Source organism: Agelaius tricolor, unplaced genomic scaffold, assembly GCF_023055355.1.
Source record: "Agelaius tricolor isolate 1412-34295 unplaced genomic scaffold, bAgeTri1.0.p SCAF_27, whole genome shotgun sequence".
NCBI classification, from domain to species: Eukaryota; Metazoa; Chordata; class Aves; order Passeriformes; family Icteridae; genus Agelaius; species Agelaius tricolor.
Window position 1 is genome coordinate 8,838,568 of NW_027269287.1, and position 288,358 is coordinate 9,126,925.

At 37.9% G+C, this 288,358-nt stretch overlaps 1 protein-coding gene across 1 annotated transcript; it reads right to left on the minus strand.

Annotated features, from left to right (window-relative positions):
* Nucleotides 1–13,834: 13,834 nt before the first annotated feature.
* RORB (RAR related orphan receptor B) lies at nucleotides 13,835–151,777 on the minus strand. The gene is made up of 10 exons (XM_071448569.1): nucleotides 151,326–151,777; nucleotides 55,023–55,108; nucleotides 50,635–50,776; nucleotides 47,243–47,644; nucleotides 32,645–32,766; nucleotides 31,245–31,377; nucleotides 28,967–29,074; nucleotides 27,757–27,867; nucleotides 23,614–23,726; nucleotides 13,835–23,126 (listed from the first exon to the last, which is right to left on the minus strand). Exons 1-10 carry the CDS (start codon nucleotides 151,330–151,332, stop codon nucleotides 22,971–22,973), a joined length of 1,380 nt encoding a protein of 459 aa, XP_071304670.1. The 5' UTR covers nucleotides 151,333–151,777; the 3' UTR covers nucleotides 13,835–22,970.
* Nucleotides 151,778–288,358: the final 136,581 nt, after the last annotated feature.

A 288,358-nucleotide genomic window follows, 5' to 3' on the forward strand; every position in this document is an offset into this window, starting at 1 on the left:
GGTTATTAATTTATTGTTAATGCAATAAAATCAAAAGGGATATTACACATGTATTTTCTAGAAATGGACTTATATTTGTTGTAGTTTTGTCGGTCTATTTCCTATTATTTCTAAAGAATAAAAGAACACTTTCATAATGTTTCTGTTCTTGATAGGTGTAAAATGAAATAACATTTCTGAGCACTAAGGGAAACAGGGGAAAATAACATACAGAGAATAATGCAGTTATTTTTATCTTTAATCTCAAAGTAATAAACATCTATTCTATATTTATCACATGGTTTCCAGCACATCTTTTGTTTTAGTTCTGCAATAGTATTAGTTTCTATTCTTGTAGTCAATACAGCAAGAATATTTCTACACCTGTCTCATAAGCCAAAATTTAATTTACAGAAGAAGCAAGTAGATATTTTAATTTACTTATTAGTTGTTCAATAAAGTCTGGATTTATTTTGTGTTAGTTGAGATGTGTGCTCAACTCTTAGGAAACTTGGTAAATCCAATCAGTCTTGCAGGTTTTAGAAATATAGATGTCACTGCTTTAATATCACAGTCTTATTTTTTACTGTAATTTTAGTTCTCTGATGTGAAAAGCCTGTATAGCCACAAGTATAAACAAGGAGCTGACATAAATGAATAGCAATCAATTATCAAATCTGCTACATTTTATATCTGTTTTCTGTTCTTAGGATGCTGTTGTCAGTTACTTTTTGCTGAAAAATTGTTCCCAGAGATAAAGAAAAACCAGTCTGGATTGGCCTGGGCCTTCTCATCAACTGTGGCCACACCAGAGTCGTCAGTGCTTCCCTTATTGCTAGATCATTTGCAAGATCTGTTATGCTTTTCTTCACTGTCTTCATCATATCTTGACTTATCCTGGAAAACAGTTTGATCTCCCAATTCATGGTAATTGCTTCTGGAAAAAAATTTCAAACTAAAACTCTTCAGTGTGTTAACAGTTACAGTCCTCTGCCCATTTGCTCCACAGCATTGGTTCTGTTTGCAGAACAGAAAACAAACCAGTGCTTTAAAATACCCCAGGTACCCCATTTAGATGTTAATATTCAGTCGTGATAATGTGCTTAAGGTTCAAGAAGAAAAATCAGGGAAAAGTTCTGCAGGAAAGGAGTAACTTTGTTGTCTAAAGGAAGTCTGGCTGTGATCTTTGTGTCAAAGATTTAGGTAAATGGCTAAAACCTTTCATTTCTCAGGTTGCCGCTGAAAAGAATATGATTTAGGTTTGGCACTTTGCAGGTATCCCAACCTATGTAAGGGTGGCAGAAGGGAGGAGGAGAGAAGAGGAAGAGGAGAGGAAGCTGAGGCACAGAGAGCAGTCTGACTTCTGAGCTGCTTCTCCTGCTGTTTTTCCTGACTGAAGTCTTGTCCCACAGAGATACTGCCAATGTCATCTTGTTTCTGTGGTCTGCAGCATGAGGCAGCAAAATGAACTAAAACACATTTGCACAGTGTAGTCAGGATGGCCTGGTTTCAGCAGGTGTCTCACCTGATGATGAAGAAAGAGCTGCTTCTCCTCAGATGACCCCTACTATGACATTTGAAGTGTTAATGTGCCCTCTGAAAACGTCTGAGCAGGAAACAGTCAGGTCAGCAACTGCTAAGGAGAGCAAAGGAGGTGCAAGGTGGTCAGCTAGGAATGGCCACGTATTCCTCCTGTCCTAATAAATGGATATGAGGCTGGCCTCGAGCAACCATAAGGAAATGTGATCTGGATCGACTTCAGGTGGCCTCTATGCATTAAAGGAGCCCAGGCTGACCCTCAATGATTACTTGGTGTAGCTAATTGGAATTAAGGTTGATATCAGATGACACATCTGCAGGTTAATTTGTTCTGAATAGGACTCCAAACAACTTGTTGAATGAAAACAAGGACCAGTGTGATCCCAGGAAATTTACTGAGTGTAAAGCTGACCCCAGGCATTGACTTTAGATGGCCCCAAGCAGATCACCAGCTATCATATTGTCTCAAGGTGACCTCTTTTATCTAATTTGCTAGTATCTTGACCTCAGATGAGATCAACATTTCAGCCTTGAGGCTCAAAAATGAAGCCAATTGGATCTTACAGTGACTCCCATAAGTGACTTAAACTCATGTTTTCTTGAATTGAACTGTGCCATGACTGTGAGAGTTGACTTTAGATGACCCTGCAGTACGAGTTGCATCTTCAGTTGAACTCAGATGACCTCAGACAGGAGTCAAGGACTGTGACTGACCTACTGGCACCAAATGAGGGGCAGGTTGATGTCAAATGACAAACCAAACAGTTAATTGGATCTGAGGTTTACCTGAATGACTGGGCGCGGAGCAAAGGGTGCACTGACCTCACATGAACCCTAACAGGCCCTCTGGTGACCTCAAATGAATTCTAATTGCTTAATTGGATACCAAACAGACTTTAAATATTTGCCCCGCCTCCAAAGGAGAAGAACCGTGACTTTAAAGGACCTCTGTGAAAGTCAGAGGTATGTAAATTCTGTCAAGATCTCTGTTTGTTAGGTTGACCTCAGATGGTCCTAGGCTCCAAACAAAAGCCTAGCTAACCTCAAACAGACCTTGCATATACCTGGGCCTCATGATGGTGCCAGATAAACCCTATTTGACAGGTTAACTGACCCCTCAGGTTCACCTCAGGTGACCTGACAGAAGTTATTTAGCTCACAAGCAGATCTCAAATGACCTTTCTGAGAAGTGATCATAGACCAGCTAATTGATTCTCATGTAACCTCTACTGACCCCAAGGAGTTACTTGGATCTCATGCTCATTTCCCATAAAACAGAGAATCATCTCCTATAGAAAAGAAAGTACCTCTATTCAATGTTCCAAGTGTCACCAAGATGCTAAACAACACAGGAATGAATGCTTTACTGTGGCAAACATCAAACATTCTCTCTGTCCTTTATGGAATGGTGTATCTCAAACAGAACCCTTACCCCTGGTAGGTCTGCTTACGTGACCTTCTTTTTGTCAAACCCTGTCCTGGCTACAGAAAAAAGGGACAGAATCTTCTAGCACTGTCTGTTCAATACCACCCACATCATTGCTGGGGTTGTGATTTTGGCAAGACAAAGATGGGGCCAGAAACTGAATGTTTGCTATTTTTCCTGGCTGACTCTGGAGCGTGTGGGAGCAGGATCACAGCCACAGGGCTGCTGGCACCAGGAGAGAGCCCTGCTGCCCCAGGAGAGCAGCAGTGGCAGTGTCCTGTGCCAGCCTGGATGGAGAGCCCCAGGCACTGCTGCTCCAAACTGCAGAGACCTGCTTGGAGATCTGGGGCTGCCCTCAGCACTGGGGCAGAGCCACCACACCAGGAGAGCTCCAGAGGAGCCCAAAAGCCCAGCTGGAGCAGAAGCAGCTGAGTGGACACTGCTGAACACAGCTGAGAACAGTGGGCTGGAGGAAACAGTGGGCAGCATGGCATGGATAATCTAAGCTCCCAAGGGGATAGTTTTGTCCTAGTTATTTGTTGATTTGAAGGGGGTTTTTGTTGCTGGTTTGTTTTTTTTTTTTTTTTTTTTTTTTAAATGGGGAGGTGGAGGGCAAAGTTTGGTGGTGAACATGCTTTTGAGGCTAAAACACCTCTCTCTTTTGTAAATTGTTGTTGGGTTCTTTTATGCTATCAGTGCTCCTGTGGGTATTGTGATTTTCAGTAAATTGTTGTTCCAATATATAATCTCTCGTAGTCCTCCTCCTTTGTGAGAAGGGAAAGGGGAAAGGGAACAGCTTGAGTGGGGTTTAATCTTCCAGATGGGTTTTAAATCACTACAGACCCCTTAAATCTTAAAGGAGCAACACACAAAGTCCCTTCCAGAGCATGAGGGTAGCTGTCACTCTCCAGGGAACCTGCTTTAATTAACTAAACAAACATCCCAGCAGTGTTTAAATAAATAAATAATAAACAGTGGAGTGCTCATACTTCAATAATTTCATGAACCTCCCACATGCTTGTTTCTCTCATCTCATTATTTTCTTTCTTTTTTCTCATCTTTCCTACTCTAAAATTGTTGTAAATAAGACTTAAGGATCAAACTGGGCTCTTTCTGCATGTAAACCAGGAATAATGAATAGTGCCTCTGTTTACTGCTGAAAAATACTAAAAATCTGATGTGCTCTTCATCACAGGTTGCATTTCAATGCTGAGGGAGGCAACTGCTGTACTCAGACATTTATGGTAGGACAAAGTGATTAGATTGTCTTCTGCTGGTATCTCTGTTCTAGAAAGCTAGACAAGCTAAACAGTCACCTCTATATTGAAATAATAGAGAGGGCAAAAAACCACATTTGCAATCAGAAAGTTATACTGATATTGATATTACTAGCATCTGGCAAAGCTTAACCTCTTCATTTGATTTCTATTGAGTGCTAAGCCTTTTTGTACTGTTTTTTTCAGGATCAGCACATATCTTGCGCAGTGGTTGCACTTGGTTTCCAAATAAGTGAGGCTGGACATGAACTATGAGAAAACTGGATTACTTTTTTTTTGCAAATCTCATATCCTATAGCTTCTTGCCACCACATCCACCCAGCACTATTTACACAATCAGTTACACCAATAACATGAATTTAGATTCTTTTTGGTTTTCTTATGAATAAGCAGACTCAATGGCATAGCAAAAAGAAAAGAAAAAAGAAACAAAAAACCAGAAAAAAATCCTGTCACAATTGTTTTTGTAGACTCATATGCCTGTTAGATTAAATTTGGAAATTAGAATATCAACTGCAAATTTGGCACCTCTGTTTTGCTACATTTGAGCACAAAGCCATTCTTCATAGATTAATCCACCTACCTTTCCATGCAGAGCAAGAAAGTCTGTGACCCAAGGGCTTGTGTAAAGAGAAACTGTGGAAAGGGAAATATGAATTTACATAGACTCTCCTGACTCTCTTCTCCTCAGAAAATGTAGATCAAGGCTGCAGAAGGACCATCCAATTGCATTCTGCAGGTCCATGAAGAAGAAAAAGAAATGATAGACTGAGCTGGTGCCAGCTTTACACTTAAGATATTGTAAAATCAGCTACTTTTAACAAGGGTATATGTTAATAAAAAAAAAGAAAAACCAAACAAAACCCCCCACAATACCACCTGTACCCAAGCCTCAAAACCAGGACAACCCCAAAAGTCCTTAAAGAAGTTTAGATGTTTACTTTCCAATTGCAGAAAAGAAAAAAAAAAGGATATATTAAGAAAATGGAGTGTGTGAGGAGGTGGGGAGGAGCAAGGTGAAGGTCTTTTATTTCCAACCCTGCAATATCAGGAAGCACAGCCAACTCCACCTGAATCCAAACCCCTCTTATCCTGTAAGTCTGCTGTTTCATACAGGGACATGGTAGAGTAAGTCTTATGAGGTAGTGACAAAATTTCTGTAATGGCTTAGGGAATCAAGTATATATATATTTTCATTAAGATTACTGCAACAGCCTTCAAATAGGGCTAGAGAGGTGTGATTTTTTTGGAGCAGCTGAAGTTTATTGCTTGGCTAGTGAGCTCTGAAGTGTGATGTATAATACACAAAATAAACCCCCTTTAAAGAGCAGCTGGTATGTGTGAAAAGTCAATTTTCTTTTTTTTTTCAGGACTACATCTGTTACTAGAGCATGTCTGAAGCTGAGGATTCAGACACAATAGTTAAGGGAAGTTTAGATGCCCTGTGAGGACATTCCTGCAGTTTGAATCCAGCCTGAGGTCCCAGAAAACTGAGAATTTGACAGCCGTCTTGATTTTGGTAGGAGCCTCCAGGGCCTCTGACTGTCACAGCTTAGCAACTGCCTCTCAGTAACTCTTGATGTTTGGAATTATTACACCCCTTCCACCTCCTTGGAAGATCAGGACTTCCCTACAGATTGCAAAATGGCTTATGGAATTGCATGTTCTAAATATTGTTAGTCTCTTCAATTTTTAAAGCTCAAGCTTATGAAAAAATGGCTCCTATGCATGATGCTCTTTGAATCCATGTAATGAGGAAAAAACTCTAGATGATGACTTCTTGTTTTAAAGATGCACCATTTATTAGATACTGGATTCTATTTATTTTTCTGTCTTGAATTTTCAGTTCCATGTGCTCCACTTCATTACCTAGTGTGAAATCCAAAAAGGCAAACACTAACTAGTTATTTCCAGCACTGTGCCCTCTGTTCAAATGATTAGGCAAAAGGGAAGATATACTTCCATCTCTTGCTGTTCTAGACAATGCTGAATTGGAACATCCCATGAAAAATCCCATCTCTTTTTTGTTTGTCTCAGTCCTGAATTCCAGTCTCCACCTACACGTTGAAGTTAGGTTAGTAAAAGTATTATGGCACTGAGCTTCCATGCTGACTCTATGATAGCTTTTCCTTGAATTTCTCCATTATCTGAACAGCCCTGTTTACCAAACCTATTATCCTTCCCCCTTGGTTTTCAAGCTGAGAAAGCAAAAGGAACTTCATTAATGGCTCACAGATTGATAATTAACAATTTACATGTCCCTTGTAAGGCTGGTAAGCAAAAGAATTGCTTTTGGACAGTGAAAATACTGGAGAGAAGGAAGTGGGAGTCAACTTATGTGGTTAAGTTGTGCTGCGTCATTAATCACAATCTATCTTTTATCGCATTGCTCAAAGCCAAATCCATTCTGTTTCTTGGGAATGAGTTAGATTAAAATCAAGTGCTCTTAATGCATCTTTGACATCTGGCCTAGCAGCTGGCTATCACTAATATTGCTCTTTAGAAATGTCAGGAGCCACATTTACTGTGACCATTCTAGTCCTTCTGATTTAAGCTACTGTAGAGGGCAATGAATTACCTTAAAGGAGCTCCTCTGGAAAGTCCTAAGTTTTATGCTGGATCCCCTGCCAGCCTCACCACTTCATGAGTATGAACAGTCATACAATTGAACTGATTTGACTTTGCTGCTCCTGGAGTTTCATTGCTTTTAACCTTGGGATGTAATGATGGTAATGCCACGCTAAGTGCCTCTCCTACCTGGGTTTGTCTGCTCAAGTAGGGCACCCATTCTTGTTAGCTGAAAACTGCACTGATTTCCAGTGAGAGGGGAAATAGATTGAGCATGATTAATACCACTATGAATGCAACCTATTTTCTTGCAAGGCTTTTGAAGGTGGTAGTCCTCCAGAGATATTTATTTCTTTATTAATTGTAAACTTGTGCCTAAAAAAGGCTGGGATTTCACACTCTCTCTCCCCCAATAACATCAGCCTGAAGGCCCTACTCTCTCCTTTCTCCAGGTAGACTTGAATATAGACTGCATTTAATTTGGGGGGCAATTATTCCCCTCTAATGAAGGTGCAGTGGGAGGACAGTTTTCTTTTCCTAGCAGTGAAAGGCAAAGAAATTAAGAGTTGGTCAGTGAAATTGTCCGTACCACAACTGGGAGGACAAATTGGAGTCCTCAGCTTCCCAGATACTGTGTTGCCTTCCTTATTTCCTAGATGTTTTCCAGTGCCCTCTCATGCTACCTGCTTCTGACTCTGACTTGGAAAGAATCTAGGAAATGCGATGAACACGAAGCAGAATAGCAGTTTGAGAGTCTTTACTATGACTTGGCCATTCTCAGATTGAAGGTTCTTAACAGAGGCATCAACTTCCTCCACAGATGTTGTGGTCTGAAGTGGCCATTGCTTGGACCCCCAGGAGCCAGTTATTATGGCCTGCTTTTCAGCAGAACTCCTGCTCATTGGCTCACTGGGGCATCTGCAAGGACATTATACACCCTGGGAGGGGCCCCTCTTGACACAGCAACCTAAAACCTCTGACATTTCCTAGAAAATCCCAGCGTGAGAGATGATGAGGGCTTTGTTTTATTGGTCAGCCTGCGAAACATCCAGGTATTAAAATTATTAGAGAGGTGTCTCTGCTTGGGTAAAAGTGCAAATGAGACCACATGCTGAAGTGATTTATGATTTAGCAATAAATGATTTATATTTAGCAATAAATGTGAGGTAAGAGAGGGAGACTTAAAAAGAAAAAGAGACGGCAGGGGGAGAGGAGCAGAGTGACCGAGTAAGTCATCACTATGTGGATCCTGATGGTGTCAGTCCCGACCAATCTGGGCTGGGGGAAGCCCAAGAAACACAGAGTCCACCAGGTTTATGTTTGTTCACAGTGAGGTGAAAAAGTCCAGGTACCTCCTGTGGGGCAGGGAGTTTTACACTAGATGATGTTAATGCTTTGGATCGTGGGACACTTCAGGAACCTTTGAAGATGGTTTATGACATCTTCAAAGATGTTACAGCTGCCTCTTGTCTCAGCAAAGTTGAGTCAATTATGGCTCATTAGCAGGGATGGATATCTTCAGGCTATGCGTGAATACTGGAAAACCACAATTTGTCATGGAGTAGAATGGATCTGTTCAGTGTGAACCACTCCTACCTCCACTGCTTGGCTGGACACAGGATGAAATACACATTTTTACTATGAGTTGAGAGTAATGTGTCAGCAGCCTTCTGTGTTGCAATGCTGCTCCATATTGAAAGGAATAGCAGCTCAGAGATCCCTGTTCAACACAGTACTGGAAACAGAATCTCTTGGAAAAAAGCCTTAAAATATACTGGAAAAAGTTTTTAATTCCCCAAGCTCAGCTAACAGAGACTAGTCATTAGTTCAAGTGGTTCAACCATACGTAAATTGAAAGCAGAATCAGAGATACTGTCTGTGCTTTGGAGCAGGCACTTGAAGGGCACATTTTGGTTCACACTGGTAAATAATGAGTTGTATACAGTCATCAAATGACTGAAGAAATTTGAACAGAAATTCTTTTATTTGTCTTCTGTGATGTGTGCTGGTTCCTTCCATAAAAGAGATATACTGTTTTCTTTTAAATCTAATGAAATCATGCATCATATTGATATAATTTTCCTTTACTTTCCAAGGCTCTATTGCTCATAGGAAAAACTGTGGCTGCAGAATTTTGATTACTAGATTCAACACTAATTGCAATTTTTAATCTTTTGACTGTTTACACTTCCATTAGCTTCGGTCACAAATGCTCTCAGGAGATTTTTGGTGGATAATGTCTTGCTTAGGGGTCTTAAGGTTCAACATCTCTAAAAGTGCAAAGCACATTTCTATTGCATTTCCATTACTATTTATTCTCACTGAATGTTGTCAAATCAAAAGAAAATTAACAAATTTAGATAACCTATTTCAGACAAAGATTTTTAAATCTATTGATTCAGTTCACTAGTGTGCAAAAGGCATGATACCTCTGCTTTGCTAGCATTTGGAGAAGGTGAATGTTTTAGAACAGCTGGATATCCTTTAGCATGCAGCACTGAAGGTTAGGAGTGAGGAATTTAAATCCTGATTTGTGAACAGCCACAGCATCTCAGCATATTGTTTCAGTGAAATCACAGGACTGCTGAATTTTCCCTTAATAATGTAAAGGTTGTTACAGTTCTGACTAACCTGCACAGAACAAGTCACTCTGAGACCCTGGAACAATCGCTGTTCTCAGAGAGAAGAGTGGATTTCATTAATAATCCAGATGGAAGCAAGAGAATGAGGAGATAATTGCCAAGACAATAGGTGTTTATGTGATAACATCTGAAAATTTTGAAATAAATATGAGATCAGGGCTTATTCTGCAAAGTTGACAAGAAATAGCGAAATATGTATATATACAGGTGTCAAATTATCTGTTTGCCTAGAAATGAGTAATCCATGATCAGAGTCAGCATCCCTAAAATACAGTGTGTAAACTTGGTGGTGCTGTCATTTCCTGGCAGGCCTCTCAATTATCTATAGAAAGGTATTTTGATTTAGTTTTTGGACATAAAATATAAATTCCTTAAGGCAGTATTTTTCTGCACAACGTTTGGCTGCTAAAATGTTCTGTACTTGAAGATGAAGGTGCATGGGTAGCTACACTCAGATAGTTACTTAAGCACACATCTTTGTTTTCACAGAGGATGTAGTGATTTCTTTCTATATGGCATGAGTTTAAAAAGCACACACAAGCTAATACCACTGACCTTCTAGGATGTCATTCCATTTGATGTAATGCTCCTGAATGCATTGCTGCAAGAAAAATTGGGAGGGGGTGGAAATTACAAGCCTAGTATAAATGACTGACCTAACTTCTAGCCAACAGTAGATTTTTATTGGTAGAGGAATACCAAGCATGTATTTGCTAAAACTTTATAGATTTACATGTGTGACGTGCTGTCACAAAGCAGCAAAGGATATACCAAATCTTGTTTGTCTCAATCACTGAGTTTTCCAGAGGAACCACACAAAGCTGATCAACTACAACTGCAATTTTAGTGATGCTGTCTTTATAACTGGATGCATTTTTGAATGCCAAAATACAAAAAAACCCCACCAGGATAGAGGATGCAATTTTCAAAGCCCTCTGATAAGGCTTCTTTTATTAGTCTGAGGAAACTCCAGATTAATTCAGCATTTGCTCAAATCTGCTACTGATTAATTAGTGGAACTGCAAACACATTACATGACACTTTATTAGGACTGAGCTGAATCTGCTGATCATGGAAGTGCTCTCTTAAGCTCTTAAGTAATGCAGTTATTGTTGTGAGGATTTTTGAAGGCAAATCACAGCAATTATTTCTAAATCACTGATAGTGTTCAGTCTGTTTACTTTCATACACCCAAAATTCCAGGCATTCATATTAAATATGGATGTTGTGCACCAAAATCTTCTTGGACATCTGAACACCAGCACACTACACTGGAGTTGCCATAGGTTATTACAAACGTCAATGTACTGCAGAAAGCCATGAGGAGCAGCAGGACAATGTCATGTGAGGCATCCAAGAACAATGCAAACAGGACCAGTGCACCTCTCTGGCCAAATGAATTGAGCCCTTACAGGCAGAATGAGCAGGTGAAGGACTTGCCAAGATTATAGCATACTTTTAATGCACATCTGTTGGGGGAGGTAATATTTTTATTAGACTGCCCACTATAATTGGAGTAGAAGCCTTCTGGGATCAGTCCTTTCATTGGGGTTAACTGAAACTCTTATGTTTCCTATAAATTTCACTTCTCTCCTATATTCAGACCATTAAAACCACAATTAAACTCCTGCAGGCATAGGAAGGTAAACAGACATTTTTCAGAAATGGAAGCATGACCTTTAACACCAACATTACAGCTACACCTGCACCAGAACAAGTCAGAGTTTGTCCTCCCAAAGCAATCTGCAAGGCAAAGGACTTTTTCAAGATGTACTGGGTATATGAGGATGGGAAGTGAGATTAACAATAAAGGAGTAAGAAGGAAGAGAGGCAGAAAAATTGTTTAGCTAGATTTTGATTAACTGAATACAAATACTGGACTGTTTTTAGGATGTTGATCACACTCCATGAGACAGTTTCTGTTACAAAGATGTTGTCTGAAGTGCATGTAAGTTATGATTGAATGCATCTATGATACATCACAATCCAGGAGGCTGCATTTGCATGGGTTTGTAACTAATTGAAGTATGAAATAATTGGAAGTATTTAATTTTTCTGGGACTGGCAACTATAATTATTAAATTTTATTTTGTGTAATGCATTGTGTTTCTAGAAAGCCTGTATTCATCCATCTACCTTCAAGAACCTGCAATGTGAAAAATATATAAAATAGTTCATTCTTGTAGGAGGAGATCTGTTGTGGGCCTGCACATACTGAAATATGAAATGACATTTAACCAGCACAATAGTGTAGTAAGTTATGCCCTGTAAGACTTTTATATAACTGTGTCTAAAATAATGTGTGTAAATGCAGCAATCCATTTATTTCATATGGCTAATAAACTCTTCAGCTTCATCATATCTGAAATATAAATGTTTATATATGAATTCCCCATTACACTTGTCTGAAATTTTTCCAAATTGATGTGAAACCTTAAAATGAGCCTTAAATATCTGGGACTTGAAAATCAAATAAAACTAAGCTGCACTTGTGCCTCTCATGACCCAAACTCACTTACCGGTAGTGTGGTGCTGTCATGTGTAAAGGGAGATTTGCTCAAACCCGCAGCATGTGGTCACCTGTCAGTGCCCCAGGAAAGCCTCAGCCCTTGTGCCTGACCAGTCTGCCAGCATCCTGCTGTGGGGACCCTTCACTGGGCAGTTCAGGGGGTCAGGGGTGGCTCGGGCTCACTCCCCCTCCCGCATCTCCACATCTGTACCCAGTGCTGGCTGCCCAACCCCTTACTCAGCGAGGGGTGGCTGTGCCCTAGGGCAGATATCTCAGGGCAGCACCTGAGACGAGCTGGGGATGGGGACCTGTGCCAGTGACCTTCCCCACAGCTGCTGACTCCAGAGCAGGACATCTCCCTTTCTCTCTCCTGGTTTTAAGCTGCTGGGAGGGTTTTCGGCTGGAGAGGACACTGAGTTCTCTTTTCTCATGAGTTTTGACAGAGCCTGGCCATGGTGTCTCCACCCTGCATTTAGACCCCATTGATTGTGTTGTGTCTGGGAGGTCGGGTATGCTGACTGCCTTCCACTCAGGAGCAGCAAGCATATTTTCCCCTGTAATTTCTGTAGTGTTTTCTTTATAGTCTCAGTCACTTTCCCACAGATGTAAAAAAAAATTAAACATAACTGGCCTTAAGTGTAAACACTGCATTAAGCCTGCTGAGTATTAGTGTACTCACTAATAAACATGTGCCTAACAGTTTGCAAAATGAGGTCTTTTGATATTATTGTTTTTAAATTTACTTCTGATATTAATTTATTAAAAAATTAAAGTTAGTATCATTAAAAGGTACTGCTTACAGCCTTGTCAGCTAGACATACACAGACTTAAAAAAATACTTGACATATTGACCACTTTAAATAAAGATTCTTCTTTTAAATAAAGTAACCTTCTATTACACTACTGCGCACTTTGCTGTCACACAATTGTTTCTATGTTGTTTCGCTTTTCTACTGGCAGAAGCTTTCCCCCAAATAAACAGAGAAATAAATTAGTAAGTACAGCAATTCCCATATTCAAAAGTCACAGCTGTAACTTAAAATGCAAAACAAAGCCCCTTTACCATCAGTTGATGTCTCAACATGCCATATACCTAATTCCATTGGTGAGGAAAACCCCTGAAAGTACAGGCACCTGATCATAGAACCTTAGAATGGTTATGGCTGGAAGGAGATCTTGAAGTTGGTCTCGTTAAAACTCCCCTGCTGTGGGTATGGACACATGATGTTAAGGGTTATTTTCTCTTTTGAAAATGCACACACTGTACCTTTTCCGGATAGATGTAGGTAATTTAAAGGGACAGGAAAAAAAAAAAGCCCAAACCAAAACCCACAACAGAATTTATTTTCTTTCTTTCTTTTTTTAATTTTGCATTAAAGAAAGGAACTTCATCAACACTGATTGTCATTTACAGAAAACATTCAAAAATCATGTGTGCATTATTATGAAATGCTAACAGTGTTTAACTAATAATTTACAGGTCATAAAATAAGACAAAGATCTATTACATTCTAAAGTAATATAGAACCTTTTCATTTGACATGGATGCTGGTCCTACAAGATTCATGATAAAAAAACCCTCAATGGTCACTTTCTAAATTAATCAGGCTGTCTTTTCACTCACATACACATAAATTAGGTCAATTATATTAAACAAGGGAGAAAGATCAGAAGAGAATTGCAGATGTAAAAATGCTGGATGAACTCCTGGCACTGTTGAAACCAGTGAAGTGTTTGCTGCTGATTTCAATGGAGCCAGATTTTTACTCAGTACATCATGATTCATTTGCAGTTCTGCTTTTTGCATCTACAAGCCAGTTAAGATACATGATAGTTATTACACAATTAAGCTTATTAAAAAATAAAAAGAAATCACTGTTGACTCTATGAGGCATTTGATTTTAGAAAGGAACTTTTATTTGTCTTTTGAGAGTGATTAATTTTGAGTGTTAGTCATTATTTTATTAGACTGTTTATTATCATACTTCTTGACAGGCAATGCAACTCTTGTGTGTTACCAACAGTGGTAAACATGCTTACCAAATAAAAAACAACACACTCCTAAAATTAAAATTAAATTGATTTACAACAATATAACTACAGCCAAGCACCAAATAGCTCGGGGCTTGGATCCTGGATCCTTAACATCTCATTTCATTTTAACAAAATGAACTGGAAATAGGATAAAAACATTAGATATTTGAAAGTGGGAAGTATATGAAAAATCATTTCTTCTCATAATCCTAAAAGCATTTTCAGGGATATTCCAAAAATATTAGAAAGCTTCATTTAAATCTAAATATCTATCTTAATTATGTTTTTATTTTTTTATAAATTGGTAATCACAAAATACTAGCCATTAAAGTCACATTTGGATGCCAGAACAGCATCTAAGTACTTTGCTAATTATTTATGCTCCTGCCTGTATTACATTACAGCTGTTGATAAACTGGACATAGTTTATTTTTTCCATTATGATCTTTAAAATGTGCATTTGGTGAAGATCAGTTATGGCTTCAGATTACAGCTCATGAGTGACCTGACCTCAAATCTGAATAAGAAATTAAAGGCATACAAAAATATTTTGCTCATTTGAAAGAGAGAAATGTTTCTATTAATATAAGTAATGTCAGAAGGATTCATAAAAGCCATATGATATAAGGAAGCATTATTTGCTTGAGCAGGTTTTCTTCAAATCAGTCAAATGCAGTCTGCAGGAATTATTATAGTACTCACTGTACAGACTTCCTGGGATCACGTTTCTCTGACAATCCCACACTTGTTTCCAAATTATGAACAGAAGCATACACTAAATATCAACGGCTGGTCAAAAGGCTTTATCTATTACAATCAGTTTCCATAAAAACTGAAGAGTACATTACACTTACAGGAAGCAAGTACATAATTTGCTCTTTGATGTTTTTCCTCTTTAAAAAAAATCCAACATTACAAAGTCTTATGTTTAAACAGAGACATAGAAAAAATCAGTGTATTCACTGTCCCGAGTTATTTACAGCAAAAATTACAGAGACAGCATACATAGTATTGGACCTTCCACAAGCATATATTAAAAGTAATTACATATGAAAAAATATTTATTTGTCTTCTACATTTCTACAATACATACTCAGGTTTCTTTCTTCTTGTTTTGTTTGTTTAGTTTTTAAGTAACTTCTTTAGTGTTAATCAAATGAGGCAGAGTGCAGCTGTAAAATAAGGGATTTTGTTGCTGTTATGATTCCTATGTTCTTTATATTGTCCATTCATGACAACTGAAGTAATTAATTTGACATGGGAATTATAGCAATTAGCATAAATCTCAAAATACCCAATGTATTCAATTTAGCTGAGTGTTGATAACAGCTTAGAGTTCAGTTGTGCTTTATTTGTTGCCACAAGTACAATCACAGAGCCGCTCCCAAAAGTGTACTAGAGGTCACATGGCAGTCACACAAGAGGCAAAGACTATCATGGCTAGTTCACAGGCTATGCTACTCAGTGGCTTTTTAAAAAATAAGTGCACGAATAAATCCCCATATACTGCACGAGAATGTGTGGTCCACACTCCGTAGGGTTAAATGATTATTAGCTTTTTGTACTAACAACAAAACAACTTTTTTGCCTGATTCTGACATTGAAGTGACACATTAAAAAAACCACAAATGTAGTGCATCTGAATCTGAATCCCCAAAGTCAACAGCCTAATGTAGTTACTTTGACTTAATTAAGCTGCGTGTCTAATCAAGACAAGTATAAGTGCTTTTTTTTTTTTTTTTTTCCTTCAAATAAGCTGGTTTTATCCAAAACAGTTGTCAAGGTAAAGCCTATTCTTTCCTGTTCTTTCCTGTTCTTGGTGGTTAACCATCTACTCCTGCTAGTGTTTCAATGCAGTTGCATTCCTGTCGCCCAAATAAGGGGCAAATGTGTTCCTATATTGAAAACTAGGAATAATTGTTTAAAATTCTCTCCAGACAGTCTTATATTGAACATACTTTACTGCCGTCCATGTACAGTCATAAACAAGGACCTCAGCATTTTCTTGAAGCAGGAAAAAATTTCTCAACAGCAGTATCTTCATTCATAAATTAGCAGCTATATCCAACAAATCAAAAAAATATGCAAAATCACCATGATATCTACATTAGTTGAATTTTTTCTTTATGTTATTGTACAGAAGACCACGTGCAAAGCAAACAATTTCTGCAAGTACAGTTACAAAGAAACAATTACAATTTACTTATTGCTGCTATAGCCAACGCTGTTTTCTTTCACTTTCCCTATGTGCTGTGCTTGAACTGTGAGGATGATGAAATTATGCAAATGTAGTACATCATGTTACTCAACTCACTGTGAGCAGTATTATCCTCGCTGCCTGCAGTAACACCCAGGAAATACTTCTCCTTTCCCAGAGGAGGTTCAGCCTGCCTTTTTAGGAGAGTTACTGATCTGTGAGCTACCACTGTGGAAGTTTTAGGACTCTTTTCACAATGGCTCTTGTCTGCAAACTGCATACACAAGTGGCTTTTAGAGCTGCAAACAGCTTCTGGGATGATAACTTACTGGGGTGTTGGGCTCATTGTCACACAGTCATGCAGGGACAACATGTGCAGGGACAACACGATGCATGCAGGGACAGCACAGCTAAGTGAGAGCATGAAGGGAAAGGAGGAAGGAGCTTCCTTTCTACCACCTGGGTGGAGCTTCCCTTGCAGGTTGCAAGTACCGATCAACTTTGAGAAAGAATGAAGATGAGTCATTTACTACTCCAAGCCTTGTTCACTAGGAGCTAGGAGTGAAAGGAAAAGGAAAGAGAGGCCAGGTCCTCTGACCAAAAGACTGAGCCTTTTAATGGGAAGCTATCATGCTAACAAGAACTTCAGTCACTTGGACATGGCTTCTAGCAACATGAAGGATTAAAATAAAAATTGCAATGGGATGCTTGGCAAAGAATATGATGGTGAAGATCCTGATGCATAGGGATGCTGGCCTCTTAACTCCTGAAGTGTCCATCAGCCTTCAAGGTGGACGGGGTTCAAAGGATGGAAGGAGTCAAAAGCCACGCATACTCACTGTGATAATGGGAGCAATGATCATATTCAGAGCTGAGGAAAACCTCTTGGTTGAAGACATGGAATTAACTTAATGACTGGCAATGTAATCCATTGCAATTTATCTTTCTGTGTGTGTTCTTGTAGTGACAGAAAACCTGTGGTGTAAAGCTAGGGATAAGCACATTTCAAAACTCTAGGAGGTGGGAGTACTTTTCACTAGCATAGTATAAAATGGGGTAATGTTTTCTTGATATGAGAAAGGAACTAATCATACCATGGAGAAGTATTGCTACAGAGTCATGGGCTAGCTATGATTTTGTGCATCCCTGAGAGAAAATGGTAGCTGTTAGCCACTTGCTCATGTCTACTTCTTCTTCACAGTCACTTCTCCATGTCCTAGCTCAGCGCTCTTATCATTGCTGACATACTTATTCCATGTCTTAACCTTTCCTCTTACACACCTGCAGCAAGTCTGAATATGAGCTCACATTAATGGTACATAAACTAAGTACTTTGCAACTTTGTCAGTTGTCTAAATTCAGTAATTCATACAAAGCTTGCTTACACTTTGTTCCCAAAAGGACCTTAACTTCATGAGCCGATGGGTCAGTAGGACTCTGCTGACTGTGAAACAACAGGCAAAGTCTGACAGATCAAGCTGAGGAAATGCTGACAGTGAATTCAGTTTATACCAATGTTATTTCTAATCATTGGCTTGAAAGCCTTGTCTGGGTCACGTTCACTTGGGCAGCTCAACCCATGCCCTTCAAAACCTCTAACATTCTCTTTCGTATTATCACTGTTATATTTATAGTTATTTTCAGTAATGAAACATCCCTGAGTGGCATAGAGTGCAATGTTTGCATCAAGCAGTGATTGTCATTTACGAAGCATGAAACTAATAGAGTAAAGACGAGGACGGGGCCTCCAGCACACTGTTCCTAATGGATGTCAGAGATAGGATTTAGTTTCTAGAGTGGAGGCAGAAGGTGCTGGGACAGGCTGGTAGGTGTAAATACACTATATTTTATTGGCCAGGGAAAAGCAAGCTGCTCTGTCTCAGGGTTCTATTTCACACATCCTTAGACATAATGAATTGGACCAAAAAAAAAAAAAAAAATTGTGTTTCAGTTTGATCTTATGAGCTATGTTCCTGGGATGTCCAAAAGACAATGACTGAAAATAGGAATGACCTTTCAGGTGGGACCTTAGCTCTTCTGGAAACAGCACAATCAATGCAGAGTCAGGAGGGAGGAGGAGGATTGGGGGAGCCTTAACATCTTTCAAATGATGTTTGAAACACAGCTTCAGAGGGGTCAAAAAGTCAACAGGGAAAGGAGCTATCAGCTGCACATCTATAGCTATGCTGCCTGACCAGTTTATGGGACTGCTGCAGTCTTAGAGAAGCTGGTACAGCCTGGTAGAGGGAGGCCAAGAGGCTAGCACACAGGAGCAGCTTTGCATCCTCTTTGGGTAGAAGTTGTTACATCAGAAACCCTGCAAACTGTCCCAAAGGGAAACACACCCCTACACAAGCTGCCATGGTGAAACTGAACAAAGAAAATTACATAACAAAGCTCATCTTCATGGGCAGCTCTGGCAGCTGCTCCACCTCAGCACCATAACCTGGCACAGGTACTGAAACAGCACTGGTGCCCAAGGTGCAACAGGACAATAAACTGACCCCTGTGAAACTGGGCTGAAATAACAACATGGAGCATGAAGTCAAAGCATTTAGGAGAGCAACATCTGCCTTCTGCCCAACAGAGCTCACGTGGGACCTCTCAATGCCAAGGGCCCCAGTCTTGCTATCAGTTGAGCACCTTCTTTGCTGAAATGCCTCAATTTTTGTTGACTTTAGTTAGAGCTAAGTGTCTGACAACTTGCAGAATCAATTCATTCATGCTGTTCATTCACAAGCCAATCAAAAACTGTACTTTGCTTTCAGAAACAGGTTTTCTCAACTGAGGTGCCTTCTAATACCATGTTTCTTTTCTAGCAACTTCCATTAGAAGGAAATATGAATCTTAGAATTAATTCTTTATAAAAAGAGCAGGCAAGAGAGATACAGCAAAATGAATTCTTTGTGGTAGTATAATGAACACTGTAAATCTGCTTCCTCAATGCCAAAGGCAATTTAGCATAATATGGTTGAATTACTGGAGAGCAATGCTAGAAGTAGTAGATTCAATACATGCTTTAAATATATGCTTTAAATATGCTTTAAAATAACCCTTTGTTACAGGTCCCAGGTTAATCAATCATTAAAAAACATGTCTCATTTGAAAAGTTTGTCACTAAAAAAATCAACAAACATATCCAGTTATTATAGAAAGAAGATGTGATGAATTTTAGTTTTAGACACTTATTTGAAAAGTTTCAGCTTTTACCGTGGACTACTGAAAGCCAAAAAAACTAAAATGAAGAACTAATATTGTGAATTATTAAATTATTTACTAAAATTCATGCTATTTTGTTCTTAAAAGTCCATGGACAATTTGAATATGTGAAGTCCAATATCAAGAATTTGAAATTTTGAGTGTAAGTGACTGTGTCAGCAAAAACAATCACAAAAATCCAGCCTGTGTCATGTGATCATTATGTGTTGTTGTACACTCAGTCAAAGAAGGGCAAAAGAGGTACTATACCTATGTGGCCAAGCCCAAGTTACAGAAAATTAAATAAAATCTAATTGCAGTTACCACAGCACAGTTCCATAAATAAATAGTGTTTGAAAATGAATTTTCATTTTCCAAGTAAACCACAACACTATTTGCTCAAATCCTGTACTAATAGTAACAAAAATTTGTTTGGCAATAATTGAAAATCTCAGTAGATGTTATTGCCTATCAATGACAATGAAGATCTTCTATGGCAGAGAATTAGAAGTTTTAAAAAGCCAAGAATTCACTTTTATTTCTAAACTGGATATTTCTACCTTTGTGGTCTCTCACAAGTTACTTAACCTTTTTTCTTTCATTTCCACAGCTTTAAAATGTGATCATAATCATTACTGATTGGAAAGGTCATGACATTGTAGTGATATAAGAATAGTGCTTTAAAGATTAAAGGCCCTGCAGATAATAATTAGTGTCATTTTCACTGGTGACCTCCATTTAGTTATCTTGCCTGAGAAGTAATTCAAAAATCCCAAGGAGCAATTAGCTTATTAGAGAAGAAAACAACATTTTCAAGATGTAACACACAATTGTGAAGGACTATTTATAAACATGACAAACCTCTTTATTAAGCAGCACTACGAACAATAGTATTTATCACTTATTCTATATTTCTATGGGTTGGCTAAATATATACTTTTGATATACTGTAAATGAATTTATAAAATATTTCAAACAGTATGTGTGTGTTCTTGTGGTGGGAAATCAAGAAAAACATGAATCCCCTGCAATTAAAACTGAGCACTTCTAGAGTTCAGTATGACTCCATTTTTCTCCCGATAAATCTACACAAATAATAGGTAGACATTAAGTTTTGGTATACACATACTTGAAATGTGGGATCCTTTTCTTGGATTTGCCATACAAAAAGGGCTGCAAACAGGTAAATCATCTTATAAAAGAATTTCAGTCTTACTGTTAGAGTGGTATAAAGAAGCATTAAGAGAAATGCTTTATTATGTTAATCGAAGACATTTTAAGGTAGTCACTAGAGAAATGTGTTCTGAATTTGGAGTAAAAAAGGTAACTTTAGTAACTGCTGTTCTATATAGCATTAAGCAATTTTGAAGAGTATGTCATATTTGCAACAAAATTCTCACAACTAAATTTGCTGGACAGATTTTTTTTCTAAGTTGTAATGGACCTGCACAGAAACATTTATTAGCTGAGAGTTTGTAACTACTTTTGTACCTGTTCTGGCACTATTAAAACAGAACAAATGAATTGTGATATTCTCAAGACTTGATTCTGCCACAAAATACATATGCAAACTTGCAAACTGACTGATGGAAGGCAAGGGAGAGCTCCTCAAAGTACTTGAAATAGCCTGTGAATTATCTGCTCATGCAGAAAATTGAGAAGCCTGAGACCAGAGCTGCCTGAGGCATTAAGTTATCACTACAACAGACCCGATTTTCTTCACCCACCCCAGGGCCCACCTGTGTCCCTGTGGGCTCCCTGTGACACTGCCCCTCCATGAGCCTGGCAAACATGCAGGTCCTTTGTGCTTCCCCTTGCCTTGCCTCAGATTGCACTGGCTTCTGCATGATTTGAAATAAATAAACATCTGCTTGTGATCCTGCCTTCACTTCTTTTCTTCTCTACTGCCTGCTTCTTCTTATTTTTGCTCTATGCCCTTTGCTGGTATCCCAGGAGGAGACTTCTCTGAAAAAGTTCACAATGGGTAAAAGTGGTGGTAAAGAGAGATGTAGCAGAAACTGAATCCCTCTTTCAAAGCTAAACCATCTGTGTTTTGTACTACTGGCAGAATGCAGATACATTAATAATGACTGCTGATTAAACTTAATTAATCCACAAGATTAATTCCATGGCTGCCTTCCACTCCCCTCTGTGTTCGCCTTTGGTTTTGCAAGCAAATGCATGTGCAGTCAATTCAGAGACAGACAATAAGAAAGCTCCAGCCCTTTGCTCCACTCCTGAAATGCATTTAAAATAAATCCTATATATGCATATATATATACAGTTATATACATACAGATATATACATACATATATGCACGTGTTTAAAACATACACAGATGTATGAGTGTAATGGAAACCATCAGTCCCATCTAGATGATGACTGTCAGAAACAGTGACAATTACACTATTGTTTGTAGTAACCATGGACTTCTCTCACTTTTGACTTTCTTCCTCCTTCCCTCCTTTCTTTCAGAGATACATTTTAGGCTTTCCACGGTTTTCACTGAGCTTACTACCTATCTTTCTAATGAGTTCAGCAAAAAACAAACCAAGACTTGAAGCTACTTTTCAAACTAGTATATATAAAACAAAATCCTGTGTGAAATCACAAAAATGTACAAATGGGATTGTCTACATTTTTAGTCCATGTTTCAGATACTTTACTGAGATCAGGTCCTACTACGTTCATTTTTATATAGGTTATACCCCTGTAACAGTGAGAAAATTAAAAAAAACCCCAATGCTATTCCTCTTTTCAGTAAAACCATCCAGACAAGGCTTTTGCACCATTGATACATTCCTGATGTTTGATTTACACACAGCACACATGCACTACAATACACACATCTCAGAAGTAATCCTGTCATTACAGATTGGCAGCTGACAATTTAACTCTGGCAAAGCAAATCTTGATTGCCCAAAGTAAATCTATACATTACTTGGAGAATGGGAAATACATGACAGCTGGGTTGAGCATCCTTTAAATGTAGGCATGTGATTTTACGTTACAGTATGTATGCATATAATGCATACATACGTATGTACATACATACACACATATATGTATATATATGTGAGTGTGTGTGTCTTCCATATATGCACCATAATTTCCAAGACAGCTACAGATTTCCACATGCATTAAACTATCTAAAAACATAGAACTAGGCAGTCTAATAAGTGGAATTTTCTTAAATTATATTTTAACAATAAACAGCAAGAGTAATACTGCAAAGTACTGCTCTATTATCATGTATATCTACAATAAAATTCTAGGAACAGTTATCTCCCAAAACATCCCCCAATAAAAGTAAATTAAAAAAAAAGGTAACACCCAGTGTCCTATATTTGTATATTCATTGTCAGTTCAAAAATGAAAAATAAAAAACAAAACGAAAAGTAAACAAAAGAGAAAAAAGACATCCCCACTCAGAGTTGCATATTTACATTCTTCAAACTGTAGCGGTGAAAAATAATTCTATTAAGTGCAGGACATTCCTAGTGTTGCAGTAGTGACATTTTTAATAATTTCTTCATGAAAACATTTCTTTGTCTTACTAGTGATGCATTCCATGACTACGTGAAAATTCTATTATCCCCTTCACTTGCAGCCAGTGGTTGAGTCTGGATTGAAAAGCTCCTTGTATAATGGAGGAAACAGTGTGTTCACTATGTCTGGATGAGATTGCTTAAATACCTGCAGTTTCTCTCCATGCAAGTTGCAAAGTGCAGTAATTGTTGGTATCTTGGCTATTAACTGTAAGACATTGAAGCAAAAAAAAAAAAAAAGGAAGAAGGTGGAAGCATATTTTATATAAATTACACTTTTCAAAATGAACTATGTTAGCTTCTTGCTGAGTAACTGAAAGCGATACTCTAAGCTCCATCAAAACCCACCCACAGGACTAGACATTGTTCTTACTGTAAGAGCCTGTAACAGCAGAAACAGCTGCCCCCAAAGTTTCAGCCATGGGCCAAAAATGCATCTGACAAGGAACAGCCTCAAGGAGCACATTTTTAAGGCAGTCACATTCTTTATAGGGTATGAATTAAAATTACTGTTATATTGAACAAAAAATGGAGTAAGAGGCAACAGGGACAAGAGTCAGACAAGCCTCTACACATGGCAAGAACACAGTGCATTTCTTTTAACTTACATTAATGTGGCAATACACACAGAACTGGCTGAAGAAAGAGAAGAGTCATGCTTGAGGACTGCTTGGTATTTTGTTTAAAGAAATTACCTTTGTCAATGTCTCCTCATCGAGATGGTTCTTCTGAATAACATGTTGAAGTGCAAAGTAAATCTTTTCCTGAAGCTTCTGGACCTTCCTTGGCTCTATTAACCAGGCTCGATCTGAGAAAAAGGAAAATAAAAGTTAAAGAATGCACAGTTGTGGGGCATGCTCATGGTGCATACAGGGTACTGTGCTGGCAAGTATCCACAGGAATGATAAATCTCACAGGGAAGGACTGCATTGCATGGTTTCAGAGGCAAACTGTCTTAACCCATTAAAGGGTTACCTGAGCACTTAATTAACACATACAAAACATACAGGAACACAGTGTTGGCTCTGCATTTATTTGTTTAAAACAGGATGCTAGGCATCAAGATGGGAACAATGGCTCAACATTTTATTATTCTCTGTTGGTACAATCAGTGTTCTAATTTCATACTGGCTAGGTGATAAACATGTCCCGTTATCTCAGTGTCTTAATACATAAATAATAAACTTACTGATCAAAACAGTTCTTTGAAAATAAGATAATTATTCAAACATTATTATATCTCATTATTTACTAGACTAATATTTTGAGAAAAATATATTCTAAATAAAAATAAAAGGCTTTCTTCATGAGAATTTTTTCAATAATTCAAAAGAATTGCAAAGTGCAAGTTTCTCATTATTTAAAAATGTTCTCTTAAACAACACAAAATGCAAGATAATCTGGAAGAATAACAGCTACACAGTTGTTTTAAAACCTATATGGCTGCTACTGGACTCAAATCCCACTTGCAGGAGGTTGTCCTTACAATCTGTATTTTCAAAAGTCATAAGTTCTGAAGAAAGCACACAGAAAGGGAAGTAGCAGACCCCTAGACAGCCCAAACCCATTAATGCAGTGTACTTGCAGCACCACTGAACCTTCTGTTTTCCCACACTGCAAACTATTTTTTTCTCCCTCAATCCAGACCAATTCTTGGGTATAGATTTTAGCTTTCATATGGGAAATAGGAAAACTTCTTTTATCACAGGCATGAATCTTCATGTACAAATTGAACAATTCAGGAAAAAACCCTTTCACTTTTCTTTCATCCATTCCCCATCATTAAAATAAGTCACACAAATGAATTAATTTAACCACTTCAATGAACACACATGCCACACAGGCTGGAACCGAGTGACATTTTATCACAGCAGTAGCACAACTCTGCCATTTGTCTGACTGTCTCTGGGGAGAGGTGTATTAAAAGAGTTGGTTGTCAAGTATTGTGAAAAGGAAAAAAATCAAACTTCAGCTACTTAACAGATGATCAGGAAAAGAAAACAGTATTTTGTAAACGTTAGAGAACTGTGTTCCCTGAAGGTAAGCCAAGGGATCCTGTGCCATCAGTGGCCATGGAAACAGAATTAGCTGAGAACACATGCACTTTCTACACAATAAGCACACAGTAATGTTTAGACTTCAGAGGTTAGGTGCTAAACTTTATGCTACTGCAAAATCTGGTCTTTAAATAATGTTAAATTAATGCCTATTGTGGCAGACTGGAGCTAGAAACATTTACCATACAGACCAATCCCTAAAGATTTACCTTTCTTCACTAGCATAAGGTTAAAAATAGACTGAGGTGGTTGAAGGACAGGTTCATCACTCACCTGTCATGAAGCATGCTGTATATTACACAAGAGTTCTTAAATTCATGACAAGAGCTAGGCAAAAATTTTTAACAGATGCTAACTTTGTCTCCCAAAATGTGGTTTCTACCCCCTGAACACCATCTGTAAATTTGGCTGGAATTTCAGAGGTAACTCTAGCTATATTCACAGAAATGCAAGAAAAAGTGAATAGATCAGTGACCACCTTTAAAGGACACAAGAAGCAGTGATTCAATAGTGTACTTTTCCTCTTGGGTTTTGAACTTCTCTGTCTTCAAAAAGTATGCTGTCCAAAAGGCTAGAGAACAGTGTAGGAAAGAAGTTGAGAGACAGCTCAGAAACAGACAAGATCTGCTTTTGCCAAAAGGAAGATGGGAAGAAGGAAAATGCCAAGTCAAAGTCTCAGGAGACGGATTGGCACAAGGGAGCAGCCATGTTCCTGTCTTACCATGTGCCTCTTTTGTATGTTTGAAGGTGGAGATGCCTCTGCAGCCTTTACTGGATTTGTACAACATTTCAGCTTTTGAAATCACAAGTCAATCTAGAGAATCACCTTCAAGCAGTGTGGTTATGCTCATTGTGAAATGGAAAATCCGGATTTCTGCTCTGAATTAGATGGATGAGACACTGGCCTTTGCAACCTTTGCAAGACCACTGATGGATGTTACTCATGGACACCCTTCTCAGGTGCCCTTACCCCCAGTGGACTACTCTGGTTTCTGTAAGGGGCCTAAACACTGAGATGAAGGCTGCAAGGATCACCTTTCAGGTGGCGACTTTTGCAGAAAAGAAACCTGAATATGAGTACTTCCTATGCGGAATCTTTGTATGCTTGTATTAGTCAATGAAAGGACTGGTGCAGGGACTTCTGTGAAGCAGTGCTTTATTTTTAAATTTTTTAATTTGTTCCCATGATGAAACTCTTTATTGTGAAGGAACCAGACCTTCAAGTGTGGAAGGAAATATTTCTTTTTCTATTGTTTACTGTTATTGGTTTGGTAGGAAAATGAATGGCACATTTCAGTATCAGTTCATTCTGGACTATTTTCTCTGTCTTCTCACCTCAAATGTAGCAGCCCAGCTGAAACAGGAGTTTTTTAGGCAATCAAGGATTACAGGTTTTTTATGGAAGAAAGATTGCTTTCACTCATGCACTTGTTCCTGCAGCCCATAATTTCCTTCTTGCTCTGTCTTAGGACTAGTTACACATGCTCACACACTACAGTCTGCATGCACCAAACACTTTTGGTCCTTTTAAATTTTTTTTTTTTTTTTTTAGCTAAAGCAATAGGAGATGTTGCATGTATTCTCTGGCTTGCAAACTAAAGGGATGTATGCAGAACTGCAGAAATTAATCAGAATTTTTATTCCACCTAATTTTTCCAGCAGCTAGCACCCTCTGCCACCCACCCATCTTTGATCTTTTCAGACTGCGAGAGGAATGATGGGCAGAGACATTGCTGATCCAGAGAAAGTCAGGACATCTGGGGGGTGGTGCAGAGGCAGCTCTCATGCCTGCACACAGCTGGGACACCTTTGAGGTGGAAATCGTCAATGTTTGGAGGGTTGTAGGTCCAATATTTTGGCGTAACCCCATGAAGAGTCACTGGCTCAACTATTTCACTTCGGAGCAGACAGTGTCAAGACCTGCTCCACGTGAAAAAAAAAGTATAGTCCTTTCAGTAGGTGCTGTTAACAATGAGAATGAATGTGTTGACACCATCTGTGATAGCCTAATTCTGACTAACATAACCTCAAACACAGATGTGCAAAAGTGCAAGGTGACCGAGAAGAAGTCTTCAGCGGAAAATGTTTGAAATATCATGGTGTGGTTGTTATTGTAAGGCATTTTAAGAGATTAGCCTCAGATGAAAATGTGTATCTATATTCCCTGAGGCATATTTAAAAATCCCACACTAAACTGTGAGCTTGTATACTAGATCCACCTTCTGAGCCAACTTAAATCACGAAACAGACTTCCTCTGTGGTCAGCCAGCCATCACTCCCTCAAATGCATACTTGCCTATGTAGAGTTATGATATATGAATACATGAAAAAGAGCATGTTGCACTTCTAATCACTACCTCTCACCTGGAACTAAGTTCAGACAGGACTGATCACCAATTTTTACTGTTTGAATTCTCATTCCCAAGAAAAAAGCCCATCATAGTTATGGACTATATAACCTACTCAGGGTGGTGATTTTTTGCTCCCTGAAAAAGCTAAGAGAAATATGTACCTCTTGAGTAACATGCTTCTTTTGACATGGACTGGAGGAAGGTCAGCCTGCATTTCTTGTCTGCACAATCCTGCTCCATGTTTGTTACACTTAGGATCTACCTCAAGTATATGTAATTCCTGATGGTATATTTGGGTAATTCAGGCATTCTTCCACTGCTTAATACATTGCTTAACATTATTTGATGCAGCTTAAACAGCTATTTAAGTATGTAGAAACAGAGGTGGATAAAGAGCAAAAAAAAATCAGTGTTTGGAATGAAAAATTACCTGGTGATATCAGAACAGCAGATGAAAACAAGGCAATCTCCTCCTCAGTCAGCTGTAAGGAACATAAATTCTTTGCAAAGTCAAATGCTTCATTTACCAGATCATCAGAACCTGCAGACCAAAGAGAACAAAACCAATGCTAGAAGTCAGCTCTTTAACCTCCAGGGATTGTTTGGGTGTCAGAAAAAGTTGTTCCTGAATTTCTGTACTGCTAAAGCAAGTGCTTTTTATTAACTACTGAAATTCCACCGAACCTGAAAATGGCACTAAAGCGTACATTGAAGCAAAAAAAAAAAACCAAGAACTAGGATCAAGTACAAAAATTGCACAGACATCTAAGGAGAGAGTACTCTTTTCCCTTGATCTGAGGAAAGAATTGGTATTTCTAAACAGGTATTAAACTTAAACAGGAGGAAAGACCAGCCCTAAATAACGTTCATATATAATTTTACTAATAAACAGTACAAATGTTTATGAAAATTTGCAAAAGCATCATAAAGATAAAAATAAATCAACCAATAAACATTCATAAATGCTTTAAACTTGTAAAGTAGTATGTTTATGATACACACTAAGAAAAAAATATATATGATAAATATATGCATCTGAAGGCAGTATTTCTCTTTGAGTTTGGTCCTGTATCAATTTCTGATAGTGTCAGTCTGATGGATGCACAAAACACAAACATTTCACTATTAACATTTCAGGTAGCACTAAATATCATGTTGAGAAACCAAATATTTTTTTCAGTACATGAATCTAAATGAGCTTACTTAAAAGTTTTAGGCAAAACAGTATTTTCAGCAAGTTGTACCAGTTCATTATTTTAGTCTCCTCATTTCTGGGGCTAAAATTGCCTTCTGCAGGACACAATTATTGGGAGGGATTTGATACATCAAACATAACTGAACAGTGAAGATAAATAGCTTGGCTCCTGCCATAAACTCATGACTCATCAAAACTTCAGAAGGCAAAAAAAAAACAAAACAAAGAAACCATTGCTATGCTCTTTTATTAGAGAAAAACACCTATCATTGCTAGTAGCTAATGGAGTCACCTTCTTTTTCTTTTTCTCTTCCAACCTAGGCATTTGGAGACTTGGGGATTCAACATTTACTGGAGATTTCCCCTGTGGATCACAATTCTCATAAAGACAAATTTCTTGCTATATGGCTCATTGCAATTGGTTGAAAAAAGAAGAGCAACATACCCAAAGCTTTAAACATTTGCATCCCTCCATACTTTCCTTCAAACAGAACAGTATTGTTAAGTGGGTTGAAGGCACGGCACATTCTCACCAAAACCACTTCCAAGCAGCCTAGCAGACAGAAAAAAGAGCAAAGGTACCAGGTATTATTGCCTACCAGAGCACAGGAAATCTCAAGAATATATTTACGAAGTCATCAGTCATTAAAAACACCAGAAGGGACAGGCACTCTTTGAAGACATCTAGATTATACATCTATGAAGGTGAAAAAAAGTATTTCTCTCTGCTTTGAATATAGAAAGGGGTCATTTCTGGTCCAGTCTAACCACCTTTTCTATAGGTTGACTTTTTCACCTTTTGCAGAAAATTAGCAGCCTGGACTGAATCTGAATTTAGATCTTGGGCAAATAATTTCAGTTTGAAATACTTTAATTTCTGAAAATTAGGCATTTATTGGAACTTCTTTTTAATAATTAAACTTTTTTTTTTAATAACAAAAAGCAGCTTTGGTCAAGGCATATAAAAATCCCAGCTTATTTTGGCTGGAGAGGGAGAACATCACAAAGCATTTTTAGAAAGAATGTACAAGGTAAAGTGCTGCCAAGAGCACCCCTAAATAGGTTTTACTTCTTGTTTGTCTTTCTTTTTCTTTTTTACTGGTTGTTGACTAGAGAGAGAAATACTTTTTTCACTTCTAATTTCCAACTGCAAAAATAGGCAGTTGGAAAAGTGGAAGGAAGAATTTTAAGATCCCTTAACTAAATACAGATCTCCTGTAAGATGAGTCCTGAATCTGAGGACTCTTCTGCAGACATGCTTTTGAGAGAAAAGTCCTCATTTTCTAACTCCTGGTCAGCATTAACAGCAGAAGAGAAAATAAAACTTCATATATTTTTATATGCTATAGCTTAGCAATGTTTTCCAACAGTAGAGTGAGATAAATCTTTTCCTGAAGGTGCAGTTGTGTGGTTAGCTTTGCCAGTCAAATGAAATTTCATTTGACTGGCAAAGCTAACCACAGGGGGCACAGTGGTATCTGCAGAATTTTCAAAATTAGTACAAGATTAAAAAAAAAATTAGTTTTTGTGCTATAACTCCCATTTTCTAGGAGGTTGCCTGTGTGTTCCCTGTGTCTCTGTATCACTTCCCTTTGCAGCTGTGCCCATCATCAGAGCCCAGTCTCTCACCAAGACACAGTCATGGTGCTTGTAACGCCAGGGTTGTGGGGTTGATTTCCCTGTGGGCCACTTAAGAGCTGGACTCGATGTTCCTTGTTTGGTCCCTTCCACCTTAGAATAGTCTGTGATTCTGGTTTTGCCACTGAGGTTAGCTCATTTGGTTGGAGTATGGTGTTAATAACACCAGGGTTGTGGATTTGATCTCTGTTTGGGCTATTCACAGAAAATCTGGCCTCAATGTTCCCTTACAACTCAGAATAGTCAGTGATTTCTGTGTATGGAGTGCTGAATCACACAGGCTTTCAGCCTTAGTGAAGAGATCTCTCTTCAAACAGAAGCACTTCTTAAGTTTTAACAAGCTGCCTCATAAGCATCCTAGCTTTTACACATGGACAGAGCAGGAAACTGATATGACAGGGTAAATGTAGTTAATTACCAGTCATGGTTCTTGTGGCTCACTTAGTCATGCCATTTTGTCCTTCTGGGCTTGGCAGTGTTACTGCACAGTCACGATAAATCTTGTCAGGATTCTTTTGGAGGACAGAAATTACTGAGTCCCTTGATATGAAAGGAAAGCCCTTTTCCCCTTGCCTTTATGCACACACATGCAAACCTGCCATGCAGAGACAGCATGGCTGGAGCACACTGCTGTAATCTGCTCTCATTTATTCTGAAACCAACTGGCACCAGCAGGAATTTTCCCTCCTGTGCACTGGCTGTAGTATATTTCTGTAGTCTCATTAAAAAGATTAAAGATGACCACAGAGGCAGGCCCCAGTGAGCTTGCCTTCGTTTCGTTAATGACAAGTGGGGATTTTACAGGGTGGCAGATGACTGATTCAACCAGCTCAATTTTCAGGCTCCTTCCACCACATGTCATGTTGAAGACTGCAGTTTTTGCAATGGTTTTGTGTGTGCGTGTCTGCGTGTGTGTGTCTGTGTGTGTGTGTGTGTGTGTGTGTGTACTTAATAACCACAACTGACTGTAGAGGGAAGGAGATCATACGGCAGTAACATTATTAAGGTGGAAAAATACAGCAAGGTTAATGCATTTCTAGGGTGCTGGGTGCTAAACTAGTCTCAAGCCTCTGGTGTTTACCCACCTGACTTAAGAAGGAGAATTTGGTCATTCTGGCAGAGCTCCATGAAGCCTGTTATGCGCTTTGCAAACTCCACCACATACTGGATAGCATGGGTGATCTGAATGGCACACTGCTGCCACAGAGCTTCTCTTGTCTTCCAGGAAAACACACACGGAAAAGCAAAGCGGTGAGCAAGCGGGTACATCAGTGCATCAAGTAATTCAGGTGGCCTTGCAGACAGCAGCACTCCCCACACTCCACCCCATACCCAGGCAGAGCTAGCAGCCCCTCTTCTTGTCTACGTAGCCAACACTTATCATTAGAAGGCTGTTTTCACAAGCCATTGCCCCATTGCCATTACTCATCTGAACTCTGGCATTGCCTCCTCAAAGGAGCAGAATGCAGTGCACACTGTTAAGATGTGGTTCTAATGTTGGCTTTTGTGCAGGACAGACAAAGAGTGGCACAAAAAATGTACACATTCCACAGCACTCTTAGGCAAGAAATGGTGCAATGCTATTAATTTATTCAACAGACTATTTTTCCTAGTTAGAAACTTAAAATATATAATTGAAGTATCTGAACACAGATTACATAAAAATTTGGAGTTCCTCATAATCATTTTCCTTGCACACACATGTGTGTAAATATAAATGGATGTTCCTGGTTTCATGCCACAGCTCTGCAAACTGTGGTGTATTTTTATTACTGCAAATACTGCATAGCCTCTCAGATTTCAAAGAACAAGCTGGAGTCTCTCCTGTGTCTTACATGACCAGCTAATGTGCCAACTGAAGTTTGACTGCAGACCCATCACCAATGAAGCCAGTGCAAGAGGCACAGAGGTTTCTGCTGACTCTACTACATCTGGGGACGTGACAGGGAAAATAGACTGAACTTGACCTGAGAATTGCAGGAATAGAAAAAAATGTAGTGTAATGAGATCATTTTTCCACCCAATATTAAAAAGCTTCAATTTAAGGAGTACTTTCAGCTTGTTATTATCTACTGTTGTAAGTGACAGGTGTTTGTTATTCACTTACAAAACAGATGTGTTTTCAAAATTACAAGGAATTGAGGTTTATGTTGGCTAATTTTCTTAAAATCCTTACAACAGAGGATCCAATAATAATCACATGAAGTTAACAGAATTTGTGCATGAGGTTTAGATCTGTAACAACAAGCACAGAAAACTGGATTCTATGACCATATCGAAGCTTTAACATTACAAAGAGCCCAATATGCTGGAAAGCTGCTGCTTCTTTTTATGAAGTGTCACTGCTTTGCTCTCAGTAACCAGTTCCCCAAAAAAAGTGAAAAGTGTATTTTGACCTGTACAAAACTCATCAGTGTATTCTTGCCAAATAAATTACTCTGTTAACAATTTCAAGCAGAAGATAACGCATATTACAGGGTTGTACCTTGCTCTGGTAAACCTTTATTTCTTCATATGTGTGGGTCTGCCATGCTAGCTGATGTAATTCCTCCATTGTATATTGACATGTCTCCAAATGAGACTTAATGATATTCTGTGCAATTCGATCTGTGAAAAAGAGAATAAAAATAGCTTGCATGAAACAGTGAATAGTGATCTGCAACAGCAAAATGTTGAAAACAATGAAGGTGTTGGAAAATGCACTTTAAGAAAATTAATCTTTTCTTTTCAATGCTACCTTTCTCATTTGTTTTTAATTTGGAAGTTGATTATTGCAAAATGTTTCAGTATTCAACCCAAAGCCAAATGATCTTGATAAACAGTGGATCTGTAGATGAAAATAACAATGACTTTTGTGAAACTATACAGAATCCTCATTCTGGAAGTGATTTAATATGTTTAAATAAATTTCACTTGGAGAACCTGTTTACCCAATTGCTTTTGTCTGCCCCAAACCTATGCAGTAACTGGTGGACTCTTCTAGCCTGGAGAAGAAACACTGCTGTTGATTACCAACCCAGCAGGGTACCCCTTCAGGCTTTAGGCCACAACCTCTGCATGAAGGCAGTATCTCCCCTCCTGCTGTGTGTAGGTGTTTGCTTTCTTTCCTCATTGTCCATTTCTTTCTAGTTCTACTAAAAAACTAATCTGCTGAACTCAGTGGTCAGCATGTTTGAGAGCTGCCAGGTCTCTCAAATTGACTGACTGCTTGAACTTGCCACGAACATTTGCATTACATTGAACACTGTGTGACTCATAAAAGAAGAGTAAACAGATCTCTTTTTTCTCAAGTTAATTTTAAGCAGGATCATTTTCTGATTGAATTTGATGAGCAAGAACATGGAGACTGGTTTTAGCACGGGTTAAAAGCTAAAACTAGTATCCTGGGGTCTAGAAGGAAAGATGGAGGACGTAAATCTCACACACAGCACTAAGCTACCTTAAAGCTGTCCTGAAATTGCAGCCTTAGAAACTACTTCACAACATGGAATGCAGGATACAAGCAGAAAGGAAAGCATTCAATGTTGCCCTGGAAACCCACTGAAACTATGAGTAAACTTCTTAGACAAGTATCTTAAAGCAAACCTTTGCCCTTAAAGCCACTTGAGTGGATTAAAAAAATTCACAAAAGCTTCCAGCAAAAATTCATTAGCATTAGGAGTTGAAATGTTGTGATAAAACATGTTACTGAAAACTGATGATTTCCTATTTTGCAACTTTGGGTCCTACACATCTAATGAAATTCATTGCTTCAGCCTGGAAACTTTACTTAAGCCAAACAAAGGAACAAAGTTGAAGCCACAGAAGTAAGCTGAAGCACTTGCAGTAGAATCAGCATTGCACAGAAAACATTTGTCAAAAAAGAGAAAAGGACATTGAAAATGCATTAGCCAAACCTGAGCATGGGAAATAGAAAGACCTAGGTATACCATTGCTCACTTGTTCAGATCCTCAACAGTTTGTGTAGAGTGTAGGGATCTGGAGTCTGGAGTTCCAAAATAAATCTGCTTCTTTGACCTGAACTGACTGAACTTAGAAACACCAGCAAGAAGTGAAGCTGAAAAAAGAATGCAGAAGTGCATGTCCCTGTAAAAACTGCTAGAGGAGAGCTATTTGAAGGACAGATGCCTGTCCTACTCACAGTTAATAAACTGAGACTCAGTAGAAAGGTGCTGAAGATAAAATGTTGTAGGTTTGCATAGGAAAAATAAAACCTGCTTAATTCAATTTGTGCAGGTGTCCTTTTACAGGTCAACACTATCTTTAGGATTCCTAATGGAAGACTTGACTCCAGCCTATAGATAACTAAGGATGCATATTAACAGAGTGATCTACCCACTGTTCTTTTATAGAAGGTTAGATGGAAGTCTTAACCTTTGAGGTGTTGCATTTTATAATAAAAAGGTATTGCATTTTATAATAAAAATCTTGAACATAAATGGGCATCTCTCTTACAATAAATGTCTCACATAATTCCATATTACTGTGTAGACAGATTTCTAATCAGATAAAGTAACCTGATGTCAACATTCTGAAAACAAGACCTTTTGATTTCACTGACTTCAAAATATATTCCATTAACAGTTCTACATGGCTGCAAAGCTCCTCAGCTTCCCTCCTCTTCCTAGCATTTATGTATTTACCTGAGGAATGAAGAGCTGAGAAGCTCTGCAGAGCTTTCTAGGGATGGCATCCTGTGTTTTACCCCATGCATCTTTTCCTTACACACTTATGCTTATGCTCAGCTGACATTAAAACCCATTTAGATGTGCAAAGGCCTGGGGCAATCGCAGCAAGCAGCAGCTCTGACTGCTGACATCCAAAGAGGAATCAGGTGCAAGACAGACTTGAAACCCTTGTGCCGCAGGCTAGGCGAGGCTGAGTGTGTGACGGAAAGGGTACACAGGGTCTCTGAGGAGAAGGGAACTGCTCATTCAGCAGAGGAGGCTGCTTGCTTGCACTCCCTGCTGGAGTCCCTGGAAGGAGCTTTATGCAAATATAGCCTACAGCTGGGTGGCAGAGCTGACATGATGTAAAAAGTAAAAGAAGTATACACCTGTCTTGGCTTCTCAGATGGTCCAGGAACAGAAGATCCAACACAGGCAGAACAAAGAATATCACTCTTAAAGAGTTCCACGGACCATAGCATTTGGTTTTGACCCTGACATTTTCAGATTTTAGCATCTTTTTGCTAATCCACTCCAACTTTTTGAAGTTGGAGTCAGTGCACATCTTGGCAAATCCCAAGGAGAATGGCATTCCTAAACCACTGGCAACAATATAAATGACATCTGATGTAAACATGTCCTATTGCAGGTACAGTCCTGTACCCAAAAGATATGAATTTCTGGGACACCTGGCAGCTCTGAAATAAGCTGACCACCAAGTTCAACAGGTTAGTTCTCTAATAGAATTAGAAAAAATGGACAATGGGGAAAACAAGAGAATATCTACACACAACAGGAAGAGAGATACTGTCCTGATGCAGAGGTCCAAAGCCTGTGGAGGTACCCAGCAGGGGTTATAATCTAATAAATAGCTATGTTCTCCAGGCTAGAGGAGTCCACTGCAATTACTTCACATATCAAGTCTTGACTTTGAGTAGATTTTGTTTTCAAAAATCTTGGGCCATAGATTTCAAGGGTCCCCTATCACTGGGTAACTGCATGTACACAACTAGAAATCCTGTTTGGATGAACTCCAGGAACTACAAAAGACAACTCTGTTCTTGTGACTTCAATGTGAGCTTCATTTCTACTTGAAATATGGTCAGCTCCCCATAAGTTACAGTAGGTTTGCTATATGAAAGGGAAAGCAAAAGAGATTATTCTGGCCACACGGGTGTGAGAATCAAAGTCTGCAACATCTTATTTTCTAAGGACCAACTGCTCCAACTATTGAGTGAAAATTAGTATTTCTAATGAAAAGAATCCCTGAGCCAGGATGACAGTACACCACCAGCCTGTAAATGGCAGGATTTGTAAAGCTTATCTATCTGCCACATAGGTAAACACAAATGTAGACGAGGTGCTTTACTCCTCCCCTTTTGCCCAAATACTGGGTTTATTACATTAGAGCTAAATCTCCTATCTGGATCACTTGAGACATAAAAATCACAGCATTTCCGAGCGGATTTACTTTGTCTGGGAAGCACGGTCCCCAGAAAATAATGTTCTTAGTATCCAAACTCTGGTATACACTGGGATGGGAAGCATTTGTATTAGGCAGCTTCATTCTATAGTTTTCTTAGTATTGGTAGCTTAACATTTTTTCTTGAAAAGCAAACAATTTTTCTAAAAATGCTCTGCTTCATTGAAAAAAAATCTAGAAAGAAGTATTTGCTTCCAGAGAGATAAACCAGAAACAACATACTCAATCAAGGAAATTGTCAATAATTGTAACCAACAGTTGCAAAAAACAGAAACACTCAAACAAAATACATCATGGGGTGTCCACTTACATTTCATTACTGTCCTGCACGTCTCTGACTGACTTTCTATAATGGCCCACTATTCTAGCTGTACAGCCTCATCTGTTCTTAGAGGACAAGGAAATCCAGATGATTTTTTTGGCATGGCTGGAGAGCAGACACCTGAGAGGTCAGGCTGGTCCCCAGTCCACGCAGCATAGGGCATGCTGCCCTTCCTGTAGCAGGGCCTGGTGAGGCCTTGAGAGGTGCCAGACCAATGGGTGGATTATTTAATTGGAATTTACAATGCAGCAGTTAAAAATATAGAAAAGTTCAATGTACAGTAGGAGATGTTCAGAAAAAACTGAAAATTGTACATCATGAAGCTGAAGAGGACCACGAGAGATCCATGCTGTTTCATGAAAAGAAATGGTTTTTACATTTGTCCTAGCCTACCTAAAACAGAAGACAGAATCAAGAGACTTGATTCTGTGAGGATTGCCCAGTGAAGTAAGCTATGCAGAGAAGTTAGTGCAACAAACTTGGATGCCTTCAGATGCATCAAATATCACCTGCCCCTCCCCTGTGCCCTTCTGTCCCTGGTGTTGGGGTGGGTAACATCCCTGGTCCCTGGTCAGGGTGGGTAACAGGCACCACGTGAGTGCACAAGGGACCACTCTGCTCAGTGTCACTGGGCATCAGCCATCGCCTTCGCGGCTGAACATGGGACTGGGCTGTGGCTTCCTCCTTTCCCTAAAGCTGTCCGTCTCCTTTGCCTACTGAGTAGTCACTTCTCCAAAACTTGTAGGAGCTCAAGTGTCTGAGACTGCTGCTTCACTTCAGTGGTGCTGCAGAGTAACTAAAGAATCATTGCACAGCCCTGACAGAAGGACTGGGGAGACAGAAAGACTGCAAAAGCCCTATTTCATCAACAACAGGCCAAAAGCATATGCTTCAAGAGAAGAACAATAGCACATAAACTTGGGACTTTCTGTTTCCAGTTTTGTTTGCTCTGGCAGGCTTCCCCCTGCCCCAGCCCCCTCCTTTTTCTTTTTCTCCTGCTGTAGTTTCCTATTTTAGATTTCAGGAGTTACCTCTCAAAAGGCACTTTTCAAAGACTACCCATTGCTCAAACATTATTAGTAGAGTAGGAATTGCTTAAATACAAGTACACACAGAAAACTGAACACTGCAACCTAGACAGCAATCAAAATTGGCATACCACAGACCCACAGGGATCTACCATCAGCTGATAAATCAGTACTGCCTTTTTCAGGCACTTTCTTGCAAAATTCAGAGATCTCCAACTACAATAGTGAAGAAAAAATCCAACTTGAGGTCAAGTACAATGCTGGTGGGGATGGATGTAATCCATGGAGTGCACACAACATTCACCAGTTGTGAATTTGGCCTGCTAAGTGGAACTTATCTACAGCAGCATTTGTTTCCTACAGGCTCCTTAGTTCTTTCATTTGTGTCTGTTTTCTCAGGAGACCCTCTAGTTTTTCTCAGCGTTCCCTTCTTTTGCACAGGGAACTGAAAACTTTGAAGTTTGCCTTCTAAAACACTGATAATCTTCTTCAATTAAAATGAATAATGAATCTTTAATTTGCCACTTACCCGTAGGATCCAGTTGGGTAGCTAAGAGCTTATCTCAGCTTATATCCTAAGTTGAGCTCTTGTAGGGATCCACTTTGAATTAATGCTGCAGTAACATCACAGCTTTGGCTGGCTGCTGTAAGCATACATAACAAAACTCCAGCCAGGCACTCTAAATAAAATCTCTGTTCTAGGACCTAAAAACTTGCCAAGATAGCATTGGATCAACGCTTTTTTGTATGCTAATTCAAGGATATTATGACTACAAAATGAAAATTTTTGAAAACTGAATCATTGAATTCAGATTATTCCTAAATTCTTTGACAGTTGTAGAGACAGTGACAGAGCTAATAAAGTAAAAATACCTCAGTGGTTGCTGTAAAACATGAATAATAGGTCTTGTTTTTTTACATGAACTGGATGAAAAGTTTGATTTTTTTTTTTAGAAAAACAGGAACATTTTTTCCTGAAAGTGGTTGTAAAAAGCTCGTTCCAGTTTCCATCTGTCTGTGGCATTCTCAATGCCATAACACAAGAAAGTATTTCCCTTTAAAAAACAAGCTAGTTTCATAATCCCTATTTGCTTAATAAATTTGCAACACTACACAATATGCAGCCTAGGAAGATAGTATGAAACATAAAAACACTCATATGAGACTAGAAGTGCTAGAATTGAGTTCAGGAATAACATTTACTTTATGCTTAAGTTACTGCATGTTTAACATCACAAATGGAGTCCACAAAGAGTAAAAGTTACGTGTGTGAATTCTCTATTTTGTCTCTCTCCTTCAAAGTAAATCAGTGCTTCGTTTGCCTTTCTAAAAAATGCTAATAAATTAATAGAAATGACAATACAATGGAATGAAGTCCTTATCTTAAGGAAACTAGAGGATGGAGCTAGAATTCTGTTAGATCCTACAGGATTTTTATAAATGCTTAATGGTCTCTAGTTAGTGATAATTCTTCTGGGACTCAGCCAATTTAGCAAAAAATTAGAAGATATTTAACTGGCAAAAAAGCACTAGCCGAGGAAATAGCTGGAGTTCAAATGAACTCTAAAGGCACCATATAATTACCACAAATTTATTGAGATGAGCTGTTTCTTAGCTTCTTCTAGCACAGGTTCCACAAATAAACCCTTATATTAAAATGAGACTGTTGTGAAACAAGAACGTGGTTTTATTTTTTACAATAAAGCATACATTACCTGAAGTGGACATTGTTCTCTATTAAACTGAGAAATATATATGTAATAATTAGAATATTACTGCCTTTAAAGCATGTTTGTGAGGGTTTGCCCTGTCATAGCCTGCAAAAAGCTGAGAGAGGTTAATATATCTTTTAGCACTTGTTTCACTGTCACAGTCCTCAAATTAGCTTTCTATGATTTTAAGCAATCTATCTACAGAAACATGTTAAAAAGTAATGGCAAAATAGTCTACAATGGTTCTACTTTCTGGCAGTGTGGCAAATGAGTTGGATGAAAGTGATGTTACTGTATAGTGTCGGAAAGTGGAATAACTTGGTTATCATAAACAATGACAGAATCATCACTGATCAAAAGAAAAGCCATGCATGCAGTCAAAAGGAACACAAAACAGGGCTCCACACCTTAATATCCTGTATTAACTATTCCCATTTACTTGTGACTTTCATTCCTCAAAGATTACTGCACTATAAAATCTACATTCTGATAATCAGTTTCAGCATTTGTCTCTGAGCCCTGTGTTTTGTCATATTGAATTTTTCCACTGTGCACAACTATGTTCCTTTCTTGTGCATTTCACTCGAATTCCTTCTCATAATTTTTCACTCTTTTATAAAGGAATTGTTGCTGTTCTGTGAAATAAAGTATCAAAAGCTGAATGGACTGATGGAAGACATCAGTACCTACAAAGATGGAAACAGCATCACAAAACAAGCAGAATTACCTTATTCTCAGGAATAAAGTGGGAAGTAGTGAAGTGCATGAAGTGAGTGATGAAAGATAGCAGACAGAAAGCACATAGTGTGAAAAACTGGACTACAGCCTTGGAAAGGCAAACTCAGGATGCTGCATGTATACTGGGAAAGAAAAAAGTTGTAAACCCAAACTTCTGATGCCTTCCTTGTGCCTTAGGATTAAGGAATGATCAGCCAGTGCCGTCCAGGACGACAAAGAAATATAACAAGGACTCCAGGTTAAGCTCTCAGAAAGTAGAATCACCTTGTAATTATTGGAGCTGACTGCCCAGAAACACCAGACAGAAACACTGGTGGGAAAGTTTACACTAAATCCATGAAGGGGTTACACGGAGGAGGATGGAAACAAGCAGCCACTAATTCAAACCATAGCAATTCTGGCAGATAGTGTGCCACTTCCATATACTACAGTGATTCCTAAAACATCACTGCTTTGACCTCTCGATTCTCGTCTGCAGTTCCCTGCTTTGTGAGCTGTGTGTGAGTCATAACCCCAGAAGACAACATACTTCTTCCACACATCCCAGCCCCTCTTTGCTCTGGCACCTCTCCAGACTTCTTTTTTTGAGCATTACTTGCAGAAAGCCATCTTGTCTGCTATTGACATTGCTGGTCCAAAGCATATGACAGGGAACCAGCCACAAGTCTGGTCTTACGACTGGCAGCAACAGCACTTACCACACCATTGGATCTACCCTGATCTTCCTGTGTGATTTGTAATCTGACAACATTCACAGCACAATGTTATTCCTGAATAGATTGCCATGATATATGGTAATATATGGGATATATGATAAGGTATTTTACATATTTCGACTGCTACAAATGGTTGATTTCTAACAGCTTTTTTCGGATGCTCAGTAGAATGAACATATTTTGCCAAGTTTGGTCATGGAAGAAAATATTCTTGTCTTTGGAGAAAAGGAGTAATTTCAAATACTTTAAAGGATTAGAAATTTGATCTCTTTAAATTATATTATGATGCTTAAAAAATGTAGGCTATAGATAAGGTTGTTTTTAATACCATTCAATGCATAATTTTAGCTCATTTGTAAAACAAGCTGAAGTTCTAAGTGAGCTGAAAGGGACACAGAATTGAAATGCGAGCATATTCTGATTGACATCTTTAAATAGGTAATGATGGTAAGATATAGTGCCCTGATGGCATGCGCATAAAATGCACATGTTGCATTTTTAAATGCTCACTAGATGGCAATATTGCTTCTCTTAAATACAGCTGCCATTTTACAGACAGCAGTCCTGTAAAATTTTGACTGTCACCTTGATAGAAGGAATATTAAACCATGGCCTGGAAAAAGAAGTGGAGAACATTACACAGGACTAAAAAACATAATTTCTGTTTTACTGTGGGGTGGGTGGTGGCTTTGTAAAGGGAACATAAACATAGATGCTCCTGTCACCTTAGGTATGGGCTTTAATTGGTGAGCTCGCTGCATTTTGAATGTGGTTTGGAGTGTCCCTTGAAATAGCATCTAATTGACCAATACATGTTCAGTAATGTTAACACTTGATCTGGCACAGGGAACAAACCTTGGAGATAAAGAGAAGGGTGTTAAGGAATGAGAAATGCTTATCACATGGAGAAGTGCTTTCAAAACCAAAGCACAGTGGACTTTTTAAGATATCAGTCTGATGGTGATATGCATTTATATATTGCATATCCAACATTAAGTCTTGTGGTCATTCATGAAGAGTATAGACATAGAGGAATAAACTAAATTCTTGTTAATTTAGTGAGGAGATTGCTGAAAGGAGAAAGGTGTGGGACTGACTTTCAAACAGATCTTCAGCAGGGGACTTCAGAATGTTTACAGGTAAAGATCTCCCTTCAAGGAGAGAGAGTGAAATAACTCCTGCTTGTACAATATCGCAGCAATGGAAATTAACTTCACAGAGTGTAAAACTGTTCACTGTGGTCTTGGGATGAATGTATTAATACAGCTAAATTACAACTAAATTACAAATGCACAGAATGTCATTTGTGGTTACCAAGAGGACTTTTTTTTAACCTATCCTGAGCAAGTTGAAAAAAAAAAAATTAAGGTTTTCCTTTACTATCACTTTTCAGTCTATGTGTGCAGGTCAAAAGAGCTGTGCCTTACAATATAAGGCAGGTGATACCTCCTCCAATCCACATTAGGCATGTGTCCTAGGGAGTTACTGCCCACCCTAAGATACACATAGCAGGGCAGGCTTCGAAGGACTGGGGAAAGGGAAGGCTCACCAGCTTTACTTTAATTTTATTAGAAATGTAAGGTCTCCAAGCCACTGGGTACAAACAGGCCTGATTTTGAAGAAATGTCATGTAAATACATGTAAACAATACTTTCATCTATAATTATAGAGGCTGGGCTGTGTTATCTCCTGTACACTCCAGAGGTGTCTTACTGACTACCTACATAAACACAGCTACAGGGCACCCTTAAGTTTGGCTTGCAGTGAATGCTTAACCAATCTGTTTTCTCCATAACAGCTGGCTAATCATTTCATCTAGTCCTTAAGAAATCACAGGCTGGCAATCTCAACTGCAGTTAAAGCAGGGAAGCCTTTCCATTAACTTTTACAGACCAAGATTGGAGGCACATATTTAGGGAGGAAAATGCAATATTCAGCTCAGTGGCAGATAATATTATGCACATATATTTAAACAAGATAGTCTTTTAATTTCACCAAGTCTAAAAATAAGCCTTTAATGCCTCATAATTTAAAACCACACTTGGGAGAAAGCATTGACACCAGGAACTGGAGCTCCCTTCTCACTTCAGAATTTCCCACCCACCAGCTGACCTCTATGATTTGCTGTGTGAGGAGAAAGCCTGCAAATGACCAAATTCTTGCTTTTGACGTGGCAAGCAGATTTCACCCCATGGTTTGAGCTCCCACTGCATAATTTCTGCCTCCCCAGATGTGTAGATGGTACACTGGTCATGGAGAAAGAGGATGATGTTGCCAAGTCCTTGGCAGCATGAGTCCTTGAGATGTGGGTGTCTCCCACGCTCCCAGCTGATGGAATACACCTGGATCATGCCACCCAGTGACACAGCCTGCCTAACTCAGCTAGTGACTGCCAGATGGTCACCTCACCTATTTTCTGTTCTGCCCACCCAAATCTGTATCAAGTGTCCAACAAGATGCTCTGACTTAAGGACAAAAATACATCTCTTTAAAGTAAAGGGATCTGAACTGGAAATGCACTTGATGACAAGTTGCGGTTCTCCTCTCTTATGTGTATTTATGAGGTTTGGAGTGATGTCATTATGCTTTGAGGGATTTTTGTAACAGAAGTGGAATATTGAGGGCTGTGCCTAATGGGGAACTACCTGATTTTGTACAACTTCTCTCCATCATAAGCTCTGACAGTTACATGAGAAATTTGTGACTGTATCTGAAAATGCTTTTTGTTACACTTAACCCTCTCTTCCATAGGAGGCATGGAGGCATTGCCTATCCTGCTTCTCATGGAGATCAGATAATGTGCAGTTGTATCTAGGCCTACGTAACTCATTTGGAGAAATATAATAATACCAAGTGTGTGTGACAGAGCCCTATATAACTTTAATCTGTCAGCATGTCTTTCTCCTACACCTATTTGCTAGCACAATAGATAGATACCAGTAAGCATGCAATACAAGAAAAGCGATATTTTCCTTGCCATTCCATTCTAATACTACATGTCAAAACAGTTGCTATGTAAAAAATTTTGCATTTCAAAACTGTTAAGTTGAACAATTTCCATTTCCACTACAAAGTCTTCTGTAGATGAATGTATGTTTGTGAAAAAGAACACTTTCACATTCAAATTAAAGCATAGAACTGTTAAAGATCAAAGTAGCTCTAACCATTTAGATTACTTTTTGGTGGAACTAGAAAATTAACATGTGAAGAAGAGCATGTAAATGATGTTTAAATTATGTCATAGAGTGTCTTGGAAAATATTATTTTTATAACTGAATCAAACTGACAGGGAAAGGAAGACTTGTGACTTGGATTTTACAGAGAACTTACTGTTGGATAGCAAGCCAAATATAAATACTAAAGTAATATATGCAATTGCAGCAAGTATTTTAGGCCCAGCAGGGATCATTATTAGGATTTGTTTTGCAAGCATTTAACATTTTCATAATAATCTGAAAGAGAAGGTTCATAGCAGGCTAATTAAGAGACAATTCTAAACTGAAGGAAGTCACAAAGCATCAATGAAGACTGAGACATAATGTGACAGGATTGAAAGAATTAGAAAAATAAGAAAGAGAAAATGATACTCTAACTTGGAAATGTACAGTCAACTACATCTTAACTTAAAAATGCCCTACACAGGATAGAAGTAAGTTTGAAACAAAGTATTAACACCAAAGCAGTAAGCGAATTAGATTTTGGTTGACATGTAATCAGAAACTGCATAGATTACTTTTGTTCTGAGTGCTTGTGAAGAAGTCTGCTCCTTGGAGAGTTTACAGAAACTTCCAGGAACCCAAGGATGAAAGAAGTTCCCACACATTCATTCGTGAGGGAAAAAAAGACAATAGTTGCACTCAAGATCAGGCAAGTGGCAGCTGAGATTGTGCTTATATACATAAATTTATTTGAAGAGTGTAAGGACCAGAAAAAAGCTAAGACTGGAAATTTCTACCTGGTAGAAAATCATCAGTGCAGAAAAGAAGCATCATGATCTGGGATACTTAGTGTTTCGCTAGATCACTAGACATGTTGGTACAAAGAAATTTCCATCAGCCACAAGTATCAATGAAGCATAGCTTTTCTATCTCCTATATATTCTCCATGATTTCATCTAACAGTTAAAAGCAGTAACATCTATTTAGCATAAGTTGAGTTTATTCCTAAATGTCACTGTAGTGAGATGCAATTCTGCAGTGAAATCTAAGCACACTATAATATGAAATCAGCATATCCCAGGACTGCAAGACTGCAGCTCTACAGATGGTCCAACAATCCGCTGCAACATTAAGAGACATTTTCTACTTCTTTTTAAACACTGAAAATATCATTTGCCTGTGCACTAATCCAAATATTTTATGGTGCATCTCTTCCAGTTGTCAGCTGATTTGTTATACTACATTATCTCTCACTGTCTCCCTTACCCCTCTGCTGTAGGTGCCACAAATGAGAGACAGCATACTTGTGTAAAATCATAGCAATTTAGGAGCCCTAGTTTCAATTTCAAAAGGAAAAGAGGTAAATCCCAGAGCCTCTGCATTTTGCCATCAGCTCAGAGACAGGCCATTTGCTATGTAGCACTCCCTCTGCTCTGGGTTTTTCCCTGATTTGTGTGCTTCAGAGGAGGATGATAACTTGGAAATGTGGGGTGGATTTATGGCAGGATGTTTTAGAGCTAGGAGAGAAAAAAAAGGGTGAAAAATGAAGAATGTTGTATTATTTCTAAGTGAACCTGCAAGAGATAAAAGTTATCTTGATTTAAGTTAAAAAGATAAAATTTTGATTGTCTGAAGTCAAAAGGTCCCATTGACTTCAGGGGGATTCTCTGGCCATTAAGGACATAGTGGCCTTTGGCCATATTCTATCTTTGCACTCATTTCTGTAACTGAGCACAAACCCCAACTCATGGACTATCAGAACTCCTGCATTTCTGGACCTCCCCTGGGTCTCTCTGGAAACTGGTACCAGTACCCTTTGGCACTGGGTCTGCAAGGAAACAGCTCTTAAGGACTGTTTACATTGCCTCTCAGCTGGTTTGCAGCATTGTAATCTACTGTTGCAGGACTGAGGTATGCACAAGCCACATGTGAGTAATATTCATATGGCCATGAGAGCTGAGGGAGCAAATGTTCATCTCCAATCTTACTCTGTGGGTGTACAGTTTTATTGGACAGTGGCCTAGGCCAAATGTGATAATAAAGCAGGTCTTAATAAACAGAGTGCCAGATAAGTTTTAACTTTCTCCTGGACAATTTGCAGCTAAAGCACACAATGTGTTATAGCACTCCCTACAAATAAGCACGCAAGGGCAGAATACATGCTATCAATTTTAGCGGCAACTTCATTTTTTTACCAGACAGTAACTACTATATATCCCACTACTGTAACCTATATTGAGGGGAGGCCACAGTCCTCAGTAGGACTGAGCACAAACACATTTACAGATCTCAGTGTTATCCATGTACATGAGACAGCAAAGTTAGACCAGAACTACAGGGTTTTTTCCATGATCTGAAATGAATTAATTTGTTAAGAATGCTCTTGAAGATGACTTTTTACCTTCTTCTTTTTTTTTTAAATTAAATTCCATTAACAAGGTGTTACCCTTTGATTAAATTCTCAGCCACAACCGATTCAGCATATTTCACTTCTTCAGGTACCTAATTAGGATGCCAATCTTTGTTCATGTTATTTCTTTGTAATAGAAGTAGTACTTCCAGTGGCTTTGGTGAAATACAACTAGAAGCATTAGATGAACAGAAATCCTCCTTAGACAAAAATCACCTTTAGTCATTGAGTTTCTAACAGCCTCACCTCACAGAGGGGTCTCTGTCAGTTGTCAAAGATGAAAGCAAAGGGACAAGCTCTCCAAGGTCTTTGGGCAGAGAAGCAGGGATATCCGCAGAAATACATTCAGAGTTTGTGCACTTTAGGAATTTAGTGAGTGTGCTCACATCTGTGCAGCTGAAGTAGGAACTGGTGTTTTTTCACAGTAAGTACCCTAGAATTTGCTGCTATGGGGATTCTGGGTGTTGACAAGAATATGGATAGTTGGCTGAAAAGATCATTTAACCCTGCCAGTAATGAGCTCATTTGAAACAAGCCCCTTCTAATTATCACTTGGTTATGATTGATTCATCACATGCTTTGATGCTCTTATTTAATAAACAGAAATGAACTGCTGGTTTTAAGAACTGCATAACTTTTAGTAAAAAAAGAGCTGCCTTAATGTTATGTCAACTAGTTCCAGACTTATTTTCTTTCCCATACTCTCTGTACGTGTGTGCACACACACGTGTGAATATGTAACTATTGTGTACCTCTGTATGGAATGCCTGTATGACATTTTAATGAAGACAGTACTGGATCTTAGCTTATATATACACATTGCACTACAGGAATAAGAATTTTTCTTACCGATTTCACTCATGGATATCCCTGGAGCTAATTGCCCGCTGTTGAAAGAACTATAGGTAAACAAGTTTGGTACAGAGGTGAGGTCATAGATAGGTTCCTGCTTTATCTGTTTGATTCCAGTCATGTCTAAGCCAGACTGGTCTGGGGAGGGCTGGGCAGAATCCACGTTGTAATAGCCCTCAGACTTGGGCAGGTCGATGACGTGCCCGTTGGCGTAGGTGCTGCCAGTTTCGCTGTTCAGATTGTTCAAGCCATTGCTGATGCTGCTGCTGTAAACCCTGGCCAGAGCTTCTGCCTCACCACTCTGCTGCTGCCGCTGCTCCTGCAGTCGCTGCTGGTGCTTCTGCACTTCAGCATACAAGCTATCCCTCTGCTTCTTGGACATTCTTCCAAATTTCACAGCTGAAAAGCAAAGCACAATGTGAACCATTGTCATCTTTAAATTTTTCTCGATTCCCCTCAACCCCACCACTCTTCTGTCATAAACTTTCAGGGTTAATTTTGCTGTGGAAACACCTTTTTCTGTGGAAATGAGAAAGGATGCAAAGCTTTGCATCACTTACATCTCATAAAGGAAAAAATATTGTGTACTTGAACTTACCAGCTGACAACAAGAGCTCCTGTTTGACAGGAGGGCCTCAGTCAAGCAATTCACTTCCCACTATGAATGTTAAAAAGACCATGCATCCTTTTATATCTCTGTGTTCTCTGAACAACCATCCAGAGCTGCATGAAATGTACAGTCTGTGAATTCATATCCATTTACTAACTTTCCACAAATCTTTACACAGTACACTAAGAAGATTAGTATTCTGGGTGAAAACAAGCCCCAAAAACTTATTATCGTATCCTCTCAATGGGGTGTTATCTTCCAACTTTAAAAAAAAAAAATTACGGGTTAGGACCTAGAGGAAAATAACAGATTTGAAGGTAAACAGCACAAATGAATGTTATCTTTTCCACTGAGCAAAGTCTTAGGGATTTATGCAATCTCCATTTCAATAACCTTCATGCACAAATCCATGCACTCCCTCTGATGAGAAAGGGAGGAAAATATAAGAAGGTAAACCATTTTCCCCAGAAACAGGGTTCATTACACCGAGATTGAAATTTTCAAAGGTGACAGGCTGATTGCTGTGGAACTACGAGGAGTAAATTCACAGCCTGCATATACAGTAGATCACAGCTGATTATCACTCTCCACCCCCATCTCTCTATAAATTCTGGTCTTTTACTGGACTAGATCTTGGGATCTTAGAGCAGAGACAGTTGTTAATTGTGCTCTAAAACGAATGAGAGATACATCCAACAGAATTCATCAGAACAGGTAAGGGGACATAGCTCCAGAAATACAGAGTTCTACATATTATGAGGTGTATTTTCTATATTGTGTATTTCCAGTCTGTCTGAAGTTTGGATCAATTCAGAATCATATTTATTAGCACATGACTCTCATTTAGCCCTTGAGAAGAGTATGAACTTATATGTGGATAAATATAAAATTCTTCATTCAGGAAAAAGAACAGAAGAAGTAGAGCACAATATTAAAATACAGTGCCAGAACAACAAGGTGACAGCTGCTTTATTTTCACTTTTTTTTTTTACATCAAGAGGGTTTTTTTCTTATTGCCAACCTCAGTTTAGTTGCAGCCCTACATTCAGGCTACAAGTTACCTCACACAAACTCAGCCTGCCCCTGGAATCAGTGCATGGTATGCTGCATATCCTTATGGACAATATACAATGACTGTATTTTAAATAATTTTGAATAATGCAATTGTATTTTCTTCAAATTTAGGGCCTCGGCAATAAAACCAATGTTTATCCTCATTATATATTCATTAATTGGATTCTCCAGCTGCTGTCAATTAGCATCCTGCCTCTACGTGATAAAAATGCATTTATTACATGGCTGAGAGGTAAAAATCAAATTAAGTTTTCTGTCAAAAAATTCACACACCCAATTTTAAATTTGCAAGAGCTGTTAGTAGTCTTAATCCTAAACAATCATAAAGACCTTTACATCAACTAGGACAGAACAAAGTGATGCTGTTGGAAGAATCTCCTTTTGTCTCTCTGCAGTGGTCCCTGAATTACTGGTTGGGAAGATGGCACTGTCAGTCACATTAAAATGCTCCTGTGATTTACCTTAAATCATTGGAAGATACTATTTTCAGGAGGAAAGCATGTGCTGCTAAATTTTTGAAATGTTACTTCTTTAATCACCATGAAGAATTAGGAGCTAAGGTGTCAAGTAAACTGGGTGCTAGGACCAAAAAGAATTTATGGACTAAAGGCCCTTCCCAGGCGAGGCTGGTAAACAAGTAACTTCAGTGAGGCATAAGACACACAGAGGTAGAAGAAGACCTATTATGGTCCAAATTTTGACAAGTTTATAGTCTGTGGACTGTCTAAATAAATAGTTCTTTATGTAACTTCTCCATCAATGACTCATTTTAAAAATACACATTTTGAGTCAGCATTTTAAGAGAGAAAATTGCTTCCAGGAAATTGAAATTAATATAAACTGCTTAAAAAAATTAGAACATTTTCCTCTAATACTTTCTCACTATATGAAACATGTTTTTGAGCTGGAAACTCCCTGCACGAGGAGTGGTGCCCAGGGCATGTCAGCTGTGGGCAACTTTGCCCAAGCCTCCCATTGTCTGCAGCTTTGGTGTGCTGCATGTTCTCAGCCTGCTGATATTGGCTGGTCCACCACCACCTGGAAGGTGGAACAGAGCTCTACAAGGAGCACAGGATCCTGAGATGGCATAGACTGTGGAGCTTTCCTCTTGCATAGGATATACTTTCAGTACTAAATTAGGAAACTTTCTTCTGCAGACCCAGATAGGGACAGGAGGCAATGTGCAAGTAAAAGAAATGGGGTTTCTTCCAATGCAAAATATTTGGTCAAGTGCACTGAAAAAAAACAAACAGAAACCCCTAATGATATCAAGGTATAAATTTGTGTAGGGTTGCATCTCCTTACTACCAGGTCTTTAAAGATCTCAGGGAAATGGGTGCTTTCACACATCAATATTAAATGTTATGAAAAATGCTGATGCTTAATGTAATACTTAATGTAAACCCACCTCACCAGAGATGACTTTTTTGTGCTCTGTTCTTTTGATTAGAGTAACATATTTCACTTCTGCTTCTTTTTGCTCTAAACTGATACTGCTCTCCATTTTGTGATTTTTCTCACCCCTGCCCATGAAAATAGCCTTCTTTGTTAAGTGGATGGCAAAGATTGGCTCACAGCGCACGCATTACAAAGCATGGAGCTTCTCCTCTCTCTTTTTGCAGAAATCTACTGGGAGTTTAAGTAAGTCAGCAGCGAAGAAAAGTTTCAAAGGGCTTAGATGTGAAGCACGGATTTGACTCCTTACCATCTCGAGACATTCCCAGGGCAAGACATTTCTGCAGTCGGCAGTGCTGGCAGCGATTTCTGTTGGTTCTGTCAATTAAACAATTTCTCTGTCTTGGACAGGAATAGGATGCATTGTTCTGCTGACTCCTCCGAAAGAATCCCTTGGGGCAAGAGAGCAGGAAAGACCAAGCATTACCATGAGTACATTTATGTGTGTGAGCATGCATGCAGACACACACACACACACAGACAGAGGAGCATGCAAACAACTACAGCAAACCTCTGTTTAGAGCACTGCTACTTATGCTGTGGCTCTGCAGATATGGTGGTATTGTATTAAAGAACATCTAATTATAATAAGGAGAACTTTGTATTATTCTGTAAAGAATATCATTCTGCTTTGTTAAAAACTAAATTATGTTACAGAATGCATTTTTACTATGCAATAATGACCCCGTATCATCGAATACTTGCTCCTAATAGAGGAAAAACTTGTAAGCATTTGTAAGAGATGACTTCAAAATACTTGTTTGGACATTTCTCCCTTTAATGAAGAGACTAACTGTAACTGTAGAGGTAACTGTTACTGGGTACACATAGCATGAGAAGCTTATGTCTCCTGTTCACTTTTACTTGGCAGATGTTGATCTGATCTGGAGAGGCATATGATTCAGGACTGAAGGGATTAAAATTCAGTCTTCACAAAAGCACTAGGATATAATGACTGTATCAAGTAAAGCCAACACACAAAGGAGAAAGCAACACCTTTAGGCACTACCATGAGAATGTAATGGTATTTTCCATGGGCTGTTTGTCTAGAATTCTGAGGGCTAGAAGGGAAGTATATACACCTAGGTCTTTATGAGCTGCCAGCTGCTACGAGGTGGTGCCAAGAGTGGCACCAAAGGTGCTTCTCCTGTTATGGTAGAAGTGACATGAAGCAGCTGAGGTGACAAGAGGAATGAAACCAGGAGGTGAAGAGAAATGAAAATAAATAGATCTATACCAAAAAAAAAAAAAGGTCAGGAGTATCTGTAAGTCCAGAGGGAAAATAAAGTAGAGAACTCCCCTAACCAGTTTGGCAACTTTAAATGCAAGCAGTGCAGGTTGTGGTGGGAAAGCTGAAGGATAGCCTGGCCACTGGCTATAAGTAGTAAAACAGCAGAAATATTACTGCAGTTACACCAGTCACCAGAAGTGACACCAAAGTGCTTGTGCCTTTCTGGGGTGGCTTGCAAACACCTTGGAATAAAGCCAGAAAGTAACAGCTGACTTCATTTATCAGGCAAAAAATAGGGCATCTCTGCAGAGGTTGACGGATGTTAACACTGAGCAATGGACAAAGTCACAAGGTGACAGTGCTACAGGCCTCAGCTCACTTGCTACAGCTTATACATGAATTCTCTCTCAGGTCCTGGCAAGCTGAATGAGGGTGGTGTGGTGTCAGTGACAGTGACAGGCATGGTGCTCCACCAAAGCCAGTGTGAGCACAGAGACCCACCTGAACTGGGTCGAGCTTGTTCTATCAGTGATTACAGTGTATCTAAAATAAAAAATAAATTTTATGACTCATACTTTTCAGAAAATAGATGTCCTTTGAGGGAACTCTCAGAAAAATTCTGGTGGAAAGTTAGCTGATCTTAGATGATCAAAACTTTCCTGATATAGTAGAACTGCCTTTAATTTAAGACTAAATAGATGTTAATCGTATATGTCTTTGCTGAACTTTATAGCCAGTATTGGTTTTGACTTGTGAAGATTTTCTGTTTTCAGTTTTAGATTTTAGCAGCATCTATGGATTTCGAGAAAATATTAATTCAGTAATGTTAAAAAAACACTCAACTATTTAGCATTGACAGTGCTTTCTCCTGCAGTACTTTTTGTTCCCTTTAAGGTTGATCTCATCTCAGAGGAATTTGTTTCATCTTTGCCCTCCTTAGGAAAAAAGGACCATATAATGTATCAAGGGTTACATAAGAGAATTAATTTACAGCGGGTAATTAATTTTTCTGAGGAGAATTTTATGTTCTCATTCTCCTGCATAAGATCTAAATGTTGTTTTATAAAATAGAGATAATACTTTCATTTTATTTTTATGTTATCTTTATATAGATTTGGCTACATTGTTTTAAATTGGAATAATCCAATTTTGTGTTAAGAAAGATGTATTTCATAGCTGAGGAGCTAAAGAGTCAAAGACAGATTTCTCAATATGGGCAACAAGTCTTTGAACAGATCCCTTCAGCCACCACCCACAGCCAGTCTGAGAAAGGAAATTGCTGAATGAACTGCTTTCTAATTCATGACAAAACAGTGATGGAAAGTACTTTGCTGTGGGGGAAGGCACAAGAAATGATAAAAGGCTTCTTAGTGAAGAAGTAGTTGCAGAGATAGATGTGATGCAAACTCATCTTCAAGTTTCACCCTTTCTGTAAGAATAGTGTCAGACCTGCAAACTCACTCAGCGGGTCCAGCAGGCCCACTGCATGTGCACATTCAGCATAAGGCAGGCATGCATACAAACCAACAGCAGTATTTCAGATGACCCTTAAGCACTTAGAATGTGGATCTGCCACAGTATAGCTAATGCAGCAACACAGAGTTAAAGGATTTTCTGTTCCTTGAAGTTTGCAGCACCGCCATTGGCACTGTAATTCTTGGATGCAGTATCCACCAGGCTGCCAGGTGCCTGGCTCAACATGTGTGCATGCTTGTGGAGTGATTCCACCCTCTTTCTTCCACTCATGGCCTCTATTCCTAATAATTTCAGGTTTCCAACAAACCGAGACAAAAAGAGCCAGAAATGATGAGTATGCAGGCTGAGTGAATAGCTATTTAAGTGCTGAGCACTTAAATGGATAGCAGAGCTGCACTGCCAGAAACAGTGCTCACCTTAACAGGGAGCTCTGACAGACTGGGATGCCTCCCAGTGGAACTGACACAAAAAACCGACACCTTTTTTTCACACAGGCTCACAAAACAAGATTAGACTAATTGATCTGATACAGCAAAACTGGCACAAACCCAATAGGGGTTAAAACTTAAAAGTGGAAGAGAATCTCTTTATCTCAATAAGCAGTCTACTCACTGAGCACAGTGGTATCATCTCCTCTTGAGGCACACACAGGGGCTAGCATTAACCCTAATTATTTCTATGGAAGACTATACCCCTAGACAGTCTGTGGGCTCTGAGTACTGAGAGAAGATGCTCTTTTTCTGCTTAAAGTAATTTCCTTCCATAGCTTTTGTGCCAATTTTGAAGTATTGGATCAATTAGTTTAATCCTGTTTCATGTGATCATCATAAGAAGATGGTTATTTCTAGTCTAGTGCCACAGTAAGACAAAGACACACTGCAAATTGTTCTGTTTACAATTGTCAATGTTCCTGAAAAAAACCCTTGATCTTTACCAGTTGGTTCTCAATGTACTGGCAGTAAAGCATTTCTTTTGCAAATGGGTGCACCCAAATTTTCAGATTTTTTAGCTACTCTAATACTTTGCAAAGCATTAGCTACAGACTTGTGATTTCACACTGCAATAGGCACCCATTTTCCAATGTTCTAGCTTCTGTGTTCCACGTACAAGAAATCAGAGACACTGTCTCTCTACCTTTGCAATTTCCCATTTACGATTATAACTGAAATACCAACATGTGGTATGAAACTCTTGTTTGTCATGAGTAATAATGTAATTCCTTAGATAATAAAATCGCAGACAATTTTTAAAATTGAAAATTGAAGCCTTTCTTCTCATTGATTGGGTCTGATTTGCATTATTTGAACTAATGCCTGAAATAATATGTTGATATGTCTAAGCAGCAAGTTTATGCATTTCCCCCTCTCCACCCCTTTTCTTAACTTCCAGTTCCCAGCAACTGCTCCTGCACTAATGCCTTTAAGAAAGAAGACAAAGAATCCTTTTACATGGCTCATAATGTAAGGCATTCTTTCTTTTTGAGATTACAATTTGGTCTGCAGATTGTGCAAAAGGAGATAAAAAAGGACCCAAATCACACCTGTAAGCTCTCAAAAAAGGCTGACCAGAAGTAACACGCTAACTGTAATGCTACATGGGTTGTATAGGGAACAAGATAAGAAATCCACCTCCCTCAAAGCTGATTTAAGGTAGAACAGGTGTGACTTCCAGTTGCCAGCCTATATTGGTCTCAGCACTTACACTGCACCAGATGTAATTAATTCATGTTTCAAACAAGGAGGTAGCTCTAAAGACTATTTGATAAAATGGAAAGCAACTAGGAAAATTAGGCATGAAATGTGTCTTTATCATCAGTAGGCTTTACAGCCTTTGGCACCACTTGTTTGAAAGCTTGTAAGAGTGTATCATTGTACAGAGGTGCCTGAGGCTAATGCAAATGATGATGACTGTGCTGTATTAAAATCTCATACCTTGCAGCCTTCACATGTGATGACTCCATAGTGTATTCCAGAGGATTTATCACCACAAATTTTGCATGGTATCACTTCAATTTGTGCTGAAAGAGAAAACAAGGCAGATATTTTGAGTATATAATTGTATTAATTTCTTTTTTTCTCAAAATGAGATCTTTAGAAATAGAGAGTAGATAACCAGTTGAACCCCAACAATACAAAAATGCTTTGTATTGTATGTCTGTTTCTGAATGCTTTTGTTTGGCAAATTTTAAATGCTTCACATTATGTAGTTTCTGCCACATCCCACAAAACTCTTCAACATTTTAAAATGTCTCACAATTAGTAAGCTTTTTCTCATATTCCTTTTTTAAAGTTTTTTTTTTTTTACTGGTTAATTTTATAATTATTATAAATGATTATTGCTAATGACAGTCATTAGGGGTCCTAAAGAATAATCTGGATTGTCCTTTCCTACATACTTCAAATATTTGTGACTTTCCATTTTTCTGAGGTAGAGACACAGGGTGTATTTTGATGCCCTTTTTAAAGAAGAGTAGACATGATGAAGTTTTCACTTTCTTCAAATTATGTTCAAGACATGAAGATACCAATACCACTGTCAGAGACGGGCAGGTAAAAGCTTGCTTCATCTTCCTGTCTTCATACCACTTGTTTTAATACTAGGTCATTGGCAGGCCCCCAGATGGAGTTTAGGTAGCCAGTGGCTATGTACTGGGAGAGTCAGGTACAGCCTGAAAAATGTTTACATATGAATGTGCTTCAGATCCTTTTATAAACATAGTGGTTATCTGATTCTGAGAAGGAAAACACATTTCATTATCTTTTAAATTTTTTTTTGTTAATGCAACTGTTTGATTCTCTCAATTACTTTGAATCCTGTGTCTTTCCTTTGATGATGCTGTAAGAGCACATGAGACATGTTAGGAAAAGCTGTGCCTTTATTTAAGTCAGATGAACTGAAAAGAAATGTTAAACTTGTTTTCTCTCCCTTTCATTTTCTTCTGTGTAGGATGCATCCCTCCCTGCTATTCTCCTCCTACTTTTTTTTCTCCTGGCAGATGCTGTTTCTCCATGCCCAGGGCAGGAACAGCAGCAGTTCTCTGCAACTCAAGTCATCCATCAAATCCTTGAGTAGAAAAGCTTTTTTAGTAGAGCTAGCCCAAGCACAAGGATAGGTAACTGTTAGTACGTTTAACAAGACACGGATAACTCTAAAATGGATTGAGACAGAGAAACAAGATTATTGTCCAGATGCTAATCCTAAAAAGAGAATTCCATTTCAAACTTGTGGGCTGTTGAAAAGATTAAAAAAACTGGAAAAAAAAGGATGCATAAAAATGACTGCAATTGTAAGCTAGGCACTAAATATACTTGCACAGTGGATACTGTGAAAATATAATCATATAGCCTGGATTATGCCCTGTTTCTACTTATGATTATCATTTATCTCTTTTAGCAGAAGCCAGAAGTTTCCTTCCTACTACTTCCTTCCTCCCACCACCTTGTAGTTAAACAACCAAAACTCACTACTGTGTACCAGCGAGCCACCACCACCACACTTCCCACTGAAAGGTGCATTGCATACCCTACTCCTTTATCCTCCTATTTAGTGCAGAGGCTTAAGGGGTGAACTGCACAGTTTATTAGTCATTATTATTTGCAGGCCCTCTACTTTGGAAAGTCAATTAACTATTCCCTTGGGACAGCATATTCCAAGGGACCCAGGCAAGAGGAACTTATGGACGGCTGAAGAGACTTTAACTCCTCACTGTGAGCTCATTTTCCTGACATACTCTTTCTGATCTAGCATAATTTTAGGTTCAGGCAAGTAAACCCGTTTTAAAACTGCTCCTAATGCATGTTAGAGGGAACAGAGGGAACTCCTTAACAGAGTTACTTGCAGTTCTTTGGAAATTTTTCCAGGTTGGTCCTGCTCAAAAATTCCTATGCCTTATGCCCACTAGGATAAAAAACCCCTTAAATATGTGCCTCCAGGCACTGCTGTTTGTGAGGCTACTTTGAGTAACTGCTCACAGGTCTCTGCCTGAGAGTCATGTGGATGGAGGAAGTCTCAGCTCTGGGACCATGTGCTGCTTTATGTTATATTGACATATGTCAATGTCAGAGGCAGGAACTTCAATGAGAAGAGAAAGAAATCTTCAGGAAAAGACAAGACAGAGAAAAAAAAAACACCACAAAAATATCAAGGTACTTTTAATGTGACTTGCATATACCATTTGTAACTCTGATAGGAACAGAGAGAGAAGAATTTATCCTGAGACACTGATTGCAATTAGCACAGTACTTTTTACTGTAAGCAAACAACAATTCCATGCATGAGTCTCAATTATAAGCTCTACATTCATGGTATTTGTGGATCAAGTCCCTAAATGCTAAGGCTTTGGGTTTCAATTAATATGTAAAAATATTTTAGACTTGTGACTCTTCAGTTAATTCAAACCTTTATTTGAAAATAACCATTCTATAAATTAGTAAATTCATTTTTTTCTAGGAAATTGCAACCATTTCTTGTTAAGACAACTCACAGAAAAGACATCCTTAGGACACAAAAGGCATTTGAATAAGTTTGGAAAAGTGTATTTTGCTACTGTCCCCGACATTTCTTTAATGAAAGAGCCAAACAGTTTCAGGATTCCTAACAGAAATCTTGATTGTACAGGCCAGATAAAAAAGAAACCACTGTATTCCCAGAAGAGTCTTGAGATACTGTAATGAACATAGAGAATACCATGTTTCTTTTGCAGATATAATCACAGTTCACAGACTGCAGAATATTCTGAGTTGAAAGGGACACACAAGAATCCTCAAGTTCAACTCTTAAGTGAGTGGCCTGCATGGGGATTGAACACACCGCCTTGGCATTAGTAGTTGACACAGGGTACTGCACTTTTTGCACATTCTGGTTTTATTTGTCCACCTATGATCTTATGTTATTTTATCTTATGTTATTCTTACTCCCTTCACCTATTAAGCTAACAAGCAGTTCAGGGTGCTGTATATCTGACTTTCTTTACAGCTATTATAAAATAAGCAGCTTTCTTCTGAACTCCTTAAAAATATAAAATGCATTGACCAAGTGCCACTTCCTAAATATTGAGGGCAAAAATTAAATGAACAAACAATATTGGAGTTGCCACAATGGTAGCTTTCACCAGCACAGGAACAGAACTGACAAATTCCAATGTGATAAACTTGAAGAAGGAATTAGAGCAAAACTACTTAGCTCCACTTTGAAAGCCTTTCCACTTGTCTTCTCACCCATTTTCCTCTGATACTATGAGCAAGAAAAATGGCTCCCACCTCTTTTCAAGCAAGTCTCAATCTGAGCCCACTTGTCCAACTTTTCAGTAAGCACGTTGAGATGTACCACTCAACAAGAGCCTGCAAAACTACTATCACCCTAATGTCTAAGAAAACATTTATAATATTTGCTGCACAGTGATTGCCCCCTACCACCAGCTGTAGCATAATTCCTCAGTACCACAGAGTCAGGTCTCTGCAGTATTAATCTCTTATTCTATACTTAAGTTGAAAGTTCTTTAGGACAGGAAACTGCCTCCAGTTTTATGGGACAGTCTAGAAAATGTAATGCCACAATGGAAATTAATTAATTCTACCTGACTAGTAATTCTCATCCACAGATGATGGGATAACAACCTGGAATCTAATTCAGTCTCTTATGAAAACAGAAAGTAGGGTGGAATTGTATCAAGGAAGTAAATCTAAAATTGTCTCACATATTTGAAATGAACAGTTACATATAAACAAATCAGTAATTAGAAACATCTTCAAACAAAACATTAGCTCAAATGTGCTGCAAGAAAAATCAAAAGCACACTGCTGGGTTTTCTTTTTTTCACCAATAGAATATTACACATGGACAAAAAAATCCTAAAGGCAGGAAAATAATCAGGTTTCAAAAGTTATGTGGGTGAAATTAGGAATGAATCTGTAATGGGAGACAGTTTTCTGAATTCCTCTTGAAAGGAAGGTAAGAGTCAACAAGGCAGTTAACATGTCAGATATGTATTTGTGGGGATTGTCATTCACATGCATATGATGCTTAACAGAGAAAAACAAAGCTCATATTTTATATAATTTCAGTTTAATACCTGAAGAACTTCACTTGAGAAAGACAGGACTATAATCTCACAGACCTGTAGCTTTGGTTTAAGGGGGAATAAAGACTTGAGCTTTCAGTATTTACTTCTTGATCAAAAGAGACTAATAAAGCATGCCAGGAAAAAACTTCGAAAAGGAAGTCCATTCTCTAATCAGTAGATCCAAGAAAGGTTGCACTTGGAAGCATCAAGGCTAATCAGAAAACTGATGGTGGAAAAAATCCAACTGCTTCACCTTTCAAGAATTCCCATCACCCTTTTTTTGGAGTTCCTCAAAAATTGCTGGTAGATTGGCCTAGTTCACTTTCATGTTTAGATTCTCAACTGATTTCAAATTAAGTACATCCACCATTTTTATCTACTTGCCAACTCTGCCTTTTTTATCCTGACCTCTGTGAGTAGGAAATGCTTTTTTTCCTTGCATGTAACTGTCAGTAGAAGTTTCCATGGTAAGTTAGGCTGGCAATGAGATCTTGGCATCCCCTTTGCTACTGGAATAGATGTTCTCTAGCTTCTCAGCAAGATGTTAGGTGCTTTGCATTTAATAATCTGAAAATATACAGCTGAGGATACTACTTATGTTTAGAGCCTCTGTCATACATCATGCAGTGAGACCTATATAGTTAGTAATATCTCCGCAAGTTAATTAATTCCAGATAATGTTAATTAAAGTCTGTAGATACATTAGCTGTCAATCATAACCCAAATGAGCCATTAGAGGAAACCAATATAGTGCAGTTAACCCAGAAAACTAATGTTTTCATAAAATCTCAGCACTTTTGCACAGAGATACATTAAACTCTGACTGTGGGTCTGGCCCCTGGATTTGTTATAGCAACAGAGACTCTCTGCAAAGCTGATGGTTCTCAAGTAAGCCAGTACATCTCATGAGCACAGATGTACAAATCTCAAGAAGCAGCAGCGCTTGTATATCTCTGTGTCTCAGTGGGCATAGATATTAGATGTCATCTGTACATAATATATAAAAACGTGTCTTGAGTATCAAGGTAAGCAATAGCCCTAGAATTTGGATATTGAGAAATCTGATAGATCATTGCTCAAAATAGAAATTGGGTACATTAGTGAAAAAATGAATGTTTTTTCCAATAAGTGCATGCAATAGTCATGTCGTATTTCTTTCACTGTCTCACCTCCTAGCTGAGGTTCTTTTACTTTATAAACAATATCAATTGGAAAGTTATTTGGTAATATGTTTTCTTTTCCCCTTCCTCTTTCATGACTTTCCAGTGGGGAAAAAATGAACAAAAAGTACCCCAAAACAAAACCCAACCCAATCCAACCCAAATTAAACCACGATAAATTGTATACCAGCTCCCCTTACAGATCAATTCTGCCTTTTGCATGCCTACTCCAAAGACTACTGAAAAAGAGTATTTTAAAACCTAAAGCTTTTTTCATGGCAAGTTTTTATGTAGCTACTCTCTGCATCCTTATTGTGTGCATTTAAAATCTATTAAAACAAAAGATCAAACCTTAGAAATATGTGTGATGATGACTGTAGAGTGACGAAAAGTTTTAAAATGATGTATTAGCCTTTTTGCATATGAAGAAATATGCTTATATCTGCACTGTAAATACATACTTTGGAAGATGTCTTCCTGAGTTCCATGGCAATAGTAATGTTTACTGAACATTGTCAAATGGTATGAAATAGCTGAATATGAGTTGAAATGATTATGGCTGCTCCACAGCTAAAGGTAATTTAAAACTGCTCATATTATCTCATCTTTTTGTATCTTATTGCTACACAGTAATTTTGGAGCAAGTCTGGAAAGAATTATATACTTGCCTTTATATTCACCAGAGAAGGTGAAATTATAAGGAGAAAAAATGAGCACAGTATAACAACCTTAAGTACTAATAAGCACTGAAGTTAGAAAAAATGTTTTGTTCAAAAACTGTTTCTTTCCTTTCCTAAATGTAATAAGTACAGTGGATCTAGCACTATAATTTAACAATTTATGAATAGCAGAAAGTTGTTACATTTGTGATGATCCAGGGTTACAGATGACATGAGATTTTCAGATAGATTTAATATCTTTTATTAGAGCAAGAGATACATTCTTTTTAAAAGAAACACTTTTGGACCCTTAGCTTTTTTATCATAACTTAGATAGGAGCAAAGACTTCAAGCCTCTGTGAGGCTGGGTGTTTCTTTGTGAAGCAAAGCCAGTTGTGAGCAAAAAAAAAGGCAACAATTTTAAGAGCAGTGATATAATGTTGGAGATGATATATTTTGGATCACAAGATTTTTTATTTTCTGCAGACCTAATTATTTCAATTAATTAAAACAATTCATACTTTGTAAAAAATGTGTAAATTTGTAAATTAACAAAACCCTTGGATTTTCACCAGGTTATTACAAGATCAGTGATGCGATTTCCTGGACTCCAGAAAAATACTGTACACTTTGTTGCCATGAATGTCAGCCCAGCCCTCAGTGAAACACTAAGAGATTAGGAATCTGACAAAGGTACACAAATTGCTACCTAGAAGCTTTTTTGTTTTTTTAATTTGGACAAAACAGAGTGGTTGAAGTGTTAAACAAGCATAAGTGTTTCCCAGATTTTTTGGAATGGTTCACAGACAAGGATGGCAGCAGAAGAGAAGCAGAACTGCCTGCATCCTCTGCTGGGCAGTGATGAATAACACAAAAGTACAGCCCATTGTCCAGATCCCAAAAGACAGAACTCAGGTGCCTTGTCAGAAGCTGTGGCTCAAAACATGATCCCTGAAAGTCTGTGCTCATAGAGGTAAGAAAGTGCCAAAGGATCAGTAAAATCTGATGGCTCACCTAGCACTCTGTAAATCTGTATAGAAGCATTTTCATTGCCTCTCAATGTGCACATCTCTGTATTAATCCATAAACCCTTTTACCCAGTAATTCAAATTCATGGAAATTATGTGTGTAACTTCAAAGGATGGTACTACAGTAACACAAGTCATTACACAACACTAACATGTTGCCAAACTGATGATTTGGGCTCCACATGTGAGTTAAATCAAAGTTATTTAACAAAATGATCAAGGCCTTATCCTGGACCCCCTAAAGAGCTCAGAAACTTGCCCTATTCACAAAGAAAAATTTAAGTATATAATATATGCTGAATTATTATGGTACAGTTTCTGTTTCCCTCAAAGACTCAAGCATTGGTTCTGCTGATACTGCACACTTTCCCTAAAGAGATTATTATGCTAATCCCAAATATTATACTACCGAAGCTATCCTATATTTGACTTCATCAGATCCAATGTTCTGCAAATAATCTCTAGGAGCTTTAGCTAATGTTTATATAAGCTGGTCAGGATGACTGAGTAGTGGTGACCATATTGTCTATGCAACACTCTAAAACAGTGGAAGTGCACTTGGCCAAAAAATAGCTGCAAAGTTCTTTCCTATAAGAATTATACTTAGAATTTACTCTGCCAAAATGTTTGTCATAATAAAAGTTCATAATAAAAGTTCATAATTTCATAATTAAAACATTTTATAATATATCAGGCATTTAACAGCACATATTATCTTCCCTCTCTACTTCTCCTTAGTCAGAAAGCTACTTAGACTGTGCCAAGTAGTGCTGACCTGTTGTTTCCTGAATACAACAATCCACATCTGCATTCTTTTCCCTTCTGAATAAATGGACTAATGAACTCTGCAAAGGAAGAGTTCAGATACCATCATAAATACTTACAGTCCATTTTGCATGTCAAAGCTGGCTGAAATGGTCATACAGTAGTCAGGACCTGTTTTTTGTGTCAGATATGCACAGGTCTCTGCTATATAGCTACAAAGCTGAGCAACACAGAGAAAGATGCTGCAGGAACATGCTGTGAAGACCTGTTTTTCCAGGCTGTGGGATCACACACAACCTTATCTTTCCTCACACCCAGCCAAGTGTTACTGCTTACTGGAGTGGGATGGAAATGAACTTAAAACTTAGTTCATCTCATAGTGGAAGGAGGGTGTAGTGGTTATTTTCAGCTCTGTCTGTAGCAGCACCCTCTTCTCCAGCTTTTTGCTACCGGAATGCAGCTGCAGCATACCAACAATCTTTGCATCCCTCATCTCCTCCCCCCTTTACCTGCCCAGATTCATTTGAATGCCCACAAATTCCTACACTTTCAGTAACACTCAAACCTACACCAGTCTACACCATGCAAAATCTTCAAGGGAAGTGAGGACTGCTGCATTGTTAGATTAGAGCACTGCAGCAAAATGAGGGTCTAACTTGCATTATCTGGGACTTTGTGTAGCTGCCATCACAGTCAAAGGAACATTTTCCAATCCACTTTCCTGCACCACTTTTCTTGCAATATCTTACTTTAGACACAATATAAGTCCTACAAGGCAAAATTATGAGAGACACAAGCAATGAAAACCAAATAATAGTGATTTCAACCTGAAATGACTCTGAAATCATTCTGATGTTGTCTTCTTAAAACTTCCTGAACTTCTTTACATTTCCTCATATTTTTGATTATCACTATGGATTTTCACTTTTGCACATTCCTATTTAAATCTTTGCTCCATCTTTTGAAAAGCATTTAAATCAGCTGGAGATATTCTTGGATTTGCATCTGTTGCTGATTGAAAAAATGTTGTACTTACCAGCTGTCTACTTACCAATTTAATCTGCCATCTTTTAAAGACAGTAGGAAGACTTAATCTTAGTAAAATTCCAAGTACAGTTGTCTCAATGGTAGACTTGTACAACATGTTTAATGTCTCCCTCTTTATTTTTCACTTTAATGTTCCATAATGTAAAGGAAGTGAAGAATAAAAATATTCCAACTCACCAGTTGCATTAAGTTTTATATTGGTTTGAATATCACACATTTTGTTGTAAATAAATAAGACTTCCAGGAGCAGAACAGTAGTCTTCCTACTAGCCTACTTACTCAGAGTTACACCTGTGCTGTTGCAAAAGTGGAGTCTTAACAGACTGCATTAACAAGATTAAATGGAAGAAGTAATAAGGCACAGACTGTTCCATGTCATTAAAGAAGGCTGCTGGAGGCACTAAGTAATGAAAAAATATTTCCTTTTGATACTCTATTCATGTATGCATTTCCTATTTCATTCCAATAATTTTAAAATTTTCTCCCCTTGAAATTCTGAATAAATCTCAGCTTTCCTTTGTCATCAGTTTTTGTTTCAGATATATATAAAGGCATGGAGGATTAGAGTGGCAGATGTAAGATGCCAAATTATTATAGATAAAATCCCCATGTTGTGAAACGTCATGAGCCTACATCTTGCCTACTTTCAGCCAGAGTTAAAAAGTAAGTTTCCTTCCAGTGTTTTTATATGTCATGTGACAGACCTGTCTGAACTGCCCCTCTCGAATCCCAGGTGCCCTTAGGTTGTACAGAAAAGGGGAACTTAGGGGTAAGCTCTCAGTATGAATCTCTAACAGAGCTGCTCAGAGCCTGGAACTACTACATTTTTTCCCCCTAGCCTTCTATAATGGTTAGAACTGCATCCTGTTTCATGGGCTACATGTGCAAAGGCATGCAGCAGCTGCTGTGCACCCAATGTGGTGCAGCTGAACACAAAGCAAGATTTACACAGGCTTTCTGTCAAGAATAAAACACAGCAAAACAGTATTTGAGAAGAGAGCATTTCTACAAGACAACTAATACATTACCTGCACTGCCTCCTACTAATTCATTTTTCCCTTGAGTCTTTCCTGTGCTTTGAAAGAATTCCTCTCCCCTCCCTGTACATATTCCCAGGCTTTTCTGTGGCACTGTTACCCCACTTCCAGGTAAGCTTTCCTTTTTAATCCATTTTCTTGTGCTCTAACCTTTTGCATGAAGAAGTTGTTGGAATAAGTAAGAAGATTCTAACAGTTCTGTATTGCTAACCCTGCACATCAATTTCCTTGGAATTCATGCCAAAGATAAAACAGAGAGAACTTAATTTTCAAGATTCAGTTAGCCTGATACATACAGAAGACTGCTAATCACACATACTAGTGGGAAAAAAAATTCAAAGTTGCCATCTCAGCCATCTTTGTTTTGAATGCTGGCTTAGTTTAAATAAAACAGCTGAAAGATTTTCAAATAAAGAAACCCATGCAAGAGGAAATATTACAGGAGAGTTCTGAAGTTTATGAAAATAAGAAGTATTTTTGGAAATCGGGAAAAGTACAGAAAACAAACAAATACATGAGCTGAGAATAGTCAGGCTGAAAAAATATTTTCCCAATAGTACAGAAAACATTATTTGAAGGATAGTAAGGATGAGTTAATTACTTGCAACAACTCATTTAAATTTGCATAAGCATTACACAGCTATTTTTTTCACGTCTGTTCCTAGAATCACTCACATATAGTCACATACATGTGTTGCTCTGGGTTTATAATCTTAAATACAGTCTCCAACTCTTGGCCTGTGGCATTTTGATGAATAAACATTTTCTGACTTGGTAAAAAACAGTTCACTCTCTATTATTTCATTAATTGAAGCTCTTTGATGTTATGGAGCATAACTTTTCCTGACTGGGTAAATAATTGGTGTATAATTTTCCTTCTGTTGCAACAGTGTTTCATTCTGCTGAAGTACTGATTGCCTAAGAAGATCTTTAAGTCTCACTGTTTCATAAAATATTAGAGTTTCCCATTAGACACACTGCTTTCCTCTCAGATAAAAAACATGGATCAAAGAAATGGCCAAAAGAAATGAACAATATTTAAGTGGGTTTCCCCCCCCCCCCTCGTTTCCCTCTGTAATTTGTGTAACTGAAAATTAGTTCTGCATGAGTCAGAAAGAAATCATAGATTGCCGCCAAATACTGTGTATCCCTCTGATGCACGATTTAGTATCAAACTGGTACTGAGCAATGGCTCCAGACACACCAGGTTTCAATTCCAGAACTGCCATTGACTGGTAGCCCAATAAATCTCACTGCATGTCCTGCTGAATATGTGCTGCCTCTACAGGGATCAGGGTGGGATCTTCAAGACTTCAAGAGCACAGTGAACTGCCTCTAACTCTGGGAAAACAAGAAGTTCTTGTAAAATAAGCCACCACAACAGGAACTTAAGAAAAGCACAGATGGCAAACAGGGAGGCATTAATACCAGACCTAAATGGAGGTGAAGGTTTAGAATTAGCATGTTGGGCAAATTCCACTGTGCAGACAATGGGAAGAGTGCAGGTGGAAACAACAGGAAGATGCAGGCCTGGTGAGGCAGATCTGGGTAACCTATCCAGGCAAAAATTCCCACCATGGCAAATGGGGAGAAAGGAAACAGCTGCTTACACACGTGCCATTCCAAGTTGTGGGAACAGCATCTATGCCTCATGGATAGTGGGGACCTGGACCTGGAAATGAGGGTACCTCCAGAAGAACATTTTGGGACCCCCAGGACTGAGCTAACCAGTGTGAAGAAGAACAAGCAGGATGCCAGAGGAATCTATGCAGTGAATCTTGCTGAATCTCTCACTTTTTGTCTTCTCCCTCTTCCTCCTATTCCTATTGCTGTCTCCACCTCACATTAACAATTAAATAAAATCTGTACTATTGATTTTGGTCTTGTTTGCACCTTAATTCAGTCAGAGGCATCTCTTACCAGTTGGATCCTAACAAAGAGCAGGCAGAACTTGGATGAGAAAATCTATGCAATATTTGCTTTTTGAAATGAGACCTGATTTCAAGAAGAAAATTGAAGTATTTTAACTCTTACAGAAATATGATGATATGACGTAATTTTCAGTTTGTATTTCTAGAAATGTACCCCACCAACTCTCAGCTGGAAAAAATCCTATGTTGAAAAATGATTTCAAGAGCCAAACAAATACAAAATAAATATGCCACTCATCTACAGCACAGGCTACAGCAAGCTCTGAAATCCATACATTAAAAGCTCCCTTTTGACCATGAAGCTGCCCAATGAGCTGGCCTAATAGCCTGAAGCAACAATCTCAATAAAAGGCATCCCCATGCACCTAGCGTTCTTTTTAACTGTTTGAACACAAAGAGATCATAGAATCATAGAATAGTTTGGGTTGGAAGGGATCTTCAAAGGTCATCTAGTTCAGCATTCCTGCAATGAGCATAGAAAAGTCATATTTGCACATTCATGACAAAATATTACCCATTGTGTTCAAAAGGAAAGAGATTTCTTTTTTTGTATGATAAAGATTTTTGAGGTAAGTGGTTATAGAGAAATGAGGCGGAGTTTCTGGAGCTGTTTAATTATGTACCACCCATATTGTGGTAGGGATATGGTTTCAGGAGGGAGCCAGGGCTAGCGGTGGCAGGGTTGGCATCTTTTTATGGGCTCAAGGAAGGAGGTATGCAACTTTTGGGATCAGCCTGGCACAGCCAGACCCTCTCTGCCACTGCAATCTTTTCTCCTCTGCAGTTCCTCTGACTGCATCTTTTTTGGTTTGGTGCGACAAGACACAGAAGAGAGAGAGCAGCAGGGGTGTGGAGCGGAGCCCAGCCCAGCTGTGCCGCCACTGCTGCAGCCAGAACTGCTCATCTCCACTCCTGCTCACACACAGTCGGGCCCAGGAGAAGGTGCCCTGACCTGCTTCAGAGCCCTCTCAGATCCCACCAGGTTTTGTCTTGTCCCTGTTGTTCAAGTGTTTTTGTGCTGGGGGGGCGGAATTTGAGCTGTGACTGTCCCTGACATTTTACTGCCTTTGTTTTCCCAAACACCATGTGGCCCAGCACAGGATCAGCCACTGTTTTTGCCTTTGGCTGAGAAAACCACATTGGGCACTGTCTTTGGGAAGTGTTTTTGTTTGTTCAGTGATGAACACTCTTTTTTTGTGCAAAACACTCTCTCTTTTCTATGCTCTTCTATTGATATTTTTGTGGTTATTGTGATTTTTCACTGAAGTGACTCTACTTTATAATCTTTCCTCCACTGTCAGAAGAGGGTGGAGGAAACGGAGTAGCTTCAGTGGGCTTAATTTTCCTGCTGTGTTTCAAATTAGCACATTAAGAAAGGAAGGAATTTGACACCACTGAACACTTTGTAATATAGGCTTATTCCTAAATGAGTTAATTCTCTCATCAGTCTAATTTGTTGAGCAGTTAATAGCATCTTATAACATCCAGAATCACAGAATGAACTGTGGAAATAAGGAATGTAAACAATGTATCCCAGTAATTTAGAAAGAAAATAAACTATTGAAACTTTTGCACAGAAACTGATTATCAGAGTACAGTAAAAAACTCCCACAAAACTAATAGCATTTTCCTGAAAGACAAATATATCAAAATTCAAAAACTGACTGGGTATTACTTTTTTCTTGGTAAAAACTACTAATATACTCACCAACATGGTCTGCTGAAGCCACCCTGTGCAATTCTATAGCTCAGGGAGTCCTTCAGCTTCTTGTAGATAATATCCAGTTTGGTTGATAGCTGAGGTAAAAATTATTTAGCTAAAGCAAAGAAAATCTGGCCATCACTTTAGAGATAATAAATGCAGAGAGCAGGATGAAGGTGCAGTGGAATTCACTTCCACCTAACGACCTTACTCTTGTAAAAAGCAGACAAAAGATGCACCCTGTCTTGGTTCTGGTCAGATTGTTATTTTTTTTTCAATAGACAAGAGGACCACAGGTAGGACATGGAAGTTATTCTCTACTACCTCATGTTGTTGCTGGGGGAAGAGGAAAAGGAGTCTTCTCTGGGAAGAAGGGGCTCCTTCTGGCTGAGTGATTGTGGCAGAAGGAGCAGTCAAGTAATGCTGGCTTTAAGCTGGAGCGTGCAATTGGGAAACACTCACGTTTCCAAGCACTCACATGTGAATCCTTTGCCCATCCTATACACTTAGTTATTAACATTGATCTCACTGCTCTTTCCAGTAAATTGCTCTCATCCCCCTCTGCTCTGCACTGAGGCAGCCTCCCTCTAAGTACTGTGTGCAGTTTTGGGCATTAAGCTGTTAGAGGGATCCAAAGAAGGGCTCCAGGATGGTGAAAGGCCTTGAGGGGAAGCTGGGTGAGGAGTCACTGAGGTGCCTTGGTTTGCTCAGGCCGGGAGGAAGTGGAGGGGCAGGCACTGATCTCCCCTCTCTTGTGGCCAGGGAGAGCACTCAGGAAACAGCATGAAGCTAAGCCAGAGGAGGTTTAGGTTAGATATAAGGAAAAGAGCACAGTATTTAATGGGTATATTATACTCCTTATCATACACCAGCCTCTGGGAAAACTGAAAAACACAACGGACAGATAAAAACCACAATAAAGCAATGGGTGGGGGGGACCTTCACACACTGGGACTTTCACTTAGCCAAGGCCACCTTGTTAGCTACCACCAGAGGCTCCACCAATTGAGCTGAGCTGGCTCTGCCCAATCAAAACCTTCACAGATCACAAATGGGATGCACCCTGTGAAGTACATCTGATGAATTTGTTAGGGGAGACAGTTTGGATTAGTCCAGGTTTAAGCTAAGACAAACCCATCTGTGGGACTGTTTTTGCTCAATGACCTGGGTGTACTTGGTATCTAATGCAGTTGGATGGGGAAACATGATGTGTACCTGAAGGGAATTTGATTTTTAGGTGAGAGCAGTCTGTAATATTTTGTTTTGTATAATATTAGTAGCTGAATGCCATAACTAGCATGGATAGTAAGTATGGACTGCTCCAGATACACTGGTCATGAGTTCATGATGCAGCTTGAAACCACCTGACAGCAAACCAGCCCTCCTGCTCTGGAAGGCATCTAGGACAGAGAACCCACAGCCATGGGCTCAATGAGCTCAACAGATACCTTGGAAAGACAGATACTGACTATGGAAATTGTGCTTGTGTCTATATCTCTATATATGTTTATAGCTGGAAGGTGTAGGATCAAGATATTGATGGTACAGGATATGGGCTGGATAACGTCTTAGTTATGGTCAGGACAGAGCTCATGATTTGCAGTAGCCAGGAGGGGCCATGGCTAGGATCCAGAAGTTATTCTACACCACCTTAAGTCATTGCCAGGGGCAGGAGTAAGGAAGTCTCTTCTGGGGAGAATGTGTTCCTTCCAGTCAGGTAAATTGGGTAGATGGAGTGGTCCTGTAGCTCTGGTTCTGAGGCTGAGAATGGCTGGGTAACATGCATTCTGAGCAACCATGTGTGAATTGTTTGCCTTTTACATTTTGTTGTTATTGTTGTTGCTGTTACTGCTAATTTTCTTACCACATTGCTGTTTCCAGTAAATTGTTGTTATCTCAACCTGTTATCTTTACTTTTTGTGCCTGCAATTCCCCTCTCCTGTAATGGGAGAGGGGGGAGGCTGAGTGGCACATGCAGAATCTCAGTGGGAGCACTAAACTGGGGAGTACCATTCCTAAACCATGCCACACCCATAGATAGAACTCTTCTGCTGTTGCTCTTGGGAGTTTTATCAAAAATTATCCAGCTATCTGGACAGTTGTCTGGGGAGTGAGAGAAATGAAAAAAAAAAAAAGTGTGTTTATCTGTGCAGAGACAAGACTACTGGTTCAGAACCTCATTTGGTATGGACTGATGCAGGGTGGCCAAAGTCAGTGAAGGTGTGCCAAACAACATTAATTATATTGACTGTAGGTCAGCTCCTCTTTTCATTTATTCTGATGTCACACAACAGTTGAAAAATAAAGTAGGGTGTTATAAAAAGGTTGTAGGTAATTGTATGATTCTCCTTCTGAAGGCTGCCTATGATATATCCCCCAGTCTTAACTGCCAGAACTGTAGAAAATTGAGCAGCAGCTTCTAGACTGTGGCCTGCACTATTATGAAGAACGTGCTTCTGTTCATTTATTTTAGGAAGTAGGTATTGTCCTTGGGGAATGTGATCAGATGAACCTCGCTCTGTCTTTTGCTTTGTATATTCTTCAGCCATGCAAGCTCTGATCAACCTTGCAAGTGCCCTTTCGGATATTGGCCTTCCTCCTTTGCAGATACAGAACAGAAAGAAAAGTCTTACTGTATCCTGAAATCCTTGTGATCTGTAAATCTAAGTCTCTGCAGCCCAAGGGACATTTCAACAATGTGAATCAAGTTCTATTCCACTTGCAAGCTAAAGATACAAAAATGGTGATGCTACTTTCTAGTTTAAAGAAAAATCAATAGAAACTTAAAAAGAATGCTAGTGCTTTAATCAGAGCTGCTATGTATGATAGAATATGGATGGCATAATATATATGTGACTCCCCCAATCACAGCAAAAGGATCAGCACAAGAAAACGGTAGCAGGATTTTCTGTCAGCTCTTTTTTTATTCTATTTTATTTTTTCTGGTAAAAAGTGATTCCAGCAGACTGCATGAAGGGGAGCCATGAATGAAAGAGAGCATGCTCTAAAGGTCTATTAGTCCACTGTGCTATACATTTTAAGTTAAAAGACTTCAGAAATGTTACGAGAGGCCATACCTCTATGTACAGAAAATAAGTATCTTTGGACAACCTTATAACATTGAGGTGACAGGCTTCCTCTGTTGGTATGAACTCTTTAGGTCTTTGAAAAACACTGAATGAATGTTAAGAACCAGGGACCAGAATATCACCCATGGAAAACCTGGAAAAGAAATTATGAACATGTACAGAATCATATCTTTGAACCGCACTGGAAATGGTGAGATAATAATAGAGTGGTCTAATATCATAGTTCCCCATTTAAACTTGCAAGATCTGTGGGACTTGCTTTGCCTGACTCTTTGTCTCACCGCTTACTTATTGTTTTACCTCCCAAGAAGTGACTGACCACTCTTGATAAAAAAGTCTCTTCCCCAAAAGGGACGACACATGTCCCTGACATGTGTAAGGAGAAATTCACAGCTAAACACATTCAGGAGCAAATCAGGTATTTTAGACTCCTACAGTTACAATTTGTAGTGGGCCATTTTCTGGGAAGCTATTGATTATTTCTGTGGGTCAGTTTAGTTCTTCTAGTGACCAATACGATTTGCTCCAATATTCACTGGTTGCCCAATTTATTGATATTTTTACTACAATTCAAAAAGCCAGTAAACTTTTAAATTGTGAGTCATCTTCTGAGAAGGAATATGCTGATAGCTCCTTCCAAGTTGAAAGCACTGATCTATATTACACACTTGATAGTCTAAATATGAATGCCATAATTTGGACACGTTGAAGTGCATTCATTTGCCTGCACAGGATAAATAGCTACATGCCCCAAATTTTGAATGTTAAGAGAAATTATTTTGATATAGCTCTTTTCTTTGTCTGCTGACAATAAATTTCAACTTTCTGCAGCAACAGAACCATTATCTCCTGAACACTTGGTCTGAACTGTTGGGAAAGCTGTGCTTTACACAAACTTGTGTCTCACAAGAGAAGCAGTTACTGAAGTGATCTGTCAAGAAGAGTTGTGACTACACATTGAAAATAAAAACCAAACTAGTAGGATTTATATAAGTTAGGTAATTAAATAAACTATATTAAATGAAAGCTTTTTTCAAGACTTTTTTAGTATCTAAATGTAAGCCTTACTCATTTATACTTCAATCAAAGTATGAAATGAAACCTCTTGGTTTTATTCCTATAAACTGCTGTAACCACACTGCTTCCTATAATGCGTTTCAATTTAAATTCTAGACTCTCTGTAACCATAATATCTTGTTGGGAACCTAATAAAGTGGGACAATTTATCTGTCAATGACGACAATCATTATGCATAATTCAGTGTGAAACTCTGTATTTCCACTTTACTGTAAGGAAACAGTAAATTCTCTCTGGGACCTCTTCATTATATGCATTAGCAAATGGTATTTGATTGGCAGCAATGCTGTTTCTGAACTGTAATCATATCATGTCCCTTCAGTTTGCCAAGACCAAACACTGGAACCAAGCAGTGAAATGACAAATACCAGAAATATTTCAGTGGGCATCCTGAACCTAATGAATTTATGCTCCATCCAGCTGGAAGGAGAATAGGGACCTTGTGTCTTACGTAAAATTCAGGTAGTTTTCATTAATAAGAATACTGCCTGCCATATTATAAGGCCAGTCAGAAAGAAAGCATCACTGCTGGGTTTCTAATCATGAATCTCAATCTCATAAACAATACACAAAAGAACATCAAACCCTTCTAAAACAACAAGCCCAGAGCTTTGCTGTAATACCTCTGCCAACACTTCTCTGCACTCCTGAAGACACATATTGTGCTTTTGACAGAAAGAGTGAGTGCTTTTAAGTCACTCTTCTAGATACTACCTCACACCTGTTTCCAAGCACAGCATGTGAATAATAGATGCAGAATATAACAAATTTAAAAATAGTGAGATGGAAAAAAACAAACAACTTATTAACTAAAGATCAAAAGATCATCATTGCAGGCAGAAAACAGATGATAGAGTGAGCATGAGCCACTCAATGTACTGTGCTGCTATTTCAGTTATTATGTTCCGCATAATCTTCAAGCGTATGACAAAGCTTGTGGCATTGTCCTTCAAATCCTCCATGGAGGCATGAAATGGAGAGAAACTCCAATCAGTATGACAGCTTTATTCAGACTGGTGACATGCAAAACATTTTCATCCACACTGAGATACATTAGGGTCAGACCAAAAAAAAAAAAACAACCCCAAAGATCAGAGACACCTAAGAATTTGGTACTCTGATATCTGTCTCTTGAGACACTTAACGTGGAGTTAGTAAACCTCTATGTGCTTAAATGTTTCTGCAGGGTACAGGCCGTCCAGTCATCTGCCACTGGGTCTGGATTTGTGAACTGCTAACACACAAATGCTGGAGAAGAAAAGAGTATCTTAGGTGCCTTGGGCAACATACCTAGGGATGCATTTAATTTTGAATTAAATTTCCTTCTCAACAGCAGCTAACTAATAAAACTGTACTAGTGACATTAGAATATAGGGGAAAGAGTGAACAAGCTATTTTTATAGCAATCAGTAGATACACCAAATGTAGGCATTTGTTTACAGTGATGTTTCTGGCCCTCTGCCTAAAGTATCTGACAAAATTATTTTATTTTTCTGACAAAACTTTAATGAATATAGCTGTAACTTCATTAAGGCTAAATGGAACACAGCTTTGTCATCCTAGCTTTGTAAAATATACTGGGTGGGTTTTTGTTTATTTGCTTTATTATTGCTACAGAGCAAAGACTAATCTGTTTGTAAGCCCATACCTAGCAGCTTCTGGGATACTGCCACATCTGAGGACCCAAACATTGTAGGACCCAAACATTGATGCAGAACAAGTAGAGTAAAATGTTGGAGCCACAAGAACTTCAGGGACATTTAGGTAATTAGGCACATGTGTATTGGTGTACTAGCAGCAATGTATCAGAACACTTTCACAAGACATGGTGAGAGGCCTCAGTGAGAACCTCCCTTTTATCAAACGGTAAAGCCTATCACTAGCTATGGAACAAAGGGAAGCAGTAATATCAGATGAATCACAAATACAGCTTCCTGCCATGCTAGTGAAATAATACATTCTTGTCAGAAGCTTTTCATCCATTTTAAAAGAAATGAGAACAAGCTGTAAGAAGAGAAGAGACCACAAGGAGAACAGTGCTGTTACTGTAACTTTCTTGTCGCTGTCGCACTACTCCCTTATTATGTTGGGTGTACTTTTCTGGCTTCCCCTTCCAGGAGCAGCCAATGAATTTAGAGAAGTGAAATATAAATTTTTATAATTTACCTCTTAGATTCCAAAAACCCCTCAAAACCAAAGTTAAGGACAAAATCTATTTGACCAGTAGTGTTAGTTATCTTCATAAAACATAGAAGTGTACAGCAAAAGAATTCTAATAAATGGTTTCCTAAGCTATGAAATTTAACACTTTTTCACCGGTTTATATTGATTGTTCTTGGAAACAATACAAGATATAACTTCCTAATGACGTAGACTAGCTGATGAAATCGAAGAATACAGTAAAAAAGAAGTAAAATAAAAATATTTTATTGGAATTTTTTATTCTGATATGTCTCCAGACAAGACATATATACTTGAAAGTGAAAGATTTCTCACTCTGTGCTGAGACAGAGAACTTAATTTGCTTTAAGAAGTTAAATAAGTGGTACAAAAGAACAATCATATTTATCAATGTTACATACTACAATATTGTTTGCTGAATTCTTAAAAATAGAAGTACAGTCGTGTTACAGAGGCCAAAAAGAAGAATTGCTATTAAAATGCCTTAATGCTATTAAAAATGCCTTAATGGTACCGTATGCTCAGGTCTGCCTATAATCACCTCTCTAACTGTTTTTCTTCTCCCCACAAATGCTATTTATTGGGAAAGAAAAGTGTGTTTCATCTACCCCTTCACACAGGTGTCATGTATAATGTAATTCTTATGATTTTCTGCACCTCAAAAGTGCAACAGTTTCCCACAAATACGCAGAGAAAGAAAATTACCCTAACTCAAATTACTGTACAAGAGACAGTCCTCACTAATATAGCTCTTATTACTTTAGATTACATTGAATAATTATGGATAGCATTAGTATTTTCAATTCAGGTGGCTCTACATTCAATTATTAACCAACCCTACCTCATGTTCCCTTGGACACTAATTACTTTGGTCATGCAGCTCAGGAAATCTGAGCAAAACTGTAATTCTGGTCCCACTGAGAGCTACCTACCTAGGTAATGGGGGAAACAATAAGCCAGGGATATAAGCCATAAGTGCAGCCCATGCTAACCTCTTACTCACTGTAGCTTTAGTTGTGAAGTGCCAAGAAGGCAAAAGAAACAACATTCTGCAGTATTTGAGGTTTTTCTCATACTGTCTTAGCAAGCATCACTAAGCAAACTGGCATTCAAACAAAAATGTTTTGCTCTGCAGAAAAATGCTGGAAAAACCTTATTAAAAATCTCTCGAAGATTGTTTTATCTGGTAAAAATCGTAAACATTAGAAAATTGTAAGAAAAGCAATTCAGGCAAGATGTTTTCAATATATCTACATGAAACATTCTGTAACAAATTTCTCTCTCCACTTTCTCTTTCTCTCTTTAATTGACAGACAGTAAAGTCTGATGGGAAAATAACAGTGTTTTAAATACCTAGGAATGAAAAGCAAATTGAGTTATCACAGTGTAAGATGCAAGTAATTAGACAATGCCAATCCTGTTTTATACAGTTCAGTCTTTAAACAACACATCTAGGAAAAAATATGAATCTCCTTTCTTCAAGTGACTCATGCTCTTTTCCCAAAAAGTAGTCAGGGCTATTACATGTAACAGCAGACTCTTTGCTTAAGGGTTTCTCACATGTGGATGGTGCTAACAGTTAATATGCAACTATGTACAATTTCCTCTTTGTCTTGTCAAATCCAAGTATCAGTAAATAGCTATGAGAAAACAAGTCTTCACTGGGCAAATTTCAAAATTATCTTTTCTGCAGAAAGAATTTCTATTATCTCTGAGAAAACGCCCCCACAAAGAGACATAAAAATCTGATTGAAGTCTCAACAATATGTACTACGCAGCTGTGTCTTTTCATTGATACATTAAATATTCTGCTGAAATGCAACTAGATCACTGAACAAAAAACAAAAAAAAGCCTTTTTAGATGGTTTGTGTCACAGTTCCTGACTGGTATCATTTCCGAATTTTCCACATCTGCTGTTTTTGTGGCATCACTTGTCCTTATGATGTGCACACTGCTTCAGCTGGATGACACCTGACAGACTGAACATCAGGGAAGGCTTCTACAGCGGGAGCAAGATGAGAGGCCAGAACTTTCTCTCTACACCTGCCAGACAGGACAATGTGTTCAAGTGCGAGCCAGCCTATTCTGCAGGCAGCCACCGAAAGGATGAGAGGACAAGGTGCACTCAGGCTGGACATCTGGAGAAATTTATTTATGCAAAGTGTTGTTAAACATTAGAACAGACTCTCCTTGGAGTGGGTGGAGTCACCATCCCTAGAAATGTTCAAGAAATAACTGTATGTGGCACTCAGTACCGTGGTCTAGTAGACAAGGTGGTGATCATTCAATGACCTCAGAGGTATTTCAAAATCTGAGTGATTCTGTAGCTCACTGACAGATAACAGCTAATTTTTCTAAGCAAGATGGTTAATATTCTAGGATATATTAACTATTAATTTAACTTTGACTAATTTGCACTTATAAACTTTCACCTTATATCATTCCAGGTGTAAAAATTACCCAACAGCAAACGCTCATCTCCATTCTAAGTAGGAAAGGCAGATGGTCGTGGTTTACAGTGGTACATTTACTTGAGCAACTCGGATTATCTGTGAAGACATGGCATCCGAGTCCTTTGTGTAAGTAATGCAGCTAAATACATTCTTGGTAGGATCACAGACACTGGCTCATAAAACAATTACTTGAGAACAACTATTATGAGCATTATTATCTTTTGTTACAGGCCTTCACTCTTACTCCTAGAAGGGTGCATGCATTTAAGTTACAATGTATGGCTATTACAAAAGATGATAACCTTTGACCACTTAACTTTTCCAAAAAGGGATGGATTACATGTTTCTCCAATTTAGGTTGATGTGAACTTTAATATTTTCTTCTGATAGGGCACCTACAAGCATCTGGAAAACAGTATTTTTTTCTTTTGCTTTTTCTTTCTCCTCTTCGGAAGAAGTGAAATTAACACTGTTGCTTGGTGTTCAATCTCCTTTCCCAAACACTGGGTTAAGATATCTTCCTGCTAGCATCCCAACACTTCTTTCCTGAAAGTACTCATGGATTTTTATATATGTTTTTTAATAACATAGTTCCACTCTGCTTTCCAGTAGAAGTTGCAGGCATTCTTTCTTTCAATTTCCTCTTTCTTCCCTAGAGCCAGAATAAACAAACAGGAGACTATTTCCATTCGCCTTGCCACTGCCACCTCTGGCTTCACGTGGAATGTGCAGTTTAGGAAGTGGATGATAGGTTTTTGGGGCAAGGATCACCTTCCTGCCCACCCAGCATGTGCCAATGACTTGGTCACCTGCTCTACGCACCGGTCACTCGCTGCACGTACGCTACATCGCATGCTGGGATCCCTTCTGGACTTTTTAAAAGTGTTTCAAGAAGTTCTGTAAGCTACAATATTTATTTGTGCACAGCAAATAACTGCAGTATCAGGGCCCAGATCTTGCAATGTGGAACTGGAACAGAAAGAGTCCTTGGTAAATATTTTCAGATGAAAATTACCCAGCCACAGCCAGTTAAAAGGAAAACAACAGGCTACTGGAAGATGTCAGAACTCCAAAATTATTAGCACCCACCCATGGTGCTTTAGGAGTCAAAATGTATCAAAGATACTTGAAATAAAACCCTCTATAACAGAATTGGTTCAGACTTCAAACGCAATTTATTTTGAATCAAAACTGATGATGAAAATCACATAAAGTGCAAAAAAGGCATAAATGTCATGTGTTGTGAAAGAAAATTTTCACCAATCAGCTAGAACACATTGTTACACAGACTTAAATGAAGAGTTAACTAGGGATTTTGAAGCAGCAATCATATTACATTTGATAATTGTGTTTTTGTTGACCGTAAGTACCTGAAAGGACTTGTCTAAAGCTAAGACATGAATTATAGCTTTTCTTTATAGAAACTTCAAAACAATGCAAATGAATCAAATGAATAGCCCTTTAGAAAGAATTATGTTTATGTCGGTTTTAAGTAGCAGTTACTGACATATTCAAGAAAAATATCCTGACTCATGAGTGCCTGAAACTGTCATGTAATCAATTATTTCAACTTTTTGTGTGCCCAGAGTTTCTGCAGTGTGTTGACGTAATGTAAGACATGCATATTTCTTCTGATAAAGACATTTGGACTGTAGAAAAGCAAACCTGTAACAGACAGGAGAGTATTGAGGTCTAAAGAATTGGCAGTTTAGACTACTTTCTCTGGTACATAATCAAAAACATATTATTACCAGTACTAGCCTTTCATTAAATAAACAAAATGTGATCTCTTCTACTTCAGGGTCCTAGTTTACTAGGTGTTTGTTTACTATAGGAAACCCATTTTGGAACCATAAACAATTATTCTCTCTTAGGAGAAAGTGTTTATGGATCTGAATGCAGAATGGGCAAGGAAATTGAGATGCTGACACTTCCTTTTACCCAACAGATCAGTTAATGACTGTGGCAGGCTAAGTATTTCTTGTTGCCTAAGGGATTTGTAGGCACATCTCTCATAAACTACTTTAAATGCCTCAGCAAAGTCCAAAATGGGATTTCTATCTCTCTTAGAACTGAGGTGTGTAAATTCTGGAGTGGAAAAAGCTTTCTTCAATTCCAGGACCTGTGAATTTTACAGTACATGAGGGGTTTCACATGACCAATAATACCAAGTGCAGGAACACTCATTTACTTGTATTTTCTGTAAGGAAATTTCAGTTCAGAAGATGCAAGTACAGACTCTATCATGACAGACTGCCCTTGAGTGCGGAGTGCCTTTAATAGGTCAGTCAGTGTGGTACAGAGGAATCATGTGCCTCAGTCACTCCTACCTGCACTCCATATGCAAAAAGAGAAGTTGTTGCAATCACAGTTCAGACAATGCTTCAGTTCTGAACATTTAGGGAATGAACCCTGTTTTTAGTTTTGGTTTTTTTTTTGAAAAGGACATTGCTAAGTTTAGCCATTTAGAGGTTAACAAAAAGCGAGCTCAATCGGAGATCTTAGAAAATCAGCCCAAATTGTTACTGTTGTCATTAAACAGGGAGTTAGAGAAAGCTAATGAGAATCCGAGCTCTTTCTGACATGAGTATTCAGAATGAAGTTAAGAGGGATAAGGTCCCTGGAGAGTAGAAAGGTGGCTGGAAGAGGAGGGACTAGTTTTTATTTTAGGGATGATGCTGGTACACAAGAATAAACATCTCTCCTGAGAAAATATCTTATTCAAGCATACTTTTCTATTTAATCCTGGATTACACTGCCATTAATCTCCACATGAAGCCATAGGTTCAGCTTTTTCTTTAACATGGACTCCATTAACAGAGGCTTCTGTGAACTTCCCGATTTACAGGTAAGCTTATCAGGTGCTACAGCTCTATGTGAACTCTATCTCTCCTTTGCTGGCCATGGATCACTGGGAAGCTTAGCACAGCAAGTAGCAAGAACCATGAGAAATCCTTCTGTGGGACTAATGGAAAAATCTTATTTGTGGCTTCAAATCTATGGTACATATGTGTACAGGTCCCAGTGAGAAAGATAACTCCTTAAATCTGTTGCTGGCATTTCTATTTATTTTACCCCAGAAGATGACTTCAAAAAGACAACAGATTTGTGAACTATAAATGAAAAGGAAACCATCAGAAACAGTATAATGTTCCAAGGTAGGAGGGGGGACTAGTTGTAGGATGTTGGGAATATTTAGATTTAGTACTTTGTATACCAGTTAAAGGGGCTTTATGAAACTGTAGAAAAGCCCTCAAATCCCGCATTAAAAATTCCTTCTTTCCTTTTTCATTGCAAGAGGACTTTTGTTTCTATTTTTCTAATTGTAGGTCCTGAAATCGCAGCACCTGAGAATCCAGCAGATTCTTTTTTATTTCATAAACAGTAAACAGTTTTCCTAGAAAAATAACCTTCGTTTCTGGCTCCACTGTCTTGTGGTTAGTCTTTGGTGACATAGAAAGTGCAAACTCCTTACCTGAGCGGCCATAACTATTTGAAATTTAACAATTAACTGGCTGAAATACAAAAACAAATAGAGCATAGTTAACCCCCTCTCACTTGGTTTGGAACTTACAAGTCCAGCAAAAGTGTAACATTTAAAATTAAACATTCATTTTGGACTAAAGTTACTTAAAAAATTGAATACATGAATTTCAGTCCAAAGTTTTCATTACAGAGGCTCCAATATGAATTATGAACAAATAAAAAAATTACAATGAAGAATTCATTTCAAGAACGAGAAATGAAAATTCACAACACAACACTCTCAAGACTGTAAAAAGCATACCTAGCTTCATACATTACCTAGATCTATGCTATTCTCTTTTTATCTACAATGGACCAAAGGTAAATTTTCTCTAGATTTAGCCTGCTGACTTCTCGGGTTGGCTGTCTGTCTCTGCCCTGAGATGTGTGGGATGGTTCTGAGGCAGCGCGCGCTCCAAAGAATGAGTCTGGACTCTTCACTTTTCGGTCTTCAGGTTGTTTATTATTTCTTATCTACAAAATTTTCTCTCTGCCCAGCTGAGGTCTGCACAGCAAGGCAGCCACAAGCACTCTGACCGCCCCTGAGGCGGTGTCGTCTTTATGTACTACAAACTACGTATATCACATTTACTTTTAATTCCCAATACCTATCACCTATGTTAGACAGTGCACTTCTACTCTAAACCAATCCCCAAGTGCCAACATCACAGCAGAAAATGGAGAACAAGAAGAAGAAAGAAGAAGGATGAGACACGCCCTGATTCCTCCATCTTGTCTCCATAACCCCTATTCCAAAAAACCCCAAAATCTATATTTCCACCCTGTAAATACATCATTCTTGCACCATTCAAACCTGTGTGGCTCTCATGTCCTCACACACAGGTGGCAATTCGCTGGAAGGATCAAAGTCAAGCCACCTGGTGTTCTGGGCAACATGCCAGGGTCTCCGAGCCCCCCTTGAGGGTTTTCGGCAACTCTGGACATCCAGAGGGATGTGCTGAGTTCCCACACTGACTAAACCAATTGTCTGTGTAAATCTTGATACAGCTATGAAATAATTTACACTACAACAATTTAAAAAACATGTTTCAGGAGCAAGTTGATCTTTCTAAAACACACTGTGTAGAAGTAGCAAATCCCAGGTTAAAGTCTTTGTTTTCTTAAAATACACCCCTCTCATAACTCTGCTTAACAGTGCTCAAAAGCACTGGTGATTATTTTGATCACTAGTGGCTGATGTCAGTCCACCAGTGGGCTTTTTGGCGGTTTTAGTGTGCTGTCCCTTTACCTTGAGAAGGATCTAAGATCTGTTTAAGTTCCTGAGTCACACATCAAGCCCAAGCTTCATTTGAGCAATACCACCCTGGTAATAGTTTATACAGTGTCACTTCAGGCAATATAGCTGAAAGCTGGCATTAGCCAGTCAGATACCAATGGTATGCAAGGCTGGACACTCCTTGTGACAGGTTTTTCACTGCTGTTTCTTCTTCTCTGGTTTCTAAAATTCTAGTCCTAGTGAGAGGTGCTGCTGCCCATAGCAGAGGGTGCTGGGACTAGTTATCTTTAAGGTCCTTTCCGACCCCCCAACATTCTATGACTCCATGATTCTCTAGCCAAAACAGACCCAGCTGCTGCAGTCCCTCCTCACAGGAGATAGTCGAGACCTCTCATCATCTTTGTAGCCCTCTGCTGAAGCCTGTCCAGTGGCTCCTTGTCTCCTCGTCTCCCTGGTGAGGGGCCCAGAACTGGACTCCAGATGTGAAGTAGTCCAGTTGCGGCTTCACTAGGGCAGAGGGGGAGGATCTCCTCCCTTTACCTGCTGGCCACACTCTTCCCAGTGCACGCCAAGATAGCATTGGCCCTCCTGGCCACAAGGCACACTGCTGGCTCACAGTCAACTTGTCATCCAAGTCAGCTTCTCATCCACCAAAATTCCCAGGCTTTTCTCTGCAGAGCTGCTCTCGAATAAGCCAGCCCCTGATCTGTACTGGTACTTGGGGTTATTGCTCCCAACATGCAGCACTTGCCCTTGTTTATCCTCACTTGCCCTTGTTTGAGCTCATTAGGTTTCTCTCCAGGCAATTTTCCAGCCCATCGAGGTCCCGCTGAATGGCAGCACAGCCTTCAGGTGTATCAGCCACTGCCAGCAGAGTGGCTGATACATCAGACTATATGCATTATTCATTCATTGAGGAGACCCAAATGCAAAATTCACTGCTCCAAGATACAATGCTGGTTTGTGAGTATCCAAAGTTCTTCGCAGCCATAAATGGATGAATGCCATATGTTCACATCTGTATGCAGTTTATCATCCTTGACATACAGATGGGCAACTTCAAAAATATAATTCAACTAGTGTCCAATGAAGGTAACTTACATAAATTAGAAACATTACACATGGAAAATTTCTGATGTACCCTTATTCTGCATCAACTGGTCCACCTGGACATCCTAAGTATAAAGTTCTCAATTAGACAGAACATCAAGCTTACAAACTGTAATTTTTGTGTACAAAATTTACAACTCATGAAAAAACACAAGAAATGAAGGTGAAACAAGTATTATATCATTTGAAGGTTGTGGTGTCACATTAAAATAATGTACTTCCACTTGAATTACATATTCACTTTGATAAAACTTATCAGCCCTGTATGATAAGATGAACTGAAATAACATACAGCTTAAGGACTGTTTGCACAGGTTGACAAATAATAATTATATTCACAGGATAATCCTTCATCTCTATGTACATGAACAGTTATGTTTTTCTTCCAAGCATTTTGAAATAATCACCTAGTGCATTTGAACAATAATTTGTGTTGTGCTTTTGAAACCTTATTCTCCAATTTAGTAAACCCACTAAAACCACACGCTGCTCCCCTTCTCTCCTCCCCTCTGCCTCGAGTGCACCAATTGGGGGCACAAAAAGTAGCGACTGTGGATTGAGGTAAGAACAATTTACTGGAAACAGCACTGAGATAAGAAAACAAGCAGCAGCTGCAACAATACCAATGACAGAGGGTACAAGAAAAGTAACTCTTCACAAGAATCCCCCTACCCAACAATAGACATGGCTCTCTGCCATGTTTATTTGTCTGGAAGAAGGCCCTTCTTGAGATTTGGGAGACAGTCTCTTCTCTCAGCCCCTGGAAATGTTGTGAAGTGGTTCAGAATATCCTCCATGTCCAAGCCATACCCTCTCCTGGCTACTGCAAAAATTAATTCTGTCCTGGACAGGTCCAGGAGAACTTTTCATAGATATTGTTAAGGGATGAGGCAAATTCATCATCCAACACACTACACTCTATGATAAATGTATGCATCCTATGCCAAGAAATAGCCATGACCCAGCTAATTCACACTTTTTTCTTTAAGCAAAGACTGTGACATAAGATTTTTGGGGAGCAGTGGCCAGGACAAAAACAGGAGGAACAGCACTGTGTAAATGTTTCAGCTGTTTTTCTTAGGCAAAACAACAGAGCAAAGGGAATTGCTAATAGCAATTTCCAAAAACAATTGTGCTGGGGTGGTCTGCTCAACACCAGGGTACTTAGATGGAGTGTAAATGAACAGCATTTTCACAAGGAATATGTGCCCACTGTCTACCATGGCAACCTGGGATTAGACCAATATGGAAAATTGACCCTGAGGGAACAACAAGTCCACAGAGATGCTCCTCTTTATCTGAGGCAGCATTGTGTGACTGGGATTGGTGCTACACAAAGCCGGGAAGTCAAGGTTTTAGAAATATGCATGAATAACTACCAATAAAATGTACCTAGCATGAATGTTTTCTGCAATACCATGCAGTCATCTACTTAACTGGTCCTGAATGGCTATTTTCAATCTCCACCCTTAAAGACAAATAAGGTCTTTAATTTAAGTTCTTTACAAATAAACTATCTTCCCAAAGAACGAGTGACTAGTGTCAAAACTTGATTTGCAGAGAATATGGATAAAGTAATAGGTTATGCAACTTGTCAATAGAATCCACATGAGCGCATATCTTTTATCTTTATCTCTCAGGTATTCAAAAATAATCCTCTTTGCTTTGCCATTTTGTTGCAAAAACAGCAAAAGCAACAACAGTACTCTTCATGATAAAAACCAAAGCAAACTAATTAAAAAAATCCCAAGTTATAGTTATTCAGATTAGTAACAGTAACTGCACAGATTCCAAAATATTCACAAGCAGAACCTGGCCCAAAGGGAATTAGATTGGTCTGAAACAGCAAAAGGGAAAAATGGTAATTAAAATCATCACTGCATAAAATCAGCTTTTCAGGGAGCTATTGAGAAGTTCATGCTAATGATGACCTGAAAATGGACCGCAGTTTATTGATTCTCCCTTAAGAAAGGGCTCAAATGAAATATATTATAAATTATATTAATTGTATATATACACATTTTCATTTACCCTATAACTAAACAAATGGCAAGAAAAGACCTCCTGGAGTTGTTTAGCCACTCTACTTAGAACCTTTGAAAAAATCAGAAAGTTCACCACAGCTGAACAGTAGAGGAAACACATCAAATGTCTTTTTAAACTATTTTTTTCAAAGAACCTGTTGTAGGTTGACAAGGAAGTGAGTTTCCTTGGGAAGTTATAGTCAAACCAATCAAAATATATTTTGATATATTTATATATCAAAAATATATTTTCATGGGTGCACTGGCGCTGCAACAGCACCAACCCAAGGCTTCATTGACAGAGGATGATTCTCCTAGCATATGCATTCCATTGTAAGTTGCTTTGAAATACTATCTAAATAATCAAATAAATCAAATAAATAAAGTTTTCTGTGATTTTGTATCAAATCTTATTTTGATTAAACCCGATATTTCATAAAGAAATATTCTTTTGAAAGGAAGCTTAAGAGTTTTGAAGACTAATTTAGTAGATGAGGAAGAAAGGCTCCAAAATCCACAGCAGGGGATAAATATGATGAAGAACAATCTTTAAAAAAATTATGACCCGTAATCCACACAAAAATGAACTAAAAAGACCCTACCATTTAAAAAACACAATACCAATGGTCTGTGAGATTTCAGTCCTGAGGAAATAAGTTCTAACTACTAGAAACTTTCTTTGAACAAAACAGAAACAGATCAAGAAAATATTTGAGAGAAGGCTCAAACAATTTACTCTGGTAAACAATTTACTCTAGTTTGATATAATCAACAAATATATTTATGCTCTTTATTCCTAAGACTTCTGAGAAAAATGGGGCCTTTTAAAAAATTGCACATTGTTATTAAAATGCTATTTAGGAACAAATGCAGCTATTTATATTCAATGTTATCTTGACAATAAAATTCTGTCCCACTTACTTCTCAAAGAGCTAAAGGAGACATATTTCTATAGCAAGCAGACAAAAATATGCATTTCAATATAGATCTTTTACAGTATATATGTATGACCTGAGAACCATATACTGCCAGTGCCTGCTACAAAAGGTTGTCCAGATCAGTTGTGGACGTCACATCCCTGCAAGTGTTCAACGCTAGGCTGGATGTGGTGTGGAGACTCCTGGTCTGGTGAAGGGTGTTCCCTGCCTGTGGAGGTGGGGGGTTGGAACTAGATGATCTTTAGGGTCCCTTCCAGCCCAAAGCACTCTCTGATTCTATGAATTCTCTTGAGACACAATTGGTCATACTCAGCATGGGTTTACAAGGAAAAGTCCTGCTCAACCAATTTAAGTTCCTTTCAGCTTTATAATTCATAGTCAAAGCTGTACTCTGATTTTATTGTTCAAATGTATGAAAACCACATAGGTATTTTAAAAAATATATAGCAAATAAAAATCTAGGCCACAAAATCTAGGCCACTGACAACACCATATGAAACGTGTTAATTGCCCAAGGTATTTATTTACCCCAGTGCAAAACCGAAGGGGCAATGGAAGTTAAACACAGGTCAAAAGTGAGCCTGGCTGAAAAATCTTATGCATTTTTGAACTTTCTTCCAAGTGTCAATACTCCAGGGAGAGAAATATAGGAAATGTGAATAAAATGATAATGACAACAGAATATATTTTTGACTAGCTTTATTCTTGGACAGTTTTATGTAACCTTACAGAACTGTACTGATCAACTGTTCTGTGTTAAATTACAAAATAGCCCTTCTTTTTATGTTGAGTCTTTGATAATGTCTAGTCTCTCATTGTTGTAATCACATTCAAGGTGATTTTTATGAGATCTTTTCAGACAGTATATGTCGTTTCAGACAATGTTTTAGGCAACCTTAAGCACTAGTCAAGAATGAACACAAATCTTAGTCGCATCAAGGCCTTTTAGAATGTAATTTTCTTTTTTCTCTGCATGGCATATCTGCCTACAATATTTTTCTGTTATGAACTTGGCTCTCAGCTATGATATTCATTCATGGATAAATGTCATCCCCATATATTTTAAGTAACACTTTCTCCTTTGTATTTTCTCCCAATGAAAATAATCATTGCTTCTTCACAGAATGTAAATACTTTCTTTATAACTACAGTGTGAAACTGAGGCTGGTTTTAATCATTATGTCAGTGAAATTCTTCTAAGCAATGACAGAGATCTTGTTTCTCCAGTGCAGTAACTGATTATTCCCTTCAGACTGGGTAGCAAAGGAGCAGTTCTGATTGTCAAAATATAAATGTTTATAAGAGGCCATATTGTAGGTCACTGTTTTTAAGCAAGGCCCAATTTAAGAGACCTGAACTTTGCTTGAATAGCTAAAACAGTTTATTAAATATTTTTAACTGACTGGCTTAGACTGCACAACAGTGGATACACAAATCACTTAGAGAGCAAAATGCAACCATCTTTATTGTCTATTGTTTTGCTATTTCATGACAGGTGGGTGGAATAATTTGGTTCTACGAAACGTTAACGGTGAGCTGCCTTATCCTCCCTTCCACACATAAATCTGTGCCATAATAAGAAGCAATCTGTAGATACTCTACTATTTAGCATGCCTTCCTTTGCCACTGGGTAACTCCTGCCACCTTTAAGCTTCTGTTCACAACAAACCTTAGTAGCACTGGCTACACTTGCCAGTGTTCATATATTAAACTTCTTGAAGCTCAGCTTTTCCCTGCAAAAGCTCACTAATGATAGCATTGTAAAGCTCCACATGCACTTTTTCTCACAATAATCACCATTCTAGATGCACTCAGTTTAAAGTAAAAGAAGTGAGTTTGTTTGTCACTTTTAGCTTTGTACACACGAACACCCAGTGTCCTAATGAGTCCTTTTTGTATTGTATACTATCACCTGGATAATGCCTTTAAAACTGGAGCTTTTAAAGCCCTGGTGACATCTTCTGTTACAGTCATATCATGTGTCCCATGCCCTCCCTCATCTCATCGTGTCCAGCCCTTGGCATGAAATTCTCAGTACTTATGTTAGGTGACAGTCAGAGATCAAGGAACTGTCATCCAGTTAATGGAATTATCCAGTCAGTATCTAGCTCTCACATTTTTCTTGATAGCAACTGCAGGCTTGACCATCAGTGCAGTTTTTAACAAAACAATTTTAAGTATCAGTTGCAAAAGATAACACACTTTTCTCACACACAGGTGAAATGTGGCTAGAACTATATAAGCAATTCTGCTCTTATCTCTCGGAAGAATTTTTTTTCTTTTAAAATTGTAGCTGTAGAATTTGCAAAGAAAATGCCTTGCATTTGAGCAGTGAGAAAAATAAACTCTGGAACTCTGAAATTCAGCAACAGCAGTGGCAACTAGAATAGTCTTTTCTACATCTCCTCAGTCCTCTCTAGACAGTTGCTTTTTTTACCAGTTTGTCCCTAGGTCAATAATGAGCAGAGACCTCATTAAAGCTCACAGTGCATAGCAGAAAACTCCAGCTTGGTGGGCATAATCTGGTTTTTGTAAAAAATACATCACAATGAGTACTTAAAGCTCTAAAAGATAAAATTTGGATTTTTTCTTTCATGCAGTGCTATGTCCTATGGAGAATTTTAAAAACATAAGATGTTCGTAGACTCAGCTTTTCAAACATAGATAATTTTTATTTACTTTCTTCTAAAACGAGGTGAAATCATATATCTTAAAAAAAAATAAATTCTCTTACACCCATAACAGAAAAAAAGCTAATTAAATGTTAAAAGCAGAAGTCATTAAATTAAACGATAGCGCCAGCTGTACAAGGATGTGTGCATTTTTATTTCTTGTAACCACTTAGATGTACTGTAAAAGATTATAATCTTTTCTTGTTTTTTACATTACTATTATTGCAAAATCTGCAAGCCATGACAACTAATCATACACTTGTTGGTGAGCTGCTGTCAGACATCACGAGTTGTATATTGAACCCCAGTGATGCTGAAGCCATCCCCAATTATACAAGTGTTGGATTTCCACTTGTACCCATGTTCCCTCCCCTACATAGGGTACATTTGTACATATAGAAGTGTAAATACACAGTGATTTGTCTGTATATCCCTGTGACCACAAATTCAATTCTAGCAACCAATGATTATTGGTCAATAATCCAATGATTATTTCTTTGCATGGTTGCTACTTAGGTTACCATCCATGCAGAATGAATATGCAAAATGAAATCAGGTGGCAGGCTTGATTCTTTAAACTTACAAATTCAATATTCATTACATGTCTATTGGCCAAGTTCTGAGAAGTTTTTTATTAAAATATCATGAAAAGGAGGCCTGTTTCTATTAAATCATATGAAAGCATAGTGGGATGTCAAAAGGATCTTTATCTGCCTGATCTATGGACCCTGAGGTACACATTTCACTTTCTGAACATCAATTTCACTTGTAAAACAGATAAATAAATCTCTTTGTTTTCAAAATTCATTGAGGCACTATCAGGTAGTACAAGTAAAATAAAAATCCAAATATTGTACCTACTTATTTTAAACTGATATAGTGACCGAGTACAACAATTTAATAAATTAATTGCTTTAAGGGTTCATTGCATACAAATAGCTACACAAATAAAAGTTATCCAAGGAAGAAAAAGGTTTAAGAAAGCAGTAGGAGAAAAGGATGATAATGATATAGTACAGTAAAGATTCTTGGTGATATTTCTACCTATGGAATATTGCTTAACAGTACTTCTCACTCCTATCATTCAGTAAAAAAAATTTATAAAGAACAGAGCTCCATAGAGCTCACTTTTGAACAGTTCTTAACACATTTTCACTATCTTAAGAAAAAAGATTTAGGAACAACTCAGCGAGCAACACATTTAATTTTGAGTTCACAACATCCAGGGCTTCCTGTCATTCTGCAGGAACAATACACCCAAACGCACTCTCTAAGATAGAGTGAACTTTGAGGATTCCTAGTATTTGTATAATTAATATTTTATAGATGATAAATTTTAATAACTCCCAGAGACATGATGGCACAGAACATTCACCAGAGGGTGGGCTCAGTCATGCCTACAGTAGTAGACAAATGGGGTCAAGCTGCCATTTCACATTTCAACACATTTGACTTCCTCAACTTAGATTCAGTTTTAATGCACCTCAAGATGCTGCTTTAACTTGCTTTTTTTCCTAGCTAAGGAGGAACACTCTGAATTTGAAACGGCCAGTAAATATGAATTTGATAGTCATGTTCACCTAAACATCTCTTTCCTAATATGGATCTCCTTTACAGGAAGGAGAGGACACTTTAGATTCATCTCTAGCTCCAGGAGGACTCCCAATCTCTTTAGGCAATATTTTTGCTAAGTGCCCAGGAATCTGGTGTACCAGGTTTTCCAGATCCATAGGTGGCACTGGAGTCACAGCAGTCCTTCCAACGTCAACTAAACAAGTGGATGTAAAAACTGTAGGGCAGGCAGCACCTAAAATCTCTCTTGTCATTCTAGTATTGATCTTGAATACAGAGTAACACTTGGAGAGTCTAAAGCATGTGGCAGAGTTTGGTACCTGAGAGGAAAGGTCTCATCTGGTCCATGCCACAGGCCTGGCACAGCTGTCACACAAGACACAGCCGAGGAGATCTCCTGCTCCATCTTTCCTCTGACAACCGAGATCCAGTTGTAATTTACCCACCTGTTTTTACTACACCTCAGTAGATTGCTTCAGCTTCAAGTGCCTGGAGAGAGCCTCCCTCCCTATCTTCTCTCCAGACTCCATGCTATACTGGTATTCAGGCACGCAGTCTCAGCGGGAAGTGGGAAGTATCCCCTTCCCATTTGCAGTCTTGTGTGGATTCAGCCACAAGAAAGCAAAATTCAAGTGCCTGTCATCAGCAGTACGAATAAAACAAATCTATTGACCAATGAATTTTAAATACTTCCACAGACCCCCACTCACAGTGTTCACATACCAAAGCCTTTGTTTAGAGATGCAACCTTTCTTCCATAGAAAAGTAGGTCAGGTAGCTAAAGAAACAGATTAGCATCTGAAAATACTTAACAGTGAAGTCAACAAGTTAAAATTCCATTTTGGAATATGAACAAAGTCAGAATTGGTGATTTTCCTCAGGGACTGCTCATAAAGAAAAACTTCAAAACTGTTTTCATTTAATCAAGGAACTACATTCTCTCAGTTTGTCAATTCTACCTCATTATGAACAAACCTGTTACCTTGATTTTCTTCACAATAGGTGTCTACTTGTTACTAGCATTTTAAGTAAAGAGAAGCAAAGCAGATAGGAAAAATGATTACATGGCTTGTATGAAACCCAGTTCCACTTCAGTTCTGGATAAGGAAAGAAAAATTGCTTTATTACTGGTATTCACACTGCTGCCTACCTAAGATTAGGTTAACTACTACTACTAATTTAAACCTTCAAGGTAAGAGGATTTAACAGTGAGAAAAATTCTCTCTAATTCTCTTACATCTATAAATGGCTCCAATATGCTTACCAAAAGAGAAGCTTCTATCTCTCAGCCATGGGTATACTTGCAATCACATTAATTGCTCCACCTTCTTTCTGCCTTCTCTCATATTATTACACCTTTAGATTCACTAAAAGCCTTTCTACTGCAATTAAACCTTTCTGCAGGGATATCTACTTTTTACATACCTGTTGCTGTTCTAAACAGAGTGGCTAAAAAAGGATTATAATTAATGATTTAATGAATTTATTCTCTGGACCCATTATCTGCATTGGGGCAGTGATGTAGTTAGATCTGGAAGCAGAAAGCCAAAACATGGAATTCTTTACCACTTGAATGGTTACATAATTTTAAGTGTTAATTATCACCTAGATGTATTTTACTCCTTCAGGAAGACTTGTTGCAGCCCTTTTATGGATGGAAGGCTCCACCGTATGCAGAGCAAAGCCCCAGGTTACAATGCATCTTTTTCCACAAAGTCTAAAGTAATTACTACATGAAAATAAAATGCAGAACTTGGGCTCCAATGCAGTATGTTCAAGGATGGCAGGATGCTATGATTTAATTGTTTTCAATACAGCAATTTCACAAACCGCAAACCATTCTCTCAGTGGAACAGATGATATTTGAAAGATCATCTTAATTTTGAAAAACTGTTTCAAGAGGAAGGAATATACTCCCTTCTGCTCCAAAAGAATTCATTTCGCCATCTTGTAGAAGGTATAGGAAACAGATACATGCTAAAACTTAACAATGATAGAGAAATTGTGTGAGGAAAGTAAAATTTTGATATTTTTAAAAACACAATAAATAATATTTATACCTCCTCCAGCCCTTACACTGCACTTTCAGAGACAGATTTTGTTCTGTTGTGGTCATATAAATTGAGTTCAGCTCCTTTGTTTTGGATTGAATTACTTCAGGCTTACCAACATAACCAAGATCAGAAGCTGACAAAGTGGCTATCCCAAAGGGAATCATGAATACAAAACACCAGAGAAGGAATCAACTCTCTGCAGGACCAGTCTCCTCTTACATTCGTTGTCATTAATGAGAAATGCAGAATATCATCTGATTCAGTGATGAAGCAAAATACTGTATTTTCAAAGTGCTCCTGACTTAATATTTGGACCACACTGAACCATCTCATGGTGTGAGTGTCATCATTCATGCTACAAAATGTGCATGGCACACAAGAAGGTTCAAGCTATCTGAAGATAGGAAATACTAGAAACAATTTTCCCGTCTGGTGTGCATGCATTATAATACAGCTGTGAATTACAAGATGCAATTATTGCTCTCCACAGAACTCTACTTCACACAATACACAGGGTGAGTGGTGCTCATTGAAAAACAATGAATCAATAGCTTGTTTTCTGCTAGTTGTTCAATGTTTGGCCTGGAGTCTTATTCATTATACATACTACACGATACTGCTCTAAAAAGAAAAATCTCAATTTTCTCCTTAGCCTTTTTTTTTTAATATCACTGATATTCTAATATTTAGAATTATGAATATACTTGTTTTTACAGTATATTAATTAGATAAGCATATGTCAATTTTAGAAAGCAGCAGCTGAGGAATAGGGAGACTGAAGTAAAAGAAGTAAATCTCTTCAGAAGTTTCCTTAATCAGATGATTTACCTTCTAAGATGCTGATTTGTCAGTTGTTTATGAAAATAATTTTGATGAAGCCTAAAGGATGCGTTAATTTTAAGGTGTTTGCCATTTCCTGACCATCAAAAGCACAGAAAAGCTCACTACCAGGGAAGATGATACTCAGCTACAACAAAAAAAGACTTGAATGTTTCAAGTCTCTCACAGACCTCAGGCAGGGAACACCAACTGCTGACCAAAAATTCCAAGCAACTAGCCATCTTACTAGCCATGAAGCAGTTGTCTTCACAGCACATGTGCAAAATATAGTGCTCTTGGGGTGAACCTCCACGATAATGGGAGGATATGTACGTCTGTGAATCAGGGAACTCCTACCTAACCATCAGTGTTTTACAGAGTATCTCAAGCTGGAGAGGACCCGTAAGGATCATCACATCCAACAGCCTGCTTCTGGAAGGACTATATAAAACTAAACCACACACCTAAGAGTAGTTCAGAGACTCCATGAACTCTAGCAGTCTTGGTGCCCTGTTCCAGTGACTGACCATGGTCTCAGTGAAAAACCTTTCATTCCCACCCCATCTGAACTTCCTCTGACTCATTTCACTCCTTTGCTTTGTGTCCTATTGCTGGTCCCCAGAGAGAGAAGACCAGTGCCTGCCCTGTACCTGCCCTAAGAAGATGCAGATGGTGATGGGGGTCAGCCCTCAGCCCCCTTCTCCAAGGGGAACAAAACAAGTGACCTCACCACTCCTCGTGTGTCTCGCCCTTGAAGCCCTTCACTGTCTCAGTCACTCCTGTCTGGACTTGCTCAACGAGTCTGACATCCTTCTAGGAACGAGGCACTCCTACACAGTACTGGGGGTAAGGCTGTGCAGGGCAGGGTAGTGCACTCCAAAAGGTGATGCTAAGGGTTAAAGGGCATTTCCCCCTCTTGTCCCTAGTATGTTAGTGTGTCTGATGACTTGGACTACTTGGTGTACAGCACAGTTCTTACAAAGCAAGTCAGGATGTGGTGAATTGCAGCATGGGGGCATGAATGCCTTGATACAGCTCTGATTTAGAAGAAACTGTCAGCTGAGAAGACTGAAACTGCAAATTACTGGATTTGGTTCCAGATTTACTTTGGAACCCCTTCTAAGCTGCCATAAACAATGTGTTACATGCACTTGCTAACACGACAGGCATTTCTATACTCAGGGGCAAAGCACAGCAAATCTGAAAAGCTTAGTTACTGGGTTAGCAGCAACACAGTTTTGTTTCGATCATGACTTCAGGTTCGACAATACGATTTACTATTCTCAAACCTTCATTCTGTGAGTGAAATTCTTTACTAAAATTTTCCAAGAGCACTTGTTGATAAGGAAATCTTGAGTTTTGGGGGGAAAAATTGGTCCAAAGTATTTAAATTTTAAAAAGCAGTTGTAATTGGAGTCCTATAATATCAGGATAAAATGCTAATTTTATACATACACATTGATGTAAAGCATGTTTGTGGAAACAAATGAGAGGTGTCACATCCACTAGGAATACAAGTATTTAAAACATTAAATTATCACTGTAAGTTAATATTGATATATTGGTAGAGGACTACAAGGAAGCAATTCAGTTTGAATGACACATATATAATTTGCTGGATAATTACTGTTGGACTTGTCAGCCTACATTAAAGGAGAAATTATTACTGTCATTGTTATTTTACAATTTAAATTGGGACTACCTCATTAATGCATTATGAAGTAAATTTTAACACACTCTTCCCCCAAAAGACCTCACCTATACAGACAAGGTCACAAAGTGACCAGTAAATGGAACACAGGTTCAGAGGCAGCTGAGGCAGACATCACACACTTTCCACCTTCCCCTGGTGGGTGCTTCATGAGCAGAGCTGCTGTGTTTGTTTAAGTGCTCACTTGGCAGAGCCCAGCCCCAGCAGAGGATGAGTGCTGCAGCCTGGCTAAGGCTCCTGGCCCCAAGGCTCCATGGATGGCCCCTGCTCTCAGCCTTCAGGCTACCCCAGTGCTCTGCTGTGTGGCCACCTATGCATCCACTGCCAGAGCAGGGAGATGGGCAGCTGCCAGCTGCACACTCCTGGGATGTGCAACACCCACGAGCTCAGCACCAGGGGCAGTGCCTCTAGGGCTGGGGGCTCACAGGACATATTGCCCAATACTGTACTTTGTTCAGCATGCTGTCACCTGCTGCTGCACTTTCCACTGCTTGTTATGCTGCACACTGGTTTTACAAACCACTTCAAGAGCACTTGAGGACAAAGAAGCTTGTATTTTCTCACCCCCCTTCCAGTAATACACAACACATTTGTTCAGGGATTCATTAGCAAAGCGCTCTTTAACACAAATCTAGAGAAAAAAATCCAGCAGTGGTTCCTTAAGCTATTGCTCCATTAGCATTGGGAGTAACTAGTCTGCAGGCTGGAGATTGCAAAATGCTTTGTCCTTTCTACTTTGCAAAGCATTATAACTCATCAACAAGCCCTGCTAATTGAATTTGATTTAGTGTCAACACTGTCACAATCACACAGAAGCACACCACTAAAATTTCAATCCTGCTTGCTGTGATCATTAAGTCCCATTGTCAAACAGAAGCTCTGCCTTTGTGGTGAAGGTTGTCAGATCAGACTCACAGGGGCTCTGCATTTCAGCTGCTATGTGAAATACATAAAAAGTGGCAAAGCTACCACCTAACATGTAAGATTAATAGAGAAATTAATTAGTTAAAATTACATTAATAAATGCTCCTGGTGGCTTCTTCTTCCATTTCTGATCTCAGTTATCCTCTTCAAAACACAAAATCCTGTAGACCAACAGAGATTTGAAAGAATGAGTGTGCTAGGGAAATGACCGGATTTTTTTTTTTCCATTTAAATCTCCTTTCAAATAAACAGAACAAAAATATGGAAGGAAAAGGTAGATTCAAAGTACATCATTGATAACTACAGAGTTTCTAATATACCGAGCTTTTTTTTGGCTCTTTGTCCAAATCAAATAGATAAGCAGCAAACAAATGTTTCGAATACTCTATCTAGGGGCTTTTGGTTAGCAATAATACCATTAGTAGTAATAAAATGAAACAAAAGAAAGCGAAATCCTAAGAACAAATATTGTCTAGATTCTGACCCATTATGAAACCTAAGAAAGATATTAAAAATCTGAAGGTTCTATTCAGAATTGTAAAGAATCATTAATGGGACTGACCGTGCAAGCTGACTTTCTACTTTGGCCCATCACTGGCCTAAGGAAACACACTCTTCCTTTCCAAGACTAGTGAGTATTTAATCACGTACAGAAGTCAGTTTCTTTTCTCTCTGGAGGGAGAAGTTCATGAACCACTGGAGTTTCATGATACTCCACCACATCTTTTTATTTTAGTATTTTACATTCAGGCACATGTCTATTCCTCACCAATGTGTGTGCTTGGGGCTTCCCTGCCTCAGCAGCAGTGTCATTAAATCCCTATCTCACAGATCATAAGAAAGTGACATAAACACTGAAGTACTACAAAACTATGAAGTTCGTACTCTTGCAGTTGGGGGACACCTTATTGGCACCAGGCAATACTGTGAATCTTTTAAAATCTCCTCTAGAATCTCACCTGAAAACTTAAAACAAACAAAATAAACAATCAATCAAAAAATCCAAACCAATCAAAAAAACAATCATAGGACTCCCCAAAGCCACAGTGGAAATACTGTGATCTGATGATTTACCACCTTATGTTGATCCTGGTCTTTTTCATTTTCCACAGCTAAATTCCTGCATTACAGAAATTCAGTCATTATATCCTCAATTATACACTGTGACATTTGTATTACAGTATTTAATCCCATTTTTACTCCTATTATGGCCATGTCTGTTTTCCCTATAGTAGATCCCAAATGCTGTACATCCCTAATAATCATGCTATAGTCATTAATGGAAATATTCAATAAGGTCAGCACAGAAACTGATGCCCGAGGAACTCCCCTAGAAAAATTATTGTATTCAGTCCATTACTGTATGTCCCTGTCAGCAATATATCACTTTGTCTTACATGGAATCCCAAAACCCTGAGATGAAATAAACCCAAGATCATAGTCTAGATTAATCCAGTTTTTCCACTGATAACTGCCTGTTTATTGTCTACCTGTGTTTTGAATGATACTTTTCATACACTGAAAATTAAATTAAAAAATCCAAAATTATTCAGGGAAATGTCTATCTCACAAGAATACACTCTCAGGCTTTATTAAGAGCTTTCTGTGAAAAGGTGGAGGAAAACTCGGTCTCCCCAAAGATGTACTTTGCCACATCCACACGTGAAACTCTGCCTTAAGCTGAGCTCTTGCAGAGCTCTAACCCAGCTGTGTTCTGTGCAGCCTGGACATAGCCTAAATGTCTCCACTATGAAAAGGTAAATGACTGATTTTTGCAAGTTTCCTTTCCAACATCATTGTTCATTGGTGTCACACACTGAGTAATTTTCAATTGTGTAGAATTTCCTCTGGCAAGTAAAAGCCTTACTTTTACAAAAGCTTTGGTCATAAGAATAGTGCAGTAAAATATATTGAGGAATATTTTGATATTCAGAAGACAGTTCACTCAAAAGCTGCATCACATAAGTGTGTCTAAAAATACTTACTGCTGGTCCAACATAGTATATATACATACTTCAACTTGCAGAAAAATAAAGCAAAACAGGATCTGAGCAATCTGCATGCTCTTCTGTCTCCTAACTCAAAATCTTTGGGGTTAGCTAATTTTTTTCCATTTGTTGATGCTAAAATGATATTGTGTGGGCTTTTTTAATGCAGAACCACTCCCCTCCCCATCCCCCCCCCCCCCACATCCTAGGAACTTAGTCGTCTTCTTCTGCCTAAAACACATATTCTGATGATCCTGCAGTCTGTCCTTCCCAGATAGACAATGAGTACAATAACTCATCTGTTGGACAGTTCTTTGTCTCGTCTATCAGATTCTGAATTTCTTTCTTCCCTGCTGGGCTGGAAATGATTCAGCTTTGATAGGAAGCAATACTGTGCTGCTTACAGATTGCTTTCACCCAGGCTGGCCATTTCCCTTCTCTTTTCATGAATTCTATGGACCCTTATTCTGTGTCTATGAGAACATCCTTCCCTATCAGGGTTTTCACAACAAATTGCTGTCAACTCTCCAGAACTGGCTTGTAGAAAGTTACGAACCAGCCCTCTCTGTGTTCCCTTTTGCCTCTGATCCCCCTTGAGTCCACAGAAGTGTGCTCTTACTATCCAAGGTCAGAATAACGTGATCGATCACTTGCTATCTTTTGTCCCTGTCCTACCCTGTGCATAGAGAGACTAGATATGCTTCTGAATTTTTTCTCTTTTCCACATCCAAATCTCTGGGTGGAAGAAGAACTCAAAAACCTGTTTTAAGCATTTGCTCCCCAAATTGCGTGTGGGCTGCTGCCTCACTTCATTCTTGCCACCGTCTAGACTATTCTGTGAAAAAATCTAGTCCTTATGTAAAAGAAACAGACCAGACATCTCAGTTGTCTAGTATCTTTTTTTAAATTGTGCAACTTTGTGTCATACCAGTTCGCAAAAACTACATGAAGTATAAAAAGATGTCCATTTTTAAGCTGCCGAAATCCAACCACTTACATAAGACATGACTAATTACCAAGAGGAAACCAAACTTCCATAGTACAATTTTGCTGTTTTAAGTTCTGCACCATTCTCCCCATCGTCTGGCAAGGGGAAATAATTGGCAATTGCCTGGCTGGCAATGCAGAGATACAAAGACTTCAGTTAAGATCAAAAAAATCATCAGAAAAAAGGCAGTTGTTGGTCCTTATTTTGGTTTGATGTTTTCTGATGTTTCTAAGATTTTTACACCTAATGACTGAATTATCTTTATGCTGGGGGATTACAGCTGCTAGTATGGCACTACAGTTTATAAGTAGAAAATACCTTCCATTACATTCACAGATAGTACACAGCCCAGATTTTTTCACTAGAAATGGCTTTCAAACAACTGAAATGGAAATAAACTGTAAGGGAAAATAAACATCCTTTTCTTCTGTTCTTCCTAAACATGAATACCTTGATATTTTCTAAAGGGCCAGGAAGAATCACAGTAGATTCTAAACTGAAAGGGTCCACAAGGACCAAGTCCAACTCTTAAGTGAATTGAACCCACAACCCTGACATTACAAGCACCGTGCTCTGACTAAGTTATCCCTATTTTCAGAAGGAAGATGATGAAAACACCATAATGGGACTATTTAATATACCTCTCCTGATCTGAAAATATTTCGCATTAAATATTTACTGCATCAAAACTTTTTTCGTAAGTAAAGAAGATCAGGTATTTACACATACATTTTAGTTATTGTCTCAATGAGACCTTGGTAGCTCAATATGACAAAAAGTAAGTCAAAGTCTGAAGTGCAGTAAGTCACAGTGGTATTATGCCCATAAAACTGAAACTGATGTTTCTAAGACAATTCCTATAAAGCCATATGTCTTGTCAGTAAATAAAACAGCAATTCTTAACAAAAAGTAAGTAATTTCAGACCTGAAATCTTTTGGTCATGGTAGTAATGTTCAAGAAACAAGTTAATGAACTGTACTGTATGGTCTAAGTATCATACAAAACAATGAAGATGCATTTTTGCATTCAAGTCTAAGGATCAGATAGCACCATGGAAAGCAGTTATGTCTAGAGTTACCAAATATAGCAGAAATTTCAAGAGAACTGCAGTATGAAGTTCTACATGGTTGCCTTTCAAGTTACATATTTTTTAGAGATGTGGTCATTTTTCAAACTTTGCACATCAACAGTTTTGGCACTGCCATAGGGAACTTCATATTAAAAATATTCCTGAAACTGTTTATATGATGAACTGTTCATAACATAGTTCTCAGGTAGCTGCCACTTTGGCTCAACATGACAAACTTTTCAGCACAGCTGGAAGTTGTGGTATACAGCTTGTGAAGTTTGAAGAAAGGGGAAAGAGCCTGGAATGACAGATTGATTTACAGGAATACCTGCTTAGATTCAAAAAAACCCCAAACACGCAAATAAAAACATATGGCTTCATCTCTGTAGATTTGTCAAGGATCATATAAATATATCTGTTGTAAAGTGGGGAACAGACACCCAAACCCATGTACACAATCTCGAAACTGCCAATTGAACTGAGAACTTAAGCTGCAGAAGAAATTGATCTCAATCATGCCTAGCTTCAGCTACTGCAATCCACTGACTGCAGAGAATTGCTGAAGTTGTTCTAGATTCGGTGGGAAGTTACTTTTCTACCCTGTGGAAATTTTGGGCATTTCATAGGCCTTCTTCTTCTGTAATAGGAAATTACTTCACAGAATCATTTGAGCTGGAAGGGACCCACAGGGAACCTCAAGTCCAGCTCTTCAGTGAATTACCCAAGCAGGGATCAAACCTGCAACCTTGGTGTTTGTTAGTACCATGCTCCAAACAACAGAGCTAACCTCTGTGGCTTAAGTTCAAGCTCTATTTAGATGTAGTTTATGCAAATCATGTCAGACATATCAGCTTTAGAACAGATCAGGACTTGGGTAAATCACTTATATGAATGTAACAAAATTTAATTCTGTCCTGCTTCTTCCAAAAAAAGATAAGACTTGCCCTCTTGTAATCAAGATGATCTCCTCATTACTCATCCACTCGCGATTCTCTCCCACTTAGGGTTATGCTGCCTGGAACTAATATTGAAATACTTCTTGCAGTAAAGACTCTAACTACTTTACACCAGAAGTCCATTTGGCTAGTTTACCCTCCAGCAAACACTGTGTGCCACAGGAGAAGGTTTTGCTAGTTCTCACTTTCTGTCTTCATGGCTTTTATTCTAATCCAAATATTTTTTCCTTGTAAATGTGGCATGCCTGCTGCCATAGACAATTTCAATTTAATTAAACATTCGACAATTTTGATGAATATTAAACATTTTCAGACTGAAAAAAACCCCCAAAAATTACAGGATATGTGTCATCAACTCACAAATTTAGGAAGCTCAACCTAACCAAAATCAATCCCTTTTCAAAATTACAGTTGTCAAATTTACTTCACCAATATCACCAATAAGTTCCTGTGTTACAGAAATTCAGTCATTATATCCTCAGTTTATAAACTATTATAGACTTGTACAAGATGCCTTTCCACTGGTGCAGGAAAAGGGATTTCAATACAGTCCATCCCACTGAAATACTACCTTATTTCATAGTGTCATGCCCCAGATTTGGTTATAAAATATCATAAAATTGAGGACCGATAGGTGCATTAAACTAATTTACAGGAACATAAGGCAAAGGTTCTTTTACTCCCTCAGACTTTATTTTTTCTATTTGGTTTAATATCACTTCAATAATGATACTTAATAGTACTATGGCTAGATTTGCCCACTCAAACAGTTTTGGCTCCCAATTCAGCGTTTATCAGCACAGCTTCTCATCAGTGTGTGGTGGTTCTCTGACCCCCACAAGTTACTGGGTGACTCATACTGTAGAAAATGCAGTTTGCAGTTTTCTATTTGCTTTAATTTCCTGCTTTAAAACTAAGCTCTCTGAGTGACCAGAATGCTTTTGTGGTGGGTCCCAGCCTTATTCCAGCACTGACACTATCCCCCTTTCCTTGGGCACTCTCAGAGTTTGGAGACAAGCCCAGGCATTTCCAGTTACTTAATTAGTAATACATCACAGTTATTTCAGAAAAGTCTCTGATTTCTTTAGGCTATAGTGTTACTGTTAATTGTCTAATAATCTATCATGCATCACAAACCTTAAGAAAAGCGTGGATCATTCACACATTCTATCTTAATACTATGACAACATAAAAATCCACTCCATGTTTTTCTCCTGATGTTACAATCAAGAAAAACTCTGGGGCAAACCCTTAAAAAAAATTAAAAGACAGGAAAATCAGGCTCTAATTAGAAACTTACAGTGGTAAGACTCAGTCAGAGTTACTTTTTAACAGATTGGGTATCAAGTAGAATAGAATGTCCCCATTTTAATGCACTCATGAATTTATTGCACCAGCTGGATGAAGCTATCAGCTGTATGATGAATCACTGAATCACTATCAGCTGTATTGTGCCACAGGTATTTACACAATCCTAAAGTGAAATTTACAAAATAGCATGTAAAAAGATAATCAGCATATAATTCCTTCATTTAGAGTCTAATTCCTTGGAAATAGGTCAAGTCTAGTTATAACAAGGTTGAGCTTGGTCCAAAGGCTATGTCTTCCCATATACAAAGACATTGTATTTGTTGAATTTGTTGACTTCTCATGGTGGAAGATGATTTTGTTTTGGGTATTTTTTTTGTTTGTTTTGCAGTCTTTCTGACCTGACGTTGTGGGATGCTCTTTCTCTTATACTTTAGCACCCAGACATTGCCAAGATGCTTGCAGATGTTGTTACACAAAGCATATACCATTCACTGAATCTACCCAATGGGAAGACTGTCTCCATCCAAGTAATAACACTAGTATCTATGTACTAGCCAAAAAAATCTTGGCTGCTCTAAGACTACAACTCAGTGTGATTATTGATTTGCTGATTCGACCACATATTATTAATTTATTAATCTGTCTGACTGCAACTTGAAACTAATTAAACTAACTTAAAATTTATTTTCCACAATTACTTTTGCAGAAGGTTAAAACCAGGGAAGGAGAGCTCATCTATTATTAATGAATATATTCATAACTGTCCAACGAGGTTCACTTGACATGGTTTACTACAGCAGTTTAAATGCTTTATTTTGATATAGAAGCAGGCCAGAGCCAATCTGGTTCCATCTAGTGGAAGTTACTTGACTTGCTTGTAATTTAAATGTTTACAAAACATTACCAACCATACACTAATTTATATATCTTGTCATAACTGACTAAATCATTAACAACTGGCTAAATGTATCCAAATGTAGGCTATATAACCCACAACAGCTTATGAGAAAGCAAAAAATTACTTAAGATCTCTAGAGATGGAGCTTAGATCCATAATAATTAGTCTTTGCAGAATTGGGTTTCCTACCCAACTCTAGTGACAGTCTGAGACTAACGAATACTTCTTGAATGACAAGAACACCATTAGCAGGAAACAACAGGAATATTTTCCTAAAGGTCCTTTTTTAAGACTTGTTCTGCTTGCATTGTAATCTTGAAAGACTATGGTAATTTAAGAAAAGAAGACTTACCATGTTAATTAGACAATGCAAATCTATGTGTTTACATGAGGTAAGAGATGAGTATGTACATGTGTATACTCTCACACATGCTTTCTTCCCTGCTTAATTGCAAGAGATATAAATCTCAGCCATGGGTGAGAGGAGTGAGAGGTGGTCTTGGCCTTCTCAGGTGTGCACTATACTGCTTGTAAGCATTCCCTACATGTAGAGTACCTTCCAATACTGGCCTGTCACCACCCAGCTGTTTGTACCCCACAGGTGCCTGACCTGCAAAATCCGTGCCAAGTAAAACTCCACACTTCAGATTTGTACTTGTACTTGTACTTCAGATTAATATTACAGCGACCTTAATGGAGCTAGTAACTCACCTCAGCAGAGCCTGGCCAATTTTGCTCCTATGACTTTAGATTTGAGAATTACAAGATTAAAAATGCTATTTATAATTTTTTTTTAACTGGTGTAGAAGGTATTAAAAAAATCTTGTGTAATTTGTTAGATTAGTTACTTGTGAGTTCCACTTAGGCTAGATTATTTATGAATGCAGTTCTACAGCATACCAGCTGTACAAGGATAATTTTTTTAAATGTCTCTGGCGACCAGCTCACCTTCCCTGCAAACATCCACCATAAAGCACCTTCACAGGGTCCAGAATATGACCGTGACAGCTTGCATGTAAAGAGCAACATTTGCTGCTTTTTTTTTTACATTTTTCAGTTGCGAATACACAATGCTGAGATTAAAGAATTTCACTGTTTGGATCCACAGCATGAATTCCAGAAACTTGGGGGTTTAGAAATGCTTGCAATATATTTACTTTTTTTGATGACTCGAAGTAGTATTTTCTATTTAAAAAATCCCAGAACGTTGAACAGCAGAACATTTCTAATTTGCCTTTTTTTGGTTTTGTTTTAAATTATGAACAGAAGATTGAAAGCTACAGGTTACTTATTGTGAAAAGAAGTCTGTTATGTTCTAATTGGATCTTCTGAGGAGAACAAGAAATAGTTGTGTTTATAGATACATTAATTTTGTCACTTTCCTGTATCACTAGATAAAATAAGAAATATCATCATCATCATCATCATCACATTGACTTTAATTTCTGTAAAATTAATGTAAATTAATGTTGCAGTCACAAATAGAAATTAAGCCATTTTTATTTGACTCATTTGTTTTTCAAAAAATGTTGTCTGTGTGGAATTGTATTTAATTTTGCATTCTACCATGTCATACATATTCAACATCATAACTGCAAACTGAATTTTGATATGTGTTTCTATGGGCAGAAATGAGAGGACAATGGAGCCTTTATCAAAAGGATTAGAGGGTTTTGCTACTGACACATCATAAACTGTTTTCCAATTCAACACCTACGGTACAGCTACAGAAGTTTTAGCACCCAAAATGAGAACCACAAGTTAAAAAAATTCTGAAAGCCTTTTATTAGCAGACACCTAATCAGGTATCCTCTACAGCATGTCGGCCAAAAAACTGCTTTCAGTCCCTGTGCATAAAACATGCTTGCTGTACAAGAAGTGCCAATGACCTGCAGCTCCCCAGCTTTCAGGGTATTTTAACAGGTAGCTGAAATGTTAGATGACCTAGTCAAAATGGGGGAGTGGGAGAGAAATAACCCCAAAGACAAACCCAGATAATCAGACACATCAGACTGAAGTGGGGGGAAGAATTGTTGGCTGATACTAATCTGGCAACCTTAACCATGATAAAAGACTTTTATAGAAGCAACAAGCATGCCATTAGGGATTTGAGGGCAGATGTACAAGATGCCTTTTTAATTTTTGCATTCTGTGAACTGCAAAAATTGTTCCTGGAGTATAAAAAAAAAATGTAGATAGATCTGCTAAGAGTTCAGAGCCTGTTACCATATGCAACACTTCCTCTGAATATCTTCTACTCTCACACCAGGAAGGAATATCAATTTCTGCATTCCTGTAAGCAAGAGTGACTTGGGCATTACATAAACTTGTGTGCATGCTCCAATGTGCATGATTTTTGCACTAACTTTCAAGTTTAAGGTCTTCAAATGGTTTGGTTTAGTTAAAACTAGGGACCTGAAATACCAGGTATTTCCTAAGGCTTGCTCCCAGAAAAAATTTTGTGGGAGGAAAAAGAAATAAAGCTTTTGCACTTTGTAGTTCTACAAAATTCATAGAAGAATCAATATGCAGCTTTGAAATTATGATGTATTTTTGCATGCCCTTCTTCTTGTTGTCAGCCTAATTTTTTTTCTTGATAGTCATAAAATCTGAAATTTCTTAACAGTTAAATACAAAAATGTACAAGTGTATATAAAATTCTCTATCAAAGAGAATTTAATAGAATTTCTCAATCACTCCTTTAAAATATTGTTCCTAACCTTCTAACTGTTTTAATAAATTCAGCAAATTTTACATGGCCCTAACAGTTCTGGGATTATACATTTTGACCTCAATTATGTGACAACTATTTGATTACATAATTACCACAAAAATAACTGAAATAATAGACCTGCAGGAATCTCTAGCAATTTAAAATTATCATAGATTCTGTAAAACATTTTAGATTATTAAAGCAAGGTAGTGTGCAGAAGGTAAATTCAAGGCCCAGTACTATTTTAAAGGGAAAAAAAAGGAAGAGGAAAAAAAAGTATTTCAGTTTAAAAAAACCCTTAAGTATTTAGACATTTTCTAAACTTTTTTTATTATTAAATTTGTTTCATGTTTTGTCTTACTTCAAAACAAATTCATAATTTTCTGTTTATTACTGTGGGCAATTTTGCAGAGATTCTAATTTAATGTACAGGCCAGCTAACACAGACCATTATTACTGTGTCATTAGGAAATAGTGAATGCAGTAGATACCTTGGCTTTTTCTCTATTAATGTACATGCATGCACACACCCATATACATACACAGGAATGTGAGTTGGTGTTCAGACTTTAACCAGTGATTTATACTGAAGAAATTTCAGTTTCTGTAGGAAAAACTGAAACATGCAAATTTAGGTCAACGTATTAATTACGCTGACATTGTCTAGCAGGCTTTATTTAACATGACATACCTAATAAAATCATGCAACCTTTTTTTTTTCTTGCTCCCACCTTCTTGGGCAACATTATATTCAATATTGCAATGCAAACATCTCATTCATTTGTGGTGCTTTCTATCAATTTACTAATTTCTACTGCTTGATGTAGGCATTATGTTGTCACAACCAGATGAACATTAAGTCCTCTGAGTGGAAACAAATCACCCTAAAGCTTGTAAATTGTAATTAAACACCTGAAGTCTTGGACATGCACCTAAACTTAGCATACCCTAAACATTCAGTGTAAATGTGCATTAACATTAGTAACAAAAATATCTAGTATAAAACACAGTTACACATTGTAATATATTTTCCTGTGAAAAATTTATACAATCATCCCAGTATAAGTGTAATTCCTGTCTTTGCATGAGCCCATATAAATAACAAGTAGGCAGAGGAGAGCTGAATGTTTTTATAAATTCAAGCACTGTAGAGGGATAATATGAAATTAACTTCACTTCAGATGATTATATAAAGAAATGAACCCTAAAATGTGGTAAGAATTTCAACATCTCCCAAATGTTGCATTCTAATGTATAATTTCATTTAAGCTTGTGCAAATGTTATTCACCAATTTATAAAACAGCACGTGTTTTAACACAAGTATTGAGCAAACAGCACTGATTTTAATAACCCTGTAATTTTTCTGTTTTCACAGCCTCTCACCCACTACCTACAGTTTTCCCATCATTTTTCCTTTATATTTATTTGAATAGAAAAAGAACTCCAAACCTCTGCCTTGCATATAAATATGTAAGTTTATGCAAAATACACTCTCCTGCATTTTCACAGCTTCACAAAATAACTAATAAACAACCAAGAGAAAACTCTTCATCCATTGTTGTTTCATCACATTCATTTGCATTTTCTGCTTATTGGAGCATTGTGTTTAGAGAACTAATGGGTTTGTCTTAGTCCCTATGATTTCCCTGAATGTGGTTTTACACATCCTAAGGCTTTATTTTCTTTTCACTGTGCAGATGAACAAAACTTTTATTAATATTCCTAAATAAATCCATATTCAGAGTATTTGAATGTAAATGGGAGCTTCACTGGACTGCCTGTTTATCCTAGCTGTCTGCAGAATAATTGATTGATCTGTGCATGCTATGGATCAATATCAATAGCAACAACAGCAGTTGCTTAACCATTTATGTTTGCAACTTGCATACTGTAGGGAGGAGCAAATGTTCCACTGGCCAGCTAAGCCTTATCAGTCTGCAGAGATCAGGAAATCTATCCTGTGCTTCCAGGGAGATTTTGGCATTAAGAATGATAAAGACCCAGGCACAATATTTTCTAACTAATCTATATGAAACTTCTTAATGGCTCAGAAATTCAGTGTGGAATTGGTTAGTTCCATGGTTTAAGTCTTCCAAAACACTTTCCTCAGAAATGTAGGTTAAAATGACATATAAGCAGAAGATAGATGACACTTTGTAACAATACAATACATGATTTCAGTGGAGTCTAGCTAAATCTTGGCAATACAAATACAGTAACAGACAGGACTTTCAGGCTTAAATATATATTTTTAAGTGCCTAAACTGTGTATTCAGCACAGTTGGCTTGATTTATGTCTTCTACAGGAATTCTGGTAGGCTTACAGATACTTACTCCTTCTTTATTTCTGACATGGAGAAGCTGCCATGTCAAATCCACATTCAGAAGCAGCTAAGCATGACTTTATTGGCTCTTGTTTAAAGTTACTTAAAAAAAAAAAAATTAGTCCAAGTCCTGGTTCAGTTTTGTAGTACTATAAACAGTCAAAAATTTCAGGAATTAAAAAGCATAGTTACTGAACAAAATACTGCCTTCTTGACCACAATGGCTCTCATAGTTATGTCTCCAGTTATTAGCTTCAGACCTGTAATATTTTAAGCAACATCTGCTCAGTATTTTTGAAGGAACCATGAAATAAATACAAATTTTCATCTGTTTCTATTTCTTTGTGGTTTTTGATGTTGCTGTTGTTTGGTGGTTTTGTGACAGAATTTTACCTTCTCTCTGCATTATCCCTGGACTAGTTGAATTCCTCCCAAAACAGCTCCTGAACATGGGTCCTTTTACAGCTGAATAAAGCCTGGTGAACCACAAGGGACAAAGGTCTCTATTGAAGTGTATTTTAAAAGGAAGACAGCCAGTCATATGCTGTATTGAGCAGCATTGTTGAATAGAATATAGCATACTGCCTCTTTGACAGGCTGAAAGAAGCCACATGCCAGTTCTGATTTCAGACTTGCACAGGATGAAGACCATGTTCTAGCTTCAGCACATCAGGAAATCAGTCAAAGGAATGAGGAAAAAGGGAACTGGGAAAGAAAGGACGGTTCAACCTTATTTTGATTTCGTCCTACATAATATTCCTAGCTTCAGCTTTTCTCAATTTACATATTCATCAGAGCATCAGATGGCACTTTTCTGCTTTTAACATGGTAACATAATGAGAAACTACAAACAATATTCTGTTTAACACCATTTAACCCAAACTGTCTGGGGAAAACATCACCCAGTCTCTTGTTGCTTAAGTACTATGGATCATCAGAACAGGCAGGTTAGTTTTTCAACTACTTTCTGTTTCTTCTGGAACTATCTGCTTTAATTCATTCTTTAACAGAAAGGGAACTTATCTACAAGCTTCAGTCAGATAAGGATTCTGTGAAAGGAATAATGATCTGACATTTATTTCTTAAAGATATTCAAATGCAATTTTCAAATAAATTAAATGTCAGGTAGCCGCATGTTCTGTCCTCAATTTTACTAAGGATTTCTGGAGAGGAAGAATTAAAAATTTTGCCACCTAGGTGTCTACTATCCTAAACATTCAAGAAAAAGAGTACAAACAGCAGAAAAACATTACAATGTTTAGATGCATACAGGATATGACAAAACAAACAAAAAATATCATACAGAATATAGTCTGACCCATATGCTACAAGCATAATCAGTGAGCTTGATGGAGAGAATGTATGGACTGTTCTTAAGAATAAATATGATTTTCAAAAGAAATGTTGTTAAGTTTTACAATTTTGCATTAATTTCTCTCATATAAATGACTTCTAGATTGAAGCTGGTCACTGATATATCATGTACAAAGTACATGGCCAAAATGGTACTTGAAGGTCTTAACTTACCTCCTAAAATGGTGACATTTAAAAAGTTAATGGCAATTTTTAGTAGTTTGGCATGACCACATGTTAGCTTAGGTTGTTAACAGAAGTAGTTTATTTCCAGCCCCCAAATAAAATGATAGTATTTGTTAAAATATATTTATACTGAAGTTGAACCACACTCTAAATCCCAGTTTCAAAAATACCCAGACATCAGCAAATGATTTGGGAAGCTGAATGCAGATTTTGACTAAAACTTTATGCAAAATCCTTATTCTCTCTCTCTCTCTCTCTCTCTCTATTTCTCTCTCTCATCTTGCTAGAACAACCTTTTGATGTGCATCTGGATGCATGGAATCTTCATTACAGGCATTTACTGGTGCAACAGGAAAATTTTTAAAGAGGTAGCCATACACCTGCAAATGACACTGTACTCACATCTTTTCATTGTACATAATTTCCTCTGATCACATCCAAGCCTCCTTCCCTAAGCCTGCATTACACATGACAATAAAAAAGACTTCATTTTTTGAAGCCACATTTCATTGGTTGAATTATAGCAAATTGTTTAAAAGTAAGTTGCACAGACAGCAACTAAAACACATTACGCTTAGAAAAGTAGGATATGCCATGCAGGATCAGAGAAGAGAGTCCAACATGCTTGATATCCTCCTTCCGCGCAGTACAGCCCTAATTCTTTAGGGCAATATAAAAGCATCCAGAATTTCACAAATCTCAGCCTTAGTTACAGAGCTGGCAGAACCACAGAATCATTCAAGATGAAAGGGAGCTCTGGAGTCATCTTGTCTGACCTCCTGCTTTAACAGCAAGCTGAATAAGGCCTTCCTGACTCACAGCACCACTGAGTTGATAAAGGAACACAGAACTTTTCTGATGGCCGCCTGTAATGCATACACATGAGATATCAATATTTCTGGACATAAAATGGCCCACTATCAGGCAGTACTATCTTAATACCAGTTTAGTAGACCTCTCCTTTTATCTATGAGTGATGGACAGTTTATCTCCATCAGCACACCCCAGCTCCTGGCACAATATAATGTACTTAAAGGCTTCTACTGATCAGTTCATTGGTTGGGTATGACTGAATTTTATTACTTCATCTTGGAAAGCATTTCAGCTCCACATGATTCCCTGAAGTTGTGGTCCTGTTACTTTTCCTCCAAATTATTGTTACTTATCTGCAAGACAGAAAGGAGCTAAAGAGAGGTCCTATCTCATTAAAGGTCATCAAAACTTAATTTAACAAGTGCATGACTACAGAAGAATAAAGACAGAAGACCTGATTCCCTTGTACCTAACTCCAGTCTAAACTGATTTCCTTAATGCAGAAAAAGAAATTTGGAATGATTTCCTGATTCATGTTTTTAGAAGCACATATATAAATCAGATTTTCAGTTGCATCCATTTACAAATCCACTTCCATCTATGGTTTCAGTGGAATTAATATGAAATTAAAAAGAAGAACATAGCACCTTGACTTCCCCTCCCCTTCCCTAATACAAACCATAAAGCATTTCTAAGCACACTAGTAACTTGATTTCTTTTTTTTTTTTTTTTTACTTAGGGATTTATGTTACTAACTATTCATTGACTTATTCAAAGGAAAGGGAACAGAAGATATTCTCCTAAGTAAAGCTTTCTGTTCCCTGAAAAAGCTTAACAAGAAATGGATACTTTAGGAAGGGATCAAGGACAAGAGGTGTTTCACACTGAATAGAAAAAGAAATCTTTTATAAAGAGTTTACGTTCTGCCTAGCCCATATCCAATGACCATTTGATTGTGTACCTGCTATTACAGAGGGTAGCGACTAGCTTTAACTAAATCTTTGTAGAATGTTCTCACAGATTTGCACAATGACTTACAAGATCACTGGCAACAGGAACAGTGCCTCTTCCCCCCAGATTTCACACTCATCAAGACTCAGACCTTGCCCAAGCATTTCCCTGAGAAGATTGGTTTTGGATAGCTCTGGAGCAACTACTGAAGTTTTAGATCCTGACCAGAACCCTACTGTGGACTCTAGCATTGGTTATCACTCCTTGCACAGCTGATGCCAGGCAGAACTGGTCCTCTTCTTCCCTAAACACAGGTTGGGTGGCTGTGAGTCACAAACATTGCACAGTAAATAATCCATCTGGCACAGAGGTCAGTGGAAGTGCTCTATGTTTCTCAGTCTTTGTACTGCCTTCAGTGCAACAGACAGCACTGTGACAGCATTTTCCCTCTCCCTCAAGTAAAGAACAGATGCAGAAATTGCAAAGGTATGGACAAGAAGCTGCAAAAATCCCAGTGAATCAAAAAGCTCATAGCATGAAATGTAGGAACTTAAAATAACATAGAATATCCTTCAGCAGTTAAAGGTGAAGCAGTTAAAGAAGGGGTTTTAACGACCCTAACACCTTAAGATAAAAACACTTTGAATACATGCTTACCTTTTGAAACTAAGGAGTAACTTGAAGAAAAGTTATCTCATGGATTTGCCTCCATCTTTTGGAAGGAAACACTTGCAGACTAAGAAAATACAATTTTGTTTACTTCACTATTGTGATATGAAAGAACAAGATGCGCTTTTGACTCAGCTTTATGATTCTGAATGTTGCTTTTGCTGACTTGTGTCTACTTTGCCCCACAAAATGTGAAAAGAGCAGGGCATGTGGGTACCTACCAAACAAAGCTACACAGTATTAATACACAACTGCATTTTCAAGTCTTTCACTACAGCATGCCTGTAGGAAGGGCAAGTAAAACAGATCTTGGACAGGGAAGCTTGCTGAGTAACAGGTAGTTAAGACTAAAATGGAGTTCCTGAGAACCTGCTATGCATGTTCTCACAAGATTATACTTATTTAAATAAATGTTTGTGAACAATGGCTTCACTGTGAATTACATCAGAAATATCATTGTACTTTGGAAAGGAAGAAACTATATAGACATTAGGAGTCCCTCCATTCTCTCACATACTGCCCCCTGTTTTCTGAAAGCATTGGCATGCAATGAACATCCATTCCTAGATCTCTCCTCAAAAGATGGTTTCTTTACCTTATGAAGAAGTATTGAAAGTCCTGAACCCTTTTCGTCACTTTGGAATCATTTTATTCCTCCACCTGCTCAAAGAAGGTCATCCTTATGAACGGAAGAGAACAAGATGGGTAATTCTATAAATATTCACATACCCTCTAACCCCTCTGGAAGCTGGAGCTTGCTTATTTACTTTTAACTGCTACCCCTGCTAGCGGCTGAATTGCATGTCCCTGGGGTTCTTCAAGTCCTGCAAAACATAACTGACCAACGCCTTGCCACCCCAACGAAAAATAATTACATTTGAAAGTTATGTATTAAAACTGTTATGGAGGGAAGATAAATCACAGACAGCTTGCATTCTGGAGACTCTAGAGTTTAAATTTGACTGCTTTCAGAGTTATCCCTGATGATCTGCCTCCTGGAACCCCTGGCATGGGGACATTTTGAACATGGCCATATCACTTCAGAATTTACAGTGCTGAAAAAATGTATTTTTTCTCACAACAGAAAGATCAGCAAAAATTCCTGAATTTATGTCCTACTTCATATAAATTTAAAAGATTCTTTCATTTTTGTCAAGGCTCCAGAATTAGGTATATACCAAAGTATGTTGATGAACTAGGTATTTCCATCAGTTATGTTCACTAAAAATATGAAATCTTTGAGGCTTTACCCCCTCTTGAAAAAAGCAAGCCATTTCAAGTCTTGTCCCTGCTTCACTGGTAGCCTAGACCATCATTACAACCAATATCAGGCCTAGCAAGCCAGGGATCCAGAACAATACACCCTGCATAATTACAACATTGGATGGTTTCAAAGTTGCTATTTGAACCCAAATTTTCTAATACCAAAGGTCTGCCAACCTTCACCAACAATGAAACAACATTTTCAGACAATGAATGACACTGTAGGAAATTAGCTAAACCCAGATAGTTATACACAAACTGTAAAAATAATAAAAAAAAATTCAGATAAAGCCCCTCAAGTGCAGTTTCAAGACTGACATCTCCAGATTAGTGTCTGGTCTGTAAGTTCATGCTCAACTGCCTTCAGCTGCTCCAAAGACACTATTATTTTATTTTCAATTAAATAGAGTTTTAAATTAAAAGTTTAAGGCTAGGCCTGAATAGTGGTCCATACAAAAATCTGAATACCATTTAGGTACAGTGATCAGAGAAAGTCTGGTCACTATCATATGAAATGCAATGTCATTGACATACTTGACAGTCCAATATTGCAATGCCACAGGCAGATCTCCGTTAGATTCACATCACATGACAGAAAACAGAACAAGTCTAACATGGAAGTTAAACTTAAACAACATAAAGTTGTATAACCTTATTTACTAATTTGTCTTTCTATATATATCTCAGATTTCTGAACTGACAACTGATTTATTTAAATTAACATTTTCAGAAGAGGCTGTAAGATACAACTAGTCTTCAGTATTTTCCATAGTCTCATGTTAGAGAGAATAAGCACATTTTGTTTGTGCCCCATAGCTTTTGTCAACAATAAAAATGCTTAAAAATCCACTTAATTCTCACACTTATTTATTTTAACTGAAGTTTTATACATTTCAGCTCCATATCCCTATTTCTATGGTTACTAACAGCTTCATTCAACATCAAAACATACAAAATTCATATGTTCTTCAACAGCTCTTTGAAATATCTTGTCTGGTCAACTGCCTCTAAATGAGAGCCATTGCCTCTACCTGGAATGGATTTGCTGGCATGTCCAAACATTTTAATAATTTAAATGCTACAGACAACCAATGTAACCCCTAAAGCTAATTTAAAAATATCTCTTATCTGTGTCACTAATTTCTAACTAAACTATGCATTTCCATGTCAAAGACAGATGATGGTACTTACCATATCTACACTATTCTTCTCATGACTATCTATCAATTCACAAACCTAAATCTTTATCTCAAGACTGTGGTTTTTAGATTTGTATATTAAAGTTAATGCAGTAAGAAAGAATTTTATTTTTCAACAGTCCTGAGCTGACAGAACAAAAATATGTCACATAAAAATAAATAAACATTACAGGAAATTTATATTGAAAGTTTTGTTTTCATTGCTTCCTTGTTTGGCTTCTATCTACTGGTAGATACAGAAATATATGATGTCTTCTTGAGAAAGAATGTTTTGGGGGAATTAAGGGGATTAGGTATAAAGTGTTGGAATGGAAAAGGTTTCTGTTTTCATTTCAAAAAATGGAATGTTTCACCTTGTATTCTGGGCTTCCAAATTGCCAAGCTTGTGATGCGCTGTCACAACTTATGTGTGACTGACTGGTTAGAGAGCTTGCTGATCTATATGGAGAGGTGAGAATTTGTCACTGTGCACAAGCAGAGAGATCAGTCAGATATAGTGATAGATCTGCTCTTTGCATAGGTTTGTATGCTGCTATATTATGGGGGCTCAGTGGCTGCCAAATCAAATTCTGAGCCTATTTCTGTGGTTGAAAAAACAGGAAAAAGAGATAGGGATGTCCTGACAAAAACACTTTCTGTAGAAAAAAAAACCTCTTAGAACCTCTGTAGTGCTGTGCTCTATCTTCCAGGGCAGCCACAGTGATCCTGGAGTTATTGAGTAATCTCCTCCTGCCCCTGCAGTTTACTCACTACACAGTCCAGCACAGCACAATGTGGAAGCAGGTATCTACCTCTCCTGGGGCTGTCAGTAATGAAGATATTTTGTACAGCTAAATGTGTCACTACCAAAGCACACAAAACAGTAGATAACACTGTAAAGGGAACCTGGAGACGGAGAGCCTTCAGGCTGTGTTTGAAGTAGAGAGCGATGGTCTACTTGATTTTTCTAAGGCTTGCCTTAAAACTGCAGAGACATTGCTCCAAAAAAAGCAAGCCCTACTCAGACAAAACCACCCCTGTCTAGAAGCACTGTTAGTGGGGTGTTCAACCTGCAATCCCACGTCTGGATGACACTGACTTTTGAAGTGCAAGCATTGCCATATGCCAGCATTACTCAGTGGACTGAGATAGTTTATGCCTACCCCAGTAAAGAGCACAGGTAGCAGTGAGAATGAAAGAAAATCACAGTCTCTGCTAAAATCTGACTCCCCAGGCAGGACCTCGTGTGACCTGCAAGAAAAAGAGCCCTTCTTGTCTCTCCAAACCTACCGTACCCTGAGGAGATGCTGTGATGTCTTGACTAAGGATGAGGGTTACAGTTTACAGAAAACCACATACAGCATCCACTCAAAGTCAAAAATAAAAACACAGGAGTGAAAGAAGGGATAACAGTATGGAGACGGATATGCTGGGTGCCTGCATATGTAATGCTCTATTCCTGGCCTGTATCCTCCTATCTGTTCTCACTTTCGCAATTCTCTCCATTGCAATCTTTCCAACATGTTATGCTTTGTCAGAACTCTTGACCATAAGTCAATTAGACCAAAACTTTACTGAAAAGTAAATTTAAATACTTAAATAAAAAAAGCACATCAAAATCACTATTACCTTGCAGCTAGAGATATATTTCAATAGAACTGTTCTGGCAATAAAATTGATAAAGTGAGGTGAAAGGCACACAAGATTTACAGAAGTAATTGCCAACCCTTCTCTGTGCTTCTTCCAGAAGACACAGCTGAGACCAACAGGCCTAATGTAGGTCTGACTCTCTTTAGTGCTTTTAGACAATGTTGTTTATGCCTTTCTGTAAAATTTGGCTGCTGGTCTCCTATTTGTGGTGTTGCTTTATAGTCTCAGTTATTATTTTTTAAGCTAAAAATAAAGGAATAACTTAAGAAAGATAGTATCCACTCTATCAAGTGTATTTAACCATGCTGCTTAAAGGCTGCTTTTTTGCTGAGGGACAGAACACTCCGTTCAGAACATCATGTTCCTTACCACTCACCTAAGGAATAGCAGTAGAATATATTTTACTTTTTTTCTGCACTACATAATAGTAGCTGTATTAATTTTCCTTTCTAGGGATTAATGCAACTTGTATGTAGCAATTTGCAGTGATGGGACAAAGAACCATTGTTCCTCAATGATATTTCCAGACCTGACTGGCTTGAGGCTTGATCTTGGGCAAGGCATTTACCACATCATCCACGTGGACAACTCTGCTAGGGCTCCAGGAGCAAATTCATCTGAGAAGCTGCCATGTTCCTTACTGCCTGATTGTCCCTGCTAGTCTTCAGAGGAGAGACCTTGCTGCAAACACCATGCACAAACTTGGTCATTGGTTTACTAGATGGTTTGTACATCACTGGGGGACCATGAAACTGGCCAGCTGCTCAGCACCATGGCATGGCTGAAAAGCAACATAACTCTCTGCTGACACAGAGTGAAATAACCACTGTCTCCACACCTGAAGCACAACAGTGTTACAAACACTGTATTGCTCACAAGAGCCTTTTTATTTGGGGTTCCACTGGAAGTAAAGGGAATACTGGTTTGTAATAAAATTAGCACAACCCCTGTAACAAACAATAAACAGGGCTCTTCTAGTCCTCCAACAAATCCTGAAATAAAAAATACTGCACATTTTCAGTTCCCCTGAAAGCAGCAGCAGCACCAACAAACAGTAAACTTGTGAACAGTTATTGTTATGTGTTGTGCTGTTTCGTACAGAAATGTTTGTTTGTCACTGTTGTCTATTTAATCATGCCTGTTATGCCGGGTTTTAAAGCTTAGTAAATACTTTACAAATCCATTCTGGTTTTAGAGAGGCTTGTTCTTTGTGAAAGCTCAAATGACTGGATTCATCAAGGGCAAACTTCATACACAGTGCAGGCCTAATCTTTCTGTGTACTGCACTATGATAAAAACCAAGGTGGCAGGAAGAGAGTACACCAAGGAGACTTACCCTGCTGGTGCTGTTGCAGTACTTTCTTACTTTTCTTTCATATAGAACTGACTTGTGAACTAACACTGTGCTTGCCACGTAAACTGTCTGTCACAGAAACTTATTCTTCCTGAATATTACAACTGACATGCAGAGTCATATTTAACCAGAGCTTATTGAGTCAACACACAAGAATAGGTTCAGCAAAAGGATTTGTGTATAAATATATGTATGAGCCCTAAGGGAACATGATGCAGATTTCCACAAATGCTGCGTATGTACGATCACACAATGTGAAAAAGAACACCACTGTCAAATCTAGAGTATTTTTTGATTAATGAAAAACTTCCATTATTTTGCTTTTGATCACTAATTAACGGTTCAACCAGAGCAAAAATTGAGAGAATATGACCAAAACATGACCTGAGATGTAGCTATATAAACACATGTACCTCGCTGTGTATACATACATATCTGAATACGTATTATATATCTTATTTATAACTGTATACATGTAGGTAGATAGATACACACACATAGAGATAATTTCAAGTAGGCCTTTCTAGTATGGTGGCAGATTTTCTCTGAACCTGTAATTTATCAGTGACTAGATGTTAGCAATAGAGAATGCTTCACTTTTTCGCATTTGTACAAATCAACATCAGTAGATGCATTACAATCTACTGCACTGTATGTGTGTTTTCAACACTTGACAAAGGATTGGGAGAGCTGCCTAAAGAAAAGTAGCCTTGACAGACTGCACAGCCCAGAATCTGGTTTCAGCACACTGAATCAGTTTATTTTCAGCCAAAGAAACTGAAAATAGTCAGCTTGGCTAAGAAAGGTCACAGGGATGACTTCATGTAGTGCTGGCTTTAGAAAAGTTGAAGAGTTACCTAAAAACTCTAAACCCATGAACTCCAACATGAGTTGAGCCAGTATTCTCAAGGCAGACTATTTCAACATACAAGTGGCTCACTCTATCCATGTGACTTACAGACTGAGTCTCAACAACTGTGTGTATGAGTGTGTATGAGTATGACTAGTGGGAGATCCTCAGACCACCTAAAAAGACTGCTGCTTTTCAAGATCAAATGGTCAAATGGTGTGATAACTTTTGATGTGGAAAGTTTGTAATTTCGAACAGTTCCGTTTTCCGCAGAAATAGCAGAGAGCCATAGATAATCAGGCATTCCCTAAAATGTAAAGTTTCTTAAAAAAGTACCCAAACCAAACACAGAAAAAACCCTCTATATTTCAAAATAATTCACATCATGCATACTTGGAGAGGTTTCTCTTCAAAACACTTGCAGGATTGACACCTAACTATAAGCAAAGTACTACTACACTGAAATATTATATTAAAAAGTACTGTTACATGGGATGTATTTTATATATGTATGCACTTTTTCTATATATATATGTATTTATTCATACCTAGGGGATTGGCCTAATTCCTAAATGACCCTGTACTCTCCACTGAAAATGTTTTAGATTAAATAAAAGAGTATCTGAAACCAGGAACATTTGGGGCTGACCTTACAGTTGTTATTCTTTGAAGATTAGTAAATCAATCTGCATTCAAGATGTATGCCATATTCCACATCTATGTTTTTATTCTATATACTATATATGGTGAGAAAGCAAACTCCTAAAACCCCAAAGCAGGTACTGAAAGCAACTAGTGCAACCACTAGGCAGTTCAGTTTGATTAGTTGTCATCAGCTTGGTAAAATAATTAGAAAAAATGCCAGTGTGCTGCCTGTCAGTTTACAGCTTTAAAGAGGTGTTAGCTCATACTGATAGACAGAACTGCTCTTTCCCAGTACAGCAAATGCAAGAGTATACTATAGCAAACCCATAAATATTAATATGTATCATCAGGTTTACCACTTAGGAGTGTCACCTTATGATTAATGGGCTGAGAGCCTGTGAGCTATAAAGCAAAGCTGAGTTGAGCAAGATGTGCTTGCAGCCTGAAATGTAATTCCTATGTCACATTTCAGCACGTTGGCAGTTTTAGAAATAAAATAAAAAAATTAATAACTATTAATCATCATATACAGAATGATTAAGTGTTTTGTACTAGCATACAGAGGGAGCCTCCTGTTTCATTTCAGAGAGTTCACTTCAAACAATCTTTCATGTGCAGGCTAAATTCTTACTTGCTCTGTGCAGATACTAAAGCTGCACTGATATTTTTGGCAAAAGCCAGTATTTGCCGAATCTTCCAACAGGCCGGCTCCTCTTTCCTTACTGACCGCTTCTTCAACTGCACTAGGAGGTCTGACCAGTGCATGTGCCCTTATAAAATCACACGTTTACATGCACAGGCAGACCTAAACATGGTGACACATCCAAATTTCAGGAGATCTCCAGAATCTTCTGAAGTCCTGAATGCATGCCATTGGGTGAAGAGCTACTTTATATAGCATGCTTTACGTAAGACACCCTTTGTGAGTCAGACCTCTCACAATACAGCCACTGTGTGTACCAGGAACCTGGAGAGGGTTCAGCTTCATGTCTGATCTATGTCGTGTAAGGTTTATCTTTTTAAATGGAAGGATGCTTTTAGGGACTACTGTGAGAGGGATTGAGATTACTGACATCACCACCACAAAGTTCCTAATGCCATGCCAAAGAAATTATTTGCTGCAATGCTGTAATGTCTTTTTAATACAGATGTATTTGTTAATGGAAAACTTAATTCTGTGTTCCTTTAAAAAATTATTATTTTACATCTAATATCTATGTCTTGTTTACTACAAAGCTTCCTATAAAAAAAGAGTCACAATATATTCCTGCAATCACTTCCATCTTATTTTTTGGAAAGAAAGGTGAAAAACTCTCTAAAGAAGGACAATGTGTAAAAATGAAATAATGATGCCAAAGGACCCAACTGGAAAAGTTTATCTTTTTACTTATTCCATGCCAGCCCTATTGGCCATTATAAAAAAAAAACAACCAAACAAACCAATCCCACAAAATAATACATTTCAGTGCTAGCTAGTAACAGCCACATCAACATTCACCAAAGCTGATATGCTTGCTACGTGAAACAATCCAATTATTTACAACAATGTGGTTATCAACTAAAACTTCTTTTCTAATACATCTCCATATCAATTAAGAAAATTCCCCTACTTTATATAAGACTGTAAGAAATATGGAGAAGAAATGTGCCCAAACATTTCTCACAGATTTTTCCCAAGGGGTGTTTCAACTTCTGGTTAGTGCACTGCCCCAGTCCTAGGAGAAGAAAAAGAATGCAACATCACACTTGTTTTAGAACAGGGTTGAAAATACAACTATAGGCTTCTGTTGTACTTCCATGATGCTGTTCTGCCATGTGGAAGTCAGATTTAGAAGCAAACATTGGTTTCTGTAGTTTAGCCTGTATGATACACACCATGCATCTGTGTTTGTTCATGAACAAGATGGAGAGCTAGGATCTGGATTTACACACCCAGACACTGAAATTCAATGGCTCATCCTCCTCCACATAAAAGTGACAGGTGTGAATTTGAAACCTAGAGTCCATGCAACAGCTGGGAAATATTTAACTATTAGCATTCTGGAAACAAGAGGATACTCATATTTAGGAATGAGTGACCACACAATCTGTTAAACGAGGAACAGCCAATGTTTAGTTTATCTTCAACAAAATCAGTAAGAAGCTTTATGATTTTCCTTTTCATATGGTAAAAACTTTGCCCACCTTTACATATAGGCAAATCTCTTTCTTTCCCTTTCTTGCTTCTCAGGGCCACCTTATCTAGCTGCTATTATGATCATTGCGGTGAACTAGCCATCTAGCTTTTTTTACCAAGTTATTCAGGGCTTTGCTGTTGCCAGGCTCTTCATTAGTGCTAGAAGCACTACTGTGATACAAAAGTACCATGCAGACACTGTGCAAAGAATTCACTTTAAATGTAGCCTGAAAAGTTGCAGGAACTTTGGATAAATGTCTGTAAATGCAAGCAAAGACCTCACAGACAACTCCTAGGTTACCACGTCAAAATAGACCTATTCTACCGAGATCTTCCCAGTTTTATTTAGCTCCCTGAGTCAGTAATTCTTAATTCCTTACAAAAATATTTTTCTTGTATCAATGAAATACTATCAGTCTGGCAAAGGCAAGAATTTTGTTTGTGTTCAAGAGATGATTATAGGGCTTATTTAAACCTCTCATACGGCATTACTATCATGAGTAATTTTTGGAAGAAAGTTTTCAGAATTCTTAATCTTTCTCCTCTCCCTCTAGCACTTACTTTGTTGTTGTTCTGGGGTTTTTTTCTCCTTCTTTCAGCAACTTCCATCTTTTGAACTAATTTTAACATGAACAGTTTCTTATTAATTCTCCTCCCACTTTTTTGAGTTCTATCCTGCCTGGAGGAGTCTTGCTTTCAAAACACCAAGAAGCTGTCAAAATACTTCTTTTAGATCTCTGTCCTCCCTACTGCAGCATCATCCTGGATCCTTTGCACTCAAAGTCTATTTGTATGGGAACATCAAACTACATGAATCTGGACCACAGAATTGAGCACCAAGAGCCATATTTTTAGTCATTTAGTTATTCAGTCACAAAATTCTCATTATAATGACAAAACCAGTATAGTCTTACTGAATAATAATGTCAGAGGTAATTATAGAGCATTAGTTTAATTATTCCATGTTTTCCCTGTAGCAAGAGTAGGGAAGCGATGATAATATAGAAACAACTCAGGTAAGTTATCTAATTGCAAACTGGCGGGTCTTTGAGGATGGACAGTATTAAAATATTGTCACACATTACAGCACTACAATAGTACATTCAGTATTACAACTATTTAATATTGCAATACTCACTTTGGAAAATGGCCATGTTCTGCATTTTAAAGTAACCTTTTAATGTGGATATAATAACTTTTCACCCTAGCATTACATATGCAGACCCCACAGATTCATGACAGAATATAATCATTGTGATTCTTTTAATACTGATTGCACATGGTCTTTGTAAATGATAGAGACTGTATGCTACATTTCATTTTTGAGGTCACTGACAATACTTTTGAAGGGTAAACTACAACACTTAACACGAGACAGAGAAAACCAAACTGTCCTTTATTGACCAATTCAGTTACAGAGTAATAGAATTAGATTCTACAGGATAAAATGAACCTCAGTAACATGAAGAATAGCATTGTTTGAAAACAACTGTAATGGTTGAGAATACCAAGCATAATCCCAGTGTAAAATCTCCCTTATGAAAGGTCGGAATCAAAATTTAGCAGGAAGCATCTAAATAGGAAACCTTACTAAATACATGTAGATATCAGCAAGGCCACTTGAATTTAGGGTTTTGGCTTTGATTTTTTTTTTCCCCTTTAGCTTCTTAGCAAAACTCATCTGACAATTAATGCCTCAGTGGCTCAACACAATTCAAGAGCAGTCTTCAGATGCAGGAGAAAAAGACACATGGCTATCTGATTGACAGCTAATTTTCCCCTCATACCATGGGCGTGGACTCGAAGAGGAGAAAGTCAGACCCCGCCTCTCACCCAAGGGGACCAGTAAGGCAAAGGTGCTACATGACATGCCACACCTCACGTGGTTTCAGACACAGCTGGCAGAACTGGACACCACGTAGGTACATGAATAAGCTACTCAACAAAATCCTTTCTGCATAAAATGTAATGCCTGCCTCTCATGGTAAGGAAGTTGAGGATCTGGACAGTAAGCTCAAGAATGGATGTGTCCAGCCTTGCTGTAGGTGGGATGTCTGGACACCCAGGCAGTCTGCATCCAACTTCTAACTTATTGGCAGAAGTCTTTTTGTGTCTTCATTTGCCCCCGCACACTGTAAATCAATCAAAAGTATTTGTGGGCTTTCATCTACGCTTTTGTTGCTGTTTTCTTTGTTTGTTTGTTTCTTGTAACTGACAGAACTCCTGTTATTTGAAATACAATGCCTGGAGTAAAGTTTAATAACTGTCTCAAGAGAGCTGTTCTTTTATTCAAAGGGAAGCCAAACAATGTTTGTTCAATTTTTAATAATAATCTCATTTAGATAATAAAGCAACCAAAAAAATGCTCTTGGGAATATGCAAGTGTCAGAAATTACTTACAAACCAGCAAAAACAACACACAGTCACAATGTTCTGAAAACAGAGCACTGGCAATCAGAACCCTATGACGTACAAGATGTGTTGTCAAATGATGTTTCATGAGGTTTGACTACCATCCACAGCAGTGGCTTTGTAACCCACGAGGCTGAAAGCTGCACAGTTAAATTAATGGAAATTCCCATGGAAGCTTAGCAATGGTCTTTTTTTTCCTAAAAATTAGGCATCTGTATAGACCAGGAAGTTTTCTAAATAAAAATATGCATAAAACAGCACAGTGGGTGCTTATGCCCTTTGAGAATTCTGTGGGTACACCTCCATGGAAATTAGAAGCCCACACTCCAATCACTTAGAGTAAGACTGTACAGCAACACAGGTGGTTTTGCAAAAATTCAAACTTAATTGTAAATGACTGGAATAAGTATTCAGGCACTAAGTAATCTCAGCCAGCAAAACCAACAAGATTTGAAGCAGCTTCCTTTCCTACTACTAGTACCCTCAAGTTCACCAGAACAGCAATTTTGTATGTGCTTACAAAGAGCATGGCATGAAGTCTGTGCATCAAGATAAGAAAAGAAGAGTTTTATTTTGTTTGTTTATTCATTTATTAATTTTATTTCTGTTATAAAATTAGCAACCACTATGGTACCAAAACCAGTCTGATACAGCCCCTTTGGTCATAACTGAAAAATTTAAAAAAACAACTGTTCAATTAATCAAAAGTTACTAGTCCAGAATTAAATTTAGGGGGTCTAATACTGAAAGGGGGTGATCAATCCCCTTAGAGGCACTGAGCAAGCTCATGTACCGCAGTAGCAGGTCACAGAAACAGTCCCCATGACCACTATAGCACAAGATTTGGACTTTGGAGTTATTACTTGAATTAATGTTTTCTTTTCTTTGTGTATTATCTATGTGCAGTTTTGTGAGTGAGTTTTACATAGATAAAATATTGACAAATACCTAGAAATACTTTTAGAAATAATTTCAGGAAAAAAAGAGACATATTTAAGTTTCTTCAGGTACCTTTCACATGCACTTTCCAAAACTATTTTAGGAAAAAAAAACCCAACTAACTTCCATAAAAAACTGATTTTAAAGAAATATTAAAGAATGTTAAGGAATTTTAATTTATGAATACTTACACTACGAAGTCACTTGTTTGAATAACCTTCATTAGTTAAAGAACATAGATTTTAGAAAGAGAATGAGACCACCTGGAATTTTAAATATCATATATTGGGGAAAAAACCATAATGCACACTCCAGAGATTTTAGATTATTTACGGAGGAAATTTGGCAAGTAAACATGAATAATTGAAGGAAACTGCAGTTCCATTTTGTGTGCTTGAGAATACAGAAGAAATTTCTTTAAAAAAGATAGTTTGACTGGATTCTGTAGAATTAATTGCAAACATACACAAAACAAACCAAACATACACCAAATATTTCTCACCCATGTCCTGAACATCAGAAATGAAAAAGTCTTGTGTCACAATCTGTACACACCATGCAAACCAGCAAATGAAGGCAGATGGGTGTTCCTGCTTCTATTGTTTTTCACAAAAGGATATCACAGCCATTACTATTTGCTCCCAGTTTTTCTGTTGTAAGCAAACCTTTGTCCAATAATGAAAAATCAGCAATCTACACAATTTTTATAATGTTTGTCTTCCATTTCACTGAGTTTTTAACAATACATGCAATGCAGAAATTTGGGGTTTTTTCAATATTTTTTCCAATTATGTGAACTACATGATGATGTTTCTGTAACTACAATGCACTGAACCAATCCTTTTCATTTAAGTTATACACAATTTTTTTTTAAATTACAAAATTACAGAATACAAAAATCCATTGCTTGTTTAACATTCATAGTTACTGGGTATTGAAAACTGCATTGCCTACCTTAGCTTTAGAATCTGTCTAGTTTAGAGTCTATCAAGGCTCACTTATGTTGTCTCTAATTTAAGAGACAACATTAAACCTTGACAGACTCTAAAATCCTATCTTAACTATGTTACATGTTCTACATACTACATGTATTCACGGAACTTGGAAAACTATTTTTTCAAATTTTAGCCAAGTTTCTAACTTGAGACAAGTAAATATATGAGTTATTTCTAGTATTGCAGTTGAAATGGAAAAGGGAAAATTCAGGCTTCCTTATGGTATGAAAACTAGTGTCTCTGTTGAAAATTTAACGTAAATGATTTGACATAAAGAAAAACAGTATTAGGTCAGAATGAAAGGCAACTAAGAGGATAATCTTTCTATAATATTTCCCACACCCTGAGTTGAACAACTTGGTCTCTTTACACCACACCAAGTGTCTAAAACTTTATTTTGGCACAACAAAATTGCTGCAATGGGAACTCTTGCGTCCAAGGAGAGGATAGAGTGGTAGAAAATACATAAACATATATGAATTACCAGTCTGAACCGATTCCTCCATAAAATAGTTTCTGAAGTCAAATGAAACATGCAAGAAACATAAAAGGTATCTGCGTAGCTCTCTTGATGATGGTAATAATTATCACAAGGCAGATTTTCCTATAACAGAGTAAATACTCCAAAGCTAGTAGCCAAAATCCTAAGATATTAACAAAAATTCTGAGAATTCCCAAAGATGTTGTGACCAATTAAGGAAAGCAATGAGAATTTGAATGTCTATGCAATTGAACTTCAAAATTTTTAGCATTAAAACTCTGGTAATTACATTTTTGGTTAAAATAAAAGTAACATTTAAAAAACGCCACCAATCTACCGCGGTGAAAACGCATACATTTTGATCGCTTTTCTACATGGTTCTCTTTCAAAATATTAATGGCCTGCAAAAAGGTCTTACTCTGTGCTGCACTGAAGGCAAAAAGAGTAAATGAGCCAAAAATGCAGGGAAAGACTCCAGAGCCTTTTTATGTCTAATGAGCCAAATGTTTGAGACATGATTCTGGGAAAAGTCCCAACAGTTTATTTAGGGCAGTACATTAACATCAAGTAAAGGCAATCAGATATCGGATGACTTCATTGTTTGGTTTGTTTCAGAAATATTATGACAACTTTTTAATTTGGCAAATTCTTATTTCCACCCTGCCTATTACAGTAGGAACCTTCTCTCTTTCCAACAACTTTTCCTCTTCTTTTTGTAATCACTCTTCATTTGTACCAGTGGGTAATATGGTGTGGAGGTAAAATGGTGACTGCATTCAATTTCAGCTGTTGATGTTAGAATGCCCCAAGGGAAAATCTCCTAGCTACTAAAAGAAACTTAAAAAATACCTTGACCTTGATATAAAAACATGCAGATCTCAGCAAGTTAACAACCAAATGTCCCAGGAGTACAGAAATGGTTACGCCAATTTTACAAAGGAATTAAGCTGAAATATAGCAGGCTAAAGAACATTAGAAAGTGATTCCTGTGCATCTTCTAAACATCCTGCCCAGCACTTCCAATTTCATGAGAAAATTTGGACGCAGTTGGTAAATCAAATACACGTATGAGCAAGAACACAGGCAAAGACTCAAAAAGATGAAAAGATTTTATCAGCTGAACTCAGTTACCAATTGCTCACTTACCAGTCACTCACTGACGTATGACAAGAATTGGCAAAGTGACCATGATATGATCCAGCAATCTTAAATAACACATTATAAAAAATATCATAGTACATGTACATTAAAAGGTATTGGGAAATTGACTTTTCTTTGTGGAGAATTAGCAGCAAAGATAGCCTTCTTACCAAGTGCAATTGAGGCATACAAGTAAATACAGTAAACGTTAGTGGCAAAATATTCATTAAAACAAAACACCAAAAGAAAATTTAGAAATAAAAGCAAGGGCAAAGAGGTAATAGAAGTATTAATACACTATTATTACGAAAACTACAGAAAGTTGATGTTTTCCAGACTGGAGGTTCTTACAAAGAGTACTGAACAGAAAATTTTATCATTCAAATACTTCGGGCCACTGGAGACATCATGATGTTACTATTTCATGTAGTGACACCAGAATTTGGGACATTTCATAAATCTCTTTTGGTTAGAAAGTCTGTATTTTACCATTATATGTCTGATTGTGTTTTGACTGTTTAGCTGAATTTCCCCAAGAGGAAAGCAACACGACAGAATATCTTTCAAAAAGTAACAAAGAGCAGAGCTAGCTGAGTATGCAGTTCATTAAATTTCTTGTGATTTATTTAGTAAATGTTGCCAACACACAGAAAGAGATGTTATCTGTTAGACGATGTATCATCATAGCTGGAGAGAGACAATTAGGACACAGTTTCCAATAGGTCCATCACAAAAGCACATCTGGGATAAGAGAGGAAACAGAGGTAACTGATCCTAATCTAGAGTAAAGATCAAAAGAAACAGACCAGAGGCCTAGCACAGCACATTGCATACAAGATTTACACACAGCAAAGTATTTACTACATGGTTGAGGTCAGCCCCCTCATCTGAAATGGAAGGTGAAGTGTACTGAGGAAAGGGAAGTTAAGAGAACAGTTACAGGCTTGCACTGGCAGTGCTTGCACTGGCAATGTTGTACAAAATACAGGGCCAGGTTTGCACAGATTATCTCAGTGTTACCACAGCTATGCACAATCTGAACAACAGTCTTAAGCAATGGAAAGCAGTTTTCCTCAGACATTACCTAAGTAACAGCAGAGAAGTGATGACTAAACACAGGCTATGCTGCATACACTGTAAATGGTTCCCAAGAAAAAGGTATCACTGGCAGAGGAAAAAGGCTTGGATTCAAGTTTATTTCAAACCTCATCGAGGTCCAATGTCAGAAACTGCCAGGAACACGCAAAAAACAGCAGAAAAGACAAGATTGCTGAAGGGAAAGGACCTAAAATATTAAGACTCGCTGAAGTAACTTGGTAATGCAAGGAAAAGTGTTTGGAGACATACACAGAGATGATAAGAGAAAACGTAAGGAGTACACAAGCAGAATTCTATATTGTGTGGCTCACTTCTGCATGCAGGCATTGCTCTGAGTATTAAAAGAAAAAAGGGAAAACAAAAACAAAAAGAATACAAATTGATTGCAAGGAGTGATGCCTTATTTCTTTCAGAAGCAGAATTTTAAACAAAAAACCCCATCTTCAGTCATCTGTGTGGAAGTCAGCTATACAGCTCAAATGACCAGTGCATCTTTGGATACCCTCTTTGTCTTACAATTAACAAATTGAAAAAGACTGAGTGAATTTAGTCAGAAGTAAGCCAGGAAGATCAAGTTTAGCTAATATAAAAGAATAAATTATTCAATTAGCTACCTAATATTTTAGGAGAAATCACAATTAATCCCCTTGAAATTCTGTGAAATATTTTTATTGTACACAGGCAACAAACTGAGGGACAGAAATAACAGATACTTTGAGATGAAAATAAACATCATATTCAGTAATACTTCCTCTATTGTCTCCAATGAATTCAACAGGAACTCTCTGAAGAACAACCTGCTACACAGGATGGCCCATAAATTAAGGTGCATTAACTTAATTTGCTCAACAGCATCTTGGTGATGTGCTAGGACAAGAAATGACCAAGAACCCAATCCTGCTGCTCTTCTACTGACCCACTTCCCCCAGCCAGGCCTGCTGCCAGTGCCAGAGCTACCCACTGGGGACAGCACCATCCCCATGCTGCAGAGCTGCTGCTGGTCCACGCCACTCAGTAGAACACCTGCACCAAGCCCGAGTTTGTGAACTCTGTGGTCATGTGGATGCATACACCATACAAAACCGGGAATTTGAAAGATGCCTTGCCTTGTTGCAGTGCACAGAAAAAAAAAATTGTGGTAACAAAACATTCCAAACAAAACAAGCCATCCTTATCCATCCTTATTCATTTTTGGGGACGTTTAACATCCCAATTTAACATCCCAATTTAATGTTTGGCATTTGAAGCAGTATATTTAGAAGACATTCTCATCATTCCATTAAAAGTGAATGATGACTTTTTATTTTGATACAAATGTCTTAATTATTGTTTTTAAAAATATTAATACAACTCACCCATTCATGCAAAATATCAGCTGGAGAAAATTATCACAACTTCAGCATTTTCAACAGAATAGTGTTGATTGATACAAGTTGAAAATCCAGACAATTATTTTTACTGCTGCATGGTATGGCAGCTAAAGCCTATATATGTTGAGGAATGAAGACACAGTAATATTCACCTTTATGAGCTCACGGAGGTTTCAAAGATGTTATAAGGGGTCATTAGTATTCTTAGCTTTTCTTCATGTCACTGTTCAGTTTTGGACTACCTGTTATTTAATAAAAGATGGAGGCAAGGTGAAGGTCAAGGGACAATGAGAGAGAGCATGGTTCTTTAGCATTGTCACCAAGCCTCCTTGGGAGGAAGATCTTGGTTCAGTTCCAGACTCAGTAGCTACTTTATCCAGTTAGTTTCCAATCTGGAAAATAGACCCAAGATTTGAGTATGTAATCTGGATGTTCAGTCTTGCTCTCTGCGGTTAAAGGATCATGCTTGCCCTATTTCTGACTCAGTGAATCTTTGAAAGTATTAAAAATGAGAGCCATCAGTGGTCAGTATACAGCTTGCTCTGTAAAGTATATCTTTGTGTATTTATGGATTTGACCCTCCAAAGAGCACAATGCAGAGGAACACTCTCTGCACTGTATGGATTATCCTAAGAGATACAAAGAAAGGCAGAAGAAAATAGGAAGTTTTAATTTCTGCAGAAGCTAAATGTGGAAAGCAAATGTCCTCACATGGCTTAAGGATTCTGCAGCCAAAAAGAGGCTTTTATTGTCATAATTTTGTAGTTGATCACCTATCATATGTGCAAAACTGAATTTATGATTTGGTGGAGAATAAGTTTTTATAGCATCAGAAAAATATTGGTGAACTTGCACCAGCACAAACTTACTTTAAAATCAGTAGCATTACAGTGAAATCAGTAATTTCTTTTAATATATTTAACCTTTTTGGAGACAATATGAGCTCAAATGAGCTCAATATGAGACAATATGAGTGTAAACCCACCAAAGAGCTATGTATGTCCATGATAACCACTGACTAATTTTGCTGACACACCATCAATGATGAAAACATTTAAGCAATTAACTTAATCTCATTGGAAAGCCTGAGCTGCATGCATGACCTTTGGAGATTCAGGGGTCCAAGCTGCACCAAGGGAAGTACAGGTTGGATACTAGGAAAAAGTTTTGTTTCAGAAAGGGTGATAAAGTACTGGAATGGTCTGCCCAGGGAGGTAGTGGAGTCACCATCCCTGATGTGTTTAAAAAAAGACTGGTGTACACACCTTTAAAACAATGTCTTTAAAACAATGCCATGGTTTAGTTGAGGTGTTAGGGCAAGGCTAGACTTGATGATCTAGAAGGTCTCTTCCAACCAAGTCATTCTATGCGTGTGTGTGTGTGTGTGTGTGTGTGTGATTCTGTGGGTTTAGAGAACATGACCATAAAAGCTGAACCTAGTGAAAAGCCCTGTTTCTAAGGGCTAGAGCTACAGAGGTAATCCATGTACAGGGAGAAAAGCTGACATCTGGAGACTGAAGAGGAAAAAGTAACTGGAAGTGGAGAAGAATGCAGAAACATCACATGAAAGAACAAGACTAGTGAAAGAGAAATACAAGTCAAAGTAGAAGTAAACTGGAACAGATGGCTGGAATGCTTTATCAGAGGTTGGCAAGAAAACATTTTGGCTCTAATTTGTCCTTTTCACCTTGTTCCTACAAAGTGATGTTTGGGAAGGAGGCCTCAGACACACAAGCTAATGACTTGACTTCAGCAGAAACAGTAATATTCTCAGCAGAGTCACAGAAGAGAGTGAAAATGGGGAACAAAACCTCCTGCCTGACTTCAGGCTATGCCTTCCAAATGTACACTCCAGAAACTTTTAACATATCTGTTCCTCTTAACTTTTTCTGCTTAGAATAGGTATCACAAAATCGTCATGAGATGGTGAGAAGCCTCCTAATGACACTTGCTCATTGTTGCCAGAATGACTCTGTCTTGAATTTGAACTTCTGAAAAACATTAAGTGAATATTTCTCACAGACACTAGACTTGTAGAATTCACTCCCAATCTCCCAATTTTTTCTTTGTATTTTACTGAGCAGGTGAATATAATATTTGTTGGTGCAGCTGCCTTCTGCATGAACCCTAATTTTACTTCTTCAACTTGGTAAGTGTTTGACTGATCTACACACATGAAAAATGGAGCAGAATTTACACCATGCAACAATGTGAAGGTCAGCATTAAAATAATACCTACATCTGTTAGTAGGGTTCTGACATACACTGCTTTCACACTGCCTATTTGTCCTTAGATGGTCCAAGCATCTCTGTCAATCACAGTTTATTCTACAAGTGTCCCACGGCTCTCCTACCAGGACTGACTCAGTTTGCAAATTTAAGAGAATCTAAGATATTATATAGCACTGTGATGAAAAAGTTAAATCACCAATAATGTTTCTAATTTGCATCTACATTGTCCTGAGAGAATACAGCTGGGAAACTTGCTCTGGGCAGAATTGTTGTGTGTACTAACTTTGCCTTTAGGCTGTTCCTGAAAACACCACTTCCTCAGCATCCCTAAGCCTGCCAAGGAGCAGTCTTCAAAGTGCTTGCCCCAGACAGCTGCTCCATAGATACACCCCAGAGTAATGCCCAAGAACATCTATGCTTCTACCACAGACAGTCTTTCCTGGCCTGTCTACAGCTGGCTTCTTGCAAAACTGAAGACAGCTTCCAGAGGAGGATCATTCAGAGTTGCTAGAGACTGAAATGTGTCACAAGGAGAAAGCTGAAAGCTGAAGAAGGGCAAGAGTAATACTGACTTCATATGATTTCCTCCCTCCAAGATGATTACTGTAGGCCAAAAAATCAAGTCAGCTGTATCCATTTGCTGATCTTCACATCACAATTGCTATGAAACACAGACCAGAAGATATCATACCATTTCTACAAGAAAGATAGCAACAATTTTTTAGTGGAGTTCTTAACCTCAGAGATGGAAAGACACTGAATAGCCACAAAAAAGTTATTGACTGTTCAGGGATAGAGAAGATACAGAGAATATTTCACTTATACGACAAGAAGAGAAAGTGACTCCACAACATATTTTAGAGCCTTCCTCTCAGGGTCTCTCAGAGCATATCACAGAACATTAACAACAGGCTGAACAGATACATAGAAAAATTCTGTGTGTCATTTGTAGCTACAGCACTCGATCTGACCCCGCTTCTGATCTTCTTCTCCACCTTGCTATCTCTCCCATATTCTTCCATCTTTTCTGAATAAGCAAATAGCCAACTCACAAGACTTTACAGGTTTGACCACTACATCAGCCTGTCCTAATCTAGTGTTTGTTAAGCTCATAGTAATTTGGTCTGCCATCACAAAAGAAAAAAGATGTTTATCCTTTCCTCCTGTCTGCGCGTAAGTAGAGGAAAGATGGTATTGGGCATTCCAGACAAGATATGACGAACACAACCTTTAAAAATATTTCCCTAGTACAACCAGTCTGGTGATGAGCTAGACAATAAGCATATAGGCTGGGAACACTGCAATAATCCTTAAGTCGTTAGAAGAGTTAGCATGTAATGCTTTTTTGGCAGGGAATTGTCCTGGTGGTTTTTTCACCAGTCCAGTGTTTTTTTCATCCAGACTTAGTGTCTGGAAAAGAAACCGTTATTCTTAAACTGAAGTGAGACATATCTTTCTTTAATGACAATGGATTTTTTTTAGTATTTACTAATGGGTTTTTTTAGGATTTACTAGTATTTACTAACAGGATTTTTTTTGTATTAATTGTTCTGGACACAGAGGTACAATTAATTTAACAGTCTTGCAGAAGACCATAGCGGAAGACATTTATTTTGCTATTGCCCATTTTATGCTACTGTCCATTTCTCACCTTATGGTCTTGGTGGCCTCAGCCTCATTTTTCAGGTTTTGAATATCATAGCACTACACAGTGTGCCATGAACATATTCCTTCTACAATACTTTGAGCAGCTTTCAGAAAAAAACCCTGAAACAGCAAAACCAAAACAGATGTTTAAGGAAAAGCAGTTTTTTTGTTTACCTTTTCCTTTTTTGACATTGAGAAGAGTTGTAGTGAGTCTTTACCTACAGACTGAACAAGGAGAAACAAAGTACTTGATCCTCATCAATAATAAGCTTTATTGGCCCTTGCTGAGTGTTAAGTGAATACATCATCCTCTCTCCTGATTTAATGTCCTGGTAATTTGGCTTAAAATTCCCCACACTGCTCTATGACAAACCCCTTTGGTGCTACTGAGTTTTGCTGACATCCAAAGGGTTATGTGAAATCCACATGGGGGGGCCAAGAAGACAATGGAGGAACCTCCTAATGGATGGACAATGGCATTAAATGAGACAGCAAAGATGATATGGAGTGGATCATGGGGGTTTGTATGGAGCACCAGCTTTGGGTAGCATTGTGATGATCTCAGTGGAGATGCTTGGAAAGATAATGAATTAAGTATTCACCCTGATGGTACCCCAGAGACCATCTCTGGCAAGTAGAAGGAGTGAAAGACAACAAACCTCAGGAATTCGTTAGGAGAACTAAAGCTATTTGGACATGGTTACTTAAAAATGGACACACAGCATCCATCTCTTTCTCTGCTGAGTGAAAGAACATTCTTTGCATTTGGAGAGAACTTGGTGAAAAAGGAAGATCTTGAACACAATATAATAAAGACATTATAAAAAAATAAAAGATAATGCTCTACAGAAAATCCCTACAGTAATATTGGCAAATTAAGGGAAACTACAGAACTGCATTCTGGCAACAGAGATCAGAGTACAAATTGTAATAAATTTTGCACTGCTGTGGAAAACCTTGCACAACCTGCTCACTCTGTATGATCTTACTGCTTCTTTCTTCAGTAATGTTTCTCCACAGAAAGACTAAATAATAGGCTTAGGCCTATCCATTATCAGAATTTGAATGAAAACACTAGTGCAGTGTAATTCTGACAAGCAGAATTCTGTATTACCTTTGAAAAACTTATGTTAAGAGAGTATTGAGGCATAGAACCAGAGACACATTTCTAAACATGAAATAAATGGCTAAATTCTGGCTTACCTGCCCAGAAACATGATGTGCAATAGTGAAGTATTTACATTTTGATAGTGCAAGATAGCTGCATGTTTGCATGCTGACAAAAGCTCTCCTCCAATCTCTGCTTCAGATTGTGTAACTAATTTAATTTGGTTAAGATAGCATAACTAACCAGACTTTTATCAAATGACACCACACCAAAATCTGCTTTTGTCACTTCTGTTTTTCCAGCCATAACATAGCACACGTAGTTCTAATTCAATTTCCTTTTCACAGATTTTGAGTTCCCCCTAACTCCTAAATACAAAAAAAACAGACTTAAAAAATTATTTTAGAATGGCAAGGCAATATGTTAATCCCAAAGCTTCTTGATTATTCTTAGTTTTTGCTTAAGATGTAATACTTCCAATCAGATCCCAAAATGTTTTTGAAAATGTCAAATACGCTTCCTTCTTTGGCAGAAGAGAGCATTGGCACAGCGTCTTTGAGGGATTCCTAATCATACTGTAGATTAAGATGGGATTTTCTGTTGGTTCATGTTCAGTTGTTTTTCTCCTCAACCTAACACAGAGGGGATAAAATCTATTTTGAAAATGAAGGGGGAAAAAAAAAAATCAATGCAAACACTAGCTTCCCCTGCAAGTTGATGCATACAAGAGAAAACAGAAACAGCTCAAGTATTTGTTTAAATTTTTTTCTAAGATACCCAGAGTGAATTTACTACAGAAAACCCTATGGAATCAAGCTGCTGCACAGCACAGCTCTTGAAGCCTTTCCTTTTACTGCTGGAGCTGACCAGCCAGAGAAACCAGCTGTATGTCCAGATCTTTAATTGAAATCTGCTGCTGAGGGGAATTGCTCTGTGCTTTCAGCTGGTTCAAATGGGGCTGCCTAGCAACTGCAGAAACAAGTTTCAGCAAGACGGGATGACACAAGCCATGACCGCCTTTGTGGGAACAAGTTTGTTGAAGTAGTATTTACTAGTGAGACCTCCTCAGACAAGGAACAAGAAGCAAGTCAAAATCGGATGATAAATAAAGTATAAATATGACTATATTAATAATATGCATTTTTAAATGCCTGGTTTTGAGCTGACTCAAATAAGCTTTCCATATGCTGTTGACAAACCTATGGTTATTTATCAAATACACTTTGACAGGAATGTCAATGTTAAGTATCAACCTGCAGGACAACTGGATCAGCAATAAAAGTACCAATAAAACCTCAAGTTATATCAACTAATGAGACATGCAATTAATTCAATTTTAACCAAAATTGTATCATCTCATCTGTCTGTAACTCTGAACATCAAAGCAGTATTTCTGTGTTGACAGCTGAATGCTATATTACTCCAAAGCAAACTTCCCCCACATCTGAATTTTTCATATTCTACTTCTGAAATAGCCACAAGGCACATTTGTAGAGCGGTAAAACTGAGAGCTGATGTCAATACTCAGGGGGTAAAGGGTCATGCTGGGTAAGATTCATGGGGGTACATGAACCTACGATACAACTTCATTCATGATGAAAATATACTTGCAAACTACAGGAAAAAAATTATGCAAAAACATCATGATAACTCTAATTCAAGGGGGCCAAAGATGAACTTTGCAAAATTATCTGCTAAATGAACATAAAACCATTCTGAACTCTCAAACAGAGAAGTTGCTCAAATAAAGGAGTAAGAAATGTCATACTCTGAAGTTTTGCGACTCCTGAGAATAAAATTCTGCCATGCTCAAAGAATTAGATTCAATATGTGCTTCTAACAGTACGACTTAGTAAAAAAATAATATTTTTAGAAGCAAAATTATTTGTTACATTTGTCTTTAATGGTTTTCTACTTGTCATTTAAGAATAATTAAGGCACTGCTCTGCTACAATACACATTTATATCATCTTGTCATTATCACAACCAGATAATGAAACAGTATCTAAAAATGAAACCAATATAATGTCTAAAGTTCAGCCCCCCTTTAGCAGAAAGTCCAAATCGGGAGCATTTCTTTTAAAGGATTTACAGAAGCAACTACAATACCAATATTTGTGGTGCAAACTCGCATCTTTGTTCTGCTCTCTCTTGCCCACTCTGTTTTTGAATTTGCTATAAAAGCTAAATTAGGTCTCAGGGGCACTGCACTACTAAACAAAGATCTCTTCTAGCCCATTGTGATGGAAGTAAATGTACTCAGGAGGGAGATGTACTGAGAGGCTAAAGAGGCTTCCCCAAATTCTCTCACTTTTGCATGGAACTCTTTATCCCACTTCACAATATCACTCCCACCGAGTCATACACTTGCCCCTCCTGCTTCTAGTCTTATCTCTTTCTCAGATATGTAGCCACATGAATGTACTAAACTGGAGTAAATGTTTTTTTGGCAAACTTTGCTAAGCTATTTCAACAGTTACATGATTCTTTTTATATATGTATTGAAAAATAACTCTTTTCTAATACTTACTCTTTTCAGAACTGAGACAGCTATTTGAAGCAGATATATTCACATTCAAATCTCAGCCCTATTATGATTTAATAACAACTCAGTTCTGCTCTCCTAGTGCTGTCCTGACTGCTACTGTCAGTAATAACAAAGTTCTAATACTTCTTCAGCTTCACTACCATATGATCTTAAATTGCAGACATACTTGTAATATACCTCACTGTGAAGGATCCCAGCTTGCACTGGGTGGGAAAAGAAAAACAAAACAAAACCCAACCAAAACTTGAGCTATATAATCCATTTCCTCCTCAGTTATGAAAACAAACAAATTATTTAAAATTTTAAAATATCAAAGTAAAAAAGCCAAAAGCAAAAAGCCAAGACTGTTGTATTGAGCTGACAATTTATTACACACCCTCATATATGTCACGTGAAATTTGGCATTAAAGATTTTAACACAGACTAGTGGATACCACTTCTACTGGACACTAAGAACAGTTTCTTCATGCATATTTAAAAGAATAATAAAAATAAAAATAAAAAGTAAAGTAACTTTTCATCCAACAGAAAAATAAAAACTGTTTCAGAATTACTGATTTAATCCTTGGCTACACATAATACTAAAGAAAAACTTCATTTTTCAGCTCTATTTTCTATCTGTGAAACCTTAGAAGTTTGTGGTATGTCTATATTTAAATACTTTGGACAGAAAAGTCCTGGTAAACTAAAGATGTCCTAAGATCACTTATGAGATGTACATAATAAAACAGAGACTCTCATGTTTCTGTATTAGTTTGCAAAGCTTATTGTAACACACGGGATTCTCTCTACTTTTTGCAAAATTCTACTGCTTCTGTCATTCCTGCTGTTCCCTTTTAGTATGTCTGGTCAGTTCTTCAGAGTTTTTTCTAAAATTTGTGCATTTTGTAAGAGCAGAGTCAAATTCAGTGCCTAACCACAAGAAGTAAATGGAGATATTTTATGTATTTGTTACATAATACTATGCTTTATTCACAAATCTTACTTCAGAAGCAAAACTCTTCTACCAAGTACAGCCATTTAAAACTAATGGTAGACACAGACTGTATACAGATTACACATGAAGGTTCAACACCAGGTCAGCAGCGACTGACCAAAATAAAAATGCCATGGCACTCGGTGGCCTGCATGAAGTAAGCTGGTGGTGTCAGTCCAATCCTCAATGGACTTAGTTCATTAGAAAGGAAAAACAAACCCCACCACATAGCACTAATTGGCACCCCTGTTGTCACTGTCAGCGGCTAGGCCAAGGTTACAACAGCCTCAGGAAAAGGGTCCTTCAAGGTCACCGTGGAGGCACAATAGGGAAGTGGCATGGGAGACAGCCAGCTCCAGCGCCATGGGCAGCTCAGCTCCCTGACCTGCACTAGGGCTGCACCAAACATCAGCCTGACAGGGACTTTGCACACCAGCCACCCTACCCATGCAAATATCTGCATGGCACAAACCCCTTCAGCAATAGATCCTAAACCTCCGCAGGGTACAGATCTGGCACCTTTTCAGTTAAAGAATACAGCATGTGTGAAGGTACTTAAGAGCAAAATGCCTGGGAAAGTTCTAATTGAACTGACTGACAAAATTTCTTTGTACAAAAGGCTTCTGCTTGTTTTCCTTAATGTACAAGATGCTGACCATATCTGCAACAGAAGGGGAACTATCATTTGTCACATCAGTAGAAACCATCATGCAGAACAAAGCAAATTAAATAACATAACTCAGTAATTTTTCTTGGTTTTCTTGTATATGAATAGTTGCTAAATGCCACTACAGAAAGCATTAATGAGCGTGTGTGTAGTTATGGAGTACACTGGTATGGAGACTCATCTTCAGTCTGCCTTTCTAATGAATGATGTGGAAAGATCATGTTCCAAGCTCACATCAATAGTTCAACACCTCTTATTCTATTGAGTCTGCTAGTATGCCTGTTAGAGAAACAGGTCACAACATTAACAACCACAAAGACCAGAAGAATGTGAAATGTACTGAGAAGTAGACAGTAATCAGAGAGCAGGAGATGGAATTTAAATGAATGCAACACAAAAAATCTAAAAAGGTTAACTGCAATAAAACCCCAAACCATACATTGTAACATAAACATAATAAACATACATTGTAACAACTGTTTAGCTCTAAGAGAAAAAATCTGATATATGGCATTTTATTTTCATTTTTCAATCTTCATTAGAAACCAAAAATATGTAGCTATTAAAGAAAAATTTGTATACTTGGATGTGCATATATCTCGTACTGTAAATGTTTTGCTGAATTCACGTCATGGGAAAATAATATCACCTAGTTTTTAAGAGACTGATTAACACCATAAATGTATCAAAATACCACCTATACCCTCACAAAATAAGAAACATTTACATACAAACACCTAAAATCCAAAGCCTTTTCATTTAACTTCCTGAGCAGCATGTAAAATATTAATTGTTTAGTGTTCCTTAAAATATCAACAGTCAGGCTTTAGACACATACAAAAATAGCCCTAATCCTTTCACTCCTTTCCTTAGGAGTGAAATGTAACTCCTAAACAACTTATATTATTTCTGACAGTAAATTAAGAGTTCATCTTTTGTCTTGGTTCCACAGTGAAACATATAAAAAATGCTACTTTGGACATTATGAAAAATCACAATATGCATTTAATAGCATTTGTTTCCTGGAATTATTGTATACTGCTGCTCATTTGTGCCCAGAAGACAATGTAGGCTAACACTGGCTCAAAATCAGATGCATTCCTAAACATTTCAGTAGTAGCACAAAGACTCTGAGACATCTACCCTCCTCTAGCTCAACTGATCCTGTGAGAGGATGAAATAGATGTTAACGGATGACAGCTTGGCATTCTGCCTGTTTTATGCTTAGGACTTACAGAAAATTCCAGGAGGGATGTGGGAAATCAAGAGATTTCATATAAATGTACCTCCTACACTTTCAGTGTAGTTTTCTGAAAATTGAGATCTTTTTCTTTTTGGTCATGGAGATTTCTGCAATTGTTGTAATAAGCTCTGTGGGGCTGCTATAGAAAGAAAAGTTAGTCAAGGGCATATTCTTAAGAATCACCCTGGTCTTGGAGAATTTGAGAGCATTTTAAGAGCATTGTCCATTTCTCTTTTTCTTTTAAGCATGGAGAGAAGATCAGAAGATGTTTTTTCTGTTTTACAAAAAATATTATGCTACAATCAGATAGGACACTATTCCTTTATCACCATGTATTTCCAGCATCTCCAAAAGCTAAAATCTCTGTAACAAATCTGTGGGTTTTTTTTAAAAAAACCAATAGCACAAAACCAACCAAACTAACCACTCAAAACCACCAAAACCACTACAAAACAATCAAAACCACCAACCAAACAATTCCCCCAACCAAATAACAACAACAACAAAAAAAACAACCAAAATCTCCCACATCCCTACCCCCAAAACACCACATAAACAAAATAAACCCAACAAACAAATTGAAAGATACCAGCATATTATTTTACCAGACAGAAGAAAGAACAGGCGCTGGCAAGCAAGAAGCAATAGGGAAGCAGAGATTCAACTCTTGAGCACCTCATCTATTTCCAAGGCTACAAGCATAAAAATGTCATAGAAGTACCTCATGGAGATGTAACCCGGCCAAGATTTAACAAACCTCTTATTTCTTTGTAGCAGGAAATCCCAAGCAAAGTAACCAAATGAAAGAAAATGTTAGAAGGAACAACTGTAACACACAGGGACATATGATATATAATTTAGGGAACCAATTATACATTCTCTAACAAGTGAATGAATTTCAGTTGCAAGTACCTTTCTGATTGTACAGCTTTTCAGCAAAAGTGACTGAAAAAAAATCAGAAAGAGGAACAGAAAAAATGATATAAAGATAGGGAAAAAAAATCTAACCAAACCTAATTTGATTTGATACAGAGTTTAAAAAGATTAGTTTTGGATGTATTTTGCAAATGACATTTCAATTTCACAATAGGTAACTTGGCTGAAGTGCAGTGAATGCCAAGCTTGTACAAACAGCTTACATAACTGTATATGTGATGCCCTGACTTACAGCACTCCTCAGTAGCGGAGCTCTGGATATACACAGTGAAATGAATGGAAGTGGATGTCTAATGTTAGCATTTAGCTGAATACCAAATAGCTTGAAGTCCCATTACAACAAATTTACATGCTTAAATAATAATAGTAATAGAAAGAAATAATAGTAGTTATAGTGAATAACAGTAGTTAATAGTTAATAATAATAGTAATAGAAAGTAGCACAATGAATACATTTATATTGCATATTTGTTCTTTTCTTTATTTTTCTTCTCTTTACACTTCTCTCTTTTCTTTCTCATTTCCAATAGCAGGCCCACTGTAGTTAACTCCACCTGCAATGAGTGGAAATTGAAAAGTCCAGCACTTTGTAGTACAGGACTGTTCACATCAAAACCCCTTCCATCTCCTCACTCTTCTGTTTTATGTTGTTCTTTTCCTTTACATTTCCACTTACTTCTTGAACATAACTCTATTTCAAAACAGCACCTTTCTATTCAGTTTGTTGTTTATACAAATTCACCATCCTTTTTTTCCTCCCTATTTTGTCTTGCTCCTGATTAAATCCCATCTTAAAAGCATACATTTCTCTCTGTCAGTTTTATGATGCAGCTGGTACAATATTTTTCTCCCCAGTTCTGTTGAAGCCTGAAAATGGCTTGCTGCAAAAGGTGTTAGTTAATGTGTTCTGTTTTAATGGCACTTCCACTAGAGTTCTTAGGAATGCTGATTTAGAGCACATCTTGTCCAATCATATTTTAAAAAAAAATTGGAATTTTTGCAAATGCAAATCAATGATAGACAAAGAAAGTGCCTTTCACATAGGCACCTGAATTAGGACAGCACAAGTTCTCTTCCCTCTTATCCACTGAACTCAAAACTGATTAGTTCCCCCATTTTCTAAAAACCAGTGGGCTGTAAACAACCAATGAGAACATACTGCACCTAGATTTTTACATAAGGCATCCCAGCAAAGTCTATAGGGAATTCTATTTCAAAGACATACAGTTCTGCAGTTATAGATTTCACTCAGTTGATGCAATTTACTGTAGTATACATTTGCTTGAAATATTATCACATATAAACAGTTTCTCAGAAAAAATTTTTGCGTGGTTATTGTCACTTCTCTAAATTTTAGAGTGAATATTGCATGCAATACCTTTTTTCTGTTCTTTAAATAATATATGAATTACTAATTAAATTATGCCTAAATTATGGAGATTACTAGATACCTTTGAAGTTTTATTTTTAATACTGTAGCAGCTGTTATAGCACTGGTAATACCTTTCTTATCCACCAGTTATGAATAAGGAGTTTATTTTCATAAGCATGTAGAGTTGCTTTACAAATTGTAGTAGAACATGATGTTGACATTCTTCAAGCCATGGAATAATCTGTAGTTTAAATTACTCTCAGTGGATGTTAATCAACCATATTTTGCCTCCACTGACATTGTTGTTTTAATCTTCCTCTTTATTCCAACTACTCATGTGAGAGTTGATATAAACTGAATTTTCAAGAATTGGCTATGGCTACAAGGAAACTAGCATTCTAAATAAAATACATAGATTTCTGAATGAGAAAATTCTGTGGAAGTGTTGCTAATTCTTTACTTTTTTCAATGCAATATTAATTTTAAGTGCTATTGTCCCAGTAATCTAGTGAATATATCTAAAAAAAAAGACTTCTGGTGCAGTACTGCGTACATCCTACCTATAGTATAATATTTATTAGAGGTTTCCCTACATAAACAAAACAGTTAAGCTGGTATTTCTTGCATCACCTTTCCATTTCGATATGCATTCCTACAGAGAGAGTGGTTTATGCAATTAAAAGGAGAAGTCTGGCTTGCTGACAGGCACTTCCAATGACAGTACATGTACAGCTTATATAATACACTGAAAGAAAACAATAACAGGTTTAATATAACTTCCTGAACAAACTGAATTAATTTCTCCTTGTCCACCAGTGGAACTCTTTCCAAAATTATGTGTCTTTTCTTCACAAAGATGATACCAATGTATGGCTTTGTGCCTTATTAACACACGTCTCCTCTAATGCCATTACTTCCCTGTGCCACTAGACTGTGCTGCATTTGTTTATATTTGTGCTGCCACTGCATTTGAGTATCCAGCCTCAATTCTTGTGCATGGTCTCTCAGTTTATTCCAGTTACTTTCAGTTCATCCCAATTAATTACCAAATACAGTTCATTGTACAAATATTGTACAAAGCCTCTCAAACAATGTGCACTGAAGTAAGCAATGCTTTTCATAGCCAGCTGATGCTTCATTCTTCCAGACTGACAAATATGAAAAGAAACAACAGAGCACCTGTTTCACTACTCAACCAGGACCTGAAATGTAATATTTATTTTCATTTTCCATCTTTTTAGAAAAGCAAAATCAGTGCTGCATTGCTGGCATGCACAGATGATCAAGGAAAAATTTGCTAGCAGGGAAGTCTTAGGGTTTCCGAAATGCACTTCTGTGGCAGGCTCTCAAATCAAAAAAGCTGACTCAAAAAAATTTACCCTCACCTAGTAGAACTAGATGTATTTTCCAAGAAGGAAAGAGAAGATAACACACAGCAATGTCTCTAAGCAACACTTTTAATGAAAATATGGTCCTTAATTTTGTTATAGTTCACCTATAGTAAAATCCCCTAACTGTCCTTCTCCAAAAGATCCTTATTTCTAATAAATGTTCTGGAAAAATATTTGCTGAACAGTTCTCAGTCTTCTAGCTAAGAGATACAACTTTGTACTGAGACTATAGCTTCAAAATATCTCTGAAACTTTCAATGTGTAATGCACACTAAATAATCTAACCTTTGAAAACTATGCAGGTGCATAAAGCCTATCACTCTTTACCTCCTGTTGTAGTGGGAATAATAATTTAAGACTTGCTTATTTATTAGCAGCTTTGTCTCTACTTTTTACATTTGAAGTTTATTTTAGGAGAACCATAATTTCACCTGAGACCTACAAAATGCAATATGCTACCCACTTGACAGCTCATTATTTTGACAGTAGAGCGAACTGCAATTTAATTTTTTTGCCTTCTTTTGATCTGTTTTTCCCCCATGAATGTCTTCACTAAAAAAACCCCAACAAACAACCCCCCCCCCCACAAAACAAAGAGAAGAAACAAAAATGAAAAAACACCAACAACGGAAACTTGTAACAAATAGACTGCTTGTAAAGATGTTTTTCCTCTAAAGGATTGCTTCAGAGGAGGGGAGAAAATTAAATGTAATGGGAATGCATGTCTTGTTCAGAAGTGTCACTCTGAAGGATAACCTCACTTATGAATATCATGGATTAATGAACCAGAAATATGACTCCTAAAAAGAATAATTTTGTTATGAAAGGAGTTTGCTTGTTCAGGAAACCTAAGTGACCATGGGTAACAAAAACAAATCACTTACATGTGAAATCACCTGAGGAACATCTGTAAGTAGACAGACTTTTATAGACTGACTTTGTAACAACCATCGAAATTGCCCTTAAAATTGTATTGCTCTTTAGCCATACTAAAAATTTATTACCCTATCTAGCATATTCATGCATAAATACAATACAAATATATGTATTTTCTTAATCGTTACTTAAAGATCTTTCCAATCTTTGCTTGGCCACTATTTACTGGCAACAGCACAGCAATGAGCATGAGCATAACAAATAAACAAAGTAGTTTGTTGGTAATTGGCAGAAAAACAATGTTTTTGAATACTTTTTATGTGTCAGCCTCAGCAGAGAAAACATGTATCATATTTACAAACACTTCTTGCCAGCATATATAGCAAACAGCTGTATTCAAACACTGAAGAACAGCAGACAGTGACAACTGGAAGGTGATTTTACTGAAAATTCAGAGCAAGAAGACTTTTTCTAATTTGGCATGCTTCTTATGATATCAGTTCCCTGTGGCCTTTATAATCATTCATGCTCCTTACAACCTCAAATCATTGGGTGTCCAAGGGACACAGAACAAGCAGTCTTAAATTCAGCTTGCCTTATTACTGTGAATAGTCCCATAAAACCTAACTGAACTACTCACATATAGAAGACCCATGACAACTCTTCATAAATGAGTTTGTCTGTCAAGCAAGCATAATTACTTGATGCTTACTCTTGAATAAGTATGTGTTTTTAAATGGCCATGATCCAGATAAACATAAATTTACATTTTAAAAAGTTATTGCATTTTTGTGCAGCAGTAAGTGTAGATCCTCCACAAAAATTGTATACATGCATTTTAATTGGCAATTCATCAAAATAATTCACAATTAACAGCAAAGTAACAACATTTATGTCAAGCTAAATTAGTGTATATACTTGTAACAGAGGCAGAAACAGCTGTTAGTCTGTTTGCATAAACTTCCAGCAGAATGTGTCTGGCAAAGTTAAGCACGAACATTTCTGCTTCATAAAAAATAGTTCCAAGACTGAAAAAATGTAGAGGGCCAAATGTCTCATTAATAGGACCACTCAAGTGAGTAATCATTGTTCAGTCAAACAAGGACCAGGCCATCACAGCTGTACTGTATTCTCAATCCTGTGCATAAATTAGAGTTTTTAATATGCTCATGAAACCAATATTAGAAACAAACAGAGAAATGGCACAATCCAAAAGGCACCTTCTGTCTGCCACCCCCAGTGACACTGTACGATGTTTTATTCTCCAAGCTGCACTGCAGACTTTGCCAGACTGCATACAGAATCGGAAGAAAAAACAACATTGAACTTTTTTAAACACAGAGCACAAAGAACAACATTTTGACATCTACAGCTAGTCTATGAAAGTCATTATGGAAAGCCCCAACTGTGCTAAATGTACAAAGCTGTTAAAATTACTGTTTAAAGAAACTGATTTTAAATTCAAATGTATCAGTTTTTTAAAATTTACACTTTGATTTAAGTTGATATAACAGGTTTATTAGCAAGCTCAACAGCAAGTGATCGAAGACAGAACTTAGAACTGTAAAAAAATGTACGACCACTAACACACTACTGTTATCTCATGACTGTGTAGCAATGCTCAGACTTTCTTATCTTTCTCAATTATTTCAGTTTTGAAACTGGAGCAGCTAATATATTTAGCACAATTTACCATAAATGTAACACCTGTGATTTTCCTCATTAAAAGCAAAATTGACTGGTTCATGGGTTGAAAGGGCAGCGTATGGACTACAAAACAGCTAGTTAATATAACCATTATACTGCTGTGCTGATAAAGCTCATTTCTATTCACCAGATGATTAGTTCAATCCATATTTACTCCTGTGTGCATCTTCAGCTACAAAGCACACATTCTTCAATTTTGCAGTGCAGACCTTAATTTCTGGGAACTCATTGCACCACTTGTGAGGTAGAAATTTTTTGGATAACTTGGGAATCTTTCACCCCTTTGAACTGTTTTCCTGTATCAGGTAACCGGTGTGCACACTACGGCAGACCCTGGGTCCCGAAATTGTTTAATAAGACTCAGTACTGTTGAAGGTATACCTTACCCACACATTTTTGAGGATGCAAATGTCACTATGATATACAGCCATACCTCCCATAGCACCCTAAAGAGCTTTCACAAATTATCACAAGTGCATTTTAAACAGGAATTATGACTTCCAGAATTCTTGTCTACTCAGAACATTTTTTTCCTGATAGATTTACTCCTCAAATGCCAAAAATAGTTTTTAACCATAATACACAATTTAAATGATCTCTACTACTGCACTGTCAAATTAAAAAAATCACACCAACTTACTGCTCGCCACTGGATTTGGAAAAGACCAAAAGTGGAAGTCAGATATTTTCCATACCACAAAAAAAAAAATTATTCTCAGCCAGTGTACATAGTATTTTTGCAGTTTTTAAATTAACTGCCACTAGACTTCCATCTATGAAAAACAAATGTAACTTTAAAAAAATAATTATATGCTGAAAAAATTCTTATAAAATATCTATTTGCTATTAAATCATATATATTGAATATTAAATCATATATATTATCTATTGATGAACTTTCATTATAGATTCTCCTTTGATCCCTAATATAAATGGAAGATACCACATGGAATGTAAGTACGATCCAATGCAAAGCAAAAGTATTGCTGAGGTAATAATGGGCACTCATGCTTTCCCTTCTACTTTTGTTCCTTCTGCAGGGGTGTCACTGTTTATTGACTAAATACAGCTGTATTTTTTATTACATGACACAGTTTATTACTGACTCACAATTTTCAAAGCATTTACTGATATTTATTAAATTTTACCTGAGAACACCTAACACCAGAAACTTGTGCTTTATCACATATCAAGGAATCCCCATGAAGTCAAATAACATTATTCAATCAAGGAGTTGCTAGATGCACTACACTGTGAGGACAAACTGGTTTTACAAAGGTAGGGTAAGGTCCCAAGTCCTTCCTTTAAATACTCAATGCAATCGATGAATTTTAGAATACTAATGTTACACATTGCAAATAGAGACATATTTACTTTTCCTGGAATAAATTGCAAAATAATTTTCCTTTGAAGTTAATGAGTCTATAAAGATTCCTTGCACTCATCTACTCAATTAAGGAGAACTTCTAAGCGAGCCAGTCTCTTTATATGCGTTACTTAATAAGCTCACTTAGAAATACTGTATATAGAATTTGTCTGAGCACTTTTATAATTTCTTACAAATATTTCAGTCATGCTAAGAAAATGGAGTAACTACATAACATCATGCAACATGCATTATTGCTCATCCTGACACCAACAAGAAAAAACTACACAGAAAATTCACTTAAATAACTTGGCTTCTGGGAGTTGTGGTGGTCCTTTCCTTTAGATGTAACAAAAAAAGCTTTTAGTAAGATTTCCAACTAAAAGTTTAAATATTACTTTTGTAATAAGTGAAGTACTTGGGTACTAATGTCACTTTCACAACTTAAAGAGATACAATCACAAAATTGACTTTTGTATGTGTACGAGTCGCATGTTCCCAGAGTAAAAGTAGATATTTTGACACTTTTTTTGTCACAGTTAACCTTCCATGTTTGTGTAACAGCTGCATTATATACAGAACTAACTTTTAACAGCTTTAAACTTTAAAAATAATTTTAGTAAGAAATAAACTACAAAGAAAAATATAAGTCTTGTTTTTCAGTTAAATAGCACAATCATTTTAGTGAGTTTTCTGTTCTCTTTTTCTAAAAAATACACTGAATTACACATTCTATGTTCTTAACTCCCTCACAGGATGTTGCCAGGAGTGGGACAGATGGAAGGAAGACTGTGATGAACACTCACGGTAAATTTCTTTTACACCTATGTTTGCCTCTATAAAATACCGGTATAAAAGTCATCAACTCCAAAAAAAATCCATTTTCCATTCAGAGGGAAATATCCAGACCTACCATATCAACAAATGCTCAGTGCCCTGTATATTGTTTTGCAATAATTCAGTATTGCTACATATGCTTAATGGGACTGAAATCAAGGTTTGAAGTGCAGAAAATTATTATTTTGGATGGAACATGACCAATGACGGTAACAACCGCTGAAAACATTAGCTTGGCTTCCACAGGATGGGATAACTGACAGTCTATGTGACTCTCCAGTGCTCTGGGATTCAGCAGAAAATAGCCAGGTTAGGTATTTTCAGGCATTTTTTAGCCTCCATCTCCAATGTGGAGCAGTAATGAACCACAGCAGCCCCTGTACATCCCACATCCCAGGTACGCTGTGTCAACTGCGCCAACCGCAGCTTGGAAGGATCACAGCTCAGCTGGGAAAGTTTGGGGGAACAGCTCACATGCTCAAGACTGAGCGCTTCCTCCTTCAAACCAACCACAAACACAGTTGAAAACAACTACATCCATACCAGAAGGCTCACAGCTCTCTAAAAGCATCAGTCCGTGGGAGCTCACAATCTGTGAACTGTGACACTCATTTATTTCCATTATTTGGAAAGCCACAAAGACAGATGCTCAATTAATGTGTAATGCTCCTTTTTAATTGAGGTGGTATGAAGCACTGCTCTGGCCTTGACACACACCTGTTGCAAAACTTCACTTTACTGATGTCTTGCACATGAGTTTCAAATAAGAATGAAAGCTGCCTGTTTGTTTTTCTCCTCCATCCCCCCCCAGCCCTTTTTTCCCCACCTGTAAATTCCCTATTGAGTAAACATAAATACAATGCAAATACTAATTTGCATTCTAGGGGCAGAGCTGCACCTCTTCACATTGGCTGACAGCACAGCTAAAGGGGTGGCAGAGATGGTTAAGGAGCTGGGGCAGATCCCGCAGGAGATGTAACCAGATGTGCAGCAAGATCTGCCTCCCTATCCCTGCCCAGCACAGCTAGACCAGCCCGGGCCTTGTTTAGAAGGAAAGCGTCTGAGGAGAGGGAGGACATTACTCATCACCCTTGTACAGGCCACCCCAGGGCAGGGGAGGAGAGGCATGGGAGCCACAGCTTGCAAGGATGACCTGCCCACGGAAAGGGGAGTTGGGGCTCCTGACCAGGGGTCACTAGATGGGCACATTTTTAAAAACAGCCCCTGAGACAATGACCGGCTTTACTCAAATTGGAAGCACTCTGGTGCGCAGAAAAAGAAAGAAGGAAAAAACCCAAACCAAAACCACAAACAATACCAAAACCCACACAAACCTCATACTCAAACAAATAGAAAATCTCCAACCCAAGCTGCAAAGCTGCAACAGGGGCCACTTTACAGAATTGAGTGTTTTCCCTTGTTTCCTGTTGCTCTTAAGGAAAACAAACACCGTTTAGCAAGTTCTTGCCAGATGCCCCACAACCAACACCCTAACAAAGAACGCTGGGGGAAAAGAAGGTCTTTTTAAGTCGATCTGTGCCAATGTCATAGCTACAATTCTTTTAAAGCCAGTTACACACGTGTGATTTGTTAGTGCTGTTAACACATGCTGTTACAGGACATGACATCAAACAAGCTGAAATTCTAGCTAGAAGTTCTTTACAGTATGTGTGTGTGTCCCATCTTTAAACAGAAGATCAAGAAATCTGCATGCAGTGCCGCTGTCAACCCCGAGCGCGTCCCACTCCCCATAAACCCTTCTCCTCCGTTCCAGTACCCTGGTAGAGACTACTTTTTGTCCCTTTTACCATGCCATGGGTGAGGCAAGCAACCGCCCTGCCAAACTGGGTGATAAAGGGTAAGGTGGAAGATGGGGGCGGAGGAGCTGTGTAAACCCCGCGGACGCCCGAGGCTCGCAGGGGTTGTTCTTGCCCCGGTGCTGGTGCTCGTCCAGCCCGAGGGATGGGGCCCAGGGGAGTCTGGTCCTGTGAGACAGGGAAACAACGCATTCCCATGTCCTCCGCAGCCCTACACACCCACCCGGATACCCTGCGTGCCAGCACGCAGCCTCTTTCCATCCCCACCGGGCACCGGCAGCTCTCCATGCCTGAGGGTGTCCCGTCGGTGACGATATTCTGTTCTCCGGCGGGACCCTCACCTGCGGCTGCAAGCCCCGGAGGAATCTCTCCCGCCCTCCACGATCGGGCTGCGCAGGCAGGACAGGCTCAGGACCTGAAGAGACCTGCGAGCACGGGGAAGGGGTTCCCGGGCAGCGCAACCCTTGTCGCCCAATTAGCAACCCATGAGGAATGGGGTCCTCCAGGCGACGTGCCGGTTGGGGAACAAAGTCGACATAACTTTTTGGGAGAAAAGGGGAAGCTCTCCGTGGTGGCAACGACCCGGCACCAAGCGGCAGCATGTTCCGCCGTACGGGACACCTGCCGCGCCCCGCGGGCAGCTGCAGGTGGGGACCTCACGGCACAGACACTGCCAAACCCCTGAGCCTCCCTCCTGCCGGCCCTTTTGCCACGGGCCAGGGCGGCGCTGGGCTCCCCGGGACAGGTACGCGAGGGGTGTCCGCCCACCATCCGCCCCGGAGCCTCCTCGGTCTGGGTCGCGGCCCCCGCGGGTGCAGGAATCCCACCGTCAGTAGCCACCCGGCGGGTGGGCATGATCCATCAACTTTCTCCCTCGGACCCTCTTCCCTAGTACGAAACCTCTTCTCCAGCCCGTTCACCAGCAGCTTTCCCAAAAGAGTGCCGCCCGCCGGCCCGCTTACCTCGCATGGTGTTGGCTCCCCGCTCCGCGCAGTCATGAAGCTAGGAGCCCAGGAACCGCACCGCACAAATCCCGTCTCAACACCCGCGAAGGTGGCAGCGGCCGCAGCTCCGCTCCGCCGGGAAAACCATACCTCCGGGGCGGCTCCGCGGGGCGCGGCTCCGCGGGCTCTCCGCCGCCGGGCGCGCTGCTCCGGGGCGGCCGCCCCGCGACTGCCCGCGGCGGAGCCTCTGCGGGGGGCGCCTGGCGGCCGAGCGGCGGCGAGGGGCTGAGCAGGGGAGGGGGAAAGGAGTTACGTTAGAAAAAAACAGGAAAAACACGCGGAGGCAGAAGAGAGGGGGGTGCCGCGTGGATGGCAGAGCATGTGCGCTTTCACATGACAACGGCGCCCCTCAGCAGCTCCCCGGTGCGGATTTCCACTGCGCAGCCACAGCAACGCACGGAGCAAAAATGAGACCCAGTGAGAAAGCGGCAAAGAGGCTTATAGCGGGGGGTGGGCGGTGCCGCCGCCGCCGCCCCGCCCGCTGTCAGCGCCGCCGCCAATCGCCGCGGCCCGCCCGGCTCCGCCGCCGCGGGTGGCCCCGGGTGCTGCCGCCGCCGCCACCGCCCAGCCCCGGCCCGGCCCGGCAGCGCGGGCTCCGCGCCGCAACTTGCGCTCGCCCTGGGAGCGCCGGCGGGTCCTGCCCGGCAGGCAAGGCTGGGCGTGGTGGTGCAAGGATGGGACCGGCGTGCAGAGCTCTGGAGCTTGCGGAGGAAGGCAGCGGGCGCAGAGAATCACCCCTTGTGGCGTTGTTAGTGAGGAGGCGTTGTCTGCGGGGAGAAAGGCGAAGGCGCTCGGTCACCACGGTGTGACCCTCATCGGAAAACTTCATTTTCCGACGGGAATGGGAAAGTTTGGTGGTGAGTCATTTTCTCATTAAAGAGGGAATCTGGACGTCGAAAGCAATTTGTCTTCCGGTGTAAGACTAGCAGAAGGTTCTGCAGAAACCGGTGTGTTTCTGCGGCCAGCAGGATTTTCACGACTCACAACTCTCCCCCTGATTAACTGATAGACAAACTGATGTTTGTCCCCCAAAAAACAAAAACTCAAACAAATAACCCCCCAAACAAACAAACAAAAGAAACAAAAAAGGCAACAAAACCCACCCAAACAAACAAAAAGAGTATGGGATCTTTTCAATTACTGTTTTGTTTTGGTTTTTTTCCTGTGTGATAGATCATGGAACACAATCGAAGCTCAGTAACACATTTTAAAAACAGGTCCCTATTATCAAGGTTTACAGTTCCTAGCTCTAAGCCTAAAATGAAAAAAAAAAAAGCCTCTGCTTTAACTAAAATGTAAATGGTAACAAAGTTAGTATATCGACATCATAAATCAAAATAGATACATAGTTCATACTGTTTAATTACATTTGGACGTAACAAAATAGATTTATTTGTTACTACATGAATTATCAGACTAAGTTCTATTAGGTCTCTTTTGCAAGAGGTCATAGGGATGATGTCTTTTGCTGTCTTATGACTTATTGTAGGAAAGATACAAAGTGAAGTTCCCACTGTTAGTGCAAAGTGGCAAAGCTTTATTCTTGGGCAAGAAGGTTACAGGGTTTAGAGGAAGCAAGTTCGTGTGGTTAGCCTGTTTCAAACACCTGTTTGAATTGCAACTGAAAAAGACATGAAAGAATCAACTCTGCGGTATTGCAAATGTCTAGATTTACTTGACCATGGTGAATTTTAACTGCATTCACTGTAGTGAAGACAGGGTCAGTTAAAAAAAATCAAATTCTTAATTCCTAAGATATTAGATGGTATTTGTATTCCTCACTATTGTATTTATGCAATTTATATACTGCATGCAAAGTTGTTAGGACCTCATCCAGAAACTTTTATCAATTACTTGGCTTTTAGTCTACTTATATCAGCACACCTTTCAGTAACAGTTATGTGCTCTCCATCTTTTCACTTCACAAGACATGGAATTTACAGTGGCATGTTTTCTTTTTAATTGGGATTTTAGCAGATGTGGCTGGTGGCAGTTAGGCTTGCCTCCAGGATTCTCTTCTATGGATTTTCCCACAAACCATCTCCTCAATCTGTTCCTCCTGTTCAAAAGTTTCTGAGGTAATTGCAATAAAACAACTCTTTGCAAAGCATGTTAGGAAGTCTCATCTCATAATAGGTATCATTTATCTGGTATCTAATATGAAATTTAGTGAATAGTGCTTATGGCCCTTACAAAAGCAACTAGGAGAGATAGCAGAGATTCCATCTACTTGTTGTATTGGAACCAGAACATTTTTTTTTCCCTACTGGAGATTCACCTAGCAGCAGGAACAAAAGACAGGTGGATTTCAAGAGGAGGCATGCACTCTCTTTTTGTATTGTCAAGACATCTTGTTCTTAATTATACCAAAAAGATTTTTAGATTTATTTGTTTTCAAGCTGCATCTTAACACCAATCAAAACTTTATTAGGTAAATAACAAGCTATCTACTTGCTGTGCTGTGCATTCAAAATACCTTACACTATTACAGTGAGTTCTGGGTCATCTTTATATGGGATTTGTGTGGTGCTTTTGACAATGGAAAAAAAAAAAATCTCATTATTCATTCTTAGCTTGATTTTGATAAAAAGATTTTTTTCTCTTTTTCTTCTTTTTCTTTTTTTCCTACAAAACCCACATAATTTGGGCCCTGGAATTAATTTATATTTCTCACTACCATATCAAGTGGCAATTTTTATTTATCCATTTTCAGAAGCCTTGGTAGAATTTAGTTTATTCATCTTTCTTGTTCCAATATAGTATATGTACAATGATGTCTGGGATAACTTCACTAGCTAGGGCAAGTTGTTAAATTTCATTTTTTAAATATTTATGATTAAATATTGTCTACTAAGTACTAGTAATGGTGGTGAAAGAATTAGACATGTTATAAACATGTGTGAACTTCAGTGAGAGTCAGACAAATTACAAATACTGTATTTAAAAATACAAGGCTGCTTGAAACTGTTATATGTTGAAGCAGGTAAACAACACACAAGAAAGCCACATAATATGAAGTCATATAGAAATTTAGATAATATTTAAAAACTGAACACATACTTTCAATAGTTAAATAAACTGAGTAGTACAGTTTAGCCCAATATTCTTCAAAGATGTTAGTTATCCTAGGTTTCAAAGACAGCTTTTTCAGGTTTGACTCATTTCAGGTGAGTGATTCAGAGAAGTTTAGAAAACATCAGACAAATATAGTTTAAGTACAACAAATAATTTGTTTTGCTTCAAAATATAAACTAATATTCTATGGCTAAAGAGCTATATTATTGCTATTATATTTTCACTGCAAAATAACAGTGAGGAATTGATTTTCAGAATATTCACTTACATTAGCACCTTTTCAAGCACAATCTTCTAAGACAGTATTTAAGGCTACATAGTTTTATCATTTTAATAATTTGCAATATGTTCATTAGAGCTATAGCAAGTTATGCCTAATTTAGTTGCTTCATTAAAAAGTACTGAATGAATAGTCAAAATAAACGGTATCAGGCAGGTCCCATTTCATTCCCCTGGGTATCAATGACTAATTTCTATTGGCATGAAAGGAAGCCAGATGCACCCCATAGTCAAAGTTTATTTCTTTGATTCAATAAGAGTAGCATTGGTCACAATTTTCTTCATTTGTCTACAGCTTCACTGCCAGACATTCCTAACTTCATGTAAGTAATAAAGATTTTCCAGTTTTTCATTTTATGACTTTTGCACAAAGTTATTGACAGACTCAGGAATATGAGCTTCTCTCATGCATTCTTCACTTTAGAATAATTTTCTGAAATTCTTCCTATCTCATTATGCTGCCTGCAATCTGCACATGTACTATATTGTCTTTGTCTCCTATAAAGACTTATAACCATTATGCAATTTTAAACCATTTCCACAAAATATTATTAAATTCAAAACTCTGCATTTTCTTCCAAACTAGTAAAATTATTTTAAAAGCAGCCCTAGAAAATCCTGACACAATAAGGAATGACATTTAGCAATTGAAAAATCTTTATTTATGCCAATTTAGTTTTAGAAGCTAAGTATTATGCATGACAGGACAACCAGAAAGGTGAAAAAATTAGGTGAAAAACTATGTTTGACTTTTTCCTCTGTCTTGTGAAATGAAAAGCAATCCCTAGCCACAAATAAAGAAGCTCAACTCCTGTAAATACTTCATGACATCTATTTCATTATGTCTCTTCTTCCCTCCCTTAATGGCAGAAATTGTATTGTGTCTTCCCCTGCTTTACATGCAGTGTCAATCACTGATCATGTTATAAAATATCCCAATTGAACATATCTTGGAACAGAAATGGGTACTAGCTGAGATACTAGATACCATCACCACCTCAACTCCTGACAAACTGTTCAGCACCTGAAAAAACTGTCTGTTAAGGATATTAAACCTAGAACACCAAATTTTGAAATTATATTTTGGATTCTAAAACCTAGCCAAGGAAGGTGCTAAATTTGACAGTAGTACCTATGCCCAAGTAACCTGAAGTTTGCTCTGGAGAAACTACATCAAACTACTACATCAAACATTGATGAGAAAGGAGGCAGCAGTGAAAGGCTGTCTTCCTGCAGCAAAAAGCCTGCCAAGGGGCAGTGACCTTCCAGGATCTGTGTCCACGTTCTCCATCCTTGGAAGGTCCAAGGATTCCTATGCTGTTTTGAGGCAATCCAAGACCAAGAACGGGCTCCAATGAAGGAGATAGAAAGATAAGAGTTGGAAGGAATATGTGAGCAAAAGAAAGTGCTGTAGGAAAGAAGCATGAGGCAGAAGACCTGCCTTCAGATCAGTGCTTCAAATCCTCCTGGCAGCCTCTGAGGCACGAGACACTATTGCCTGGGAATGAGACTCTGTGTATCTTTTAATGTATATTGAAGATACATGCTCTCATGAAGTAGTTTAAGGTTTAAATGTGAGCATGTATTACAAGCAAAAATTTTTCCCTTTAAATGAATACTCACCCTCCAGCTAACTATTCTTTCAGCCTCATGGAAACAGTCTGATTTTTCAAATTTTTCAAATTTTTAATACTTTTTTACTGGAAAATTGCAAACTCAGAATACAGTTATTTTATTCATCAAGAAATTAATTAATTTTCTGGTGGAATCTCAGTATTCCTATTCTTACTTATGCACTACAGTTTTACATTATAAATCAAAGAAGTTCAAAACCTTTATTCTAAATTCTTTTTCATTGTATGAACAATCAATATTATTTCTGAGCTAATATCTGTTTAGAAAATCATAGCATTTAGTATATCAGAGCTGTTTACACAGTTTTTAAACACTGATCCGTTGCTATGGGTAGCATATAAAAGCATTTGCATGATAGTAATTGTCTTCTAAAAGAGGTAAAATAAAGGTAAAGAGAAATATTGTGTATTCATTTGAAAACAGAGTATCACTGAAACTGGAATCTTGGATATAATGGATAACAAGAAAATGAAACAGAAAAATTTAGAAGGCCTAACTTTCTGGACTTTAAAGGAACCATGAAGCATATTGACTGAGTAATCCATAACATTCTCTTGATCATTCAGTTGTTTATTGTTATGTCACAATAAGTTAGTAGTACCTGCAGAACAAGGCTGGTGATAAAAGGCTAATTTGGAGTAAGCAATTTTAAAACAGCTGTATTCCCTGGTTTTGAACTGAAAAGTATGTATGTATTTCTAATTTTCACTCAACTGAGAAATATTTAGGTTTCGATTTGTTGCCCTGCTTTCACTTTTGGGGCATTCATATCTGGTGTTACTGCTCTAGACTTACCTCGTTTGCATATCGAGTCCACTGGTAGAGACCATAGCTTTAGCTGTAGCTCAGAGCAACGGCTGAAGTTGAGGATGCTTAAGGGCTTCTCTTCAAAAGTGCCTTTTCAGTTTTTGCTAACTTTTCCCTTCCTTCCTTCCTTCCTTCCTTCCTTCCTTCCTTCCTTCCTTCCTTCCTTCCTTCCTTCCTTCCTTCCTTCCTTCCTTCCTTCCTTCCTTCCTTCCTTCCTTCCTTCCTTCCTTCCTTCCGCCACTTCCTTCCTTCCGCCACTTCCTTCCTTCCGCCACTTCCTTCCGCCACTTCCTTCCGCCACTTCCTTCCGCCACTTCCTTCCGCCACTTCCTTCCGCCACTTCCTTCCGCCACTTCCTTCCGCCACTTCCTTCCGCCACTTCCTTCCTTCCTTCCGCCACTTCCTTCCGCCACTTCCTTCCGCCACTTCCTTCCGCCACTTCCTTCCGCCACTTCCTTCCGCCACTTCCTTCCGCCACTTCCTTCCGCCACTTCCTTCCTTCCTTCCGCCACTTCCTTCCTTCCTTCCGCCACTTCCTTCCTTCCTTCCGCCACTTCCTTCCTTCCTTCCTTCCTTCCTTCCTTCCTTCCTTCCTTCCTTCCTTCCTTCCTTCCTTCCTTCCTTCCTTCCTTCCTTCCGCCACTTCCTTCCTTCCTTCCGCCACTTCCTTCCGCCACTTCCTTCCGCCACTTCCTTCCGCCACTTCCTTCCGCCACTTCCTTCCGCCACTTCCTTCCTTCCGCCACTTCCTTCCTTCCGCCACTTCCTTCCTTCCGCCACTTCCTTCCGCCACTTCCTTCCGCCACTTCCTTCCGCCACTTCCTTCCGCCACTTCCTTCCGCCACTTCCTTCCTTCCTTCCTTCCTTCCTTCCTTCCTTCCTTCCTTCCTTCCTTCCTTCCTTCCTTCCTTCCTTCCTCCCTCCCTCCCTCCCTCCCTCCCTCCCTCCCTCCCTCCGCCCCTTCCTTCCTTCCACCCCTTCCTTCCCTCCCTTCCTCCCGCCACTTCCTTCCTTCCCTCCCTTCCTCCCGCCACTTCCTTCCTTCCCTCCTTCCGCCACTTCTGCCAATTCCTTCCTTCTGCCACTTCCTTTCCTTCCAACATTTCCTTCCACCACCTCCTTCCCTCCTTCCTCTCTTGATAAAGAATCTTTTCCATCGCAGAATGTGCACCTACTCCATGACAGTATTCCTGATTTACATACAGTTTTTCTTTTTTTCCCCTGCTCCTCTGCTATGTTTGTAAAGAATAACTATACCAAATCAATATAAACTCCTTAGGGAATAACTGGTATGTATATGCATTGTATATACTCCAAATACTTTGAAAATTGTATACATCAGTTACCTATTTTTATAGCAAAAAAATAAAATTGCTTTCAGCATACCTAGCTTTAAAATTGATATCCCAAAGTACATTTATTTTCACATAGCAGGAAAAAAAATATGCTTAAATATAAACAATCAGGCCAGGAGTATTCAAAGTGTCTATTGTTGGCCTAGTTTATGAAACAGATGAGAAAAGAATCAGGTTTTTGAAAATACACATATTAAAAAGCAGATTTTTTATAATCTTAAAGTATATTTTTGAAGAGAAAAAGAGCTTACAGATTGCTTACTCCTATTTTTGGCAGGATACATTTACAGGCCAGTGCAAAGCAAACAAGATAGTTACCTCAGATAACAAAAATAATCTCCAAAAGCAGAAATTACTGTCGATGTTCCCCTTTCATTTAAAAGAGCTGTTTCTCTTATAAAGCTGTTAGCACCACTTTAATTTATGCAGTTAATTTTTCCATCCAGTTCATAGGCCAATCCCAAGAGGGAAAAAAATGGCCCCAGCTCTATCCCTTATATAAGGCAGGCAGATTTAACAAGTCTTGATCTGAGAAAGTAGTAATGCAAATGCTCAGGATTAAACATGTGGTTATGTGCTTTTTTTTGAATTAGAATCTGTGTCAGAATGCTTATTTAGCTACAATTCTGATATTAAGAAAATCTTCTTGTGTTGGCTGACCTCATAGAGAAAGTGGCATTGTTTTGAATGTTCCTTTTGTTTTATAAATTTATGGTAAAATACATTGAATATATAAATATTTGTATGAAAGACATAGATTAGCTAATAAACATTTAATATTAATATTAATATTAATATTTCCAAAATTATTTTTGTGATATCTATTGTGATAAGATATGACTAAGACCAAGAGAAAACTTCTAGATACAGTGATATAAAAACTCTGAACCACTCACACTTGTGAACAGATGCACACAAATGAGTTCTCATAAGATGTGTTTGAAACTAATAAATGCTGGTATAAATTGAGTTCTTGGCACATACACTACCCCATACTATTGTTACTCTGTGTCACTACAGCATGAAAGTAGAAAATACTTAAATAATTCAACTTTTAAAGATGTTCCAACTATAAAAGCTGGCTCATGGGATGATAAATGCACAGGTTGGATAAAACTAAGCAAGACCTAGGAGCTAATATTCCTTTAAATCTCCAGTTCTCCAGGATGGCCACTTGCACCTGACAAACTGCAAATGTTCTCCACTGGTATTTTCAGTTTAAAATCCCTGGAACAGGAAAATATAAAAGCCCACTAGGACACAGTGTAGCATAAAGATGCAAGCCAGTTTTAAATGAAGTATTTTGGGTACTGGCAGCAGTCAAGCTGTGATAGCAGAAACCTTACTCTGTGCAAGAAGTTTATTCTGCTGCATGGGCATGTTTAGCAGCCTGTTCTGCACTTCATGCTATTGTGAGGTGGCTGCTATGCAATGTTTTGCATAATACCTGCCATGCAAAATGTATCCAGTAGAGCAGAGGCACCTGACAAACAACACTTAACTGGGCTAGAGCTACACTGCAAAAGAATATATATATAATACACATTAAACATGTAATTAAAGGTATATTATACACTATAAAACTATAATTGCATAGTTTATTCCAATAATTTCTGCCAATTCATTATACCACTTCCCCCTTTCTCAGAACTTTTCTGTGTAAAATGTGGCTGGTCTTGAGATGTATGCTTTCTAGAAAGAAAACATTCACATGAAAAAAATGAGGCATTTCTGAAGGAACGCTACTTGTAGTGGGGCACGTGTGCAAATGAAGAGTAAATCTCCAAACACCTACAGTTATAACAAGATTCTCAGATGAAATATTCTGAGATTCAAGACTGCTGCTGCTAATAGGACACAATGAAAAACCAGCAAAATCTCTCTCTTTGCTGTTAATGCCAGTGACAAGAAGATCCTGGGTGCCCCAGGCCCATAGTAGGATGCCACTTCATTGCAGGGAGATATCTGATGTGTCACATTAACTTTCTTTTCAGGTAGGCAAGGAATGATTGTACAAAGAGGTATCAGGTTATTAAGCAGTATGAAAGCATGATAGTAAGTTCAGTTAACAGAAAGGATATAGAAACACATGGAAAATATTCATGTAACAACAGCAGGGACACAATTTTCAATACAGAGTAAATAAGAAATAAAGGATAGGTTTAAACTCCTACAAATTAGGGATTTTAAGCAGAGATTAGAATTACATAGGGAAACAGAAAAGTACAAAAATAATTGCCTTCTTAACCACAACAAATTGAAATTAATGTAATGTTTATTCTCCTGTTATCTTTCCAAATGTCTACCAATTCATAAATGCAACCATTTTAGCTACACAAAGTAAGCAATTTACCTAATGTGGGATAGAGACTCATACTGCTATCTATTATAAATATTAAAATCACTTATTTACAAGAACAAGAGTAGACAATAATGAGGAAGATAAGTACTAACAGACACAGGAACAGAAATTAAAAACAAATGAAATTAAGAAATATCCTTAAAACCACTGTATGATACTTTGGTGCCTTACTTAGTATTTCATTACATCATGTTTTTTATATAAGATGTTTTTTGTAACTCTGCCCAGGATACTGCACACCTTACTAAGATAAGAGCAGAGAGAGGGAATACTGAGGGGGTAGGAGGCTACATAATTCTTCTTGTAAGTTTTTTGAGTTTTAGAAGAACTTGCATATGTTACACAAGTTTTTTCTATTCTGTGCAATGACAATAGTCTGACCAGACTGAAAATTCTTGGACTCCACAGAAGTAGTGATTTTTTGAAGGCTGATAAGTGCTAAATTTAGGAAAAGATCTTAAAGCTTTTTCTTTCAGCTCTTGAAGAAGTCTATAAGCTGTTGAAATTTTTATTTATTTGCAAATAAAAATAAGAGTGTTTGCAATTTTTGGAGAATAAGTATTGTCTTTGATCATTGTATGATAAACTATGATAACTCCTATACTTCTAAGAGCTCAATAGAATGTACAAGTACTATGCATGTATGACTTTGTATATATCAAAATAATTTAATAAAGCTTTATCTTTAGGGGGAAAAAGTGATGTTAGAAAACTTTAGTAGTACATTGTCAGCATCAGTTATGTAATTGTTATACATTACAGACATTTTTAGACTGTCATATTCAATGTTTCTTTTAGATTGCAAAGATACTAAAACAAGAGTCCACTAACAAGAAATAAAAGAAATTAATGTCAAGCACTTCTAAACCTCTTCAAAATTACAGAAGCTGTCAAAAGAATGATGAAAACAATATTCAAATGACAACTGTAGAAACACTATACAAATTACAGTCATGTGGTTCCTTGCAAGCTCTCAAAGTCATAGGTTTATATTTCTTTTTCTTTCATTCAAAACAAAAAAGCAAACAAACAAATGAAAAAAATCCACAACAAAACCAAAAACAACCAGAGAAAAATACACACCAAAATTCCAAAATTAAAAACCCATTTTCATTGCTTCCTTGGTGTTAATGACCTATGCTATTGAAATAGACATCTTTAAAGAAGCAACCACTTTTCCAAATACAGAGAATCAAACACCAAACAAAGAAACAAATCAAATCACTCCTCTGTGCACATCCCCATGGCCAGTTGGATTATATGTCACATTTGGAACAGTTTCTATGCCGAATCAAAACCTTTCATTCCTAAATATACTGGTGCAGAGAAAGCCAAGGGCCAGATTTCGGTTTCAGTCTTCAGCTGTTTTGTTTCAGAGTAAGATCAGAAGTCAACATTGATAAATACTGTTTTGTCCAGAGACATTACCCTCTTGCTCCCACTAAATCTCCTTTCAATCTTAGGTTTTTCTGCAGCATTTTAGAGCTATTCATTCATGCCTTTGTCTTGCTGAATCTCTGTTAGTTGATGCCTGACTTATAAACTCACCCTGCACAAGGGTCAGTTTTATTTCCCTTCAGCTCCCTACATGATTTGTGTAAACCACCAGAGGAGTGCCTAAGTGCTGGCAGCAGATAGCGTGATATTCAGCTCTAGCAGTCCTAGAGTCATCTTACTATGACCTCCAACCTGGCCAGGAAGGAATGAGTTGGTCAAAACCAGTCAAAGTCCAGTCCTATCTGGAAATAGAGGAGAAAATTATTTCTTAAGGTCAGTCCTGCGACAGTGTTCTGAAAGTGAACATTGGTTTGTGTGCAGTGTATAGCTATTGATGGGTTCTCGCTGATTCTAAACTCGAGCCAAAAAGTATCAGTTAAAACATAGTAGTCAAGAATGTCTTCATAGGTAGGAAATTCCTTCCAGGTCTGCCAGAAGAATGACTTCCTTTGACTAAACTACAGCCTAAAAGAGAGCTGGATGTAAAACCACTGATGAGTAGGGAACACCAACTTAGCCAGCTGTCGTATTTCCTAAGTGGCACAGGTACCACAGACAGAGGGACCTTCCACTGGTTTCATGTAGAATTTTTAATTTGAGTCAGTGCCTCTTTGCTTATATTTTTAGGTGATCCCAGATACTGAGGAGACTGCTTAAACTTGTGGAATGATGCATGTGTTCTTTTACACAGGAGGACTTTATATGATAAGCATACACAAATGGAAGATAAGGACTATGGACTGGTCTTGAGCTTGAAATTAATTTCTTTATCAACAAGGACCATAAAAAAAATTGTTTCTTGTGAAAACTGCATTTTCTGAATTTTCAATTTTTCTATGCCCGTAGCTATATTATATTAACAGCACTTCTCCCCCTTTCACTTCTCCATTTCTTTACACTGTAAAGAACGATTGTTTTGGTTAAACAGTTCCACCAGCTATCTCATTCTACAAGATCTGAAAAACACCATTTTCTAAATACATAGTAAATACTGTGAAATTTCAGGAAGCATAATTTTCTTTATACATGCTATAGAAATAAAATTTTGAGTTAGTATGCTCTGTTTGCAGAGTCTGATTGTGATGTCACTGAGAAATATTTGCATATAGCAGTGATTCTTTGACAGAATGAAAGGAAAAGACAGAATGATAGGAAAGGGAAGGGAAGTTCTGGGAAGGGAAGTGGAAAGGGAAGGGGAAAGGGAAAGGGAAAGGGAAAGGGAAAGGGAAAGGGAAAGGGAAAGGGAAAGGGAAAGGAAGTAACACGATTAAATGAAAACTATATGTGATATGGTCAAGCCATATAAGCACTGGCAAAGCTAAACACTCATTTAAGTGACATGTATAGCAAACTTGTATTGATACTTGCCAGAGGAAAAACTGTGAATTAAGAATATTGGAGAAAAGTGTAATTTTTGTTACCTAAGTGAGATTTGGGGATTTACACAGTTGTCATCCCAGATTTTCTTCTAATGGCATTTTAAATAAAGGTCCCAGAGAAACAAATATTTATTGGTGAAACTGAGAATTAATGATTAAAATGTAGTGTCTGAGGAAGAAAAGCTGTAAAAGACATAAGTGAAAGAAAGTACAATGCCTAGAGGAAAGAATATTGTGCGCAATTTGGAAATAAAACCTGTCTTTTCCTTGGTACTTGCAGCTTATGAAACTGTTGCTTGTGTAATTTTTTTGCAATTTTTCTGCACCATTCATACTTTGTATTGCCTTGTAAGTGTGATCAAATCAAAGTCAGAGAAGACGCAGGGGTTTGGTGTACTTGCTAAGATGTATTTTACATATCAAACCTGAATTTAAGCAACGCCACGCACTGGTTATATTGAACTGCATATCCTGCATTAAAAAAAAAACACAGAAAGAATGAATACTGAAAACAAAAACTGTTATACCAAGTAATTTTGGATTTGCTGTACTTTATGTTATTTTTTTTTAAAAGAAGAAAATCTGATCCTAAATATCAGCTTTTTAATATGATACAGATCCTAAAGCCACATCAAACATTAACAAAAGCTATTTATCAAAATAAGAACATTAATAAAAAAAAATCACCGAATCAGCCACATTTGACTAGTTGACAACAAAAATAAAATGAGATAGACATGAACATTTTTCTCCTCAAAAACTAGGAGCAAAAGAATGGAATCAGCATTCAGTAGATGTGATAAAAAATCTGCAGAAAAACATATTTATGAAGTATACTGAAAGAAAGAATCATTACACTTACTTATAATGAAATCCATATGGTTTCCACAGGGACCTGTTTGAATTAAGGCATAATTTTTAGACAAAGTAAGACTAATTTGAAATTTGTCAGCAGTGAATAATTTACTTTGTCCTTTTCTAAAGCAGCAGTAGCAACAGTTTTTTGTTGTCTTATTAGAAATCTAAGATAATATCTCCAAACTCAACTCATGCTGTGTGAATTTACTGGGGCTTTATATTTAAAACTTACCCTTTTTATTGCTGTCTTTCCTTCTTAGTGTGACTTGCTGAGTATCTTGCTCTATAAAACAGGTTATAGAGCTGGAAATGGTCTGTAGCATGGAAGTTAGTCCTGAAGCCCTCACTGGGAGAAATACAGGCTTTGACCAAGTGGCTTTGTCCGTGAGTCCAGAAGTCTTTGGAACAGAGGTGGTGCAGCAGCTCCAGCTCTGGCCCCGTTGGCACATCCTGGTTGCAGCAGCTCTTCTGACTCACAGACTACTCATAGCAAGCGTAGCCCCAGCCAAGCCTGCAAACCCAAGTTCTGTTCTTGGTTACAAGGATACAGCTCTGAATAGATGCTGGCCTGTTTTATTCATTTGTGCTACATACCGGTGTCAATGTCTTTGGATATGAAATTAATGTTCATTCAAGCAACTTCCCACTCATGTCATATTACCGTCTCTACTGAAATTATGGGAAGATATGACTAAGAGAAGACTTCAGAACTTTGTAAATATTCAGTTAGAGTATAATTTGCTACCAAATTGAATCTTGTTTGAGGCTGAAGCAACTGGGCTGAATTTATTGGAACAGCATCTTGTTTCAAACTGCCTCATAGCTTTATTTAAAGCTCTGCATTCTTCAGAGAGGAATTTGGAATAATAAATATTTCATCCAGGCTGTGTAAAAAGTGTTAGTAGGTATTTCCTTTCACTTTAGCATGAGTTTAGGAGAATCAGCTTTTATTCCCATATATACTTGATGCAAGACTGCTAAGGAACATGCTGAGATTTTTTTGCAGTTTTTGCTTTCCATATCTGAAAATACGAAGTGATAGTAGTGCTCCTGTACTCTCAGTAAATAAATATTCCACCTTAACTGTATTCTGAAATTTACATATGTGCCAATTCATTATTGAGGCATAATAAAAAAAAAATAAAAATTCATCTTTATTAAAAAGTTATGGGGTTTGACATAATATTCTAGGGTGAAGCCAAGGACATAACACTATGCAAACAACACTAGCAAACTAGCTGTGAACTTCATTAATGACTGATTTCCTCAAGATTTAAATAAGTTGTAGCATGATTTGAGGCATATTTGGAAGAACAGCTGTTTTTAATTTAGACTTTCAGTCTTTATCTTTAGTCTAACTCCCTTGGACTATGGATTTTCAGCAAAAATCCTAAACTAGTAAATTGGCAGCATTAGTAAATCCCAAACTAGTAAATTCAGCTAAAAATCTAAACATTAAAATTAGGCAGAGAAGGCACGAAGATCTGAAATGACATATACTCCTGCTTCAATATGGGTAGAACTGATGGCAATTAAAATTCATCTCCAACCTACCCAGGAGTATTTTCCGTGCATCTCTTAGGAACTTTTCTCTCCAGGCTTTTATTTTACCACTATTAAAAAGGGAAATGCAGTCAAATAGAAACTAGTATAAACTCCATGCAAACAATTCATACAGTTTCAGTATTGCTCTATTTTACTGAAGCAATGCAAAGGATTGTGCTACCAGCACAATGCTTAAGAAGCAGCAGTAGATTTTGAATAAAGAGCTCTGCATTCCACTGGCAGCTGAGGAGATCAAACAGAAAATATGCCAGCAGTATAGACCAATGCATTATCACCCCCTCCCTCTTGCTGCATAACTGTGCTTCATAATGTGCCATAACATTGGCAAGCACAGCTCAGAGCTTTTTAAGAACACAAGGAAGCTCATGAATAATGGTTGAATCAGGAAAGTGATAATTAAATGAGACAACTGAATGCCGGTGGAGTCCCCAGTGGAAAACCCTGTTCAGTGAAGATCATCTTCATTTTCCTGGGTTTAGCAGTACAACACTAAAGATATTTTTCAAACCAACATTTAAATGAAAATACTGAAGTTCCCAAAAAGATATGAGGCATTTTCCTGTATGTAAGAAGCTCTGTTTTAAAATGAAATGTATATTATGTGCTTCAAAGAGAAAAAAAAACAAAAAAAACAAAAAAACCATAAAAGCTTTCATTCTTGATTCAGTGAGATAAAATATTTTGTTGGTTTACCTGATTAGTTGACACCAATAAATTTATATTATAAAATGTGGCAACCAATAATGGGTAAATTATAAGCATCTTGGCTTAAATGTTTGCTTTATGTTTCTCCTTGTAGTGGAAGTACAGTAAGTTTTATTCCATCTCCAGTTTCACCTACTTTGTGACCTTAGAGCAAACATGGTTCGCTGCTATTTACCAATGGCCAGTCTCAAATTTTTATATAATAAACATCTCTGCTGTCTCCCTGTCCTGTCACCAGGCAAAGCTCCTCCTAAAGTTGTGCTGCAAGGAGAGGCTGCCATGCTCCTTGTGCATTAATCAACACTCAGTGGGTCCGAGAGCCAGGAGCTGCAAGCTGTACACCCAGATCCTTTTTGGTTTCGTACTCTCCAATTAAGTGCTCTCCACAGTTCACCCCTTGAAACAGAAATGAGAAATGAGTCTTGTTATGGAACAAAAAAATTGCTTTTTGTAAAAGCACTAAAAGTCAAAGTGATTAAATAGCTTGACATTCATGTGGACATGATGGCAAAATCTGACTGGAACACAACAGTTTTTGTGACTTATGGTGTGTGTAATATACATTCATTCATCCATTTTTATTTGAAATAAAGTCATAAAGTCTTGTTCCTTTATCACCTGACTTGTCATTCTTAAAAAAAAAAAAAAAAGCCAAAACTGACTGACAATGGATCTCAAGGTTGCATTTTGAACAAATTCAGAGGGTTTTTTTAAATTGTCTGTTTTTATGTATCTTGAAAGGATATTTTCAGCATCTGAACTGCCTGAATTAAAAGATCTAGAAAAATTATTTGGGGTATGTTTTTGTTACAACACCATACAAACTATTTATTGTATTTATGCGATTTTTTCAGTAAAATTTCAGTTTCAGTCTTTGCTATGCTGGTAAATGCAATGGAAGTTCGCAGAATCCTTAAACTGCAAAGGATAAAAGCTCAAAAGCTTTATCACCTAAATCAAGGTTCTGGGTTGGGTATATAAGATCATGAACTGCTCTTAACCCACACAAGAATAATTAATAATACAAAATTTCTTTTTTTTTTTCCAGTAAGGAAACTTAAAAGTTGCTTTCTCTCTTGCTTTGCCAGGTGCCTCAGAAAACTTGAACAATGCAGATTTAACATATAATGGTTGCTCACATGTATTTTTAGACTCTCTTGTTGTTCCAGATCCACTTTATGGCACACAATTCCAGTATTTTTTCTACCAGAGGAAATTGAATGTGGTGGTGGCCTGGTTGCGGAGATGGGGTGGAGGTTTTTAGCACTATGTATGTGTGACCATGGTGTTTATTCCATACCATCCACTTCACTGCGTTCAGCAGGACAACCTGGGCACCAGAAAATAGAAGTTCTTCTTACCAGGCTTGCTGGGGCAGAGCGTACTATTGCCTTAAAAACCCGCTGAACTTGGTTCCTTCTACTTGGTTCCTTCTGCTGCCCACCATCTCCCTGCTGTCCTGTCTCTCCTCTGGAGCAGGATGGTGCTGAAAGGGACAGCTCTGAGGCACGTCTGAGCCACCAGGGCAGGCACCCTGGCAGAGGTGTTTCACACTCACACACACACTGTCAGGCACATGGACACACACACACCCACCCACAGATAGGCACACAGACAAACAGACGCATGCACATCACATGGTGTTACAGAGATTTGGGGTGCCACTGCAGGTGGCAGTGCAAGCAACCGCAGAGAGCTGAGCTCAGCCAGTGGCTGCACCATCCCTCCTTCCATGAACTAACTTCCAGTGTTTGTTTGTCCTTGTTTTCCATTGTTTTTGGGGTGGGGACTAGAGGGGGAATGTTAAGCTGTGGGAGATTTCACTACATTACCTTTGTTTCCCAAATACCTGGTGTGCGGGCACCACCTTTGGGAAGCTTTTTTTTTTCCTCCTTTATTCCCAGTGGTGAATACCCTTGTGTGGGTAAATCACCTTCTTTTTTGTACTCTTGTTATTAAAACTGCTGCTGTTATTGTGGTTTTAGTAAATTTTTATTGCAACTCATAATTTTGCATTTATTGTCCCTTAATTACAGAAAGGGACTGGGGGAGAGAATGGCTTGTTTGAACTTTAATTGCCCTGCTGGGATTAAAGTCAGCACAGACAGAAGAACTTCATAGGTTAAAATACCCTTTGGAAAGCCGGAAAACTCTGAATCCTCTCGGTCCTCAGGAAAACAGAATGATGTGGAGTGATGATTTAAATGATTATTTTCCAGCCATACTGGTTCTCTGGTGCACTGTGGTGGTACACAAGCAAGCTGGTGGAACAGCAACTGAAGGCTCTTGCTTAGAATGGCATAACTACTAAATGTAGCTCTTGATGTCCCTCCCTAAATCATGTTTCATATTTTTTCAGACAGTGCATATGACACTGGCATTATGGAAAAATAGATAAGTTGAGGTTATGCAGAGTGATGTTGCCAACTACGCATTAGAGATGGGTCAGATTATTTATATGTGACTTCAGAAGGGTAGTGTAGAAAGCTCCTTATAGCTTCCCATATGCTAATCTGTGTAAAAAATGTTGGGAAATGAAGTGCAATACAAAAGAGAAATTTAAAATTTTGGTCTTGCTAATAAAGTTAGAGGTGTCAATAAAAATAAGACAAAAATTCCTTTCCTTCTAAAAAAATAAGGTAGCTTTGTGGGAACAGGGTACCAGAATTGACTTCAACCTTGGTGTTTTGTAGTCTTTAGGGGGAATTATTTTTTGATGAAGAGGCTATTGTTATCTTCTCAAAGAGATGAGATTATTGCCCTCATTTTGTCCCAGATTTAGCTAAAGAATATTTGCTTTAGGCTGGGATGTCAGTGAGAAGGAGAAAAAAATTATGTGAAAAAAAGCAAATACCAAAAATGGGTATGCACCTTAAATAATCTTTAAAAGTTCATTGTTCATTGTGAGTGCATCTTTAAAGCTGTATGGCATTGGTTTAATTTAGATCAGATGTGAAAAATTTTACAATATCATTCCTGATGCCAAAACAGATGAAGAAATCTGGAAGGTGTCATAATCTTGTAATCTACTGAATTAGGAAGGATCTGAAAACCACAAAGTTTTGAATTACTACCTTTTCTTTGCCACTGCCGTTCAGGTTAGCTTGAAGCATCTCTGTTAAATGGCTGCAGTATTCACAGGTGTAGGAAAGACACGACAATTTTTAACTAATTCACAAATTTATCAGGAGAAAAGATAAATCTTGCTTGGGAGGGAAATTTATAGCTGAAAACCATCAAATGACTTTTTCTCCAGTTTTGGCCTGTACTGAGACTGTGAGTAACAAGGCACTTTAATTCTGACAAAAATGAGTGAATACAGCCCCAAATTTATTATCTTGTCTCTTATTAGAGAAATGTTTGGGGATTTTGTATTCTTCAGTTGTCCTAGAATAGATTTTATAAAGGGGCCAACCATTTTTTTCTTTCAGATACAGAGAAACCTCAGAGTTAGGAAAAGTCTCAGAATTTTATGGATTGAGCTCTTTACTCCCAAGCATTAACACTTGCCATCTTCATAAAAATTCATCTTAGTTAGTGAAGTTATGAATCTTTCCAAAGTGGAAGTTATCACTCAACTAAGTAAATATTTGCAAGAGTTTAGTAAATAAAATCTCCAAAACCAGCCTCCCTTAGGATGTGGCTTGATCACTCTTTACTACACTTCACATCTGCTATCTCCAGGAAAAGTATTCCATTGATCTGTGTTTTTAATTAAGGAGACCTATGCTAATCCACACTGATTTTAGGACCTAGAGTCATATTAAAAACTGTATTGAGGTCTTCCCTGTCTAAGAGCAGGCAGCCAACTTTCTAAGTTAAAAGTATAATTCCTGATTGAGACAGAAGTCTTCAAATTAAGTTAATTTTAAAATTATAGCAGTTATTGGTAAAAATAAATAATTCTGGGGACCCAGTTTCATGCATTTCACTCTCTAAAAATCAATACAATAATGACCTTTTTGCCTTCTGAAGCAGATGTGGTGCATGGTGAGCTTCTGGGCACATCCTGCTCCCTCACCGAAGCAACGTGGCACCTTTGGATTGCCAACGTGCCCATCTGGGGAGCACTGCTGAGGAGAAGAAAGCTATGCCAAAGGCACAACAAATGAAAGTAAGACCTGTTTACACAATCCAGCACTGGAAAATTAATGAAAACCACTAAACTAAGGATTTCCACTAATCAAAATATCATTTGACTTTTTTTTTTGAGAAGTAAATAAACTTTTTTGAGAAGTAAATAAAATAAACACTTAAGAAAACATAACAGAAGAGAAAGGGATAGATGTCAAACAACTAAGAAACCTACAAACACTAGATGAGGGATTATAAGCAAAAAAAAAAAAACAAAAACAAAAACTTATAGTCCAGAAATATAAACCAGGAGCTTGAATTAACTACATTTCTTCCTCACAGAAAATGCAGGAGTCTTTATGTGCTTAAAAATACTGACCCAAGTGGTGCATGCATGATTAGCCAAGGAGGCCTGTGAGCCAAAGAAAAACTTTGTTGGGGTTTGGGGTTTTTTTCTTTCTTTTCTTTCCTTGTTACTTGTGGAATTTTTTCCCATTGAGTTGCTAAGAAGCACTGAGGGCTGGGTGCTTGAGACAGCGGGGAGGGGAACTCTCGGGGGGTTTCTCTGAGGGCGGCGGGACAGAGATATCACGCAAGAAAGGCAGGAAAAAAATTCAAGGGCTGGGCAGTTGGGGACTCTCATTTGCTCTCGGCTTTCGGAGGAAGACGGTGGAGCTACTACTTGGGAAAGGAATTTCGCTTCCACAGCTATAACCCCGCCGGGAGCTGCCTTCCTTCCTTCTGCTGCAGGGCCCCCACCCCTGCCCGCCCGGACACCCGCAGTCCCAGCTATCGCCGCGGAGTTTTTGATAAGTCTCATACACCACCCTAGGATTTCTGCTCATCCCTGCCGTTCCAGCTTGCTGCTTCTGAGAGTCCTGGAGGCGCACCGGGAACCACTGCTCCAGGGCTCTGTGAGGCAAAGCCTGTCCTCCAGCCCTGCCCGTCGGGGCCGAGCCGCCATTGCCGCGTGCTCCCCGAGCCCGCGCCACAGCGCCCCCTGCAGGCGCGGGGGAAGCACCGCGCCCGCCGGTAGCGGCAGCGCCCCTGCCGGCCGTGCCCGGAACTGCGCCGAGGAGAGGCCGAGCGGCCTGGCCCGGGATTGTGCGTGTTTGGTGTTAGCGCCGGAGCTGTTGTTGTTTGTTTCCCTTGTTATACGCACTAGCAAAGAACTCTTGTCCCTTTTCCCGTATCTTTGACTGAGAGACCCTTAACTTCAAATTTTAATAATTCGGAAGGAGGAGGTTTGCATTCTCCCTTCCAAAGGAGGCTCCTGCCTTCCTAGCAGACACTTGTCTTTCAAACTGAGACAAACTTCTGTCTCATCGTTCTTGAATTCCAGTGCAATAATTTAGGGTCTTGACCACATTGAAAATCTATTTGGACAAGTTTCCTAAGCATTTAGAAACAACTAATTTTTCCAATTTGTGTGACAACTTTTATTTGTTATTAGTGTTATATAAGTCACAACTGGAGTATAGAAGCACTTATATAATTTGTTTGTTCACGTGTACCTCAGCTGTAAAGAAAAATGGGTAAGAAAGATGTGATGTAAGAAAGATGTGATGATTCTCCTAATGTCATATAGCCTCCTTAGATGAGGAAAAGCTGATCTAATTAGTCAGTGTAATAGTTCTATTATTTTGAATTTTGGAAGTCCCTTTTTTAAAATTATATTCCATGAACCATTTTCAATACCACAGTAGCTATCTGCAACATATGTGACTTTTCTCCAACTTAAAAAATAGCAATTAAGGTCTTTACCTAGTGCCTAGCACAAAATATTTTTGCCCAAGTGGTGGATTTTTCACAGCTCTTGGTCCATCTTGTGAAACGTGGATCCATTGAAACTGTTCTACAGCCTTGAATAAGGCATCTGAGTTAATGCTCCAGTAATTATATTGTGCAATATTAGAGAGTTGATTTCATAATGCCTTAATTAAGGCATCATGTTATCAGCATGTACTTTTCAGGGACTAAACACTTTAATTATTGTGCCAGATTTGGTAAAAAGATGTCAATTGTTTGTGAAATGAAAATAGAAAATGTTTTCAACTAGCGCTTTGCTTTTCTCCTCCTCTCTGAAGACACCTGTTATATAACAGAGAATACCATTTTAGTAAGCCTGAAGGTTCTTTTCTTTTTTTGGTGCATGGTCCTTTCTCCCATTAATTTTGCATAACAAACAAAAAGTTGCAAGCACCTCTCTGAGACTTAGAGATTGAATTTTACCAACTTGCTTCTTGTGGTGAGTTGATCTGGCTTTTAAGGTGTGACTTCCATAAATGTAACTTATTTGTCAAAAGTCTTTTTGCCTTTATGACCTACTTGCCCTGTAGACCTCTTCCTCAGTTAGGCCTCATACTCTGCCTATTCATCTACCAACTTTATTCATCATCACTTTCAAGTACTATCTGTCAAGTGAGATTTTGCCCAATTTCCTCCTTGTTGGTATGCATTGCTCCTGAGCTTGGAAGAGGTGATCCTCAAATACCAGGCAGCATTCTTGTGCCCCTCTGCCCTCCAGGGCTCTGTCCCAGGTAGGTCCATGAAGAAGCCAAAGTGTGCTCTCCTGAGTCCAGAGCAGGGAGCTTGCTGCATGCCCTCCTGGTGCCATGAGGACCTCACCACTGTCTTGCGTGGTCACTGCAGACAAAGTCGTCTTGGATCACTACAATCCCCACCAGCTCCTCCCTGCTGGTGGGCACAAAGTCTAGCATGGAAACTCTTCTTGTTGACTCCTCTATCACTGTGTAAGGAAGCTGTCATTGACGCATTCAAGGAACCCTCTGGGATTACTTGTGCCTCACTGTGTTGTCCCTTACTGTGTTGTCCCATGTTTTCCCAGATACTGTGGTAGCTGAGGACCAGTGCTCCTGTGTGCCTGTGGAGGGCTTCATCAGCACCATGCTCATGGCTGGGTGGCCTGTATCAGATCCCCCACTAAAGTGTCCCCTGCCCTCCCTTTAATCTTGACCCACAAGCTCTTGGTTGGCTCTGCATCCTTCCCCAGGCAGAGTTCCATACACTCCAGCAGGTCATTGACATAGGGGCTATGCCCCACTTTCCTAAAACCTTCCATTGGATGGCTTCCATGCTCTGGTCATGGAAGCCATCCCAGCCTGTCTCTGGGATGTCAATGATATCCCAGTGATGCAGGTGTGCATTTCTCTAGTTCCTCTTGCTTGTTCCCCATATTATGTGTTTTTGTGTATAGACATCTGAACCAGATGAAGGCCCCAGATAAAGCCAGCTCACAGGCTGGAGTGTCTGGAATGCCTTTGCATGCTTCCAGATATCCATTACAGGTAAAAAAAATAGTTGACCTCCAGAGCCCTTTACCACCTATCCCAGGGCTCTCTAATCTGTATTAATGATTCCCAGCCAGCTGCTGGCTATGTCATCTGTGTCCACAAGAAATACTAATAGTGAATAATAATCCTTGGGTTTAGCTAGGCTTGGCAGCTTCTCAGTAACCTCCTTGATTCAGGCTTGAAAATGGGTCAGATATGCCTTTATGCGCCTTAAAGTAGACTTACCTGCTACTATCACCTGCCACCTTTTCTTGGGTGTTAATTTCTTGATTTGTGGAGAAATGCTCCTGTTATTTCTGGCTGTTTTTCCCATATGCTGAGTGTTGCCTCATTAGTCTGCAGAATTATAAAGCGGTTCTGGGTGGTGATGTCAGCTGTGTGGGAATATTTGGTTTTGAAGAAAGCCCATTCCTTTTATTAGTTCCTTTCCTCTTAGTTTTGTTTTTGTTTGAGGTTTTTTTCTTCACTACTTCCCAGCTTCTTATGTTAATGCCTTCCCTCTCTTCCATGAGTGCTGGTAGATGAATTTTTGGCCTTTCCTTAGTGGGCTGTGTTTTCACCCACCACCAGGACTTGGATCAGCTGTCCAACTCCCTATGAGCTTCCCTGATATCCCACAGTCCTTTGACTGTCTCCTGCTGCTTTACCGCCTGGAGGTTGCTGGAGGTCCTCTACCAAGCCACTGAACCTGTTATGAGTTCAGTGAACTATCCCTCTGGCATTCCCTCATACTTCCTCACCTCTCCTCTTCCCCTTTCAGCCCTAACAGTAAGTAGCTCATCCACCCATTCACACCACAGGCAAGTGTTATTTCTGCTGCCCTGCAGCATCAGGGACAAGCTCAGGCACTCATTGCAGCTGACAACCTGGACAACTACATGTTGAAGTGTGAGGTGTGTCTGGACCACCACATTCCTACAGTGGCTTTTAACTAGTAGAAACAACATTAAATTCTCTTCTAGCTGTTTGGGTGATGACTCACTGCCTAAATTAAATTCTCCTCAGGTTCAGCTGGGGAGACTGTGTCCCACCTTTGTGAACTGCTGTGCACATTGCCCTGTCACACCCTGTCCGAGGTGCTGCACCCTGTACACCAGCACCCTGGAGCTGTTTAAATCTCCCACAGATGCTCCTGGCAGCTCCCCCTGGTTGGCTTGTGAGGGCTTCCAGATCTGCATGGGGCTCTGAGCTGCTGATGGTGTGTCCCTGAGCCCAGGAACCCCCCTGTACAGTGTGATCCCACAGTTACCTCCAGGCTTCCCTCAGTCATTGCTTGCTGTCACTGCTGCCACCTCACTGACTGATGGTAGGTTCAGCGCAGATATTAACCTGAAAGAACAAAATATCAAAATGATTATATTTTGGCTATCCCATTTTCTTTTTTTCAGAATCCTTGACAGGCAGTCATGGGAGTAATTTTTTCTTACAGCCATTATTATTTGAGGTTATTGCTTGCCATCTCATTTGACCATCAAGGAGATGCTGCATATGCCATTTAGGTAACTATTTGCTTTGTTCTTCAAGTTGCTTATTAGTAGAAAAAACCACCAACTGTGTAAACATGAAAGGCTTATCTGTGGATTTGAAGCAGTCCTCAGCCCTGAAGGGAAAGAACATTCTACTTCCTAGTGGGCTAGGAAGCTGCTCCAGGTTTTTGCCAAGCAGTACTCACTTTCTCAGCTGATTGTATGGTCCATGTGCCGAAAACTAAATGAAATATCAAAGCAAGTTGATAGTCTGTGGTATCATGACATGAAAGGTTCACCAGTTCAACAAAATCCTTGTAGGGAAATAACATAAATCCTCCGAAGCTAATTATATAAAAGGTAGAGATTAGCATATTTCATAATTATGTTCAACTATTTCCATTCCATTTGTTTTGCCTGTGTTTTGTTTTCATGAATAAGTTAATTTTACCATGAGCAATGAAAGGCAGAATCAAAGAATTTCCTTGTTTGGGACTTGAGTTTGTGTGAAAGAAACTGATTGCTTTCTGATAGTCCAGGATAGAGAGAAAAATTCCTGATCAGTCAGGGGTACTGGGTTTGGAGTGGTACCACTAGAATGCAATAGACAGCTCTTATAATTTCACTATTTACACAGTCTTCTTTAACAAGTGCTCCTAGATGTAAGCTACTCAAAACTCAATTGGATCCTTCATAATCCTTCCCTACTTTTATGTCTTTTTCTTTTTAATAAGGGTTTTTTTCTCCGTATTAATTTTAAAAATAATACAACATTTGCATGGAAAGCACAGTAATTTTTATTGAATAAGAAAGCTGTTTCTAGTGGATTTTTTGTTGGAAAGACAACTTTCCAGAATTATTCCTCTAGACTCTCTCAATACAGTAGAATGCTGTACTTTGAAAGAAAACATCCAGCCAGTATTCCAATAAAATCTTGAACACAGAAGTTTTATTAATTTCTTATCATATATATTACAAAGCCTGTTGCTATTCTTTTTCCTCTAATTTTTTGCTTCATAATTTTTAGCAAGCCCAATTCCATGACTCATTGCATTTAATAACTACGTTTCCATTACATATATTTCCAACCATTGCTTTTCTGTCTTCTCTCCATATTCCTCTTAACAATTTTTTTAATACTAAAAGGACTAAAGCAAGAATTTAGAGTTAAATCTTTTCCCTACTCCCTTAGGCTATGCAGTTGAATTAAATAAACCCTACTAAAAGTAATAATAACCACTCCTAGCTGTGCCATAGTGATATCAGTTGTCGGAATGTCAATGGGAATGTGAGGACTGAATTCGCTGTCGCTGCTATTGAAGGAAAAAGAATCCAAAAAAACGGAAAACCATCAACATCAGAAATCCTGTGTCTCAGACCTGAGAGGACCTGATACAGAAAAATCAGTCTTCCTAAGAGAAATATATATTTGCAGTAGCTTAATGGAAATTATTCCTATCAAGATCAGTATTTGAGTACATGTTCACAAAGTGGGTGCAGCATTTCTGGTGCAAACGTACCAGACCCTGCAAGAAAGGTGATAACCTCCCCCCAGACAAAACTCCAAAACAAAGAGAGGGAATCGCCTCTTCCAAGCTCTCTGGGATACTGCAAGTGAGCACTGTAACATGGCAGAATTTATGAGTGTGACTAATACAAGGTGACAGCTCAGTTCAGATCTCTCTGCCCGTCTTTAGTGAGACCATTTTAATGAAATGTTTGTTTACTCTTCAAAAGCTGAACTCAGCTTGCAGGGAGTGCCTATTTTGTATTTATCTGAGTCTGATCTGGAAGAGCTAGATATTTAAGTGACTAACAAACCATAGCATTGGTGAGTTGGCCTCTTATGGGAACAACAGCTCAGAAAATAACTGCCACCTCTTCACTACAGGCAGCAGATTCCTGCCTTCAGGAGAGCTATAGCTATAGGAGTTCCCAGGGGAATGAACACAGGAAAGGATGAAAAAAGATACTTCAACAGGGATTATTTATGAACAGTGGTGGATGGGCTATTTTCAGCAATTATTATAACAAATTTACACAATGTTGTCACCATTCCCTAAATAATATAACTATTGCAAAATGTTCTAAACAAGAAGTGGTAAAGTACAGTTAAAAGAAAAAACAAGAGTAAGAGTTTTAAGAGAGCAAGAATAATAATGGTGATAGGTAGCTGCATACAACAGCAAATACATTTTTTATTGCATTTAACCAAAAGAGGAAAAAAAAGGAAAAAAGGTTCCAAATAGGACAAGCACATTTCAATACTTGGATGCTAGAAATCTATGTGAATTTTCTTTCTTTTTATTTTTTCCCCTTGGATTTTGTTCCAAGACAAACTAGGGACAAAATATAAGTGAAGTGAAGATGTGCTGTGCTCTGCTTATAAACCCACAGGATCATAAATCAAGGGTCCCAACTAAGACTAAGAGTTAAAAGGAGGGAAAGAAGAAAATCACAGGCTTTAAAAGCACATCTTTTTCCCAAAAGACTGAAAAGATGTTAGTCAGCATGGCATCTGAATTTTTTTTTTGGGCTTTTGCATGGCAAAAGAGAAAGACACACAAAGATTAACTATAGAAAATAGCACTGCATGGGGTACAACTGAATGCCCCACGGCTTTCCACTACATTCACAGCATCACAAACCTTTGCAGGCAAGACCATCATTCTCTGATGCAGCCACAGCAACTTTCCAATAACTCTATCTGAGATCTGCAACCCTGCACCAGGCTTTCCTCCTCCCTCGGCTGCACCATCATGTGTCTGTTCCCTCTGGGGCACAGAAAACCAGTTAACATGAACTTGTCCCATGAACCCCAGCTGTCCACAGCAATGTGGAGGTAGTTGGCTTGGTGTCACCTCTCTGTCATCACACACAGGTTTGTCATTTCTCCCTTGCAACACAGTATTCCAGCACAGCTAGGCTTCTGATTTTTCCCCCCTTAAAATGCTGCAACTCAATGAACATAAATACTAAAGAATATAGTATTTTTCTAAATTGTCAGTATCCCAAAGGCCATAACTAACAACGACAGATCAAGTTCTGCTACTTTCATTAGGAAATAGCCAAATATTTCAATATGAACTAGAATCCAGACTTACTAAGAAAGGGTGTAAAGCACGGTGATGTTAATTTAATCATTGATAAGTACTCATATAACATTTATGGCAGCCAGTAGCAGTCACAGAAAATGCAGTAAATATGTCTAATTTTATTGGATTGCTAGGATATAGCAATCTAATAAGAGTATACACAGAGTTTAAGACATGGTGTTAGAAACTTTGTATTAAGTGCTCTGCATGAGAGTTACACATTTGATTGTTAAGTCTCATTAATTTTATCACTATCATTTTATATTACTATGAGCTACAAAATTGAGGATGCATATTTTGTAAATATTTTCTAGTTAAACAGTCTGCTAGCTGGCAACATGACTTTTTTAACCTCTTGTGAGCTGGGGTCCAATATTGGCATTTATTTCAACAGTAGTAAAATGTAATCTTACATGTCCTGGCCTATGCTTTTTTTGTCATTTTTCCCTCCTTTGTGAAGAACACTTTCAAAAATTGCTTTTATGTAGTCCTTTTTAATGGATTTTCTTTGCAAGGCTTTTTATGTTGAAACACACCAAATATACAAGTAGAGATTTACAGATTATGCACAGAAGATACTCTATAAAGAATGTGTCTACATACTTTTCTGCATCTATATCACAAAAGCATATGGACAGAAAATCACACTTTTGATTTCATGTAGTCAGATGAAAGAGGTTTTTTTTTGCTTATTTCAGGTTTATTTTTCCTCTCTGTTCTGTGTTTCTGAATAAAAAATTTGTGGAAAGTGTAATATTCATGATTAGGATATTTTTCCCTTATCCCTTGGATGCTGTTTAAAAGCTGTTTTCCCAGCAGCAGCTAGATCTTCACCATATTCTAGCTCAAAAAAAATACACTTATACTTAGTTGGATGGCAACAGTATTCCGATATCACAAAGAAAGATAATAAGACTTTTATGCATAAAACCCAAATTTCAGATAGTGAATTTTTTTTTTGTCAGGCAAAGGTAATATTAGTATTTATAGTGAAGTAAATAAGTCTTAAATTTCTATTACACTGATTTCCAACTCTGAGCGGTTTTTAAATACATTTCCATAAATACTTAAAATATTGCAATGATTTTGAGCCCATAAGACCCAGAGAATTGGAAGAAAATTCTATTTGATTTTCACCTTTGTTTGGCACTTTCACTGAAGTGTATACTGTATTTTGCAATTACAGCAGCATTAAATGTCTTTCCAGATAAACACACAGACCTGCACTGTATGCTTAACCTTATGCTGCATATTTTATATTAAAAAGATACAATTGATAGCCTATGCCTGCTGAATTTCAACATTACTATGAGGGTTATTTAACTCCGTCCTATAATTGAACAATAGCTTCTCACTGTTCCAGTAGCCTTTATTTTTACTTTTTCAAGTAACCATTCGAAGCCAAAATATTCTGGAGTATCAATTCAGGGGAGAATATGACATGCTATTGAAAAGAACACTTATAGTTCAGTCAGCAGATACCTACCAGTCATGGTAGATGTAATCTTTTTTTGATCTTAAAAAATGTTTTATCTACAGCAGTTTTCTGACCTGAACATAAATATGATCCCCATCTAAGCTTTTCTTATTAAATGCAAACCAATTTGTCATAATTTTAAAATTCTCTGTGACAGAAAAAAATTTTAGGCTTATTGTTCACATTTCATTCCATAACCTTCAAAGGTAACATCTTCTGCCAGACTTATGTACTATTTCCCTATAGGCTGAGATTTCTAAAGAGGAACCTGGATAAACACGATGTCATTTACTTATGAAGGCATTTAGAACCTTCATCTTCTTTCATCCAGTTAGAATAAACATGTGATAAATCTGCCACTTTTATCACTCACCATAACACCCCTCATAACACTAATCAGCAAGAGGTGCTAAAAAGCAAAATTATTTTAACCAGCAGAACCTTTGTTCTTATCCAGTCTTAATTTCCTGTCCAAAGGTGGGTTTTGAAACACCTCTAAAAATCACTATTTTCCCCAAGGAAAAGAGGAAATAAATTGAAAAATTATTATTACTTCTGGAGTACTATATCATGCCACTTATCACAGAACTGAAATAATTGCTCACACTATCAACAGCACATCTAGAAGGGAAAAAGGTGAAATAGGGTGTGGCTAGGACTACATCAGTCCTTGTGTACCAGATCTGAATTTAATTGTGCACCTTTAAACTCTCCAACAATATCCCTGTTTTGTTCATCCAGCCATGGTAGCTGCATGGGTTTTGAAAAACTGTGATATTAAAGAAGATAAAGGGATTGATTCAGAACAGGTGTAAGTCAGAAATTCTCTAGATAACGAAGACCATAAATTCCCAAAGCAGACCATTGTGCCAACCTGGGATTTCCAAACCTTACAAAGTTTTAGAATAAATTCTTCATGTCAGAAAGTGATTAAGTAGTGCAGCCTTAACACTGAATATCTTCACGTGCCATTAAAATATGCCCTGAAAAATTCCGAGCTGGGAAGGATTGTGTTTAACAGACTAGATGTGATAGGAAATGTTTTGTTGTCACATACTTACTTTTGGGTTAATATCAGAGACTTCACAGAAATTATTCTGGGTTTAGGTCAGCATAACTGACAACTGAACATATTCTTAAATCCCTGTGATGTTTAAGCTTGTGGTAAATATATGCTCTAGGCAGATGATTAACAATTTCAAACTTTTGAATACTATTTTGTGAACTGTGATTGATGCAAAAGGCTGGGTGTGCACAAAGTTGGTAAAGGGACCAGCTTTCTGATGTGAGTGAAAGTGGAAGATGCACCATTATCTCCATGGTCCTAGAGCCTCTCTGCTGTTAGACAGCCAGATCTGGGAATTCACTATGCTTTTAAAACTTGACTTCTGTAAGTATCATATGTAAAGATCAGTACCTCTAAACACTGAGCTACAGCACAGAGAAAAACTATTCTGAATACACAGATATCAGAAGGACTTTAATAGAATTTGAGCCATATGACCATTTTTGAAAATATTCCCCAAAACTTGAATGCAGATTCCTCTTTAAAGGAAAAACTTCCTTAGGATATTAATTTTATTCGTTATGGTAAACCTCTGGATAGACTTGTGAAGGTAATTGTCATGCTTACATGAGTAAGGAAGAGGCTCGTAAACTCACTGGTACAAAATCTCTACTGTCTTGGATTAGTATAACTCTGCAAAATTCAGAGTGAGACACATCACCATAGACAAAAAATAGGTGAAGAATTAGACAAAATGAACTTCTCTTATTCTGAAATCCATGTGATTCTCCTTTCTTGCATAGGCTACATTCTAAAACCAGGCTCCAATTTTGAACAGGAGTTATGTCTGGTTTTGTCTAGTTCTCATTGTAGCTTTCCATATTCCACACACACAATGACAGATTTATTGCCTGAATGAAATACAGCAAGAAGGAAATGTAGTCCATTTTGACTTAAGAAGCCAAAGCTTAATTAAAATACTGGCACATTCAGTTCTCATACAGACCTAAGTTGTCAAATAATTCCAGTCACTGATAATGATTCCTTAAATATACATCCAAAAGAAAACAGCTTCTATTGGCACATTTTTCCTATTATACAGTACTCTTATAACACTGGATACAATCTGAGAAACTATCTGATATGCTCATATATGCTGATATGCAAGGAGTCCGCTTTGGAGTACTCATATTACACAAGAATTCTGCTGTATGTTTTCAGCACAATTAATAAACAACATATACATTGAAAAGCATTGAAAAGGCACCATGCTCATAACGTGTCAAAAAATAGAAAGAGAAGAGAAGAGAAGAGAAGAGAAGAGAAGAGAAGAGAAGAGAAGAGAAGAGAAGAGTGCTAAATCAGTGATCCATACTTGAGTATGAGGTGATAATACGTATCTTTCATTCTAAGCAATGCCTTTTTCTCCACTTTTTATAGATAGGCTGGAAATATCACACCTAGGTCAGTTAAGAGTAAGATGCCCCTTTACTTTGTTAAACCTGAATCAAAGCTTCTAAGCAAGTATTGTGTAGGGAGTACAGGGGTCAGTGAGGAAGGCATTAAGTCTTTTCATTAGAGAAAAGTGATGTTATAAAGCTTAAGCTCCTTCAAAGGCTCTCAGGTAAAAAAAAAAAATGTTCTGCTAAAGGTAGAACAGAAAGAAAACCCAGACAACCTCCCTCTCATTATTCATCACAACTGAATAATTAGAGAGATACACATATTTGACTGGCTACAGCATATTTTCTGGTTTGTTTAGGTTTTGGAAGAATTAGTTAATCAGAGCTTTTTATTTTTCAGTTTCAAAGGACTGGACTCCCACTGACCATGTGCATCCATGATGGAATATGATTTAAACTCACAGTTAGAGATGGTATTGATTATTTTGGCTAATGTGAGGATAGGATGTCTTAGATATCTATATTTCCTTGGTCTAAAATCATACAGGCCCCTTCTTAACCTAATTACCATATGTCAGTGAAAATGTTTGGGTTTTAGGGTAAAGGAAGAAAAAGTATTAAAGTAATGAACACTTACATGTTAGATTATTTGGGTAAGAGAAGTGGTTTTTGTTAGTCATATTATTACTAGAGAGCAGATGGTGGGTCAGATCACTACACCTTTTCTTACATTCTGCTGTTGCACTGATATCATTCACCTTCAATATCTCAGAGATGCTCCTGCACCCATATTGCCTTCTAAAAGTATGATATTCACAGATGGTGGAGGTCTCATAAACTGGAAACACTACCTCCCATTTTTCTGGCTACATGCTCCTAAAAAAAAAAACCACCCAAAAACCCCATTATGGAGTGCAAAGGCCATTCCTTGCTGTACCTTCTCCTGCATCTGGGAACACACTAATAGCCTGCAGCTGTGCTAGCTGGAGATGGGGGGGGACAAAGGGTAAATTTGAATGTCTTTTTCCTGCCCACTGATCTCAACAGCTGCTTGTGGAAAGGATGAGAAAAAGTTCAGGTATTTCGCCACCAGTAGCTTCTCTGACAAGTTCATGCCAACTCAAATTCAAGATTGACTTTACCAGAAAAAAAAATTCATTCCAGTTTTCCTACCAAAATCTCTGTTCTGTGAAGTCAATTTCTGTGAAAAATACAATACTCCATTATATTTGAAATTTGGAAGGTATTTCAACTGGTGTTGTTTTCAAGGTGGCATTCTTTTCTCTAACGTCTCCTGGGTGTAGGAATGGTCTTCCCTCCATAGCTTGGGAGATTTACAAACAGTCAGGCCTCTGGCTCTTACTTGCTCCTATCTTATTTTCCAATAAAATATTTCTAAAACTGTTGAATGAAATAATACATTCATTCTCTTTTTACAAAGTAGCTGTTGCAGTTCTCTGGTCTTTTGTTTCTAGACTGCTACTAGGACTCTTTTAGCCATTTCACAGAGACCCAGCCCTCTTGCTTTGTGTAGTACGATAAATGACAGTGCTATATTTAAAACATAATACAAATATTAAATTATGAAGATCATAATTGCAGTGTATCAGTGAGATAAAATTGTGCATCTTCTTCATGATGAAATTGAATATTTTTACCTCACAGATTTCTCATACTTAACATATTCAAATATAATTGCTGCACTAGGTAATCTTTAAAAATTAAATTTTGCATGTGTTGTATTTAAAACCCACAAGTGAAGTGTCTCAGAGATAATCTCTGTTATTTTCCAGTTTTAAATTTGAAGGTAAAGAAATTTGCTGTTTCTATACTTATTTATGCTGTAAATTCAAGTGGGAACTGCTTCAAATGGGAGTCTCATAAAAGAATAAGCAGCTTCTCTATTTTAGAAAAAAGGTTTTTTTTAAATTTCCTTTCCAGCTCTGGAAAAGGGCTATAAGAGCCTGAAATAATATTCACAGAAGTAATTCTTAAGTGTCTGTCCATCTTATCTTAAGATAAAAACCCCACAAACACTGAACTTTCCTCCAGTTGCTACACAGCATACAACAGATGGAGGTAATCTATTTGAGATAGCTGTTAGTTAGCCCAAACTATATTGTGTGCTCAGGAGCTGTCTATTACTTTCAATGTATGTAGAGAATGAGACAGCTAGTCATTTAGCTAGAGTTTTAATTTAGCTAATTTTAGTTTAGCTAATATATTTATACCAGCAGTCTGATCGGTACCTGTGTTTGATAGAAAAGTTGATTTAAATGACCCCTGGTACTGCAAGCTCACCATATCATGTGACAATTTTCAGTCTTAATTGAATTTGTATAAATGAACATATATGTATGTTTTGTGATATGATTTTATTTAACAATTTCTTATGTAATTTTAAGTTATAACACTACAAATTATTATCTTCCCATAATTTTGGCATTATTTTACCCAGTAAAGACAATTTCTTCATTATAGAGTTATTCTTTTGAGTCCTTTCCTCTCAAAAAGAAAGCTGCATAAATAGTGGACTTTTTGGTTTAGTGCCTAACCAACATCTTCTATTGTTGTTGCTGTTGTTGTTGTTGTTGTTATTTTGGCAAGTAAAATATTTTTCAAGCTAAATCTGAATTATTCCTATGAGTGTAAAGGACAAGGTATTTCATAAGTAAAGAGACAATGTTTCCACTATTATTATTGTATCTAACTCCCAACACATTAACTCTGCAGCCTTGCACAAAAAATATGTCCAGAACACAAATTTTAGTCCTTCTGTTAAGGCAAAGATTTGAGCCTGATTTGTTGTTTTTCTAACAATAAATAACTTTCTAAAACTTCTACTTTTTATGAAAAGTTTAGGTTTTTGTTGGAGTACAAGGAAGGAGAACAATTTAAAAATCTCATTGCTGAAAATTCCTCTCCTGAGGTGACAGAAGCCACTATTCCGTACCTTCTCCAATGAACACCTATTAGGTGTTGAGCAATGCATAGATGGCTACACAGAGCATGCAAGCTTTCTCCACAGGATATAAATTTTCAACATAAATCCTTTTATAAAATAACTCAACAAGGAATGAGAGTCCAAATCTTCCTTCACATGTGTGCCTTAAGTTACAAACTGCTTAAGGACCACACAGCTGCACACTCACTAACTCTACCACTGGTGGCATGTGGGAGAGAGTCCATAGGGCAAAAATGAGAATGTTTGTAGGTTGGGGTAAGGCCACTTGAAGAAGGAAAAAAAGAAAAAGGAAAACGCCCTCCAAATTTTGCAAAAACCCAATCTCTCATCACCAGAATATCAATGACCAGCCAGTACCCATGCAAAAGAGACTTTGGAAGAATTTCCACACATTTCCATTCTTTACTGCTGAACATGACATTCCAGGGCATGGGACAGATCTCTGATTAAGGCAGTTCAGCTGCCCTGGCTGTGTTGGCGGCCTTGGCTGTTCTAGCCAGCCTTCTCACTGAGGGGAAAAAGAGGTAAATAGAGATGGTCATGATGCTGTGCAGGTACTGTTTAGCAATTGCTAAAACATCAATAACTAAAACATCCGTGAGTATCAACACAATTTCTGTCACATAAGCCACAGCACCACATGGGATACTGTGAAGAAAATAAACTGTAAGGAATTACAATTTATACCTTATTCCATACCATTTGTATTGTGCTCAGGTACTGCATTATTTAATCTATTTTCCTAAGATACCATCATACTCTGCCCTGCCTTTTGACAGATTTACAGACATAATTTCCTTCATTCATTTCATGGGCCACTCCCATTCAAATATCCATTCAAATATCCACTCAAATGTCCATTCAGTAATTTAGTCCTTCCTCAAATTTTGATGGTCATTCAAGACTGGAGAGATGCTGTGTTAGGTCCTTGCTGCATTTGCCCAATTCCTTATTAGGTTCTACCTCCATTTGTTGCATGGCTCTTGCTTTGGTACTTCTGACATAGAACTATGGCATCACACAGCAATGGCAACATACCGAGACTACAGATGATTTTCACCCAAAGTAAAACCTCCTCAGGATGCACACTCAATTTCCCCATTGTTTTGTGTTATCTACCAAGGTCCTTGAGCAAAAATTATCTTGTGAATGGGTATGCCTTTTCCTAATCTATGCTTTCTCAGAGTCACTAATGTGGACTATAGTAACTGTATGTCCTTCTACAATGTGTAGGGATTTTGTTTGGGCAGAACCAGGTTGTTCAGCAAACGCTCTAGTGTTAATCACCCAAGTGATCTCTGCTGGATTTTTATCCCAAATGATTGAAGGTCCCAGCACCCATCACTCTAAGTATAGTTTTTAACTGTTCAATTAAAATTTGGTGTATGATATGTCAAGGTGTTTGTGAGCAGAATAGCCTGATCTGATTTATACTGGAGTGCTTTCTTGCCTTGAGGCTTATTTTCCAAGGTTCAGGACGGTGTTTCTGGCAGTGGAGTTGGTCACGTCTCATGTTTCTGGCCATCTGGTAGTAGTTTCCACTGTTGTAAGCAAGTGGCAATAATCGTGGCATGTTCCTGGTAAGGGAGGCCTCCCCATATTAGTATCTCAGCCACCATCCTCTGTGCCAGAAAGCCAAGCTTTGCCTGTTTGTGTCTTTTGAATATGGCATGTTTTGCAGTCCCAGGATAACTTGTGCAACAATCTCAATTGGTCATATTTACCCTTGGAACACAATGCTGCATTCCCTCCTTGGTGTCCTGATGCACAATGGATCCATTAAATGAAGGGTGGATGTCCTATCCACCAGTGTTTTGATCACCAGTCTTTAAAATAGCACTATACAGAGTGCTTAATTATGAAGAAAATTAACTCGATCCCAGCCAAAACCAGTACAGAAATAGATTAAGATGAGCTGACCTAGCTATTCATCTGAAGATGAATAGCTATTCATCTGAAGCAAAAACCTTGCTATTCATCTGAAGCAAAAACCACCAAAAGATAAACTATAAAACCTTTTCCATGGGGACTACCAATTTAGGGAAAAAGTTCAAAATGTAGGCTGACTTAACTTTTCTTTAAAAAGACTGTGGCAACCCTAGGTTTTCTAGTCTTGATCTTCCTTACATTATTTTCCTTTATTGCAGATATTAACTGTGAAAATGGCAAGGCACCAAAACATGTTGCACCAAGGTGTTCTGGATGCCCCATCCCTGGAAGTGTTCAACGCCAGCTTGGACAGGCCTTGGGCAACCTTGTCAAGTGAAAGGTGTCCCAGCCTGTGACAGTGGGTGGTTGGCACCACCAGATGATCTTTAAGGCCCCTTCCAACACAAACCATTCTATAAGCTGTGAAGGGCTGTGATTGGCTGGTTTTTGCTTGTTTTTATTTGAAGCACCTGTTGGTTACTTTTCAAAGATGCCTAAATCAAATAAAATCAAATTAAGACAGTAGAATATTTCATATAATTTTAAATTTGGTTCAGCTTTGCAACTGCTGATGTATCTGCCAGATGAAAATGCAGCTTTTTAGAATAGCAAACTGTATTCAAACAAAAGATTAAGCAGTAGACTTTTGGTAGATATTACTCAGAGAAGAATGTGAAAGGAAAAAATGTAACTATGTTATGCTTATTCTGTAACTTAAGACTGAGCATTTCACTTCAACTCGATTGCAAGAGCAAGATCTAGCATTAATCACTGATATGTCTTAAGTTAAACAAGTATAAAAACAGAATCCTTATGAAGTAGGAAGAAAAATGATTACTTACTGATAAAAGAAAAGGAAGAATTTTTTTAAAAAAGGATGGCTTTCATGTTTTTGTCTTCTTTTCCTGGCTATAATAAAAAGGGGCTAGTTTGAATTCAGAGATCCATAACGTCTTTTATAATTGGTCATGAATGATTTTTTTTCTGTAATGGAAAAAAATGTGTATTTTCTTCTTAACTACTCATTCCACATTGCCTCAGGGAACATATGTTTTTCTCTACAAAAACTGAGCAGTTTGTATAGTTTAAAAGAACCATTGAAATGGTCTTTTCAATTTCCTTTGATAACTTCACAAATGTTACCTTTATCAGCATTTATACATTAGAGGAGGAAATTTCCTAGAAAAATTTCCAAAACATCCAAAGAGACATTTTAAAACTTCTTTTTGTATGACCTAAACTGTTGCTTGCTCTGTTGACATTTAGTGATGATTCTATCATGAATCACTTGACAATTTTATTTCTTTTTAGAAGTAGGCAGGGTTGGAACAGTGCCCTTCTCCTCTTTCATATAGCATCTAACCCAGTTTGGACGCTAGAGAAATAGATTCAAACAGAAATTATTAATAATAATGTATGACATGGGCAGATCAGAACCGTAGGCAGAGGCACACAAACATGCAATGAGACACTTCATTTTGCTCTTGTGAATTCCCAGTATATTCTTACTGGACAAGTGAAAAACACAAGCGAAACATAAGAAACAATAGCAATCTAGCATAAGAAGAGCTATGAAAACTCCTTACTGTGACTTGCACCTGGATTGCAAGCCTGATATTATTATTATCAGCTGACAGCGAGGCCAATCTTCAAAATGGCTCTAAAGTTGAGTTTTACACTGATAAAGATTCTAAACCTAAATTGTTATGGCTCTGTGGGACAGCATAGGTTCAAACCTGTCTCATATGCTATAAATGTATGTCTCCTTTTCCTCCTGTAACTTCAAATTGTTATCATTAACTATTATTAATAATAGGAACTGTGAAGTGAGCTTCTTTTGAAAATCCAAGACTCAAAAAGTCCTAAAATTTGCAGTCACACAGCACATTATCCTAAACCGACATGAGATTTTTACCTACCTCATCTTGAAGTCCTGGCTCCAAGATTTTTTAGTTTATTAGATTGACTGATTATAAACCAGGCAAGATTTCCTCCTGGAATCTTGTCTGAACCATATTTTTCAACATAATTAGCTATTAGTTAATGGATTAAGAAATATATAATAAAATATGAAAAGTCAAATGTGAGTGAATAGTAGTCCTAAATGCAAGATGCAGAATTTATCTCCTAGTAATAGTAACATATTACTTTTAATAACTTTTGCAAATGAAAAAACATGCGCACTGTCTATTCTATTGTGCACCCTTTATTAAGAATTTAATATTATTATAGTAGAGATTAAGCTCTAATGGAAGTTCTAACTGCATGCAGGCTAGGAGGCCTTAAAAATGAAAGTTATCCTCTTCCAATTTCTGATATTGTTTCAACAGAACACCCTTTGCATTTAAGTCAGTGCAATGAATAGGTCTGGTGGCATTTTATGAATTATTTTATCGTCTTTGGGGTCTTGTATGATTAAACCTACTGAAAATACTAACTGCATTCTAATTTGTCTATGTATCATATATTTCACATTTCTAGTTCTGTTTCATATTATATGTATAACATTTTTACTTCTCTGGTTATAACATTTTTTCATTGCTTTTAAGACTTCCCTTTTGAGTGTTGGAGTGACTAGCTTTGGAAAAATAACCAATTTGTCCCATGTAGACCAAATATTCAAAAGAAGAATATACTATTTTTTTGCATGTGTTTCTGTGTGTTTCTATGTGTGTGTACACCTGGGTGTACACCATTATTATTTACACATATATTACCAATAAATTGTTTCTTATTCCTGTTTCAGACTTCTGGTGTTTCCTTCTCTCTCAATTGACTCTGTCAAAGAAGACAACACAGAAAATTCATTCACTGTTTGAGAAGATTGAAATTAATTTGCCACTTCTTTACACGATCAAAATAAATAGAATCCTTGCCATAAACATGTCATTCCTTAAACTTTCCTGACATAATATATCTTCTTGGCAGTCTTGTGTTCTGAGACTGAGCAGTCCAGTAAGACTGAGAACCTGAGATATTACTTCTAGGATTTTATATAGGATTTTATAGGATATTATGAGATATGACATATATTATGAGATATTACTTCTAGGATTTTATACTCTTTCAGAGAATTTCTGGAGTCTCTCTGCGAATATTAGGAGGTAGCCATTCTAGGAACACATCTCTCTGAGATCCATAGGACTTTTCTTTCCCTTGCAATAAAAATGACATAATTAATACTCTATACATCATGTGTAGAGAATCAGAGGCTTGTCAAAGCCCCCAGGTTACTGAGACCTCTACATGAGGGTTCAATGTGGTTCACTGTGCTTAGATAGCAGTATAAAATTTTGCAGCTAAATCACGTTCCTTGTAGAGCTGGGGACCATATTCAACTCTTTCACCAAATATCTTAACTAAGATCTGTCTTTGTATCACAGAGGAAATGTGTCATGGTTTAGGAGTGGTTCTCCCCAGTTCAGTGCCCCCAAATCATGTTCCTCTCTCTCTCTCTCTCTCTCTCTCTCTCTCTCTCTCTCCGGTTTTCCTGTCCCTCTTCCCCCTTACTACAAACACCAATGAGATAAGAAAACAAACAGTAACAGCAGCAATACTAATGACAGAGGGTGCAAGAAAGAAAAAATTCACATGGCACCTGTTGCCATACCAGACAACTTCCTCTGCCATGTTTACTTGACCAGACTGGAATACCTTCTCCCCAGAAGAGAGTCCCTTCTCCGTACCCCCATCAATGACATGAGGAGATGTAGAATAACCTCTGGATTCTAACCATGGCCCTTCCTGGATACTGCAAGAATTAACCCTGTCCTGGCTAAAACCAGGACAAAATCCATCCGGGAATAGACTATACAATGGATGTGAAAGAACAGGTGTAGTTGGCATATGAACAATCACAAAATGAAAGTAATTTTCATTTGCATCACTTAATGAAAAAGAAGATATAGGAAAGGAAAAAACAAAAACAACCAGAAAAGCACAAATAAGAGAGGAAGAACAACATACTAAGAAAATTATTATGAATTTTTGAATTTTTTTGCCACATTGAACAAATATATTCCTATCTGAAGTTACACATAAACTGTGGTTGAGGAATATTGTGGCAGAATCACCAAAATTTGAAATCTGCATGCTCGAGAGGGTTCAAAAGAGCTGGTTTGTACCAGCCATCAACATGGTCTGTTGTTTATGATCTTTCTTCCCCAACCCAGTTTCAAATAACATAACTGTAAGTTTGAAGTGAAATACAGTTCCCTAGCTCTCATTGATGCCAACTTAATTCCTCTGGCACTGTTGGTATGTATTACATGTCAAAACTAAAGATGGCAAACATTAATTGTTAAAAAGGTATTTAATTTCATGTCATCTAAATTTATTTCGTCTACTTTGATCTTAGCTCTCTGCGTGCTTTATTTTACATTGCAATAGAAGCATGAAAATTCTTCTAAGAGAAAAATGTGTCCTGCTTTCCTAAAACAAAATGAAGACAAGCTGTTATTTAGAGCTAATATTTACATGTTGCTGATTCTCATTTGATTTGATCCTTTCCAGTGTGGACTTGCCAGTGCTTGGAACACAGAAATACAGATGATGGGAGAGAAGAATGTTAAGAAACCTTGTCCCCCTCTGGAGGACAGATATGAAATTCATTGCTTTCCTGCCAGAACACAATGAAAATACATAGAGTAATTGTAGCAGGAATATTTCGTGTTCAGCTGAAGTAAGACAACAAGCAGCTTCTGTTTCTCTTTCCGTAACTCACTCCAGGACAAAATCATTCTGTTTCAGGTTTGATTTAAGCAAACCATCTCAATGTACATTAATGAGACATAAAGCCCATGCAGCCAATTTGCATGTGACCTCATCAGAATTGCAGCATCCACCTCTATGCACTCAGAGCACAAGAGCATCCACCACATTAAAAGTTTCTTAAGCGATCATGCATCAGGGCTCTGGAAGCAATTTGGCTCATAAATGGGGATTTCAGTAATATCAGTCCTGCTTGCTGCATCTCTTAAGCTACACTGCAAACCTAGCTGCTTAATATTTAGAGAGAAAAAGACATGCTTCAGGTCTATATGAAGAAGTATTTCTGACCAAACTGAAACCTAAAGGAATTCAAACTCTGAAATTTGCCACTAAAAGCCATAGCCACAGTAGCTCATAAAGCCATGTACAATATCCTGCACCCTATATTTTTAAAATATTAATCACTGTCTTTTATAATTTATATATATCTTATATATTAGGTGTATATCCTCCCTTATTTTGTACCCCTGTTTCCTGGGTGCAGAGACAAGGTGGTGAAGCTTTTAGTGCTGTTTTTTCAACACCACTCACATCACAGCAGGGAGCGGGGGTGGAACTGGAAACAGAAAGTTTGCCATTTTTGCCTGGCTTCTTCAGGAAGAAGGTCCCAGGTCAGCCTGATGGAGCTAGTCCTGCTGCCTCCATCAGCTACTCCTTTTCCCGTTCCTCTGAGTTGCTGTTTTTGAGGTTTGGGGCTGAAAGATAGTGATGGTGAGCCCAAGATACCACTCTGAGGAAAAGGAAAGGGAGCCAGAGTGGCAGCAGCAGTGTGAGGGCAGAGTTGTGTGGGGCCCAGGCCCCAGGAGAGCTGAGTGGAGCATCACTAATAGCACAGGGGTCCACATGGAGCTGAAACAGTGAAATAGAGTGGTCGGGGGGAGCAGCACAGATGATCCAGGTTCCAAGAGGTTTTGTTGGCCTTAGCTCGATGTTGTTTTTGCACTGGGGTGGGCGAGTGCAAAAACACTGGGAGGCATTAAACTGTGGAAGCTCTCATTGATATTCACATTACTTTTGTTTTTTTAAGTATCATTGGCCCCAGTGCAGGGCCAGCCCCCAGCTTGTCTTTGTTTTGGAAACCATGTCACATACTGTCTTTGGGAAACATTTTTGTTTGTTTGGTGGTGACTCTTTTTTTGTGAGTAAAACACCTTGTCTCTTTCGTACAGTCTTTATCATTAAGATTATGATTATTGTGATTTTAAGCAAACTGACACTCCAATTTATAATCTCTCCCAGTGTTCTTCCATTTTCAGAAGGTGCAGGGGTGAGAAGGGATCAGCTTGAGTGGGTTTAATGTTCTAAATAGGATTTAAATCCAGCACACCCTCATAAGATTTTTGGAAGCATTTTACTGCATTTTATTTCATTGCTTATTCCAGCCATAAAATAACTTAATTTTCTACATTATTTCTCTGAATAACAAAATCAGCAATTATAGCCGTAATATTCAAAGTGCTTACCTTTTGGGAATACATTTTTGCACAAGTTTTTTTGTATGCTGAAGACTGTAAAAGCATTCTGAATATTCACAGGCAATTTTTATGCTTGCATCTAAAATATCTGAACAACCATTACAAAAAGGATGATTTGTAATTGATGGTTTATGTTTTTGAAATTGAGAAAATTTTTTTTTTCAAGGAAGTTCAAATCAGGGTATTATAAGCAGACTTGAAACTCAGCCTTTACTAAAGTGCTTTTTGAAATTCATGCCTTGTTTCCTGCCTTGTTTTCTACCCAAATTTGAATTTAATTGCTTACATTTGTTTGTCTGACTTAAAAAAGGCTTATGTCTAAGCTGAACAATATAGACTCCTCAGGGACCTGTACATGTTATCTACTTTATACCAAAAAGTTTTCCTAAATATAAGTGGCCCTTCAAATAAGTGTTTGCTACTGTTTCACATGAATTTTGCTCATGAATCTTTTATATAAATTTTCTGGTTTTGCTATTACCCACTTTCTAATCTTCATTGGCATATTTGTTCTTATTTGTTTGGTAGTTTCATTTTTCTTTGTTAAATTGCAGGTCTACTAATCATCTTTTTATTTTAGACGTCTGTGTTCTTTCTTTTCGACTTAACTGTGTTCTTTCTACAGTTCTAGTAGAAAGTCTAAAGTCTTCTACAGTCCCATTCAACACACATTATTCTACCAAACTACCTTTCATCATCACTGTATAGGTGATTTAAACAAAATAAAATATTTAATTTAAAAAAATTTGAAGAATGTTAATCTTGAAGAAGAATCCCATGGTTAATTGGAGGAGTTAATTCTAAAAAAAAGGAGTATCACGAGAGGAGGATTTATGTTCCTTTACTAAAATTTTTCTAGAGTTATACTTGCTAATTCCAGCTGTTTGCAAGGTATTTATCATGTAAAGCATTTCACAGAATCACAGTATAACAGAATGGGTAAGTAAGGTTGGTAGGGGCCATAGGGAGTTATCTTCTCCAACCTCCCTGTTCAAGAAAGGTCATCCTAGAGGACATTGCATGAAATTGTGTACAGCAGGCTCTTGAATATCTCTGGTGATGGAGACTCCACACTCTCTCTGGACGATCTGTTCCAGTGTAAAGTCACCTGCATGGTGAAAAAGTCTGTCCTCATATTCAGATGGGACTTCCTGTGCATCATTTTCTGCCCATTGCCTCTTGTCCTATTTTTTGGCATCACTGAGCAGAGCCTGGCTCCATCCTCTTGGCATCTTCCCTTCAGATACTTACATTGATGAGATCCCCTCTCAGCTGTCTCTTCATGAGGCTGAACAAGCCAAACTTTCTCAACCTTTCTTCATAAGAGAGATGATCCAGTCCCTTAATCTTCTTTGTAGCCTTCTGTAGCCCCCCTTTGTAGACCTCCAGGAGCTCCCTGTCTCTCTTGTACTGAAGAGCCCAGAACTGGACACAGCACTCCAGATGTGGCCTCTGGAGAAACCCTTCTACTAGGTTGACTAGAGGGGCAGGATCACCTCCCTCAGCCTGCTGGCCATGCTCTTCCTAGTGTACCTCAGCATATCATTGGCCTTCTTGGGGCCCATTGCTGGACATGGATAGTTGTCATGGACAGTTTGCTGTCCACCAGGATCCCCAGGTCATTCTCTGCAGAGCTGCTATCCAGCAGGTCAGCCCCCAGTTGATACTTGTGCCTGTGGTTATCCTTCCCTAGCTATAGGACCCTGCATTTGCCTTTGTAGTACATCAGGGAGTTCTTCTCTGCCCATTTCTCCAGTCTGTCAAGGTCCTTCTGAAGGGCTGCACAACACTCTTGTATCAGCCACTCCCAGCTTTGTGTCATCAGTCAACTTGCTGAGAAGGCATCTTCCCCTTCATGGAAGTGAATAATAAATAAGTTAAACAATACTGGGCCCAGTATTGAACCTTGAGGGACACTTCTAGTGACAGGCTCCCAAACAGACCCTGTGACAATGATTTGGACACTATAGAATTTGACATCCAGACAGTTCTCAATCCACTGCCCACTCATCCAATTCACACTGCCTAAATTTGTCTATGAGGATTTTGTGAGAGACAGTGCTGAAAGCCTTTCTAAATGTAGACAATATCCTGTCGACAATATCGTTTCTAAAGGTATCAGGTTTGTCAAGCATGATTTATCTTTTGTGACTCCATTCTGGTCCTGATCACCTCCTGCCCACATGGATAGAAATGGCCTCCAGAATGAGGTTCTCCATCACTTTTCCAGGAACTGAGATGGTTGGCTGTTCTCTGTGCAGTCATTCTTGCCCTTTTTGAAGACCAGTGGCATTTCATTTCTTCCAGTCCTCAGGCACCTCTCCTGAACTCCATGACCTTTCAAAGATAATGGTGAGCAGCCTTGCTGTGATTTCCACCAGCTCTCTCACTCAAGGATGCATTCTGTCAGGGCCCTTGGACTCACGGATATCAAGTTTGCCTAGATGATTCTAGCCTGAGTCTGCTTCACCAGGAGTCAAGAAGAATTGGGTTAGAGTCTGTCTGTCTTCCAAGTTTCCTTTACCCTGGTCTGCTGGATTAGAATTTTCTGAGGGATGATCTTGTCAGTGAAGACTGATGCAAAGAAAGCATTCAGTAAGTCTGCCTCCACTGCATCCTTTCTTACCAGGTTTCCTCCGCTAGTAATGGGCCCACATTAACCTTTGTTTTCTTTTTATTACTGATGTACTTGGAAAAGTAGATCAGTACAAAAGTACTTCTTGTTGGCCTGGATATCCTTGGCTAGATTTAATTCCAGGTGAGCCTTGACCTTTCTACTTACTCTGACAACCTCTCTATATTAATTCCAAGTAGGCTGGCCCTGCTTCCATCTTCTCTGGGTTTTCTGTTTGTGCTTGAGTAATGACATGAGTTCTGTGTTCATCCACACAGGCCTCTTGCCCCTTTGTTTGATTGGGATACATCATTCTTGAGCCTGCAGGAAGTTGCTCTGTCCCATAGGATTCTTCCAGGAAGATTCCTGAAGAGGTTAGCTCTCCTGAAGTCCATGTTTACAATCCTACTTGCTGCCTTGCTTCCCTCTCATCTGATACTGAACTCCACATTCTCATGGTCCCTTCAGTGGTATCTGCCCCCAGCCCTCACTAAATACTGAGATGAGTTCAATTGTTTAGAGCACAGTGCTGATAAGACCAGGGCTGTGCGTTCAATCTCTGTGGAGACCATTTACTTAAAAATGGAACTTGGTGATCCTTGTGGGCTTCTTCCTACTCAGGATAATCTCTGATTCTCCAACAAGGCCTTCTCTCTTATTAGGGTAAGGTTAAGCAGTGCATAATTCCTGGTGGGATTCTCCCCTACCTGAAATAGGAAGTTGCCATTACTGCTTTCCAGAAGCCTCCTGGATTGCTTGTGTTTTGCAGTGCACCCTTAACTCCAGCTGATATAAGGGCAGTTAAGAACCAATGTTTCTGACTTAGAGGCTGCTTTGAGCTGCCTGTAGAAGGCCTCATCCACTCTCCTTCTCTTAATCAGGGAGCCTGTAGCACACACTCACAATAGTGTCACCCTTACTAGCCCCCCTTTTATCCTAACCTATAAGATCTCTACACACTCTTCAGACACAGAGCTAAATATATTCCAAGTGTCATCTCATGTGGAGGGCAACTCCACAGTAGGGCATATAAGTCTTCATGATAGAGCTTTCCTTTCCAAATTCCTTAAACCAAATCTGAAACCAAGCTAATTACATCTTCTGCCTGCACATGCATAATCATAAACACAAATTTCACATATATTTTGGTCTCTTGGCAGCAGTCTAATGAACTAGGAACTTAAAACTAATTGCTTCTACAAGGAGATTATGAAGATTGAGGAAATCACTTCAATGGCATATATTGATTTATCTTAAGTTCAATAACACAGATATAATTTTAATATGAATAGTGCTCAGTACTTTTTCTGTTAAGGATGCACCATTACTCTCATAAAAAGCAATGATGGCTGCATTAACAATGAGCAGTACTCCCTTTTGATAACGATTTTAATCATTCTAATATTCATACTACAGTTTTTGTAAGTAATGAGAGATATTTTCCTTCACTATAACCAAAACTGAACTTTACAATCAAGAAAACATGGATTGGATATTAAGTTGTTTGGCTCAGATACGCATTTCTTTGAACCTGGTATGAGCAACCCTTTATTATGTACACAATATGTCTTTTCATGTAGGTGTAATTGTTTCATAACTATAATTTACAGATTCACACAGATTCAAAATCCTCTTGCTTTTAAGCATTGTGTTTCCTGATGATATTGTAAATATGTTTTTGTTCATTTCTTTGAAGAGAAAGGAAGTGAAGACATCCTTAGCAGAAAAAATGGTCAATCTTATTACCTTCACCCCAGCAAGGTTACTTTAGATTTCACCCCTTATCAAAATCCTTACATGGTACTTTGGAGTCTTCAATGATGGGTGTCCTTTTTAAGTGGCTGTTCCTTGACCCCCACTTGTGAGTAAGTGCAATATCATTGTTTTGCATAACTTCTGCTTTGTCAGGCTTGCGGAGCTAAACTGGCATCCTGCTTGAATTTTGCCTTACTCATATTTGCCTGACTTTCATCTTTCATCTATTTCTCCAAAATAGAATAGTTGTGCTGTTCTGCTCTAGTTCTACTGTCCTTATTTGTGTCAGTCCTTCTTCCTTTCAGCAGCCGTGGAGGCATGTGTGTGTGTCTGTGTGTGTGTGGTCACTCCTGCTGCTTGCTGCCTCCTCCTGCCACCCACAGGACTCAGTTGGTGTCAGTGCAGAGTTGGACCCACTGCCAGGATGCTGAGGGGAAGGAAATGGACTCACTGGTCACCGAACAATAGTGCCACTTGCCCTGCTGGTCCCAGCTGCAGTTCTGGAGCTGTCACTTCAGCACTGTTTGGCTTGGGAATGGCCCTGCTGCCTCTCCTCACTGCCTGGCTCTGCAGACATGTCCTGGAAAGGCTGGTTGTGTGGTGCCAGGGTCTGCCCTTGACTTCAGTGAGCCAGACAAAATGGATCCCTTTCCAGTTGTGGCCATGGATTTTCCCTTCCAGAGCCACACCAACGGCTGTAACATGAATGGTACCTGAACAGACAGCACAGAAACCCTCAACACCTTTGTCTCTGTACCCAAGACACATAGTAAAGAATATTAGTGAATTAAATGTTCACATATTTTGTGCCCTTTTACCCTTATATCCCTTTTTCTGTCACAGTATTTCTGTCCTTAGCAAACTCCTATCTTTTCTGACAGTGCCAATGACCAAGGTGACTTGCCATGTGGGTGAATTGTCAATGCTATATTTGTTTTGTCTGGCTAGCCAGAAAGTAAGGCGAAAATTTAGAATGCAATATTTTATTTTCTCCCAACTTATTCTCAGCTAAGGCTGTTACTGTCTGACCAATCAGTGACTTTTTCTGTATTCAGAGAAGATTAATTGTCATTGAGATCTGTCAATTTTGACTGAAATTATACAGTAGAGGAAAAAAGTGTAGGGGAAGGAGAACTGATGGATATGCAGAAACCTGATAAGCACTGAATGTCTTACCCAGGCTAAGAAAATGAATGAAAACTACATGATCTATTATTGCCCACTTTCACAGCATAGATTAGGAACCATTCTATAATTGCTTTTGGTATGATACAGTTCCAAATGTCAATGAAACAACAATTGGCTTTTTAACCTAAGTTGACTATCTAACTAACTTGACTGTCTGTCTGAAATTCCCTGTTTCATGTTTAGATGCTTCAGTTCTTAAGAAATGGTCTTCACATCTTTTCTGATGTATAGTAAAGGAGGTAAACACTTCTCTCCCGTGCATGGCTCCCTCAAATCTGTTTGGTCACGTAGCTGAAGTCAGTGAGTCAATGGCTTTAGAAAAAGAAAAAAAAGAACCATTACTCTTCAAGTGAATTTCAAGCCTATTTTATCTATTGGCTGATGAATTATCTGACATGTGATAAATGTTTGTATAAAGAAATAGCAGGAGGAATGCACATAACCATCTTCGTAACTGAACATGCTATTTACCCAGTATTTAAAAAACTTTAAAAAGTTTTATGTAACATACTGGTGTAGGTATTTTTGACTACTTGACAGCATTACATTACAATACTGAAAAGGCAAATCTGATGCACTCTATTCCCTAGTGACAAAAGTACAAGTGTATATATATACACTTACTGTACTAATTAAATGTCATCAAATCAAATACCAATATTCAAGATTGTTTAATCCAGAGAAGACTTTTTTGGTGTTTCTGTCGAAGCAACAAAGTTTTCAAACTGTTAGCAGCCTGCATTTTTTGCCAGTTTAGCTTAGAGAGACGTTTCTTTTTGCTGGAGACCTGAGATCAGAAAATAACCACGTTTAGGCACCAAAACTCAGCAAATAAATTTGAACTTATTCTGTCACACTTTCAATAAATCTCATCAGTTCCTAGTGGACTCAATGATGTATTGTGCTGATAGTTCCATCGAGCATTTGATTTATGTCTAAATATTGACTTAAAACTTTGCATAAGAAAACTAGGTAAATAAGGAAAAAGAAGTCTCCCAAGCCATTTGAAAATATTCACCCTAGTATTTGCCTGGTTTGTTGTCTTTACAGGTCAAATCCATTAAAATGAAAAAGGCCAGTCTATAAATTAAAAGCTCGATTAGAAAATTGAAACTGGAACATTTGGGAAAATATTTTAAAAAGGGCTTGAAACCCTTGAATTGAAAATTCCTGAACTCTCAGATGAGAATCATCTTAGGCAGAGATGGAACTATTCATATGGCTTTCTTAACTGTCTTCTAGGTGCCAGGAACATTTTTGGATAAAATCAATTGCTCAGCGGCTAGGTAACAATACTGCTTGAAAGCATCTATGAAATGGAATGCTTGTATTCTGAAGCTCTTTTGTCTGAAGGGATCCTTTCTCTAGAGAAGTAACAGTTTTAATTTCTGCTTTCATCTCACCAGTCTTTCTGGTTTTCTGTTTGACCACATTCATAACAGAAGATATTTTCCCAGTTTATTTATTCGGTATTTCTTTCATATAAAACTACCTTACTTAGTCTTAGAGGCAAATCTTTTGAAGCTTTAAGGATAGTTAAGACCAACATGAACCTACAAGTGGCAATTTTACTCCTCTTTCTCTTCCACTCTGTTGAAGGGATAAAAGACTTTCAGGGAAACACCTGGTGTGCCCAAGTTAGTCCCCTGCTTTGAAGTGTCCCTGAAAGAAGGAGTACCCTGTAAGAGAGTTTAGTTTTGTTTGAAGACATTAATGTCTCTGGAAAAATAGACTTTCTATTAAATTAATGTTTAAGGATGAACTTTTGTTGGTGGTTTCTGTGTATTTGCTACAATGCTTTCCAAAAAACATCCTTTTATTGATAACATGTTGAATAGGCAGTGTATTTGCAGGATATAGTCATTGTCTTCTGCACATTTGTTGAAAATGTCCTTAGTAAAGGTAAAATGTTTGTATGTGCTAGACTCTCCAGGAATATGTGCATGTGGCTGGAAAAAACACTGTAAAAAAGTAAACACAACTGTAGTTATTGAGGTTTAAATTCTCATGAAGCAGTAGCGCAACTGTTTATTTCTGGATATGATTTTAAAATTTTTTAATATTTCATGGTGCTCAGATTCAACAATAAAGCAATAAATTCAGTTTTCTTTCTGTTATCATACTTGTTAAAAAAGTTTTTCTGCTTTAAAACTAATACAGAGAGCACTTTAGCCAAAGCTTTTTACTTTGTACTTTACATCCAGCTACAGAATACTGACTGTTGTCTAAAAGACTGGTATTAACTGATACATTGTCAGTTGTGGCTGAAATGCAAAGTAATCAAACATACAGCTTCACTTTAAACAATAGGTTATTTTTTTTGTTTGAAAGCCAGATATACTAATGCTCATTTCTGGGCAATGTTTCTTATGCAGCCAAGAAGCAGGCAGAGAATCAGCTACAACTGCCTCAAATCGAGTCTAGGAGACAAATGTAAACTGTTGTCATGGTTTAAGCCCAGCTGGAAATTAAGCCCCATGGAACTGCTTAGGTACCCCCACCCAGTCCAGTGGAAGAGACAAAAGGCAGAGATCCAGAGCTGAGATAACAATCACTTACTGCAAATAGCAATAAGATAAAACCAGCGCTAATATTAATAATGAAAGTAAAAAAGAGAGTGATTTACATACAAAAAATGCTCACTGAGCCATCTGACCTGGTCTGGTGCCATGTGTCCCTCTGAGACAAAGAACAAAATGGCCTCATCCCTTCTACATGCATGTTTGTTCCCTCCCAGTCTTGGACATTGAAAAACAAGATGGGACAAACTGCTCCATTTGCCATTCTGTCCCCCAGAAAAGGGTAAAATTCCCACAGATCCCTCTTGACCCCCTTTTTTCCTCCACCCAAAGTCATACCTCCTTCTTTTCAAAGGTAAGTATCCCTTACTTCTGTCCCCCAGTGATGATGCGGGTAATATAGAGCAAGAACCTAGACATGCCTGTATGGCCGAAGGCTCTGTCCCCTCACATCCTTTGCCAAAACACATGTATGTACAGGACAAAGTGCTCTGAGCACCACTGGAAATTAACAAGTTAAAAGTTCATTCACTGTGTCTCATTTACTTAAGCCATTTTGCTGTGCCATCGCATTTTGAAGGACATGGCAAGTACTGCAATATACAAACCTGGAGCACATCTCCTCTTACTCTTACTTATAGACTTCCTGTCTGTTTCTAAAAAGGTTGGCTTTATTAAGAACACAAATGTGGTTGAATTGCTGTCACCAATTCCTGCAAACATTGTATGCTGTGGCTCTTGACTTCAATGAAGACCTCTTTTTGCTGTACTGGTGACATAAATCACCAGAGCTAGCAGAAAAACAAGTATAATTGTGACTATCAGCCCAGTTGTGTGAACTTGCTTAGCTGAATTAAATGGCAAATATAATCTGGTGTCCTAGGAGCAGAGAAAGCAGATTTGATTTCCCTTCTAAAAATGTCAGCGTTCTGCTACTATTTTGAACACACACTATGCCCATTTCAGTCACAATTCTGTTGGTTATAATTTTGCTGGTATTTGTTGGAGGTCTCACCATGAACCTTTGCACACAGCTTCTCATGAGAACCTTCCCAGATGAAGTAAGGGAGGCACTCAGGGGCTCGGGCACAAAAGGGTGAGCATGGTGTAACCCACTACTGTGTTAGTAAAAAGGCATAGCACTTATGTCCAGAGGGATGAAACCATGATGGCACCATAAGAACACAAGAATTCATGTTCAATTAAGAAGAGTGAATTCTGCTTTAAAGAACTGAGCTGTGTATTCAACACTTTGCCACAACAGTTTTTGGCCTAGTGTTGTGTTTTCTTGTTAATAAGATGCAAGAACTTGGAGTGGTGTGCTATAATACAGAAGCTGGAGTCATTGATAAAAAGAAGAGTCCACAATGGTAAAAGTCCTCATAAAAGGAAAAAAATCCACAACAGTAAACTTCTGATTTAGCAAAATATCTACATATCTAAAGCCACATATTAACACATACAGGAAAAACACCTGTCTTTTCAGTCAAAGGCTTGTCACAGTTTACTAGAGATCAAATATATACTCCTATAAATTACTTGATACCATAATAAATTTCCTATGCCTCTCTATTTTCTACTTTCTCTACAGGAATTATATTGTCACAACAACAGCAAATTATTGTCACAAAATTTAGAAATTTCTTATGGTCATCTACACTGACATTGTCAAGGTTTGCATTAGGCAAACAAGGGATCAGAGAAAAATTTTCATGAAAATGGCTTGAAACAAGTCCATGGGTGACACAGCTAATCTTGACTGAAAATTTAATTCTTGCATTTGCCAGAGCAAACACAAGAAGTCCTAAAGGAGGCTTTTTTTTTAATGTCATGGAAAAAATCAGTCAAAAACATAAAAAATAAAAAGGGAAATTAGAATTATAGGCATATGACTACAAATTGCCATTCCTAACCTTGCAGTGAGATCAATATTTACTGTACCTAAACTCTGGAGTACAGCCAAAGAGCCGGGGAAGGACCACAACAGAGACTGAATGTAAAGCAGTGATCTTGAATCAGTGTCCTTTGCTTTCATTGGTAAGCTCTCCATTGCTGTTAAATGTACTCTGGAATTTTACAGAGGACTTTTGAGTTCTTTTCAGTGCGCAGAGTAGGATACACTGATCAGCTTGAGCAATTGAATCCTCTTACTCCTTAATTGTTGAGTTGCAAATTAGCTATAAGAAAATGATGAATTTTCTTGCTGGTTTACTCTTCTCATCAAGGGAATTTTGTGAAATGATAGTAAAAAGTCCATGGTTATCTCTACTAAAATAACTTTAATAATTTATGATCCAAATATTAAAATTTTTAGAGAGATGCCCAAAATGACATTTGAACAAGACCATATGCTGAAGACACTAGCACGGATTTTTACTGAACAGTAAATGTGACGTAGATGGAGATAGAAAGAAATAGAGAAAACCAAGAGAAGGAATGAAAGTAGGAAGGTATATAGTCACCATTCATTGGATCCCACAACAAGGCTTGGTGTTGCAATTGCAATGTCTGGTGGTTGCTGTCCTGCTCTGTCAGGGGTGGGGGAAGCCCTGTCAAAATGGTGGGGTAAATCCACAGAACAGAGGGTTCAGGTTCAGGTGGGAATGTCCAGGTACCTTCCCTGAGGGGTGAGGAGCTGAATGAGGTAATGTTGTGTATCACAGGACTGTTCAGTGAGGCCTTCTGAGGCCAGCTGCCTACATCAGAGCAGCTGAGTCCATCACAGCCATCATGGCCCATCAGCAGAGCTGAAGACCTGGGAGTGAATGTCTGGGTACTTTTCTGGCAGGGGAGTTTTCAGGCCTGATCTCGCTTTAATAAGGACAAAGAGACAATACCCCACTTCCAGAGTTCTTCCCTCACCTTGCTCAGCATTGAGTTTGTAGCCTGAGGTGGTGGGTGTGCTCTGCCCTCTGCACCTGAGTGGTTACTTTGCACTTCAGCAGCTTGACTCCTGATTGTTTAGCCATCACCATTCCAGGAAGTCTGCAAACCACCTTCCCAAGACTAGGAGGTGTGTGGTGGGAAGTGTTTGTTTAGGGAATAGAATGTTTCTCTTATTTCTGTATGAAGTCTCGAGCTCTTAAAGACAAGAGATATTTTTCATGACCTTGAATTATACATTTTTTACACTAAACAAGAGAACTTGATGACTTCCTCCATCTGGGAGAATGTCCAAATGAAAATGACTATCACTGATGTCCTTCTAACTTTGTTAGATGTTCTTTATTTTCTGGCCAGTCTGTCTTTCGTGTTGGATATAGTTGGTCCTTTCCTCATGTCTGCCACACAGCTGCCCAACAGCAGCACATTACCACCAGGGAAGGAATGAATTTTTCTGCATATGGCCAAAAGCATTTGCAAAGCACAAGTAAAAGCTTGCTTTTAAAGAGTTTTTCTGTATTAAAAAGATTTATATAGTTGAAAATGCATATAGAAAAATGCTACTGTTTTTTCCTCTTGAAAAGTGATTCTGCTGTCTGCAATGGAGATACCCTGTATTTACCCTGGTGGGTATCAACTGTACTGTTCTCAGTGTACAAGTCAACATTCAAAAGCATAAGAATCTTAGTCATTACTTATTGCACTGAGATATTATAATAAGCATTATGGCAAAATGCCAGTTCAGGTATTTTGATAGCTAAATTTCCTTCATAGTTTCAGCTGAGTATGGTCTACTTCCTTATTTTCTGTCTTGGGCTGCCTCTGACAAGGACAGGCATGCTAACAAGGAAGATGGATAGGGTGTAAGATTGTGGTTTGCCTTCATAATGTCTCTAGGACCATGAAGAGATCCAGAAGGTTCCTAAAAGATTACTAAACACCTGGATCATAAGCCCATGGTACACGTACAAAAGAAACCAACTAGGAAAGGTGTCCTCCTTGATTTGTTGCTTTGATTTAATTTGTCAGCAGAGAGGGTCTCATGGCTGAAATGGTTATTGGTGAATGTCCTGGCCACAGATATCATGAAGCAATCATGTTTATATTTGGTGGCAACCCAGAAAAAGGGTCAGAAAAACTTCAGCTCTAGTTATGAGGAGAGAAGACTTAAGGTTACTCAGGGAACTACTTAATGATGTCCTCTGGGAAAATGCCTTCAAAGGTGCTGGGATCCATCAGTGGTGGCAACTTTTTAAGGCTCACATCCTAAAAGCACAGGAGCAGAGAATTTCAGAATGTCAGAAGCCAAGCAGAAAAGGCAGAAAGCTGGCTTGCATGAGCAGGCATCTTCTTCTGAAGCCAAGGCAAGAAAATAGAATGTACAACCAGTGGAAGCAAGGTCAGGTGACATGGGAGGAATACAGAGATGCTGCTTGCCACTGGGAGAAACTTTATGCAGACAAAGCCCAGCTGGTACTGAAGTTAGCTAGTACTGTGTGGGACAAAAAAAAAGAGTTTTTTAAAAAAAAGTCTATAGCTAAAGGCAGTTCAGTAATGACTTTGTCCTGTTTGAGGAGGATGAGGATGATGGCCATACAAACAGGGACAAGGCAGAGAAATGTATTACTTTGCTTCAGTTCCTCAAAACTAAAGACAGGCTGTGGGAGTGCCAGTGTATTGAGCTGAAGGATGTGAGGGTATGAGGAATATCTTCTGACCTGAGGCTGTGAGAATGATAAACACCCAGTTACTCCTGAACTTGTGCAGGATTTGCTGCTCCAGATGGTTGTTGACTGGTCACTTGGGAATCCCCAGGGCTCCATCCTATCACCAGTTCTCTTTCTTCTTCTTAATGAATAACTTGGATGTAGGACTGCAAGGTATACAGAGTAAACTTGCTGAGAACAATAAACTGGGAAGAGTTGTCCACTCCGTCAAAGGCAGAGAGGAGTCAGTGCAGAGGGACCTCAACAAATTACAGGCCTGGCCAATCAGCAACCGTATAAAGTTTAACAAAGACAAGTACTGGATTCTTTCTGCACCTGGGATGAGACAGCCCTGGACATGTGTACAGACTGGGGGGAATGAGAGGCTGGAGAGCAGTGCTGTAGGAAAGGGACCTGGGGGTCCTGGTCAGTGACAAGTTGAACGTGAGCCAGCAGTGCCCTGGCAGCCGGGAGGGCCAAGCGTGTCCTGGGGGGCATCAGGCCCAGCATTGCCAACCAGGCAAGGGAGGGGATTGTCCTGCTGTGCTCTGCTCTAGGGCAGCCTCACCTCAAGTGCTGGGGGCAGTTTTGGGTGCCTCAACATAAAACAGACATTGAGCTGTTAACATTTAAACAAGGATGGTGAAGGGTTTGGAGCAGAAGCCATACGAGGAGCAGCCAAGATCCCTTGGTCCAACCCAGAGAAGAAGGGACTGAGGGGAGGCCTCATCACTGTCTTCTTCCTCATGAGGTGAAGTAGAGTGGCAGGGATCAATCCCTCCTCTTAAGTGACCAGTTATAGGCCTTGAGAGAACAGCATTAAGCTGTGTTGAGGGCATTTGGCAGGACATTAGAAAAAGATTCTTCACCCAGAGAATGACTGAACACTGAACAGGCAACCCAAAGCCTGTGGGACAGCACCAAGCCTGCCAGAGTTCAGAAACATTTGGGCAACATTCTCAGGCACATGGTGTGATTTTTGGGGTTGTCCTGTTCTGGGCCAGGATGTTGACTTTGATGATCCATGTGGGTCATTTTCAAATCTGGATGTTCTAAGATACTAAGATTCTCTGATTCTTTGACTTTTTTTTTTTTTTTAATACCAAAATGTCATGGTCTTACAAAAGAGACATACTCAGATAAATGTCAAAACAGATCACTTTCATTTTCCCCTTTAGGTGAGACATACATCCTTTTCCTCACAGGAGCTATTTAGCGCAGAAAAGCAGGTTCAAAAGCCTCACGCGTCCAGTATGAATCTTATCAGATCCTTAACCAGTGGCATTGCTTCTGTGTCCTGTAATAAATCAATGCTACATTGTGGCTTGACTGAAATGCACTGTAGTTTTCTGTCATGTCCATTATATATTTTATATATAACTTGAAGTCAGATACCAATCACAGATTATAGGGTTTTTGTACTGCCTTCAATTACATTAGTAAAGCCCATGGTGAATATTTCTGTTAAAATTTCTGTTGGTCTGTGTTCATCAACAGGGAAATATTGCTGAATTTTAAATTAATACCAACACACTGGTTGTGTAACTATTTCATGCTGTTAATTTCCCGAGCAAATATAATAAATTTTATTCTTTGAATGTATTATGTTTGTGTTTCAATCTGTATTCTTGTAAAGAAGGCATATTTTGCATGCATTTTTTTTCCTTATATTTTTAATAGGACTGATAACACTCTAAGTTCACCTGCTAGCCCTTGCTGGGCTAATTATTATGAAATAATTGAGAGCTGTAGAATCATGAAGATTGTCAGGAGGGAAAGAGAAATGTAGTGTACATCACCTGTACAATAAACTAGTAGCAGAATCTGGAATTAGTGCTCTCACCATGGAATTACAGTACAATTTCATAATGTAGGATACCTCAACATCATTTTTGTGGGCTAGGTTCTGTCTATTTCTGGTCACCAGCAGCGCCAAATAGGTAAATACTATTTGGTGCTGCTGTAAAAGACTTACCAATTGATTTAAAACTCTGCTGGCTGTTGATGCTTTCAATTGATATTTACAGAGTTTTGTATAAGAACTAAACAATAATAAAAAAAGCAACTTCTTTTAGTACCTCTGGGAGGAGAAATGTTGTAAACTCAAATTGAATTTAACAGTTAAGGAGCAGTTAAGGAGACTTAGGATCTAATTTCCTTTCTCCCTGCACCACCAATATGGGTTGCATTTACCTCTTACTACAAAGCCTTAACAGGTGCTTTTTAAAGAAGGAATTTTTATGTATCTTACATGTAGCTGGCAAGAGTTATTTCTGTCACTTTATATGAAGACTTGTTTAGATGGATAGCAAGCCCAGTAATTTTCAGTGCCCAGGGCAAACCCTCATATGTCCCTTTTGCCATCCTTTAGGTTTTGCAGTAGATGCTCAGAAGGGTGAACATTAATTCTTCCTAAAGTTTTTCAAAACCCTTGGTTTGCATTTTCATTAATGCAACTTGAGGTAAGCTCATCACGGTTAAACAGTAGAGACAACTGAATTATATTTAAAACTACTCAGAGAAAAGGGTTTTTTCCTTCAAAAAGACGTGCTCCTGATCAACATAGCACTTTTAGCCAGTGAAAAGGCAAAAGAATTTATTTGGCACATATTGTAGCATGGGTCCACACCAGGTAATAATTAGCATTGACTCCATGCTTCCAGAAGGCAGATCAATTGCTTTATTATACTATACTCTACCATACTACACTACATTAATAAGAAACTCATTGCCAATACAGACAGACCAGATTGGTCCTTGATTCCAGACCACCATTACCATTGGCTAATTAAGAAATCACCCTTTGGTAAACAAACCTCCATAACACATTCCACATCACAACAACGGGTGCAGCAAGTGGAGATAGGAATGGTTTATCATTCTTTTCTCTGATCTTCTCACAGCCTTCCCCAGGACAATGCCTGGGGAAGTTGTGCCTGCTGCTCTCTATGAAGAGAGCTGCGGCCACAGGCACTTTGTGGAAAATAAATACAGGCAAAAATTCTACCTAAAACCAAATTACCTATTACTACTGTGAGGCCTGGGGAAAGATACACTTTGATGTATCTTTCAGTGTAAATTTTGCTTCAAAAAGAGAGAACACTACTCAGTCAAACCCCAACGTCTGTCACTACTGTGAGTGACTGATATCTTAATCACAAACTATTTGTTTCAGAATGGCTACAGGGTTTAAACCAACACAAATATTCTCAGAAGTCCCTTTACAATGCAAGTTTCTGCAGATCAAAAAAAAATCTTTTTTTTTTTTTCCTCCAGGTAAATTACAGAGAACAGGTGCAGTATCACTCAGCTGTGCTGTACAACCAATAGCATATAACATCAAAAGTAGGTGGTGACATGGTATTTTCTGCTACTCTTTCTCTGTAGGAATTCTGACTTTTCATATTTTTGTCTTCCAGTAGGATTTACTGTGTCATTGGGATTATTTTTTCTTTCCTTCCTTTTTTTTTGGAGTTTGACTCAAGGCTTGAGCTCCAGATGTTTTATTATTTTCATCTCAGATTGCTGGCACTTGCTTTCTGCCCACAGTTGTAAAGCTGTGGGTTTCTGTCTTCTTGGTTCCCTGTTTGGAGGCTGGATTATCGTTTGCTTGGCAGGGGTGCCTGTAGGCATGTGGGATGGGTGCTGCTGCATGAGGATCTGCAGTTTTGGAAGCTGTTTGTCAGAAATGCTTGGCAGCCCCTTCTGGCTTCACTAATGTGCTAGGACCCCACAGGCATCTTTAAAGATGAAAGGAAAGAGCTTAGCAGTTGTCCTAATTGCCAAATCCTGATTGCATCCCAGGTCACACTGCTTTGCTTCTTCATTCCTTCAATGGAGACTAGAATGCTGACTAACCAGTTATCCCCAACTCAATCCTTTCCCTTTCTCATTTTGGAGTCACCCAGCTGTCATGTCCCACTATTCCTGTATTTTCTGTTGGTTACAGAGGTTCTCAGGCACAGCACACCTGACACTGCAAAGTATTGCAGGGCCATGGATGCTGTAAAGCTACTGAGCTGCTGACTGGCACTACACTGTCCCTCTAATGACAGGAGCTGGAATGTGTGTGCAGGGGGCCTCTGCCTCCTGCGCAGGTCACCAGAACCATCAGAAGTTAATTACGTTGGAAAGCAGGAATTGTAGAATAGCAAGAACTCATGCTCCACCAGAAGACATCAGCATTCTTATTAATACTATTGCCAGTAAGGCAAAGAAAATTGGAATGAAAGGAATTGCTGTCACTTTCCCATATATGTAAAATGAGCAGTAAAGAAACCATGTTGTTACAGCTGGCAATCATTAGCACTGGCAACACAGGATTGTCTTGACAAAATTATAGTAGTAATAAACAATGTCTTACCTTAAATAGAAGTCTTCTGCTTTTGAAGCTTGCTGCTGTTACTTACACAGGAGGTTGGGCTTTGCTAGTTTTTATTGGACTCAAAGTCTTTTGTTGTGTGCTGCTAGGATTTAGTGAGGTTTTTCTGTCGGCATTTCCTCTTCTAAAATGTAATTTAGTTAAATAATTAAAATGAAACATTTTTCTGAGAACATACTTGTTGCTACAAAAAAGAGACCATGAGAGAAAAAAGTGATAAAAATTATAACATTTCAAAAATAATCACTAATAATCATATTAATTAGCTGGCATTTCCTACTACTTTTAAATACTTGAAATGCAATGTGTTTGATGACTGAGATTCATGGTAAGCTCAAGGTTTTTCAGTTCTGGAGAGATGAATTCTGCTAACTCAAACAGAGGGACTGGTATGTGGTTGGAGCTACTCTTGCTATAAGGGAAAGTAAAGGCATCACCAGGGAAAAAGAACGGGTGGGAGTGGGGTTGACTTGTGGTACATGGCACCTCCAGCTGCTCTCCCAGTAGCAGCAGCAGTAAAACTGACTTCTTTTACTTGGGAGAGCCAAAGCAAGCAGGAGGCCAAACTCACTGTACTCTCCACGCCCACTACCTGCAGCCTCAGGAAACAAATTTTATGCATTCCTCTAAAGAGGAACAGACATTTATAGAAGGAAGGTGAGAAGGACTGTCTAGATATTTCATTATATATCAACTTATATGGAATCTATCTGATCTCTTGGTTTTAGGTTCTGGGTTTTTTTTTAGAATCCAGCATTTAGACTTCAGTATTCATATATAATTTTTATTAGTAGCCTCTGGACCAATTAAGAACAAACACTAGCTATTGATGAGTCATTCTCTGAGCTCTTTCTTTTCTCCATATTTTTCACTTCTAGAATTATGAGGAATTTAGCTACCTCAACTTGTTTCTGTTAATAGGCAACAGAGTTTAATTCAGCATAGACCTGGAAAGTGTTTTCTGGTTTACCCACTTATTGTTGTCACCAGAGATACTAGGCTGGAATTTTCAGCAGGGACCACCTGAGACCCACTTCTCCATGGCATTCTAAAGTTGACACACTTGACATGAAAAAGAGAAAGAGCTGTTAACAGAGAGTTTGAGAACAGTTGGAACCTGAAACAAGTTCTTACTGATGATCCAACACCACCTGAATTTGATAATTCCTTTTTTTTGGGTAGATATATTCCCAGAAATTACTGGGGTGAAAATTAAACCTTTTGTTTATGATTGCCAAGGTGGGTTATTCCATTGGAGGCTTTTGTTTGTTTGTTTTTCTTGTGTTTCTGTATTTTTCTTTTTAAAAATAGCTACTTTCATTCTTTTGCCCATAGCTGCATTGTAATTTAGGATTCCCTCTGTGATTTTTATTTTCATCTTTCTGTAAATCCTAACTAAAAAGTAACCAGAAACAATTATTAAGTATATTTGAATATCAGTGTAATCCAAAAAAACCATGGTTGTGGATGATTTCTTTTCAGTCCTATGACAGAGGACTTTCTGAAATATAGCAACATTCTGAATTGAGAACTTAGACAAAAAACCATAAACCAAAAAACTGACAACCCCCCCATTTAAACAATACCTTAGAGATGGAATATTTATCTTTACTTTTGTAACTAAGAAAATGGACTGCTCTTAGCTCCCAGTGGTAAGGGCCTATTACAGCACACAGGAGGTGCCACTGATTCATACATGTTCATAGTATTACTCCAGAACCTTTACCAAACTTTCTCCATGGAGCCTAGTATGGGAAAGATTGTTCCAGCTGATATGGCCTTTTATATTGCCATATCAAAAGCATATCTTGAAATGAAGAGACAAATGCATTTGTTAAGTCTCAAGTGTTGTCATTTTCACCCCCAGGTGAAGGGTTTGAATGCACCCTCAGCAAGTTTGCTGATGATCCCACACTTGGGGGAGTGGCTGCTCCACCTGAGGGCTGTGCTGACCTTCAGCAGGACCTTCACAGGCTGCAGATTTGGGTGGAGGGAACCCCAATGAGGTTAAACAAGGGCAAGTGTAGGGTGCTGCACCTGGTGAGGAATAACCCCAAGCACCAGCGCAGGCCAGGGAGAGCAGCTCTGCAGAGAAGACCAGGGAGTCTTTGCAGATGACAAGTTGATATGAACCAGCAGTGTGCCCTTATGGCCAGGATGACCAATGGTATCCTGGGGTGCACTGGGAAGAGTGTGGCCAGCAGGTCAAGGGAGCAGATCCTCCTTTTCTACTTGGCCCTGTTCTGGGCCCCTCAGTGCAGGGAAGACAAGCAGCTACTGAAGAGAGTCTTGTAAAGGCCATGAAGATGGTAGGGTCTGGAGCATCCTTCTTCTGAGAAGAGACTGTGGGAGCTGGGCCTGTTTAGTCTGGAAAAGAGAAAACTGAGAGGGGATGGCATTAATGTAAATAAATATCTCCAAGGTAGGTGTCCAGACTCTTTTCAGTGGGGCCCAGTGACAGGAACAAAAGCTAAAGCCTGCTCAAGAAGTTCCACCTCAGCATGAGGAAGAACTGCTTTATGTTGAAGGTGTCAGAGCACTGGTACGGGCTGCTGAGAGAGGTCATGGATTCTCCCTCCCTAGAGACATTCCAAGCTCACCTGGATAAGTTCCTCTGTGGCCGGCTCTGCATGACTGTGTCTTGGCAGGGGTATTGGAGTAGATGAGCACTAGAGGTCCCTTCCAACCCAAACAGTTCTGTGATTCTGTGAAGCGTGCAGGTGAAGGAGACATACAGTGAAATCCAAGAAATATTATTTTTCCAGTTCCCCATCAAATCATAAGAAATATGAAAAGGAAGGAGAGAACCTCCATGTAAAGTACTACCTGATTTTCAACTGGTTTTGTTTTTGGTTTTTTTTTCCTGGAAAAAGTGGCTTGGAAATATATATCAAAATTGTTTCTTACAGTCTAGTGTATGTTCTCAGTATAGTCAAATTAAAAAAAAATATTGAGAAACAATCCAAACATGTTATTTGGAAGCAAACGTGGAAGAGATGGTTAGGAATGATAATTAGGAGGTAAATGTAGTGCATTTTTACTCTAAAGGTTTGTTATCTACTTAAGTCTGTACAGAATGAATTAGAGATTGTATATGCATAGGTGCAACATTTGTATAATCTTATTAATATGAACTACTTGCTTGTCATCACAAATGGTTTTGTTCTTTCCAGTACCCCTTCAAGTTTAGTTATGAGGATCACAGACTTTTCAATGGGATCAAATAGGAGGCCCATTTTTCAGATGATAAATAGAATTATGAGTCTGCTTCTATTTCTATCCAAATTGATGCTAAGTCTAAGTATCAATTTTCAGAAACTAGGCTTGTGATCCCACAGAACATCCATAGCAACTGAGAAAAGAAGACCATTTCCTGACTACTACTCCTGTGCTTTAACTACAAACCTCCTCTTTGCCTCAAATTGTTGCTCCCTCACTTGCACAGAAAATTACACAAAAGCTTCACTAGGTCTATGACAAAAAATTACATAATTCTGCTTTCCTTCTTCTTTTGTTTATTTACTTAACTGGTGAAATGGAACAAGACAATGATAAATGATCAAACAAGACTAAGAAAGGGAAATGGTAACACTCCAAAAGTTCAGGCTGTTCTACAGAGAAGCTGTCAAATATTTGCAGCTAGACAAATTAATTCTTTCTGAGAGAACACTTGTACACTGAACTTGGCAGGCTGTGAAATTTTAATGCATTTGATCCAATGTATTAATTAAAATGAAGTCCAAAACAATATGTAAGCAAGGAATCACAATTCCTGCAGCTTTATGAGCTTTCTGGAGTGCCCAAGGTAAGGTTTTATTTATTAATCTCTTTATTTATTCATCCATTTTTGAAGAAGCTTTTTTTCCTGTCTTGTGGATCCAAAGATGTTCATTGCCAGACACTTTCTGATGCCAATCCACCTTCACAAAGAGAAAGCCCATTTTCATGAAGAAGTTGTATTTTTCCCTAACAATGCATTTTTGGAGTTGTGCTCTCCACTCTACATATTGCAGAGAATATAAGACTTGTCTTTTCTCTAAGCTAAATAAATTGCTACAATTTCTCCAACACTTTCCTTGTGAAATTTAATTCAAATCTATTTTGACTTGTTTAAGGTATCTAGGTTGACTAGGTCATATATTGCTTGCAACTCCCTTACTTCATGTTGGTGCTCAAAATGTAATTGGGCTTTTCTATGTAAAAACTGGAACTTGCTTGCACTTGTTTTATATTAATATTTATTTTAAAATAGTTAATTTTATATTAAATATTAGTAGAATTAGTTTTATTACATTCTTGGAAGTCACTGAAGTTTTACCAAGAATCAATCTGAAAGCAATCTGAGCACCGAACTCAAATTATTTATTGAATAACTCATCTAGAGTCCCTTTTAAAAAGGAGTCACATAGAAAAGATGAGAGGTGATAGGTGCAAATGACTCCTGGGGAGATTCTGATTGGACACAAAAAGAAAATTTATTTCACAATGAGATCAGCCATTTAGAATGATCTCTCAAGGGAAGTGCTGTATTCCCCAACAGTAGATACTTTTTTGCAGCAGTCAGATTCCAGACATTGTTCTTTAATCCCTCTTTTAGAGAGCATACAGCAGTTCAGGGCAACTAAAAGTGACAAAAATTGATTCCACACCACCCACATATGCAATTTAGTTTATTCCAATTGAATTAAGAGCTTTCCCTGTGAGGTGGTATCGTGCCTGGGCAAAGGATAGAGGCTGAACTGACCAGCTTCTCTCTTTCCAGTGACACATCTTATGGGTGCTACAAACTCTCTTAGATACTGTACAACTTCACTGTGACATCTGAGGTTCTGCATTGAAAGTAGAAACAAAAGTTGCTGCTTCCTTCCTCTCTTCTCAATTTATTAAAAAGCCTAATCATTTAAAAAATGAGTAAAGAATTAAAAAGTGAGAATGAAAATTGAAAAGCATTTACATACAACAGAAAACATACTCAGAGCAGAGCTGGCAGAGACTGCAAAATTTTGGCTGTATTTATGATGCACTATTATATTCTGTATTTTGAGTTGTATTCTAGGTTTATGAGAACAAAACTCTGTAACTCTTTTCAGGTGGTGGTACACCAGTTGAAAGTAGTTTGGGTAAAAAGCTGCAATAATAAAGTCAGAAGGTAACAAAAATATAGAATATTATGGGCAGACAGTGTCAGCCAGGCTGCCATTATATATTTGACAAGTTAGTATATAATTTAAGCTAAAAAATTTAGTGAGATTGCGGGAGTGGGAGATTTCTTTTGAAAGTCTCTGTGTCTCTTGTTAACATTTAAAAAATGAAATATTTTTACTTTCTATTTTAAAATGAATTTTCATTTACCTCATTAAAAAAAAAGGAAAAAAGCACCTACATTCTTGGGGAAAAAACCCCAACAAATAACTCTGAAGCTAAACATGAGCCAATAAGCAGTAATTAATAATTCTGACTTCAATAAGTGGAGAAAACTGGGGATAGGTATTGCTTATACTGTATTGCTCTAGTACAGTAAAATCTACAAACCCTTCAGTTAATTGTTGCTGAAAAGATTTAATGAGATTTTATAGAAATGCTAATTTAAATAGCTAGCATCAGTGAAAATTACCAAAATCACACTTTTTCAAACAGTTCATACATGATGAACGAGCAGACAATAGGCTGACTTTTGAAGCTTATATTTTCTTAAAACAAAACCTGCTGTTGATGCTCACTATGATGTTTTATTCCTCTATAAAGTGACTACTCAAATATGGAGGCTAATCTGTTAGTGACTCAGGTTCAAGTAAGGTAAGTCTAAACACTTCTACCCTGTCATGAACCTAAGTGTTTCATATTTTAATTGACAACATTCACATCGTTGAGCTTTTCATTTAGACTTTGTTAAAATCTGCTCAGAAAGGCAGATGGCTGGTTGTTATTTTTAATTCACAAGCAATGTTAAATATATGCCATATGTTATAGAACTTTTCAGGCACAGCCTTTTGAATGCTATCACAATAAACTTACAAAATTACATAAAAGGGAAATCTGATAGAGAACAACACCATTGCAATTTACATTTTTGAAAAAGGAAATAAAAATGACCAGACTTCCTTCTTGCTAAAATATAATTATTCAAATCACCAAACAATCTTTGGAACATCAAAATTGGTGCAGAAGGGAAGTATTTGTGGGCTTCTGTTATCTGTTCTGCATCTAGGAAAATGTATTTTAATGCACTACATGCATTAACTGAGATGTTTCCTTGTAAAAAAAATGTTCATGATGTTTTACACTACTGTATGTGGCAGCTTCACGTGTAGGTTAGTAATGAAAAAAGATGGGCTGAAGAAAAAATAGTTTTTAGCATAGTTTGAGATCAGAGTTGTTGTCAAAAGATACATTCAAGTTATATCTTCCCTAGAATTGGAGCTGTGGAAGCTGTAGCAGAAATTGTATAGCAACTCTGAAATATTTTCTTTTTCTAAAAACCATAGCTAGTGGATATATGGCAGCCCACAGTCTGCTGTAGCAAAGAAAAGTATGCCAGGTTTCAGCAGCTAGTGGAAGACCCATATTTGAAAACACGGCATCCAGCATGTTCCTGAATTGCATGTGGACTTCTGGCCTGTGAGTTTTCAGGAGCAGCTCAAAGAGACAGACAAGGCAGTGTGTATAATAACAACCTGTTGTATTTAATGTGATACAGACAATGAGATGTCTCCCAGGGAGGGAATAACAACCCTGCAGGTGAAAGGGTTGTTATGGGGAGAATGATGTCTTAGAAAGGTTTCTGTGTGTGAGCAGGGGATGCAACCTCACAAATCCAGTGATTAGCTGTCCCTGAAGCTCTCCCTGGAGAGTCCAACAACCAGAACTGAAAAGGGAGCACATTCAACAGCTCCTGTGCACCCACAGTCAGTCTGGACTACCATGGTGAAAGTGTCAGTTGGGTTGTCATGAGCAAGCATTGTTTTGGTCTTCTGTCTTGCATGGTAAAATTGTGCGGTTCCTGAATTTATTCAGCTGCTGAACACTGCTTGAAGCCACTGGAAGTGAAACTTTAAAGTAATGGTATAAATGTATGTGCAGAATGCCAAGAACATTTCTATATAGTGTGGAGATGGATGAATTATTCATTATGAATTATTCATAACACAATTTTTGACATTTTGCTGGAATAAATTTCCATTTTTTTTAATTATTCACAATATCACCAAATAATTCCTGAACTTTTCATTACCAGACATCAGAATACTTTCATAGGTTCTTGGTTTCTTTCTTCATTACACATCTTATTCAATGACACCTGATTAATCCAGCCACTTCTGTAATTTTTAATATCTTAAGCCACAAATCCAGTAAACTAATGAGATCCAGCACTGCTATGAAGGCTGTTAGAGAAAGTGCAAAACATTTCTTTTTTAGAAATATTTCCTTTTGTAAACACAGATTCACAGAAGTAGATTTGGTTATAATAGATAGGTTTCTAGAACTTGCAGCAATATTATTTTTCAGTATTGTCATTGAGACAACTACCAGTTGAAGTGGTTTCAGAGCTACTGGCTGACATTCACATTTCTTAAACAGAATTGATCTTAATCTGGTTTTCAGGTAAATATGGGACTAGTTAATTAAACTCAGTGAAGACCTATGACTGCACAAGCTGAATAAGAAATAAATTAATTCAGAATCAGAACTCATCTTCAGTGGTGTTCAGCTATAAATAGGGGGAACAAATATAGATTCAGAGCTATACAGTAGTTAGAGTCTAGAAATTGCATATAAAGCTCTACAGAAGAAATCTATATTTTCCAATCAGCCACTTGGTATGCACCTAAGAAGCAAAACTGCTACTGAAACATCAGAGTTTTTGGGACTTATCAGTAAGCAAAACCAAAAAAGGTAAAACATGTCACAACAAGTAGTTCCAGTCAATGAAATGAACTTTAGGTCTTGTGGCAGCTTTAGACTACATCTGCTAAAAGCACTAGTCGCACATAAACTCCCCTAGATGCTCTGGGCTAATTCCTATTTTTGCAAGTTAAGTGGTTGGGTGAATAAAAATAAGAATTTTAAAAAAGTATAAGAAATACAACCTTTTCTTGCCCAGTTTCCATGGAAATGAAAGTGGAAAGACTGCTGGCAGTCAGTAGTCGAGTGTGAGAACTCTCGCTTGCAGATGTCAGTTCCTCACTCTTCACTGAAAACTGCAAGTGTTGGTTAAAAAAATCAGCTGCAAATGATATCTTCAAAACTCTGTGGATTAAAAAAAAAAAAAAGTTGATAAACTAGTTTAAAATGGGAATATTAAAAATGTAAAAGTCTTTACATTTCCATCCACCTGGCTGCTGAGACACTTTCCTTTTATAAGTACAAAAAGTGGTGACTACATTTTCAGTTACTATCTTTTGGATTTCCCTTCGGCTCAACAGTTTGAATTGATCACTTTGCTGACTGTGCTGAAAGCCTTTCCACTTAAAGGAGGCACATGATTTCTTATTGGTTTCATAAAGCACTCATGGATTCTGTTTAGATATGGATTGCTAATATTTACATTAATTTAAACATAACAGAGAAAGGAATGGATCTAGTTTTAATTCAAGATGTGATTGTTTGCATATAATATCTTTCAAGTAATGAATACTAATGTATTTCAAATAAAGATTGAGAAACTTTCTCAGTGTCTTGCAAGAGTCACACAGTTTGGACACAAGTTTACAATTGTTAATTGTTTAATGTAAAATAAAAAAAAAAAAATTCCTTCATATTAAAAAAAAGACCAGAAACATGTTAGTTATAACCAGTGCACATTCTCTATAGCCTGCAAAAACTCAATGCATTTATTCCCCTCTGTATCTCAACAGGCAGTAGTTTACTGTTCTTAAGCACTACATGGAGAATAATGACTCGGAGGGATTTTCCAGAAGATTACAGTCTTAAAGACTGTAAGATGTTTTTTATGTCATACAATATTTATTACAATAAGGCATGATTTTCCCTGGAATGACTGTCTGCTAATGGGCCAAATGAATATGTATTGCCAAATGGGCAAGTAACTCATTCACAAACAGCATCATTAGGAGCTGAGGTAAATAAGCAGCTGATCTTGCTTGTTCTGTACACTGAAGCCTTGAGACTACTTTTCCCTTTTTTCCTTACACATTAATTCAGTTTTTGTGGCTGCTGTGGCAGGTTGAGTATTTTATATTCTCACCTCATTAATCAGGTGTGGGTTACTGTGGAAGATCTATAAATGTCCATTCAGGAGATTGAGACAGTGTAACCCATAACAAACCAGCTGCTGCGCCATGAAGGCTGTGATGGAACCAAGACCTTGGTAACACACCACAAATATAGTGAGGCATCTGTGAGGGAAGCAGCATCACTTATACAATGAACAAGGTTATCACTTAAACCATGTGAATATAAGAGAACAAAAAATGATATTGTAGTAAACGTTCTGATTGTATGGTAATGAGTATAGCAGAATTTAATACACAATATCTCCCAGTCTCTGCTTCATGGTCTGACCTAGGGAAACTCTTCTTTCAATTTTCTGAACTGATGCAATATACAATTATAAATTTTTATTTTTCTCATTTTAAATTATAAAAGAAAAATAGAAGTATTTTCCTACAAGCTTTTCTTTTACTCCCCTTTTTAGCTATACTGACTTCAAACTACCTAGATTAATCACCAGTTACCCAGAAAAGAGATTTGATTAAATCATTGTGCGCTTACTTGGTTCTAGGCTTATGTACAGGGAAGCAGTAGAAATGAGAATGAAACCACTGCAGCAGAGCAGAGGAGCTTCATAGTGGGGTTCTGCAGGGCTCTGTCCTAGGGCCAGCTCTCTTCAGCAACTTCAAAAATAACTGGAAGTAATACTAAGTTTGCTGCTAACACTAAACTGTCCAGTTCCTCAAAGGCAGAGAGGCCCTCCAGAATGACCTGGACAAACCAGAGAGATGGGCAATCACCATATGAAGTTTAGCAAGGACAAGAACTGGATTCCTCACCTAGGATGAGGTGAGGAATTAACCCTGGCTGTACACACAGCCTAGGATAGGTGCAATTAACCCTGGCTGTACACACAGCCTGCAGAGCAGTGCTGTGGAAAGGGACCTGGGGATCGTGGTCAGTGGCAAGTTGAACATGAGCCAGCAGTGCCCTGGCATCCAGGAGGGGCAATTCTGTCCTGGGGTGCATCAGGCACAGAATGGCCAGCTGGACAAGGGAGGGATTGTCCTGCTCTGCTCTGCACTGGGGCAGCCTCACCCTGAGTCCTGTGTGTAGTTTTTAAAACAGACATTAACCTGTTAGAGACCCTCCAAAGTGGGGCGAAGAGGATGGTGAAATATCTGGAGAGGAAATCTTGAGGAGTGGATGAGATCCCTCAGTTTATCCAATCTGGAGAAGAGGATACTGAGGGGACATCTCACTGTAGTCTTCAACATCCTCATGAGGGGAAGTGGAGGGGCAGACAATGGTCTCTTCATTCTCATGACCAGTGATGAGTCTTGAGTAAATAGCATGAAACTGAGTGTGGGGACTTTTAGGTTGGATATCAGGAAAAAGCTTATCCCTCAGAGGGCTGTTGAGCACTGGATAGCCTCCTGCGGGAAGTGGTCACAGCACCAAGCCTGACAGAGGTCAGGAAGCATTTGGACAATACTCTCAGTCACAGGCTGTGATTCTTGCAGTGTCCTCCACAGGGCCAGGAGTTGGACTCGATGATCCTGATGAGTCCCTTCCAACTCAGAATATCCTGTCATTTTGCCTGCAAAAGAATGCTCTGAGGGCATGCAGGACAGCAAAATGGTTTTGCTGTTTTTTTTCACTAAATGTCAGTACAGCAGGCATTTAAAAGATATTTTGACTTATATGAACTTCCAGTGAAAGGGATGAAGCTGCTAAGTGATTTAACTAGTCAGGAGTGGTGTAGTTTTAACCAAGATTGTAACCAACCTTTTTGAGTGCAGTCAAAAAACAGTTTTCAAAAAAGAGTCAGAGATCTCCTTCTTTTTTCCACCATACACTAACCTCATAGTTACCAGTTCTTTACCCACATCTTGCTATCATTGTACGCCTGCTCTCATCCTTCCAACTTGTTAGGGCTTCTAGTCCATTCCCTTGCAAACATTCTTTTAAGTGATAGATATGATGAGATGGGTCAACATATCTACTCCTGCTGGAGTTTGTGGAGCTAGGTGCAATTAGGAAGTGTAGACCACACTGACTTTTTTAAACTGTATTTTCTTATACCAAAGATGAAGCTCATCTTCCCTGGGTAACTGAGCTATGTCATTGCCCAAAGTAAGACCAGTCACTGTAAGTGATTCAGGCCTTTATTTCTTTCCTGAGGCTTATTGAAACTGTCTTTACTCTTGAAGGTCGGTGCTTCCAACTAAAATACTTTTTTGTCATCTCTCTTCAGAGTGTCTTCCAAGCCATTTGTAATTCTTCCTCATTGTCCTCTCTCTTCTAGACCCTTTGTGTTTCTTGTTTCCTCATACTTTTTAGCAGGAATCTTGCATTGATGCTGTGGCAGTTTTTTGCTTTGTTTAATATACCTTTCATATATTCTCTATATGCTTAGCTTACATATTTTCAGCCTGATACTGTAACTTAGTTCTGGTATTTCCCTAGGCAGGAGGACAAAATCTTCTAAAAGTCTCCCTGTTGAAGGCCTGAAGCCTTCTGCTATCTTTGTTCTCCATAGGAGCCAATGCTGGAACCAGCTCTCTAGGACAGATTTTTATAACCAGGATACAAGCCTCATCTGAGGGGGAGAGATACTTGAGGTTGCCAGAGCAGGGGGACATTACTTAATCTATTAAGCTTCTCATAGGGGAATCTTCATCAGGTGTGTTAATTTGCAAAGTCTATAAAAATTGTATATGTGTCACGTGCTGTAATTTCAGCATTTTATACCTTGTTGAGTTGCACACCATAAGGATCCTAAATAAATGAGATAAAACCCCTTTCATCCCCTTAACCATGTCTAGCTCATAATTCTAGGACCAGAGAAAAAGGCATCACCATAAATGAAACTCTAGGTTGAAATACCTTCTCTCAGCTGATTTTTAGGAGGCTTTTCACAACCTGGATGCAGCATTCAGGAAACGAAGGAAATAATGTAATCTGATTCCATGCTCTGAGGTATGAAATGACTTTTTACTGGTGGTAGGGAATAGCTCACAATCTCCAACTTATGCTGTACATTACTTCTTGTTTAACTAAACAGCTTTTGAATGACACTGCAACAGGAGAGTGTACAGGGGGAGGGGACCTGCCTACTCCTCACTCATTTACCTTTGACTTGGTGTGACCAAGGAGTTGATACAGCACACTTTGTTATAATAGGAATGTCACAGCTCGCAGAGCTTTTATCATCCTTTTTATGGCTTTCCAATTTGCCTGGTTGCCCTATTTCCTTCAGTATAATCAGCTATTTGCAGAGGTGGTATTGCCAGCTAATGATACTGGCACTTGGCTCATGTAAATTAATTTACATCATTAGTCTGATTCCTAGTACTGTGTTGCCCTCAGAGCACTGATATCGGACAATGAGACCACAGAATGAGATGAAACTATGGCAACAAAGTAGTAACTTCCTAAGAACACGATTTCCTTCTTTCTACACAACCTTGTAGTTCACCTTGACCATGACCTACATCTAATTTAAGAGTCAGTAAAAATTAAGTATATATTGCAAACCAAATTTTTAAGGTACTTATGTGACACATTGGACAATTTAAGCTCTAAGTCAATTTCTTACTGCTCCTATAAGCACGGTCCCAATATGACAGGCACCCTTAAAACTGTGGTGATGAGTGACAAAGAGTTCATATTCACCTATCATCTGAGTTTAGGAAAGATCGCAACACCAAAAACTATGTATAAAAAATTGTGAAGTAGCATCACGTTACTGACAGATCAAAACTTTCAGCTTTAGTGGGCACAACCATTTATGGTTCTATGCTCTTCCATACTGTCCCTTGCTCAACTTTTTATTCATATCAAATATTTCATACATTTGTAAAGTACAAGGTGCCTCCATGATCAGACTGGTTATCTACATGATGGTACGGCAGGAGAATTATTGGAGTTGCAATTGTTTGGTAGTATCAATATGGAAGTAATAAATATTGGGCTGTTGTTTCATATATCAACAATACAACCTTAATTTTTTTTAAATTCCAGCAACATATACACTAATCAAGTGCTCTGTCTTTTTTTTTTTTGACCTGAAAATCTTCCTCTTCTGCTTCTCATTCAACATTCCTGAGCACCAAAACCCACACAACACTGAGATCAAAGGAAGATTTCCCATCAATTTCAGCAGACTTTAAATAGAACTAAAAGAAAAAAAAATATTGCAAGTATATAATAAAATAGTATACATTTAAATTTTAATAGACATAGGCAGAAATGCTCTTATTTATGTTCCATAAACCCTATCTCCCTGAGATAATTGAAAACATTTTCCCTAATTTTTCTTTTATGGGGACTGTGGTGGAAAAGGAAGAGATAGAAAGATTCTTTTGGAAAGCACATCTGAAATCTTGGAGTCCATTACCAAATCATTAGTGAACACAGGTCCCTGTGATGACATTTTGCTTAAAAATTGTTAATCTGAACTCAGGAGCTATTTGATTCACAGCAGCAACCCCTGCCAATTTGAACTGATTGGTGGTGCACATTCCTAGTTGTATTACTTTTCCTGTTTCCTTCCAACTAGTTCTGTCTAATTCCTCAGATGACTCAGGCTTATCTAAGTTTTGGAAGTAACCTAGCTCCATTTTATTAAGAAAGGAGCTTTAAAATAGTACTTTGATTAACTGTCCATGCTCTCCATCTGCAAGACTTCTTCAGTCAAATGCTCTGTCACAAGCCTGCCACTGTAGCTCATGATTGTGATGAAATGTCCCTGTAGAAACTTCTTTAGGCAGGCAGGATCAAAACTACATCTCCTGAGCCAGTGCACCCAACCAGATTTCTTACTGACCTTCCCCCAGGAAACAGAGAACTTTTCTTGTAATTTGCATACAGCTGCAAACTGTCGCTAAGTGCAGTCTTGAAGTTTCCCCCATCAACTCCTTGCAGCATTTTAATCAATAACTTCTAATGGCAAATGACAACAGTGAGACAGGTCACCCTGCTAACTGTAGGAATATCATAAAAATTGAGAAATAAACAAGAAATGTCACAAACTTTCCAGTGAATGTTCCATGACATACTGTTTGTGTTAGACCGCTAATCAGTCTTTAGTCTATGATAAATTTGAATACTAATCCCTTCTGAATAGGGATTAAGCTTCAGCGTGTAGAGGAGGGATTCATTAGAATTCATCTCATCAAGACACAGCTTGAAAAAAGTTGCATGGCACTCTGTACCTCAGACCTTTCAATGCTGACAACCAATTGCCAAACCACCACTGAGTGCCTAAAATCAACAAACTGTAACTTATTAATGCCCATATTTTCTCAGTCAGAAACTGATGACATGTTGTGTTGTTGTCTGGAGAGGACTATCTTTAGGCAAAATGCTTTCTGGTTAGTTACACTAGACAAACCATCAAACAGTCCTGAAAAAGATGACAATAAGTAAGGGAAATTCAGTGGAGATCATGTTGACAGAGTATGAGCATGAATGTTTTGAGGCCCCATCTGTTGATTTATGTATCATTGGCCCACTAATTTCACTATTGTGCAGGCTCACAATAGTGAAATTACTTCATTGATTCAGCATGAATCAGACTATGTATTAATGCATTGCTGGAATGCCCTTTCCCAGGAAACATACACACTCTGGAATAGCTTTGACCTTCTCCAAACCATATTCATGCAAAGGCAATGGTGGCTAATGCAAGATGTGGTATGTGCTTAAAAGCAGTTTCTATTTCTTTAGCTACAGGGTAGAATCAATGAGTGTTTTGACCATGAAATTAGTAGGGCAAACTCTCTAAACTTTTAGGACTCTTTTCTCAGTGTCAACAAAATTGGGATAGCTTAGATGAACACATGGAGATTTACTGATCTCATAAACTGAATATATTTTCAGTAGTCCCCAGTACACTCTGCTGTTGCAGGGAGAAATGTCTGCAGGCACTCTTAACTAAAATGCTTTGTTTACAGCAAACTGTGCATGGCAACACAATATTTACAGTTCTGCATGCTCTACAAGTGTAATATAGCCATACTTAGGGGCTCTCTCACAAGTGACTCCCTTTCTCCATCTGTCTGACAGTACCCCAGGAAAACAGTCAGATGAAGAACAAAGGGCAGAACAAAGGTAACCTTGAGACATATCATTATTTACAAGTGTCAGGTTGTAAGGAGCACTTCACAGTCCAAACCTCATTCATTATAAGCAGCAGAAGTGTTAGCTAATTAATTCGAAATGTGTGTAAAAAAATCAAACAAGAATTCAGATGTAGAATCCTAACACTGTCACACCAGCTGGTGTTGACCACTTTTGCAGGGACAGCAAGCTTCAAAATCAATGTGCTTATCTCACTGACCCCATAATGGAGTTGCTTCATCTGGAATATTAGATATTGACCCATTTGGGTTTTGTACCTTTGACACTCTTCAATATATTCTCTTCTTTTGAAGACAACTTCAACCTGAAAGTATTCTTTCAAAGAAAGAAAAGCAGCCATACAATATGCATATCTGTGTGGGAAAAAGAAAAAACATCATTGTCAATGAAAGTTTCCATCCACATCACTGCAAAGCCATTCAGAAACGCTGGCACCAAGCACCATAACATTGCTGATGCTAAAGTAAACAGTATTACTAGGCAGTAACTTTGACAATTTCAGTTAGATTCCTGTTATAACCTGAAGCTTTTGCACATAATGCACTGATATAGAATTTTGGCTATTTAAGTCAAATATCATATATTGTCCCCAATAATTAAAATTGTATTGCCTATTTTCCTTGTCTGTGACTCATGACAGAAAGACAGATTTTCTTTGAAGCTGGTTAGACAGTGTCATGCAAAATAAAATGTACAGCAATGTCAAATATTAAACAAAAAATCCCCAAAACAAATGGCAAAAGTACATGTATGGAAATCTAGACTAGTTGCATCCAGAGATCTTGGAATTATTGAGCACAAGTAGGGATTCTATGCTTTGATTTCCTAGCAAGAACATCTGTTTCACCCAAGACCATCCCTACATCTGGATGCTGCATACAATTTAAAGAAAGATTCAGTCAAACCTTATGATGTAATTTCTGCTTCAATATGTTGAAGATTTTTCTCACAAATTCTTAAAACAGCAAGCCTAAAAAATCCCTCCTTTCAGAAAACATCTTAAAAGGAAACTTATTATTGAAAAAATGTTGATTTTTTTTTCAACAGATGAAAATTCTGTCTCACAAAGCTTGAAGTATTTACTTATTGCACTAGATTAACCTTCCAGGATGCTAATGGTAACATTAGCTTTTTACAGAAAAAGCAGCTACAAAACTGCAAAGTCCCTTAAATAGTACCTTTTCTGAACAACTGGAACATTCTCTACCCTACAGATTCAGTGACAATAAGTGCCCAACTGAGGGCAGGGAGAAGAAAGCCCAGGAAAGGTGTGCTAGCTGGCAAGTGCAGGGCCAAGGGTCTGCTCTGTCTTAGCAGTGAAATCTGACCATGGCTGACTTGTCAAATATTGTCACAAGTCAGCTCTGAATTTGGACTTTGTGGTCAATTCAAATTGTGGCTAATCACACAAGAGACAGACAAGAACAGTAATTTCTTCTGAAGTAAAGCCAAGCTTTCTCCTGTTATCAGAGACAAATTCTAAAAAAATGTCATCCTAATTGTACTATCTTTCTGGTTTTCCTGTTGTCATCATATAATTCTAGTGTCTTTCAGAAAGAACACGTATGAAATCTTGTATTCTGTCTAAGTTTTGCACTTGAAATCTGACAAATTTGTTAAACTACATTGAATAGAGGTTTTGTTACAACATAGGAAAAATAATTGTGTGTAGTACATAGGAGGGGTGAAATTTAATGTATGAGACTGAACTTTAGACAGAGACTTATTTGCTAAGAGATTAGTTCAAAAGCGGAGTTACATAGCCATCATTTCCTAATGGAATATGCTTCAAGGTGTATCTGAAAAAATAATCCTTCCTTATCCTATATTAGCATGGTTTATAGGATAAGATTACCTAGCCTTTTTTGGTGCTGATACAAGATGACAATGTTCTTGAGAACTCTGCTAGTTCAATATTAAATGATTTATATCTTGAAAGCTCTCCCTTACTCTTGGGAGATTTGCAATCCACCAGATATCACTTCCAGAGTAGTGTTCCTGATCCCAATCTTTCTCCCAGCTTTATTCTAATACCCTTAAATTAGTTATGTTTCAATACCTTTGAGTAACAACCTCAGTTCTGTCACAGTACTTAGAATATCTATTGGTCATAATTATCATTTAGCATTGGTCATAATTATAATTTAGCACTTATTCAGTCAAGCTATATACAAGCAGCTTGTCAATTCTCCCTTGTAATCCTCTCCTTATTGTCCTGCTGATCTTCAAGCTGTTATTTTCAAAATTTCCTTCATATAGGAAGCAAGTCTCCCAAAGTGCCTTTAACTAGAGATCTATAGCCACTGTAAGATATTTAGGATTACTTTCTCTATGAATACTCCTGCATGTATAGGTCAAAATATGTAAATTTTTAGCTCTGTTTTTCCAGTTTAAAACATGGATAAGCATCTAATCTATGTTGGAATGATCAAGGTGTTCTGTCCCACCACTAAATTAGCTTGGAATTAAAGTCATGAAAGTGGTTAGCAGCACTCAGAAAAGCAGCAGACCACTCAGGTGGCTGTTTGCTTTCCTTAGACCTTAGGAAAACCTTTTGTTTTCCATCTGATGGTAGAAAGCTGAAAGAAAACTCTGTAACACCCTAGATTTTCTGTTCATGTATGAATATTACTTGTCTTGCCTTTTCTTCCTTGCACAATTCCTGCTGGGCTGTACTGTACTGGCTATTTCCATGGAAGAGGAGTTTATTAAGCCAGTCTTTGCTACCAACAACATAACACCTCTCCTAGTTCAAATAAATACTCCACACAGACCAGCATCACAGCTGTTACTGAAAAGGGATGGAGACACAGAGGTGAAGCTTTATACCATGGGGATGAGGTGAGGTTTAAGAGTTTCACTCTTTCCTAGCAGTACTCCCTTTCTTGTGACTAACACACACCACTTGCTCTGCAGGGACTGAGTTCCTGATCACACTAGGAAGTGGATTGGTGCAGTGCCCAGTAGTAAGCTTTTTGCCATAGGTGAGTATCTAAAGAGGGATAATCTCCAGCTGGATGGAGCATGTCAGGGGACAGGATGGGCATCAGAGGTGCAACTGCATTTGCAGTGTGCCATTCCTAATAATGGCCTGAACCATCTCTGGGTGAAAGTCACAGCCCTCTGGAGCATGTTTTGTATATACAGGTAATGCTATTGCCCAGGGAAACACAGAGCCACACAACAAAATGTGAACAAGCCTAGTCTGAAGAACATAAAAGGCAAAAGAGTATGTGTCTGTAGTAGAGACCTGGAAAGGAGTAAGATATTTTTAATCTAGATGTTTTCTTGATATTTTACCAGTTTGGCAGATCCCAGCAGGTGCATTTTCCAAGTATTTGTCCACTCTCTGTGAAACCCATGTTTACTTCTTGTATTCACAATGCTGTTTCACAGGTTTACTGCCCAACTGAAAAAGGTCTATCCTCAATTCTACATGTTTTACAGTATATTATCATACAGCTGAAATTGCTGACAGCAATTAAGTTTATTACTACTGTTTCATGATTGGTTTGTAAATGCTTCTGTATTTCCCATGTTAGCAATTCAGGCTAAAGTGTTTTTTTTTTTTTTTTAAGTTATATTCAAGAACAAGTCATGCTTGTTTCAACAAGATTTATAAAAGGACAAGTATATGTCTTCCCTCAAGTTAAGAACAGACCATCAGCTATTGAAAAAAACAAACCATATAGGAATTCCATCTTTGAAACTTGGCCAAGAAAGATGGCCGGTAGGAATGTATACACTTTGTGCCAGTCTCACATTTACAGGACATGGGGAAAACATGCTTTCACACTCAGTGACAGCTCAATATATTTTTAAGAAATTCTTCAGTTTGAAGACAGTCAGTAGAGATTTTGCAGCTAAGCCATAAGTGTTGAATGAAGCTGGGGTCCAAGAGGAAAATAGATGGTATCTGACTGTGTAATTAAGGTACACACATGAGGGATGACCTGGTGGGTTGACCCTGTCTTAATGCCAGGTCTCCACCAATGCCTCTCTATCACTTCTCAACAAAAAAGATAAAGCAACAGGCTAATGGGTTAAGATAAGGACGTGGAAAGAGCACTCACCAACTGCCATCATGAGACAAACAGACATGACTTGAAGAAATAAATTACCAATTTATTATCAAATTAGAGAAGAGTAACAAGAAGTAAAACCACGCTGTCTGTCTCTGCTGCTGCTTCCTCCTTGTGTGGAAGACTCCTCACACTCCTTCCCTGCTCCAGAGTGGGAGATAGTCCTCTCTGGACTTATCCAATGTGAGTCCTCCCCAGGGGCTACAGTTCTTCATAAACTGTCCCAGCATGGCTTTCCTGCAGGGCAGCAAACCTGCTCCAGCATGGGCTCCTATCTCCATGGGTCCGCAGGCCTTGCCAGGAAGCCACTACAGCATGGATTTCCCATAGTGTCACAGCCTCCTCCTTCAGGCAGCCAGCTGCTCTGGTGTGCACTCCTCCAGGGGTTGCAAGTGGATCTCTGCTCCCCGCTGGGCTTTCGTGGGCTGCAGGGATGCAGACGACCACACTCTGGTCTTCACCAAGGGTTGCTGGGGAATGTCTGCCCTGGCAGCTGCTGCACCTCCTGTCTGTCCTGCTCTGCTGACCTTAGTATATGCAGGGCTGTTTCTCACTCTCCTCTGCTCTAATTTTTTCCCCATAAATACCTTATCCCAGAGTGACTGCTTCTGGTGACGATGGGCACAGCCAGTTCAGCAGTGGTGTGCCTTGGAGCTGTCTGATGCTGTCTCTACAGGATATGGGGGAAACTTCTGGCAGCTATTCCAAGAAGCCACCTTTTTAGCCCCCCAGAACCAAATCATGCCATGCAAACTGAATATGAATGAATTAATAGTGCACATGTCACTTTTCTCTGGCACTTTTCCTTGCTCTACTTTACTTAATTGTCCTGTAATGCAGTTGTGTTGTAATTAATAAATAAATAGTTTAAAAATTATTGTTGTAATTCATAAATTAAATATCTGTATGAGTCCAAGGCTTGCATCCTTCCCTCAGCAGTTGTGAGAAGACAGCTTTGCCTGATTTTCTATTTGCCACCTGCCATTATTATTTATACAAAGAAATTATGGAACCTCAGTGGTAAAACTTGTCTTTATAGAGCTAGAGGTTGCTTTTACTTGTGATGTCTCCAGCAGAAAATACTTATCTCCACAGAAAATACTGTGGATTTTCTATGGAAGTGCGGGAGAACTATAGCAGAACATAAAATTCTTGAAGATTGCACACAGTTTGTCTCAAAGAAACACTGCAAAACACATCTGAAAGAGGAGGGAATAAGAGTACTTTATTAATTTTGTGGCTTGCACACTTCTATGCTATCCAATGTGAAAGAGCCACAGAGCCCAATGAAGTTCAACATCTTCATTAAAATCAGAACAAATTTTTAGTTAAGCTGCTTCAACATGGGAAAGATTTTTTGCTGTTTTTTAAGTATCTCAAGCATATTCAGAATTATTTCTGTGATACGTCATTTTAATTTGAGGCTCTTTCTCATTCATACTATTCCTTGGTCAATACCAAGACATAGCACAACGTCCATAAATTTAAGGACTACCTATATAGACCCAGTATGCAAAGTAGTGTTGCAATCAAATTTGTACAATGTCACCCTTCAGAAGATTTATAATTGAGTGGAATTATTACAACATTTATGAAGTTTCTGGTCCAGTTAATTTTCTTTTCTCAGAAAGAAAGTCTGTTTCTCATCATCAGTGTGAAACTGCCTGATTTTGGAGAAGAAATACTGTCCACTACTAAAGATAAAGCAAGTAACTGACAACATTTATTCCAGGTATAGTATAGCAGTCTCACTGTTATTGTTATAAGTAATCCATTAAAAAAATATTTATATGTAGAGAGAATCTTGGAATGTATGGAAATGAGAAAATTTGTAGCAAAAAGTAGACAATGTCATTAGGAGATTCTTTCCCCTGTATGACACAGAAACTAATATCAAAGGAATGAGGTGATGATTTTCTTTCAGTGTGATGCATTGGCAAGTAATTTGATAACATACTGTAGGGTTTTTTTTTTAAACATCTCAGCTTTCTTCCTGGGAATGCGATATTGAAACTGTGGTGTTCACAAAAGCACTGACACTCAGCTCTATAGTATTGTTAAAAATATGAATCTAGTTAGTAGCAGATTTTTTTCATCACATCTCCTTGATCCTTAGCTGTGTGGTGGTGAATGCACTCAATATATCAGCCAGGGATGAAACTAGCTCTCTTTTTGTGCTACTTAGTCACTTGTGTATTCCATCTCCTACATTACCAATGCTTATATACTCTCAAACCACATTCAAGCAGTCCTTAAAATGATCCCTAAAGAAAAACCAGTGAAAATAACTAATAAATGGTATGAAATGATCATTAGTACAGAAAAGTGAAACTCCTAGAGCTGAACCCATAAATATCAACCCATAAAAAACTTGTATATTTAATATACAAGTACGTATGTATCTACACACAATTTGGAGAGAGAAAAATATGCATCTCATTTCTTCCTTATTTCATTGTTTTCATTTGTAGCATTCAATAGGTAGATTCTTCTGTCATAGACAACTAAAAGAAGAATTAGTCTCACTATTTCTTTCCCTAACAACCATAGCATAAGGCAGCCAGAAGTTTGTTGGTGGTACAGAGGATGGTTAAATTATTTGATTTTTCTGGGTAAAAACTACCCAAGGAACACCATAAGTCTTTGAATACTTACTGTGTGGAATTCCTTTTTTCTTCATTAGAAGGAGTTAAAGGCATTGGTATCACATCTATAACAGCTCAAACAAATACCTTGGCTTCACTAATTAACATTTTTCTACTCTTTTCATCCAACCGGAAAAGCCAGAAATCTGCTTTTGCAGGACTGAGTCTGATCGTATCTCTTTCATTTGGAAATCCTTGTCACTATTAGCATGCAAATCTGAAATTTCAAGAGTCAGAAAGGAACTCAGAGGAAATTATTAAAAGTGAATTCATTACTTAATTTAAAAGGGAGATATAAATTTCTATAAGAAGATTAATACTTTCCTCATTAGTTATCAGGTTTTGATTTCAGATGCTGTGATCTCTGCCTCTGTCAGGATACAAAAAGCCAACTTCAAGAAAAGAGAAATATCTCCATATCCTCTGTGCAGCTTTTTCAGTTTCCTGAACACAGCACGTATTTATTACAAGACTGGACTGAAGCCATATAGGACCATCAATTCTATGTAAAACTGTCTAGCTTTTAATGAGGACTTCTGTAAAAAGCAGACTCTCCCCCACTGCCCTAACTTAAACCAACACATGGAATGCATGGTGTTTAATAAAATGCATTACGATATTTTGTGCTAGGTTGCAGGAATCATGTGAAATTGGTAAAAGATTAATTCCATAGTAGAGATAACTGGTTCTGAAATTTAAGTCTCAATTAATTTGCACTGTGTGTTGTTGAAGTTTGTGAATACAGATGATGAGAACTTTAGCCTAGCTGCAGTACTGCATTTTGTTAGTTATGAAATTCAAAACAGAAATGTCCTTAGAACTTGGTTTTATTTTCAGGGTATGTTCTCTCTTTGACCTTTTGATTCCTAATGTTATCAGAGTTTGGCAACTTCTAGTGAAAGATCCGTGTGACCAGAAAACGAATTAATAATACAAGAGTTCACATTTAAAAAAGCCATTTTAAAATGGGAAATATTTATCTAAAATTTGTTTAGATGCAAGCACTTTCAGATGATGGAGCTGTCTGTAGCAGCGTTTGCTACCATTTACTGAGCTACTCATGTACTGTATGGGAAGCTGTGGGTTTAGGGATGTGAACATTGTTAATTGTAATATCCTCTGTCTAGCAAGGGCCAGTACTTGCAACCTGACTGTGGAATCAAAGACAGGTACAACACTCTGCTAAACACTACTTATTTCCTGAGCTGATTGAATATCCTGAAAATGCACAGGGAATCCATGATCTGATACAGATAAGTTAGCAATGATTCTTATGCTCTTATGTTTGAAGGAAGTTTTAAGAGTGCACTACAGAATCATGTAACCAGTGACATCACACAAAGAGAACAACTGCAGAAACCTTGAACACAAAGAGTACAGAATACAAGCAAAATGACTAAAAATTCTTTTTGGTTGATATTTGATAGCTTAACCAAACAGTGTTAAATACCTTTACACAAGTATTTAATTTTAGATATATGCACAAGGTATGTCTTATATAGCTTTTTATGAACTCTGGTAATCACTGAGTCCAAGTTACTTACCATGAGTCATTAACCATCAAACACTTCCCATTCTCTAGCAATTTCCCATTCCCTACTTTTCTATTAAAGGAGTCTGTTGCAAGAACCTACACTGCTCCATCCCAGATAAGAGTATCTTCACTCTGGCACCCAAGGGCAAGTTTACTTGGCTGCATCCATACCATTGCTGCCCTGTTCCCCTTTCCTTTGAGTCACCTTAGAGGTAACTTCACACTGGGAACTCTTTGGGGACACTGAGATGGGAAGAGAGCAGAATGTGACTGTGTGTTACTACATTCAAATTATTTACTCCATAGAAGACCTGTAGTGAGTTGGGGATAAGCAACTAATCCCTTTTTGAGAGATGAAGAATAGATACAGGGAAACATTTCTGAAGTATGGTCACATATTCCTACTGAATTCAGTGTAAGGTTTTTGTTTAAATAGGCTGTTTTCTCCCAAGTTGATTTGAATGTTTGGAACATTGGACCAAGCAGTCTGCATGTTATCCTAGTTTTACAAAATCAAATGGATAACTCTAAAAGGGATTAATCTGAAATCTATAGAATTCCACAACCAAGAAGTTACAGAGGAACTGTAGGATTTTAAGGAGTCTCACCCCTTTTTTTTTTTTTTCTGTTCACTCATGAAGCAATAAACCAGTGGACTACTGAAACTGATATACCTGGAATCCACTAGATTACTAATACCAGGTATATCAGGCTGCTAGCTTAAAAGAATGATAAATGTTAATGAGAAAACAAATGAGAAAAACTAAAACATACAAACAAATTATAGTCTGCAATATTGGATTTGATGATCTTGGAGGTTTTTTCCAACCTTAACAATTCCATGAATATTTTTTCTTAGGTTAAATTTAACACCAAATAATAATTAAAACAGCAGATTTAGTATCAAGTTAACCTTTGTGTCCGTGTTGCAAACATTGTTAAAAATCAGATCACATATAAATGTGAGGTGTAAATTATTTTAAGTAAGTGGCACTTGTAATGATACCATACAGATGGTATTTATGGCAATTAATGGAGATTATTTTAAATGGGAAGAAATGGTGACAACCTGCTTGTGCTAAAAATGTCAGGCAATTCACCTGCAAGCTGCATAACACGGGTAGAGAACAATATTTTCCAGTGTGCCATTGAAGTGGGGTAGAGGACACTGACTGTCACAGAGGGCAGGACCATGATGGGAATAAGCTTAGTATCTGTCTGAATAAATATGATACTTGTTGCCAGGCCATGGATGTGCTTGTACAGAGCTTGTGGTATCTGGCATTAGAATAAACGATGAGAGAGAAAGCGCGTGGTCTGTGCAAGTCAGACTGTGGCTGCATGGTAAATATAGTGGCATTCATTAAGAATTTCTTTTTATTTGCTCATCCCATGCAAAAGGAGAGAAAAAGACACCAGATTTTTCTGCACTCTATTAATTTGTTGGGGAAGCATATATTTTGTCACATTTGTCACAAAGTCTTGGCATTTATATCTTCCACTCTACCTGGAAGCAAGGAGATAATTTTCTATGGTGTCTGGTCTGTTTTTGAATTAAAATACTTACCTATCTCTTTCATGTAATGCCTTAATAAGTTCATATCACAATCTTTTTCATTTAGTAGAATGCATTTTATCTCCAAGAAATTTATTCCTTAGCACCTCTGATGAAAAAAAGTAAAATGTAGATGCCTTTTGAAAGATTGTTCTGCTTTGCTGAAAAGTAAATGAATTTTTTGAAACTAGGGCTCTAACAGCTTCTTGCTAAAAATATATTCATCTGTACCCCTGTGTGTGTTTGTGTGTGTGTAGGAGGAAGAGACTTTTATTATTGTTATACTGGGAGATTCTCTTGGTTTAAGAATGGTTCTCCTCATTTTTTCCCTCCAAACAGCAAAGACTATATGTTAAGATAAGAACAATTTACTGGAAACAGCAATGAGATAAGAAAACAAGCAGTGACAACAACAATATTAACAACAAAAGAGTACAAAAAAGAGATTGATTCCCACAGAAATGCTCACTGACCTCAACCCAACCACAGCCACGCCAGTCCAGTATTCCCTCTGGCTTGGGACTGGTGCCCTGCTACCCTGCCTGCTCTGCTTCTTCCATTCTTGCTTGACTGGAAGAAGCAGGAGTGAAGTCGACCAGCAGATGGTAAACACTCTGGCTAGCTGGCCAGCCCACCTTCAGCCAGAGGGGGCACTCTCCCAACTCCATGGCTGGGCACAGTGCCTAAGGCTGGCGTCTTGTTCAAAGACAATAGCCCACCTTGAGGGACATTGCCGTACAGGACTTCAACCCCGCAGGAAGAAGAGGCGACTCTCCAGTTAATGGCAGGTTAAGGTTTATTGAGCCCCAAGGGAACCAAGCACACCCAAGGAGGCCAAGAACAGAAGAGCCCAGAGGGTGCGGTAACACCGGGTTTTAAAGGGAGTGGGTGGTAGGGGTGGTAACAACTCAGGAACAAATCAGAGTCTGGGGAAGGGTGATACATAGACGACATAAAGGGAAAACCAATAATGGTGAACTTAGGGAGGGGCCTCGGCCCCTTAACCTTAACCAGGCCCCGACACCCTGGCTGGAAGCTTCTAGAGAAAGAGGCAGGAGTGCCGAGTGACTGGCAGGCAGCCGGGGGCAGGGAATTAAAAAGATGCATAGGTTGCTGGGGTAACTGGGGAGGAGTTGGGAGATTGACAGATAACTGTGGAAGGGAGGGGACCAAAGGCAGAACCATTAACAGAATAACGTGGGGGGAACAGAACATACCAAAAAACGAACTACAACACAGGAGAATCCCTTCCCCTGCCTCTGGCAATGCTGTGAGGTGGAGCAGAATAACCTCCTAGCCATGCCCCTTTCTGCCTTTGGCTACTGCAGAAATTAACCCTGTTCTGACCAGGAAAACAGAGGTCTCACTGTTTAGTTACCAAGAAATAGATTGACAAGACCTATTGTTTAATGGATTTAATATTGTTTATAGTTTAATTTTTCCTACATTTCTTCCTATGTATTAAAATAATTTTGTGGAATAAAACAGACAAATTCTAGCAAGTAATGTTCCTGATTACCATACGAGTTCAGAACACTAGTTACCTCTATTAATTTTTTAATCCAGAGGGATATGAAAAGTGAAAAAGGTAGAGAGAGATAGAAAGAAATAGGAAGACAGGTGTAGGGGGCTGGGAAACAGAGAGTGAGAGAGATTAGAGAGAAAGATAGTCACCACCACATGAATCCCATGGTGTCCAGCTGATCCTTCCTCACCCAGGTCTTCTTGGTGATGGGGTTTCCAGAGCTGTTCTTTGGAAGGCACCACATTTACACAGTAAAAGCCCCAGATATCCATGGGGCATGGATGCTGTTCCCACCGCTTGGGCTGGCATGTGTATGAGTGGCTTCCTTCCCCACAGTTTGCCGCTGTGCAAATTTTTGTCAGGATAGTTTACCCAGATCTGTCTCACCAGGCCAGAAAATAGCATCTTCCTGTTTTTGCCATCTATACTTGCCTCAAGCTCTCACAAAGGGAATTCTTTGTCTGGCAGTTGATTTTATGGGAAGTCCCTTTTTTGTCTTTGACAGTGTTTTGAGGCACGTAACTGCATTTTGTTACAGCAAAAAGGCTGTGCTCTGCTAAAGTAAATGCACACAGAACTTATAGGCTGCTTTGGCATTTTCACTGAGGATGAGTACAGGAAATATCCCCACTGGAATATTACACAGTAAAAAAACAACAGTGAGTATAATTATACTATTTTTCTGTTCTAGGGAATGACTCCTTCTGTGTGTCCTGTTTTGCATCTCACAAGTTTGGAAGAGACAAAAGTTATGAAAAAAAGAAGTAGAAGTACAGTTGGACCTGTATAACACCTAGCTTTTCATTTGGGGACTGCCAAGTTTATGAAAACTATGACAGAATCTGCCATGGAGAATCACTTATCAAATTTTATCCCATCTAGTCCAGGAAAATGCAAACTCTGAAAGAGGATGTCTTTGTAAGGGGAGATGATTTATTTATTTGTGGTCATGTGTTGACTTTGAAACTTCACCACTGGTAATGACAGGAAGACACAAATTTAGCCACATAGTTCTGTAGTTCTATTAGGGCTTTGTGCTTAGTTGTGACCTTTTTTAGAAGTTGTGGAGAAATTGATTTGCATGTGGATGAATGATACAACTTAGTCTAGGAACTATAAAGTTTATTAATTAATATTGTGAATGAGAGACTGTTTTTCAGAAAAATAAAAACTTTTTGTTGGATATAGTTTGTTTACTTTTGTCCTTCCAGCCTTAGAGACTTTTGCCTTGCACTATTTTGTGTGCAAGTACTTTTAGCCTTTAGGTATCTAATCTATATTTTTATGATCAGTGAGTTTGATGCAGTCAAATCCATGGCCTTGTTCAGCTCCTGCACAAGTCAATGAGAAAAATGGCTCCAGAGGGCCTGGAAGAGGGTACAGAGGCATTTAGGAAGAAGATAATAAAAAAGATTTCACCAAATCATATGTCAAATGACTGTTGGAAATTTTCTGATTCCATTTAAATAATTGTGAAAACTCACTAGGACCAAGATTTGACTTCATGCAAATCAGAAATGATGTAAAGGAAGAACAGTGAAGAGAAAGAACAGCAACACACAGCTTTGTGTATAGCACTAGTAACCATTTCAAAGCAGTAGGCAAGCAGTTCTCCCACTTCTCTACCAGAAGAAAAGAAGCACTAAGAATTGTGTCAGTGTTTAAAAAGGCTACAAACTTTGTTTCTGCCCTTGCCAGAAATAACTTGTACTCCTAAAATCTTCAAAACTTTCCAATGAGATTCTTAAGAGAAAAAAAAGTAAAAGAAAATTCTTGTAAAGTATTTGCTGACTCTCCCTTCTTTTTCAGTTGTATACCCTAGATGTGTGTTAGTGAGGCTGTTAAGTTGGAATGTGAAATCTAGTCTTGAAGAATATGAAGAGCAGTAAGTCTGCATGATTGTGGTGTAGTGAAATTCAATCCTGTTTGAGGAGAAAGGAGAAAAGAGTGCACAAATAATTTCATTAATGAACTCTAATTATTTGCAACAAAAGCTGGACTTTAAAATAAAAGAGAATGCTTCAGAGAAAGAGACAGATTTAACTCCTAAACGCATTTAATTTTGGAGCTCTTTCAAGGTCTCTGAAGATCTAATATCAACACTGTTCAAAACTCATTTATTTTCCTTCTCATTTATTCTCAAAACTTCAAAACTCATTTCTTCTGCATAGTGTTTTAAAACTGCACTTCTACATTCAAAACAGGAAGAAGTAACCTTCCATTTGTAGCTTCTCTTTTTTGAGAAGAGAACTTTTATTGAACTAAAGGCCTAAGTGGCACAAGGGCAGCAATTATGCCATCCAAACGCATCATAACAGAACTCTAGGGGTAGCAGTGAAGCAGGCTGGAAAAAGGAAAGAGATATCAAAAGTAGCATAAACTTTATTTAATTTATTTCTTTATTCTTCCATGGCATTTTGGGGGATCTTGGGATTTAGAAAACTGTCTTGCTATTATTTTTCCCTTTGTTATTGCAATTATACTTAATTAAGGCAGGAAAAGTATTTTGGGACAGTAGCTGTACAGTAATAGTCACTAATAGGTATACCACTTATTCATAGTCATAATTTTGGTGCAGGTCTTGAAAAAACTAGAATTTTTTTTTGAAGTTGATTTTATTATAACTTGCTTTTTCTAGGTGACCTTTTTTTTAGTCAAGACAAGTTACTTATAAATATTTTGAAGCACATTTCACAGAACGAACAATATTATCTACCATACTAATTTCAGAGGAAACTTATTTCAATGCTTATGGCAAATTAAAAAAGTGCTAATGTTTTTGCAGGGATGAAACAAAAATTAGCTTTTTTCAGGTGATTAATCTTATTAGTTTGGATAATTTCTGCCCAAAAAAGTATGGTTTGGAAAAATTGGAGCCTAGAAGCAGTCAGTGGGCCTTGGATACTGGAGAGCTGTAGGGTACAAACAAAACATCCTCACAATATATAATATTAAACAAAACTTATCCTACTTCCACTCATTGTGAGAAGGAAAAATAATAATGATCATTATGAGAAAAAACCAATAATTAATTAATTAGATGGAACTAATACTATGTATATGCTAATTGGCTAAAGTAGAACGAGAAATGTGTGTGATGGACCTTCAAGAATACTGGAAACCTTCAAGAATACTTACTCCATGATTTCAGCATCACCAGAAGATAATCTTATTTAAATGACTTGCTGTATGGAAAATAACTCCATCAAACTACCATTTTTGAGGCAGTAAGATTTTTGCAATATTGAAGTGTGAAAGAATTCCTCTAGACTTACCTGAACTGAAACAACAGACTACAGAACTCGACAGTATCTCAATGTATTGTCTTGCCTGCTGCTGCCCTTCAAGTCAGGCTGTGTTTGAAAAAGTCCATTGCCAAAACACAGGGCCACTTCAGTGATGTGTTTTCATTGTGTTCCGAATCTCTCACCCAGCCTTCCCAGCTGAGCACAGACAGAAGGTTTATAGGATTGTTGAGGTTTGAAGGGATCTCTTTAAGTCACCTGGTCCAGCCCCTCTGTTCAAGAGTGCTAAGTGAGAGCTGGCCATCCAGGTCCATGTGCAGGTGATTTTTTTTTCCTCCAGGGGTACTATCTCCGCAACAACTCTGGGCAACTTTGACCAAAGTCTGGTTGCCCTCACAGGCACATTGTAGAGAAATGTGCAAAGCAGCAAGCGGTCATCTGCATCACTGAAGTTCACACCCCCAAAAACACCTTCTGGATTTCAGGAAATTGGACTGGGAGTTAAATCATGTGAGAATTTCAGATGTGATAAAGGTGGCACTATTGTCCAATTATCTCATATGTAAGGTGATGTAACTCCCTGGGGAAGAAGTATTCAGAAGGAAAGCCAAACACTGCAGATGTGTTGAAAATCAGCTCTGTCTGGATCTGGGTAGGGGAGGCCACAGCCCACAGACTCATCTGCAGAGGCCAGGCTTCCACACACACTCCCCCACAGCTGAGCTGGGGGAGGAAGTTTTTGGGTGTGTGAGGATGAAGCCTCCGGTCCGCCTAAGACAGAAGGGATGAACACCAACTCCTGGAGGCTATAAGCAGACACTGTGGAGATAGAATGGTGCTTTTTAAGATGCCAGTTATCCTCCCTTACAAAAATCTGGCTCAGTTGTAAAACTCGCAAACACCCTGGGAAGGTCACCTTCACACAGAACATTCTCATGGGAGGCAGCTGGCATATCTTATATCTTCACCTTGGGAGAAACCCAAGGTGCCCCCCCAGACTCATTCCTGAGGCCTTCCACCAGAGGGCTGTGCCTCTGACCCAAGTGTTGCAACAGATCCACAGTCTGTGTCAAAAGACAGTGCAAAACTTGCCCCCACCCTGAGGAGGTGCTTGGGTGTTCCCATTGTACCTGAACATATATTAACCCACTGAACTCTGCTTTGTGGGACCCCCACCACCAGAAGACCAGAAGAAGAGGAGTAATGGGACACCACTGGATCCATAGGGGTAGTGATACCTTACTATTTAATCAGTCTCAGTCACTCTCTTTCTCTCCTGCATCTCTATTATTTTTCCTGTTTCTTGCTATCTCCCTATCTCAGATTTACTTTATTGACTTCGACATGTGGTCTCAATTGTATCTTGATTTGTACAGAAGTGTCTCTCTAATAATGGTAATAACTTCATCATAAAAACCTTTTTGGAAACAGGAGAGATACTTAACAAGCTTGGTCTCTCTACTCCTAAGAGAAATGTCTGTGAACACAGTTTGGCTTTAAACACTTGAGAGTTTGGTGGCTCCAAATAACATTTTCTCTGCATTTTAATTCTAATTCAGAAAAAACCTCTGCAGTTTATATGACTTAAATCTCAAGTCAAAGTATCTGAAACACTAAATATTCAAAACAAACCAATACACTGCATTCCTTGTCCTCCTGGACTGGAATCTTCCACTTAAAAATGTTGCAATTTTGGAGTCCAGTAGTTAACCTCAGCTAAGAAAACTTTTTACATTATTGATATGTACCTAATTTGGTACTTTGAAATTACCAACATATGCCCCATTCTGGGACACCACTACAGTAAAATAAATTACCATAATCTCTACAGTAGTCAAAGCTTAGTGAACCATTAAAGGCAAACCAGCTCAATGAACCAGGCAGCAACAACAAAATAAATGTACAGTGAAAGCACGCCTAAGGCAACAACATTTTTTTTTCTCACTCCCATCTCTGCCACTGACTTTAACAAAGGACAAAAATGTCCAATAATTTATTTGTTGGCCTTCCTGTCTGGGCTTCCAAGACTTCCAGCCAAATTTTTAGCATAGCCTCTTGGTTTGACAGTCTCTGCTGTAAGTTTGGTCTTATGTGAAGGTACTGCTTGCTTTCCATTCCATTTCACCAGATGATGCATCCAGGATGAATTTCTACCTCTGACAGTGCTATTTGTGTGTGTGGGCCTAAGTGTGAGCATGTATATGAGGTATTTGCGTACTTACCACAAAAAAAGTGAGTTCCATTTAAGACATTATAATTGCAGTTCTACTGCACTGACCAGAGTGGAAGACCTTCTTGGGTAACTTCAGAAAGCTGCAGTCTATAGTTCACTGAGCTTGCAACCTTCAAACCTAGGTCTTCTTTAGTTTGTTCAGTCCAAGCCTATCCAGTGTGGAAATGTTCCATGCAGGCCTGGTATATTTGTGACTATGATGGAAATTCCCTTTTTCAAACTCTTCAATAAGTTGCAGCTGTCATTAAGATTATCTAGAACTGACTGAACACAAAGTCATTGGTCAGCATGAAAATTCGTATCATATTTTCTGTAAACTTGCTGCCATTTCCATTAGGGAAAAAATGTGCCTTTTGTCGGTGGGCATCCTGTTTGAAGAACAAAATAAATCCCATTACCTTATCTGCCAAAGTCATCAGCAGGGATGTACTGAGTTCTTTGGTTGTGAGTCCTTTACCATCCTTGAGAAAAATGGAATTGGATTTTACTGAGATGTACAAGAAAATGGACTTAACATATGAAATATGGGTGGGGTTTTATCAAAGCCTCTGAAATGGTGTTGAGATTTATCTCCATCTCTCTCACATGTAGTTTGCTAGTCACAGCCAGTACCAAGGCTAGCCATCAGTGACAGTAGCTGCAGGAATGCTGAGCAGTAGCTGGTGGTGCAGAGAAATTAAACTGCCCCGAAGAAGTTTTGCTCCTCTCTGAATTTCATTTCCCAAAGTAGTCAAAAAAGAAATTAATCACATTATTTCATAATGTAACAGGTGAGCTCAGGTGAACAATAAGTTCTTCCTCTCTCCTGGGATGTCTGCAAGGTAGACTGGTATACCTATTTCCAATGTCTTTCCCATTCAGGCAGTGAATACCGGAGAGTTGAACCACTTCATAAAGACAGAAAAGACAATTTTAGCTGGTGAAGTTTCAGAGCTTGAAAATGCAGAGCAGATAGAGTCCAATGGCTCAAAATCAGGTAGCAAATACACTAATGCTGACTTTGCTATGATTTTAAAAGCTTCTTATTTTAAGCTGAAAGCCAAACGTGAGAGGGAACATAGGATGCTGCTTTTGTGCTATGCTTTCATCTCTAGGGCTTCACAGATGATGCAATGGCAATTGATATGGAGATACATGACTTTTGGCATTATTGATCATGTCTGCACTATCAGACATGATCAATAGGCTAACTGGCAAATGTCTAATCCCAGCATGCATTAGGTTTTAGCAAGCTGCACGGTCAGAACAATCTGGGGTCACTTTTGGTTTTAGTTTAGGACAATTATGAGGGGTTTATTGGGTTCTGTTTGTTAAACTAGTATTACCCAACAGTCTTAAGAAGATAAAAATAAAATTCAAAAACAAGTTACACTAGTGTCAAATCTTTGTCTCAGTGTTCCCCATATTTTAAAGATGAATTTTTTTTATCCATGAGTCCCTTCTCTGCATGTTCTCACTTGATTTTTGACTTGAAGGACATCTGAGAACAATGTGGGGGAGTAAGACAGAGCCAACTGCTTGTGGCAAATAACTGAAAATATCAAGAGTTAGAAGTAAAAATAACAATGAGGCTACTGTGTTCCAGCTATTAGCAAAAAAGGCCAAAACTGAACTTTCACTGAAGTCAAAGCTTTCCCCAAATAGGCCAGTGTACAATTTTACCTGGTGTGTATTTTTAGTTATTCACAAAATTTTATATAAACACTATCTACATTTATCAGGTACAATTACTTGCAAAAAACCCCCATGAGACCCAGTACATTTCCAGAAGATTACATGGGTATATTAAGTTCGTATTTAAAAAATTAGTATTGTGCTTAATAATGTTTTTCAGAATATACAAAAGTGCATGTGAACATTATTCTACCCACAGTGTCAGTATTGTTCTGCACATAGCAGCTCTCAGAAAAAGCACAGGTAGCAAAACTTCATTTTCCCAAAATGCACTTCAATATATTTTAAGTATAAAAACCTAATTTAAAATAATGTCAGCATCTTTTGCCTGTAGAATATGAGGCTCAGCATCTTTAAATTATTTAAGAGTTCCTTAGAGAGTCAGTTGTGCTTATAATGTCAGATTTGCTCAAAGAAATGGAAAGAGCAAAGCAAAGTGTTGAATAAGGACTTCCTGTGTGATTTTACCAAGTTATTTTTTACTGCCTGTAATTGAAGCAGCATTCACACCTCACACCATTTTAGCCAAAAATATATGTTGTATAACTGTAACTTGTTTTACTTGGTTTTGTTTCTTTTTTTTTTTTCCCTGTTTCATAAATAAACTAGCTCTACTGAACTGCTCTTTTCCCCACTGGAAGTCATTCACAAATAAATACAAGATCTATCAAGACTCAATTGAAAGTACACTTGTAAAGGGGCTTACAGATTTTTATGAATGTCTCCTCCTAAAATGAAAAATACAAACCATAAAGGAAAGAGTTTACTATTATAATCTCTGACATATTTTGTTTCCTTTATTGTGATAGAAGGACCAGAGCTAATACTCATAAAGCCACCTTAACAGTTTCTATTCAAGCAAATGAATATATTCAAACAAATAAATGACAGGACTTGTCACAGTTTGTCATTACAAGTGCATTTTCAAGATATAGCCAAAACCTTTATCCTAGTATCAGCCATAATACTACATTAGATGAAAATAAAGATTCTTGTTAGTGTTGTCTTTTTCATTTTTATGGCGTTATCTTTTTTTTTTCTAGGCATTTTGGAGACCTCTAGATGAAACCAAGTTTGTGTAAAGTGTGTTATATTTTCCCATGCTTAAGTCCCAATTTATAACTTTTTTTAATGTCCTTCCCAGGCACCAGTGTTTTACTAGTAAAATAGATTAAGGATGTGAGAAATAAAAATTAGAAGAGCGCCAGGTACATAATTTTATTTAAATGCTCTATAAACTTGCCACTCTTAGTCTTAACTTAGGTATCTCTTCTAATTTAATGAGATGTCACAATTCCTAAAACCAGATGGAGAACTTAATCCATGTACTGAACTTGTCTTTAAAAGAACCATTCAGTTGTTGCAACTAGAAATCTGGCCTGCGCTTAATTGCATGAATTTACTGAGGAAAATTGGCATAGGGCTGCATTGCTGTTTTCTGCAGCTAGCTACACCACCATGCAGATCAGCAGCACCTCATGTGCTCTCTGCAACTGAGATATTTCTTATGGCTCTGTAATTAAAAACAAACAAACAAAAAACCCGACCAATCCATCTTTGCTCTGAGGCTCTTTCAGTACTAATGAGGAAATTGAAGTACATAGGAAGCATCGATCATAGATAGAACAAGGAGAACAGGTCAGCTCCTACTTTACCTCAAAACACCTTGCACTGGCAGACCATGCACCGTCTGTGCCTGAAACACTTTGTGTTTGAACTAGAGCACAAGCTCCCTAGAGAAGCAGTGCATAACCTCATCTGATTTTGATCTGAGTTCAGTCACTATTGACTGTCTGTACACAACAAAAGTGATTGTACCACTCATAATGTTAATATTCTGGAAGGATTTCTCATTAACTGTACAAAGAATGCTCCTTTTAAACAAAAACAAAAAAAAAAAAGAGACACCCTGAGTGTATTCACACAGTTCATATAATGACATTCAGTAATCACACCCTCTAACCCAAGGAGCTTTGGGCAACAGTCCTGGCCTCTGTGCACAGACCTCTCTGCTTTCACCCACAGGTTGCCGGGTGCCTTGCAGGTCAAAACTCAGCCAGGACCACACTTCACCTCTGCTGAAGTACAGCCATTCCTGCAGACAAGATCTTCTCTCCAGGTCCACCATCCCCCTCAGCACCACTCAGCAGCTTAGCTCTGCATCTGAGGACTGTCCTTTACACAGTAAGCTGCATGCTGAATATTTTTAAAAGGATCTGGATATTGTGAATTACAGAGCAGCAGCAGGAGCAAAATGAAATTAAATGACAGAAATCTGTGTCATTGTTTTAAGTGCTATATACACCATGGATAAATTCTTCTACTATCTCTTCTCTTAACTTTTACTAACATGTTACGTATTCTGTGCCCAGTGAAGTGAAATGCAATCAAATAATTTGTTATGAAGGGTAACATTTTTTGCTGTATAGAGATCAGCCAACCCACAGCTGCCACAGGCTGCTAGATTAAGGAGGTGCTGAAGACCCAGTACATGGACCACTCACTCATGTCTTGCTCTCATTCTCTGATTTTAATACACAATTTGAGATTATGTTGTATGGCACTAAATAGCTCAAGGCAGACACTTAGCTTTAACCCTCCAGTTGTACACTGAAACCTTACAATAGAAACAGCACTTTATTCATGCAGAAGCTGGAAGTTGGGTAGAGCTGAAATTATTCATTATTTCTTGGGAACAAAAATGTATCACATATTCCTGAATTCAGTTTGACCACTGCTTCTTGCTTCACACTTCAACTTTTCCCTCAACAAATGATTTTGTAACACAGGAGAATTGGGAAGAATTAATCAGATGCCAACATTAGCCTTGGGCTATACTATTTTGCCTTTCCTTTTTTTTATCCCTTCCAACTTTAATTATCTCCTCTAAGTGTTGTGCCAGTCTCATCTGGCACAAAATAGTGAAGCTACACTGAAAGCCATTGTTCATTTAGATAGCTATGGATTCCTTAGCCTTCATTTTCATGTCTGACTTCAGCTTCTGGAGGTTGCCACCTCCTCTACCCTACATCAGTATGCTGGCTGTGACACCACCTCTCTTGGCATTGCAAAAAGGATTCCTACTTGCAGCAGTGCTGGGACAGCAAAGGGGCCTTTGAAGTAAATTCAGGGATTCTTTCAAAACCTGCCTGTTTTTCAGAAAATATATTGATCGTTTTGGTAATAAGTTCAGTGACTAATTTATCTTGAGATTGCAGGGAAAAATCAGAGAGGAAACAAGTTAGAGACAACAGAAGAAGAAACATTTTGATTTACTCTGTTTCTTTGCTAGCTTCAACTTGCTATTGCCATTTCTATTATTTTTATCTATCAAAGCAGAAAATTGCCATCTATTATTACACAATACAAAATAGCTTTTTCTTAGCTATTGAATATTAGCTATGTCATATTTTATATGTATTCATTTTAACAATGGTGTCAAAAAACCTTAAACATGTACTTGAAAATTTATTCAAAGTTTGAAGGCAAAGCAACTTTCAGTTTGAAAATGGCACTTTAAAAGATTGCAAAACGTATGTGGAATTCCCAAAATGTCTTTTCAGAGGTCTCAATCAGCTACACCATGGTTAAGTTGAACTAATTTTGTTTATATATAGCAAAACATCTTGAGAGATGCCAGAGCAATTTTTTTCTTCACAATGGGAGAGCTTAAAAGTATTAAATGAATAAGAAAACCCAACATGTAAAAACTGCACATTTTGGAAGCCATCCAATTTTAAACTTGGTTTTAGGCTGGAACAGATATATGAAATCTCCCAGTGGTAGTTTTAAGATTTGAGTTTACAAGATATACTCTAATGACCTCATATCATAGCTCAATGTTTAATGAAAATAATTATTTCCCATATTCAAATTAATCTATTTCTAAACTGTGCACAAAAGTCAGAAGATTCCAGATAATCTCTCTGAGTTTCACCACAGAGTGAAATAGAAATTATTTAATGTTCAATACACATTAGGAATCACAATCTTTAGCAAAGAGCACCACATACTGATTTCACAGATTGCAGAGCACATAACACAGAAAAAAAGAGTGGGGAAGGCAATGCCTCTCTGTACACAAAACCCTCCCTGTTTAAATGAAACAGTGAGCATAAACATGCATAAGGCCTCTGTGCCTAGGACTTGATTACATCTGCATCTCCAAGCACTAGCATAAGTTTTATTCAGCATGCCTGCAAAACAGTTGTGATTTTGAAATAGGTGAGGAGAAACACATCAAAATATGTAGTTTGATTTTGCTTATGAAAAAGCATTTTAAACAGCTTTTTTTTTTGTAAAGGAACTTTTTTCCCAAGAATATACCTGTGAATAAATTCTTCCCCAAAATCCCAAAATGTGTCTTTGGTTTTGTTTTCTAGGAATATTATCTTATCCATAAGATTCTGTGCCTTTCAGATAGCTCTATCTATCTATCTATCTATCTATCTATCTATCTATCTATATCTATCTATCTATCTATCTATCTATCTATCTATCTATCTATATCTATCATCTAGATAGCTAGCTAGCTATCCACATATCGTTTTTGATTTTTTTAATTCTGAAACTTGTAACGGAAAACTCTTTCAGAAAACCAGTGGCAGGAGAGGAATCCTACTGATTCCTCACTTCTGTGACCTCAAGAGGAAAAAACCCATTTTTCCTTTTTTTTTTTTTTAATGAAATTCATATATATATATTGTCTAAGATATTTGTTTTCCCTTCATGCTATTTGTGCAAGAAATCTATTAATAATATGCCAGTACATTTCATAATTAGTCTACAATTCCTAGCATAACAACATTACCTTATTTTTTAAGTCATCTTTGTGGGACTCTCAATCAACTTTTGGTCTTTGTTGATGCCTGGATCTTTCTTCAGTTGTACAGTAGGTATTCTGGAGATGCCTACCACAATCTCTGCAGCATTAAACAAACTAAATCTTATGGGAAATATACTGAACTCTGCATCTTTCCTGAGTACACTCACCTTCCACAGCTTCATTACCTGGGTGAATTACTGTAAAACCTTGTTTGTGCTGGTTTAATTTTCTCTTTCTCTTACTTTGCCAAAATGGTGTGCAAACAATTTGTAATAGTGGTTCTCATGAGTACACACACACACACACACACGCACACATATGTATATATATAAAGTTCCTCAAGATCATCCAGTTCTTTCTATGTATCCTGATACATCTACCTTTTAATTGTATTTAAAAAACCAGCAAGATAATGCCCAAAATTTGCTTTTGATTCACTCTGTTCAGATTTTAAAATCTGAACAAAATTAAAACATTAAAACTGTTGCTTATTCTGCAGAAAACTCTTACTCCTGGTTCAGATTTTGATCCCTTATGTCTAACTTAGATAATCATTACCCTTTTCATGCTATAGTGTTTTTACTAATGCCCAGATTGCAGATTGGACATTATTGCAGTTTCTTCACCTATAATTTTGTGAAAAATCAGTAAGGTAAAATTGGAGTCCTCTGTGACAAAATATCTTTTCTGCAGAGGATAGTTTTTCATTATAAGTATCTGATACCGTAAGTTCTATTTCACATATTACATGTCTGGAAGTATTAATACAATTTTTTCCCTAAGCCTTCCTACATTCCTGTCAAGACAGAAATTAGCTGAAGAGTCTTTATCATAAAGTGCTATTTGTCAGGCTCAGAGAAAAGAATATGGGACAGGTCTCAGTGGTATGAAAGATTGTGAAGAATTAACAACATACCGTACATGTGAATTTTATAGTTTATGTTATGGTGTCCTGTAGAGGCTTTGTGCATGTTATACAAAGACATAAATGATGCTTAAAACAGATGAATAGTATTTTCTAAGTTATGAATGACCTTAGAGGTAACTACTCAGTTTATGTAAAGATTTCCTTTGATGAAGATGTTTCTGTAAAAAGCAAGTAGTGCAAATACTGTGGAATATTAATAGCTGAGAGGTTTTTCTGTATTTTAGTACAATCATCTGTTTACTGAAATGAGGATAAAACATATTTGCCTTTTTAAAAACACCTAAACACTATAAAACTTGGGAATAACTTATCTGTTCTGAGAGTGAGAGTACAAACAAGCTTCAACTGTTAATAAAACTGTTAATAAAAATTTAACATGAAATACTGAACTATGCCACATAATATAGAGAAGAATGACAAGGTACAGGATGTGGTACTCTCTGTTTATTTACACTTGTCTCATCAAATACACGGCAAGCTCCTTAATATCAGTTACAGTATAGATGACACTAAGATATATTGAATCCATACCTTTTGAGTGAGATACTGTTTTCTGATTTTGAACCTTCTTCTACAGCCACAATACAATTTAATGACTATAATGCATATAGGAAAAAAATAAAAATAAAAATATTTTTCTGTCTTTGGTACCATAGGATCTTCTTTTTTCCTATTAAATATTTGACAACTGACACTTAATTCAAGCAAGTATAATTCTACATTTCTATTGTGCTGATAAAGCATGCATTTTTTCAGGACTGGAATCACATTCTGGAGAAGGACACAGTTTAAGTTTTTTCCTCTTAAATAGTCACTAATGTTGTAATTTCAGAGTTGATTTTACCCCACTGTATTTTCATTATATTCTCAAGGTATTTTAGCACCTAATAATATCTGCTTGGTAGATTTTCAGCTTCAACCAGAGCACAATGTGCTGAGTCTGAAAGAGAGACATCCTTCTTTCTTCTGGGGAAACCCCTTATTTCTGTTTGTTGGAGAAATTCCTTCCATAAACAACACTAAGGAAGATCCACGGATTTAAAATAGTGCTTTCTATTGGCTAAAGTACAGCTAATTGATGCAAGTTCTTGTTTCTCAAACAAAGGTTTTTAAAACAATTTTGATTCACAGTATGGCAGATTTTCTACAGGGAATGGTTGTCTAGTGGTGACTACCATGTTACTAGCTTTTATTTTCTTTGTTATGCACTACTTCTAAACTTTCTATCATTGCAATCAGTAGGTTTCACACAATCTCAAAATTATTCATCTTCTTCAGTGATCTGTTGGACTGAGGCCAGAATTCCCATCACTTGCAGCAGAAGGAGAATAAGGACATAAGTTATTATGCTGAGCTCTTGATATTTAGTGAGTATAGTGCCTTGTACAGCTGCAGCTTCTGCTTTCCACAGGTCTGCAGCTTGCATGTTTCTTCCCCCAGATCAGGACAATATTATCATCCAGCCTGCTTTAAAGGATTTCTTTTTCATGAAACCAGTATAGGAAACAACTATGGCAGTAAAAGGTACAGTTGTTCAACATCTATTTCTTCTGCAAGCATGAGAGCATCTTGTTATGCATGACATTTCATCAGCCTTCTGATAACATAGAAGACAGAATATTGATGTAGTGCATAATATCCATTAAAATCAAAAAAAGCTTGGATACCCCAAGTTTCTTGATATAAAAAAAGATGAGCATCTGGTACAGTAATAGAATTTTTCATAGGCTTATCAGAATAAACCAACATGGAATAATTTTTAATTCTGTGCTATAAGGCCTTTTATTATTTCTCAGAATTAATTATAAACCAGGATCAGAGTATCATGACAATGCATATTTGGCTCCAAGTTTAGACTGCATGACCTGATTTAAATAGCCTCAAGAGACCTGTTCAGTGCTGAGCATTTTGAAAATCTGAGCTTCTCATATAGGTATCTACTTTATCTACACCACGATCATCAAATTTATAATTTTCCTGTTCAGTGAATTGTGCCCCAGAATCACATTTCTAAAGTACAACTGAATTTCCTCTGACTTTCAGACAATGGAGATTTTTGCTAGCCAAAGGGATATGCTGTACTTATTAAGATGAAATGTATATTTGGGAATACAAACAACACCATTAATATTTTGAGTAGTTTTGTAATACAGGAATTTCTGCTGACATTAAAAGCCATACTAAATTGCTACTTGGTTTATTTTGAGAATACCTGTCTAATATTACAAAAGATGACTTTGATGACATCATAAATCTGAAACATGAAAGCATTAACAAAAACTGCTTCATAAAGAGTAATCAGCCTTCTGTCAGTGAAGGTGTTCAGACATGGTAATATTTCAAGCTAAACACACTGGACAACTTCACATCTTTCTAACCAGCAGTGCTGCAAAATTGATAGTAATGAATATATAAGCTTAAAGAAGAGAAAGAGAGAAAATTTTATTTTTTGTGTCAATATATTCCATAATAAATACTTTAGGACAGGGAAATATTACACACCTTGTTAAATCCTGCAACATCTGAGAGTCTGCCTTCCCTAGCTGTTACCAAGGAACTTTTGTTCTGTGTATTGTCCAGTCCTGTAATTTCTTTTTGCAAATGTGATATTTAGTTCCATTTATCCAATGAAATCAGTCACATTAGGATCTTAGTGTTTTTTAAGACACAGAGGAGCTATACTCTGCATTTCTTTTCATTAATTATTTATCTTTCTGCAGGGTAAAGCACTTCACATGTTCCATTCTTTCCCCTCTAAAATGCATAGTGGGCCTTGTAAAATATGAAGCACCTGGAAAAACAGACTTAATTGTAGGTAAGATGGTAGTCATTTTCTTGTGAAGGTGCCTGCAGAAAAGCTTAGAGAAATGTTTTTGAAGATGACATTCCTGTTCAAAGGCAGTAGATTCAAAACTGTCATGTACTTTTGAAGGTCTAGGATCACTTTCATCGCAAATTCCTTAAAATATTTTGGCAGTAAAGATTTTAGGAAAATAAAAAATGAAGAATCTTGTTTTCAGGCAGTTTATACTTAGATCAGCATAACTCCTATTAATTACACTCCACTCCTAATTACAATCTACAATTACAAAAAAAATAAAGTGTTTTTTTCCTGGAAAATATTCCAAAATATGTATCTCTTTGGAGGATTGAGGCTATCAAAAGTTTTTTGCTTCAGTTAGGGTAATGCTCCCTTATAAATAATACATACAGAAAATAATGTCTTCATAATACATACATAAAAGGTCTTGGAAGAACTTAATGGGACATACAGCGACATAAAAATCTGTTTCTGATTAAAGAATCAAAGAAGAGGTATACCTAATGTATTAGAATCTAAAACAAAGACTCTGAGCAGATAGAATTTTCTCATTGAAACTACTGGAAGCAAAAATATTTCCTATCATTTGCATGCCATTTTCATATTATTCCATTCTCCTGTTTCTCTTTGCCACTCTGACCTCCCCCTGCCCTGGCCTCAGTCAGTTTACAGAAGATTTGGTACATTATGAGGGAATTGAGGTAGCCAATGAAGAAATATTTGACTCACAGAGATGAGAGTGTGCAGGTCAAAAATAGAGAAAACACTTGTGCTTGGAAAAGGAATGGAATAATCTAGAACAACATAGCTTTGAGTGTTATTTACATGGAAAATTTGCAGTGTTCTCTGGATTATTTGGATGCAATGGAAGTGATAGGTAGACAGTGGTTTGCAAAGTTGGCCAATAGCTCTCATGCTGAAAACTACTCTGGCAAAACAGTTTTATACTGATCATATCCATGCATCGTGCAAGCCTCTTAGATTAAAAGTTATGGGACCAAAGTTGTTGGTCCATATTTACAAGTCTGATAGCAGGCTCTTTGTGGTTTAAGGGTCACCATGAATAGTGCATACACTATAATTGAAAGCAAGCAAAATGAAAAAGGATGAAGGGCACAGAATTACTTCGAGTCTTGGGTGCTGTGGCAAATCATCCAGCTCACCTTCATGGTGTACTCTAGACAGCAACCACTAGAGAGCACCTAGTTACAACAGCATGAGTACCTGTGCTGAAAGGAAAACGCACTCTCATTAAGTAAAAAATGAGAAATAGTTTTTCTTTATTTCTTAGATCTCGGGATTTTGTGAGCCAAATAGTACTCCAAACACACTCACACACTAAGGAATATCTTTTAAAAAGGGCAAGAAAACAATTTTTTAATCACTTTCAATATTAATCATTTCCCCAGCCAGCTGGAACTTTTTACCAGGTGTAGATTATAGCTCTGGAAGGTCTAGGACTCATGGTTTCTTTCAGGTTGTGATTAAAGCTACTTGTATGAAAACCATGGGAAAAAGTCTTCCTCCATTGATATCAGGGTCCCATGAAAGGTGGAGGTCATGGAATGTATATTCAACCCTATAGTGGTCAACTATAGCCTTTTACCTATTGCAACAGCTCATCAAAATATCTGCGTGGTATGGGATGTATGGCTGACCTCCGCATAAGGCACTTAACAGGCTTGTGGGATTTTCTCTGTTGCTTCCAGTACAGACAGCCAGAGTCTGGACTAGAATTAGTAAAGGTACCAGCTGGACATTCCTGCTAATTGGTTTAGATGCTTCTTAGTGTCTTACTGAGACATCAGGATGTTTAGACTCCAACTTTTCAGTTTGACAGACAATGGTGTTGGAAGGCACTTGTTGTTTTCCTGCTTTCTTGTGTGGTGAAAGGCAGCAGCAGAAAGAAACCTGACTCATGCCTTTATTGTATAACAATATCTACCTGTATTTAATAACAAACACAAACACTTCCAATCAGTTTGCTGCATGAGTAGAAGACCGTTCAGCCATATGTCTTCATAAAATCCCAGTGGAGCACTTGAATCATTATTACTTCCACATACAAGATCATCATTAACATACTTATATCAGACAAAAACTTGTCTGGCAACTGTATTTTAACTATAATTTTAATTTTTACAGCATCTTTATTTGTGATGCACTGAAATAAATCATTCTGAGAAAAATAAGAAGGATCTGCTTTTTAAGACTTACTAGTTATGCTCATCATAGGAGATGATTGAAGTTTAGCTGGTTTATAGAAGATAAAATTCACAAATTACTAGAATTTAATATACTTAAATTAAGAAAAGTCCATCCTAAACAACATCAGTTTTTAAATACTTCTGGCATAATGGCAATTTTTAGATAAACTGAAATGGAAATTAGCTAGAAAGGTGGTATCAGTTGGACAAGTATCCCTAGAATCTTTAACCTGTAAGCTAAAAAAAAAAAAAAAAGACAAAATCCCATTCAAAATTTTTGTGACAAAACACATCGATTAAGAATACTGCTAAAAGAACTGACAGAATATATTTCAAAGTTAATTTGTGTAGAGCACTTAAATTATTCTAGCTCTCTTCTCCTTTGTTTTTTAAATTCAGACTTAAAATATTTCAAAATTCCTGATAAATGCTGAGCTGATATCTGTGCTACAGAGATAATCCTGAAAGGATGTGCAAACCCAGCAGCAGACAGACCTGCTATGTGTGCAGAGCAGACCTGACCAGAGTAGCCATTGGGAAAGCTGCTTCCCAAGGTGTGCTTCCTGCAGGGGCAAAATCATCTCTTGCCCACGGTCTTCTTGCAACCGTGGTACAACACTGTACAGCCCAGATGAATGCCATTGCCTTGGAAACATCATTAGACATGGGTGTCACAGGAAGGAAAAAAAACAACTGTTTTTCTCTGCTTCGAGTGTGAATCCATTATTTGGGGGCCCCGTGAAAGCTGCTCCAGATCTCACTCCATGTTTAAAGCTTTAGCCTTGCTGCTGTGACCGAACACTGTGCCCAGTCTTTCTCCTGCTTCTGTTCTCCAGTACAACATTGCACCTGGAAAAATGCAGACTTTTCCCAGCCTTCTCAATGTACTTTTGGCAGCATTATGCCTTCACAAACATAACAGGTGCAAACCTAAGTTACCCATACCTAGGGGATTTTGATTCATGCACTAGGACACTCTTGTGTGCATTGAGACCTTCATCCCTGGAGAGGCATTACTGTGACGTGTGAACCAAAGAAAAAAAGGAGGAAAGTAAAAGAGCAGAAAATAATCCCACTGAACAGCTGAGGCTTGTTGAGATGAGCACACCTGTCTGAATTCAAAACAGAAGAAAAGAAGAAAATAAAAAGAAAACCAAAAATATTAGTAAAAATAACAGAGTGTGAATAGATGAGCAATGATAAACAGTAGGAAGCCTAAAGGTCCATAACACTTAATTTTTTTGCCTATATACAGTGAAAACTGTGGAAACCAGCAAAGGAGAGATTTGAAAGGAAACTATGAAGGAAAGCATTCTCCCAGGGTCCGAACCCCATAAGCTGACACTGTACTGCACAAATCAGACCTGCACTTCCTTACAGCCGCCGGAGAAACATTAAAAATGGTGATTCTGCTATGTAATTTGAACCCTTTTCAGGTATGTAGTTCACTGCTCAGTGGGTGATCCCAGCCTGTTCCCTTTGTTCCCTTTGTGTTTACCAGGTCTGAAGGCTCCCTGAAGATTAGAAGGTGGGTGTTACAAAATGAGAGCCTTCAGTGAAGTTCAACAGGTTTACTATCAACAACCCTTAAACAAATACAATGTTTTGAGATTGTAAAGTGGGGATAATTTCTGTTTCCCATTAACAAAATGATCCACCAAATTAATTTTTCAAATACTAAAATGAAAAACAAATATCTGAACATTAAGTTCTGAAAATCTTGGTGTTTGTATTTTTCTGTGTGTCTGGCAGCTAAGTTGAGGACTGTAGTTTCAAATACTTTCAGCTATTAATTACGTTTCTAACAATATTCTGGATCAAACACTCTGCAGTGAATTTGTGGTTCGATTTCTTTTTTAGTATGATTACAAACTGTAAACAGCTTCCCTTTTCCCTAAAGATTATAAAACTTTATAAACACAGAGAGGAGGGGTGAAAGGTGTGGAAAAAATAAAGAAAGAGAATCTATTGAAGTAGAAATAAAAAAGGAATGTTTGATATGATTAATAATGACTATATAACGGGTTTCACTGGGATATGGAAATGCATTCCATGAAGAGAGCAAAAACCTGTGTGAAGGGGCTCAGAGAAAGGCAACCTCAATCTATTTTTCTTTACCATATCCTTGGTGTTGTTGTCTTCAAGCCAGGCTGTAAGGGCAACAAATAGTTGACTCAGGTCACCTGGATGTCTCCTTAGGATTTAATGTGGTTAGAGGACCAATTAATGGGCTGATTTGTTTCATAGGGTGATGGAGAGAATAAAAAGTAGTAGGGATTCCATGTATCCAATTCTTGTGAATAGAACACAGGTATAATTGAGAGACATTGTTGAGAGACACTGTTGACATTTAATGAAGGTGCTTCTGCACAATATTTAATTTTATTCATCTTTTGTTGAGCGCTTTCACCTTATTAGTGCTTGTCCAACAGACTCTTGAACATCTGACAGCCTGTTGGGTTAGACAGCCTCTAGAAATTTGCGTTTGCCTGGGACAGCAGCGGGTGGGCTAGCCTCAGGAGGCCAGAATATCTCACTTGTGTCAGGTGCTCCAGTTTTTGTAAGATCCTCTTATGAAAGCTGTTTTAGGACAGAAAATTACATTGTACTAGAAAGTAAATATTTTTGCTAATGGAATAAATTTAGGTGGAAAAATATTTAAATCTTTAGAATTCTGCTTAATTACCACTGTCCTTGTTAGCTGCCCTAACTTGTGATCCTGCCTCATTAAACCTGTCTCAGATCTGTTGAGACTTCTCCAAAGCCATATAGAAGTCCCAAAGCCCATTTTCCCCATCTCTATCACTGAGGATTGCTTTTGAGGCAGTTCAAACAGAGGTTTGGGCAATCTGCTTCTTGTGTATTCTGGGATGCATTAGTTTGTTTAGATGGTAGTTTTATTCCATATTCCTTTTGATTTTGAAAGTAGTCTCCCATAGTAATTCAGAGGACAGTTTTCTTGATTCCCCAATCTAACTTTGCTAAATTTAGTAAACAATTTTATTTCTTAATGAGTATAGATTGGTTGCATATTTGTTTTGACTATTTCAAAGCATTTTATGACATTTTAGTGAACCCAATAAAAGAACCAGCAAATATATATATATATATATCCCTCAATTAAGTAAAGATTTTAATTTTTTTTTTGAGAAATTAGGCCACACTGGATTTTATATAAATTCAACAGAAGAATGCATTCTCTCACTAATACTTCATTAGAGTTTGGGTAATACCTTGGGATTACCCAAACTCAAAGATTGCAAACCTGTCATACGACTAAAATCATATTTATTTTCACAGAAATTTTAGCAGTGACATGTCTGTGCTAATATATCTTTTTCCCATAATGGGAGCTATATGCCAAAAATACTCTAAGGATAAAATCAACACTAGCTTAACTATTTTAAGAAGACATAACAATAGATGAACAAGTTGTTTATGACACATTTTTCTTCCATGGTTTAATATGATATATGTATCATAGGTGCTTTTTATCATGCAGAGCTTTATTATTAAGCATTATTTCAAGTAATTTCAAGTGGACTGAGAAGGAAGGCAGTTACTTTCCACCAGGTGCATGTGAAATTTTTATTTATTTCTAAGCAAAGTATTCTGCTTTTATTTTCTTCCATCTAAAGTTTTCATTATGTGGGCTTTCAGAAGAAAGTAGTCAAATTATTTTCCTATTTTAAGCTCCTTCATCAATCTTTGTATGATAGTGATTAACCCATAGTGCTTCTGTTTTAGCTTAAAATATTAATGCTTTAATATTTGAAATGAAATGTTCTTGGCCTTTTTGTGCACCATGTCTTATGGTGTTAAAAACCATAAGACAAACTGCAAGTCTATTAGTGATTGTGTCAAGGGCTTTGGCACAAGTGACTGTATGACCACACATGCTACATTTGAAAGATTTGTTTAATGCCTTTACTGACTACTTTTTTTAAAATGCAAGATTTTCACTATTGTGTTCTTGAAGTTGTCATATCATACCTAAAAATCCCTTTCATTCAAAAGCGTTTATACAAAGAAAAGCAAATAAATATTTTGTGATCCTTTAATCTTTCATATATTTATCAATAAGTAGATTGTTCCCCTCTTTCAAGCTAGGCCATTTCATTATCAATTATGCAAATCTTTGCCTTAAGTAATACCATAAAGGAACTTCTAAGGGAATCGGGAGCAGAGCATGGCTCATTAAGATCTCCCGTAACTACTAACCTTGTCAGTTTTTAATACAGGCTGGCTCCCTTAGCCTCACCAACTTGAAATGCAAGCAATCCTTATATCATCATTTATCTTGAAAATCTAGCCCACAACTGTATTTCCAATTCTCTCATCCAGAAATGTGTCAGAATAATTCACACTTGCTTCTATCACTGCCTTTGACAATTTGTTCCATTATTCAGTAATCCTCTGCATAAAGAAATTCTGTCTGAACTGCTTATAGATTAATCCTTTCTTTTAGATCTATCTATTATCTCTGGTTTTGTGTAAATTATTATCTCAAACAGTGCCTTAGTGACAGTCTGGTTCTCTTCCTTCATGATTTTACATGGGCCTAATTAAGACCTCATTCTGCTAAGATCTATGCTCTCTATGTGTTTGAATTCAGATATTTTTAACTTCTTTCACCAACAAATGAAAGTGCCTTTTCTTTTTCATCTCTTATGGAAAAAAGCTGACAACAAAACCACAATACGAGAATTAGAGGTGGAGTCTTGTTTACATCAGTTCAGCAAAGCAAAGCATAGGAAAAAGCCCTCAAGTCTGGCAAAACATCTTAGCACACAAGGAGTTTTCTGGCCTGGTTTCTCTTAATAAAGTTATGACAAAAGGAGATTTTCAGGAGTCTTCATCTGTAATATCTGTTCTCCACTACACTGCTTTAGTGAGCTGGCAGAAATGAAGGGATTTGGTTTCATCTCTGTTAGTATCAACAGGACTTAAAAAAGATTTTATGACAGGTGTTTTGTCTTTCTGCAGTAATGGAAGTAGTAACTTGGTGCTCTACTGTTTTCTGAATAGCCCTCCACTTATTTTTCTACCGCTATATATTTTTGTGCTGTATCCAGATGTCAAAACAATGACCATGGAGGGGGTGGGGGTGAAAGAAGTAAGTTAAGCACTCAACACAAATATGGATTAGTGGGTTAGCTTGATGGGCTGCCTACTTGCATAAATCTCTCTATATATTTGTTTTGCTCCCACTAAGACTTTGTTTACTCAAATAGATTCTGCATTTTATTGGTTTTGATTCATCATTACTTCATAAGCTGCTTTGAGATAAATTTAGAGACCTGAATGGTCTACATAAAGCCAAAGTTTCTGCAATTCTTTAAAAACATTGGACATCAATGCTATACTTGGTCAGCTCTACTACTTCTGATTTTCCTGGATAAGGAACATTGTCAGGAATCTCTGCTGATGCTGTCTTCTCTTTTATTATAGTACTTAAAGTTTGTATTGCACTTTAAATAAATGAAACACAGACTTTTGATTCTTCTGTCTACAGTTATCCACTCCTTGAGAAATTCTGCTTGGGGAATCTTTATGGAAAGTGTTGCATCATCTTGGGCTTGTTCTGACTTGGTAATTAATTGCACAATGTTGACTGTGATAATGCTGCTATCTATTTATAGAACACCTGAGGTAAAGCTCTCCAAAATACACCTCTTTTTTTTAATCCTGAATGGCAAAGATAATTGACATTGATATTCCACAGACACATTCTTTATTGCAACCATCAATTTTGTGCAATATCTGCTATTCAATATTTAGTTTGTTCTAACTTTAGGTTACAAAAATATTGAATTATTTTTGTTAAGATAAAAAAATTCCTATGTTTTATAAAGAAAGAGACATCATGTTTTAATTTGTCATTAAATGTTCAAAAGGGATTCTTAATGATTTGTCAATTCCACAGCACTATATGCAAACTTTTTACTTTTCTATAATATTTCACTTCTGCTTAAGAGCTGCATGTTTTGGTGAAGTTTTTGGGGTTGATAAAAAAAAAGAAAGAAAGCAAAGGAAAATGCCTTTTCTCCCACCCAGAAAAAGTATCTCATATCTTCCCCAAAATTTTGATTTTTCAACAAATGCCTTTTCTATTAACTCACAACAAAAAAAAATCCCCTTCTTTTCTATAGCAAGATTTTTATTTATATCCTGCACCATAGGTGTACATTTTATTATATTTTTATATATAATATTTTCTATATACATTATATTATAATTATATAATTATAGACTACAATATATTATATTATTATATAATTGTATAATTATATACTACCTATTATATTATAATAATAAATATATTATATTTTTTCTCCTTGGTTTTCTGGCCAACACTAATAACATTTGGTCTTTTCATAACAGTGAGTGGAGGTTAGTGGTGAGTAAAAGTAATTTCTTTTTCTGTGTAGAAGTATGAGTCTAAAGAAGTCCAAAAAGTTTTCAGCCTAAAAACTTTCTAACCTAAATTCAGAAGGCATGTTGTTATTATTAATGTTTCAGGAAAAAAAGGCAACAAACCATGGAAGTTTAGTACATGGAAAGAAAACAATTTTATTGTTTTCCATTTCTTTTCCTTTTTGAACACCCGAGAGGTTTTTTATTTTGATTTTTCCTAGTTTTAGATCAAACATTTGAAATACAGTAGTTTAAGATTAATGCATTTTTAAATTATAAAATCCTCATTTTTCATTTTAGAAAAACTATTTGGAGGAAAGGTTACTTAAAATTTCTTCAACTGAAAAATTATTCTTAGTTGCTTTTCCTCTGCTAAGAAAATCCTAGTTCTATTTAATTGACCAAAACAGTTTTCTACCAAGCCTCCACATTTTGCCAGAAGAAAGAAGCATGCTGTGTAAAACTGCTTAGTAATTTCATACTTACAGGAAGTGGAGAAAGAGAAAAAGAAAATTGCACTGTAGACCTTTCATTCCTTTTGTAATATTGTCTGTGAATCTAATCGTGTTTTCTTTCCTATTTTTTTGACATGAACGTGTTTCCCTGCTGACTCATCTTTTCAGTTGACGTATTTAAAAAATGTATTTTAAACATTTTCAAAACTTCCTGCATTTTTAAAATTTCTTGTGCCCTGTTCATGTCTAAATAAACAGATAGGTGGATGAGGTGTGGACATACACTTATATAAATACTCATGGGATGTCTGCACTTTCATCATCCTACTTAAATATTTTATATTTGTGCTAGACTGATTTGTTTCCTTTAATCCCTTTGTGAAGCAATATATTGCAGATCTTTTTACTTCCTGCTGTGCCTACTATTAAATAACACAATTTTTCTTCTAACTTTCTGTTTTCTGTAAGGACTATCCTACCCAGGTCTTCTTGCTTTCTGATTTCATACTGTCCACAAACTTTTTTGCAGTCATTCTACAGCATTGTCAAAAGATCATAGACTCACGATCTTAAAGAACAAAACAAACTGGAATAAACCACTTAATAAATATTTAACTTTTTGATAATATTTCCACATTACTTTTTTCCACCTTTCATTTTTCCATGTGCCCAGAGATGTGATAAAACCACCTACCTAGGCACAGACACGAGCACATTCACACATCTCAGTAGATACACAGTGAACTGAGGGAGATTTCAATCAGAACACAACCATTCTGACACAATAATGAAATTATATTTGAATCAGGATTTTCTGAAGCTTCTGCCTGCGGACAGTGTTTCCAAATTTACTGCAAGGCAGTTTTTTGTGTGTGCACTTTAAACCTAGAATTTAATGGGTTTCTGTCACTGAAGAAATGAAGCATATGCCTGCTCTCTTCTCCATTAGACATTTTCATGTCTATGCTGTTATCTGCTGGCCCAAACTTTATGCAGCTATGTTATGGATCTTGGGCTACTGCACTCTTATTTGACTAGAGCATTTTAGGGAAGCTAAGAAAATAGAACATTATCCATTGTCTCAACTATGAACAGCAGAAGAGTTGTGCTGCAATATTTTTTTTTCATTGATGAGATGAGGTCTGAACTTATTGGTAGTAAACGTACTCCTGTGATATTTTCCAAATGCAGCTTTAGCATAACTACCCCTCCCCAGTCACAGTACAATTTTGCTTCTGTAATCACTTTCCCCAGGCACTCCCTCAGGAGGTAAAACCCTACCCCCTCCTGGGCTGAAGTAGCTGGCATGATAAGAATACCAAGGAGATGCTCTCCCAGATGCTTAACTTGACACAGTTCCGTTGTTGTTTTACTTTTTTTGTTTTCCAGCTCTTTTCTTCTCAGGAGAAGCCTTGGTTTTTGTTGTTTCTGTACACCAGATGGACCAAGGATATGAAAATCAGCATTTTGAAAAATTTATCTCTGCTTAGTTATTTCCGTGGCTACATTAATAGAAGTACAGAATCATAGAATAGTTTGTGTTGGAATAGACCTTTAAATGGCATCCACTTCCAAGCCTGCTGCTACAGGAAGGGACATCCATCCCAGGTGAGAGCATTGGTGTTCCCAATGCCCACACACTCCCAAAGGCTGGCTCCTGTGTGGTGCAGAGCACCTTCAGCTGTCAGCAGTCAGACTTGCAGCAAACTGCAGCGCACCCATGAAGCTGAAGGTTATGGAGCACAAGTCTTCTAAGGAGTGGCTGAGGGAGCCAGGACTGCTTAGCCTGGAGAGGCGCCTCATGGGGAAACCTTACTGCTCTCTACAACTGCCTGAATGGAGGCTGTGGCAGTCAGGAGGTTGGCCTCATCTCCCAGATAACAAGGACAAGAAGAAATGGCCCCAGGTTGAATCAGGTGAAGTTGAGATTGGATAATAGACAAAAGTTTCTTGGTTGAAAGTTTGTCAGGCATTGGAAAAGGCTTCCCAGGCAAGTAGCTGAGGCACCCATCCCTGGAGGCATTTGTAAGTTGTGTAGATGTAGCACTTAATGACATGGTTTAGTACTGGAATTGACAGTGCTTGGTTTACATTTGAACTCTGTGATCTTAGAGGTCCTTTCACACCTAAATGAGTCTATGATTCAACTCTAAATGTTCTGTGCTGCCAGGCTGGGGCCCAACAGAGCTATTAGGAAATATTAGTTTTCTTTCCAAAGTCTTTATTTCTTGCTTACAATGTGTTTTTTATCATGAAACAAATTTTGAAGGTAAATAAATGAAAATCTGAAAAATAAAAAAAAATTGAAAGTATAAAATGTTATTCTGTGCACAGCCTTCTAATACATGCAGCAGATATATTAACATTAGTATTCAGATCTGTGGAACAAAACATTATTAAAGCAACTGAAGAGTTTTTAATGTTATAAATATGTATGACTTTCTAGCATAGTGAGGAAATATATTCTGGTCAAAGCCCTCCTAATGCTGAACATTTTAGTAAAACTTACAGCATTTTAATACAAGTTCTATAAATTATCCACTTTAAAATTAGATAAAAACTATTTGAGAAATAATTATGGGTATATGTTCACTAGATTGGAGTTGGAGGACTGAGAGATAAGGGCATTAGGTCAAGTCTTTCAATCTGCCTCCAGATACTCACTTCCACTATAATACCTATAAGCACATTATGGCAACAGAATCTCAGTGTTTAGAGAATTCTAATTCATTCCCACTCTCTTGCTGCTAGACAGTCATTCTTTGGCAGTGTACAAAAACACAAACACAGAATTTGAGCATACTCACAGCATTCCTCTCTTGCCCCTTACTGCTGCCCATACTTTTGCCTTGTCTTCAGGCTGCCTGCTGAAGGCAATCAGCATGCAAGACTTACCAAGCAGCTAGTAAATGTTGATTCAGACTACAGTATTTACTTAATAATAGCATTGCTTTATCCTTGCTTTTAAGTTAATCACAAACAAACCTCCTTCAATCCTTGCCAGGAAGCCTCCCATAAGTCCACTGCAAATCATAGACATAATCTGTGTAAATAATTAATCTGCTTGAATCTTATGCCAGCAACACCTGCACCAACACTGATTACCAGATATGTAATTACATTTTGTTTGTGTTTAAATAGATTTGCCTCTGCTTTCTGTAGTGGAAAGTGCTTCACCTCCCCAGTGATCGAGGGCAGAATTTCTTGACCTCCATTTGGTTCCCTGATGTGAGTGGTCACTGAGGTAAACAAAAGTGATGTCAGACCACGAGGTTGTACCTTGTTTACTTCCCTCTGAAGTTAGAGGTCAATGAGCTGATCAACAAGGGACAAAATAAACATCTCACAAGCTCAAGTAATAACAAAAAAAAGGATTGTTCTTTTGTGACTCCACACTGTTTTCCATTGACTCAGAAATTACCACATAACTGAATTCTGTGGTGGATTGACTTTGGTTGGTGCCCACAAGCTGTATTGTTACTCCTTTTCTTAGCAGTATAGAGGGGAGAAACAATGACAGAAAAAGCCTTGTGGGTCAAAATTAAAACAATTTATTAAAGCAAAAGCAAAGGCCACATGCAGAAGCAAAAGAAAACAAAATATTTATTCTCTACTTTCTACTTTCCATCAGCAGGTGCCCACTTCCTGGGAAGCGGATGTTAGAAGACAAACACTGTTAATAACAAATTAGTGTGTCTTCACCCTTCTTTCTCTTAAGTTTTCTGTGGGGTTTTTTTTGTTTGGTTTTTTTTTTTGTTTTTTGTTGGTTTTTTGTTTGTTTGTTTTTTGTTTTTTGTTTTATTCCTGAGAAGACATATACATGACATCGTTCAGTTTGGGCCAGCTTTCCTGGCTGTGTCCCCTCCAATTCACATGGCAGTGTGAGGTTAATGGTTGGACCCAATGGCAGTAGAGGTCTATTCCAACCGAAATGATTCTATGATTCTGTGATCCTATATGAAGTGTTCTGCTTAGTAAATCAGTACCAGTTAATTTTACTCACAAATCTGTACAGCCCACTGCTTTTATTCTGTCCTACTTCAGCATTTTTTTTTCTGTTGTTCTTCCAGACCATCTGTTCATGACATCTTTCTTGAGAGGCAGGAGACCAACAAAGCATGTCTGCTTCTATATGGTTACAGATTTTGTCTACAGCACTTCTCTCTGAAATAAAATTTTTCAAATTAACAAAAACTTATACCATGACTTTCACTCTTGTTTCAGACTCATATATAATGATTTGGGGCCATCTTTTCTCTCGGCATATATTTTACCTTTCTCAAAACTTTGAAAATCTACTATGTAATAATATTGTATTTTTTCCCATTTCAGGTGATTGCATAAAGCAAAGGGATAAACCAGATAACTACGAGGACTTTATATTTCCACACAGATTTAACAGAAGACCTTAACCTCCTGTGCTCTAGAAAAAGGCAGACCAAAACAAACTAATTTATAGTTATGGGATTAGAAATCTTCTGGAACAACGACATAAACTAAACCCACAAGAATATAGGCAAACAAGAATATCATTAAACAGTATTTTGGACTGACACTAATGAGAGTCAGAACTTCATATAATTCAGTAATCTTGTTAAGCAAAACAAAAATTTTCCTCTGATAAGAGGAGGACATACATGTCTTAATTACCCTAAGAAATCTGAAGAAAGGTAAGTATTACCTTCTAGAGTAAACCACATATTGAATTCCAGTGTAACAGTGTATCTCTCCACCAGATATTTTATCAAAATGCTGCCAACTAAAGATTAAACATTCACAAAAAACTGTCCTTAGCAAATCCTTAACATCCTCTGACAAAATAATCAAAATACTTGCTGTGAAGAAGGGTGAAAGAGAGCCAGTGGGATTAGAAATACATTGTCAAAATGGCTGTGATTAATTTTTCCAGCTGAAGAAAACATGGCAAGGCAGGCCTTACATTAGAGTGTGTAAAAAAAGAAAAAACAAGGCAAACAAAAGTGAAAATGGAAGCCTGTGATTCATGTGAAATTAAAAAAAAGTTACTAAAAATTAAAAAAAAAAAAAACAAACTATAATTGAAAGTACACGGGGAGGAGAAAAAGAGACCAAAAGCATAGAAATGAAACAGCAATATGATGCCTTAAGTTTTAGCTTTCATATTTTCCAGATTCTGTACTGCATTAGTATATAACTATGAACTTCATATAGAGTTCTCACAGTTTAGTCAGACAAAACAATCCTTTTCCAGCCTGAGAACCAAGGACACTGTTGAAGCTTCAGTCCCAAAAAGTATAAACAACAGGGAACCGAGGAGAGCAATCTGGGAGGATGGGACTTCATAACCTGAAGCTGTAATTGGACACTTCACCCCAATGTGTAAATGCACCAAAACTCATAAAAGTGTGAAAACTTGTGACTCACTGTCCATCTTGGTCAGAGCCATGGCCAGACTCTTGTACTGCCTGAGGTGTACCCCTATAATAAATACCTACTTTATTCCTTTAACCCTGTATAGCCTCTCAAGGCATCAAATTCTTCGCTTGTAATCATCAATTACTTCGCTTCCAGCATGCACTCACCCATGAATACTGAATACATAACAATCAATAGCTGAAAGAGAGGGAAATTGCAAGCATATTGCTGATGCAAAACAGCATTCAAGCAGTTCTAGATCAGTCTTCCTTAGAGGCTTTGAGCCATCTCATACCTACCCATGTGGCAAGAATGAGGCCATGCCAGAATCAGTGGCTGCAGGTGCAAACACACTGGCTGCTGACAGTGTGTTAAATAGCCCTAACTCAGGGATAGCTAACACTTTCCAGACAGTATAAAATATTTAAAGCTGGTTATAGCACTTACATTTTGCTTCATTGTTTTCAATAAGTACAGCCTTCCTCTATGTTGAATACCTGTTGTAGTCCCAATGATCCAGCTGGATTTTTAGGCTTTTGCTTCTAATGAGGACCACATTTTTCATCTACTGCTTTAAGATGTAGCAGAGCCATCTCTTTCCTCACTGTTGAATACATTCTAGAGCAAGATAGCATACTAATGCAAACTCTCTAAGGACTGTTCTCACACTGGAAAGACATGGATTATATGAAAGAATTAGAATAAAATTTTCCATTTTGTTTTTAAGTGCAACATTAAAATGTCTTTAATTTGTTATAAAACCTATCAAATCTATATGGGATACTGCAGCTTTCTGGGCCACAAGCATTGAATGCTGGCTTACATCTAGTTTTTCCTCTAACAATATCACCGGGCCTTTCCCCACAGGACTCTTCTCAATCCAGTCATCACAGACCCTCCACTGATATTGGAGACTGACCTCACTTAGGCACAGGACCTTGAAATTGGCTTTGCTGAGCTTTAGGAGGGTCATGTGGGCCCACTTCTTAGACATTTCAAGGTCCCTCTGGAGGGCATCCTTTCTCTCCAGTGTATCAACTACACCACACAGCTTGATGCCCATCCACAAACTCGCTGAACATGCATTCAATATAATTTTCTGTGTCATTGATCAGGTTATATAAAAATATTTATTAGTTCCAGTATGGACCCCTGAGTGACACCAGTCCTTACTGATTCCTGTTGTAAGATATGGATATTTAGTTAAGATATAAGATATTTGGATGTGGCCATCCATCAATCACAAATCTCTGCAGTTCAGAGGCAGGGACCATGTCCAAGGCCTAGCAGAAGCCCAGGTAGAAGATATCTGTAGGAGTTCAGTTGTCCTCCAAGATAAAAGGTTACCTGGTTAGTGAGGCACAATTGGCCTGTGGTGAAGCCATGCTGGCTATCTCCAGTCTTTCAAATGCATTGACATATCTTCCAGCAAGATCTCTTTCATGACTGTAATGGCCACAGAGGGGAGGCTGATTGGTCAGTGTTTCTATCGTCCTTCTTTTTACCTCTTTCAAAAAGAAATGTGATGGTTCCCTCGTTCAGATCACTGGGGATTTCACCTAGCTGCCCTAATAGTAACAACATCTTTGTCCATGTCATATTTCAAGTAACAAAAAAGAATAGCTGTTTACTTGGACTGCCTGAAGAACTGAGGGCAAGAAAATAGGTGTTAAGGATTGGCCTGCTTTAAAAAAAAAAAGAAAACTGAATATGAAAGTAAAAATCTGAATTAAACTAATAAAGAATCAGTAATTCTTTTCCAGTTAGACTTGTGAATGTATAGAGCCTTAAGCAAAGTAGAGAAAATATTATTGTCAATCTAACCAGTGAAAACAAAAAAGGTATACCTACATTTTATACACATACACCCGTAATTTTATGCACATAGAGTTGCATAGAGACACACAGATGCTTACAGAGACCTTGTCCATGCTGATGTGTAAAGAGAAGTGGAAATTATGAGAATCACATACAATTTCAGCCTGCATGTGTTTGCATGTCTTTGTAGGCAGTGTCCAGACCCGTTTCAGGTCAGGTTATAAGAAACAACTCACTCCTCATTACACTCATGAATTACTTAGCTTTTTAGGGGTACATCTTGTATGATTTACTGATGATGTTTGTTTCATAAGTTGTTCCATCCTCAATCCTAGAAAAGCAAAAAATGAAAATTTGATAGACTCGGCTTACAATAAAGTGGGTTTTCTATATGCTGCCCTTTAAGCTGAAGCACCCACATTTGCACCAGCAGGGACATGAGGACTTAAACAATCTTTCCTACTTTCCTAGGGACAGCAGATTTCAGAGAGGGAAAGAGCAACTGAGAAATTAACAATTAGCAGTAAATATATTAAAATGAGAGTAGTTCTCTGCCCAGGTTTCTGCCACAAAGTTAATTCATTTCAGTATATGTGATAACACTTGACAGCAATAGAAATCCCACTGCAGTTTTGAGTGGAATATAAAGGCACACACACACACACACACAGTGCTCCATAACAGGTTTATGCATATTGAGACATAATGCCTCACCAAATCATATAGAGCTTTTCCTGATAGAAGTTCTCTTCCTGTCTGTTTAAGAGAAAAAGATAAGAGGTTTTGTCATAAAAGTCCTGTTCTGCTTCATATGCAAGACAACTTTAAATGCTTCTGTTACTAGAAGTCAAGATTTTCTGTTTAAATATCTGATGTATCTCACTCAGCTACAACTGTCAGATTTGATGATGACAATTGAGTCAGTTATAGACAACTATGACACAGAAACAGTGTCAGTGTGAATTTAACATTATGAGCATCCTCACAGCAAAAAGTCAGATGTATGATATAAAGGAGTCAGTATTTCTGCTATGTAAGATTTTCCTAAAAATCCCTTCCAGTTCAGCTGAAAATTATAAGTGAACATCTGAAGATCTGAAATTTATAAGTGAAAACAATATAAAGAATTTTGTTTGATTTTTAAAAATCTTATTTTTTAAAACTAGTTCACCTTTTTTAAAAATGTAATTAATATCTAGTTCTAATCTAGGAAATTATTTGAACAAACCCTAAAACAATGACGAGCAAATATTTTAGAAGTTTCAAAGATTTTTCAATACCTTCAGAAAATATTTTTAAAGCAGTGTTTTCCTGTTAAGAGCTTTGAAATTACTTTCATTGTCAAAAAAGTTTTTGCAATAAGAAATCCTTGAGAGATAGAGCACATAAAATGAATTGTGTGTATATTGCACTACTGTTTTCTATTGAGTTTTTCATGCAGAATGCATTCTTTCTTTTTATCTAGTTTTTTTTTTCTTCTCTTCAATAACTTTTAAAACAATGTTAATAATCTTTCAATTCTGGAGAAGAAAAATCTGTAAAATAAGGGTATTATTGCCAGTACATAGCTCTTCATTTAGTCTTCTAATTTCCAATGCTGGATATCAGACTAAAAAAACCCCTCAAGAATGTGAAAAACAGAGAACAACTGAAGCTTTGAAGAAGTTAATTTGCAGTAAAATTACATTTTGATTCAAATTTGTCTTTGATATTTTATCTAATAATGTATCCATTACTAGTTTTGAAAACACATTTATATGGAGCATAATCTTTTCTTTACATTTTAACATTATCATATGTAATGTTCTTGTATAATTCTATAGAGCAGTAGATTCATATTCCTATATAAAACTTGTCATTAGCAAAGTTTTTATTTTCAAGAGGTTTCTTTTTGGATAATAGCTGGTTACTTACACCTGCTAAGAAAGTATAAGGAAATAGTTTGCACAGTTATCTGAATATATGTATAGGCAGCATATAGGTATGCAGTTATGATACTTATTGAAAAACAGAGATAGCAATAAATCTTTTATTGGTACCTAAGAAAGGAACCAAAAACATGGGAGGTCTTTTCCAGGAGAGAAATCAACCAATTAACTATACAGAGAACAGGGGCATCAACTAAAAAACCAAAAATTAAAAATATTGGAGCCTGCAAAACCTTTCTGGCAAAGGATCAGGATGCAAATGCAACAAGAAACAATGCTCAGAAGAAATCAGCATCTTGTGAAATATGTTGAGTGCAACAAAGACAAGAGATGATAGCTTTTCCTGAAAGCAATTTCTTAATATTAAGGTATAAAAGTAAATTCAACTTTCAAACACCAGCATGAGGAACAGCCCTTGAATTGGGAAACAAATCTTGGTAAGCAAAGATACTGTATTAACCATGACTATTTAAGTCTCTCACCTTGAAAATGAAAACAACATGAACTTCCTCCACAGCTCTCCAGCAAGGTAGCATGCTACCAGAGAAGATTTGTGGCCTGGTATCAGGCTTACATGATTTCTGCTTTGAAAGTGCAAGACTAAGCTGTTCTGCAGAAATTAAATGAAAAGACAAATGTGGATAGGATGTTCAGCCCTGCAGGTGAAAGGCTACACTTCAATTTGGCAAAATATGTTTAAATTAGGCCTTATAATAGGTTGGTTCCCCATTATTTTGTGCCATTAATTTGGTTTTAGAAAATACTTTAAAACACCTTCACTTGTGAAATCTTTCACAGACAGCTGATTGTCTCCCTAACCGAGAATGGGAGGCAAAATGTCAAGAAGAGCAAGTATTATCTTAACCTTGTATTGCACTGATCAGAACTTGTCTCAAAGTCAATGATTGCAACTTGTTCAGAATAACCTGATGACTCAGTCTCTCAGAATGCTAATCTTCAAATTCAGTGCAGGCGACAAGGGGATTAAAGCCACGTTCAGCTGTAATGAGATCAATCATTAAAGGCAAAACAGAGTCCATTGACATGAGATGTCTAGCATGTGTAAATGCTTTTAATTTAAAATTTTCATTAGGGCAAGGATTTAGAATCATTGTTCTGTCATTATATATTGCCTATTATTTCATCTTATTCTTATTAGGTACTTAATAAAGCTCTCCCTTTTCTGCAGATTCTTGCATTGGAGCTTCAATTTATACAGACATCAGGGGTTTTTTTTGTTTGGCTGGTTTTAACGAGAAGAGGAATTTGACTGCACAGCCTCTTCCTATTATTCTTCTGATTTTTTTCCTTTTGAAAAGATTGTCTCATTCTGGAACTTGCTTTTTCCTGCTTTCTGTAAGAAATAGAACTAGAGATCCCTATTCCTCTCAGAATTATTCTCTGTGTCTGGCCAATGCATTTACAAACTGGATTGGGCACAGGCAATCTGCTACTGGATGATGATGTTCTGTTCCTGATCTGCTCTCCCAGCCTCCCAAAATACCAGAAAGTTAAGAGAAGTGTGGAACTTTGCTCCTTTGAATTTTTTTTGGAATAAAGTATAAGTAAGCTATCTTCAAATGCTACTTTCTTTCATGTTTCACTTTGCTTTGCACAATTAATTCAGAGAAAGTTACAGCATTTCATTCCAGAAAGTAAATTGTTAATTTATTTGGGGTGGGGAATAGCAAAGGATACTCTACATGAGTAATTAGCTGAAAATATGTACTAAAGGCAAACAAATAGAGAAGCAACAGTGTCAAATTGTGCATGATTCCCATTCACATTGTTTAGGGAGAGTTCCTAAATGCACAGCTTTTGACTTTTTGAAGTCTTTCTATATTCACAAGGAACTACTTCTCATTTAAGCCACATAGCAATTTTTTTTTTATTGTTGAAACTGAGAAACAAACTGACAAAAATATATGAAACATGAGTGACAATTACAAAAATGCCATTCTATAGCATCTATCCTAAAGAATACTTACTTTCCATTTTCTTGTTATGCTCCCTCTCCCCTTTATTGCTTATGCTGCATATACAAACATATCTTTTGCTTTTGTGGACGTATTTCCTTAAAAATATGTTTTGAAGAATGTTAAATGAATAACAGAGGCAGGATTCTAAGAAATTCAAGGTAAACTACATGATCTTTAGGAGAGTGTCTTTAGAGAGATACTTGAAATAAAATAGTATTGTAATATTTTCCCTGTTTCAATGCATGTGAGTTGGCTCATTAACAAGGTATGGCTCTGAATTCCAGTATTCTTTAAGGCTCATCTGGGCTCCAGTGTTACATTGCAATTTCAGATTTATTACGTCTACAAAACAGTACAAAGTTGCTGTAATTACAATTACCTATGCTTTCTGATTCTCCCTCTCTCACACAGTCGTCCTGGGAGGTTTTAAAGAAAAATAGCTAATAAAATAGGTGAGTGAATCCTGTAATATAGTTGTCATATGACAGATCTGAAAGTATAAGCAGCAAGTTCACTACTGAAGTACATGCCTCTTCTCATGTTCAGTGAATGAGACAATTTCTCCTTACTTACCCTTGATGGAGTCTAAGACATCAAAACAGAAATGAAAAGTAAAAATCCAGAAATTACACAATTTTTGGAAGTAAGAAGTGTTTAATGGAAGAGATTTTTAGTTGCAAGTTGTCTCGTTTTCCTATCTTAAGTAAAGATTCCATAAAAAGTTATTGCTTTCTCAGATAGTTTCCTGAATTGTGTTTCTATCTCAGCTGAACATGATAGAGGCAAAGTGGGGAAGAGAGAAGAGAAAGGCAGAGGAGTAAAGACAGCAGGAGAAGAAATCACTTCTACAGAGTGATTACTAAGCAAAGTGTCAAATATTCATAACACAAAACATAGACTGTTGCTGTAATGTCATAATTTTCAGCTGGAATCTTGCCATGCAATATGTAAAAATAGCCATGTGCTATCTGGTAACCATTTTTTCTCAGGCAAGATGGAAATTAAGGACTACGGCAAAGTCGATCTCTTAGCGTTGGGACAGTATCAGAACAAGCATATACCACTTGTTTGTATATTTATTTCCTAGGCATGTCCCTTGATATTAACATAATAACTCAAATAAAAAATTCTTATGTTATAGAATAGGTCTTTCCTAAGGATCTAAGGCAGTTCATAAAAAGAACAGGACATCCTTATTGACAAATACTAACTATATTTCTTGGGACTCCAGCTTTCACTCTCCTGTTTTGAGTCTACTGTTGCAATGATGCTTTCAGTGTAGCTCTAGGATGCCAGCTCTTAATGTTAAAATCACAACTTTAAAATTAGAGCAAATTTCCTGACTTAATTCACATTTCTGGCAGTATTTAATATGTTTTCTACTGCATCTGAACAGTAATATGTTTCTTGATTTTTATAAACTGTATAGCCTTTCCAAATACATCAATTTTGTTTGTATTTACACATTTTGCTAGGCATTGTATCCTTTTTACTTTAATTGATTTATATATTACTTTTTCATTTGCATTCCAGTGAACAGAACAGGAGGACAGTCAAGAATAATAACAAATGATAATGTAATCTTTCAATTACTAGCACCATTCCTTTCTCAGTAGCCAGAAATTACTTGCAGAATATACATGAAGAACTTAATATAGTTGTACTACTCCAGTACATAACTTGACTCATAACTTGACTTATGACAAATTTGCTGTGACTAACTGCTCTAATTGCACATGTAACTAAATCCCTGCATCCTAAGTGCATTGGCTTCCTGACAACCCAATTCTGCAAGTGTTTTTTTTGTCATTTCCCAAGAAGCCATCCAGTATTATAATCCTGAAAATTGCCATGTCTTGAAGAAGTTCCATTAATTTTACTTAGTTTTATGGCTTTTATTATTTGTATACAAGGTCCTATTGTCACAAGCACAGAGGAAAATCACAGGTGAGGCATTTTCATTTTCAATGGTTTCCAAGCATGACTTTGGTGAAAATGCTGTGGCTTGTCCAGTGCCTGTCTCTTGCTTCCCCTGTCTGCAAACAGAGAAAGAGTTTAACCAGTCTTGGGTGATAGCTGAAGCTAAATTCTTTCTCATTGAGTTCAGGCTGAAAGAAGTGTTGGGGATGCCTTTGACCTAGTCCACAGTACATCATGGGCCATTATTAGCCAGTGTAGTCCCCAAATGCATGGATTCAAATGAAAGCAGCACCTTTGCTAATACTTGTTACAGGAGCTTTAGGGACTGGTTATTGAGATGTGTTTATCAGAAAAAGTTTGTCTACACCAGAGTGTTTAATGTAAATAAAGTATCCCCACAATGTTTTTTTTTATACCAATGTTTTTTCAGAAGCAGCAGAAAGATTCTAAGTCATGTGGAAACAAGGAGTACTCACATTGCTATTGCTCTCTGATTCCCTATTATTGCCCCACAGTACTTCAACCATATTTAAAGCAGTATATAGAAATCTCATGGTTTCTTTACTTTTCCTTTAGGAGCCAGGAAGTACAGATTTCTTAAATTTTAATAAATTTCCCGAATTAATGGCCCATACTCCATATGAGAAAGATCTTATAATGCCTGCAAGTCTCAGAACTTCTAGGGACTGTCCTGTAGGATTGGTCTTGTTTCCTCTGCCTGGAATTTTTCTGACCATACTGTTTTCTGCACTGAATTGAAGGTAAATCTTGCTATTTGAAGGCAAATCAGAATCTCATTGTATTTCAAGGGATAAGGTGTTTTTAACTGTTGGAAAAAACTCAATTTTCCAAGCCAGAACCTCTAACTTTTGGCCTTGATTTGAGGACACAGAAAATTAAATTTCTTTTTAAAGTGTGAATGTTATGGACTGCCATTAAACTTCCCTTTACCAGGCACAGTATCTTGAAATTGTCTGTCTTCTTTTTCAGAGGTAAATTTTTCTTTGTTTTAGGTTACCACAGTCCTAGAAGTTGCCTTAAAAAGAACAAAAGTGCTCCTACTTCCTTTTTCATGGTTATCCCAATATTAGTTAGGCCACAAACATTATTTAATGGCTAGGTACTGAAGGAATACCACAATATTAGGTATAAATCTGCTGTTTAAAATAAAGATATATGTTGAAATAACTGTACCTCAGTGAAAGTTTGAGAGGGAAATGATACATTGTCCTTTTTATTCTGGCTGTCAAATACCAAATATTTTGACAGAAATGTATTTCCATAATAAAGAAATATTGGCCAAAGCAAGGAACTCCTGAAATAATTGGACAGAACAATAATTACATTTTAAAGTATCAGTGCCCTAATTTTCAAAACAAGCCCACTTTTTTATTTGCACCTATCACACATGAAACACCACTATTTCACCTATCATAATCCAAAAAAAGAGACATGCCAACATTACTCTTTCATGAAACAACACTGTATCACCACCAAAATGAAAATGTCTTTGACATGAAATGACATAAAAATATTTTCCAAAAATATATTAAATATTAAAACATATTTCATATTTCTTTCTATAAGAAACAAGGATCTTTGATATTCTTAAAGGCCAAAAATAAAAGCCTTTCTCATGTAGTCATTGTGAAAATTGAGGCAATAGTAAACTGATGGAAATCTCACTTTTGTCACCCTTGCCATTCAGTTTACCTTACAAGTCACAGTCATTGCTCTCAGGTTGAGCTGTAACTACATTAGATGGGATATTCCCAGTTGACTGTGCTACTTACAATTTAAAGGCAAAATTAGATTTTCAAAGGGAATTAAATAAAACCACACAATAGTTTTCCATCACTTTTGACAAGATACCATAGTAAGCAGAAGAAGATGTCAGTCACTGAGCATGGTTTCCAGGAGCTTGTGTATACACATGGATGGAAAGGTGTTGTGCTTGTCCTTGGAGACTCCTTCCCTCTCACACTACTAAAGATGATTTCTGGCTGGAAAAATTAACCATATGACAAAATGAACCATATGACAAAACTGCCACTTCCAAAGAAAACCAGCAGAAAAAGATGCTGATGACCTTGAAGACGCAACAGAAAATTCATAATCTTCATTTGAATTTGCTTGCAAGAAATCTTTTGAGTATCACTTAGTAGCACATTCATGAGAACCACAGTAGCTTGACATGAAAACCAGATGTATTTTGTAGTTCCTCTGCAAGTTTCAGCTTTTGGTCTACATCTTTAATATTGTAAGCACATTTTCGGAAATAGAATACAAATTCATTCTTCAGCATATTAAAAGAAAAGAGAACTCACTAATGAAGGCACTGAGTATGATGTATGTTTTTTTTTTAAAGTAGGCCTCAGGTACAGGTAAAAAAGCATTTATAATCAATTCAAAACAGTTCATAAATATCTTCTTTTAAATGTTCATTTATGGACAGAAAATTTTTGCTAACAGTCTTCCTTAAAGTAATCTTGGATAATTTTAGGTCCAAAAGAAAAAAACACAGACAAGAAGTCATAGATAGGTAGCCATTTAGCTAAGAATCAAGTTGTTTCATTGTTCTGTGGGAGCCAATATCTTTGTCTTATAACATAATATTATATCTAATATAATATTACCAGAAAAAGACATAATTTCAAAATTTTAAGGATGTTCAAAAATCTGTGTTTTGCTGATGCTGCCAAGGAGAGAGTTATGAACTTCCACTTCAAGGTGTACAGGCTCGATTGTGTTTCTGTCTAGAAAACATCCATTTGCATTACTATGTTAAATATGTCCAAGCTGGCACTTTTCACCTCTCAGCAGGGTTCAGACATTGAGGTCTAGTGCTTCACTGATTTAGTTTATCAGCTATCTCACATCCACCTATTCAGCAGCAAATGCCCACACAAGAAATGCTTGGGTAAACTAAGCTCCTAAGGATGACATCTATTTCACTTATTTTCTTCCCAACATTCCAATATTTAGACCGACATGGATTCCTACAGATATTAGGTTTTTGCATTATAACTTCTTTTCTAATTCCCAAAAGTTAAACCTATTTACAGGAAATTGGCAACTACTAGGTTTTTATTCATGTCTCTTTCCAGAAGCCTCGTCAGTCCTCTCAATATTGTAATTCCCATTGGTCTCTGCTGGCTGAAAAGACCTCTGTAGATTTGCTTTATGTGCATGGTTTAGGTAATGGGGGAGAGTACAGGGGTATCATCTGTACCAAGATGCCAGAAGCATCCCCTCATGTCAGAAAGGACCAGCGCCAGCTGGGTCCAAGACATTGGCCAAAGCTGTGTCAGTCAGCAACAGAGGTAACACCACTGGGATAAAATACTTAACCAGGAAAAACAGAGCCATACAACTGCAACTCTGAAAAAGGAGTGAGAACATGTGAGAGAAGGAACTGTTCAGACACCAAGGTCAGTGGAGAATGAGTGGCAGGAGGTGCTTCAGGTGCTGAGGCAGAGATTCCACTGCAGTCATGGTGAGGCAGTCCATGGGGGTCCCCGGGGATGCAGAGATCCATCCACAGCCCTTACAGGACCCTAAAGCAGGTGGATGCCTAAAGGAGGATGTGACCCTGCAGGAAGCCCATGCTGGAGCATGCTCCTGTCAGGATCTCTGGTCCTGTGGAGAAAGGACCCCACAGAGGAGCAGGTTTGCTGGCAGGACTTGTCTCATGGGGGAGCCACACTAGATCAGGCTATTGCTGCAGGGCTGATCCCTGAGGAAGTTTGTGAAGAACTGTGGCTTGTGGAAAGGACTCACATTAGAGAGGTTTATGGTAGACTATGTGCTGTTGGAGGAACCTGACACTTGGTCAGGACAAGAGAATAAGAAGGCAGTGGCAGAGACAATACATGATGAAGAGACTGCAGCTCCTGTTCCATGTCCCCCTATAGCAAAGGTGGGGGAAGAATAGAGAATTGGGGGTGAAGTTGAGTCCAGGAAGAAGGGAGGGATGGGGAAGAGGTGCTATAATACTTATTCATATTTCCTATTTTCCAAATTTGATTTGATTAGCAGTAAATAATATTATTTTCCCCAAGCTGATTCTGATTTGCCCATGACAATAACTGGTGACTGACCTCTCCCTGTCCTTATCTCAACCCCAGATCCTGTCTTCATATTTTTCTCTCTGTCCAGGAAGGGATTGATAAAGTATCTTGGTGGTGCACCTGGAAGACAGCTGAGACCAACATTGCATTTTGGGGAAGATGGAGTTACAATTTTTTACTGTATGTCAGCTTAGCCACATCTTTTTTTACATCATTTAAACTCTGGATGCTCAGTTTACATGAATGTTCTTAAGAAAGAAACTGTGTATTTGCCATCCCTTTAATTCTAATTAAAGAATAGAATATTGACAAACATATGGTAAATTAAAATACTAGTACATAGATTGGGCTATTCAACTGCATAAGATCATAGGGGCAAGTATTTTCATCATTTGATGCAAAAGCAACATTCATAAGGAGTTGGGTACAACAAAGGCAAAAAATTTACAATTTGTGGCAATCTACCTTCCATTAAGTTAGGATCAAATTTGATATATCAGCATTTCTTCAAGAAAATTTTATCAAATTTGTTGTTCTGCTTGAATATACAAGAGATTGGCAAGTATGGGAGACTGGAATGTTAATGGTTAATGACTCAAAACACTTGGCCACTTGCAAAAGCAGTGGGTGCTTTCCTTCAGATATGCAATGCAAGTGCCTTGGTGCAGAGGGGCAGCACACCCAGTACCAGAGGTTGCAAGCTGTTATCAAGCCACTCTCCTCCATTATGTAACTGGCTCACGTGTGAAAACTTCCCCTGGAAGTACAGGCACATTAGCAGTTGGCCCGAAGGAGTTCGTCCCTTCTAGTGGGCATATTTGGATCAACTGTGCTGATGTCAGAGGCCTGAAAAGGGACCCTCAAAGTGCCCCACGACCCACAGCATTGAATCATACAGTGTGGAACTGCCCACCCCAGGGGAGGTACTCGGGTGTTCCCACCCAGCCTGATCATACATCAACCCACTAAACTTTGTGTTTCACGGGTTTCTCCCAGCCCCAATGGATCAAGACCACAATTATTGTCTTGACCAACAAACACTGAAATTGCAACAATTGTCTAGTCACTGGATCCATGGGTGTTCACTTTATACCTTTCTACCCTTTCTTTGAAAATTAGCTTAGCGAATTTTAACTTATCCACACAACAAAGGAATTTACTAGGGCATTGCATGGAGCTTTTGGCTTTAGTTCTCTAATATATTAACCTGTGCAGGATACCACATCATAAATTATGTCTAGGTGTTCAGATTAGTGCAGAAGGATAAATCATATTGCTATGCTTGCTGCCGTGGCTGCTTTTAAGAATTTGTACTGTGTACAGTCTGTTTGTTACTACAGTGGTTCAGCATAAAAAAGAGCCCTTTTTAGTTTCATAACAAAAATGAAAAATTTCTGATAGTGTAAAGTGGTACAGTCCATGTCAGAATACAATCACTGCAATTTTTTATCAATGACTGGGGGAGCTACAGACTACTGGACACACTAGCAATGAAAAGTTGATGAGAACATTTGGAACAGCTCAGTTTGGCTCTTTCCTTTAAGCAGAAATAAAGTATTCTGCACACCATAGCTGGAATTGTAATTTTTAAGGAGCTGATCATTTACCATTTTGTACACTCTTCCCTTGATCACATGTATAGGATAGTGTTTCTTGTGTTGATGGTAAGGTGAAATATTCCCACACTTTCTCTGAATTTTAGTTACCTCACAGCTTTATTGTCTGCTTTTTGCTGCATATCAATTAATAAATCAAATCAATAGAAGTATTTGTAAGCAATATTTCAGCCCAGAAGATGGATATTTTGCTACAGTTTGTGGTCGAAGATGAAAAACATTTATAGTGATTTCTGCTGCATAGTGTGATTTAGGGAAAAATAGCACTTATGATTAGTATGCAAAATTATTGTTCAGCATTATTCTGTCTTCAAAAGTGAAATATGGAGAAAATAACTTGATTCTATGAAGAGAAACTTTTTCATTAATATAAGCATCTGTAATATATGGATAAGATCCAGATTCAGAAGAGTACTGAAAGATTTCTAATAATTTTTTCTGGTACTTCTCTGTCCAATATCATCATGTTCTAATCAATCTCATGCCAGCTTTAGGATTTACTCCATATAAGAGTTGCAAAAAATATATATTCTTTGTATCCTCTCCCTATAAATAATGATGTTCTACATATATATATATATATATATATATATATATATATATATATATATATATATTTGCAGACAACAACATGGTAGAATTTTCAGGGAAAAAACTCAGAATTTGAAACATCCTAGAAGTTGTTGTATGTAATGATATCATATGGGTTCTGATGATAATTTTCTGTTGCTGTTGAGAAGATTTTTAATTCTCAAGAAAAGGATTTTGGACACTGTAGGTAAAGCCAGAAGGTCTCCTGTTGCTGAGATTGCTGTCTTTTATAGGCTTATAAAACAGCAGATCCACAACCATCTGTTGGCAAGCTTCGCCTTGGTGAAAAAAACAAAACAAAAAAAGACCCAACCAACCCCCCCCAACCAAAAAAGAAAAACAACCTTCCCAAAAAAGTAAAGCACCAACCCCAACTGATACTATTATAACCTAGACTTATATTCATATTTCATGAGGTATCCAAGCTAAGAAAGTGGTTTATGTCACTTTAAAACAGATTCAAAGGATGAGTTAGCCAAATTTCAAATTAAGCCTCAGTGAAGTATTTTGTCATCTCCATGGTGAATTGTTAAATCACAATAGGACTCACAGACTAGAGTCTCATGACTCAATTAGGGCAGAAAGGCATCTTAAGCAAGCTGATCTAATTGAGATTGCTATTTATTGGAAACATTTATTGATTTTCCATTTGTCAACAAGGAACTGCATTAATTTCTGCATGTTAGGACAGAAAAGTTGGTGTGCACTTATATGATAATGGATGTAATGAAAGTGAGGCTGTAAGGCACTGGGAGTGATGTTAAATCTTTCAAGCCTTTAGCATTGACCATTTAGGGTGAAAAAGCCTGGTAAAAGCATGCCCACAAACTTCTCCTGGGCCTTCCACGCCTTTCGCGTACACTGAAGGGTAAGACCCCCATCAACAGAGAATCTAGGGACACCCTCTAAACAAATGTCAGCACAACTCTTGTACCACTAAAACCTCTTATTTACAAGGGTTTTTGTCAGCACTGAGGGACTCCAATCGCCAGGCTTTGCTCTGTCTTTACTGCTTTGTGTGGTATGGATATATTGTAACACATTATTTATACAGCTGTAGAATATGCCCACTACACTAACTAAAATTCAGGCTCTCCTTTTCCTGTTTCCACTAATCGTGTCAATAAATAATTGCATGGGTTGTTTGCCTGGATAAGGATCCTCTCTAGGCCTCAGAGTGCTTACACAGCTGGAAAAAAGCTCAGTTAAAAAATCAGGTCTCTTTATTTTTGCGAAGTAGAAACATTCCTTTCCTCATTTTGAGGATACATGTAGCGAAGAAATGAAAAGTTCACTACTCATTAAGAAATCATTGGGCTCTGGGGTCTCTTTTGGAAGCTAGACTAAGTAATTTAAAGGAATCTCTACTTTGTGCAGTAAAGATTAAAATAACTGGTGCAGGTGCAGGAGTTTGTAAGATCCTGGGGAGGGATATGAAGGGGAAAGATTTTTTTCAAACTCATTAGTGTTTTTAAAGGCCAAATCTAAGCATGGGTCTAAGCTTCTGCAAAATTAGTGAGACACTTGACTTCAAAGTGAGAGGGGCTTTCAATTGCAGGTAATTCTTTTGCCTCTAAACCTGTGAGAATGGGGTGAAAGCAAGTGAAGCTCACAGCAGACCAGGGACTGCATCAGAACCCTTGCAGGGAGCAGAATCTAGGACTGCCCATGCTACCTGAGCAACCAGGTCAAATATGTCCCCAGTAATGAAGATCTATTCATTACTATAACATGCAGCCCAGCACTGTAGATCACTTTCAAGGTCTCCAAAGAAGCTGAGCAGTTATCAGTAACGTTCAAAAATCCACTGGAAAGTCATTCATTTCACTTTATAGTCCTAATTAGCCATTTGTATAGTTCTATAATTAAATATGCTCCTTTCTCATCAAGTTTTTCACTTTAGTAATGATACCACTGTGCCACAAACAGGCCCCATGCTGTTTGGTTTGGGACTTATTCATAGCTTTTAATTGGTCACCCAGTGGTTAGCCAATAACCCCTTCCATGGGAAGCAACACTGCGAATGCTGTTAATGGGCTAGAGGCATAGTGATTGCCTCCTGGTACCCAGCAGTACTGGGAATAAAGCAATTTCCTCCACTGTGTTGTGTGCCCAATAGCTAATCCTCTCCACTCCTGAAATGTACACTATTTGGTTATAAGTATTTGTACTGGCTTACTTACCGCTGGGTTGTTAATAGGCAGTGATTCTTCAATGCTCCTTCAGTGAAGTTACAGTCTGGTTGCTGACTGCTAATTAAAATAAGTTTGTACTCTAACACTGCAACTAAAAGGTAGCAAGGTCATATTATTTAATGCTGCAGTTTTTTATTTAACAGTGTTTATACTGTATTTATTTGTGCATATTTTGCAGACAGGCAAAACTATTATTGATCCTGACAATATAGCCAAAATGATCTACAGACTAATCTTTCCTTCCTTGGAATATGATCACTAGCCTCTGAGTACACAGTTAAAGAACAGTGCATGCATGCAGATTTCTCCCTCAGTCTAGTTCTCAGCTTGGAAAAAATAGTGATAGATAGCTAACAATGTTCAAAAATGACTCAATCTGCCAGGAGTCTTTATAGAAATCAAAACATGTATTCATGAGCACTGGAGTAGTTCATAACCCAATAAGGTTTAAAGAACAAAAGTTATGACATTCAGAAGCAAATTTTATTTATTACTTTTTTGCTACTGTTTTAAAATCCTGTTTGAATAAGAGCCCCTATCATCAAGGTATGTGAATGTAGTATTCATCTGTTGCATGTAACTATTTCTTTAAGCTTGCCTCCAGCAGATGACAAGCTCTCTCCAGCAGAAATAACTGTGGTCCATTTACTTTTGCTTTCTATTTCACTAACAGGAAGGCTATATTATTCTTAGCCATATTCTTACTGTAATTAATATCTGAGACAGAAATAAAAGGTTCTGCCTTTTTAAAAGTTGCTTCGAATCTTTCACTTCTCCATATAAGAAAATGGAAGTTTACTTATCTTGTGTCTCCAACACAATGTAAAGTACTTCAATTTCAACAAGGTGCTAAAACAATGTGTATTTTGGTTATAAAGGTTTTCCAGATATTTTTTCTTAAATAAAAGAGACATGCAATTTGGAAATGGGTTCAGTAGTTATGAAAAGCTAATTATCAGGGAACAAATACTATTTTCCCTCCTACCCTTCAACTCAAATATGGATATTCCATCCCAATCTAAGACAGACATCCTTTCTCAAGTTCAAATCAATGGAGAACACAGAGTATTACAAATACTCTAGTCACTCCCTGTAAGCTGAAAGAAAACAAAATATAAACAATCCTTTTTTGCTGCCATTTCTTAATACCAGGCTTTTTTTAGCAGCAGTGACAGAGCTGCTCAACCTCCAACTGATTTTACATTTGTGAAGAAATTCATGCAACTTTGCTTCATCTTCCTAACCTCTGGAATATAGGTAGTAATTAGAAAGAGAAAAAAAATTAAAAAGTCTTAATTACTGGTATGTTTGATATTCACAGAGTTTCTGCATGCAATTTTTGTCAGAAATTTCACTTCCCTGTGTGATTTTTCTTCAGTCTCTTAATTTGTTTCTGTTTTACAGAACAATAAGACTTTATTACTTCAAACTCAAATAGAGCATATTTTGTATATTTTTTAAGGCACATAAGAACACCCTCAGGCTTTGGAGGAAGGCTGATGGTCAGGAACTGTTCAAAATTGATTAGCTATGTTTTGTGTATGAGGCATTATTTTATTTCTCCTTCTCTGATTCAGGAAACAATTGTGCATGAGAGTAATTTCAGCACATTTTATCCTGTTCAGTAGAAATGTTCACATGCAGAGGTGATTGCACAGGTTTCTCTGAGTTTTGATAGACTAGGTATATTGGGGAAAAACACTTGGATAAGCATCCTTAAATGCTACATTGAATGAAAAATACAGGATTACATTCATAATAAACCTTACATAATATTGTAGACGGTGTATTTTATAGGGCATTATTTTCATAATTTGGGTAGCATTCAAAAAAACCCAGGTAAGTATCAGCTGAGGAACATTTTGTGCATTTTATGCATGTGCAGAAAAGTTTGCATGTTGTTCCAATTGTACTGAACCTGCTGGAGGCAAGGGTGAGAGCAAGGAGAAAGGATGCTTTTGGCCCAAACGTTACCTATCTACCATTCAATACTTTTTAGCAGTCAACACATCCATTATATTTTTCAAATCAGTTCATTACTCTTTTAATTCATCGTCATATGATTTGGAAAATATCTAATTAAAAAAGATGTTTTTTAAGATTAATATCCTAGCTAGCATTTCCTCCTGTTCCTCAACCCCCTCAACCCTTGCAAACCCTGCCCTGCCCCCTCTCAATGGATCTGCACAGCATCTATCACCTCAGGTCATTTGGCAGGAAGCCATTTACTCCCCCTCAGAGAAAAAAAAACAAAACAAAAACAAAAACCACAACATTACTTGGTGCATAAAAATATGATTAATTTATTGGAAAAGTCAATAGAAATATTTTGATTGATTTTCTTAAGTCTTGAATCAGATTAATACCAAATTCTAATTTAGAGTAGCCATAGGTTCAATCTCTGCAAAAGATGTGATATTCTGTTTGTTTGATCTATGGAACACTAAAACTCAGAGAGATTAAAGTAATTTGCTGTCATTTTGTTGGAGTCTATTCTGGAGACTGAAACAGAAGCTGTAATTACTGAATCTCCCAGCCACCCACCAAGCATAAGGATCAATATTTTTGTTTAACAATACAGTTCTCTATTCAGTCTTGTTATGCTAGGCATTAATAACTGCCATTATTAAGTTTTTGGTCTTGTGAAGAGAAGATGAATATGTCAAAACCCACATGAACACTCTCTGTTCCCTAAAAGTGGAAGGAAGGTAGGTTCCCTTTTAAAATGTAACCAAACCCAATAAGTTTTGCAAGCAACAGCCCCAGGAGCTGGAGCAGAGATTTCAGACGCCCAGCCGGGGTTTGCTGGTGAATACGACCTGGTTCAGTCACTTAGCACTGCATTATGACAGCTCAGCTTGAGTGCTCCTGCTCAGCAGTCTGCTGCTCAGATGTAAGGTTATTTTATTGTCTAAAGTTGCAGGGTGGGCAATAGCTGACAAACTCTGCAGAGACAGTGTTCATCTGAGTGTGTTTAAAGACACCTGACAAACAAAAAACCACTCTGTGTGTCTGTGCCAGCAAGTGGGAGGAATGTTTGCATCTTCACTTTGTAAAAAAAAAATACCCTAAACATGCCCAAAAGGCAGACTTAGAGATTTTGTGTGCAAGAAAACTGCCTTCCATTTTTTATTTCTATTATTTCAAACCAACGATACTGAGCGTACCCTTTGCAAACAAAATTGAGTACATCAAAGAATACTGTAGGTCCATGTAATCAACTTTCTTTCCTAATGAAAACAGATCCACAATATTGGCTGTTTGGGCTAAAGGGGAAATGATGTCATTATCACCTGGTTGGAAGAGTTTATCTACTCCATCATGCATCATGATTTAATTATTCCTAATTGATCTTAACAGATGGATGTCAAGTCTGGCCTTGCTTGGCTTCAATTATAGCAATTTTGCTGGCTCCCTTTGTAGCGGATCTTGGAAAATATCTGATGATTTCTGCCTGTTTACATTTATGTTGGAGCACTTCTAGATTTAGCTAAATGGTACTTGAAGATTTTATGAATTATGGCACCAAGGAGAAAGATAATGGAGATTTTACAAGAGTTATTCTTTGTATATTCTTTGTATATTTTTTGTATATTCTTTGTATCCATTTCTAGTTTATATAGTATTGGAGCTGTGTTGGTTGCTCCTCTGTTGCTGGCTGTTATGGAAGTTTTAAGGGAGAATGAGTGAAAAACAATCACACTTTTGAGTCAAACCTATTTGGGAGTTATGCTTTTTTTTCCATTGTCATTTGATGGAATGTTCATGTACCACCACCCAACAAGAAAGAAAGTTTTTTATGAACTAAGAAAACTGTTCTCTGACATGAATTGTTTATGTTGTCTCCTTTTTGGTGCTTTTGTTTACATTCTAAATGAATTTTAAAAAAATTCTCAGGCTGGCTATTCTAGTGGTCACTAGACAATTACCAAAACAATATTATAGAACTGTAGAATGGTAGAATATGCTGAGTTGGAAGGAACTCATCAGGATTATTGAGTCCAGCTCCTGGCCCTGTGCAGAACACTCCCAGAATCACATCATGTGCCTGATAGCATTGTCCAAGCACTTCTGGAACTCAGACAGGCTTGGTGCTGTGACCACTCTCCTGGGAGAATGTCCCAGTGCCCAGCTACTCTTCAGATGAAAAATGTTTCTCTGGTATGTCACCTAAACCTCTCCTGACACAGCTTCAGGCTGTTTCCCTGGATCAGGTCACTGGTCATGAGAGTGAAGTGATTTGCACCTGTCCCTCCACTTCCCCTCCTGAAGAGTCTGAAGACCACAATGAGATCCCTCCTTAGTCTCCTCTTCTCCAGTCTGAACAGACAAGTGACCTCAGCTGCTCCTGTGCCGGGTTGTGAGAGACTGAAATGTTATAGTTAATGGTTTAAACATTGCTATGGAGGATTTTTTGCCCTTTATGGCAAAGCTATATCACGAAGCTGCAACCACCAAAGCCCACCCCTCGCACAAAA

Coding starts and splice junctions, on each gene's coding strand:
- RORB (XM_071448569.1), bottom strand. Junction 50,777..55,022: donor TCACATGTGAAGGCTGCAAG/GTATGAGATTTT, acceptor TCTTGCCCCAAG/GGATTCTTTCGGAGGAGTCA. Junction 23,127..23,613: donor ATGAGGAGACATTGACAAAG/GTAATTTCTTTA, acceptor AATGTCTTACAG/TTAATAGCCAAGATACCAAC.